Source organism: Schistocerca piceifrons, chromosome 1 (assembly GCF_021461385.2).
Source record: "Schistocerca piceifrons isolate TAMUIC-IGC-003096 chromosome 1, iqSchPice1.1, whole genome shotgun sequence".
NCBI classification, from domain to species: domain Eukaryota; kingdom Metazoa; phylum Arthropoda; class Insecta; order Orthoptera; family Acrididae; genus Schistocerca; species Schistocerca piceifrons.
The window spans coordinates 782,939,434-783,227,791 of NC_060138.1; the positions used below are offsets into that span (position 1 = coordinate 782,939,434).

Genomic DNA, 288,358 nt, shown 5'->3' on the forward strand with positions numbered 1-288,358 from the left:
GAGGGGGGCGAGGGGGAGGGGGCGAGGGGGGAGAGGGGGAGGGGGCGGGGGGGGAGAGGGGGAGGGGGCGAGGGGGGAGAGGGGGAGGGGGCGAGGGGGGAGGGGGCGAGGGGGGAGAGGGGGAGGGGGCGAGGAGGGGATGGGGGGTGAGGGGGCGAGGGGGATGGGGGGCGAGGGGGAGGGGGGGCGAGGGGGATGGGGGGTGAGGGGGCGAGGGGGATGGGGGGTGAGGGGGATGGGGGGTGAGGGGGCGAGGGGGAGGGGGCGAGGGGGATGGGGGGTGAGGGGGCGAGGGGGATGGGGGGTGAGGGGGCAAGGGGGAGGGGGATGGGGGGAGAGGGGGCGAGGGGGAGGGGGATGGGGGGAGAGGGGGGGAGGGGGATGGGGGGAGAGGGGGCGAGGGAGAGGGGGCGAGGGGGAGGGGAGAGAGGGGGCGAGGGGGAGGGGAGAGAGGGGGCGAGGGGGAGGGGGGAGAGGGGGCGAGGGGGAGGGGGGAGAGGGGGCGAGGGGAGAGGGGGAGGGGGCGAGGGGAGAGGGGGAGGGGGCGAGGGGGAGGGCGCTAGGGAGTGGGGGAGGGGGCGAGGGGGAGGGGGAGGGGGCGAGGGGGAGGTGGCGAGGGGGAGGGGGCGAGGGGGAGGGGGCGAGGGGGAGGGGGCGAGGGGGAGGGGGAGGGGGCGAGGGGGAGGACGCTAGGGCGCTAGGGAGCGGGGGAGGGGGGCGAGGGGGAGGGCGCTAGGGAGTGGGGGAGGGGGAGTGGGCGAGGGGGAGGGGGCGAGGGGGAGGGGGCGAGGGGGAGGGGGCGAGGGGGCGAGGGGGAGGGGGCGAGGGGGAGGGGGCGAGGGGGCGAGGGGGCGAGGGGGCGAGGGGGAGGGGGCGAGGGGGAGGGGGAGGGGGCGAGGGGGAGGGGGCGAGGGAGAGGGGGCGAGGGGGAGGGGGAGGGGGCGAGGGGGAGGGGGAGGGGGCGAGGGAGAGGGGGCGAGGGGGAGGGGGCGAGGGGGAGGGGGAGAGGGGGAGGGGGAGAGGGGGAGGGGAGAGGGAGAGAGGGAGAGGGGGGAGAGGGAGTGATAGCTTTCAGAAAAGGTTAAACCTGCAGCAGAGCGGACTTTCCAGCCTTGTTGTTTCCGATCCTATTGTATTGGAGGTGCTACAGTTGCTGTGGAATTTCTGATCCATTGGTTTTGCACTGTGGTTTTTCCAACCAGAGCCTCCCCTACTGTTGATTTACACCATTTGTTAATCAACTGGGGATATGTTGTCACCCCTAGGTCAGGTAGTACATTTGCTGACAGCCTTCATTTCCGTGCAGTTGTATGTGCTACTTGAGGAGCTGAGAGAGAAATATTACAACAAATTAAGCAATATCTTATCAAGGATGGTCACCGCTGTTGGGTGCATAGAAAATGTGACTAGTGTAAGAACTGGTTGTGCATGAATTCGGAATGGACTAAGACTATTTAAAACTTTCAAATGGCAGAATCACAACTTAACACCACCAGTCTTGCCCAACTAACAAAACAGATTTAAAGATTGAAACATGCATGCATAACTGCAAGAAGAAAGTTTTTGAAGAGAAGGCAGTGCCTGTTTTCCTAATTTTGAAAGGGTGATGCCAAGATCTTAAAGATAAAGGTTCAGATCTTGTCAAAAATATGATAAATTATGAGAAATCCAAGACTTAGATTTTTAGAGCAAGAACAGGAACTATTGGAATGACCAAGGAGCCTGGCACTAGTTTCATTTAAGCAAAGACATTTTGAAATTAACTAAAGGTAATTTTTTTAATTGGTGGTAGATCTGTTCACGAAAGAATCATGGTGTTTGTGAAGAGCAGAGAAAATGGAATTGTTGTTCTGGATGGGACATCTGACAGTTTGAAACAATTCAAACAGATGTACCCAATACATGCCGACACCAGAACAACAAAAGAGGTGACAAAGGAACTTTGTGTATCTAAATGCTTTTATTGTATATTGATAGCTACTGAGAGGAAATCGTAAACCTTTGAATGTGTCTCAAAATAAACTACAATGTTGTTGTTAAGTTATTGGTTAAATTTTCCATGTTGCCACAGTGCACTGGCAAGTGGTTGGATTATGGGGTGCAGTACAGAGGTTTGCTTGCACATTACAGCATACTGACGACCAGTCTCATGTAGCTATCATCCATTATCAAGCTTCCTAAAAATAAAGGAGCCAAAATCGAAGGTAACTGACACTAATGCTATAATACTACAAGGGCTCTATTTACATAATTGACTTGCTAAAATGTTTCCAAATAATGATGAAGTCACTACTTCTTCACAGATATTTTAAGATCTGTAGATCTTTGAGGGTCACCCCAATCTAAAATTTTAGTAATCATAACATAAAATACAGGGTTGAAAAAGCCTATATGATAACTACATACAGACGTTTTTTGTTCATTTGCAGAAAAGCATAAAATTATGTTGGGGTCTTCAGTCTCGAGAGTGGTCTGATGAAGCTCTCAATTCTACTCAGACAAACTCTACTCGCAGTCTTCTCAATACATAGTTATGCATATTTTAGTACTTCAAAAGTGAAAACTTTCATACTATGGAATTAGGTTTAATGAAGATGAAATTACAGATGATCCTAGTGCAAAATTATTATTCACTCATTGAATTCTTAAAAGATGATGTCTTTGTAGAGTAATAAAACAAATTTTTAATGTTTATTTTTACAGAGCGACTCTTTACACACTATCTGTTACGTTATTTATATTGATGAGTCTCCTGTGCCGTAAATCAATGATTTATTAATGTACAACACTGGATAATAAAATTCTGAATATCTACCACATGTAGTCTTCATTCTACTGTATCAACCCATCATATCTTCACCATTCTTCTGGAGCCCCACATTTCATACACTTCTGTTCTCTTCTGCTCTGAACTGCACTCCCATATTTCACCTTGATGCATTGCCACACTCCAACCACACACTTTCTGAGAATGCTTACTAACATTTAAACTTTTTATTTGATGTCAAATTATTACGCCCTCGCTGAAGGCTTTCTAACACTAGTAGTACGTTGAGTCACACATTAAGGTATGTATAGAAATATTCACTTTGATATTAATACTGGATGTTAATTTCTCTGTGTCAGCTTTAAATTCTGATTTACTTAGTTTATAAGAATAAAGAAAAATATTTTTAAATAACTTATAGTATTATGCTTAACTAGGAATGGGAGTTAGTTGCTCTAAAATATTAAGAAAATTGGGCAAGTTCTTGAAAACCTCAAAGCAAGTTTATAGAAATCCCACTCTCTTTAACACGAAGGCAAATCCAAACATAATTTATTGTCAAAAATGCTCCTTATGGAGAACATTAGTTATATTGATTAAAACTGTATTTTCCATGATGCAAAACTGTTGCACACTTGAATAATCATAGGTCTTTTTTTAAAAAAAAGAGAAAAAAAAGAAACAGAAGATCAATCCTATTTCAAGATACCTTTATGACATTAAATGTGTTACTTTTATTGAATAAACTAACATGTTGCTTTATCTTGTCCTGCATTTTTTCTTCACTTCATTCTAAATTTTGCTTTTATAATTACAACTAGTTGATAGAAACTGTAATATTGAAGAGTTTACACTCCAGCACACTCAGTGAAAATAGGTTCATAAATTACGACTTGAATTTTATTTATAAATGAATAAATATGAATTCCCTACAAAAACAGTGCAATTTATTTCTTGGTGAGCATCAAATGGCACTGCAACTTGTTTTTCTCCTTGTGACTACCACTAAATCCACGATGCAATGTGTGGTGGAGCATACGATCACCTCTTTTATCCCTTCCATTTACAAATGACATATGGGATGATCTACTCTCAGCGAGCCTGAGCATAGTGCTCTGATTTTTTCATTTCTACCTACAATGAATTTTACGCAACTACTTGCATTTCATGACACTTCTTTCTTTAGCAACTTTAAGGTTAATACTCATTCGACCTCTCATCAAATGGTGGTATTCGTAATGTACACTGCAGTTCATCTTTTAAGTTGAAAATATTTTTTTGTAAAGTCAACTTTCCCTACTTCTCACACAACTAGGCTATCACAGTTGCCAAAATAAAATTGTTGCTGCTGTAGTATTCTACCTGTTCTCCACATTTGTGACTAGATTTTTTACACTTACTAATCACTATCACATGCTTTCATCACCCAAAGATTTAATGGAAGAGTTCGGAAACTTGTCACACCCAACTGTTTACTGTCAGGTTTTATGGTAAATACTGTCACTATGCTACTTTACTTTTTATCCAGTTTTCATTGTTCAGCTCAGCAGCAGAAATTTATCACCTTACTTGAATAACAGCATAGTAGTATAGTTTTGTCACATTACCTTTGGGCACAATCTCACTGTATTGCTAAAAGTGAATTAAAACAGAACACCAGTCCTACTTCGAAAACCACAGGTTTCTAGCTCAGAGGACAGAGGATTTTGTCTGGAGTGGGAGGTGTGACACAGGGGGATGGTTGGAAAATAATGGACAGTTGGCTGGTTACCAAGCTGGAAAAACAGTGGAAGATGAAGGAAGTGCCAAGAGAGAAGAAGATCAAAGACAATATGTTATTAAGTGTGTCAGAATTGTTTAAGAGGTGATAGAAGGGAGGGGTGAAATGAGAAGAGAAGGTGGGAGTTACAAGAAGTAAAAAATCTCCTTTTCACTTTTTATTCCCCTTAAAATCTCTGTCACCACGTCCCTAGTATCGTCTCTGAATTGAAGCTAGCACAGTGATTGATAACTTAGCTTTGACCATTATCTCCAGCACTTACACCTTAATATGGTGCTAAAGTACTAACTCTTGATGTAAGTAAATTTTCAGACACATGGTTAAAGGATCTTGTTTGATGTGCCTAAACTATACAATAAACACGCTATTGGCCTTATAAAGTTCATCAACATGTTTCAACGACTAATTTTGTATCATTTATGGTGTCTCAAAAATGGGGCAGTATTACACAGCCAGTAATGGCCACAGAGGTCAAGTGGGTTCCCAGCTTCACCATCAGCTGTTGTCTGCCAGGACACAGAGAGGTCTAAGTATCACTTCTGAGAAAGTTTTTACTGCAAGTTACTCCTAAAAGCAAATAATGACCAGATCATCTTTCTGCACTTATGGCAGTTTTGTTAACTACATTTGGTTTTTAATATTTGTAACTGAATATTAGGCCTCAAGGGACTGGGAAGGTTTTTCTACAACCACTAAATTATTCTTTTTAGATGTGACATTGTTACACTGTCATATTTAAAGTAATTGATTTACAGTGTGTGATTAAAGCAAACGTTGTGAAAAAGTGGAAATTTAATATAAAGGTTTTCAGTTGAATGTGGAGCCAGTTATCTCAACCCTTCGTCTCGTGTAAAATTTCTCACCACCTTGAGTCACACTCTCAGCCACGAGGTGAAATTCGAGGGGGGGGGGGGGGGGGGGGGGGGCTAGAGCTGGTGCAGAAATCCACCACAGCAAGCCTGCACCAAATTCCCACTGCACTGTTGAAACCTTAGACACTAGTGCCATTTGTTACGTAGTTAAGACAACAAAAGATGACATTCTGTGAATGTCAGCAGATGGGGTGTACATTCTGCTGGATAGACCCTGAACAAGCTGAGGTAGTTCCTGCTGGGATAATTTCAAGTTAATAGTTTAATTGTATTAGGAATTTACATCATTTCATGTTAGATAAATATGGTACCCACAATAATTTACTTGATTTTCCTACCATTTACTCTTACAGCCCTTTGAAATGAGTGCTTAAGGTTTATTTTCACATCTCTCACTTTCTAGACAATGATGCATTAAAACCATACAAACTGATGCCTTTCTATCATTCATCATCTAACTTAAGGCAACTCAGTTCCATATAAACCTAAAAAATGTAACAGATGAAGGTTCCAGATAACCACCACAAATTGCAGTTTTAAAAAGTTAAAACTGAATAGAATTAGAAAAAGTTCCTTCAGTTTCACTGAAATTGAAATTATACTACTAATTCATGAAGGGGCTACCCAAGTTTCAACACAGGACCAATAATTATATTTTACACGTTTTCATTGCCCTATAGTTTAAAAAAAATTAATATTTTTGAGAGACAAGAGGAAAAGATAAGAGCTAGATTTGATGGAGCAAGTTATTACTGCTGTTTTTAATTTCAGATAGTAGCTGAAACAGATACTCTTGATACTGTGAGATATATTCAGTGGCAATAAGAGGGATGGAGATAGTTACTTGTACACAGAAGACAAGTGACAAAATACACATTTGATACACAGCAGTTCTGAAGTTCACTGAAGCAATGGAAGGTGTCTAGTGACTACAAAAATATGCAGGTCATTGCCATTTTCAAGAAGGGTCATAGGACATGCACGTGTTTACAAGTTTATGTCAGTGTCAGTTGCGGAACTATGGACATGTGAAATCTCCATAAATAGTTCTGCAAACACATCTTACGAGACTTGGCTCGCTCTGTTCCTCCAAGAGATCCATAGCTAGAGGTAACAGCACTCAGAAAGGTGTTTGACACTATCCCATACTGCCACTTAGAGAGAAAAAAATACAAGGTTACTGAGTATCGGGCCAGATTTGTGCCTGCATTGCTCTTTAGGACTGGTTGCAGATGATGCAATGGTCTGTAAAAAGTATGAATACCAGAAGACAGTACCGATTTGCAAAATAGCACAAAGAAGATTGATTAATGATGCAGGTCCTGGCAATTTACCTTTAACATACATAAATGTAACATATTTCTCATAAACAGGGAAAGAAATGATCTATTGTACAACTACTCTATATCAATGACAAATTGATGGAAGCAGTGTCTACCATAAAATATCTGCAAGTAACTATCCAGAGTGACCTCACGTGTAACAATAATAAAAGCAAATAGGAGGAAAAGTAGATGCCACACAGATTGCTAAGAAGATTAAGGAAATTTAACACATCCATGAAGAAAGAGGCTTACAAGGCATGATGAGAGGCTTTACCCATCAGTTTGACTACTGCAATTTAGAATGTGTGCTTTCAGGGACTAGTCTGACTTCCTGTTACTTCCTCCCACATAAATCTTGGCAAATCCACACATCAGTTGGCTTGTGGAGTGAATGTACATAAAGAAAAATCTGGGACAGGTTCATGCAAATGCTGAATTGGAGCCAAGGCCCTTCAGTATTGTCAAGGGAGATAGTTTTATTAATCTTTCACAACAACTAACCAGCATCAGCGCCATGTATGGCACAATCTATTCACAAGAGACTGCTTTCACCAACAATTGTCTCTCAACATGTGTATGATACTGCGAATCAAGTACTAAGTGAGATTTTGCTTAAAGCAAAGGAAATTCTTCAAAGATGCTTTAACTTACCAAACAAGAAAGTGCTGGTATGTTGATAACAATTTAAAAAAAAACCACACACACACACACACACACACACACACACACACACACACACACAAATATTTAAGCTTTCGCAACCCATGGTTGCTTCATCAGGAAAGAGGGAAAGACAAACGGATGTGGGTTTTAAGGGGGAGGGTAAGGAGTCATTCCAATGCCGGGAGCAGAAAGACTTAGGGGGGAAAAAAAAGGACAGGTATACGCACACACGCAAATGCAAAGAGGTTTGGCAGATATGTCAGTCAAGGTGGACATACAAAGGCAAAGATGCTGAACAACTCACTCATCCTCCACAACCTTTCCAACAACCTCAACCTCCTCTCATTGCACACAGACCCAGTCTCTCCCATCTACTCAATCTCCTACTTCCAGTTCCATTCCCCCCAAAACCTCAAAATTCTAATAAACATAATCTGGAACCACAACACCTTAATTCAGTAGTTAACCTTCCTTCCAAACCTCTCTCCCAATCCGAAACCTCTGTCCTATCCAAAGGCCTCACCTTCAGTCCCACTCCCAGATTCAACCAAACAGCCCTCTTCAAAGATTTACTGTCCTACACTCATACTCTCACCTGTAAGTATCACTTTGCCACGAAGAAAAATGATCCTAATCCTACTCCTAATGATCCAGCTCTCCAAGACACTATACAAATTGAACCACGCCTGGAACAGTTCCGTCCTCCATCACAGTGGGACCCACCTCCTCTTCCTCAAAATCACCTTCTCCAAACCTTCCAGGAATTTTTCACTTCCAGCCTTGCCTCTCAATCTTTCTTGAAAAACCTTAATCCTACTCCCAACATCACCACAGCTGAAGCCCAGGTTATCCGATCCATCGCCATTCTTCCGGCTGACAAGGATTCCACGATCGTGGTTCTTTATCGTAGGGAGTATGAGGCTGAGGGACTGCGTCAGCTTTCAGACAACACTACATACAAAGTTTGCCAAGGTAATCCCATTCCTGATTTCCAGGCGGAGCTGCAAGGAATCCTCAGAACCTTAGGCCCCCTACAAAACATTTCACCTGACTCCATCAACCTCCTGACCCCACAGACACCCCGCACCCCTACCTTCTTCCTAAAATTCACGAACCCAAACGTCCTGGCCGTCCCATTGTAGCTCGTTACCAAGCCCCCACAGAACATATCTCTGCCTATGTAGATCAACACCTTAAATCCATTATATGCAGTCTCCCATCCTTCAAAGACATCAACCACTTTCTCTAGCACCTGGAATCCTTACCCAGTCTGTTACCCCTGGAAACCACCCCTGTAACTATTGATGCCACTTCCTTATACACAAATATCTCATATGACCAGGGCTTCGCTGCGATGGGGCACTTCCTTTCACGCCGATCATCTGCTACCCTACCTAAAACCTCTTTCCTCATTACCTTAGCCAGCTTCATCCCAACCCACAACTACTTCACTTTTGAAGGCCAGACATACCAACAATTAAAGGGAACAGCCATGGGTACCAGGATGGCCCAGGAAGCAGCCTTGGTTACCTAAGCCTGCCAACCCAAAGTTTGGTACAGTTTTATTACCTCTGACAGAAGAACCCCAAAAGTGCCCCACCTGTGACAGGATACTTTCCAGGACTGGATCAGACTGAATGTGGCTCTCCAGCAGGGATACGACTTCCTCAAATCCTGCCCTGAAATGAGATCCATCCTTCATGAAATCCTCCCTCTCCACCAAGAGCGTCTTTCCACCGTCCACCTAACCTTCATAACCTCTTGGTTCATCCCTATGAAATCCCCAAACCACCTTCCCTACCCTCTGGCTCCTACCCTTGTAACCACCGCCGGTGTAAAACGTGTCCCATGCACCCTCCCACCACCACCTACTCTAGTCCTGTGACTTGGAAGGTGTACACGATCAAAAGCAGAGCCACATGTGAAACACACACACAAATATTCAAGCTTTCGCAACCCATGGTTGCTTCATCAGGAAAGAGGGAAGGAGAGGGAAAGATAAAAGGATGTGGGTTTTAAGGGAGAGGGTAAGGAGTCATTCCAATCCCAGGAGCAGAAAAACTTACCTGAGGGGGAAAAAAAGAGGACAGGTATACACTCGCATGCACACACATCCATCTGCACATATACAGACACAGGCAAACATATGTAAATGCAAAGAGGTTGGGCAGAAATGTCAGTCGAGGCGGAAGTACAAAGGCAAAGATGTTGTTGAATGAGGTGAGGTACAAGGGGCGGCAACTTTAAATTAGCGGAGGTTGAGGCCTGGTAGGTAACGGGAAGAGAGAATATATTGAAGGGCAAGTTCTCATCTCTGGAGTTCTGATAGGTTGGTGTCAATGGGAGGTTTCCAGATAATCCGGATGGTGTAACACTGTGCCAAGATGTGCTCGCTATGCAGCAAGGCATGTTTAGCCACAGGGTGATCCTCATTACCAACAAACACTGTCTGCCTGTGTCCATTCATGAGGATGGACATTCCCACATAGAAGGCTTCACAGTGTAGGCGTGTCAGTTGGTAAATCACGTGGGTACTTTCACACGTGGCTCTGCCGTTGATCATGTACACCTTCTGCTTTACAGGATGGAGTAGGTGGTGGTGGTGGTGGTGGTGGGAGGGTGCATGGGTCACGTTTTACACTGGGGGTGGTTAGAAGGGTAGGAGCCAGAGGGTAGGGAAGGTGGTTTGGGGATTTCATAGGGATGAACCAAGAGGTTACGAAGGTTAGGTGGACGGCAGAAAGACACTCTTGGTGGAGTGGGGAGGATTTCATGAAGGATGGATCTCATTTCAGGGCAGGATTTGAGGAAGTCGTATCCCTGCAGGAGAGCCACATTCAGTCTGATCCAGTCCCGGAAAGTATCCAGTCACAAGTGGGGCACTTTGGGGGTGGTTCTGTGGGAGGTTCTGGGTTTGAGGGGATGAGGAACTGGCTCTGGTTATCTGCTTCTGTACCAGGTCAGTAGGGTAGTTGCGGGATGCGAAAGCTGTTTTTGGGTTATTGGTGTAATGGTTCAGGGATTCAGGACTGGAGCAGATTTTTGGGGAAGGGACCGTTTGATATGGAATAGGTGGCAGCTGTCATAATGAAGGTACTGTTGCTTGTTGGTGGGTTTCATGTGAACGGATGTGTGAAGCTGGCCATTGGACAAATGGAGGTCAACGTCGAGGAAAGTGGTATGGGATTTGGAGTGGGACCAGGTGAATCTTACGGAACCAAAGGAGTTTAGGTTGGAGAGGAAATTCTGGAGTTATTCTTCACTGTGAGTCCAGATCATGAAGATGTCATCTATAAATCTGTACTAGACTTTGGGTTGGCAGGCTTTGGTAACCAATGCAGCTTCCTCTAAGCAACCTATAAATAGATTGGCATATGAGGGGGCCATCCTGGTGCTCATGGCTGTTCCATTTCATTGTTGATATTTCTGGCCTCCAGAAGTGAAGAAGTTGTGGGTTAGGATAAAGCTGGCTAAGGTAATGAGGAAAGAGGTTTTAGGCAGGGTAGCAGGTGATCAGCGTGAAGGGAAGTGAGTGCTCCATCGCAGCGAGGCCCTGGACGTGTGGGATATTTGTGTGTAAGGAAGTAGCATAAATGGTTACAAGGACGGTTTCTGGGGGGTAACAGATTGGGTAAGGATTCCAGGTGTTCGAGAAAGTGGTTGGTGTCTGATGAAGGATGGGAGACTGCATATAATGGGTTGAAGGTGTTTGTCTACGTAGGCAGAGATACGTTCTGTGGGGACTTGGTAACCAGCTACAATGGGGCAGCCGGGATGTCAGTTTGTGAGTTTTAGGAAGCAGGTAGAAGGTAGGGGTGCGGGGTGTCTGTGGGGTCAGGAGGTTGATGGAGTCAGGTGAAATGTTTTGTAGGGGACCTAAGGTTCTGAGAATTCCTTGAAGTTCTGCCTGGACGTCAGGAATGGGATTACCTTGGCAAACTTTGTATGTAGTGTTGTCTGAAAGCTGACGCAGTCCCTCAGTCACATACTTATGACGATCAAGTATCATGGTCGTGGAACCCTTGTCAGCTGGAAGAATGATGATGGATCGGTCAGCCTTCAGATAACAGATAGCCTGGGCTTCAGCTCTCGTGATGTTTGGAGTAAGATTAAGGTTTTTCAAGAAATATTGAGAGGCAAGGCTGGAAGTGAGAAATTCCTGGAAGGTTTGGAGAAGGTGATTTTGAGGAAGAGGAGGTGGGTCCCACTGATGGAGGACGGAACTGTTCCAGGTGGGGTTCAATTTGGATAGTGTCTTGGGGAGTTGGATCATTAGGAGTAGGAGTAGGATTATTTTTCTTCGTGGCAAAGTGATATTTCCAGCAGAGTACAAATGTAGGACAGTAAATCTTTGAAGAGGGCTGTTTGGTTGAATCAGAGTAGAGCTGAAGGTGAGGACAGGACAGAGGTTTCGGATTGGGAGAGAGGTTTGGAGGGAAGGTTAACTACTGAATTAGGGTGTTGTGGTTCCAGATTATGTTTATTAGAATTTTGAGGTTTTGGAGGGAGTAGAGTTGGAAGTGTGAGATTGAGTAGATGGGAGAGACTGGGTCTGTGTGCAATGAGAGGAGGACGTCACACACATCCATACCAGAGGCAGGATTCAAAACTGCAACCGTAGCAGCAGCGTGGTTCCAGACTGCAGAGTGAATGAGGAAGAGATACATATACACGTACATACATACATACATATACATCTCTAACAGTTCAATTTAAGTTACATAGCGTAGTTGAAGCGAAAGATCCCACTCCTTTCTCATATAGAAATTATGGAGCTGGCATTCAATTTCCAAATGTACAGATGAGCTTTGAGAGATATTTGAACATGGATTGCTCAGATTATTACTTCAAGAATGTTTTAACTTTGTGGAAGGCTAATCAATGCCTGTGCCTTCCCCATACTCTGAAGTGGCTAAACAAATGCTATGCATTCCCACCAACATCACTGGCAGTGAAAGGCATTTTAGCATGCCAGACTGTCTTATCAGAAGTGCTGCTATCTCAACGTAGATCACAGTGATATGTTGGTAATTCAAAACAATAAGTACAAGCAAATTATTTCTGAAGATAATATACAAGTATAACTCACAGTATCTGTTTAAATAGTCAACTTATATGTATATACACAATTTTGTATTCAGCTGTTACTGTCAGAAATAATAGTCACATAGACGTCATGTACTGTATTGTTATCTTCAGAGATTGCTGCAGTAACTGATTCTATTTCATGACTCATTTATCTCACAGTTTATTTTTCATTTAGAGAGTATTATCTCTTTCACTGAAGAGTTATGAAATAACTGTCAATTGAGTGACACAGAAGAATAAACTTTACTTCTTGGCACACGTCCAACTAACAGAATTGCATTGTTTTCCAATACTACAATTTTTCTAATGAAGATAGCAAGAAAATTCATAGATCAATATATTATGAAGATGAATAATAAATTCATTAAAAATGCATGTGTTGTGTTGTGTTTGTGTGCAGTTTTAATTGCAGGCCACTCTTGGTCATACTTTGTCAGTGTTTAGCTATGAAAATGAGTGCTGCCTCACTCACGAGCACTTGTGCTCAATCCGAGAGCTTCTCACTGCTTGACAACCAAGTCCGGAGCAATCTTCATAATGGCATAACTGAAGACATCTAATGTGTTTGTTCAAGTAATCATCTTAGAAAGGAAAGATACTTTACTGTTACCCTGCAGAATCTAGTCATAGTCCTGCCTCAAACCGTGATTAATTACATGAAGATCAATCAAAATTAATTGTAATTTCTAAAAACATTTATGTTATATGCAACATGGCTAAAGAGGATTGTTATGGAACAGTGCAAGGTAAAGGCATCCTTATGCATAAATAAGTTTGCAGTACATTGTCTTGCATGAACATTCAGCTGTGAACAAGGTCTGTGCCCAAAGGATTCCACAGAATCTGGCAGTCTATATAATAACAGGAGATGAAACTTTGCTTAGTTTTCGCCTCACACATATCAATCAACTGCTAAGTTTCATCATGATCTGAAACCAGGAGGCAGTCAATGAAGCACTCAACAGAATAATAATTGTTTCTCTGGTTGTAATGGATGTGTCATGACCATTGATTTACTGGATTGAGGAACACTTTAATGTTCAACTGCATTTAAAGTTGTTTGCCAGACATCTAGAAACTCAGGAACCTATAAAATACGTCAATTGTTCATCATGACAGGCCAGCTGTATAACAGAACATCAGCCAATTGATTATTTGATAGAAATCACAATGATGAACTGCCTGTTTTCACCAATCTCCACCTCCAATAGCTGTCTAATCCTTCCACACATGTTTATTAGGTACCAATATCAAAGTGGGGAAAATATTTTCGTTATTGGTTGAAATAAATGCAGAAATGTGAGTTTTAAAGGTAAATATTCTGAGAAACAATAAATACTTACATAAAGAAATAGCTGACATCAAAAATATACCTGTATTATAGTGTCATGAAATGCTGTGCTTTGAGCACAGCTGTATGTGCACGTAACAAGGACACTGGCAAGACAGAAGTAAAACAATTAGGAAATAATGTTACGATGTTACAAGATGGACTGGTAAACTGAAGAACAATCGTGGCCCTCAGCAAGTCAGTGAGGAAAGATCACTAATAAAGAAAATTAGATGAAGAGTTGTAATCGTTTGACAAATATTTAGTAGTGTGCTGCTGCTGAAAACTATAGATAAGAATACTTTTGCAAATGTTAGCATGTATCATTTGCATACAATGTGAGAGTGAAATGAAAAATACAACTGGCAAATATCAGTACTGGTATGCTATACAGGGTTATTACAAATGATTGAAGCGATTTCACAGCTCTACAATAACTTTATTATTTGAGATATTTTCACAATGCTTTGCACACACATACAAAAACTCAAAAAGTTTTTTAGGCATTCACAAATGTTTGATATGTGCCCCTTTAGTGATTCGGCAGACATCAAGCCGATAATCAAGTTCTTCCCACACTCGGCGCAGCATGTCCCCATCAATGAGTTTGAAAGCATCGTTGATGCGAGCTCGTAGTTCTGGCACATTTCTTGGTAGAGGAGGTTTAAACACTGAATCTTTCACATAACCCCACAGAAAGAAATCGCATGGGGTTACGTCGGGAGAGCGTGGAGGCCATGACATGAATTGTTGATCATAATCTCCACCACGACCGATCCATCAGTTTTCCAATCTCCTGTTTAAGAAATGCTTCTGCTTTAGCCTTTTCCGTAAGATTTTCCAAACCGTTGGCTGTGGTACGTTTAGCTCCCTGCTTGCTTTAGTCATCGACTTCTGCGGCTATGCGTGAAACTTGCCCGCACGCGTTCAACCGTTTCTTCGCTCACTGCAGGCCGACCTGTTGATTTCCCCTTACAGAGGCATCCAGAAGCTTTAAACTGCGCATACCATCGCCGAATGGAGTTAGCAGTTGGTGGATCTTTGCTGAACTTCGTCCTGAAGTGTCGTTGCACTGTTATGACTGACTGATGTGAGTGCATTTCAAGCACGACATCCGCTTTCTCGGCTCCTGTCGCCATTTTGTCTCACTGCGCTCTCGAGCGCTCTGGCGGCAGAAACCTGAGGTGCGGCTTCAGCCGAACAAAACTTTATGAGTTTTTCTACGTATCTGTAGTGTGTCGTGACCATATGTCAATGAATGGAGCTACAGTGTATTTATGAAATCGCTTCAATCATTTGTAATAGCCCTGTACTTAACCAACTTAAGCACAAGTTACTTTAATGGCAAATAAAAACTTTTTATGAAGATTTTTTTGAACTCCACTAGAAACATTCACATGCAGTAATACTTCTCATGACTAGATGGTTATATTTTGAAATCTACTTTCAAAGTAACTATTGGGATAACCTTCAGACCTGTCAAATTTGTTCATATTTTCACATAGTGTAAATGAAAATCTCCTTCTCATTGACCATCACTTTGTGTTGAACTATTACTATGAAGAATTCCTTAACAACAACTCGAGAGCAACTCAGTAATGACTCGTGTGGATCAAGTTGAATGCAATCCTGAATCTAGTTACTAATCTTCACACTGTTTGAAGTGAATGAATTTTTGAGAGCCTTGATTGCTATCAGAGAAAGTTGGCACTGAATGTGTGATTTATGTATGACTTATTTTGCACAAATTTATGCAAACAAACTAAAAATAAATTCCAGAATGAAATTTTTACTCTGCAGTGGAGTGCGCACTCATGTGAAACTTATTCGCAGATTAAAACTGTGTGCTGGACGGAGACTAAGTGGAGACCTTTGTCTTTTGTGAGCAAGTGCTCTACTGAGCTATCCAAGCACAATTCACAGCTTGTCTTGACAAACTAATTCTGCCAGCAAAGAAATTGACACAATATGATAAAATACTTTTTTCAGGGACTATATACAGATTACAAATTCTTACTGGTTCAGGGCACACATTGATACACAGCAAATGCAATAAATAAAACTTATTTTATTTCACTAGTGCAAGTGTTAGATGAAAAACCCAATATCCTTAACTGATCAAAACAACAAGAACTGCACATACCCTGAACGTACTTTGAGATACAAAATGTAAGCTTAACTTACAACCAATCGTTGGTTGGTAGATTCATGTTGCTCTGAGATTCCTGTTTGGTAAGTTAAGTTACCTCCAACACAGAAAATCACAACAATGCTGGTTTCAAATAGAGATTCAAATATGATATCTATAATAAATACTGTCAGTTGGCTGGACGATTCCTTTCTGGGACAACATTTTTAATAGTGTTAACACACTCTTTAAAGCAATGCATTATTGCTGTTTTTGAATGTATTTTGGGAACTATGAAATCAGCAACTACAGCAAGGGTTATCACAATGATGCACCTGCTAACACAACCACAGTGACGAACCAACACATTTTAGCAGCAACATTAATTTTATGAACAATTTTTAACTAAAAAATTGTCCAGTCTTTTGTATTCTGCTGACAGCTTTCCTGATTCAAAAATCAAATACACTTTTAGTTATAACAACAATTGAAAAGTTGTATTGGCAACAGAGCAAGAAACACAAATGTGTTAACTAAGTTTGGAACCTGATGTTCCAACTCTTAGAACTGTGGGAGAGAATTTAAATGAAGGGAAAGATTTGGGAAACTTACATATGCTAATAAATTGTGAGCTACTACATACAAAACAGGTTAGAGTTTGATTCAGAGTGGTGACAGGAAATCTATTAATTTCCTGTCCTTCAGAAATGTAACTGATTCCATGTGCACTACATATATATCACAAGAACAGTTTATTCTTTATAGAGTTTATTAACAAACTACGAATGGCTGCATTGGCTATTCTTTCATTACTTTAGAATGACATCTACTGCTGAAAGATGTTGCTGTTTGGATGGAGCACTATTACATGCTACAGTGTGTTTTTAAACTGCAGTTGTAGTCATACTTTGAAACAAACCTGTATTACAATTAAGATCGTTGACAATGAAACAAAAACAGAAAATCAAGAATTTTACCTTTATTGGCCAAATTTTAATTACAGTCCATAAAGCAAAAAAGCTGATATATTTATATATAATATATATAATATATTTTTTTCTATGAATTAAAGAGTATGTGGAGTGAAAGAGGGAGGGTATGCCATATAGTAATATAATTCTATGAGTATTTGCAATTCTAAAACACAGTCAACTGTTAACAGGGATTTGGTAAAGGAATGGGGGGAGAGAGATGTAAGATGTATATTCTACCCCAAGAATTGTTGGCAGGTTGGTTGAGGCAACATTAACTGCCAAATCATCCCCTGATATGCTTCATGGAGTCCAAAATGCCATCTGCAGAAAGGGCAAGCACCTCTTCCAGTTGCAGAATGAAAAACACACATCTCCATATAATACACATTTTCATGCTGCACCACACATTCAATCTTTATTCACATGCTGTGACACTTTAAATTATATTTTAATAAAATCTTAATATACAGCTATGGCTACACTAACAAGCTGATGTGGTAGGGAAGAAATAAGGACAATTCACATTTATTTAAAGTATAAACATTCTATATGCAGCTTTCATGCTGTACCAAGCTGCCTCAAAACTCACTGAACCAAAAATGTCATGATTCACTCTTTAGTGACACTGAGGTTTATAAGCATGTATTACCCTGTACAGTTTATCAGTCATTCCTAAGGTACCAAAAAGTGAAACAAACAGTACTATTTGGTTACACACTGTACAGAGAAAAACAAGCTCTTACCATCTCGTTGCTCAGTCATTTATCATTTTTTAATCTTATGTGCTCTTGTACTGTATGTGTGTATAAAAGTGTCCACTGCTTGTCTGGTCCCAAGAATCTAAAACCATCCTTCACAGTTGCACTTCCAGGGATGCCATATTTGGTTGTTTCACCACAAAGAGCATTGCCCCTCCCCACTTGTTTGCAGACTTTGTGAAACCTGCACATTAAGTGTCTTCATGCGAACATTTAACGAGGAGGAATAGTAGCTCACTTCATTCTCAAAATAAAATGGTTCTTACAGCTAACATACATTTATATATGCAATTTTGTTTCAGAATCTGGGATCACTTGACCACATAACAATCACTCACAAATTTATTCAGGTGTGTGATGTCAATAGCAGCAGTCAAGGACCTTCAAATGCTGTAGTGTACATAAAAGACATACCACTACAGCTTGATATAATAGTTACAATGAAAGGAAATTAAGGGGAAAATGATTCTCTATCTACTTACAGTATTTTCACTTTATTCTGGGCATCTCTGTCTTTCACATCATTCTTCTCTACTCAAAATTTAATGCCTTAAATCTTGTGCTGGCCAGCTCAGTCTAGAATCTCACCTTTTCCATTAAATGTAATTGTAAAATCTTGAGCCAACAGAAAAGGCTTCTTTTCACCAGAACCCTCTCCTTGACTAAAATCTATGATTCTACAAACACAATTATGTTGAAAAGTCTTCAAAATATCCAGATGGTATAGTGGAATGAATATTGGAATACTTTGTATCGTAGTAAACACATCTCAAAAAGTTGAAGAGGAAAACAAATCCATATTTCATAACTTTAAACAATAACTGTCATTAGTATTTCTCTTAATACACACAACTGTATAGAAAAACTTCCATAAAAAGCTACACAAATAACTCTCGAATTTTTTAAAAATTCTTATAAAATGGTTTTACAATTCTTTAATTTGTGTTGCACATGAACATAAAAAGCTCTTGTCTCATCGACTGCAAGCTGGTTGGCCGGCGGCCGAGGAGAGTTTTGATGCAGTGAGCTAAGCTGGGTCACACAACACACTTAGACACCAAATAAAGGACTTGGGAGGGACAGGGAAGGTTTTCTTATCACACTCTTCACTTTGATTCTTTTTCTTCTTTCTGCTTGTTCTCCTCTACATCTTTTTCAACTTCTTTCTCTTCTTTTTCAGACTGAAACAGAATTACCATTTCCATAAATGTGTGTAATACTGGATAGACAACCACAAAGTAATAAATAAAACAAACCTGCGTGATTAATTTTAACATATGGACTGTATATCAGTTGCCACTTTGATGGTGAAAATGTGAGCAAAATGAAAGAACTTTTGAGGCTGTGATTGCCAGAGATAGCGGGTAGTACATTGTGTAAGGAAGATTCAAGTGTAGAGATACTTTTAATAATCTTGAGGATAGTTTGGGAGGCTACAGTGCAACAGCTTCATAAATCTGATTGAATAATAATTCCAGCATTTCAAAACTTTTTCACATACAGTATTTGGTGATGACTGCTGGTTTAAGAATCTTGCTCTCCTCCAATGCATCATGAAATACAGTATCATATCCTGAACATTAACACTAGACCAACAGAAGATTTGTAAAATGATTATCATTCCTTTTTCTTAAATTTAGCATCAATTTTTTGTTCATTTATGAAAGGTTATAACTTTTCATACTTTTTCTTTCCTTTATGACGATGTGTTAGGATTTACAACATTTTTGACAGTTCATTCAACATACCTAGAATGGCAGACAGGGTCAGTTTGACACCACTGTAATATCCAAGTTTATGTAGATAAACCAACAATGAAGCTGCAAATACCAGCAATAATGCACAGTTCTTGCTACTCATTATTCAATTATGGCAGATGCACATTCCAATATGACAGTTCAGATCACTTCATTCACATGACTCTTTGGCAGTTTAAGACTTTTTGAACACGTCTCAGAAGTGTTGACTTTCCTGATTAAGAAACGTTAGATCTCCGAGAACTCCAACATTAAATTTGAAATTGACTTCACTGATTAAGGTGAGTGTTCGTATCCGAGACAAGTGAAGATAAGACACTGAATGAAGATGGGTTAGGGGAGGGGGCAGGAGGATTCAGATTCTAATCTATGTAAATCCTTACAGCAGACCCAACTGAATGCCTCTACAATGATGGTTACTAGGGATGGAATCAAGTGAGAGATTGCCAAAGTTTGATCTTGTGGCAGAATGTTGGTTACAAATATTGTAAAGCAGGAGGAGGTACTACTACTACTAACACTATCTGCCAACTAGTAGACAACTTGCCGATGCTTTCCACATGATGTTTGGCCCTGCAGTGCTACCTCTCAAAGAAACACACAATCAAATGCTCGAGAAGTGCTAGAAAACAATCACTGGACTGTGTCACTTTACCTGGAAAAATTTCTAGCCAATATATATGCTTGTGGTGTCATTTGTACAGAATAATGTGTGCGTGGCTGATCTTTAGTCACCTTCTTCGAAGCCTACTATTATGAATAGTGGTCGTACTTCACGAACTTCTCAGGTTTCTCAGTTCTGATTAACTATGAACCCAAGCTGTATACCTACCAGCCAAAAAATTCACTCTTATCTAAAATTTGGGGGAAATTCAGTGGAAAACACTTTTTCTACCTGTCCTGTAGAAAACAACTATAGATAAGCAACTCCTGACCAAGCAAATCAAGATGCAGTTTCACTGAATTCATGTTTGACAAAGCTGACAAATATGATCTCAAATTCCACAATGCTGAGGATGTGCTTAAATGTTTACTAAATGAAGTTTCCCCGTACCTCAGGAAAGAGGAAATGCACAGAAGAAATCACTACATGACATGATTCTGCATCTGATGGAGGAGCTATTTCTGAATCAAGAAAGAAACTTGACAGACCTCTCTTCAGACAGCACAGAGGAAACTTTAATTGGTACAGTGATTGTCTGTTACGAGATCCCTGAAGAGGCAAGGAAGCCAATGTTTAAATACACCAATACTTTATCATGTCAGAAAGGCAACACAGACTGCATCATGACTACAGCATGGAAAGAAGAAGAATGTCATTCTCCCGAGAACACTGCATGCTGAAGTAGGTGAAACCATAAAAATCTACAATGGAATTAACTATGGAGTAGACATGGTTGATCAAATGACCAATGAATATACTATCAGGGTTGCATGTAGGAAAATGATGACATGTCTTCTGCATCATCCTGACATGGCGGCAATAATGCATGCATCACTTGCAAAAAGTCTATAACAAGAAATGACTAAAGGAGAAGTTCACATTCTAGTTGGCAAATGAACTTGTGGAAATAAAGAAGCAGGGAGTACAGAAAAGAGTCAGACCATCCACTGCAAAAGCAGCAGGACCATGACCAGAAGCAACTCTGTTCAGTGCCAGAAAGCTGCGTGCGGAGAACATGCGTGTGAAACAAAAGTCACCTGCACAAAGTGCACTAGTAGAATACAATGGCTTTAGTAGAATGTCCATGTGTTAATAACATATGTGAGAGTAAGATGGGCAATATATACTAAGTATACCTAGAAGGTTCTACAAATAGCTGTATATTGAAGTCTACAGTTAGAAAACTTGTTAGCATGAGCAAAGAAATTGGTAAGTACATGTGTATTAATTATCTTGCATAATTGTTATGTAGCTAGTGAAAGGTAGAGATTAACATGCACTAAATTAAGGTATTAGTGTAAATAAAATATGAAAATATTTGATGCAGGGTCCAGATGCCCCCTTTCCTCCCATTTTAGGACTGTCGAAAATCTGTTCTAGTGTTTACCTTTATTGTTGTACTCTAATATGAAGATTAATCTTTCAGCCTTACCCAATTGGCCTTAATTTCTTATACGGTTCAAGCAAGCACAACTGACTTCTACGACATTAGCTAATTAGCAGGTATGGAAGTATGAAACTGGAATTTCCCTTTATATGGTGCTACCCATCAGTGTAGAGCCCGTGAGACTACTACTGCTGTGCCATCTGCTTCCTGCAACAGCTGACTAAGAATGTCAACTCACAGTAGCCCGAGTTCCACACATCAGTTTCTGTTTCAAACCCATAAACATGTCTAGTTTTGCGTCTACAAACTATGATTAGCAGACAGTATTGGTTTTCTGTTATTTGAAGAACAATGCTGCCAAATTGCATCTAATTCTTGCTGAAGCTTTCAATGAAACTGCTTTTGGGAAAAAACAGTGTTTTGAGTGGTTCAAAAAATTCAGAAGTAGTGATTTAGATGTGAGAAATGGCGAACACAGGAAACCATCGAAAAAATTCCAAGACAACTAATTGTAGGCCTTATTGGATGATGATGATAGACTCAACAGGAACTCGTGGAACAATTTTGCGAGATGCAGAAAGCCGTTTCTGCACTTTTCCCATAGCTTTCAACTGACGAGAAAGTGGGAAAATGGATTATGTATGAACTGAATGAAAGACAACAAGCAAATCAAAAGGCCAATTGTGAAATGCTACTTGCCAGATACGAAAGAGAGTCGTTTCTCCATTGAATAGTGACAGGTGATGAAAAATGGATATATTTTGAGAATCCTAAGTGTTTTAAGTCATGGGTGAATCCAGGCAGACCAGCGACATCCACTAGAAGACCGAATCGCTTTGGAAAGAAGACAATACCTGTGTTTGGTGAGATCAGGAGGGTGTCATCTATTATGAGCTGCTAAAACCTGTTAAAACCATTAACACTGATCACTATCAACAGCAAATGAGATTTAAATCAAACATTATGTGAAACAATTGAAATATGGAAAAAGGCAACACAAAGTCATATCGCTCCATGATAATGCTCCATCACACACACACCAAAACAGGTTAGGGAAATGATCAAGGCATTCAGTTTGGAAATACTAGGGCATTCGGCTCATTCTCCAAACTTGGCCCCCTCCAATTATAAACTATTTACATCACTGGGACGCACTCTTGCTGAACAACACTTCAACTCATATGAAAATTTAAAAAAATTGCTCACTAACTGGTTCACTTCAAAAGAAGAACTTTTTTGGCATGGTATTCATAGCCTGCAATACAGATGGGAGAAATATGTAAACAGCACTGGAGATTATTTTGAATGAAATACTGTTTATCAGTTTTAAAGAACAAACATGTAATTATTGAAACCAAATTCAGGTTTCGTACTTTTACACCTGGTAAACATGATAGTTAATACATTTTGTATGTGCTTTAACAACTTATATTTGTTCATATTAACAATACACGAGAACAACAGGTTTTTCGGAAATGAGATACCAGTATCTATGGATGCACCACATTACTCACTATTGTATTGCAAAAATTTTGTGAAAAAAGTACTCTGCTAATCTTCAAGCATTTTTAAGTACTGTAGAACCTCTGTTCCACTAGGCAATGTTACAGTGCGAACTTCTGCAGTAGAAGATAATGTTCTATCTTTACTGACAATATTTGCTGTGTATCCAGCTCTGGGCCCCTTTGGTATATATTTCTTTTGAGACTGAATTTACATTCTTTGAATTCAAAAACTCAAATTAACATTTTATATTTGGTAATTTTTGCAAATACAATATAATGTTTATGATCTAGGTGACAAAACAAATTAGACAGCTACAGACAGTAGATGAAACAAGGATCTACTTGATGACAACCTCATAAAATTTGCTCCTGTGAGAATATGAAGGAGTTGACAACTAATTAAATATGAAGTAGTATATTTAATACACACTTTTTTGGATGTACATTACAGTTCCACAAAATTAACATTGGACACAAAATAGGAAGACTTGCTGTTATTTATGGCATACTGAACAGAGACTTAGGAACTTTTGTATAGGAAGCAATCTCAAAAAACCAATTTGGATTCACACTGTGTAAAGGGAGAGTGGTGTGGGTTCTAACAACAAAAAAGGTTCAAAGTGGAGGGGAAAAGGGGGGACAGGGAGTATACAAATAAAATGAAACTGCAGAAATGAGAACAGATTGACATTAAAAAGTTGAGGAATATGTCATGGATTATACTAAAAGGCGAACAGTGGTGGGCCATGTTCCAGTTCCACAAACTTATGTGTTGACTGAGGCATGAAATGTGTGTTTAGGAGGTTATGCAGAAAGGGGGTAGGGGGACGGGCAGGGGGCAGCCAATATCAATATCAGTACACGATTTAATACACTACATGCGCTAGTACATGTAGTAACAACATATAATCTGTATTCATAACAATGGAGAAAAGAGAAATATGTTAGCTAATTTTTAGGTGTTAATACAATATTCTAAAATCCAAAACAAGAAATGAAGCTGCCTCATTTTATGCAGGAGAAATGGAAAATGTTAACCTACTACTACTACTACTACTACTACTACTACTACTACTACTACTACTACTACTACTACCACCACTACTGCTACTACAACAACAACATTAAATCTGATGTCAAAATTAATATTCATCTTTTAAAGGCTAGTATTTACACTGTACCTTTTCTTTCTCAATCTCTTTTTCAATCTCTTTATCACCCTCCTTGTCACCTTCCTTCTCATCTTTCTCCTTTTTCTTTTCCTCTTCCTTTCCTTTGCTCTCTTTCTCTTCTGGTGGAGGTTTAGGCAGGTGAGAGTTCAGATCTAGAGTTTTGCAGATCTCTTCCCAGTCAGGGAAGCACCTGCGTTCAGAAATTAAATTTATAAAATTATGCACAGTTTCTCACAAAGTATACTTCAGTTATCCTCGTAGTAATATTCTAAACCCAAGAATGAATGTTATTAGCCAATAGTTTTGTCAAATTTCTTCCATTAACACAAACACATATCTGAAGTATAATATATATATATATATATATATTCCTTAACATGACGGACATATTACCTTTCTTTCATTCTGTTCACATGGCCTACAAGGTTTGCACAGTTCTCTTGCATGTAGTCTCTTAGCGAATACTGAACCTCCTTTTCAATGAAATATATCTGAGCCAAGCTTGAAAATGCTACAACATCCAACTGAAAAATATAAAGGCAAAATCAAATTAAATACGAATCTTTAATCATAGCATTTGTGAAAGTCAAGTAACAAGCAAGTTTTTTTTAAACAAAAATGTAAAGAAAAATTACCGTCGTCGGCTCATCTCCGAAGAAGAAAGGTTTGTCTGCCAACATATCTGACAGTACTTTGAGATCATTTTGACCAAATTCAATTATTTCCTCAGGCTTGTGTACACCAATTCCCTGAGCTTTCACTTTCTTGGCTCCCTGAAACATGGAAACATTTATTTTTATATAAACTGTCAACAATGTACTCAGATGTAACTAAGTTTATGTTTGTTTAACTTTACCTTGCGGGCAAATGTGAACTTGAAGAAGAAGTTTAATATTCCATTAGGGATTTTTGAGCCAAGGGCATGCTGCAGGTTTACTTTATATCCCTTGATAACATTATCTGGGTATTTTGTCCTCCACCACGCAACCACCCTGTAACATTTTAATTTGTTATGACATTCTTACTTTGTGATTGTGTGCCATGTGATGATACCTTACATCATTATTTAATGAATGAATGAACATTTAGTACATAGAGAGAAAGAATAATAGTAACAGAGTATCTTTCCAACTTTATTACAAATTGTCCTAATAGATGTGTCTAAAATTTCCTCAATGCAAAAGTAAGTCAATTCAAGGTAACTTTCAATTTTTTTTAACCTTTCATTTGTCCACCCTATTGCCACAAATATGGTAGAATAAAATATACAATGTGTCTTCATTTCTTGAGATGGTATCAAAGAGAGAAAAATATTACCTGTATAGAGCTGAAGTACAAGAAATAAGAATGCTTCAGAGCAAACATGTATACATGGGTTGGACGAAACAAGAATTCAAATAACTCCCATAGTTTTTTGGATAAATATTTAAAAATCACTAAAATAGAAAATTATTTATAATCTGAATTAATGGCTAGTAACTGAATTAAACTAAGATAATATCTGTTGGCGAGACAGGTTTATATGCTTATCACTTCATAATAGCAAAGACAATGTTTTCAATTTATTCCCATTCTGGCCAAAATTGTTACATTTGAGACACACTCAGCTCGTCTAACTATGCAACATAGTGACTGGTTTACTATACTTTTTGTAATAGGGCCTGCAATTGACAACTAAGCATCCATAAAACCAGAATATTTATTACTATTTGAGTATTTCTCACCAAGTTTCCTTAAAGAAAACTGATCCAGTATCACTCTGGATGGAAGTGTCAAAGTTTTAACATTTTGGCATCGAGCCAAGCTGTCATCAGTGATAATGTACCAAGGTGCTATTTCTGCATGGGAGCAGGGGCATTGCTGCAAACTCTTCTGAGTGTGGGTCCATGTGTGCTCTGCCAGGACTCCACGTGGTGTTGCTTGTGGTAGTTTAGACAGTGTCTAAAGCAACTTTCACTGCACTTAACTGGTTTTACTTATTTTATTTTATTTTATTTTAGAAGCAAATGAAAGGCCATTTTGCCTTGAGAAATTTGTAATTACACCAACTTCATTAGAAAGTGGAATACAGAAATAATTCCATGTTATGCAGCAGGCTGTAACATTACTAGAACTAAACCGACACACTAAATGGTGCTGAAAATGTTTAGGTCATGAACTGGATCACATTAATATTGGCATGAGCAGACTACTCTACATCTCCAACAGGTCTATTCAACAAATTAAACCAGGGCCACACAGCATTGTTTCACCCATAGACAAAATTAATGTGAACGTTCAACCACATATGAACTTACATCTTTACATATACTCAGCTTCTGTGACTAATGAACAGGCATTTTACACTTACCAAACTAAATGATTCTCAATCATTGAGATCATTGCATGAGAGACATTCTTCTGATCATTTGTCAGACCTGCATCCAAGTCTTTCCCAAATCTTTGTCCCAGCTCTTTTAGGATGATGGTACTGTCAGCAATTTCTTCACCATTCAGCTCTACAAATGGCAGCTGTCCCTTTTTCGACCGGAACTTCATTTTGTGATCAACATTCTGGAAAAGAAAAATATCTTACATCAGGACACTTATTTACATCCTTACAGTTAATTAGATAAAAAGAGCCTGTGTTCACCAAGTGTGTGGCAAAAACAAGAGACCTGAATAGGATTAATGAGTTTAATACAACATGATGGATGGGCAGTGTTTGAAGGCAAAGTGACGCACTGAATGAATGAATCACCCATGTGTGTTTCAGAAGACTGAAGTTTAGAATTTGGTAAGTTTGTTCTTTCAGGCATATATTTTAAAAGTATAATGTTTGTACATTTAATGTTATATTTCCTTTATCTCTTGTGTGTTCTTGAAAAGCTCATGCTTTTAGATGATTCACATTAATTGCAGAGGCATCGATCTTCACTTAAGTCTCCAAAATCCTCCTTCCATGAAAAGGATAGTTTACTGTGACCCTCTATGGAATTTTACTTCTACAACAGCAGTTTAAGTGGCACACTATATTTTCCTGAAGGTACTGTAATGTTGCCAGATTGATTACTAAGACCACTTTTTGTAATTATTTCATACATCAGTCCTATGAAGTTTATCACAGTTTTTGTCTGTTCCATCAAAAATTCAGCACCTAAAGAAGCTTATACTCAGCATCTTCATTTTATCAAACTAAACCGTAATTTTCTGCAAAGTGGTTAGTATTTCAACTGTGGAATCAGCTGTTTCCATCTTAATACAAATTCCATTCCCCACAAAAGCAGTTTTTTCATTACTCTAACAGTCTGCAAGCAGTTATAGCATTCACTGAGTAAATGCAATGCCAAAAATAACCAAGCTAACTGGGAAATTAAAGCTGACAGTCAGGAGTGAATCTTTGGGTTTCCCAAGTGATATTACTAAAATTGGTACAGAACAGATCCACAAAGCTTTCTTTTCCCAGTATTCATCTTTCACTTTACAAACAATGAATGTTTACATATCCTTCTGGGCTAGTACTCAAAAAGTTATGGCAGAAACTGACCGCATACTAGGAAAACCCCAAAGGCTTTGTGGTTCTACTACTTTCCAATACTTCATCTCCCACGGATGCTAATCCAACAAGATATCCAAGCAGGAGAACAATACTGGCATATTTCAGGGTTGAACCAAGTTGTGGCAGCTTCTTCAGTTGTTTAATATTGATCACAATGGGCAGTGTTTGATAAGATATAACTGTGCTCACCTGAAGTACCAATGTTAATGTTGTGACTTGGTTCAGATAATTTATAAGCAGTAAAGAGAGTTTTTCATAACTTCTCAGCTTACAGTTACAAAATGCCGTTACTACAGCTTACAGTACCTAATCTTTGAGGGGAGGAGAATTCAAAAGTTTTGTAGTTATGGTAAAATAGTTTTAAGGTTTAGTGACCATTATGAGTACATTTGCTACTAGTCAGTATCCACTAAACACACTTCAAGTCTTGAAACTTATGTGTCACTGTATCAGGGCAGGCTGTAAGTTTGGTTTGTAAAATTTTTCTGGTTACACCCATATTGGCGTTAACATGTTCTCTGAAAGTCTTGCTTCCAGCAGGAACGAGAAAACTTGCGAGTACAGTTGTGTGTTAGAGCCAGAGATTATCATGGTAATTCTGTACCATGTATTTGTGAATTATTTGCTTGTTACTTGTTAACACTCCACTTAAGTTTGAAGGAAACAGATTTATGTTAACTTCACCCCAGCAGTCACTAATTTGTTGTAGAACACCTCTGTGTGTCACGACTTATTTCAGGCACCTCCATATTTTCCCTTCGCCGTACTTCTTGCATCCTCGTCCGTAACATTTTTCTGATGTGTCATTTCATAACGGGGGCAGCGACTAACTAAATTGGAATGCTTGTGACAAACAGAAGACAAATCGTAACGCCTATACTACTACAGGCAAGAGGTTAGAAATTTACTCTAGCCTCCTGGAGTACTCGAGTCCAGTGATCGCGAAGGGTAGTGCACGCACGATCGAGTAGTTCCGTCGGCTTGTGCTGCTGCGCGAAATCTCGCCGGGACGTGGCAGAGTGGGGCGGGATGTTGAGGGCTGGGGGAAGGCGGCTGCTCGCGCCCGGGCAACGGCCGCAGCCCGTGCTGCGCTCGTATTGATCGTGCTGGCCGCGCCCGCCCAGACGACGAGCAGACGGCAGGCTCGGGAACAATGCTAGCCGGCGCTGGCGCTCCAGCAACAGCCGCGGGCACGCGCGCGCTCTACTGTTTCCATCGACGGCGGGTTTTCCGCACATTTGCACGCCATATTTTTCGCAAACAGAACAAGTAGGTTCGTTCTGAATCCGTTTTGAAGGGAAAACTGGGGCATAGTAAGTAATTGCGACCGCATCAACCAGTTATTTGGAATGGAGTGCTTTAAACGCGAAACGGTATGTTCTAGGTGACTAGTCCATCACCGACACACAATTTTGTGCTACAGAGTAATGCGATATTAATATTAGTGACTTAGCGGATAACAGTTTCAGTATTTCGCACAAGGCATCGTTCGTTATGTGGCTGTATAAGCTGATAATTTTATGAATAGCCAGACCTATCACGTCAAGATATCAGCCGCATGCAATAATCGTTAGCTAAATGTAATTAAATAAAAGGTATGCTCGGCGAATTTGATGGAAGTAGCAGTCTGAATTATCAGTAAGTCTATGAAATTTAACACCTAAATAATCATCTTGTGGTGCAGTTCTTCTTGTCTCCGTGCTTGCTGAGAAAATGGGATGAGAAGTTCCGCCTTATGCAAGACACCTTTTTTCTATTGTTTCACCCATACATGTTTCAGCACTTTTGTGCTATTGTCAGTGGGTCCTGTTTTTTATTTTTAACTGTAAATCTGTTAACATATTAACATTTGTGTTGTTTACAACATTATGTAGACTTTGCATTTATAACTTGATTGGCAAAAAGTGGGTGTAAGCATATGGACAATAACATCATGTAAGGTATGTTAACTAATGCTTACATCCACTTTTCACCAATTAAGTTATAAATGCAACTTGTACATAATGTTGTAAACAACACAAATGTTAACATATTAACAGATTTACAGTTAAAAATAAAAAATAGAACCCCCTGACGATAGCACAAAAGTGCTGAAACATGTTTGGGTGAAACAAAACATAAAAAGGTGTCTTGCATAAGGCGGAACTTCTCATCCCACTAACACCGAAAACGCTGTTTTAGGTCAAACGTAGCTGGGACTGCTGAAATGTGTGCATCAGTGTCACAAAATACTGACAAGGGCATCGATTGCGTACAAAGGGCAAGGCAAACTATCAGATTTCTCGCGCTGAAGACGGTGATAAAAAGCGTCGAACATGTCAACTGACTCAGGATAAGAACTGTGTCTATGAAATCTAACTACAAAATCCCGAAAACTTTTTCTGGATGGAATCGATAAATGATGTGAAACCCCCTAAATCGACGTATCTGTGAAGTCTGTAGATGCGGAATTATTAAGAACTGGGACAAGAGTAAAATGTGCTGCCATCCTTGGGCGGAAATGGATGAAAAAGTCATACAACAGGCAGCACATACGGTCATTCAGTTTGCAGTCCTACGTAGAGCGCGATGCTCCTGTTTACAAAGGGATGATTGAATGCTTGTAAGATGCTGTTGCCGCCAAATTTATCTGATCAGCTAAGTACAGTTTTCTGATGGAATTCAGGCCGATCAGGTAATATACGACATTTTTTCCATGCCGTCAATGTTACTGTTATGTTTGGTTCTCAGTTGCAGAACTTCAGGAGGTTAACTTTTCTTTCTGTTCCGAAGGGCAATCAGACAGTGTCAAAAAATATCCTGCTGGAGTTTCATTTAAGTTTCATGCTGACAAAATGCTTCAAAGAAACGGGACGCCAGATTGCTCTGTCCCTACAGTATAACTGGACTCGCGTATTAGGTTTTATCGATATTTTATTTTATTTTGTTGCTCATGACAGCGTCGTACATCATACGCTACAGTCACGATAATTCGTGGATGAACGACCCCTTCTTTCCCGACATTGAAGGGTCCGCGATTAATATTTGTTTTTCTAATTAATATTTGTTTTTCTAATTAATTGCTGCTCTCTCAAATGTGGAAAGAAAGTAATACTCTATCGGTGTATGAATCTCGTGAACACATTTGTATGTATTTTTAGTTTCATTGCTTAGTATATCGTGTGCCTGAGCTTCCATTCGCGTCAACTCTCAAGTAAACACGCCATAACTCATCTGCTCTTCCTTTTTTACAGTGAAATAATACTGTACGTAAATTTCAGTCTGCTTCGTCTTTTTATCAAGAACTAGCATCGCACGCTTTCACTGTATTTGTAAGTTTTGAGTTCACACAATGAATGATTTCAGTTACAAAAGAATAACGATTTTCCAAACATCCAGGAAGAACGACCTGAAAAAAAATTTGAACTTTGAGAATGTGAAGAGCGAAGTGATTACGATTGCAGAAAGCTGTGCGAATACATAGGTCCTTTTCTGTGATACGAAGTTGAATTACACGAAGTTCATGCAATTAAGAGCCACCAAAATAGCAACTTGGAAGCAAGAGTCAAATTCCTCATCGAAGTCTAATTTCGCATTAATCAACTTGGGAGTTCAGATTCCCTGACGACGCTTTCGTGCGCACACGAAACAAAGAAAAAATTGCATGAAATCTGTAAAACAGAAGATGGGACGCCACCAGTGCTGTCGCTAGCCTAGGATTTGGTTCATTGGTAACTTCATTTGGAGAGCGATTATTAATGTCGCTGGTTGTAACTTCTGAACAGTTTCATTTCGCATCATGTTTGTCCAAGTTTACATTGCATAGTTTATCACTTCTTGTGAGTTTTAGCTTTTTTTAACAGCATCCAACACGATGAGCAGAGTAAAAACAAGGTACACAAAATACGAGTAGGACACCTGGTGAAGGCAAAAGTACTTTTGAAGCCGAAATTTAGTAAAATTTTCCTAAGCGTAAAATCGCCATTTAAACGCCCAGGTAGTGGTAACAATCAGGTGAAATTTTGACGTTATTTAATGAGAGTTGAAGGCGGTGCAGTGCGTGGTGACTGATCACCGAGCCAGCAGTGGAAGCGGTACTGGTCTGACTTGTGAAGGTAGCATGGAGCACCCAAAATTTGGTAAAGATAAGACACAGCAGTGACAGGTGAAATCAGGAAGAGTGCTGTGGAATTCTAACAATAGGAATGGGGTCACTAAGAATCCGGCACCGTTTACTTGTATGACCTGATTTGTCTCAATACGCGCACCCCGCAGCACGTACGTTTAGCACCTTTGCTTAGCTGAAGAGCCACGGCCTCCACAAAGGTGTCAGACATTCCAGGCAGCTGGTGGCCGGACGTGTACCGCTTTCCCAGGCTGGCACGCGCGGCATACTGACACAGCTCGCGGCCAACAGCAGTCACGAACCCCGCCAGTCACGCACCCTCTGCTCCAAACATAGAACTCCCATACCCCTTTCTGTTCCACCGCTCCTCACGTCACTTTTTTTAAGCTGTCGGCCTTCACCGATTCGATTCCGCGGTTTGTCCTTGTCTGTCAGCTTTTCCCTGTCTGCCTACACCACCACACACACTTTACTGTTCATCATTGCCAGACGCTTCACATTTTACCCTCTGCAGTTGTGTATGGTAACTCAATTCCTTAGCATATGCCCACCACTCTACTTTTTCTGATATCTTTCTCCGCGGTCTGCTTTCTCTTCCAGTACTACATTTTGGACTGCAACAATTTCCGTCTAGTACTATAATTTCAGATGCTTGTACACATCAATCAAAAGTAACAGTATCACAAAATGTGGGGTGGGGCAATGTGGCCGCTTCTCCTTGACCAGTGCCAACAATATGGCTGCAACGACAGCAGCATTGTATTTGTTCTGGATGCAGTCACTCATAGCCGATGGCATTGCAGTATTGAGTTTGCTTATGAGGATGATGAAAACCTTTAAACTTTTCTGCGTGTTTTCTAAAGTGGTTTCCGATGTTCTGTCGCGTAAAAAAGTTCACAGAGAAATGAAATTTATTCCACTCGTGTGATGTGCGAGTGTGGGTAAATGAATTTATAATCTGAGAAATGGACAGATATGTGGAATATGGAACTTTGGATCGGTCCAGGGAGCGTGTTCGGATAGCTTAGGTGGTAGGTGACCTCTTGTGATAAATAGGAAATCCGGATTAGAGCGCCGGTTCAGTACAAATTTTCATATGTCGCTTTAGGTAGTGGATCTGTGCCTAATAATTAAGACGAATAAGTTTGAAAACTTTAGTTCGTCGTCAAACATCTGCATCAGCGCCTAACAAAACTGGAACGAAAAAATTTTCATTTGACGCCCATTTTGAAGAAGCAACGAGAACTGCTTTCTTATTTTTTATACACGAGGGTTGGAACTTTAATAGTGGCAACCATTTATTTACAGCTCGTACAAAAGAGATACATGTTTCGAAGTTTTCCTGACCTTCGAAGTAGTCTCCAGCATTGTGTACAACCCGTTGCCAGCGATGTGGAAGTCGTAGGATACTCTTAGCAGTGCCAGTTGTGTTGACAGTTCGAGCGGCGCGGTCTATTGCCCGACGAATTTGTGGCAGCTCTGAAGCTAATGCCATGAAGTGTATCCTTCAGTTTGGAAATCTGAGTTGAACTCACGAGGGCTCAAGTCAGGGGAGTGCAGCAGGTGGCATAGCACTTAGCAGACCCAAAACAAACAAATCGGTAACAGCTTGCACTGTACCGTGCTTGAGCATTGTCCTGCAAAATCATGGTCAGGTCCTGCAGAAAGTGTCATCACTTCTGTCTCTAAGCTGGTCGTAGGTTGTGTTCCAAAAATGAACAATTTAGAGACAGAAGTTATGACACTTTCTGCAGGACCTGACCATGGTTTTGCAGGACAATGCTCAAGCACGGTACAGTGCAAGCTGTTACCGATTTGTTTTACTGATAGGGCTGTGCTATATCACCTACTGCACTCCCCAAGCCCTCGTGAGTTCAACTCAATTTCTAAACTGAAGGGAACACTTCACAGCCTTCACAGCATTCGCTTCAGAACTGCTACAAATTCGTTGGGCAATAGACAGCGCCGCTCGTACTGTGAAGTACAAACTTTTTGTACCGGGGGTTCCAATGCTGCACATCAGACTCATCGCGTCATATCTGCGTGACCAGACTTCTCACGTTCGTGCCGAAGACGGCATCTCAACAAATAGGCCTACCTGTACGGGGGTGCTGCAGGGGTCGGTTCTCGGCCCTCCTGCTGTACTCGCCGTATACATCCGATGTACCACGCACAGACAGGGTATACCTCGCAATATATGCGGATGGCATCTCACACACTACGCGCGTTCCGTAAGGATTAACGTCGTTCGTTCGCCGCCGCTTACAGGAGGCATGCGACGTCCTGAGAGCCTGAACTACGAAATGTGACCTTAAGTTCAATGTCACCAACAGAGAGGCTGTCGTAATAACGCGAAGTAGAGTGCCCATGGACTTTCAGCCGCTGCAAATCGTGGGAGGCCCCGTCCCCTGGTCTCGCACGGCTAAATATCTAGAGTAACTCTCGATAGGCACCTCACCTGGAAGCCGCATATCCATGAGGTCTGGGGAAAAGCGCATGCACGCCTGAAGGCACTGTATCCCCTACTAAATGCAGAATCAACGCTTCCTCCACACTGCGGAATTACACTGTATCCGGAACAGATCCGGCCAGTGCTACAATACGCGTCTGCAGTCTGGGGGAATGCAGCCGATACACACACACGTCGGCTCCAAGAGGGAGCTCTGCAACTCATCTTGCATTTACCGCGGGAATGCTTGACTAGAGCCTTGCGTGAGGAATCAGGCATCGACATGACAAGGGATCGCATGAGAGACTGCCCGACGGTTCTATGAAGCTACGGGAGTGTGAGTATACAAACGCATCAGTGCTCCAGACGCAAAGAGGGCAAACAACAGTTCGGTCAAAGTAAACATACTTAGAAGGAATAACAGGAAAAGTTACACAAAACAGCCTGCAGGAAGACAGTAAGGACTGTCCTTTTAGGAGAACAGGTGACAGCTGCAGTATTTTTTTTCCTTTTTTTTCGTGCGCACAGGCGGCATTATCAGAAACGTCGTTGACCAGAAATGCCGATTGACCGTTTCTCTGCCTTAGAGGATGAGCACCTTGTCGAGTTGGTATACGAAAAGCATATTTTGTCGAACATGACCAATGCCGACTTGAGAAACAAAATGCAAAAGGGCTTAATTTGGGCTAAACTGAAGGAAAATAATGTAACGTGAGGAGAAATGTCTTAGAATATGTCCAATGTAGTCTGATTACGTCCAGTGTCATACATTTTTAGATATATGTGTAGATAGCCTGTAAGAACAGTTTTACTGAGGTGTGTTATTGTGATCATTACTATGAACAACGATTAAAATTCAATCCAATGAAGTAATGAGTGAATTCGCTCCTCATGAATCCTTCAGCTTTGGCGTAGCCGGCGACACCTCCAAAGGCTATGTTGTTATGCAGTTCATTAGTTTCTGATAAGTCTGCGTTATGAAGCATTGGGAACTGTCAGTCCTCCGGATCGTCGTGCAACTGTTTTGTTAGTAAAATGATACGCTTTGACCCCCACAAAAATTGTGAACGGAAAAATTTGTCTTACAAATTTCGGATATTGATGTGCTAAAAATTCCAGGTCATACGTGATATTTTAATTTATTAGTTCACTGTTGTTGACTATTGTCCAGGAAGTTTGCACACGTTCTCGAGGTGTGCTGCTGAAACCAACTATAAAATTATGTTGTACAACAGTTTAGTAGATTTGGCGTGATAAATATTGAGAGCGCGAAAAAAACCAACTGTTCTTAGAAGCTTAAATTTTTCTCTATTCCAATGGCACAAAATTTTGATTGAATTGGAAGTGTCAGAAGTTAATTCTCGTATCACTATCATGTACAGTTGTCAAATTATAAGAAACGCCCTGTGCCCAGTAAATTTTTCACGCAGCGTCCTGCGGGCCGCAGGATAAATTTCCGCACCTAGCAAAACGTAGCTTTATTCCAAGAGTGCGTGTGTGTCAGTTAAAGCGCTGTTACTGCTTCACTACAGTGGACGGACACCCAATAGGAATGAAACGGATTATTGGATGGTGTGCGACTGCGGTACTCAGTGTGGGAAGTTAGCGTCGTTGTGCAGCTCATTACAGTTGCGGTAAATTCGAGCAGCGTGGCGGGAACTTGCCCCCGTAATGGCGCAGTGTGGACGGCGCGCAGTTTGGGACGGGTGCCCGCGGGCCCGGCGCGACGCGAGAGCCAATTACAGTGGAGAGTAGCAGCTAACGGCGCCGCTTTGGAGCCCAGCTCTGCTCTCCACAGCCGCAGGCAGCCGCCAACGGCTCGCAGCGTCCGGCTGGCGGCCTACCAGTCAGGCGCCAGCACCTCAACATTCGCGCATCGAAACTATTATCTGTCGTATCGCCCGGCGCAACACAGCTGATTGCCCCTTGTAGCTATCTGATGTGCCTAAGAAATTTATGTAGATGAAACAATGCTACATCAATCTCCGTACTTAGTTTCCAAGCAAAACTAACTTCCCACGTAAAAAACCAAGGATTCGCGACAGTTCTCCGCTAAGCAACCTCTCATTAGATTTGATATCGCAGCTTAATAAACTGATTGCTCTCTATTGCCCACAGTTGCTGTGGTGGTACTTTGCAGTTACGTAAAACAGCACGTATTTGGAAAACTTTGCTGTAAAAATGTAGTCGCCGGCTAGTCTGGTGCATTTCAGGCTATACAATGCTGTGTACCAAATGTGAGTAAACTTACGAATTTTTTTTTTTTTTCTTCTGGAAGGAGAGCCGCAACACTTTCCGGTGTCGAGTAAATACCGGACATTTTAAGTTGTCCGCGACGTGCCACAAGCGAGGCTGTTGTCGCCTGCTGTGTGTCGTCTTGTTTGCCGTATCGCTAGTGTGGCTGCAGGAGCGTCGCACAGGTAATCGTCGAGTCGCGCGACTTTTATTGCATCGTATCATAGCATACCGTATTGCCTCCTACAGAACCGCACCAAGGTGGCGCGCTCAGCTGCAAGCTTGTCAAGCATGCATGGTCAAGTACCCCGTGCAAGCATTCCCGTGACTGACAGTACCGTAGTTTCGTCCACGTATTCAATACTGTAAGCTGCTGTTGCTTCTTTGATCTTGAATTGGGTAAGCTATGGGAGGCATGCTAATGTGCACATACCAAATGTGTACCGACTATAGCTCTTCGTGCACCACGGTCTCCACATCTCTTGCGATTTTAGGTCCTGCACTGATTGTCTGCCACTTCGTTCTTCGGCAGTCAGACTTATTGGACAACATTGGAAACTACTTCGCCATTCTAACCACTGGGTGATATGATGCGCTGATGGTGTACACTTCCGCCAATGCGTTGTACCCAACCGAATACAAAAGAAAAATACCGCACTATACTCTGTCAATGGGCTGCTTCATTCTGGCTTGTTTTGATGCCTTCTAGCAAACGAAACAATATTTCCAAGGACGTAATTTACACTTCATGACTGCCGTAAAATCATAAAATTCTGCGGCACAGCCTGCATAAAACTTGCTTCTTGTAAAATAACCACACCAAGCTGTTGGTCTATATTTGATTACTCAGCACTATAAAATAAAAATTTCAGATCGGTGTTTTTCAAGAAAAAGCCTTATGCATACTCTTACTAGTGAGAGCAGGAAGTTGCCGTCAAACGCCTGCATTCGGCTGCTGCAGCCGGCTCTAAGTAAGGCCTGAATGTTAATTTCGTGGGGCTGTCCGGAGCTCGTTACATATTGCAGCCGTACAGCAGTCCTCTGGTGTAAGACAGAATTCGTGTGACGGTTGTGTTTTAGAAGTCGCATGTAAGTGGTCTTTCGTGATCAACCAAGCTGCTTTTCCAATACTGAAAGGCCACGGGAATCTACATTGCTTTCTTTGGTCTGGGCGTGGAATATTGTTTTTCTCTGTGAGATGTGGTTTAGTGAGCATGGACGTGGTCGGCACAGAGGCCTCACAGCAGAGCTTGTAACCAGTAGATAGCTGCCGATTATGAATAAAATGATGCAGTTAGGTTTGATCGAAGCCGGTAAGTTTCATTTGCTTCTGCGGAAACAAAGAACAGTGTTTTTGTGTATGGTGGCCAACTTTCTTTGAACTGTATTCCAGTTTTTTGTGAATATTACCGGCAGAAACTGCTAAGAGCCGGCTGGAAGACGTGTGTGAACTGTTAGCTATGTGCAATTTTCCACTTCAGTGATCGGATATCTCGATCTTTCTAAGGTAATTCGATGGTGAGCCGTGCACCGGCTTATACTGATGAGTTATGAGTGTGTTAAAAGATCTTGTTATTTCGTCGTTGGGTGACTGATTTCACCGCGTCGCGGTAAGGGGTACGCGAAGAGGCGGCTAAAGAAATTTAGCGCTGGATGCTCCTGCTCGAGGTTTGTCTCGCTCAGTACACTGCCTGGTGTTGACTGTGCCTGAAAGCTGGAGCCGTCTGCTACCAACTGATGAATCGTACTCAAGTGTTAATACCCCTGTGTAGGATGGGGCGTACCGTGAGGAAGTGTGTCATTTAGCAGTAATCGTCCCTGTATGTGTTGCGTCGTAATCGATCTAAGGTTACCCCCAGGTGGGCCTTAAAACTTGACTACCGGATACTGGAATTTCATCGGAGTAGCTGAACTGTTGAATCTGGTAAGCCTACACTTGTTAAACTTTAAGTATGGTTTTGATTCGTTTGAGACCCGTTCTCCTCTGACCCTGGCTGCGCACTGGCGACCTGAAATATAGTAACAGTATTAGAGGCTGTCAAGCGTCATATAAGAGGTTCTTAACGTGGTGAGGCAAACTTTTGCTTTGCTACTTCTCTAGAAACTCAGATTTAAGACCTCGAGCCAAATCTCTCGTGGTGTTGCCTGAAGTTCTCTTGTATACAGGAATTTGTTACACATGTGTACTACGATATTAATGCGAAGTAATGTTTAGCCTGTAATTATTTTCGGCAAGAATTTCGTGTTCCATGGCCTGTTGACTGGGTGTCTTCCTTTCATGTAACGACGTATAGGGACTCTCCCTCTGTTGTAAAGTGGCCGATTAGCGCGAGTTGCCTTAATTTGTGATCTACACACACGTGTACGAATTAGACCTCGATCGATGTCAATATTCCTGTAACTGCAGTAAGTTTAACCGATTCTTGCAACTTTTTCCATAACTTTAAGATTTGATTACTATCATTAAATTGGGCCAAATTTCCTTTGTTAATGTCTTCGGTAAAGGAAATAATTGTGGAAGAACTTTACTTTTCCGGAGCCCAGTACTCTTACCGCTCCGTGATCCATGCACTGCAACACTAACTGGTGCAGTGTTTTATTGACTTTGAAGTAATGGAAAACTTAACCCTGTCGCTCAAGTCAAAGCGAGGCTGCTGAGCTGTGGTTAGGCATTTGTTTGCGTACCTGTGCAGGGTTTGCTAATGAACGTTTACGACCTATACCTCGCGTAAAGTCTCGCTTGGAGCACATTGCGAAGACCACGCTAATTCCGGGCGTAGCCGCGATTACGACGACAGAGTAGCTCCGAGGACACACGAGATGAGCGTTTCAAATGGCTGCCATACTTCTTTCGTACTGCGGTAAGCAAGCACGAGATGGGCACGCTGTCTCTGGGCGCAGAGTTCCCACGGCAGCGCCGTTCACTTTTTACGACGCGCTGCTGGGGACACGTGGAGCTGCGCGAGACCGCCACGTGCGGCGCTGCCGTGCTGTATCGACCGCCGCCCCTACCAGCTACAGCGGTCCCGGCAGTGTAGCTCTCGCCATCCAAGCCGCCCTTTCTCTGGTTTGTAACCATTCCCACTCTTTCGGCAAAAACTGATTGTCTTAATTACCACCACCTAGCCCCTCGGCCTCCCCCTGCTCAAACACACAGTATTGAGAACTTCCGTTAGGAAAAAAAAACACTGTTTTACAAATATTTTCAAATCTCAAATATTAGAAAAAATAAAAACCGAAGTGCTATATGTTTACAGATAGTTAGTGCATTAGGAATTTAACAAAACTGCATTTTGACAAAATATCTGAAAAATGACGATGCCTAATGCACTGAGTTTAATAGAGTGGTAACACTCGTAAAAATGAGCGAATCTGATGACAGCTGTCGTTTAGGAAAACGGAGAGAAATTTCAAAAACCTTAGGACGCACAGACAGTGAACAAAAATAAAGCAAAAATTGAAACAAACTAAGAAAGTAGTTATTTATTGCTTATTTAGCCTGACTAAATTTGAGCAGGAGCAACATGTGCCAATTATATTACAAAACAATCTTAACATCAACAATAATAAACAGCATTAAGAATTGCTATTAGTTTAGTACATTTCAAGCCGTGTTTAGTATTGTCAGAAGAGGAAAGTGTAATGAAATAAAACTGAAATGACAATGTTGATAAACCACTGAAGACAAAAGGAAGGCAAACGTTTTGGGGGAGAGCGTGCTGTTGAGAGCTGAAGAAGAAGAGAGACCTGTTCTGACAAGTGGACCATTATCTGTCTTTTGAAGTTTTGAAGGAATTCAATTTCTCTAATATTTTGAGGAAGGTCGTTACAAAGTAGAGTTTTTGATACAGAAAATTAGAGAACGTGGCTGTGTTATGTTGTAGCACAGAGAGGATATTACTTCATCAAGCAGTGTTTCTATTGCGCTATTCAGATAGTGTAAGAGTTCGAGAAAAATAGTGCATCCATTGCGAAGATATTGCAAACACAGGATACGATCGTCTTCACACTTACCGGCACGTAGCCGTATTAATTGATCCTGGGCAGGAAATAGTGTACGTCAGAAATTTATATTACAGAAATATTCATCGCATTTCCGGCCGGCGTGTGCTCATACTTATTTCTGGCAACAAGTAAAATATCTGTGACCGCCACAGCATTATCAGATGCAGAGCTTTGACATGTTGCATAAAGCACTGATTTCTTAAGTCACACGAGCTGACGAGAAGGTCATGTTGCGTCTTGTACGAAGCACAGTATTTCTTCCATTCTGATGTGAAAACCGTCACATCTTTTCACTGTAAATTTACAGAAGTTATGTTTGAATTAACTTTACTATTTTCCAATTCTATGAAGAAAGACGAATATATTTAGACTGTTCGAGATACAATAAAATTAGGACTGAGTACATCAGATATAGCACAGCCGCACCGATTTAATTTCCATGTTAACTGCAATCCATGTAAGAGTGTATGAAGAACCTGAGTAACTTACTAATCGGAACATGCTATTGAGACACTATGTAGTCACAATTTTTAAAATTCAGGTTGGGACCGTCCGAAATTTAGTGGACGAAATGATATAGCGATCAAATTTGCGTCTACAAGAGACTTTCACTGTTAGCTATGCCTAGAACATGAATCAGCAGAATGAAATGGCAAAAATTTTCTGCCGCTTCTCTTTATGTTTCTCCTGTCATTCCACCGATGTCATACGCAGTATCTCTTACCTCAACAACATAGTTTTTTCTTTTATGTATAGCCCTCGCGCGTTGTACACGTGAATCGCTTCCATGTCGCGGAAGATTTTCGTAATGCAGATAGCGAGGCCGACAGTTAATTGAAACTCTAAAAGTTATGTTGCTGTTATCTGCTACTTCCCATACTCCACTGGAACTCTTACTGCGCCAGGTTGCCACCACTGCGAAACAGCGTTTGGTGCAGAACGGTTTAGCCACAGGTAGAGGAAGGTGTGTCGTAGCAGAGCAGTCGTATGTTTTCACGCGCACTTCGCGAAGAGATTTTCCAGGCCAGTATTCTAACGATGGTGATCAGTATATTATCCTCCCTCCCCCCCTCCTCCAACTTTCGTTTTTCTCACCGCTTCAAGTACGTAGAAGGGCGTCAAGGGGGCATTTCCGTGCTGGTAGCGATACGAGGACAGGACAGGTCCCCAGACACAGGTGTTGTAAACCTGCGCAGCGAGGACGAGAGGGGGGCTGGCTAATCAGCGGGAAAGCAGGCGCCGTAGGGCGCGGCTGCCATCTATGCTGTCGCCACCGCCAGCCGCACAACTCACCCGCCCCCACTCCCCTCCCCCCCCCCACGTGTTTTTTCGGTTCTCCGGTTCCCATATTACCCCACTCTCTCTAACGAACTTCTAATCGACACACCTAATCGTTTGGCCGTTAGAATTACATTTTATCTTCACTCGTCACAAGTGTAGGAGCCATTACGAGTCATTTAGCAAGGATGCCTTAACATTCCTACAGAAAGATTATGACGGTCTTTCACAATATATAGAAGATGTAACAGAAAAATAACGATTAACTTCGAGGGGGTGTAGAGGGCCAGGAGGAACAAATATAGGACAGGAATTCACGTCGGAGGAAGCAATCTAACCACGGTACAGCATGTCTAAGTTAGAGGGACCAATTACTCTCCAGTGCCTGCCGCTAACCCACTCCGTAGGCAGCAAGTTTTAGTTTGTATGCTGACGTACAGCAAGAGGCACTTCACGCAGTTGGCATGACAGTATTCAAACCGTCAGAAGCATAGAACGCGTCGACACTGAACACCACCGCTTGCGTCGATCTTAGTAATTTCGACGCTTTATAGAGTTGTTGGATTAAGTTTCCAGAGAAGTGCCTATACTTTGTGTGTCCCTCAGGACACACACTACAACACCTCTAAGCCTGTCGATATCTTTTTGCTACACGCTCCTTTAATAATATGCAAGTAATAGTATTATCCGCGCCTCCTAATACTCTTTATTACGTACTCTTTTCAGTCTATCTCGCTTGGTTGTATGGTAAAACCTTGTAGGGCAAGCACAGCATTACAAATACACACATCCCACAGGTGTAACGCTTATTCAAATAGGTATATCGAAATGAACGTACGTTGTTCTCTGTATTGCCATACTATTCATCCGATTGTGATCGACTGTAATTGTGCGGGGTGTAAGAAACACCTACCGCTCATAGGTGGTGGGGGAAGAAAGGGAGCATCATGAGAGTGACTCGAACGTATGGAGAATTTTCAATTTAATTTTGCGCATACATGACTTATTTGTATAAAAATATTGTAGGAGTAAGATATCCCAACCATAAGTAGGAGTGGAAGTGAGAAAACGTGACTTAAGTATACGGTAACTGCAAATCCGTAGTTTTCGGTGTAAATGACGTTGCACCCCTTTGGTTGGGAATAGAAAATGGATGTATGCATTGCAACGCGTGCAGAGCAAAGTTTTTTAATAAATGACATTCGCAACCAGGAAGTATATTTTTAAACGGAGCAACGAAACAGCAGCACTGTTCTTTTCCGCATTCCCGGAACATTTCTAAAGCAACGTACACAAATGTTATTAGCTTCCACCACTTGCCTTGAATCCCTGTCTTACAATTTACCGAACTGGCTCCTAGAAGAACTGTGATACCTCAATCTGCCAAACAGATTTACTCTGCATTTTGCATACTCTCAAGGCACCGACCGCGCGGCGTCGTGTTCAAGGTTCAGGCGTGCGCTTTGTTAACTTTAAGCACCACTCATCAACCTTCTGATGTTTTATCTATGAATTCGGCTTTCAGCAAGGCAACACGAAAATTTTACGAGATATTTAACATTTTCACATCCTCCCGTTCAATACCGCAACGAAAACATAGGATTAATTTTATATACAAGTTTGATATGCTTCATATTTTACTAAGAGCGAGTATGTCCTTGGCGGCTCATTCATTTGTCTGATTCCAAGCGACGAAATTACTCTGTTTATAACAGAACGGAACCGTATTTAACAACTAAGTAAATTAACACGTTATCAATTTGGGCGCCATAATCTATTACCATCTGAATCTCTGGACGAATAGCGCGAATGGAGTTTCACAAAATCGCTACTAGTTGGATCCATACTGATTCTCAGGCACATTTTCAAGATGAAACGTGTGTGTACAGAGATACAACTTCTTACTTTACAACAGATTGCCATCATCGACATAGGGCCCTCTATACCAATATGTGCAAACATCCTTCCCGAAAATGGCAAAGACGTGCGCCTGTTTTCAATCGTTTAGAACTGTTTCTCTAGTGACAAAAGGTTGCTAGACTGGGAGAAAGTTCTTTCGCATGAAGATAAGGAGAAGCTGTCAACCCGAACGTTTATTTGCAAAACAGTATCAGGTAAGATGTATCGGACGTGGTACGCTCTTGCCGAGCCGGTTGTGGATAATAGAGTTGTTCGGGACAACTCTCCCTCGCCCCTCTGCCGGAGATGAATAAAGAAATAAGTTGCAGAATGAACTCTTCGCATCGAGTGAAGATTGAATTCAGAACGTTTATTTGTAACGCACCGATCCATATGTACTTGCGACACAAAATAGAAAAGGTGTTCCTCACCTTCAGTGTGTTTTTCTCGTTGTTACCATCTTCAATCCGAAGACCGCTTTGGTGCAGTTCTCCATTCTCGTCTACCCAGTTTAAGTTTCGAGTATCCACTGCAACCTATTTCCTTTTTAACCTTTTTACTGTAGCCAATGACTTGGCAGGCTCTGCTAGTTTTATGCCGCAGGAAGTGTCCAGTCAATCTGTCAATTATTTAAGTCATGCTATCAATTCCATTTCGTCTCCTGCCGTTTCAATACCTCTTGGCTAGGAAAACGATTGAACTATCTTATCAGCATTCTTCTGTAGTACTACATTTTGAAAGCTTCTATTCTCTTCTTGTCTGAACTGATTATCGTCCACGTTTCACTTCAGCACAAGGCTACACTGCAGACAAATATCTTCAGACAATACTTCGCTGTCAGATTTGTCGTTTTCCGAAGATAGTTACTACCAATCAGATTTTCTATTTTTACTTCCGCCATCGTCAGTTAATTTGTTGTCAAATAGAGCCATCTATTGGGATTTGACGATCATTTAAACGCATTAATCTACAATAATCCACGTCAGTGAACTCGAGAACTGGAAGATTTGTAACTGCGATCTTTCCATCACAGCGCAAAATTTGCGTGCGATGGGGGAGAACAATCTCGTTTATAGTGCATCGCATCTCATGTCTGCTCATCAATTTGTTCGTGAACAACACCGACTATTCGTATCCTGTATCGTTACTGGTGACGAAGAGTGGTGTCTTAGTGCTAACGTAAAGGAAAGAAAGGAAGCAAGGAATGACTCAACCCAGACGAAGTAGCAACTCCCCGTATAAAGACCTGCGCGTTTCGACGGAAGCTAAGTTATGTTTCTGGCGGAACAGCGACGGTGAGGTGTACTGCGAATTGCTTCCCCGAGGTGTAAACATCGCTGCTATCATTTATTATTATCAACAACTGACGTCTTGCAGACGCGATCCAACAACAATCAATAAGACTGCCTGAAGTGACGCTACTCCACGATAACGCCCGCTCATGTTCTGCTAGACTAACAACCACTACACAGAAATTGGGAAATCATTCGGCTGCTCTTGCACCCTCAAATTTTCACACTAACAAACTTCAAGGAACTTCCTTTCTGGATGAAAGTGCGCTCCGAACATGGCTAGTCGAGTTCTTCGCCTGAAAACCACCGGAATTCTACAGTCGCGGATTCAAAAAGTTACCCCAACGTTGACAGACTCGTAAATAATGAAGGGGAATAAATTACTGATTAAGTCTTCTGTATATCTGATTCTCCAGTCTCTCCCGGCGTATTTCTTGCTCAAAGTCCACGGGTGTACTGCCGGTAAATTGTGTCCGACGGGCACAATAATTCGGCTATAAGACATGTCGCCATCGTCAGGTGCTCTGACGAACTGGGCTCCTAAGGGCAGGCGGCCGTCCGTCTTAAATCCCCTCCCCTCGCGAGGCGTTCTCTCCGCGGTCCACGACCGCCCGTCAGCGGTCGCTGAGACGCTGGCGTCGGCGTCTGTGGCGGCGTCGGTGTAATTGCCTCGTCCGCGCTAGTCGCCCGTTCGTTTCCATCGCTGAGCGTCTTTTTTCAATTAGACTCACTGCTGGCTCCCATGCCCTGCTGAGGTTGTAGCCGCAATCCCGGTTGATGAGTCCGTCCCATGTACGAATTTCGATAGCCTCTCTAACGATGCTGTCCCAGTAGTTCGTCACCGCACCTGACGATGGCGACATGTCTGATCGCCGAAATATTGTGCCCGTTTGACACTATGGACCGGCAGTACCCCCGTAGACTGTTCGAGCGATTCTGTATATCCGTTTAACTTGTGGAAAAACGTTACAAACTTGTGCACAAACCAATTAATTCCCTGCGCATTACCTGATTAAATGCACTGTCCATTCACACAACTTTTACGTCCTTTGCCGTCAGACAATCACAAGGTCACTGGCAAATGTCTTCTGCCTGAACTTTAATTACTTTACCAGATTTATCCTTAACAGCTTGCTCAATGCACAGATTAAATAATTCGGTGAGAGCTTACAACCTTGTTTCACTCCCTTACTTCGGTTATTTTAACCGCAGTCCGGTTTTTCTGCAAGTTGCAGATAAGCTTTCGCGTCATGTATTTTATCAAGCGTATATCCAATAGTGTATTCCAGCGAAGATTGTTAATAGTTTTCAAGTTTACGAATATGTATCTTTTACCTATCCTCTAAGATTAGGCTTAGTATTTGATCTCTCGCTTCTACAAGTCTCCGAACGCAAAGTCCTCAGTGTTAGCTTCTACCACTCTCTGCGCTACAGAGAAGTTTTATAGTTGATTCACAGTTACGGGAATTATTCGTGTGTGACTTCAGCGTTGGTGCTGTAATGTGAAAGTAGTAGTGGGTTAATTGGTCCGGAGAGAAGAGCGGAGTGGAGGCAGGATGTGACCGGCTGGTGGTGGCTCGTTACTGCCCAGGCGACGCCGGGGGCGGCTTAATTGAGCGGCCCCAGCCCTGCCGCGCCCGGCCGCCACCCGTTGCTATGGCGACTGCCGCACAGGCCGTTCACCCTGCCGCCACTGACATAATGCCACGCTGCTCCACTCGCAAGCGCCGCGTCCGCATTGCACACACTGGCTCCACTTTTATCATCTTTCACTGTTTTCCCTACTATTTTTACCACCTATTACACTCCTGGAAATTGAAATAAGAACACCGTGAATTCATTGTCCCAGGAAGGGGAAACTATATTGACACATTCCTGGGGTCAGATACATCACATGATCACACTGACAGAACCACAGGCACATAGACACAGGCAACAGAGCATGCACAATGTCGGCACTAGTACAGTGTATATCCACCTTTCGCAGCAATGCAGGCTGCTATTCTCCCATGGAGACGATCGTAGAGATGCTGGATGTAGTCCTGTGGAACGGCTTGCCATGCCATTTCCACCTGGCGCCTCAGTTGGACCAGCGTTCGTGCTGGACGTGCAGACCGCGTGAGACGACGCTTCATCCAGTCCCAAACATGCTCAATGGGGGACAGATCCGGAGATCTTGCTGGCCAGGGTAGTTGACTTACACCTTCTAGAGCACGTTGGGTGGCACGGGATACATGCGGACGTGCATTGTCCTGTTGGAACAGCAAGTTCCCTTGCCGGTCTAGGAATGGTAGAACGATGGGTTCGATGACGGTTTGGATGTACCGTGCACTATTCAGTGTCCCCTCGACGATCACCAGTGGTGTACAGCCAGTGTAGGAGATCGCTCCCCACACCATGATGCCGGGTGTTGGCCCTGTGTGCCTCGGTCGTATGCAGTCCTGATTGTGGCGCTCACCTGCACGGCGCCAAACACGCATACGACCATCATTGGCACCAAGGCAGAAGCGACTCTCATCGCTGAAGACGACACGTCTCCATTCGTCCCTCCATTCACGCCTGTCGCGACACCACTGGAGGCGGGCTGCACGATGTTGGGGCGTGAGCGGAAGACGGCCTAACGGTTTGCGGGACCGTAGCCCAGCTTCATGGAGACGGTTGCGAATGGTCCTCGCCGATACCCCAGGAGCAACAGTGTCCCTAATTTGCTGGGAAGTGGCGGTGCGGTCCCCTACGGCACTGCGTAGGATCCTACGGTCTTGGCGTGCATCCGTGCGTCGCTGCGGTCAGGTCCCAGGTCGACGGGCACGTGCACCTTCCGCCGACCACTGGCGACAACATCGATGTACTGTGGAGACCTCACGCCCCACGTGTTGAGCAATTCGGCGGTACGTCCACCCGGCCTCCCGCATGCCCACTATACGCCCTCGCTCAAAGTCCGTCAACTGCACATACGGTTCACGTCCACGCTGTCGCGGCATGCTACCAGTGTTAAAGACTGCGATGGAGCTCCGTATGCCACGGCAAACTGGCTGACACTGACGGCGGCGGTGCACAAATGCTGCGCAGCTAGCGCCATTCGACGGCCAACACCGCGGTTCCTGGTGTGTCCGCTGTGCCGTGCGTGTGATCATTGCTTGTACAGCCCTCTCGCAGTGTCCGGAGCAAGTATGGTGGGTCTGACACACCGGTGTCAATGTGTTCTTTTTTCCATTTCCAGGAGTGTACTTTTACCATAAATGGCATGATCTCTTCAAGTAATACATATATGTTTACCATGTTAGTCACTTATTTTTGGGTTCCGTGCCTCAGTTGGTAGGAACGGAACCCTTAGAGGGTCTCTGTGTCCTTACATCAGACTTAAGATCTCTTTTTCTCAGCAACTGGCAGATGAATTGAAATTTGCCACATCGGATGGTATACGGTCCCCGTCGGTGTAAATAGTTTAAGCTAAGCCAATGCACTCTAAACATATGGCCATTTACGTCTTATTTTGATACTTGCAAAATTCACTCATCGAAACACGTAACTAACTTCCTGTTTAAAATTACGAAATTTGGCAAGCAGCGACGTTTCACTGTGCAACTGAAATAAAAATTCCGAAAATTATTAATCTGTAATCATATTACTTTAAACAAAATACTCGCATGATACCCAAGTGTGTGTGGGTTTATTAGACCACTTTTCCTCAGGAATTATATTAGCAAATGCGAAATTACACAACATTTGAACTTAAAATTAAAACATTCTGTAAAGTCTCAATTCTCGGGATGAGTTATCTATATACGTAAGTTTGTACAAAACCATCAGAGCGGGAGTCCTACTCGTGCTTAGCCAATTTAGATGACTAAATCATGACCCTCAGACTGAGAATGACTTACTTTCTTGGTATTACTCCTGAGGACAGTTTCTTTCACAGCAGCAATCCCAATGAATACTAAGTTTATTTAGTCTTTTTTTTCAGAAACAGCACTCTTACAGTTAAATATCTAAACTGACACTGTGCTTATATAAGTACAGTTTCATAATCACGACAACGTGGAAGCTAGAAAAAATTTCAAATGAAATGCGCCAAATATTAGCTTTATTGCCGACAGACAGCTTTACGCTGCAAGAAAATTAACTCCGTGGCTAAGCTAAAATTTCACCGAAACACGTATGGGTGGAAAAGAAAAATGTATGCTGAAGGAAAAGGCCTTTTCCAAAAGGAATTATGCAAGAGTAATGTGTTCATACAGGTAACGTACAACCAAACAAATGATGCGCACTGCTACTTCCTGTACTTGCGCTCCGCTGTACATGAGGTGTGACATTTTGTATGAACATGACAATACAGACCTTTCTGGTGTCATAAAAAATCTCTGTACACAGTAAAGAAGCACTGAGGCATTCTGCCTGCTGCTGTGGAAAGTTATTTGAGCAGTGCAATAATGCAGTATACGTAACTATGGTAGTCTCCAGCTGAGGATGGTGTGTGCAGTCTGAACGCTTTGTGATCCAACAAACAAATTGACTGAACACTTATATTTACACGTTTTCCTCTACAAATTCAGTTCACTAGGAAATGACAGCGCATCTTCCGTCGCCACATCTTTCCTCCTTATAAGTCTTCTACTCAATTTCTCTCTCGTCTCTAGCGACCGATGTATTACTGCAGTATTTATTGAATCTTAGGAACCATCGGAGGATTACCTGTTCAATGTGGAACTATCATATAAATCAAATTTGCAGAAGGAAGTTGCTACACAGACTTACAACCAATGGGAGATGCTATCAGACAGCCAGTAACAATCACTGAAATTATGACACAAATTTTGAATGCACACAAAGTACGAGTTAAGGAACATTGCTATCAACACACCTTGTGAAGTTGCTTCACTTTGATAATTTCGAGAATATGCACAGGGAAATATACAGTCCTCTACTAGAGTAGAGTAGGAAGGACAGAAAACTATGATACACTATGTGGCTGACGGAGTTCATATTTCATGTAGATGAAGATTGTCTATTTGTTATCCTTACGTTAGAGACAGAACAACGTTGCACTTTACAGACACCTATGCAAATATGTAACAATATTGTTTCCTAGAATTGCCATGGCGCTGACTACGCTACAGATAAGCTGTTTGGTCTTCAAAGATTACCAGAGAAAGTTCTGGCTGTTGTAACATTGAGGAAGAATGGAGAAGAGTATCCACTATCGGTGTTTTTCTGTTTACTAGATAGACCAGTATCATAGCAGTTGCCACCTCCCAATCAGCAGAAACCACATGATCACGTGACGCCAATATTCGTTCTCTTAAGAATCACCTGTCATGGCCTTCGCTCGTTCCCATAGCATTACATAGTTTTCTTGATGCACGGCACTTTTTAACGCCTGCCTAATACCGCTGATCTTTGAACAAAGTGCTTCACCTGCTATCCAGGCACCACAGCCTTAGACTACCGGGAGAAAGAGCAGGTTTCATTATCTTTAACTATTTTTCATCATCCTCGCCTGCCTTATCCGACTGGAAAGTTAACTTACGTCTTTTCGGTTTCTCGAAATGGTTTGATTTCGGTACACATGTGAAAAAGATTACTCAGTATCTGTTCTGTCAGTTTTCACCGCAGAATGACCCCAATTTTACCTTTTACTCCCCGCTCATTATCGAAATCACACCATCTGATAACTTCTCGAATTTTTCTTTATTTTCAGAAGGCCATAACCCGATTTTGCTTCAGGAACCAAAAATCTCTTATCAAGCACATTGTTTTACTGCTCCCTTATGCACAGTTTCTTTAGCTTTTGTGGGGTGTGCTTTTATTCATCTGAGCTACAACTGCTTTGGCTGAAACTACAGCAATCTCCTGCTGATCCTGGTTTACGCTGACACGAGACTTTTTTACTGTATTTACTAAATAAGCTGCATGTGTTCTTTAGCTCATTGGGAAAGAGCTAGGCAATCCTGCATACGGGCAGTTCATTAAATCGAACATTTTATTTACAGAACTGCAGAGACATCAAAATGGAGAGTGACATAATGCCAATATCGGTACGTCTCCGGCTGCCCAGGGCAACGACATTTAAAACTCTGGCGTCTGTCCTCCCCGACGCAGCGTTCATTGTTTAAACACCCGCACGCGCAGTGCGCCTTGCGTAGGCAGACCACGCAATCACGCACTTCCGGTAGTTGCGTAGACGCGCCTCGTGCAGTCGTCACGTCCTGTGCCGAGACGCGGGAGTTTTGTGTACGTACACAGGCGACGCATTTCTTACTATCTTTGAAACTGTAATTTCCCGCTGGGCGACGGTATTTTCAATGAAGACCTCTCAGAAAGAAAGTTACATTCTTTAAACTTTTCCATAATGGACAGTGGACTAAAGAACGGGCGTTGTAGGAAAGAAGGAGTCTAGGGCAGATTGGTCTCGAGGTGTTAGCATATCATGTTTCACGAATGACAATACTTTGCTCACAGGATATAAAATGAGTTATTTGGCACTAACTTTACGAACCTGTGGCATCTTAATTTCCATAAGCTACGCAGAAACTAAATGAGCCTTAGAAAACTGAAGTTATTTTGGAAACCTCAGGCCCCGTCATTCACAAACTAATCTTTAAACACGCTATATACGTCTCTATTAACCGGTCAAACAACTCGACTTACCACTTGACAGACGTTATTCAATATTTCGAATTGGTGACTACTCCGATGTAAATTTCCTTTAAGAGGCCAATCCAATTGAGTCTTCTAACCTTTCCCTAACGAAATAACTTCAGTATATCCATTGTTTGTAAGAATGCTGCTGTTCTCTCTCTCTATTTCTCAAACTTCACCCAAGTGAATACACGACGCATTTCATTCTAAAGGCACTACTCTTCAATCTATGCACCTGGCCTGATTTTTCAAATGGAGGCACACCGTTCCTTACGCCATACTGTTTTACGATCAGTCTTCTGCAGCCTCTATAAAAAGCCAAAGCCACAAAATTGAAATATATGCAATTTAATGTAAGACCGTACACAATCGAGATCTTAAGATGACAGTTGAAAAAGTAAAGGTAACTGTTTTCCTACGGTCTCATCAATCTACATTAAATGTGTTTTTCCGAGTAAGAGAAAACACACTCAAAACAGTCTAGCGATACAAAACTGTTTGGGTATTAAAAACAAAAATTACTGCTTTGCCAAAGTTGTCCCAAGCAACTACGTACTTGTTGACGTAACTGAACTGATAACTGTAAGAGCCAGCATTTCACGCCAAAGCAGCTAGTGTCCCTCGGTAAATGGTTAAATTTCCTGATTTCGATGGTTTCAACTCTATGGCGGATACTGGTAAACTGGCCCAGGTGTTGGGGGCAAGTTCAAATAATAAAGAAACACTAGGATAAAGGAAAACAGGTGACCTTTCACAGACGACGGATCTGGTGCATGAATGTAAACGTTTAATCTGAAAACCACACTAAACTGTCAGTGTGCAAGACGCTACTTTTCAACTATATCTCTACCGTACCACATACTAACAGAGCGTAGCAAAAATTACCTTTCTTGTCTCTTCCTCCGAGTACCATTACGAAAATTCTTCCCTAAGTGGAGAAAACTTTTCCATTAGGAAGTAGTAACTTAAAATTTCATAATAAAGACCTGACCGCAATGAAGCTTTTGTTTAAATGTCATCCTAATTCACCATATCCGCGACACTTTACCTTCGTTCCATCATAAAACCCGTTCTTTAAGCTCCTCTCAATGTTGTCTGGTAATTTGTTCTGGTAGGGAGCTCAACCAGAGACTTTTACCAGAGTCTTAGGATCTTCGACGATTCGTCAGGTTACCTTCCATTAGTAAAGTGGGTTCACTCAGCGACTGTCATGCGATTTATAAATTATAAAGCGCACCAATCAGTCTTTTTGCAGGTTTTATTACGCAGATCCAGATTTCGGCTAGTGCCTAGCCATTATCAATGCACTATTTTTTAATCTCGATGCATGTTAGTTCCCTGTTTATCGGGCGTCAGTCACAGTTCTTTGAATCTTCGACCATTGCTTTGATGCAGCTCTGTGCTAGTGCATCCCGTGCAATCTGCTTCTTTGCCTTCCTACTGAAGCTTAATTTCATTTTAACCTGCTTACTGCATTGACTGCCTTGGCTGTCTACAGCCTTTACCCCTCGCAGCGCTCTCTGATACTGAATTTAAGCTTCCGTGACGCCTTACTATGTTTTATCAAACCGCGTCTTCTTTCAGCCAGTTGTTCCACAACTCGATGCAGTTCCAAAAAAAAAAAAAATGCTCCAAATGGCTCTAAGCACTATGCGACTTAACATCTGAGGTATCAGTCCCCAAGAACTTAGAACTACTTAAACCAAACTAACCTAAGGACATCACACATCCATGCCCAAAGCAGGATTCGAACCAGCGACTGTAGCAGCAGCGCGTTTCCAGACAAGCGCCTAGAACCGTTCGGCCACAGCGGCCGACGATGCAGTACCTCCTGATTAGTTGTTCGTTCTATCCATCTAACATTCAGCATTGTTCCGTAGCACCACACTTCAAATGCAGCGATTTTCTTATCGGACCCCCAAGAAATACCTTCGAAATGGACTTCCTGACAAATTATATTCGAAAGTAACAAATTTCTATGTTTCAAATATGATTTTCTTGCTACTGCAAGTCTGCAACTTATATCCGCCTATTTCGGCCATCAGGTATTTTGGTTCCCTAATTTTACTTTTTGTTGATAACTTATAATCCCTTTCACGGATACTATCTATACCGTCCAACTACTCTTCCCATTACTTTACGGTCTGACAGAACTACGTCATCGGCAAAACTCGAAGTTTTTATTTCCTCTCTCCTAAACTACTGCCTTCCTTTCATGTTCGACTTCTCGACACGAATAGAGAATTTAAATGAAGTTAATCTCTGAAGTACAGCCGCAACGGTGTGATGAGCTTTTGGCAGCAGAGGCAAGTTTTCTGTTTGTACGTTGCCAGCCAGCGCAGTGTAACGTGACTAGCGCCGCTGTCAGGTCGTCGTCCGCGTGCTAGGGTGAGCAGCGGTGAGTGTGGGCGCGGCACGCCGGGGTGTGAACAGGGTAACGCGGGGCCCGCCGCTACCGTGCCGGCGCCGGCGCTCCACAAGCGCGTCACTGTGCGCACCCGAGGTGTGAAGAGCAGCCCAGAGGAGGGGAGCGCACGCACGCAGGCGCGCCTCCCCGCGTCAATAGCCGCCTTCACGCCCCACACAGACACCATCACCGCCGCAGCCGCCGACGCCGACGTTCGCAGAACTCATTTTCGCAACTTGTACGACCACTTTCTCAATAATGTTGCACTAAGTCGTTACGCATGTTGCCCCGCATGGACGCATATATCATTTTTTTGAGCCTTAAATACTTTTTGATCGTAGTCCCATTTCATCTGACCATTTAGGTCAGTGCACTTTTCCACCATTTTCCACTGAGTGGAGCCATCTTCTGAGAGCAGTTTACCAAGTGCCAAACACCTATTTAGGAGTGCCAAACACCTATTTAGGAGTGCCAAACACCTATTTAGGAGTGCCAAACACCTATTTAGGAGTGCCAAACACCTATTTAGGAGTGCCAAACACCTATTTAGGAGTGCCAAACACCTATTTAGGAGTGCCAAACACCTATTTAGGAGTGCCAAACACCTATTTAGGAGTGCCAAACACCTATTTAGGAGTGCCAAACACCTATTTAGGAGTGCCAAACACCTATTTAGGAGTGCCAGTCCCTTTTCATTGGATTCCACCCACATACTGCTTCACAAGTGGAAATGCATGGATGTAAGAAATAGGATGAAACTTACAAAAATCTTTGTATCCCTCAAGCTTTCTCCTTGTCGAAGCACTTTTCTGAGCAGGTCCCCAGTACCACAGAGTTCCTGTATCTACCCCAAACTACCCTATGGTGAGAAGCGGTAGGTACTTAGCGTACCATTGGTACTACTCCTCTACCAATCGCGAGTTATCCGCGAGAAAACAGTCTAACGTTAAAAACGGTGCTTAATGACGCTGAAACAACGAGTTACTAAGAACCGTCGCTTTAGACTGCGAAGCTCTCTCGCTAATTCCTTCGGTCATTCTGATTTTTGTGCTCGTAATTGTCAGGAAACACGAGTATCGGAAACAGCTTACCAGATTCTTACCGAAGATCTTAGCGTGTGCGTCTGAGCCCTCTGCCCCAGCAGTTTTTCTGGCCCTTTGCGCTAGACCAAATGTAGAAACATTGGAAATTTCAGTTACGCAGATGAGGCAGAGCTGAATTCTTGGAGCATGTTATGTGCTCATTCACCACAATGCCGAGGAGTTTCACTGACACTTCAATTTTTAGCCTGCAGGCCTGTTCGTACTCTTTTTTGCAAGGAACAGTTTGACACCATTTAACATTTACAGGCAGCAATCTGTCATTTCCAATGATCACCAGGTGGGCAGCAGTTCACCGATTGCTTTATCTGTACTAATGTATCTCTCGAGGTAGCGTTCATTTCCAGTGTCGTGGGCAGTATGTACACAGAGTGAAATTAACTACGACAAAATTGTGGAGGTTGTTCAAGGATAATGTCAGCATTTTGGTGGCTCCGTACAGAGCAACTGCATCTTATTTGATTCCTTACCCCAAATATGCGCACAACAGTAAATATCGATAGCATGCCCCTATGTCCCTCGTTTGGCGTTTTACTCTGTCATCAAGCTCACATTCAGTCAGAACGGTTCTGTTCAACTGCTTTTGCAGCAGCGTTTATCGTCCGTTGACTGTGATACACTGCCGTATGGATAGGTTTAGTTGTTCAGAATTCTGCAAAGCGCACCTCCCGCGTGGGTTCACTGAATTCAAGGGAAGAGTGGTACAGGGATGCTACGCTTTTTTCCCACGTGCAGCAATCACATCAAATTTTTCTATCTGAGACTGCACGACTGATTTGTGCTGCACGTTTTGGTGATTGCGTATTACAGGCAGTTCAGTGTTGTGAAGGTCTTGTCAAAGGAATGAAGGGAACTAGGGCAACAGATCGAATAAAACAATTACATTTCTACTACAACGAGTCACTGGAGACCATGGGTCCCTTACATCAAAAAATCTTGCACGAACACTTTGGCTAGTAAAATTACTTAAGTCTTGGTTTTCAGGCCGATCACTACACAGCAAGAATACTGATTATTCGAAGTGTGTGTGTGTTTTCGGATACGGTGACGCGTAGGTTGCCACTAGGAAGAGGCCGTGACCCGCTAGCTGCCCTCGACCGCCATTAGTGGACGTCTCAACCGGACACCGGGAACCCAGCTCCTCTCATCTTCAGCCTACCGCTCTCTCCCACCTACTTATTTCTGGAACGTCCACTATACTCCATTCCTCAAGACGCAGAAAGGAAGGTGTTGAACTCGTTTAAACACGAAAAGTGAGGGTCACCAACTTATGAACTGGTTGCATCTTAGTTTCTAGGGTTCAATATAGCTGTGACTTTCTTTTCTACGCCGAGCTCACGTAAATTGTTTGGAGTATCAGTTGCTCCGCAGTTTCTGATGAACCATCAAATTATTCCACAATACCCGGAACAATTACTGTAGCTTTGCAGAGTGTAATGAATGACCTTTACTGTTTTTTTTTCCCTCTTCATTCTCTACTCGGAATGTTAGAACGAGCTATCAGAAATTGGCAACGTAAAGCGTAGCCTTTATCAGCCGTATACCAAGCGAATTGCTAGTGGAGCAGAGGATATCCCAGTCGAGAGAATGTGGCCAGGAAATTCCAGTTCTGGCATTTGCTTTACAACCAAGGGACATCACACGATACTCTAATAGAAACTGGAGAATTCACGATTTCGACAGTTTAATTGGAGGGAAAACCGACCAAAGCATGGTCTTATGGAGTCAGTTTGACAATTTTCAGTTTTTTCGGATGTTCCTAAGTAGAAAATAAGATCTTCAAATGGCTCAAAAAACTTCGAAAACGCTTTTGGTATAGAGCTATTCTATCGAATTTTGCATTTGATGAACATTTACAACCAAATAATGCTAATAGAACCTGAAAAATTGGCAAGGACTATTAGTTTGTAACAGAAGCTTCCATCGCTCTAGTGTTCACAGGTAATTAACTAACGAACGCCTTGCAATATTCGTATCACACTTTCATGCTTACCGTCAATGTAGCCATGAAGTAAGATTTCTTTGTATGAAGTGGTACAGAGTCCTGTCTACAAACTACAACGCATTGTAACTTCCTATACACATTTCTGAACACTGAATCTAGCGTACAGTCTTAGTTCAAACATGAACTAAAATTCGCTAACGTTTATTAACAGCAGATATAGCCTGCCGGACAGTTTCGTAAAATTGAGGACACCGTTCGTTGCGTCACATCCACGGCACATTTAACATTTGACTACGCATCTCCGCGGGGTTTATTTTTGACGCTGTTCGCTCTATATTGCGGCTGAGCATGCGGGAACTTATTTGAAGACAGTCTTCACCTGCTTGCTTCGTCAGCTTGCATCATACGATATTTTTTATGGTGTTACACGAACACATTGCTTCTCAATTAATGGAAGCGGCAAGGCCTTGAGAATTAGTAACGGGGCTGTTAGCTCCTCAAGTACGAGGTTTTAATTTCAATGCTTGGAAGTACAAGTTTAGCGGTAACGGATACTTCAATGGCAGTTACAGGCTCCGCATGGTTTAAAAAATGGTTCAAATGGCTGAGCACTATGGGACTCAACTGCTGAGGTCATTAGTCCCCTAGAACTCAGAACTAGTTAAACCCAACTAACCTAAGGACATCACACACATCCATGCCCGAGACAGGATTCGAACCTGCGACCGTAGCGGTCTCGCGGTTCCAAACTGCAGCGCCAGAACCGCGCGGCCACTTCGGTTTAGAGAAACTCTTTTTCACACTGGAGCAGGTTTTATATCTGGCAAGGTAGGATCAACTCTGTCTCAGCACTCATTCGTACTCACAGTCGTTACGTCTGTTCAGTTCTTACAGTGAAAGAATAGCGACTGACAAATATCGTCGTCGATCTGGCAGTCTTAACTGCACCGCCCGGCAATCTGTTTCGCAAGTTCCTTGTGTTGTGACAGGCTGCAGTTTCGAGTCCGTGGAAACCAGAAGTACTGTCTTCCGGGTATCGCATCATCGGGACGTTCGTCTGGTGACGAGGAAGCTGCGGCCGAGAGATATGACAGGCACTTCCTGCCAGCTCTAACATCCCGCGCCTGCTGCACTATCGGCTGGGTCGTCAACACCACTATCTTATACGCTCGTCTGTCACTTATGATTCAGTGCACCGCTTCATTCAGACGAATGCGCCACATCCTATTTATCAAAGAGTCGTTCCATGACAGGATGAGCCGACAGCTTCCTGTTAGCGTGAACATCCTAAACTTCAAACAACGGGGTCATCGTGGACGGCATCCAGTGGCGTTTGCAGAAACTGCAGACGCCCAATTTCTCGTATTCGGTACGACGACGTAAGAGGAAAAGTCTTATTGGTACAGACACCACAGATATCAATTTTTATGTCAATTTCATGTAGTTTCAATAAAATTCTAGCAAGGATCGACTATCTGCAGAACGATTCTGATTAGAGAGCTTTTTACAGTCGCGTGGTACGTTCACTTTAATCGATGAACGTCAATGGAAATTCAGAGGTGGTAAATTTTTTTTAATAAGCAACAATCCATCTTAAGTCACATAGCTTCCACTGGACGAAAACATGGAGACACTGCACAATATTTTATCATCGGACCTTTTTTTATTTATTATGGTGTTTAAATTCGAATCATTTCAGCGACGCTCAGAAAACGTAAATCAATTCTACAATCGTGATAAAACTACATTAAATCTTAAATATTTCGGCATGTTCTGTATAAAGAATTAACTACAACAATGATTATGCAATTTGGATGATTCATTTGCCGCATACTGACCAGAAGCAAACGACAAAACTTGTTTGCAGGGCTTAAAACCCAGCCGATTTTTTTTAAGCCGGGTTATTAATGAACGTGAGAAGTGAATCTGCCATTCCAACCAGACGATATGGGCTGTCACATCTGAACTTATTACCACATTTTACCTGTCAACTCAACTTTTTCTTTAATCCTACTTGTTGATATTTATCGTAACACACAGTATTTTACATGAAGGACGAAGTTCACATTTCGAAACGCACAACACTCCAAAGTTGCAATGCTTCCTTTTTCATTGCTTCTTTGATCAATGATAAGCCGAAGTGAACAAGGCAAACGCAAAATTTTCGCTTTTTGCGGTGGCTCATTTAGCATAAAGAGTGGTCCCATTTAGTAACCAAAAGTAAGGAACAACCATATATATACACACACACACTAGAGAAAAGTTTGTTTTACTGAAAATTTTGTGAACGCAGTCCACCCAAATCTCAGTATTTTTCATTCACATAGGCCCGCTCGCCATTTTAATGCACTCCAATTCCTCTTCTTCGCCTCTATATGAAGGTAACTGCTAACAATGTCTTCACACTTAGCTGACGGAAGTCACGGGATAGCGGTATGCAGATAGCGGTAGTACCGCGTACACGAGGTATAAAAGCCTTTGGGCTGAGCTCTTATTTGTACTCAGGTGATTCATGTCAAAAGGTTTCCGATGTGGCTATGGCCGCACGACGGGAATTGACAGCCTTAGAACGCGGAATGGTAACTGGAGCTACACCCATGGTACATACCACTTCGGAAACCGTAAAGCAATTCAATATCCCGAGATCCACAGTGTTAAGTGTATGCCGAGGATACAGATTACTTCTTATCATGCACAACGCACTGGCCGACTGCCTTCGCTTAACGACCGAGAGTAACGGCGTCTGCAGATAACACTGCGTTAAATAACCACAGAAATCAATTACAGAGGTACGATGAACGTTTCTGTTACGACAGTGCGGCGAAATTTGGCGTTAATGAGCCAAGGCAACAGACGACCGGAGAGAAAGCCTTGGTTAACAGTACGACATTGCCAGTAGCGCGTCATGACCGCTTTACCGTATCTGTTGGACCCTAGACGACTGGAAAACTGTAGTCTGGTCTGATGAGATTAATTCAGTAGGTAAGCGCTGACGGTAGGGTTCGAGCGAAGCGCAGGCCCCACGAGGCCATGGACTCAAATTGCCAACAAGGCATTGTGCAAGCTGGTGTTGGCTTCATAATTGTGGGAGTTATGTTTACATGGAATGGACTGAGTGCCAGTTATGTCTGGCTACTTTGAGAACATTTGCAGCCATTCATGGACTGCATGTTCCAACAAATATGGAATTTTTATAAATGACAGTGCACCATGTCACCGGGCCACAATTGTTCGTGACTGGTTTGGAGAACATTCTGGGCAGTTCGAGCGAGTGGTTTTGCCAGCCACATTGCCTGAAATGAATCCCACTGAACATTTTTTGGACAATCTAGATGTCAGTTCGTGCACACAATCCTGAACTGGCAACAGTTTCGCAATTATTGACGGCTGTAGAGGTAGCATGGCTTAATATTCCTGCAGAGGACTTTCAATGATTAGTCGAGTCTATGCCACGTCGAGTTGCTGCACTACGGCGAGCAAAATGAGGTCAGATACGGTATCAGGAGACATTGAATGACTTCTGTCACTTCAGTGTATAAACAGACCGGAAGGTAGTTCGGAAGGAGAGAGTTGTGAGCGGGCGACATTTCGTACCGCGGACACCGCAAACACTAGCCGCCTTCGTGTAACATCGCTCCCCCACCAAACAGCGAATTATCTCACTGTGATTGCCTTAGTTCCCCTTATAACGTCGCTTCGTGGAACTCTCACGAAGTTCAGACTGACGCAGAGGCGTGACGCGTTGCCGTGATAATTCCGGGAATTTGTGGTAAACAGCCGCGATTGCCATGAGAACTACTTCCAAACACGGACTTCTCACTAAGAGCGCTCTGCTATCCTGCGCTGCGTCAACTGCACAGACAACTTCTAGGCGTTCGCTAAATGCCTGAGGTGCTCGATTCCTCCATGTTCAGTCTCCGAAACAAACATACGCCTACTTATGTCACGTCGTGAGCATAGGTACGATTGAAAACTTTTTCGATAGTATTATTGAAGTTCTTAAGACATCTTCCCTCTCTCGTCAGTGAGTGGAAGGAAAGCTTAACTCAGTAAATCGCCAGGTGATTTTAGGCCGATCAGCATATTACCTACATCTCAATACTGATTACAGTGTTCCTGATCACCTGAAATATTTCTTCGGAAGTTCCACGATAAATATCGATCAGGTTTTCGAAACCACCGAAGTACAGCAACTGAATCAGTCTGACAAACTTGCCAAGGACAGACCCGACGCGACTATTTTAAGACTGCTTGATTTCAGAAATATTTTTGGTAAGTTTATTTCAATCTTTCTTATTAAAATGAGTTCTCAAACAGCGTGTCTCGACACCTATCTGAACATAGCATGCCAACGAGGCACCTGTTGGTCGGAGACAGCATGCAAAAATGTGCTCCGATGACCCTTATGGTTCTTTCTTTGGTCCATTGTTTTTCTCTTTGGATATCAATTGTGTTTTTACTGTGATTCAATCTTTTAGGCACTATACTGTGAATGTATGCACGATGATTTGTGGGGCGCTCGACTGCGCAGTCATCAGCGCCCGTAAAAAGAGCGAATGTTTACACAGTCCAATTGTTGCACAATCCAACCTAGCCACTGTCACGAATGATGGATGATATGATACAATGAAGACAAACACCCAGAAGTTTAATTTCTTTACCTGTTTTAGGAATCTAGCGCCCTTTTTCAGAAGACTCTACAGAAAAACTCTAAATAGATGAATACAAATCCTGTATGGTTTTCAAGACAATCTCCTACCCTTCATACAAAGTAGTGGCAAGTTCAGGTATGCAGGCTGAGCCATCTCGTGCAACCCTCTCTCCAAAGCAGACCAAGACAATAATAGATCCGGACGTCGCTGTTTCTATTACAGCCTTTAGAACAAATAACCCCGTAACCCGCGCCTTATGCAAAACCACTCTGGATTCAACTGGAGGTTAAAGCTTTATCTTCTATTATCGGCGTGGCTTCGCAGCCTACGGTATTCTCATCCCTTTCGATTTCCGCTTTCTTCTTCCTGTTTCATCTGCTAAACTCACCCCATTATTTCGCGCTCTTTCACTGGCCTATTTTGACTTCAGACTGATTCCTTTTGTACGGCTGTGTTACCTTCGTGTCACATGTAACCACTTACATTCGGCCCGAAAGTAATGAGGTAATTGCTTTATTTCAGCAAGACAGTGTTAAATTCCAAATATTCATTAGTATAAATATCGTCATCGTGAATTGCGTATGTGGCATACCAGCTTCCATGTTTACTCACTAAGGAAGCCTGCTTCGACGTACGATGAAATAAATTAGTAAATGTATCCTACCAATCAAAATAAGCACCTGTTCGTCGCAGGGTTGAGAAAAACCCCTGTATTTTTAAGTCCAACCCATTCGATAAAATTGCGTTTTTATGGGTTTTGGGGCTTTTTCGTTTTGACGATTAAATAGTTAAGTCTAAATTCATACGATTAATCTCCTCTGAACACTAACCCATACTTACGACTGTTCTATTAGTGCCTTACTTCTTGCGCTGCCAGCACTGCATCCATTGAGAAGCTTCACCTACTGGCTTGTTTGGTCTAAATTAAGACGCAGTTAAGGAGAGAAGAGACCTGAGAAATTTGTGGTCTATAAATTTCTGCACGGTACTGAAAGGGGGAAATTGTCACCACGATTTTACGTGAAGTTAAAGCTTTTCCAGAAGTGTAAATGTTATTTAACTGCGTTTCTTACATTGCAACAAAACTTAAAATTCATTTAACAATAAATAGTTGCTTTTAATAAATATGACTAATCTGTTTAGGGATTACTGTGTAAGATTTATGTTAATAAAATTATCATAATTAAATCTACTTGGGTTTATTGTTTTTTGGCGACTAATTTCTTTAGAACCCCGCAAGATTTTGTTGGGTGGTTTCAAATTCTAGCAACCTTGATACTTCGGCAATTATAAACTGAAAATTCAATACTGAACATTACGTAATACTTCTTTCAAGTATTCATGTGAATATCCCGCGGGAAGGAATACTTAAGATGTAAAATATTGCTACTAATAGAATTCTTCATTCACTTCTGCAATGTGAACTGAACTTCATGAAATTTAATTTCCACAACTTTTTTTCTGTTTACACTATGTAGCGCAAATTGTGAACATCCTGCAGGCATTCGGCTCCTACGTTTTTCGTTTTTGTTGACACGAGGTTAACGTAAGCCTCTTTTTCGGCACGAGAAGTATTCGAACCAATTGTCATTCTTGGATGAGTAACGGGGAGGAAGAGTAAAGTGTTGCAAAAGGACAAGAGTGCAATATTTATAGTGTTGATTCTATTGGAAATGCATCGTTGTTTAGATTAGTCGTACGTGGAAGATTAGATGTTCGTAAAATAGCTACTTGCAGCCAGCATACAAATATCCTAAACGCGTGAAAGTTTATGGGTATATTTTAAATGATGATGTTGTTGTTGTTGTCGTCGTCTTCAGTCCTGAGACTGGTTTGATGCAGCTCTCCATGCTACTCTATTCTGTGCAAGCTGCTTCATCTCCCAGTACTTACTGCAGCTTACATCCTTCTGAATGTGCTTAGTGTATTCATCTCTTGGTCTCCCTCTACGATTTTTACCCTCCACGCTGCCCTCCAATGTTAAATTTGTGATCCCTTGATGCCTCAGAACATGTCCTACCAACAGGTCCCTTCTTGTCGAGCTGTGCCACAAACTCTTCTCCGCAAATCTATTCAATGCCTCATTAGTTATGTGATCTATCCATCTAATCTTCAGCATTCTTCTGTAGCACCACATTTCGAAAGCTTCTATTCTCTTCTTGTCCAAACTATTTATCGTCCATGTTTCACTTCCATACATGGCTACACGCCATACAAATACTTTCGGAAACGACTCCCTGACAAATCTATACTCGATGTTAAATTTCTCTTCTTCAGAAACGCTTTTCTTGCCATTGCCAGACTACATTTTATATCCTCTCTACTTCGACCATCATCAGTTATTTTGCTCCCCAAATAGCAAAACTCCTTTTCTACTTTAAGTGTCTCATTTCCTAATCCAATTCCTTCAGCATCACCCGATTTAATTCGACTACATTCCATTATCCTCGTTTTGTCTTTGTTGATTTTCATCTTATACCCTCCTTTCAAGACACTGTCCATTTAGTTCAACTGCTCTTCCAAGTCCTTTGCTGTCTCTGACAGAATTACAATGTCATCGGCGCACCTCAACGTTTTTATTTCTTATCCGTGGATTTTAATACCTACTCCGAATTTTTCTTTTGTTTCCTTTACTGCTTGCTTAATATACAGTTTGAATAACATGGGGAGATAGGGTTGGGGGGGGGGGGGGGGGGGGGTAGAAGCCCACCGTGTGGTTGCGTTAAGATTTGATCACACTGTATATTCAAACAGAGTGAAATGATGAAGTCAAAGTGAATTAAATATGGTAGTTTTAAAGAATATAACATCAATAATTGAACAACATCGGGGAGAGGCTACAACCCTGTCTCACTCCCTTCCCAACCACTGCTTCCCTTTCATGTCCCTCGACTCTTGTAACTGCCATCTGATTTCTGTACACATTGTAAATAGCCTTTCACTCCCTGTATTTTAGCCCTGCCAACTTCAGAATTTGAAAGAGTATTCCAGTCAACATTGTCAGAAGCTTTCTCTAAGTCTACAAATGCTAGAAACGTGGGTTTGCCTTTCCTTAATCTTTCTTCTAAGTCGTAAGGTCAGTATTGCCTCACGTGTTCCAACATTTCTACGGAATCCAAACTGATCTTCCCCGAGGTCGGCTTCTACTAGTTTTTCCATTCGTCTGCAAAGAATTCGCGATAGTATTTTGCAGCTGTGGCTTATTAAACTGATTGTTCGGTAATTTTCACATGTCAGCACCTGCTTTCTTTGGGATCGGAATTATTATATTCTTCTTGAAGTCTGAGGGTATTTCGCCTGTCTCGTACATCTTGCTCACCAGATGGTAGAGGTTTGTCAGGACTAGCTCTCCCAAGGCCGTCAGTAGTTCCAATGGAATGTTGCCTACTCCCGGGGCCTTGTTTCGACTCAGGTCTCTCAGTGCTCTGTCAAACTCTTCACGCAGTATCGTATCTCCCATTTCATCTTCATCTACATCTACATCTACATCCTCTTTCCGTAATATTGTCCTCAAGTACATCGCCCTTGTATAAACCCTCTATATACTCCTTCCACCTTTCTGGTTTCCCTTCTTTGCTTGGAACTGGGTTTCTATCAACGCTCATGATATTCATTCAAGTGGTTCTCTTTTCTCCAAAGGTCTCTTTAAATGTGAATACACATACTTCTGAATTATTTTGGCTGAGGCTCAGATCGTGAAGCAACCAGGTAATTAAAACATATCAAATGTATTCGTAACTGCGAGTAAGGACTACCATCAACTGTAAAAATCCTTAAGGCACAACAAGGTGAAGAGGGAAGAAAGTAACCTGCGGTCTCCTGTGGGGTACACGCCACAGCGGGAGGCTCTCCCCCCACAACCATCTTTAACACGAAGTGGTAGAGTATTACAGGTTCGTGTGAAATCCGCTCTCGCTCACGAAATGCAACACTTCGGTAGTGGCTGTCCTGTCATCCACAAGCGTATGAGGTGGCGAGGTAGGTAAGCTGAGAGCGGGCCGCAGAATGGCTAGAAGAGCTCTCTCAACAAGTACATGCTCTATAGTCGGTAGACTACCGTAGCTGCAATGAGGAGGATCATCCTGACGCAGAGGGATCTTGTGGGTGAGGCTGTTACGGTCGATGCATAGTCGGTAGAACAAAATGGCATCTTTCCGAGAGGCCTGAAAAGGTGTGCGCTACACCTTAGTGGACTCTAATCGCTCTCAACTTGTTTCAGGTCGTAGTAGCCGAAGCAGTGGGGAGAGACATTTGTCTATTTGGGGGATCTACAAGACACGCACCCCGGAACATTTACAAGTCCTATGTTGTAGACAATCGGGTCCAAACTAAATATAATCCTAAACAGGCTGCAGAATTGACTCATCAACCAATTGATTAGACCTACACACTTAAGAATCTGTCCGGTGTATCAGGGAAAGCTTTACTAATTATTTCAGATTCAGTTCTATACATAATCGTGGAATAAGAGCCAGTTTAGTCTTTTATTAACACAGTAAAAACAAATTCAAAGCAGGGTTTCATATCTGGGAATAAAATCGTGTAAGAAACTGCGAAAGGAAATGAAAAGGATTACTAAAATGCAACTGCTTAAATGGGCAGTTTAAACATCATGAGCAAAACATGGAATTAAAGATTAGAAGACTCAATACAGGCTACTAATGAAAGTAAACTACAATACCCTGCCCCGATACGCGACCGACCAATACTACGCGACCAATACGTAATCATGCTTTACTGCTTTCGCAAGGGAGTTTCGTGTCAAGATGTAAAATTAACGATCGCAATGTCTTGTCAGAGTTCAACATCTCACTCATGAGAGATGTTGACTCAGTTTTCCAAATGGACTGCCGAGCACAGTTTAAGTATGTGCGAGCAAGAGTCAGCATTCTGAACAGATTGGTGTTGGAAAGAGAAGCGCAGTAGCATCTTTACAATCGAGGAGTCACCAGTGGGTGTCTAACATATGCAGCGATGAAGAATAAAATTTTTTGTATTACGAGTTGCCTAAAGCAAATTGTGTTTAAATCAAGGTACACTGTACAATATGGACAAACCGAATAAGTACAGCTGTTAGGGCACTGATATTCGGAAGGATGGAGTTGCGAAATTCATTCGGATTTAGGTTTTCAGTAGTTTCCTGAATCACTTAGGGAAATGATGGGACGGTTCCTTAATCAAGGCCACAGCCGACCAAGTTTACTATCCTCATAGACCAATTGTCCTATCCTCAAATGATGTTATGAATTCCGTTTATTTTGAGCTACTGTTTGTATTATATTAGGTGGACAATTTCCATATCATTGTGATATGAACCTTAAATGTAGATAAAATAAATCTGTGTGCGTGTGCGTGACGTCTCCGAACGACTGGTTCGATTTCAACCGAACTTTGTACACACATCCCTTACTGTCAGCTAACAATCACAGAGTAAGAATGACCTACTTCTAACAGTTCAAGAGAAACGACGTCATGAACTGAGATGCGTGAAGAAAATGCTGCATCATGCATGAAGTTTTAGTACGTTTATTATTGAGGCTTTCAGGCGTTTTGGCTAGAATTGCGTACATTAATGTTATTGTATTTTAGCTGCAACACAAACAGTTATCCCTAATCGAAGCCTCATGTACACAATCGTGGATGTTCAATTTTTTCACCATGCCGAAGTACTGCCACCTGTTGGACAGCTATAAAATTATGAACAAGTGAATGTAGCAGTACGCAGCCAGAATACACGGAAGTGGTTGGTTAGTTATTAATAAATATTTTTCATGGTAATGACTCAACGATCAGTTTGTTAGAACAGTGAATATTTCAAAATTTTAGCCGTTCAAAAGAAGCCATGTGTAGAAAGTTATTTTCAACACAGCTGTGTATTAACTTGCCTCTAAAACAATTAAAAATGAAACGAAATTAGAGCATACAGAAAAATTTTTATACCTCCAGAAAAATTCAGGTCTGAAAGAGTTAAGACATTCCTGCAATCGACTCAACTTTCAGAAATCCCTAACGCCTGTCAGCGCTTTTGACAACTACCAACTACGAAACGCAAACTCCTGTAGGCGGAAAAAATAGCCGTTTATGTAGCTGTGAAGAGTTGTTTACAAAATCGCTTAGTAGACATGCCACGCAGCAGTGCCCAGCAGATAGTGTCTGGGATCATCTCTCACCAAGTCTACAGATAAGGTTTCGTTTCTCATACGAAATTGGTAAAAATGAACATCCCGGTAATGCCTGGTTTGTCAGCTAGTAAAATAAATACAAGTCTAACTTCCATATCTGCAATCTAGTTCAGTGGCAACACCGTCGACTGCAGGAAACACCCATTGCCACGCTGAAACTATCAGAGTTCTGTGAACTTTGTTTATAAATCTGTCTGTGTTCCGCCTGTTTGGAATCTTGCAACTTTGGGGATATCTACCTGATATGTAAATTCCTGAAGGACGGCGGTACCGGTGAGAGTTGTCGGTGTTTGCGTACGGCCGGTGTGTGAGGAGTTGGCACAGCCGACCGCCGGCTTTAATTAAAACACGCGCACTGATTGCCAGGTGTCGACACATTCCACAAATAGACCGGCCCAGCACTACCTGACACTCCCTCCAGACCCCCGTGCCACAGCAACCCATGTCGCACAAACTTTAGAGTCAACAAATTAATTTTCAGCGATCTTCCTCTACTTTATGTGCTTTTTTGAAATTTTTGTCAGGCTTTACTTCGGTACTAATTATCTTTTATACTTTACACGATAACTCTGAGGAACCGATTCGTACTAACAAAGTCTCGTTCAAGTCACGTGCTGTAAATTTAATTGGTTGAAGACTTGTGTTACCGTCTGTCACCAAGAAACAACGTAAGCCTAAGGGAAGGGAGTATTCAAAAATTCCTACTACTTTTACTGCCTGAAGTATTCTGAGCCATCCACATTATGGATACTTCGATTAACGCTTGCATTTATCAGAGTAATGAAGTCCACTAACTCTTCGCCACAATCTTGTAGCTTGTCCACGAACTGGCGTAATCAGCAGCTCAATTTTCGATTTCTCAGTGATAGAGAGTTAGTTTTAAGCGTTGCTTCCGGCTCAGTAAGTGCAACAACGATATTCAGTGTTCCCACTCTTCTTAAACAAAAACAAAGCTACACTGTGATCAAAAGTATCCAGACACCCCAGAAACATACTTATTCATATTAGGTGCGTTGTGCTGCCACCTACTGCCAGGTACTCCATATCAGCGACCGCAGTAGTCAGAGTAGAATGAGGCGCTTCGCGGAACTCGCGGACTTCGAACATGATCAGGTGACTGGGTGTCTTGTGTCATACGTCTGTAGGCGAGATTTCCACACTCCTAAACGTCCCTAGGTCACTGTTTCCTATTTGATAGTGAAGTGGAAACGAAGGGACACGTACAGCACAAAAAGCTTACAGGGCGACCACGTCTATTGACTGACAGACCGCCGATAGTTCAGGACCTCGTAATATGTAATAGGTCGACATCTATCCAGACCATCACACAGGAATTCCAAACTGTATCAAGATCCACTGCAAATAATTGACGGTAAGGCGGGAGGTGAGAAAACCTGGATTTCATGGACGAGCGGCTGCTCACGGACACACATCACGCCGCTAAATGCCAAACGGTGCCCCGCTTGGAGTAAGGAGTGTAAACACTGGACGATTTAACAGTGGAAAAACGTTGTGTGGAGTGGCAAATCACGGTACACAATGTGGCGATCCGATGGCAGGGTGTGGGTATGACGAATGCCCGGTGAACGCCATCTGTCAGCGTGTGTAGTGCCAACAGTAAAATTCGGAGGCGATGGTTTTATGGTGTGGTGGTGGTTTTCATGGAGGGGCTTGCACCGTTTGTTGTTTTGCGTAGCACTATAGCACTATCACAGCACAGGCCTCCATTGATGTTTTAAGCACCTTCTTGCTTCCCACTATTTAAGAGAAATTCGGAGATGGCGACTGTATCTTAACACATTCGTAATGCATGGCCTGTGGCGGAGAGGTTACACGACAATAACATTCCTGTAGTGCACTTGCCTGCACAGAGTCCTGACCTGAATCTTATAGAATACCTTTGGAATGTTTTGGAACGCCGACGTTGTGCCAGATCTCACCGACCGAAGTGGATACCTCTCCTCTGTGCAGCAGTCGGTGAAGAATGTGTGCCAGTCCTCAAGAAACCGCCCAGCACCTGATTGAACGTACGATTGCGAAAGTGGAAGCTGTCATCAAGGCTAAGGGTGGGCAACGCCGTATTGAATTCGAACATTACCGATGGAGGACGCAACGAACTTTTAAGTCCTCTTTAGCCAGCTGTCCAGATACTTTTGATCACAGTGTGTGATAGTACTCCGACATGTGGAACATGTCGTGTTCTTAATTCTGTAAGTATTTGTAGTATATCTTACCTCAATCGCGCCTAGGGAACCTTACTTGCTTGTAAATCAATTTCTTACCTGAAACAGAAAGAAAATAATATGTAGGACGAATGGCGCAATATTAAGTTTAACACAGATTTGAAACTAATCTGACAATTATCAGATATCGTTACGAATTAGCCTCGTATCCGGATATGTTACATAAGGTCAAATCCGATGTGGAACAGCTGGCAACCACCAGATAATCGAAATTCATACATACAGGAAATTGGTGAAAGAATTTCTTCACGAAACGAGAAGGAAACATAATGGCGCACCCAACGACTGCCAATTGTAAGTAGCGTCCGCAAGCACGGTCTGCACAGCAGCTCCCGGACGTCTGATATAGGTTGTGGTAAATCTCACAATAAGCTGAATAAGTTTTCCAGTGTGACGCTCCGCAACATTGCTTAAACTAAGCGAATTCAACGAAACATCAAAATGATGTTCAAGAAGAACAGATGAAGTGAAATTATTAATACACTTACCACACAAGGGGCATCATAATGGAAACGTGCTGTGACGGTCATGAACTGAACACTTGTCACTGATAGCGTCAGTCGAGAGAAAACTAACAGGGAAAACAGTATTCGTTGTGTTTTAACTGTCTAGAATATACAGATATAAAACTATTAACTCAACACGGCGATACTAGAAAACTCAGGTGCCATCAGTGACAAAGAAGCACTTCTTCTTCTTCTTCTACTTCTACTTCTACTACTACTATTATTTCGGAAGTACTGTCACTTCGTACGTAACCCTGTCAGGAGCAACGTTCTCCCCATCGAAGGCTACCATTCCCTCCTCTGTGTGTACTCAGTTTGATGTACAATATCAGCTATTAGAAACTTCCTGGCTGATTAAAACTGTGTGCCGGACCAAGACTAACTCGGGACCTTTGCCTTTCGCGGGCAAGTGCCCTACCACCTGAGCTGCGAGAACGGGGCGTGAGTCGTGCTTGGGTAGCTCAGGTGGTAGAGCACTTGCCCGCGAAAAGCAAAGGTCCCGAGTTCGAGTCTCGGTCCGGCACACAGTTTTAATCAGCCAGGAAGTTTCGTATCAGCGCACACTCCGGTGCAAAGTGAAAATCTCATTCTGGAATCAGCTATTCGTTTTGCAAATACAAACCACTTTCTCTTGCTGCAGTGTGTATTTCTTCTACGTGAGTTTTGCCATTTACTTTAAGGCATCGTCAGTGGAATAGCTCTTCGCGTTTTTTGTTGGTATCTGCGTTTCCTCACATCTGGTCACATATTTGAGTACGCACTATTATTTCGCTTACGAAACATAAGCATGTTTTCATGTTATGAACTTTTGCTTCATAATAGAAACAAGGAGAATACAGTCGTTGCGAATGTCAAGCACAGTTTTCGTGAAATATCTAGGACTAGTGACAGAAGCCAAGTAGTGCTCCACAGCAGTTAGGGCAAAGAATTATGAAGGAAAGTTCATTACATGAAAACATGCTTATGTTTCGTAAGTTATGCTACAGTACGACCAACACGTGACCAGATGAATGGAAACGCAAATAATACCAACCAAAAACGCGAAGAACTAATCCACTGACGATTCCTTGAAGTGAATGAAGCATCTGGAAGCAGTACATGAACAGTGCAGAAAGAGAAGACTGTTTTTATTTAAGAAACGAATATTTGAGCTTTCTGTGGGTGATGGCCACACACAGCATTAAAATACTAGCTTTATACGGAAGATCTTACCATTCGCCCGTGTTTTGTCCAATTCTCGTACGCCGCTTAAATGCCCTCACCAATCAAACGCACAGCTAACAGCCACAGCTACAGAAGACACAGTGGAGGTATGGATCTAGCAGGACTGGTGTTGTGGAGTGTACAGGAGGAGATGGTCACACACAGCGTGGACTTCCGGCGGGGCGGCTTTCCAGTTGGCTGGACAGCGGTGGCTGGTGGAGGGCTGGGCGGACTTCCTGCACGTGCGCCACACACCTCACAACAGCCTTCACATTCTTGTTCAACTGTGCGGAAGTTTGTGTCCTTCAGTCCGAAGACAGGTCTGAAACTGTTCACCATGTCAGTCTATCCTACATCCAGTCTCTCGATCTCTGCATAACTGCAGCAACTGACACCCATTTCCACAAAACACTCCCAGGAAGTGCAGAAACTTAGCCTGCGCAAAACTGACAATTAGGACTTATTAGGAAAACAGCAGGTACATCCAGTTCAAAATGCTTACCGTTGGCGAACTTATTTCTCCCTCACCTCCCTAGTCTTACCTCCCTTACCACACAATTTCTTGCTGCCTTATGATATATCGCATGAACATCCCTTCTTCAATATAATTTTGTCAATCTCTTATTTGATGCAGCGTCTCAGTTATCGTATATTCCCACCTTCAGCATTCTTCTGCAGCACCATATTTTAAATGCTTGTCTTAATTTCGTATCTTCCAGGTTTCACCTTTCTTATAAGGTCAAGAAGCTTCAAAAAGCTCTAACGCCTAATTTTTTTATTCGATGTTAATAAATTTCCCTTTTTTCAGAAATACTTTTCTTTCTAGTGTCAGTCTGCATTTTATATCTTTTACTTCTGTCGACAGTTATTTGAACAGCGTACGTCACCTACTTATTTCCTACTACAATTCAGCATCATTAGATGCAGTCATTTCTCCATCTTTTACTTTCGTTGATATTTGCTATTCATCTGATAATCTGTTTAAATGATTTCCCAATTGATTTCTTGTCTGAAACGGCAATCTCATCAGCAAACCCCAAGGATTTTATTTCTCTTCTCTGAACTTCATTCCCCTAACCTTAATTATCCTTGGTTTACTTTACTGCTGGCTAAACTTACAGATTGGGCATGGTTGTAATCTTTCCCATTTTTGTTACTCTTTTCTGAACAACTGCCTCCCTTTGGTTTCAGTTTTTTTAACATCGCTCACTTTATTCCTGTTACCATCAGTTTTTCCCTCGAAATCATCCTAAGTTGAAGGAAAATGTACAAATGCTATAAAGTGACGCATTTCCTTAACCTGTGGTCTCAGATAATCGAAACTCCCGACTGATACCCTCTTAACATGGCGACACAGAGCAATAACGAGGCAATATGAAGAGATGACCTGATAGATGAAGTGCGTCTACTTCTAAATCAAATTTCCATTTCCCTCTACTTCAAAAATAATTTAGCACATTGTCTTACCGCATACTTCTACATTGTAGACGAGAATTTTAATGAATTCAACAGAACGTTTCATTTCCAGTTAAGGAAAATCACACATGCGACTATTTTTTCATTTAGCTAGCCTTGCAGCAATATAGCACAAAAATAGTGTGTGGTTTAAGTCACATCAGGGGGCAATACATTCTTTTCAGAAATTGCAAATAGAAGCTGCGGATTTACCTTCGCGAGACCACCTTTCACAAGCTAGCAGGTTGATACGACTGTGCAGCAGGCTGGGTAGTGTCGAGATGGAGGCCTGGAAACTTTTATGACTTGTGGAAACCAATAATAAGAGGCAAACACGAAGCAAAGTTCAGGTCTGTGCAATGTGACTACTTCACGCATGCGACTATTTCAAATAACTGGGAGACATACTCCGTGTGTATGCTGACAACATTAAGGCTGTTACTTTAAATTGTTCTGATGATTGAAAATGAACACAAATAATAGGCCGATAAGAGTGGTTTTGTAACTAGCGAAGAGGGCCTTGTGTTGATGCGTCACAGAGGACGGGATAGTAAGTCAATCCGTGTTTCCGATGCCGATGTTCAGCGGACCGAAAAGAAAATGTGGCGTAACTAACAATTGCTGCGAGATAAATACTGCGAAAAATTATAAAAATATAACGCCCATGTCGTATTTCCATTTCTCAGCGATTATGCTTACTTGCAGCTGCATTTAAAGCATCAATGTAATACAACAGATTAATCTTATTTATAAGCCTTTTTCAGTTGATATTAGAAAAATCCATTCTTCGTGTAATGGAATGGACTGATGTTGCCACATTACTGTACCTACGCCAAGCATGGTTGTGATGCGACAATTTTGTTTGCAAAGCGCCAGGTGAAAGTTATGACAACACTGACTCCATCTGCTAGAAAGGCGATTTTCGTAAATGGATTTTGCATGCTGTAGGTAGTCTTCAGCGGCCGATTACGTTACAAAGGAGCTTACACCTAAGCTGCTAACGTGGCTGGCAATTACCACACCAGTGGCACCGCTCAAATTCTGCTCTCTGGTTTACTCTCAGGAGCTCCCCTAGGAAAAGCTAGCTCTCCATGGCTACCGGAAGAACTTTTTACATTATTACTGCACACGTTCACCCAGCTAAATCATACAATTCAACTCTGGAAGCCACCGCAGAGTACAAGGCGGAGTGTACCTCGCTCGTTTACTACTAATTATTGCATTTCCTTCTTGAAAGTAGAGGAGAAATGATTGGCTGTTTACCTCTGACTGAACTCTATAGACACTATCTTTGTTAACAAGATATTTGCATAAACGTTTGAGAGGTGGAACAACTTACGTGACCCATGGAAACGTCGTACCTCAGCGGACCTTGGTCCTTGGAAGGCGGCCTTTGTCTGGCATTGTGCGAACTACGCGAGTTTTACGAATTTGGCGCGCTTGCGTTTTACCAGGATCTATCAGAATAAAGTGACTGACATTTTAGCATGGAAGAGGGGTAGGCGGTGAGTCTGCCGTTACGCACAATCGCACTGTCTCCGGTAACAGAAGTTGGGCACTTCCGTACTGAGTATGTTGATGTTCCCTTTTAATCGGGTGTCATGAGTTCGCTTTCGAAGATTGTAAGAGCTCTGTCGTCTTCCTACTCGATAGCTTCTGCCATAGGCCGGATCTTAACATGGAGCTCTCCATGCACTTTTGTTATTTGTTATCCTCTTCGTTTTCTCGTAATTGTTTTCTATCCTTCTACTATCCATTGTCTGGTCACCTGCTCCTCCAAGCATACATCAATATATAATCTTTTGTCATCCAACATCCAAGCCAATTGTGTTTCCCCTTCCCGATTACCTTAAAAATTTGTCTCTTTCCACTCTTCTCAACCTCATTTCTGACTATCCATTTTATTCCTCCCATCCTCCAAATCTGCAACTCAATACTTCCGTTGCTTACTGCTGTTTACTCAGTGTCCACGTCTTTGCTCCGTATAATTCCACGCTTCAAATAAAGCACTTCGACAGTTTCTTCCTAACGCACCTGTCCCTGTGTCAACATAGCAGCCGCCTCTTATTAACTGCCTCCTTGACGACTGCTACGCACATTTTTATCTTATTGCATCTAGTGTCTTCAGTTACTACGCTTCCTAGATATCCGGAAAAAGTAACTTTCTATGTCTTCCAACCTAACTTTTTAATTTCTCTCACTTTTCTTATACTTATCACAATGCACCGTCATTCCGAACTCCTCACAGCTCTGATTCAATGCCGACTGGTTCTACTTCAACATGCGGCTGTTAACATCCATCTAAACATAGCGAAAGGGAGTTTAACACCTGTCGCTCGAAATCATTAGCTACTTCCGCGCTGTTCTTTAGTCTCTTATATAGAAATTTAAGTGGGTATCTACATATTTGTAAAATCAATTCTTATTTTTGTTCTACCAAGCCCATCCAATTGAACGTTTCCCGTAATTAACGTTTCTCACGCAAAGCTCGGCACGGATTACAATCGCGACACTTTTTTCGAACAACTTTCAGAACAACTTAACGATCTAGTTATGAAGCAAGCAGTTAGGCGACGGGCTGTGGCAGACGCAGCCGCTGGGGCAGCGGTCCGGCAAGAAATGTGGCAAGGCGGCGGCCGGCTGCCCGCGGTAACCCAACGCTGGGCCGGGAAGGTCACGCGGGGGACACGGGACAGCCGCAGCTCTAAGGCCTGCCGGGCGGCTTCCAGCGTTACTCGAACCCTGCCACCCCCCCCCCCCCCCCTACAAGACCTGCACGCTCATCTATTTCTCAAAATTAATTACTAGATATCGTGTTGCAGTACGCACTGATTTGACGAACACTAGATAGTGATATTCACATATACAGACAGCGATAGTATCGCGTACACGAGATAAAAGAAGGGCAGAGCAGTGGTGCTGTCATTTGCACTCGGGTGATTCATGTGAAGAGGTTTTCGACGTGATTATGGCCGCACGACGGGAATACATAGACTTTTAACACGGAATCGTAGTTGGAGCTAGACACATGGGATATCCCATTTCGGAAATCTCTAGGGAATTCAAGAGTGTAAGCCGACCGCGGTGACCGTGCGGTTCTAGGCGCTGCAGTCCGGAACCGCGGGACTGCTACGGTCGCAGGTTCGAATCCCGCCTCGGGCATGGATGTGTGTGATGTCCATAGGTTAGTTAGGTTTAAATAGTTCCAAGTTCTAAGGGACTGATAACCTAAGATGTTAAGTCCCATAGTGCTCAGAGCTACTTGAACCAATTCAAGAGAGTGCTGACAGTACCAGATTTAAGGCATTACCTCTCACCACAGATAACGCAGTGGCTGACGGTCTTGACTTTACGACCGAGACCAGAATCGTTTGTTTACGGTTGTCAGTGCTAAAAGACAAGCAAGACTGAAATAACCCAAAAAACTGTGTGGACCGTGCAACGAACGTACACTCATGGAAATGGAAAAAGAACACATTGACACCGGTGTGTCAGACCCACCATACTTGCTCCGGACACTGCGAGAGGGCTGTACAAGCAATGATCACACGCACGGCACAGCGGACACACCAGGAACCGCGGTGTTGGCCGTCGAATGGCGCTAGCTGCGCAGCATTTGTGCACCGCCGCCGTCAGTGTCAGCCAGTTTGCCGTGGCATACGGAGCTCCATCGCAGTCTTTAACACTGGTAGCATGCCGCGACAGCGTGGACGTGAACCGTATGTGCAGTTGACGGACTTTGAGCGAGGGCGTATAGTGGGCATGCGGGAGGCCGGGTGGACGTACCGCAGAATTGCTCAACACGTGGGGCATGAGGTCTCCACAGTACATCGATGTTGTCGCCAGTGGTCGGCGGAAGGTGCACGTGCCCGTCGACCTGGGACCGGACCGCAGCGACGCACGGATGCACGCCAAGACCGTAGGATCCTACGCAGTGCCGTAGGGGACCGCACCGCCACTTCCCAGCAAATTAGGGACACTGTTGCTCCTGGGGTATCGGCGAGGACCATTCGCAACCGTCTCCATGAAGCTGGGCTACGGTCCCGCACACCGTTAGGCCGTCTTCCGCTCACGCCCCAACATCGTGCAGCCCGCCTCCAGTGGTGTCGCGACAGGCGTGAATGGAGGGACGAATGGAGACGTGTCGTCTTCAGCGATGAGAGTCGCTTCTGCCTTGGTGCCAATGATGGTCGTATGCGTGTTTGGCGCCGTGCAGGTGAGCGCCACAATCAGGACTGCATACGACCGAGGCACACAGGGCCAACACCCGGCATCATGGTGTGGGGAGCGATCTCCTACACTGGCCGTACACCACTGGTGATCGTCGAGGGGACGCTGAATAGTGCACGGTACATCCAAACCATCATCGAACCCATCGTTCTACCATTCCTAGACCGGCAAGGGAACTTGCTGTTCCAACAGGACAATGCACGTCCGCATGTATCCCGTGCCACCCAACGTGCTCTAGAAGGTGTAAGTCAACTACCCTGGCCAGCAAGATCTCCGGATCTGTCCCCCATTGAGCATGTTTGGGACTGGATGAAGCGTCGTCTCACGCGGTCTGCACGTCAAGCACGAACGCTGGTCCAACTGAGGCGCCAGGTGGAAATGGCATGGCAAGCCGTTCCACAGGACTACATCCAGCATCTCTACGATCGTCTCCATGGGAGAATAGCAGCCTGCATTGCTGCGAAAGGTGGATATACACTGTACTAGTGCCGACATTGTGCATGCTTTGTTGCCTGTGTCTATGTGCCTGTGGTTCTGTCAGTGTGATGATGTGATGTATCAGACCCCAGGAATGTGTCAAAGTTTCCCCTTCCTGGGACAATGAATTCACGGTGTTCTTATTTCAATTTCCAGGAGTGTATAAGAGATCGGCAAAATCTCGCGTTATGGGCTATGGTGGCGAGTACATTTACTAACAGCATAACATCGACTGCAGCGTCTCTCGTGGGCTCGTGCCCATATAGGCTGGAGCATGGACGACTGGACAACCGTGCCTTGATTATAGAAGCCCCGAATCCAGTTGGTAAGAGACCCCACAAAGAAGATGTGGTCTGTCTTTATACTGAATGGACAGGATCCTCTGATCCACCTGAACGGCTCGCAGACCGAAAATTGTTACATTCGGCTACTTTGAGACTATCTACAGCGATTCGTGGACTACATGTTCCCAAACAACTATGAAATTTTTTTATGGATGACAAATCTCCATGTCATCGGGCCACAGTTGTTCGCGACTGTTTTTAGAACATTGTGGACAGTTCGAGGAATGACTTTGGCTTCCAGATAGCCCGACTTCAACCCCATGGGACATTTATGGGACATAATTTATGTCAGCTGGTGTGCAAAATATTGCACCGGCAACGCTTCATCAATTATGGACGCTATCGAGATAGCGTGGCTCAATGTTTCTGCAGGGGACTTCAAACAACTTGTTGAGTGCATGCCACGCGGAGCTGCCGCAATACGCCGTGCAAACGGTCCGAAACGATATTACAAGGCATCCCATGACGTTTGTCACTTCTGTATATCTAACTGATACTGTGCCCAATGGAGAACGTGCCTGTCACCCTGATAAAAATGCACCCTGCTCCCGGAGAACTGCTCATTTTCCACCTCATTGGACGCAAGGCACCGAGTGCACCTAATGCCCATTTGACTTAACCTTCAACGTGAAGGATTTTCGTACCTTCACTTGGGCCTACTCTTTAACGTGAAGATGAGCCAGGATGATTGTTTAAACGTTATCGCTGTCAAAGTGTTGACCTTTTATTTCTCTGTTCATCACTCCTGTCTCCCAAGGTGACAACTGATCTTCAAATGCGTACGCTCACGTTCCTGGTTTGTCGAACACTCAAGAGCCGTACCGCACCTCGATTCGCATGCTTAATCCTTTATTCGCGTGCCTAACCGTTTGAGCGACTGGTTTCTTTCGCGGCCCACCATTTTATACATTTTCTTCTCCAGCCTTAGTGCTTTTAGCATGAAACCACCGATGCTACGGAAACTCTGAATCAGAACTTTCGCAGTATCTGTGGCTTCATGCTGAACACGCTGATGCTCGAGAACAAAATAAAATGGTTGAGTGCAGCAGAAACCACCAGGGCTCAAAGAGTTGAATCTCACAATCCAATAGAAAAATGTCGAATTATTTCGAACAGCCGGTGAAACTTAGCACTCAGCCCTTACTCAGTTTTGTATCTCGAAGATGATATCAATGGACGGCTTCAACTTAAGATGACAACTGAACAAACTTGTGGACACACTACCTCAGCCAATTGAGGCCATCAAAGCTACAATCGCTGTTAGACGTTATTTGCGTGACGTCTTCTGAGGAGGGGTCCGCTGAATTGGTACGCCGTGCTTATTAGAAATTTTACACTGCTATTACCTTCCTTCCAACGCCGCCTTTACTGTATGAACTAGGTAGCTGCCAAATTTTCAGCGCGAATTCAGAAATTCCATCCGGCGATGGTAGTGGTTTTAACACCTACGTTTAAAAGATTTTCCTTTGATGCCATCCAATGCCCAGCCACAACGATCCCGCAAGACAATGACGCATCCTTGTCATTAGTGTTCTGACAGCAGCCATGTGCCAGTATTAGCTTATTTGGACCATCTCAATGTGTCATTCCGCCATGCATTAAGCGCTAACACCTGAAGAATCTTATCTGAAATGGGCAGACAGCTCGCATAGGAACGTAAATTATTTCCATGCTTGCAAGACGACAAATTACACGTCCTGGTAAAAGTTACGTGTTGAAGTACCCAACAATGTTTCTTAAAGTTGTAATTTCCTCAGTGAATTCTTTCGTATATTACATTTCGTATTTTTATAACCTTAGGTTTTCTAAAAAATATACAAGGTTAATCAAAAAGATTGACAATTTGTGTTTCACGACCGGTGGGACATGAACAGTATATCGCAGGAAAGCTTGATTTCCAAAGTTTTGTTTCGTTAACTAGCTGCATGAACGGCCGCTAGGGTATTCGCGCCAATAGACAGTTGTAAGTACTAAGCGGAGTAACTTAGTTTGACATGTTTGAATAATGGCTTTTTCCTTAACAGGACTTAACTTTTCCAACAGGATGGGGCTCCGCCATAATAGCACCGTCATGCCCGAGAATTTTCAAGTCAATCCCTTTCTCGGCGATGGCTAGTTCGCATGGGGGCGATGGATAGGTCGCATGGGAAATCAGGACCTAGCTCTACACTTCTGGCCACCAAAATGATCTGATCTCACGCCCTGTGATTTTCTCGCGGGGCTGTCTAGCGGAGCCTGTATACTTGCCACCTTCATCGACAACTCTGGCCGAACTGCGGCATCTTGTCACTGCTGTGGCGATCTCCGAAGCACGAGACATGCTTCTTCGCATGTGAAACAAGTTTGGCTACCGCTTAGATGTTTGCCGTGCAGCAGACGGGAAAGATATTGTGCAATTTATACACGATGACATGCCCATCACATTGGCCTAATCTTTAATAACCCTGACGTTGTCAACTCTTACTCATTGGAGCTGATACCTTCCAGTGTGAACTCTATCTCCCGCTCCTTCCACCATTAAATTTTTTTATGTACACCGATAAGGAAGTAAAAATTTGAAATGACAACCAGTTTACGAATTTCGATATTTAGGGCAGTTTAAGAGGAAGGGGCACAGGAAGATAAATAATCGAACTGTTCCTTTGTTTCCATAAATCTGATTGCTAGAATCGTTTCTTTATTAAAAATAAGATCTATTTCAATGCCATCCTTCTCCCGTAATTTCTTTAAGGAAAGTCTCTTTCAAACTAACCTTTCGATTTGTACCATCACCAATTTGGGCTTATGGTAATGAAGATTCAATAAGAAAACCGTTCAGAAATTTAGTTTTCAGCGAGCCAAGGAGAATTTCATGTTGAGCGTTACAAGCGGACAAAGGAAAAACAAATATATCAGCCAACAGATTGGCCTGCAACATAGTAGTGATCTAAACGAAAAAATGCTGATGTTGGTGGGACGTTCACGCAGTCGAATGAATGCTACATGAACCAAGGACGTTCTGTGCTAACTTTCAAGAAATAAGGCCAACACAACATAATGGAGGGTGGGCAAACGAAATTTGGAAACTTAGTACATCAATGCATATAGGAAACAAATGCATAAGGGGGAAGAAGGGGAGCGGATTTACGAGGGCTGATGATTCTCCAGTATGTCGCATGATCCTGTGTCGCAAAATTACTCTAAAAAGCAAAGTGTGGATTTCGAATGACTGGAGAAACATCGAAGCTGTTGCAACAGTTCCAATTCGTATCTGAGGGTGGGTACTAAAGGGAAAGTACTTTTTCAACTAAACCTATGTATTTGACTCTTGCCCAATTTGAAATAAGATCACAAGCTGTCATCGGTGCTTTTGTGGACAGCAGATCAAGACTTAGCTTCGACATTTATGAATCTTTAAGCCTGCATATAAACCGTGCTTGTTCATCATTATGCAGACTTCTGGCCTGAAGACTATGGCGTTCATAACAAGGTCCGATTTAAAAACCATTTAACTGTCTTTAAATTTTGAAACCCTGGACTATCTTCTTCACTTCGCCTTCGCAATGTCTGACGTGACTAGCCTACGAAACAGCATTAAGTGGATGGAAAGAAACGACACTTTCGTCCTTCGTCCGCCCAAGGGCGAGGAAGAGGCCGCTTTTACACAACAGACTTTCTTGTCAAGATCAACTACTCATACAAACTAAGCATAGATGACGCCACTTACTATCAGGAAACTCATTTCCCCTGTTCAGTTGAAGGAACTGACAGCTTGCCCTGACCCATCACGGTGACTGACGTATTACATCACGGCATGACACCGTGGAACAGTCGGCGGTTCAGCATCGATATCGCTTAGTAGTAACAGATCATCTCCTTTATTTGTTTTCGAGACAAAATGCAAAGGTTCCTTGAAGACTGGAGGTAGTCCCCTATCTCTTAGAAACTTTCTCCTACAAGGGAGACCAAATGTCTTAAGTTTGTTTCCAATACCTGGACAAAGCGAGCCTACACAATATTAACGTAAACGTTTAGTGAAAAATGTTTCAACAGTGGAACATCAACTTTACTGAACGAGATAATTAGTTTTCTAAGTTACTCGAAGTTATTTGGCACTTAGAAAGCAAAGACAGGAAACAAAACAAAAACATTTTTACTGCATTCTGAATATTGATATAACAGCAGTAGCTAATGTTAGTAATGTTTGGGCGTTACTTTAACTTGTCAGCTATTGATACGAACTTTGTCAAAAACATCCACTACGCATTTTACTTTGGTCATTAATAAACCATATCGTCACTGTTAGCCAACGGCCTTTTCGCAGTGGTAACGCCGGTTCCCGTCATATCACTTAAATTAAGCGCTGTCGGGCTTGGCTAACACTTGGATGGGTGACCGGGTCTGTCGAGCTAATTGATTGAGAAATATCGGACCCAGTCTCGGGAAGTGACAACAGCCAGGAGAACTGTGCGCTGACAACCTGCCCTCGCCGCTCCTGGCTTTTCGTTTTCGTTGTTGTGTCCTAATAAGATGATTTACTGCCACTGCCAGAGCAATAGCTCCAAAAACAAGTGTCTCCTCCATGTGCAAACTGTTATATATATACTAAATTTTATACGTCTGTGTAACGAAGAGTCGTAATATAAAACCGTTGAGTCTAATTCAGAATAGTAGTAACCTACATAAGAGAATGAATCAATAAATAATGATAAAAACAGTTTCTTATTGAATAGGAACCTTAAGCACACGAAGATTTTGAACGAATGACGTTCCAATAGGTCACACGACGCCCCTTGTGTTTCGCGGGTGTAGAACGAACGACTTCACAAGACATCAGGAAGTTCTGTTTGCGTTTCGCGCGTTATTACCGTCTACTGCGCATGTGCGCCAGGTATATCCCGCGTATATGGTGTAATAGGTCTACGTGAACCAGTACGTAGTTACAGATATCCCCGCTTGGGGTGCTTTTGCCTAGGTGTACGGATTAGGCGCATTGTGAAATAAGGGCTTTTGTAATGGGTGGAGGCCGTTTCGAACCAGGTAAGACAATGGGAAAGCTAACGGCACGCACAAAGTCTGTCGCGCTCGCACGTGGCCTCCGCCTCCAGCTGTGCGATGCGCCAGCGCTCGTCAGCTCGGCGCCTGCGGCCGTGGCCCGGTGAGGTGCGTGGAGTCCCTGGCCGTGGCCGTGAGTCACACCGCGCCGTGTTACGTAAGCGCCTTGGCCGTGGCGGGTTCTCACGCGGCGGTGCGGGCGATGCTATCGGCCCACAATGGCGGCCGCGCGTTCGTTAGGCGGCTCCCATTGTGCCTGCCAATTGGGCGGACACCGACCGGTGCGTGCGCCGGCCGCCCGTCTCATTGGGTTAATACGGGCCGGAGCCGGGGGCGCGCATCCGGGCCCGCCGTGCCGCACCAATTGGGAGGGTAATTGCTTAACGGAGCCACACCCCACCCGCATTCCAGCCGGTGGCACCCCCGAGGAGTCACACCGCTGACCCAGACACTTTCACATCATCTCGCCTAAGTTGATTAGCTGCGGCAGCAGCCCCCGATCTGTATCAGTGCTCGCGGCTATGCTCTTCAGTCTGAAGCAGCTCCCCACGTTCGTATATCCTATGCATGCCTCGATCTCTCTAACTACATCTGCGTTCATTTCAACTTGCTGTGTCGTCCGAACAAGAGACAGACAGGCAAAAGCAACACAGACGCAAAGATGCGAGCTGGTTCCATAGACTTGCCACTTGCGCGAGTTCCACCAGCGCCGCGGGCGGCGCTGATAATGAAGATATCGACTTCGCCTCGGCCAACCGGCGGCCGAGTACAATCCTCCAATGACCGGACGACAACGGACGGAAGCCTTCTCTGAAGATAGAAGAAGCAGCTCTCGCCCACTGGGGTTATAGATCGCCCACGGCTGACAGACAAGGAACATCGTTTTGTGAACTCTTAGAAGTTCACACAGTTGTAATTGCATTTGCTGTGTATTGTGAAGTTTACCTACGATTATTTGAACTTACCCATTGAGGCCTTTTTTGTCTCAATGTAAGAAATATAAGTAAATCTTTTAGCACGTATGTGACTTACTAATTTGTTGGAGTGTTTTAGAATCTTCGTTTCCCTATCCTGCTACCTCACCCTGTGGCATAGCTGTGTAATAGTGGCAGGAAGAAATTGTCTTAGCGGTATTCTGCACCAGAAGCCGTTTCACGAACTCCCAAAGTGTCTACCGTAACAACTGTGGCAACTGCCTCCACAACAGTAGCGACGAGGCCTTTAGAGAACTGGCGACGGGATTTACAAAACTTTTTTGCTTTATTCATCACTGCCTGCCTCTACAATTTTTACACTCTACGCTATCATTGTTTACTAAACTGACCATTCCTTCATGCCTCAGGATAGGTCCTATCAATCCTGGATTTCAGTCAAGTTCTGTCAGTACTTTCTTCTACACCATTTTGATTCATTCGTCATCAGTTACTCTGTCTACTCGTCGACTCTTAAGCAGTCTTCTGTAGCACCACACGTCAGACAATGAACGGCTTCTGAACTGCTTATATCTGCCTTTCATTTTCATACAATGCTACTACACTCCAGCTACATACAGTCAAGAAATTACTTCCTAGCAAATTTATATTCAGTAATATTAACAGATCCTTTTTTCAAATTTTTCTTCGTATTGCCACTATTTTATATCTTCTCGATGTCGGCCGTCATCACTTCTCTGCCTTAATAGCAAAACTCATCCACCACTTTTAGTAGCATTTCCCAATCTCAGCACCTGATTTACTTCGACTGAATTCTGTTATCCATGCTTTACTTTTGTTGATATTCATCTTCCATCATTCCTTTTAACTGCTCTTCCAAGTCCTTTGCCTTTTGATGTTTTAAAACAGATGAACTGAAAACAATAACGACTAGTTCACATTCCAGCAAGTAACAGAAAAACGTAATGGAATATAATAGTTGGGAAGAAATTACAAAGTCGACTTAATATGCAGACTTGAGACTACGTAGTGGAGAGTGCACTATTGTTTGCTGCAATATTGGACTGTAAGAAAGCCGAGAAAACAAAATGGGTTATTTCACATTTTAACTTTATACTTACTGAAGTATGCTTAATCTGAGCAAATTACTTTCATTTACAACAATTTTGAGCACATTCAAATTAACAAATATCAGCTTCACTTACTTGTAGAAATGCTGACTAAATGATAAAATGCCGGACTATGGAACCAAACCTTTTGAGTTCGAATCCCAATACCTTACTACTGTCATTTCACCTCTGATATATTATTTAAAAAAAAAAAAAAAAGCTTGGTTGCAAAGCTGTTTGGATACCACTTGGAACTCTAGATCTATCTACAAAGGACTAGGGAAGACAATTTAATCTGACAAAATTAAATGATTGCGGTTGGTACCAATTGGCGGTTCCCAAATCTGTTATCGTCAGCATTGGGTGTAAACCATGACTTTTGTGCTTATTTTGTATGTGACAGACCATTTGAGATTTTTAATTATAAATAACTAGCGCATAAACTATAAATTATGACTTCCTTTCAATAAAATATGGAGCAGTAAAATTTACTATGATTTAGTAACAGTGTAACATTTCCCACTTTAGTGTTCTAGAGTTAAGAGTCAGAAAAAGGCAAGAGAGTTTCCAATAGAAACATGCGTGATAAAGCACCAAACTTCGGTCGATAGTTTTATTGTGGATATTCATTTTAAATTGTCACTCAGATGACTAGAACGGCGCCTGGACCAAATGAGATACCTGTAAGATTCCACGTAGATTAAGCCGAACAACTATCACCTTTTAACAGCAGTTCATCCGAAGTCGTTTGAGCAATGAAGTGCTGGTTTTCAAGAAGGGTCGTCGGAAAGATGCACAATTTTAGGTCCGCATAGCCGACACCAATCGGTATGAGAATTGTGGAACATTTTAAAACTAAGACATGACGTTCTAGAGAACGAAAATTTAGTTTGTAAAAATACAACATCGATTCTTCAAGAAGACACCTTCGTAAACACAGCTAGCACTCTTCATCCATTAAATCCAGAGCGCCGTAAATAAAGGAGCCTTAGTTGATGCCGTGATCGTTTACTTCCGAAAGGTATTCTAAACAGTTTCATTGTTTCATTTTGTAGTTTAATAAACGAAATATGATATTACTAAGTATCATAGTCCGTTTCGTGGTGGTTTCGTAACTTCCTAGGTGACAAAACTCTGATTTTACTATTAAAGCAACGAAATTGACAGAGGTAATTTAGGCAGTGTCGCATGGGAGTTTTACGGGCTCTTACCATTTAAAATGTACACATCTTATCTAGTGGATAAGATCGGAAGCTCCATGAAGCTGTTCGCGGACAACGCCGTTCTGTATTGAGAGTTTGCAACGCCAGGAGACTAATGAACTGCCAGAGGACCTGCACAGGCCCTGTTACTGGTGCAAGGACTCAAAGTTCTGCCTAAATGTAAGTGCAGAATATGAATAAGCGAAGAAGCCCGTTAGTGTTAGACTGCGCTATTAGCGAAAAACCACGGGAAACAGTAACACTAAGGCACCTAGGAGCAGCCCCTTGTAGTGACCGATGGAATGTAATGAGCAGTAAGTAGTAACCGTAGCAGAAGTTGGTTCCAGGCTGAGACTCATTGCGACAAAATTTATTTCATCGACTAAAGAAGTCGATTCCGAAACACGAGACCGGTTCTTGAATATTGTTCCATAGTCTGGGACGTTTATCAGATTAATGGCAGTGTCCGATGAAGAACGGCGAGTTTCGCGTTTATTAGCATTACGGAGACACTTTAACGCCCGTAATAGTCGTTAGAAGAGCCGAATTGTGTATCAGAGACAAAAATACTGCTGAAGTTTTAAGAGCATACATTCAGAAAGGCTGGCAGCATATTTCCTCCCACAATACCTCGCGAAATGATCACGACGATAATTAGAAACAAAATCATACGGATGTTTACCACTAGTCGTTCTTCGGATGCAAGGGGAATCAAATCCTGATACCAGAAGTATTCTCCTCCTCCTCCTCCTCCTCCTCCTCCTCCTCCTCCTCCTCCTCCTCCTCCTCCCCCCCCCCCCCCCACATACACACACGTATGATTGTATGTAACAGCACTGAAGATCTATTACTTTTAACTAACTAATGCATAACCCATAAATGACTTTCTTTGAACAACAATTTGTAGAATTTGCGATGGCTTAGTATAAAACAACGTACCATTTTCCCTCTTTTGTTGTAGAATTAAATAACTATCGTGATGGGTTGGAATTTTGAGAAAAACACGCGAGATTTGTAGTTAAATCGGTCGATACGATTATACACGATCAGTAAATTCGAGACTGTTACTGCACGTAGAAGTTGTATTATCACGCGAAAATCTAACAATCCACTTTCTTCTCTTCCTTGCCTCCTCCCCTTCTAAATACCAGTCGACACAGAACCGAACTCCCATCTAGCACAGAGAGGCATCAACTATTTATCCTGTAAATTATCAGAATGGAATGGGAACCAAGCAAATAATAGTTGGCCAAAGTATTTCTGTCATACAGCGTAGAGTATTCAGACTAGTATAAAAAACCCGAGCCTCTTTACAGTCAAATGCTCTCCAGTTCGATCTGTGGAGGACAGGTCTCACTGGCAGAGCAATCTGCAGGTGTGCTGAATACCGGCAGGTGTGCAAGGCAAATTGCTCTTAATGAAAGCAGCTGCCAACAAGCAGTTGCCTGATGTTCCAGTGCGTCATCGGCTTTGCTACTCCTACTACAGCAGTACCATGACTGCTAGCGAAAAGCAGATGTTGGAACACACAGAGGCAGTATTATTACAGGTGCGTAACCTATTTGAGTATTCACCAATCAGTTCTAGCCGTACGACTTTAATTTAGAGAATATGAAGTATTTAAGTGAAATTCAAGACACTAACGGCATTCCTTTTCATCACAAATAACCACTCAAAAGCGAGTACTTAACGAGGATCTGTAACATGGAGACACACTAATTTAATATGGCTGAGAAATTTTTCGATGCAGGCATTGCAAGTATACCAGCTATCATGAGAATTATCACTGCGTCTCTCAACATTTTATTTAGTTTAAATACAGTAATATAAAAAGGGGGTTACTACACACTGTGCGCAGCTGTAATCCTTTTGCGTATGCGTCCATTGTTTGCTAACAATTGTCTACAGTTTCCTCCTGATCAGTTTACACCTCATGATGAACCCAACGACTTCCCATGCAGAACCGGTCTTTGGTCCCGTTTAGCACGATTATTTTTAAGGTCAGCCCCCACGACATGCGTCTTGGCACTGTGCTTCCGACAGGAATTTCACACAGCTTCAGTGCACCATAGGAAGTGGAATTTATTCCTAGTAGTTAGGGAAGAGCATTCGTGCGTTTCCATTTACTTCCCTGTCGATCCTTTCAGGCAGCTAGCAAACACTGCTGTATTTTCCCTGTATAAATGTTTAGGCATCAGTCGTGTTTCCATTACGAACTATCACACCATGCCAGCGCTGAGTTACAAAGGATAAACTTATGTTAAGAAGCACTTTTTCCTGACAATATTACAACCTGAACGAAGTCTTCCACGATGTATCTGCTTTTTACGGAGAATCATTTTCCTTGACAATTAATAAACATTTCAAGCAGTCAGTAAATAGTTTGAGAAACCGTCGAGCGTTCATAAATGTATTAGATAGAGAAGGAATCTCAGTGTTATGATAGCGAAGTAAGTAGATACGACACTAGTGATTCGGACGGACCGTAAACACATTCTTCGCGTACTTCAGCTGAATGGCCGATTTTTTCCACCGTCTTCCGCAGACCCTGCAGCTGATGTAAGGTGCACTGTGGTTTCTCTGATGTTGGGCCATTAAGCCGTGCTGTTGGTACTAGTGCGAGGCGGTCGTCGTCTGTCTCAGCTGCCAGTTGTGAGACGCGGGAAGCAGAGCGTGACGGGCCGTTACCAGACTGCCGTGTCTGCTCGTCTCTTCCCTACCGCTACGGCACGCCACGCCGCCTTACGCTACGCTGGTACGCTGGTAGCCGTAACGGCGCACCACCTCTTAACTCTTCCAGCTGACGCCGAGCACATAACGGCAAACAGCGTTCCTCATATGCTACACGACGCGCTCAACATTTTCCAGTTTAATGTTCACCGTTTGCTGATGAGAAGAGGTAGTCGAAGATTCAATTATTTACAAAATTTCCAATACAGTGATAGTGAGGTTCGACAACCGGGAGAAGACTGGCAATTATGGAATTAGCTGCATTCCTATGTCATCTTGAACGAAAACCTGACGCTCCGAATATAATGAGTTCAAACGTCATGACGTTTCTGAACGAAAACTAGCTTCTCCCAAAGAATTATCACGGATTCGCGGGGGAGGGAGGGGGGGGGAGCACTTTTGCTAAAGAAAAGCAAGAGAGCAGTAAGACTCCGCCTTCCTGACTTTCTCGAAGGCTTTAAGCACTGTACCTCACTGTAAAGTACTAACCAAAGTACAGTCATACAGAGGTTCTTCGCAACTGTATGGCTGGCTCGAGCAACATTCGACTAGTAGAACCCAGTACGTTGCACCCGGCAGCGAGCGTACCACAGAAACACCGGGCGCGTCACAAGGAAGCTTAATCTAATTTTTTCATATACAATTTATTAGACAGGACAGCAGTAGCAGCACCACTTTAAAATTATTTGCTGACAATACCGTTGTGCACAGAAAGCACCGCTGTTGGACAATCCAAAAAATTACAGGAAGATTTGGACTAAAACTTCACTTGTATAATGACCAGCAGCTGTGTAAATGTAGATAAAGGTGACAATGCCAACGAACGGAGAACGTATGGTAACATTACACGACTAGCGTTTGAAAGAAGTCTTGCCCGTGTTCCATACGAAATTATGGGTAGTTTTAGTACTAAGAAGCGATAGGAAATGAGACGATCACAAAATCTGTGCTACTAAAGGCTAATTCTGCGAAGAGGTCTGGGGAAGCACGGAGCATCTGTAAAGGAAATAGTCACAGGCGCTGGGGCGACCAATTCCTTTGCTCCACCGTGGAGCCACTAATTGCATTACACAGATCGGTCGCCTAACGGAAAATCTCGGCGGATGTAAATGCCCCAGGTATCAGGACGGCGGCCAGCCGCACGAGATGGATGCAGACTGCAGGAGGAGCAGTGGCGGTCGCAGGGAGGCAGCTGTGTGTGTCTTTGTTGGGCCGGCCGGGCGGCCGCGCCGGGCACAAGGCCAGCAGCCTCAAGGCCGCTCCAAGGCCACGACACCGCCACGCCAACTCTGCAAGCCTCTGCTCCTTTGCTGCCTCCGCCCTCTCTGCCAAACTAACTGCCCCTTAGGTGCTGGACTGCACCCACACCAGTCGTAACCCCACTGACTACAAATGGTGCATCGAGAAGACATTAAACCCTCGAGACTTGCAACTTTATCAGGACGAATGGCTGTTCGTTACCGTATATTTGTTTCTAGCATTTCTCACAAATGAACATACACTGAGGTGACGAAAATCCTGAGATACCTCCTAATGGGACTCAAGGCATTCGAAGTTCTCTGCAGAAAGAGCCATGCTGCCTCTATAGCCGTCCATAATGGCGAAAGTGTTGCCGGTGCAGGATTTTGTGCTCGAACTGCCTTATGTCCCATAGATAATGGTTCTATGGGATTCATATCAGGCGATCTGGATGGCCAAATAATTTGCTCGAATTGTCCAGAATGCTGTCCAAACCAATCGCAAAGAACAGTGGCCCGGTGACAGTGATTTGTCAACCATAAAAATTCCATTGTTTGGGAACATGAAGTCCATTAATGGCTGCAAATGGACTCCCGGTAGCCGAACATAATTTCGAGTCAATGATCCGTTCAGTTGGACCACAGGATACAGTTCATTCCATGTGAAGACAGTCCACACCATTATGGAGCCACCAACAGCTTTCACAGCTTGACAGCGGGGATCAATGGTTTTTGGGGTCTGTGCCACACTCAAACCCTACCATCAACTCTCACCAAGGGAAATTGGGGCTCTTCTGACCAGGGCAGAGTTCTACAGTCGTCTAGGGTCCAACCTATATGTGCACTAGCCCACGAGAGGCGCTGGAAATGTGAGCAAAGCCACTCGCTTCCGTCTTCTACTGTCATAATCCCTAAATGCCAATTTTGCCGCACTTAATGGATACGTTCGTCAAACATCCCACATTGATTTCTGCGGTTATCCTACGTAAACTTGCTTGTCTATTAGCACTGACATCTCCATGCAAACGCGACTGCTCTCGGCCGTGAACTAAAAGTCCGTAAGTCGTTGCGTTCGTTGTACGTGCTGCGAGGTAATGCCTAGATTTGGTATTTTTAGTACTCTTGACACTATGTGTCTGAATATTGAATCCCCTAACAATTTCCGAAATGCAATGTCCCAAACGTCTAGTTCCAACTACTATGCCGTGTTCGGAGTATTAATTCCCGTCGTGCGACCATATCCCGTTGAAAATCTTTCCGCGTGAATATCTGTAGTACAAATAACAGCTCCGCCAATTCACTGCCCTCTTCTATCTTGTGTACGTGATACCACAGGCATCTGTACATGTTCGTATCGCTAATCCATTACTTGTAAGCTGAGATAGTATCACCGACAGGTACTGCGAATATTTATGCGCAACTATCCGAACTATTGTCACGTAAGTAGCATGTTGAGCGCCCCCTACTGCATCTGTTTTAAACGTACTTATGAGTAAGAACCAAGACCAAAGTAATCACGTTAGTAAAACAAGTCTACCTCCTTTATTGTACCTGGCCGCGCCCCATTCTAATATTCCTTTCTAGCAAGGCAGACTAGTTAAGTGTGTCACTGATTCTGTTCCAAGTATCTTATTTTCCTTTTCGGAAACCAGCATTCAACTCCGTGATGTCACGTGCACTAATTCAGGACGAACTGTAGTTAGAACACTTGCAACCCCGACTGAATATTAGCGTTACCAGGCACTAATCACGGAGGTTCTTTGCTGTACCTGGAACCACCTCACGTAAGCTAGTTATTTTCATTTCTCTAGTTATTGTGCTGATAACCGTACGGCCCTACCGTTTGCTTATCTTAGAACCTCCACTGTGTGGGTTGTGTACAAAGACAAAGAACTATTGTCACACTTATCTTTACATTTGCCATCCTCCGTTGTTCGTTCTAGCTGAACATTAGGAAGAATTTTTCTGTTGGTAGACATTTATTTGGTTGCGAAGTCATGCGTCTATTCCATTTAACAGTTCGTTTCGCCACGATACATTTGTTTGTTTGATAGTACAGGGCGATTTAAAAAGAATACCACAACTTTAAAAATGTGTATTTAATGAAAGAAACATAATATAACCTTCTGTTATACATCATTACAAAGAGTATTTAAAAAGGTTTTTTCCACTCAAAAACAAGTTCAGAGATGTTCAATATGGCCCCCTCCAGACACACTAGCAATATCAACCCGATACTCCAACTCGTTCCACACTCTCTGTAGCATATCAGGCGTAACAGTTTGGATAGCTGCTGCTATTTCTCGTTTCAAATCATCAATGGTGGCTGGGAGAGGTGGCCGAAACACCATATCCTTAACATACCCCCATAAGAAAAAATCGCAGGGGGTAAGATCAGGTCTTCTTGGAGGCCAGTGATGAAGTGCTCTGTCACGAGCTGCCTGGCGGCCGATCCATCGCCTCGGGTAGTTGACGTTCAGGTAGTTACGGACAGATAAGTGCCAATGTGGTGGCGCTCCATCCTGCTGAAATATGAATTATTGTGCTTCTTGTTCGAGCTGAGCGAACAAATGCTTGCTGGATGCGTGCTACATTTTCATCACTCGTTCTCGGCCGTCCACAACTTTTCCATTTGCACGAACACCCATTCTCTGTAAACTGTTTATAGCAACGTTTAATACACCACCTATCAGGAGGTTTAACGCCATACTTCGTTCGAAATGCACGCTGAACAACTGTCGTCGATTCACTTCTGCCGTACTCAATAACACAAAAAGCTTTCTGTTGAGCGGTCGCCATCTTAGCATCAACTAACGCTGACGCCTAGTCAACAGCGCCTCAAGCGAACAAATGTATAACTAAATGAAACTTTATAGCTCCCTTAATTCGCCGACAGATAGTGCTTAGCTCTGCCTTTTGTCGTTGCAGAGTTTTAAATTCCTAAAGTTGTGGTATTCTTTTTGAATCACCCTGTATAATGACGCTGTCATAATAACCTGGCTGACTTTCTTTAGTTATCGCTTGTCGGTGGATCGTATGTGCAGTTCATATCAACCACCATATCCATACTGTGACATTGATGACTGAGGGTACTTTTATTCTGCGTTCCGAGGTTTCTTCCCGCTCCATTCAGAAATAGGGCGCGGGAAGAAGAATCCATAGACGCTTCTGCACGCACTGTAATTGCCTAATCTCCGTGGCTTCTAAGGCAGAGATACTTAGCAGGCTCCTATACTTGTTTCTTTTTGGAACTTTACAAATAGGCTTTCGCTGGGTAGTGCATATGTTTGTTCAAGCGGTTGTCAGCACAGGCTTGTCAGTGACGCTTTCCTGTGGTCCAAGGAGTACTGTCCAATAGCGCAATCTTTTACGTACGTTGAGTATTCCTAGCAGTCCTACCTGGTATGGTTTCCATGCGCTTGGGCAACATTCTCTGATGGGTCGCAGAAGTGCTTTACAAGCGCTCTTTGCATTTTTCCCAGTATATTGCAAATCAACGCAAGTCTGCCATTTGGCCTATAACAGTGTCTTATTCCATTTCAGATCGCAGAGAATTCAATATTCATCTTCGGCGGGTTAGCCGCAGTAATTACCGAAGACTAAATAAATGCCACTTGGCACTGTTGCCTAGGAAATCCAGCCGAATGGATTCATCAGTCTAGCACAATGAATGCTGTTCCTCCGTGCACAGTGGCTCTTCCCCTCTCTAATATTGAGTTGTGACGTATCTAGAGCGTTGGAAAGTGTAGTGGATGCGTGTGTAGTGTAGCGATACGTTTGTGTTTTATTGTGAGATTAGGGAAATTGTGAAACCCTATGCCAGCTTGTGATGAAAAGCACGACGAGTACGCTGAGTTTTATGTCTCCCTCCCACGGACGGATCTCACCAAGTGTCACTTGTTGACACAGGAAGAGTAGTTTGGAATTTGATCCAGTTCAGAATTTCTCACCAAGTGTTCTCCCCTTGTTAACTCATTGTTAAAATCGGTTCCAACATCAGGCTTCGAACCAGCTTAGCTCAGATCAGATTGTAGCACCGCCGTACAGGCGTATAACAGCGACGTCGGCGGCTACGGTGGCTAGACCGTTGTATGCGTCATCCATTACAAACGCTATCGTGGTACTAACTAACCCTGCACTCTTCGTTTGGGAGCAAACTAAGAACAGGAGTCAGACGCGGCCGAGTGCCCGACACGAGTAAAAAGGAGCAGCGTCCGGCGAACGATTATGTTGCCAGTGTGAACAACCAAGTGATAGCCAGCCAGGCAGAGCAGAGTTTTTTGCCCCGCTTGCGAGTCGTTTATTTTGCGACCTTGGCGTAAAGGTTCATTTGCGCACGGCGCGGTGAGAGCAACGTGCGCGGACAAAGCGCCGTGTCGAGTTTCAGTGAAAGGCGGCGGCGGTGGCGGAGGCGGACCACGTGTGATGGCGGAGGCGCTGCCACGGCCGGAGCTAGAGGCGCGGGCCTCCCTCGCAGCCCAGCCGCAGCGGCCACCGCCGGCGACGTTGCCACGTGGCCGCACCACCGGCGGGACAACGCCCCAGCCCCACGCCGCACGGCGGCACCGGCCAGCTGCCGCGCCCCACACCACATCCGATGTCCTCCACTTACACAAACCTAATCTAACACTGTTCAAATAAAACGCGAATGCGGCCGGATGACGTCTTTGACAACCAGCGGTAATTCCAAAATACCCTCTCAGTTTCACGCGTACAAACACAGTAAGCACTAGAGCCACCAAGCAATCTAAGATGGTCAACGTCAAAAGTTGATAGTGTATGTTGGTAACCAACAGGTGGGGCACCATTACTGTTCCTCTTGTGCAAAAAAGGACAGTTAATGCTCCCGTCTGTTGGTTATTAATATTCAATTGAGAACTTCCGGGATTGGTCGTTTGATGCCCGCGCGCTGATCATTTTATACGCTGGGATAAATTTAGTTCGCACAGGAGCTAGGAGCTATGCCACGGTTAAAAAAGTATCTAAAGTCGTGTCGCATCGCTGCACTGACGAGTCCAGTTAATTGGTGAGGACAGGCGGATCCATCGTCAATAGCATCTCCGTTAGCAGTCTGCAAGTCACTTTTTGGTGTTGTAGAAGTTACTTCTAGTCCATCTCCCTGCCGTTTCCCCGCCCCTCCGCAAAATTCTACCCTCTTCCAGTCGCGAATGGCACACGAAATTATTTGATGGACACCAGTTGACCCTAACTTCGGATTTTTTGCGGCCACTTCACGAGATGTACATTGGGTGACGTTATACTCCATTACACTGCCGTACTGAATTTTATCTTTAGATGACTAAATAGGATCGCATCACAACTTGTCCACCACTTTTCGAAATCTGTATCATATGTAAGGGGACGATCAGAAAGTTTCTGTTCGAAGACCGCACAGTCCAAAATCTGTAGTCACACAAAAGCGCAGTGAGCATTGAGGCAATCCAACGGCGTACCAGGTTGACGATATACGTTTAGTGGATCGCCGTGTCCTGTTGCGTGAAGTAGTCCGTAACTGCTTGCTGCACATTATCGTCCGTCAGCAATATGCGACCCTTCGAGGCAGTGAACTACCAAAGGCGTGATAATCGGATGGGGAGAGTTCAGCACTCTCGAGCGGCTGTCCTGAGTGTTCCACTTGAGTTGGCCTAACTTCTGCATTACGACATTCGCGATATGACAACACGCGTTATGACGCAGCAGCACCCCTTGTCGCACCATTCCACAACTGGTTCTCGACAGACGTGCTCCCCATACTCATTCTTCATTCTCTGATGGATGTCTACTGGTGTTTGTCCTTCGCCAGCCAAGAAAATGACAGCACGTTTGTCCTACTTGGAATTATTTGGTAATAGCGTCGCCATAGTTCACCTTTTCGCACTTACCGCATGCACGTTTGAAAGACACGAACACCACAGTCTCTTGCCTACATGTCGGTGCTCATGTACCCACTTCGCAGTCTACGTTGCATATACGCTGCAGCAACGCCCTCAAACGGAAACTTTTTTACCACCTCTTATACGCACACAGTCCCCTGCACATCGCACAGACATGGACTGGGAAGACATGGAATTTACAACGCGCAGTGGCAGATTTTAGTAATCGTCCACCGCGCGCTCCAGAAGCGAAATGAACTCTTCTAAATCTTAATATGTGGTACTACACTAATACATAGTCTCACATACAGCAAAGTCTACCAGTCTGGATGAATGATTTCTTTGAAATATCACATTCAGTATCTCGTCCAGAAATTTAATGTTATTATCTTCACTGTAAGAACGTCCACTATGACAAACGCGAAAGCTTGTCTGCTTAGTTTCACTTCCTTGCGTACTGTGATTTTCTGAGGTACCTGTGCATTCACTAAGGATATTCTTACACAAGAGATGGCGATCAGGCTGATCTACCATGTCAGTTTGCGAATTCGTTTAGGCCTTTCAGGTGAGGAATTCAAACTGCCATCCCTGTACATATACTCCACCACGCTATCTGTTGCCAATGTTGACTCATTCACAAGGAACTGCCTGCCACATTCCACTCTGAATACAAGACAGGAAAACTATCTTCACTTTGATCTTTCCTTAATCACTGTACACAATGGTGTGCACTATTCAGCAGGTGTTTTCAATAAGTTTCTAGGAGAACTGATTGAGATGGTTATGGGACTGAACAGTTAGGTCATCAATCCCGCGATTCAATAGTTAACATGCGTAAGATCGAGGCATCCACCAAAAGTGGGCGGATCCAGTCATAGGGGTCGAACTATAACGCGGGGAAGCTAAACACAGTAGAAGACATAAATAGGGTAGGCCAAACAAACTGGAAAAACAGAGGGATAATGGAGTGGCCTTTGCAAGGGGGCGTGGTCATGGGTCCCTGATCCAGGAAACAGGAAGAGGGCACCCAGCCACAACCACTCTGCTCCAAGAATAAAACAAAACCTTGTAACTGTAAATAAAAACCATTTTCACGAAGGAAACTGTGGACCAGCTGAACCATCTGTGAATAATATCCGAATATTAAAGACGAAGAATTTGGACGGGTATACTTAATATGAAGCACCAAAAGAAAGGGACATTCCATCAATCTATGGGATACCGTCTGTCTGGCCCCACTATCACATTGTGGTGGTGGTTCGTTACTCAAGACGAAAGAATGAGTGAGTGAGCCTGGCATGACCAATGCGTACACGGCGCAAGACAGTGGACTCCTCCCGAGAGGAGCGGATGGAAGAGCGCGAAACTGCAGTAGACCCCTTGATTGTGCGGAATTTATTACTGTGAGAAGTAGGGCACCAAATGTCATTCCACTTTTGCACAAAAAGATATTTGATGTGTATCCGCATATCTGCATCTGGAATCGTGGAAGGGTGTAAGTATTTGCTTCTCTAGCACAACGATCAGCCAGTTCACTCCCTGGGAGACGTAAAAGCGTATCCTGCATTGTCTATCGTTTTAGACCCCGCAGTGTAGAATGTGGTAGCACACCATGGAACTCTTAAGGATGGAAAGTACAAGACGCCGGAATATCATAGGACCTTAGGACGCTGGAATAGGTCGGTCCTGATCTGTGGTCTAGGTACCATCGAAGGCAGCCCCCACCCGAGGGTGGCACAGAAAAACTGAAAACCGTGCTGAATCTTTAGTATTCAAATCCATGCTGAAAGGTTTTCTTCTGGCACCCTCCTCTTGCCGTCGTAGAGATTTTCTCTGATGTTATCCGACAGCAATTTAGTAAATATTTATTTACAGAATGCTGATTAGAAAATGTATGAACTGTGTAACGCCTCGTTCGATAACGAGGTAGTGTTGCCGCGCACGATCCACGGAATTTGATAAACTGTCACGCTTTCCAGTCTTGGAAGATATAGATTTAAATCCCTGGAACAGAATAGAACATACAATAAACTGTTTTATGAATGAGATATTTAAGGTAACTGCTGCGACTTGCATAAGGTGATAGTTTCAAGCCACAACCAAGTGCTGAAAACATCTAATGGCAAATTGCTGGCCGCTTGTCTTTAGACAGCTGCAGTATAGACCAGTTTTCAGTGTCATGGTGCTCTACATTAATTTTAATTGGACGTGAAATTTAAGCATATTCAGTTACTAAGGGAAAGATGCTTATACAAGTCGTAAAACTGCATGTTTGACATGAGGCGGTCATCGAGATTTAGACTGTCGTTTCGCTTCATTCGTAGAAGGCATGTGTAAGAAGGGATCCGTGGAAAAGGACTATTTCCTTTTCAGTGTTTATATAACCCGTGCTTTGTGTTCTGTCTGAAGTAATCTCGTCGATGGGATGATAAATCTTACGGTTTCTTCCTTTCTCGAACGTTTGAGTGCAATGTAAGTACAGTAGAACTGAAGAAGAAACCTTGTGCAGCGGTTATACCTGTATGACTGGTCAACACAGCAGCATAAAATCTTGTTGGGAGTACAGATTGCTTCAAGTGAGTTACAGGAAGCTGCGCTTGACTCAAACTTCTCTTCGTCACTTAGCTCTGAATGCCTTGACCATTAATGCTCACGATTACTATTACTGCGGACTGAGTAAATGCTGGGACTCTCCTGTACAGTTTGAGAGGAAACAATCGTTTGTATAACTGATCAACAGTTCAGACACTCCGTGACATCAACTGCGGAGGCGTCTAAAGAGAAAGTGCTGGTGTTAGGTAATACAAGATCGCATGACAGTCACCTAGGAAACAGTCTGGGAGCGTATTCTCCCATCTACGTCCATTCATATTCTAGCCCACATTCTATCTGATCTCTACGCAGCGATCTCCGAACAAACTCCACAGATATCAAACACTTTTTAGCTCGACTTTACGGCGTACACCGCAAACAAGAACTTTGCTCCAGAACGACAATGTGCAAGCGTTGCTATTGTCAGACTACCGAGATGAATAATTACAAATTCATGTTTGTAAACTATTCAGGTAAAACAAAAACTTATCACAGGGTTAAACAATACGTAATCTTGCATCCACCTAAAAATTTTCCAGAGTAGCTATACTGTCTTACGTCAACAGTGAACATGTTGTAAAAATGTTTTACTGTGTATTTCACGTCAGGGCATTCAGACGAAATTAAGTTTCAACTTACGCTTAAAAAGAACTAATTCAGTTACCCAGTATTTTACTCGATGTTTCAGTGGTAAACTGCCAGACAACAGATGTAAAGGAATCTGGTTTGATACCTGGTCAGCCCTACGATTTTTATTTTTCTATATCTTTCATATCTGGCAATATCTATTAATTAAAAATGCCGATATGCAACGTGGTTAGGAATCCACGTGAACTGAAGGTGGTCGTGTAACTGGCTGGGTACGTCAGATCAAACGTCGCCAATAAACCTTCAGGTTGATGATAGGTTTGCTTTACTTTTGATATTGTACTATTCCCGTTTTTTCTTTCTTGATAACTAGAACCAGGTAATGAGACCATTTGAGTGATTTGAAGCTGAAATATGTAATTAAATTTTGATTGCCGAAATGAAGAGATTGCTGACAAACCTTGCAGATAACCTGGACGAGACTCAAGGTTTGAGCCGCGTGTCCACTAGTGAGGCAACCCGGTGGTCTGTGGCTGTGGAGCGGCGCAGCGGATGTGTGCCGCGGAGCGCTGAGCGGCGTTTCCGCGCCCCTGGGACCACCGGCGCCGCCACAACTCTCTCAGCTGGCATGCAACACGCCTACATCTCAGCTCGGCTCAGCTCCCTTGCTGTACAAGAGCCTCGAGGCTGTATGGGAACAAGGTCAGAAACGCTGGGCCTCTACACGCGTTGATACAAACACCGCTGCTGTATGGTCGACAATGACTGCGCCCTAATTGCACTTGCACGCCGTGTTAAAATTCTGTGGTCTGCCGCGCAGAAAATTTTTTTACATTGAAGACAGTCAAAGTCCATGCAGGTTCAAGAGACTCCATTCAAACCAGTCTCGAGTTCTATCACTGCAGAGGGTGTCCTGAAAGATGCCGTCAGTATTCTGCCAGCCTTGTTGCTGCAATTATCAGTCTGAAGACTACTTTGATGAACAAGAGAACAGTATACAGCTGCAAATCCTTTCCTACCTGCGTGACTACGAAACCTTGTACCTATTCGAAATGAAAGTGGTGTCAAGCCTGTGCAATGCTGCTCTTCCTGCCCTCCCCGCGGTCCCAATTTCCCTCGGTTAGCAATCTGACTCATTTATGCTTCAGAGGATGTCTTGTCTTCTGCTGTCCGGGGTTCCCATGTTTGCCTCATTAAATGAATGTACTACACCTTCATGAATACACTAAGCATATTCAGAAAGATGTAGGTTGCAGTAAGTACTGGGAGATGAAAAAGCTTGCACAGGATGGAGTAGCATGGAGAGCTGGACAAACCAGTCCCAGGAATGACGACGACGACGACGACGACGACGACGACCAACTGCACCACCTGCTGCCCAGTCTCTAAGGGTGGTCGTCCGGCTAGTCCTGCCCCTGTGATGATCAATGTTTACAAATTTTAGCTAATCTTTGAGGAGCCATTATCCCACATGATCCAAATTATTTTTCTTCAACCAATTATTTCGAACAATAGAGCACAGCAATCAGTCGTCCTTTGCTTCCAGGTTTTATTAGGCAAATCTGGATTTCATGGCATCAATGCACGTTTTAGTCCGTTCGTCCCCTGTTCGGGCGTCTCTGTCACCGTTCGTTTAGGACTACTGCACAATGAAGATAGGCTTTGCAGAGAAAACCTAAACTAAACCCTTTGGTACTTTCTTATCGGTTCAGGTTGAATTGTATCCTTTTTCTAATCCTATCAAAGGTTTTCGACAAGTCAGCGAAGCACAAGTAGGCTGGGATATTTAAGTATGTCTTTCTCCACAATCTGTCAAAGCGAGAATAGCATCTGTAGTGCCCCCGTTTTCCTGAATCCTTGCCGTTGTTCTGCTGTTGACCTAGCTTTTCCTGTATTCGATGTGTGTCAAAGCTCATTTTCCTTAATTCGATGAAGCACTTCAATAATTACTAGATCTACCCAGCCAAGTTTCGGCCTTCTGTTACATCCCACTATAAATTATCTTCTGATCACAACTACACTCCTGGAAATGGAAAAAAGAACACATTGACACCGGTGTGTCAGACCCACCATACTTGCTCCGGACACTGCGAGAGGGCTGTACAAGCAATGATCACACGCACGGCACAGCGGACACACCAGGAACCGCGGTGTTGGCCGTCGAATGGCGCTAGCTGCGCAGCATTTGTGCACCGCCGCCGTCAGTGTCAGCCAGTTTGCCGTGGCATACGGAGCTCCATCGCAGTCTTTAACACTGGTAGCATGCCGCGACAGCGTGGACGTGAACCGTATGTGCAGTTGACGGACTTTGAGCGAGGGCGTATAGTGGGCATGCAGGGGGCCGGGTGGACGTACCGCCGAATTGCTCACGCCCCAACATCGTGCAGCCCCCCTCCAGTGGTGTCGCGACAGGCGTGAATGGAGGGACGAATGGAGACGTGTCGTCTTCAGCGATGAGAGTCGCTTCTGCCTTGGTGCCAATGATGGTCGTATGCGTGTTTGGCGCCGTGCAGGTGGGCGCCACAATCAGGACTGCATACGACCGAGGCACACAGGACCAACACCCGGCATCATGGTGTGGGGAGCGATCTCCTACACTGGCCGTACACCACTGGTGATCGTCGAGGGGACACTGAATAGTGCACGGTACATCCAAACCGTCATCGAACCCATCGTTCTACCATTCCTAGACCGGCAAGGGAACTTGCTGTTCCAACAGGACAATGCACGTCCGCATGTATCCCGTGCCACCCAACGTGCTCTAGAAGGTGTAAGTCAACTACCCTGGCCAGCAAGATCTCCGGATCTGTCCCCCATTGAGCATGTTTGGGACTGGATGAAGCGTCGTCTCACGCGGTCTGCACGTCCAGCACGAACGCTGGTCCAACTGAGGCGCCAGGTGGAAATGGCATGGCAAGCCGTTCCACAGGACTACATCCAGCATCTCTACGATCGTCTCCATGGGAGAATAGCAGCCTGCATTGCTGCGAAAGGTGGATATACACTGTACTAGTGCCGACATTGTGCATGCTCTGTTGCCTGTGTCTATGTGCCTGTGGTTCTGTCAGTGTGATCATGTGATGTATCTGACCCCAGGAGTGTCAAAGTTTCCCCTTCCTGGGACAATGAATTCACGGTGTTCTTATTTCAATTTCCAGGAGTGTATTTACCCTTTACTTTTCACTTCCACATTAGCATACATTCCAGAGAACTAACTTCAGCGAAGACTGACTAGCGTACTTTTCAAGTTTCACCTGCTAGTGCCATTTGTGCCATAGTTATTTTGCTAGTCAAATAACTAAACTCATCTACTACTACTTGGATCCTATTTCCTAATCGATTCCCAAGCATCAAACTATTTAGCTTTGCCGCATTCCATTACCGGTTTTCGTTGTTAATCTACATCATTCAACTCTTTTGAAGAGGCTATGCATTTTGTTCCTCTCAAGCCATGGATATTTCCGCGGTGGGTTGACATGCGACTCAACGACACGCCTAGCTTAGCGTAGGTGCAATCACAGCGGGGGGAAAGTTGGACAGGGAAGACGGAACTATGGTGAGAGAGAGAGAGAGAGAGAGAGAGAGAGAGAGAGAGAGAGCGCGCGCGCAACATTTTCGGAAGTTTTAGAGAGGCAGCAATTTGGATGAATCATTTGGCCTTTTAACATTCTGTAACATGGCCTTCCTACTAGATAGAATTTTCCGACTATCTGCAGTTTTGTTGTAAGCATGAAATAAATCTTCGAACTTTATTACAACAGAAACACATTCCGGTGTTTGTTGTTTGACGGAATTACGACCTCATAAGCTAATGGCTATTTCTTCTGCTTCAATAATTCCCTTTCCAAAATTCCCCTTTGTTTCCTTTACCGCTTAATGTGCAGGTCGGATAACTAGGGCGAGAGGCTGCAACCTTGCCTCATTCCATCCTCAACTACTGCTCCCCTTTCACGTTCTTTGAAATGACTGCAATCTCGTTTCTGTACAAATTGTAGATAGCGTTTCTGTCCTTGTTATGTCTCGTAACTTCACAACGAGTTTATTTCTATTTACTTTGTCTAAAACATTTTATAATGCTAGAAATGAATTTCTTTCTACATGTCTGTAGTGGTAGTAGTAGTAGGAGTAGGAAGGATTGCCTCACGTGTTATGTTTTTCTCATTTTTTCGGAACCCGAAGTGATCTGTTCGAGGTTGGGCATTACTCATTCCGCTCTACAGGTAACTTTTGTGTGTTTTCGAATGATTACTTTTTGAACTAGTGATATGGTAAACCACATGTCAGTACGTCACGTCTTCGGTATTGAAGGTATTCTACGTATCACTTTCCACAACATTCGGTACTTAATGTCCTTCCTGAGGCAGCGATTTCACATTACGAATATCTGCAGCAAACTGCTTTCCATTAAAGAAGTATTCCGTATTACAGACAATCCACGCTTCTCGATGTATGTCGTTATTTGACAAAGTAGCAGTTTTACACCTATCTAGGTGATTCGTAAGAACTTCAGGAATGTTTCTGCTCGATTAATGAAGACTCAGTGCGACTGGGGCCGTTGAACGTAACAAGTTGTGGAAAGTAACGTCCTGTTCTTCCACATGACAGAAGGTGCTAAATAGCGTTACCCGACAGTGGAGCGACGTGCGGGCCCGCTGCCTGTGACAAATCTGTGCGCTATTTCCACGTGCGCGCTGCCTGTGAGCAGGAGCCGTTAGCATCATCAGTGAGCGCCAGGTGCGTGGAATGCAGCCGGCGTGCATGGGCCGTTACCCCGTCTGGGCCGGTGTGGTCTGGTCCCGGCGCACAGGCGCTGCACCGGGCCGTCCTTAAGGTCAGGCGCGGACGTTTCCCTTGCGGCGACCGCCAGCTGGCATCGTCATCGCGTCCCATGCAGCCCAAAATGTCAACAACCTGACGCTGCCAACAGTCTCTCTCGTCAGTCATGAGGGGGAACAGTTTCACTTTAAGCTCAGACATCGGCGATGGTACTTCATAAACTTTTCGTAGCGACGCCGCTTAAATCTGAACCTGCGGAACTGCTTCACCTGTACCGCCTTTTGAACACAGTGGCGCTATTCCTTCCCTGAAATCTGCAAACAAATTCATCCCCGTCTTTATTTGACGGTCTATCAAAGCCGAAGATGATTCATAACGGAACTTCACTTTTAACTTTTAAGAAATCAGCGATTGAATGCAAGCGTGGCCGTGTTTCTGAATATAACCAATTTAAGCGCGTCTCGGAAATGCAGATCGTTTAAGTGTAAGATTTTGGACGATCAGTGACTAAAGGTGTAGGAAACATTCCATTCCAGAAACATGTCAGATGAAAGACTCCTTTCGCATAACTAGGCCCACGGAAGCCTTACTGAATGTGGAAGCCTAAGGGGACGTAGATTAATTACGCGAGGGGTTTTCTAAAATGTGGACGCCTTTCATGATATTTCATGATATGTGGTGCAGACCTCCCACCCCCTCACGTGGGATTTACCCCGGAATCGGGTAAAATCAGTAGAAACTAATTAAAAAATAGGTTTAAACATTGATTGCAGCACCTTAGTAACACTGTTTTACTTATAAAGCGCATTAGAAAGTTTGACAAGTGATTAGAAACACTGTTGAACATGCCAACCGTAAGTAGTATTCAGAGAGATGGACAAAGGAATCACTAAGAATTTTTCTCAGTGAACTTCCAGCTTACTTTCCTTCCACAAATAACTTCTTGCTTGCGCGCTTTTAGACTCGTCGACACTGCTTAACATACCAGTGTCAAAGTTTTGAAACAAATTCATGCTGATCACAATGGCATGGACTTTATACGCTGTTCACAATATCACAACTGAAAACTAACTCCCGGTGTCTTAGACCGGTGCGGCAGTGAGTCCCCCGAACGGAATCTGTCACTCGTGCGGCAGTTGTTTCAAATCGGGGAATCCCAGGTTTGCACATGTTTGCGGCGTTCAGTTAAGTTAGGTCACGAACACAGGCACTGCAGTATTGCCTAGGTTCCGGATTAAATCTGTAGAACAAAATGTTATTCGTTATGACAGTGTATACTTTGACTAGAAAAGTTGAGCTGAGATTTTCATTGCCGCCCAACCGACCCTCTCACTTTCAATAAGATTTGGTGAGGCTTCGAAGGACCCTCCCCACTCTCCATTTTGAGCTCATTACATGAGTTTGTGGAGCGCTCAACTGCACAGTTATCAGCGCCCGCACAAATTCCCAGTTTTTTCACAGTCCAGCCTCGCCACTTTCCCGAATGATGAAATGATGAGGACAACACGAAAATCCTGTCCCCAGGCTCAGAAAATCTCCCATCCGGCCGGGAATCGAACCCCGTGATCCAGAGGCAGCAACGCTAGCCACTAGACCATGTAATTAATGGACATATTTGCTGAACGCTTATCAGAAAGTGGGATCGAGAATAAGTTTTCCAACAGTGTTCAGTTTGAAGAATAAACGTGCAGAATTTCTGCGTCAATTTGTTAGTGTCGATGATAATGAGAGGCTACAACTTTATGTCAGATGAGAAAGCTTGTGATTTTGCACCAAAATGACGTCGATTGTTGAGTGACAGGATACGGCTCATGTTTTGTGATAGTTTCTAGCTACTTTCCAATAGGATGAGACTGGCGAATATATATTAGAGTTTTTTGCCGTGTGAGTACTACAATTTCCGTTTGTCAGCTGACAGGCACATTAAGAGCGAAGTTTCAGCATGGTAGCTGCCCCCGTTATTCGGACTGACGCTCCGGGACTCTGCAGGTAGTCAGTGACCAAATACGGAACCAGATTCCCTTACGAGCCACTCCCGTTATGTCGCGCGAGCATTACCACCTGCTGCTCAGGGGGCGTGGGCCGCGCCGTTACTGCACGCAGGAAATCCTGCTTTCAGCCATAGGCGTAAACGGAATGACAAGTCCAATTTCGTACTCAATGGCACTCTTACTGAAATTTCATACAATAAACCATTATTCGTACTTACGCGTCTTCATGCCTTTGACACTCAGACGTCGTAATCCTTTATGGCAAGGTGTTGCCATTTGGCAACAAATTCACGTAAGGAAACCACTCGTGTGTGCATGATCTTGCCTACTTCTTACATTATAATTTGTGTATTAGGCCATACCTCTAGATATTTTTCCACTGAAATAGATTTCCTAGAATAAAATCATGAAATAGTGGGTTAAAGATTCCCCGCAGTGGCGGTGAACAATGTTGCGGAAGTTGAGATTTGCACAATATTTTAGCTTTCTTCCCATAAACTAAAAACATTCTGTGTTCCGTATTTCGCAAAAAATTACTGAAGAGCGGTGACCTGTATAGCTTTGTGCGGTCATCTTTTTAGCTGTTTGTTGACTGGTAAACGTTGTGGTCCTTTGGACAGCAGGTCATGAGTTCTACACTTCGAGTGGCTGTTATCCAGAGATTGTGCTCTGTGAATGGACAAAATATAACGAACAATGATCTAGGTTTTTTTACGTTAGGTACTGTAGCACGGCGGCATATGTACATCAAAAGTGATAATACTGCTCAAATTATATCCAGGAACTGTTTAGTAGCACCAGTTACTCCTGATGGAGTGAACCCTGCATTAAGTCGTACGACGTTTTATGCACCCTACTAGCACAGAGCGGCCTGTCAAACACCTTTTCCAGGTTGAACTACATACGTTGCTTTGGGACAGATAGTGGTTTCAAGCAGCACACTGAAGTGAGTGAGAATTCAAATAGAAAGATCGACCCTCCTGGCACAGTATGTTTGCCACTTCAGCACTTTACGCCATGCCCTGCACTATTTAGTTCAGCTGCTTAAACTTAAGTGTGTCACTCCTCAAGCACAACTTTTTTCAAGCATACGAAGCCTATTTTACATCATAGTGAGGCGGTTTTTAGTTCGCTCGAATGTTTATCAATTACGATAACACTAAAGCATCCGAGACTTCAAGGAGTTCTCTCCAGTTAACACTACTTATTCTTATTGTATGCAAGGTCCGCCTGTAATGCAAAACTTTTCAATATAGACCCATAGGTGTTTTAGTACCTTTGTGCCATCGACAGTGGGTTTCTTTCATTCAAATTAATTTCACATTACGCGGTTACGCAGGCCCCTCTGTACATTACGTACCGATAGCTTGCCATCTGCAAGTTCAGCTTTGACAAATGTTACACGTCTTACAATTTTTTTTAAATAACAATTTTCACTTTCCTAAGTAAGTTTTTTGGGAAAGTGAAAAGTTATTTCCAAACGAGCATTTTGTGAAGTATATGTAACATTTGTGCGTGGCTCAGTAACTCATGAGAACGCAAATGATTTGACTAAGCTCAACTTGCATACGACAAGCTATCAGTACATCATAATGGACAGAGGGTCCAGTGTGACTATATTGTAAAATTAAGTCTTGCACTCAAGAAAAATTCTGACGATGGCACGAGGGTGCTGAAACACGTTTGGGTAGCATGAGAAACATTACATGACTGACCTTACATACGATGCTGTCATCTGTAAACACGGCGAATACAAGAGTAGCAAATCCAAATGAATACTTGTTACTTTACATTATATATTAAATAACAAAAGAATTTCTTGGATTTGCTGCTCTTGTATTCGTGTTTACAGATGACAGCATCGGATATAAGATCCGCCATGTAATTTTTTTTCATGTTACCCAACATCTACCACTCTTATTCGAAGTTACAGCAACTTGTCCAACGACGCGGTAGAAAAAACTATTTCTTCCTGGACAATACAGTTACGTCTTTTTATTTGGCATCCAATTACGGTTAGTGTCAGATAAAGCACTGAAAGGAAGCACCGTTGTGAGAGCCTCACTTTACCCAGTGGGAACTGGTAATCTTCCATCGGAACTGACGCCCAGCCTTCACTGGATCCCAGTGTAGCAGCCAAATGCAGTAATGAAGCGAGATAATGCAGATTTATCGTCTCACCGGTCAAGGCGTTCCGTGCCTAATGCAGAGAGCAAACCGCCACACCACCGCTTCCAATACTATCTTCCACGTCTGTTTTGGCAACAGAAACTCACTGCTTCCTTCGACGAATTCCTCTGAGCCCTTCAGCTGAATAAAACTGAAGCAACGATCTTGTGAACGGCTTCAGCATTTTAATGAAGTTCGGGTACTGCCGCCTTAATTGAAATACCGAATACAAACGCAGTTCCGCCACCAGGGCGCTTTATCTGTGCGGGGTAAGTTCACTCAATTCTTCTCGCGCGCCTTACTCCGACATTCAGAAGCAGAGGCCTCAAGAGCTGCCCCCGCACTGTCTCTTCATAATTAAGCCCGCGCTTATTTTCAGAAGATGCCACTTCTTTAACACCGTTAGCTGGCCCGGACTGCTGAGGGTCATTAAAAATGCATATTTTAATCACGACAGATACTGCAGGCCCCTGTGAAAGCCAGCGCTTGCCCTACGCACTACGATGAACTAAGCGCATAGGGAAAAGCGAAGGGATTAAAAAAGCTAAACTAAGCAAAGCTGAGACAGTATTCCCTCTGAAGGAACAACTATTCCGAACGCTGTGCGCATCAAGGTCCACGAACTACCTTTCAAATATCAAAATGAGTTTAGTGAAAACTGTTAGTCTCCCATCAGTCAACATTTTGAACCTCTAACATGCAGGTTTTTCCAGGTCGGTTGACTGGTTTCTCATATCCGCAGTATTTCCAACAATCCACGGATTAGTGGCAACCAAGACCAGTCTTCTTTTAGACACCTTAAACCCTTACAGGTATGATACGAAATGTTACTTCTAGCACACGTCAAATATTCGAAAGTGTCGAAAATACAAATCTTAAGGCTGCGAAGATCAATCGGAAGAGCAATCTCACGTGCTATTCCAAAGACAATCCACATATGTCAGCTTTGTAGTGTGCTGATTCTGAAACCACGTATTCTGGAGCAGTAAGACTTAACTATGTGAAAGGAATGTCGATCATAATTTATGATGAGTACAGTTCTGCATTCCGCCGGCTTTTTACGGGTGTGAAGTTTGGACTTCAAAACCAAAAAAATTGGAGTACCCCATTCACACTCCTCCAAAGGAACCATGACTTAGGTATCTTACGGAATGGGGTGTGATACTGGACGCCTCTCCCGGAAATCCTGGTCATGCAGCTTAGCCCCAGGTCTAGGTTTGGTTTAAAAGTGAGAGTTGGTTTATAGTTGGTAAAGCCAACGAATGCGAACACCAAATAAAGTAGGTTGCGGTAACAGTCTGAACTATAGGGTAGCGTGACGTTTACTCCCGTCCCCAAAACTAAAGACTAAACGCACTTTTGATTGTTAAAACTGCAGGAAATTCCGAACACATTAGGTAACGGCCAAGGCTCCGACCACTATTTTCATGCGTATTATGTACACATCTTAAATTACGAAAAGTTTAAAGGGGATGCGCAACTTTTAGCGAAAGTTTAACGGTACCTATTGTGCATTCACAAGATGCATTTTTTTCCCCGCAACATTAAAATACACAGGTGAACTTCCGTATCCTCAAGTATTGCACTTTAAATGTTCCCAATGTCAACTTTTAACCATCTCAACTTCGAACACACTTCATTTGCCTATCAACCTTAGACACACACAACCAAGTCTTCATCAAGAATTACAGGACAAAAAATTCTGGAGTATGGAAGGTCTTTAACAACGGGTGAACGGAATTTTCATTATTCAGTAACAGTACTTCACATTTCTGCATCGGCTCTTTCAAATCGCCTAACTACTTCAATGACGTTGAAATATTCAGCCTGCACACCTCAGAGACTAGAACATATCACTTCTGTTGCATTGACACTGTTCACCTGGCCAGAAGTACTGGCTAGTCGATAAAATTGTATCCTCTTTAACGTTTAAGTGCGATTTCTATGATTACTGATACTTCGTACTAGTTATCTAAAACTCACGGTGACAAACCAAAGAAAATCTCATTTTGATGTTGTGAAGGGATACAAGTTGAGAATTTGTGAACTAGGTTTTTGCCCTGAGACAAATCGCAATTAAAAATAGCATTCACGAAAAAGTAGCAGTCTCAAATCACTGATATCGGCGACACAGTTTAGCACGTTCCTAGTGATCTGAAGTGCGCCGTGGGAGACTGCGAGGAAGATAAACCCCATTCCTCGGACAGCGCGGAGATGTGACAACAGGGTGGCGGAAACAACCCTTGGAACGTGTCACGACCTGTCTACACGCGCGCAATTCACGGCTGTTACGCATCCCTTGGTCTGATCTGGAATTTCCGGCTTTTTCTGTGGCCCCCTAAACACGGCTTTTTCTGTGGCCCCCTAAACACGGCTTTTTCTGTGGCCCCCTAAACACGGCTTTTTCTGTGGCCCCCTAAACACGGCAGCCGTGTGAGAGCAATGTTTGGACAGTGTTCGTCGCGCTTGTAAAACGCGTCTTACCGAATATTACTATACCTCGATATTTAGCTGTGCACGATCTCTGCGCCCAAGATTTTTTAAATTTTTAGATTTATCGATTTGTAATTGTGGATTAACATTGTGCCACACAGTCAGCCGTAACATATCCAAAACTAATTAAAATACCGTATTAGAATTATTAAAGTTAGAACCATAAAATTACAGAATGAAAGCATGCAGCCCAACAAAGAAAACCGGCACGAAGTACCAAACATGAATTTCGAACGCTACGCGTAGTACAGTTTTTATAATACGTGTGTTTACAAAAATCAAATTTAATTTAAAAAGTGAAACTTTTGAATATGCATTGAAAATGTCGGCCTTATCTTCATGACTATGCAAAGGGAACGGAAGCGTTGTCACTGGATGCCTTTACAATAAAGCGAAAGGCATGTGGTGACTATAGTACGCTATGGAAGCAAAAAAGTTAAACGTTTTAAGATTATCAAGTATGTCAAGCCTTTCAGTTAGCACTCGCTGGTACAAAGCTGCTGAGTTAGATCAGAGATACACATCCCGTACATTTCTGGTGTGTGTGTGTGTGTGTGTGTGTGTGTGTGTGTGTGTGTGTGTGTGTGTGTGTGAAACTAACATCTACTTCACGAGACAGATGGAACAACGCCAGGTTTCTGCCATTAAGTACTAGCGAAACGGTGCTATTTGAGTTTTCTGGTTTTTCTGATCTACTCCGGAAATAAGCATCGATTTTAACAATTGAGCGATTTTGTGCTAACATTGCTCATGGAGTGCAGTTATTGTCATAGTTCCCAACTGTATTCGTTTGAATAGTCTGCTACGTGAAATCTTGAGGTTGGACCATTGCACCGGTATCTATAGTTCTACCTGCGCATCGTTTCACAAGAGTCAGAATTCCGTTAAGCTACATTGAGTTATTTACTGCAACACTTTCACAGGTCTTTTGAGAAAGCATTTAATTTTCAGACGATTCCTCAAACATATGCATGAAATGTGTTATGCTGTTACATTAAACGACATTCAGTTCTATCCGATTGTTATACAGAATAATAGTCTACGTTTATGATCATTAAATCTAGTGCACATACTGAAACATCAAGATATGGAGCGGACTATGTTAGAAAACAAATTGCGTAAATTGCTCTAGTGAGTGAGAACATAATGTAGGTAATCTTATGGAGTATGGTAAGCGGCGCTTGAATAATTTGACTGCTAGGTCTGGAGCCAGAAATTTCAGTGCTTTATGTTATCAGCAATAATGAAATAAAACTATGATAGTACTAATATACCTTGCTTTTTAGCGTGTCGCCCAGGGAAAAGGCCGTTTCCGAGGGAATTAAAAGCTACATTTAAGAGATTGAAACTTGTGCATAGTTATTTTGTTTTCATAGCGATGAAAGTGCGAATGAAACATGTGACTGCAATTACATGCTTCTTGTCTGCTCCCCTGAACTGGTGGTTATTCGTTTGCTTTAGAAGTACAGACGAAAATAAAAATTTGAAGGCTCAGTTTCCGCCAAATACCAAAAGCTTCAATTGAAACATTTTGTGTGTGTGTGTGTGTGTGTGTGTGTGTGTGTGTGTGTTGAAATGAATTATTGCTTTCCACATACAGTACAACCAAATGCCACAGTTGATGTCACTAATTTATGTGCAGCTAAATGAAAACGATAGAATTTATTATATCAAAAGTAATCGCTTTAATACATTTTTCCCATTGTGGGGACAAGATGGTAAATGTGTCACGCGGAGTCTTTGCAGAAACTGAAGCGCCCCGTAACGTCAAAACGTCCATGAATGTTTAGTGACGGCATCGTTCTGCCACAGTATGACGCCGAGCCGAGGTTTGGGACCTGCTGTACATCATCCACACTGCCGCGATCTCTCTATGCGATTTCCATATGGTATTTCTGGAGCCCTGAAAGAAGACATTTGTGGCCGCAGATTTGCTTCTGACGAAGTGGTGCACGCCCGGGTACAGTAATAGTTCTGTAAGCAACGGCGAACATTCTTCCACGATGGAATTGGCCGTCTCGTCTCCGTGGGATAAATGTATTAATTTTGGCGATTACTTTTGAAATAGTTTACCTTTTTTCTATCTGTCGCTTTGGACAGCCTCTTACAATAAAAACGCTTAGTGAAAATGTGCACGACAAAAAATACTTTTATTGACCGCCTGCAGACAGCACACCTGTCGGCTGATCGAGATACTGGTTTCAATATATTGAAGTCATGCCTAGACCATCATATATGGTCGAAGGTTCAGTTTATATTAAAAGCCGCCATGCTTTAATTTCGTCAGCTTCTGCGGCTAACACTTTGCGGCTAACACTTTCACTTTCACAGCCAATCCATTGTGCATACAACTGGTGTGGCTGTTTCTAACGAGGCAAATACCTGATTTCTTTTAGTCCAGACGGCCATCAAGTTCATAAACGCGACTCAACGATAAAGATACTTCATACACTTTGCCACACAGCCAGCGAAGCAACTATAGACAAGAGCTGTTTGTAAAACTAATTTATTGCGGTAATTCTGATAGAAAGTAACAGCAATCAGCCGCTTAATACCATTATTTAACAGAAACAGGTAGTGAAGTTACCAGTTTTGAACAAACTATTTCCTTCTCAGATGGCTGTTTAAGTTTATAATTACATTTAGCTTTGACTGCACATGCTATGTTGGCAGTTTTCGTTGTGGCGAAAGTTCCTTGGAGTGGTGTTGCCCTACAGCAAATAAAACCGGACAAGCTCGAATAAGACTCACTGAGGGTTCTGTACGCACTTATGTATATAGATAATTTTGTGCCCCTCAGTGGCTTGGTGCAAGTCTTTCTACTGGACGACACTTCGTTGACTTGCGTGTGTCTGTATCCCAGTTATTCAAGGGGGGGAAAGGATTTTACAGTTCAACTTTGAACCCGAACCAGATATTTCTGGCGACTTCACGTAGTTGAGGTCTGACGGCTGCGTTAAAACGAAGACTGAAAAATCTTGCTGCTACCGAGATGCGACACCACGACCTCTATTACGAGGCAAGAGCTTTACCAATGGACGACTTGTCTTTACATTTATACAGGTAGTTCATTCATAGGTTTCGAGTTTACGAATATCGTTGTGACATGTAAGGTCGTTATCTTTTGACTGTATTGACTTAAAAGCTGAAATGCTTTACACCGCCAAGGGACTGCAGACCTTGCTGCCTGAAATTTGAACTGTACACCTCAACCGGTTCCTGAGAAAAACGGGTCTTAACAGGCATGGAAGATCAGTTTGCATTCCGGAGAAATGTATTGGCACGCGGGGCAATACTGATCCCACGACTTATCTTGGAAGATTGGTTGAGGAAAGGCAAACCTACGTTTATATAAAGTTTGTAGGATTTGAGAAAACTTGACTGGAATACTGACATTCTGGACGTAGCGGGGGGAAAATACAGGATCCAAAACGCTATTTACAATTTGTATGGAAACAAGATGGCAGTTTTAAGCGTCGAGGGGCCATGAAAGGGAAACAGTGGTTCAGCAGGAATTTAGACAGTTGTAGCGTATCGGTGATATTCAACCTGTGCACTGAACAAGGAGTAAGGAGTAAAGCAAATCGGAAAAAAAATTTGTAGGATTTAAAAGTCCAGGGCGAAGAAATAAAAACTGTTTGCTGATGACATTTTAATTCTGTCAGACTGCAAAGGACTTGGAAATAGCAGTTGAATGGAATAGGCAGTGTCTTGAAAAGAGGATATAAGATGGACATCAACAAACACAAAACAAGGATGATGGCATGTAGTCGAATTAAATCAGGTGATGCTGAGGGAATTAGATTAGGAAATGAGAAAGTAGATGAGTTTTGCTATTTGGGCGATAATGATGGCCGAAGTAGAGAGGATATAAAATGTTGACTGGCAGTGACCACAAAATCGTTTCTGAAGAGATATTTGTTATGTAATACAGATTTAAGTGTCAGTCTCTTCTGACACTAGTGGTATGGAGTGTAGTCATGTACCAGAGACACAAGAAGGGAGCAGAAGCTTTTGAAACGTGATGCTACAGAAGACTGCTGAAGATTACGTCGGCAGATCACGTATTTAGTGAGGAGATTCTGAACAGAATCGGGGAGAAAAATGTGGCACAGCCTGATTAGAAGGGGAACCGATTGGTAGGACACATTCTGAGACTTCAAGGGATCGCCAAGTGTGTGTGTGTGTGTGTGTGTGTGTGTGTGTGTGTGTGTGTGTGTGGGGGGGGGGGGGTAAAAATCTTAGATCAAGATATGAATACATTAAGCAGTTTCGGAACGACGCAGGCTGCGATAGTTATTGGGTGACGATGCTTGCACAGGATGAGTAGCATGAAGAGCTGCATCAAACCAGTCTTCGGACTGAACAACAAGAATCTGTGTGTTTACAGCCACCGTCTACATGCGATTTTCGACCAAATGACAATACCTTGGAGTTACTTCAATCTGATTTTCAGTGCATTTTGCTGGCCACTGGAAAGTGGAGATGTTCTTTCCAACCCATGTCCCGGTTCTGCTATCATGGTCAAATCTCGGCAGAGAGAATCCGCGGGACGAACTGATGCGGCCGAGAGATGGTGCTTGTGTGTATGGGCGGACGCGTGATCGGGGCCCGGTGTGTGTGCCGTGCGGCAGCGAGATGTGGCAACGGGGGCCGCGCGCCCTCCCACCACAAAGGCAGCTGCCGGCGCATCTGGCGCTGCCCTGCCCGACCCAGCCGGGCACACCAACCCTCTCCTCTACGTCCGCGTCGCATTTACACTGCTAACACCATACACACGCGTGCACTCAAATTCTTCGAGATTTTTGAGTAGCGATTTCAGTCCGACGGTCTGAAAACTGGCTACTGTGCGTACAACAATGAGCAACTGAAGGTTCTCTTACCAGAAGGCTCCTTTCGTTTCCTAAGTGTGTTTCAACTAAACTACAATCGCGAACTTTCTTTTTCGATCACAAAAATTGGTAACATTCGTCCCATAACTGATTTAATAGCTAAGTAATGCACGTCCATGTAATAGTTCAGAATGTGTGTACTCTGCCCCATAAACGAAATTTCACTTCCACGCGTCTGTTTACAGATCCGGAGTTAAGAGACTTCATTTGCACTTCGGTAAGTCTAAAATATCTACATAAAGAGCGTGGGAAAAGACTCTTGATTTAGAAGCCTAATCAAATCAATATATTGGAAAAAAGTTTTTGTAGAGCGTTGTGTTACAATCCTTATGTCTCTTATCTAATGAGCAAGGCAAGTGCATGTCGCACGCGTAGCATGTTCTGCCTCAATACTGCCCAGGTCTCACATGGGGATCATCGTATTTTCACTTTGGAAAACAGGTTGTTGGAGACTTGGTCCCAGTTCACGAACTGGTAACCTCAGAACGTGCGAAAATTTTCGAACCGTCTCTAAGCTCAGTTCTGTAAGATTGTTACTTTGTTCCCCTTCCCTGCTTAAATCTTCAGCCTTACGTGTTTTGCTGAGTTAGATTATCGCCTTTTTTGTTTCTTGTTGACACTGACATGTGTTGGGATTTCCAACACCGCACCTCGTGAATTACGTACCTGTTTTCCTCATAGTACGATCTATGTTCACAAGAACGAGTCAGTTTAACGGTCCAAGATTTGATGAAATCTAGTCGTCGTTGGATAGCGGAAGATTTCAGTGATAAATCCATAAAAACGAGAAAGACTTACTACAGCCAGTGAGCACATTTCAGCTCGTGAACAGGACCATTCTGGGGAAGAACTTCAGGGCAGCTGTAATGGGGACCTTGTTTCTGCAGTGCAATAGAAGTGCTGGTTAAAAATCACGTGTTCTCGGTGGTGGTAAACAAAAATAAAGGCCGCAGCGATGAACATTAATTTTCCAGACTTTTTGTACTTACCGAGGGCAATTGTGTGCAAGTGTAAACGCTGAAAGTTTTATGCGAAAATTTACGTTATAGAGAGACATTTTTTCAGAACACAAAATTCAGCGCTCTGTGTGCACTACACAAAAAACCACACCAAAGCATGTGATTTTCTTTGATGAAAAGTAAATTATAGCACGTTTTATTCGTGCAAAAATGAGTATTTCATATAAATTAAATTTCAACTGAATTGCACCTTGAAACACTGTTTAAACATAAAGGGTCTCAAATACCCCACCTCACAACATATGTTACACTCCAGTCACATCTTCCGTTAAAGGTTACGAATCTATCCACTGACTTTGTAGTTTTCTATTACTCGCCAAATTTTTCGGTTCTACACTAAATTTCTGTTATCTAACCATTGTGGCTGTAAAGTAGTTTTAATGGTGGTAAATAAAACGTCCCACCCTGCCAAATCCGCAGTTGGTGTGTCGCTGCTAAGTCAGTAGTGGGAACTAACGCTACTTTTAAATGCAAGAAATCATGAACTGAAGTTCAATGTAAATTTTTATCAAAACTGTCATTTTGGGACATACTCTGAACTACTACTTTTCAGAGCTAGTGCCGATGAATGGAAAGTAAGTGCACAGAAGTCTGTTCCAACTACAAATCAAGTTTCGGGTGCGTTGCCTGGATGGTTCTGCGGCCATTTTATTATTTCATATTTAGCAATGATGTGAAGGGAGGTCCACTTCCGCTACGTCGTCGAAATTACGTATTAACTTACCTGACATCTCCGTTGACCAGCTAAGCGAACCTTCACAGGTAGAAATTCCGCCCCGCGACATGTACAACAGTCATCTGGTATATAGACTGCATAGCATATGTTTACCTCACTGGCGGAGACACTTCGACATTTTCGCCTACACCCAACCGCATTCAGAACCTTGAGTCATAAGAACGCAGCGTGCTTCCCATAGTGATGTATGGTTTTATATAGTGGTCACTGTTTCAAACTCATCTTTTCATTTCATTCTGACTAGGTGCACCTCAATCGTAAAATTCTACTTACCCTTTTCTCGCGGCCACTAGCTACGAAGTCAAAAGCCGTATCCGATTTCCAGTAGTTCACGTAATCTCATCACACGAAGTATTAGACATCCTCTTGAAAATGCAGGCTGGCCGCTTTTGAGCGCTGCAGTTATAGAACGGATACCAGAGTAAGTGACCCACCACCGCATAAGTCAGTAATGGTAGTGGCGTCTATGCCGTTTGGAATAATCGCAAATGTGGAGGTACGACAATTGCAGAACGGCACCGTGATGATGCTTGTAGGTGCATGTGAACACGGCTTGAATGAGAGTGCCTGATTTGTATGTGTACAAAACGCGTACTGCCCATCGAATCTACGGGGAATTGTGTGCCACTTCGTACATTGTTCATGTGTAAACATCCAGTCTAGTATCACTGCCGTAAACAAACCACAACAGGACCGTGACACGGTTAGGCAGTCGCTGGCGGCTGCGACTAAGCCAGTGTGTGTAAATATAGCGGTGTTAACGTTTACGTTCGGCACGTGACCTCGTGGCCGCCTGCGTGCCATTGCGTCTCTCTCTCTCTCTCTCTCTCTCTCTCTCTCTCTCTCCACCAAAAATTAGTTACCTCATGATATACTATCACCTCTGGCCTTGATTCAACGAGAGCAAACAGCCAGTATTTACCAATGCACAACAGCCTCGTCACCAAACTGCAACAGATTACATCGTCAATAGCATACAGATCAAGTTTTATTGATGATTTAAGCGTGGCTAAGAAGCTGGAGGTTTGTTCTATTGGTAAAAACGTTTCTATATTTAGTGTATAATTCGCAGGTTATACAACCTATTTAAGAGCCAGCCTTCAAAGCCAGCTCATGGGCAATTTTGAGACTGCTACTGCTTCCTGTAATTGTATGTAGCTTAGTTCTACGTTTAGTTTTGTATGAGAGTACTGGCAGTTCTATCTTGCATACTTGTTATTTGGAAGATATTTTCTTCTCTTTCAAGCCTTTTTAATTTCGCGCGATCGAGATTTGTGCGAGCTTTTTCAATTCTGTTTGAGCTGAAACTGTTGCCTCATACGCGTAGTACAGATACAGTTCATATATTTTGTCCCCCTACAAGGCATGGCTTTTGACTTGACACTTCCCCAAAGCATGTTTGTATTGAAACTTTTAGGGGTGGGCCAAAAACCACCTGTCTTGCCGACCACAGTGATTGATAAGCCGCTGTTTTTACAGTAGCTTTACAGTATCTGGCAAAATTTCTGTCACAACAAATTCACAAGTAGCAATTAAAAGTAACTTAACATTCAACGCTATATGCCGTCTCATGGTCAAGGTCCATACTTCATTCTACGAATTTTGTGCCTGTGATCGAAGGAATGATCGAAGAAGCTAATTCGCTATGATAAAAATTTTACATTGATGTTTTACCTGGCAGCAGCACTGGTATGTTTGGCTAAAGAGTGATACTGGACGCTCCCCGCCCCCGTTCCCGCTCCCTCTTCCACTGAAATATTTGTTGTGTAGCGTAGTCCTAGATCTAGGCTAGGTTGAAAGCTGATAATTCCATTAAAGAGTTGGTGAGCGAACTAATCTGAATGTCAAAAACACTGACATACCGGGTAGCCCAATGTTTACGCTCGCCCCATATTTAAACAAAGATGACGCACTTATGCTCATAAAAACTGCCAAGTAAATTCAGAAAACCAATTAGGTGATGGCCAATACTTAGACGCTTATTTTCGTGCGTGTTAACACATCTTATAGAAACTACGAAAAGTTGAAGGGAGATCCGCTACGTAACTGGTAGTATATTCACGAGTTGGATTTTTCAATACTACAACACAGGTGAACTTTTGTATGTTCAAGTGTTGCAGTTAAACTATTCCCGAAGTGAACTTTTACTGGCAGATATGTACTTCCCACTATTTTCACTTGCAAATTTTCAACCGTAACACATAACCAAGTCTGTAAAAAACTATATGGCGGAAATTTGGAGCCATCAGTTTTAACGAGACGAATTTATAATTCAGTCTATGTATTTCATATTTATCATCCCTTTTAAATCGCTGAACGACTTGTCCCTTTCAAATGTGAATTTCACGCTTTACAGGCGGGGACATATCAGGGCGTTAACACATTCACTTGACAAATGCGAGTTAGATATACTTTCGAGTGTCCGTTTGTTGCTACTTGCAACTAATAACAGCGTAACATCTAAGGTGATGAATGACGGAAATCGCATTTCAACATTCCGGGGAAACTAATAGTGCGATTTTGAACTGTTACAAACCGCAACTAAAAATAGGAGTTACGCAAAGGTAGCAATCACACTGACTCAGGAAAGTCACTGCTTAGCCCACCCTAGAAGCTTTTGAATGGAGCTCGTTTCCTGCCACAGGAATGCAGGTAGCGGGGAGGAGGCGTTATCGGCTGGAACTGGTCCGGAATCCAGCCTATGCGCCCCCCTGCAGGCTCACGGCCCCTCCTGAGGTAATCTCGGGCAACGCGTCGTATCTGTTGGCTCTTCTACCCGTCACGCCCCTCCTAATCCATCGGCAAACACCACTTCCACCAATGTTTGCCCTCGTTACAGGTAATCCCTCTATAGCATACTGGAATGCAACGCTTCCATCCCATCTATGGTTGAGACTGATTCTTCTCACATTTCACACATCTGAAACTATAGCAGACATGCCCCACAGGGTTTTCTCCTTAAACAAAACCGCTGCCATCAGCTCAAAACTGATTCAACACCGCTCTGACTTTCTAGGATTGTTCCTACTGAGAGTTGACCCAGCTTTCATTCTATGAACTGATATCCTTTGAAAGTTGTTTCCGAAACGTGTATCGACACATCCGTACTCCGCAAACTACCGTACCACTGCTACTCATTCCCTTTTTTGTTCCACTGGAAAATTAAGCGAAGGAAAAATTGTTTATGACTCTATAAGAATCCTAATTTATCCCGTCTGCGCGGTCCTCCTGGGTTATGCATGTTTGTGGCAGTTTATTCTGCAGTCAGTCGCAAACGCCAGTTCTATAGCTTTCCTTAGTAGTCCAAAACTGAGACACTGCTGGTTTGAAACTTCCTTGTGGGCAAGTGCTCTACTCTCCAGGAAGATTCGAATCAGCTTCCACTCCGCTGCAGAGTGAAAATTCATTCTGAAAACAATACTCCAGGCAGTGGGTGAATCGACACGCCGCAGTATCCTTTGTCCCACGAGTCCTAGTCTTGAGAAACGTATGCAAAAGAATTTGTAAAGTTTAAAAAAGTAGAAATAAGGCTGTGAGGGTGTATCGTGAGTCGTGCTTTATAGCTCAGTCTAGCGCACTAGCCCGCAGAAGGTAAGAGGTTCGAATACCGGCCTCTGGTAGTGTTTCAACTTGCCATCAGTTTCTTTCTCAATAGTGTTTCGCCAACAGAATGTCTTCTCTGCTAGGAATCTCGTTTATTTTTCCAAGCATTTCCGCTACGTTGTCCTGATCGAATCTACCGGTAACATATCTACCAGCACACCTCAATCCGTTCGACGTCGCCCTTTAGCCTGAGCTTTGAGCGATCTCAAACACTCTACAAATACTCAAAAATGGGTCGTATTAGTGTCCTGTACGCAGCGTTTTGCTGTAGATGAGCAACACTTTCCTAGAATTCTTTCAATAAACCAGAGTCGATCATTCACCTTCCCTACAACCGACGTTATGTGCGCAGTCCACTTTATGTCTCTTTGTAACGTTACGCCTAAATATTTAATCGAGGTGATAAGCACAAAAGATCATTTGGTAGTGTTGAGAGAAGTGATTGATAAATGTAACAGGATCGAGAGAAGACTGAACCCTAAACCTTTAGTTTTGTGTCGTTTACACGCCGAGCCACCGAGCCCCAGGGGAGTTAGAAATAGTGCGAAAAATTGTTGGCAGATTTAAGGAAAACACAAATTTGCGTTTGATTTAAAGGCATTAGAGAATGTTACTATTTAGCTTTGTCAATTTACACAGTTCAGCGCTATGCGTCGTTCCTTAGTTGTTAAATGGCGTGAACGTCTACCAACATTAAGAAAAACTGAATGTTGAGTTTTCTTGCTCCGAGACCGCACGAGTATCCCTAAACTTAATTCCATACTAGGGGAACTAATGACAGTCTTTCAGTGTAGCGTTTACTGCCACTGCTTGCACTTTTGTCAGTACTAATCCACTTTCTTTTATCTTCTGCTGTCCATTTTCGTGCGCGTGCGCGCGTGCCCCCCTATAGATCGTTAGTATTTACCTAATTTCGTCCAAATGTTCCGCGTGTTTGTACACTTGCGTTGCGTCTTAAATGTTTTTGCTGTTGTATTTTCTAACGTCTTCCACTCAGTGTTTCCCTTTTCCTGATTTTTCTTTTGTATTTATCCCGGAGTTTCTGATGCATGTGCATTCTGGCCGAATTACTGTTCCGTAATGGAGTTTTGCCTTTAAAAACTTTCCTACGAGCTCTTGTTAAATCTTTTATTGGGAAGTCTGACACAGAACTCGCCAGACCATCATATGTGGAACGCAATCTTTTATCCGTCTCTTGGGGGGGGGGGGGGGGGGGGGGGGAAGTACCGTGTGAGGCGGCCGGAATGAATGAGACTGTGGTGACCGAGACGGCTGACGTCGCTTCCGCCGTGAAGTCAGCTTCCGGCGCTTCCTCGTTGAGATGAGGAACCGGCCGCTGCGGCGCTTCCTGCTAGCTGACCAGCCGCGGCCAGCTTCGACCCTCTGCTACGTAGGATCTGCGGGAGACGTCCGTGGTAATAAATTCCATAGAACCGAAAGCTGTTCTGCTCCGACAGATGTTAACGTTAAAATTGGATGGCGTTGGTAACCATTTCTCTTACGTTGGACTTCTTGCTCAGTAACATACGACAAAACCTGCTTCATCTAACAAGGAGACGGCACGACCGTGGGTTCGGGTATTTGTCCGATATTTTGTATGGTGAAAGAGGACCCCTATCACCTCACGTGGTTGAAATATTAGGACGCACTACCCAGAAAATCCCATGAAAAATCTATCCAAAGTTTCTTAAGTGCCTTGTGAGTGTAAAACGTTAGTACACTACCGAGTCGCCGTCTGGCCTCTGTGTTTAGGGCTCTGATTCTTACGCCAGAGGTCTCGTGTTCGATTCCTCCTCTGGCACTTTTTCCTTCTGTCATTTTCTTTGGTTATTCCACCAATTATTCAGAAAGTTTCCCAAACCTACATTATCTTTAACAAATTAGTTACACTATTGAATAAAAATTTTGTCCAACAACACAATTCATGGCGGTGGGTTTTCCATTTTTCATTGTAAAGTATATGAGGAGAAACATTGCCTTTTTAATCAGAATGAAAGTCGAATCAATTTTTATACATATGATAATTATAAACAAGAAACGCAGTGGTAATTATCGTAAAAACAAACAAAGCCATAATTTTTGCGACATCTTTGGCAACATATAAAAGCGGATTTTTTAGAATCACAGGCCGTTAGCAAAAAATCTGTACAAAAACATGCCCCATTAACATTTACGAAGATATTTCGAGTTTGACAATTTTGAGGCAAACCGGGCACATTAAATCATGTCTCGGAATATTGGTGACGATAACTGGTGGTGAATTATAGAATGAATTTTTATACAATCTTCCCAGGAATTAATTACAAGATTCTCTTGTAACAATGCGCTGCAATTTTGCAAGCAACAGAAGAAAAAAGTGCCGGAGGAGGAATCGAACCCGAGACCTCTGGCGTAAGGGTCCGAGTGCTAACCATGTAGGCCAGACGGCGGCACGACGCTGGACTAACATTTTATCCTCATAAGGCACTTAAGAAACTTTGGATAGATTTTTCTCGGGATTTTCCGGGTAGTGCGTCCTAATATTTTAACCACGTGAGGTGTTAGCGGTCCTCTTTAACCACACGAAATTTCGGACAAATCCCCGACCCCATGGTCGTGCCGTCTCCTTGTAAGTAGACTATAAATTTTCCGAATAGCGTTCTTCCAAATGAATGTAATGCAATGCAATACCACGGCATCACAAAATTCTTGGCTTTTGAGTGGTTTATTGCAAACGAATATGAAGTCCTTTGTCACTTAACTCGGAAACTGAAATCAAACACTTTTCCAGATTCAAGTGAAGCGTTGTTCCAAAACTGCAAGCACTGATGTTCACTTCGAGAAAGCGTATAAATCGTAACGAACGATTGACTATTTTAGGTGTCTAACGACTGACGTAGGCGTATCTGCAGAATGAAAAAGCTTTGGACTACGCGACTGCAGCATTTTTTAACGTGCACTAAATGCAAATGCGGAAAAGAATTAACTGGTTTTGCGCGAGGTTACGGAAGGTTAAGTCTAATCCTCGGGAAAAGTTATGACCAGTGATTGCTGGAGCGGACAAGGAATTTTTCATTACGCAAATAAGGTTGCTACAATGAAAACATTTTAAAAACCATAATGCTTCACTACGCATGATCGTACCGCTAGCTGCATACTCTCATAGGATGGAACAATGTTGCTGAAAACAAGCCTCCTGTAAGAAGTGGATGAGAAAATGAGAGTTCCATTTTGAAAGACTAGGTGCTGGCCAGTCCAATGAAATCATTGTGGCAGTCTAACATGTAGTTTGTGAACGTTCCCTTGCGTTACTTTAGGGACAGAAATTAACCCGCAACAACACTACTGTATGAAGTCCATCTAAGATGTTTAGATGGGAAGGTTCATTTTCCCCTACAACAATCACCAGACTCAAATTTTCACATTTCGTATCTAAGCGTGGTTTGTGCCGGCTTGAGAAAGCTATCTGAAGACCAAGCGATCTACGGAACAAGCAAAAACGTGCATGTAAATTTTTCTCTAAAATTTTATTTTTCTAAATTTATCGTCTCCGAGGCTAATTTCTGGGAAAAGATGAGTCCACGTCCATAATACAGTGTTGTGTGGCTGCGTACCAGTTTTTTTAATATCAATTTTAGAACTCTAGCAACTTTCTTAAATTTGTACTATACATAGCTATCTTTATTTCACAAAAATTTAAATGTGACAATGATGCACTTTCAAAACTTTTTCCATAGGAAGGTTTGTTCAACGTACAGCCTCTGTAGCAAATTTCACTTTATCTGCAATTGCTGAGCAGGAAACTTTTTCACTGAATTGAAGTTGCAGTAAATGCAGAAAAGTGAGTTTATTAGCATTTATGCCAAAAACAAGTACTTTACTGCTGGCCATAACCATACATTTGGTGTTTTTGGTCTCCACGTAGCTTAGTCTGACCCTCCTAACGCGCCCTTTTGGCAATATCCTTCACTGACATTTCAGAGGTAAGAATGCGCACATCATGAGTCTTGTTCACTAGGTTTTCAGTGAAGCAACCTATAACAGGTTTTAGTCTCAAGGTCCTGAAACAGTTTTACCATCAATGAACACCGGTGAATCATCATGAGGAAATTGTCTTCTGGCGTCTCTTCTGAATGAGGTTATTAAAGCTTTCGTTCGGGGTGTGTGCATTTCTTTGATGAGTGAGTAGTCGCATCGAATATGGGGCCTCAGCCTTCCGTACCTTACAGATCTCTTATCTGTTGGTAGAAAATATCACAATCAATGACGGTCGTGTAGGAAAGTGGGGCGTGGACAGCGCATTGATTGAAAGAAAATGGTTTTTAAATCATTTGACGCACGACTCAAACTCTGAAAGACGACTAGTCACCAATGAATTTTTGTACAACGAATATATATATATATCTCTCTCTCTCTCTCTCTCTCTCTCTCTCTCTCTCTCTCTCTCTCTCTCTCTCTCTCTCTCTCTCCCCCCCCCAAGCACACGCTGAGATCAGCGGTAGGAAAGGTTTGTGGCCCCTATGCGGTACCAGGGAAGCGCTCCTGCGGGTAAATGGAGCAGGGCGTCAATTAGGAGGGCTGGGAGTGGGCTGGACCGCCCCCTTGCTGATTATGGGCAGGCAGCTGCATTCCTCAGGGGTGCGCGCCGATGCCCAAGCAAGGACTGCGCTATTACCTATTTGTGCAGCAACTGTGTGGCGGCATTAGCAGAATAAGGGTACTTACGCTACAGCAGAGCCGCAGGACACGCACTCACCTGAAACAACAGAATAACGTACTGAACTATTCAGGTAGCATTATGAAGAAATCAATTTACACGCTGAGCTTTATTCGAGCCTTTTCCATTCCTTGTTTCGTGACTGATCAAGGTTCAGTTTCAACTGACGCTCACAGCAATAGCATTTTAAAACAAGACCAAATTTACGAACTATACTTTGGCGTTATGAATACGAAATATTTGCGGTTGGTTTCAGCGCCACAGCCCCATTCTCAGCTTATTTTTGTAAACAACCAAGCTGCACCTGTAGTCAGCGCTACTTGCAAAGAATGGAACACACAGTACTATCTGTGTAGTAGTAGAACTTTTAAAAACGTCGTTCCACAGAAGCGTAAATAACTTCTTCGAAAATGTAAAATAATAGAGATGTTCATTAGAATCAAATCTCATTGCATTTGTAACAAAACTGGCACAGAATTTTAGAATGTATTATACAGGGTGTAAAGAAAAAGTATGGCCAAACTTTCAGGTAACATTCTTCACAAGAATAAAGTTTATTATACGAACATTGTCTGGAAATACCAAATACTTTATTTCCAAGTTAGAGCGCATTTTCTACTTCTCTTCAGACTGAAAATCATGGGAAACGCACGGAAACAACTTCCAACATTTCATGTTATGTTCAATTTATCCTCTTGGTTAAATTTAGTTAGAATGTACAATTCTTAGGTTCACCAGCAGTGTTTGTTGTTCCAGTTTAACGAAGGTAATGTCATGAGATTAGCCCTATTGCTCTGCTAGCATCGAACGAGTACCATGAACTGTGATGTACTGATCACGATCTTTGTTTCCGGTACAGTGCTATGGAAGAGTACTCCAATGCGGAGCTGGTAGATGACCATTTGCTATACTGATTACCAGATAATAGCTCAAAGTTTGTACCTCGAGATATTTACGTAACTACAGTTGCCAGACTGGAAGGTGTGTCAAGCAATCTTGCATCTTGGAGCATTGGACTTAAGTCTACTACAGCCGACTGGATAAGACCTGAAAGAACGAGTACATCTCAAATGATGAAACTTTTGCCGTTATCAACCATAGTGTCAGCGAAATCAACCAGGTCCAACAAGTAATGTTGACCACATGACTTGCCAGTGGTACATCAGAACCTCTACCGCATGCGTACCATGTACTGCATGTGCAAGCATTATCAACAGTGAAATTTCCTACACGGGTACACTTCTACGAATGGTTTAACACTGTGTCAACCCTCACTGTAGTGGACGTTTTAGAGGCAAACGGGCTGTTCGCGGGCGAGGCTTCGTTTAGAAGTAGATTATTATGGTGGGTTATAACTGCTCACACGAACGCCGTATGATTATCATGTCTAAAATATACAATACGTTGCAAGGGTAAGCATTTCGCTTTTTAAATTCAGATGGACGTTAGTACCCAAGGTGACGTGATTAGAAACTCTGATTAGGAAGGCTTTTCACTGGAAAGGCACAATACATTTTAGTTCGACGTTTCATGTTTTAAGCAAGTTCTGTTCGAACAACCTTCTCGTGAAAGAAGAATACCACCGTCATATCTGATGGATTAATAAACAGCCTTGAACTATGTTCATGTTCTGGTATAAATCATGTATTAAAGATATGCATCTACTGAGTCATTGTGTGAGCCTGATGGCAGACTTAAGAACGGTATAGAATAGATTTTTCTCTGTCCGTTGTTCTGTTTCACAACTGTCTACAAGCTACACATTTTTTTCTATGCAGGTGTATGTATAAAGTACAGTGAACTGATTTTTTGTAGGAGTTACAGTCCACTAATTTAAGTATACCATCTGACAAATTGGCTAGGTGACCACTTAAACCTAACGCACAACCACTCTGCAATCCTGTGCAGACAAATTAACTCTAGTAGCGTTGGTTCCTTCTTTAAAAAAGCTTCCATGTGTCACAGTATTTCTGGTTTCATTTATGATCCGTACAAGTAAGATTAAAGTCTTACTCTATGTAAATATATTTCTCAAGTTTGCCAGTAGCTGAAACGCGAGAGGAAATTGAAAATTTTTGATCCGGACACACGAAGTTTAACCGACAGCTTCATTCCATTTTGTTTTCAGGCAATGTATTTAAGTTCCCAAGCTTTTTCGAAGAGGAAGTTTTGATATATGAAAATCGAAGCTGTCTAGTTGCTTGTAAGTAACCACTAGTCAGGGACTAGGCCTATTCCAAGCTATCGACTGCTGCCTACAAGACAGTGCGTGGAGCGATCTTTGGTCGTGGGACATATGATTATGTCTCAAATTATTCTAGTCGTCGTAGGCAGTGAATGAATCCTGGTGGTGCCGCTACTTCTTTATTCAAGCAGCTTCTCGTTTCGTATCGAGGACTGAAGACATCACACCATACTCCCCTAACTCGAAAATATGCGAGGTGGTACCGGAAATGGAATCATGTTCGTTCCTCAACGGAGGCAGCGACGCAGTAAATTAACAAAAATTTAATTCCAACAGTATTGCAAGGAACTTCGAAAATTTATTTCGGGTGCAGAAGCCAAAGTCTTGTTGGAAACTGAGTACGCGAAGTGCTGAGCACATGCGCACCTTTTTTTAACTCTCCGTGCACACACTGGACTGAGCTGCAAGCCGGTCTCGCCAGTGTGTTCCGGTATTGCTGTTCCAGGAAACGACATTCCGAGACGTCGGTCGTCGCCAGCTGTTTCCGCCGCCACAAGGCGATGTTTGAGGAGCCTCGGCGATAGGAATTTTCTGCCGATACGAGCAAAGGCGACGAGACAAAGGGCAAGCGTGCGGCGGGCTGGCCGGCCCGCCACAGAATCTGTTTGTCGGAGGAAGCCGAGATAGGGCTTTATTTAGAGTCTGAGCGGAGACGAGACGAGATAGCCGGGGAACACAGCGGCGCGGCGAGGCGGCCAGGATCAAGGGCGCCGAAGCCTTAGCGGACCGAGTCGTGCCGTACATGACAAGACAGGACATGACACGACGCAGCTGCCTTGCATTACACTCTGCCTTCCCCGTTAAACTTCGCGGAAGTTGGCCAGGCATGCGGCAGGACTACTCTGCTTCAATGCCCGTCCCTTACTCCCAACAGCGTTCGGTTTAGCCACGTTGCTTAACTGCGTATTTACCTGACATACCAATTGGCAGAACACTTAGAAGGTGCAACAGGTCTACCAAAGAGACTGCTTACACTACGCTTATCCGCCCTATTCTGGAGTACTGCTGTGCGGTGTGGGATCGAAAAAGTGGTCTATTGGGCGAGCGTGGTGGATTAAAGACCAAACTTCTGCAACGTTTCATTGAGTGGGTGTTTTGACACTTTTTGATCCTCCTGCCTGATCGGACAACCTCTGCGGTCCCCTTGGTGCAATTAGACAGAAGACCATGTGCCGGCACTATTTACCCTCTCCCTTCACTTCATAACCTCGACAATATACTGTACAAGCACTCGTCAGTCACCCACATGACACAGATATACACTACACTTCGGAAGAGGTCAGAGGAAAGCAACAGAAAACATCTCTAGTATGACCTTGCCTAAAACGGCGATACAGGATTCGTGCATCTGCTCAATACGACTACTTTGATCTTTCAAAATCCCTAGGAAAGCTCTTAGCGTCAAAGGATGACTAGCCAGCCAAGAATTCGCATTTTGAAGTAACTTACCAACTTGCCTTGACAATGGCTACGAGCTTTCCAGTACAATATACTGTAAGCCAATATTCTGCCTCCCTATTCCACAACCGATGCTACACATTACATCTTCCACGTATCATTTGAACGAATCTTTTATCGAAATTCTGCAGAACGGGTCAGTCTGTAGGACATGCATACCTGATTAATGTTAAATGTTAACACATGTTCAGTCCTACTGATTTAACTACAGTTTTGATAGACTATGAGTTATAAAATAGAAATTCGTCCATGGGACAGAAATCGTTCCAGAGAAATGACTACAGGTTAGACTTAAAACTCGCTTTTGCTACCTGTCGGACTGTCACTGGACATGTGATAAATTTCCATTGCTGCGCATTTAACACCTTTCTGAGTCACTGACAACTTTAAGGGTAATAAAGGCAATTTTTTCCTTTAGTGTGAACATATGGATATCACTATTCTGAACTTGTGCTGGATGACTACGAATTTCGTTAGAATTGCAGTAAAAACCCAGCTCCTTTACGCGGTGCCTACGTGACAGAAGTGGGCGAAAATCATTCTTACTGCTCGCTTCTGTCGAATGAGTACTCTGAGCGATGAATTGTCCCAGCAAATTATTTCGTAAGAGATAAGAAGTAAATTGTATCAGGAGGTTGATTCGCTTGTTTCCAAGACAAGTCTATACGCAGATCGGAATTAGGTGGAAACAGAGTGGCTCAGTTATATGACTCCAGTTCAAGTTTTCATAAACATGTACGCCACAAAAAGTTTTAGCATTCTACCCTGTTTACTAACCTGTTCATGTGCTACATCAATTATTTGTGTACACAATGAATATAATGCGTTTCCTCAAAATTTAGGGGGATCCATTTTATAAGAACCACTTTATTCTTTTCTAATGTTTTCCATTATCTTTTATTGCTCTCTAACGAGGTTTATTTATAACATTACTATCATCTGCAAATATTACTCATTCTGCTTGTCTAATGTTTATAGGAAGGTCATGCACATGAATAGGAGTGGACACAAAATTTAACCCTGTGGGACTGATCTCTCCAGTCACCTGGCTTTTATTACCACGTACTGGGCTTTAACCGTCTGAGCTAGTCAGGGACAACACATGGTCCACCCTCACAGCTTCACTTCTGCTTTTATTGTATCTCCCTTACTTTCCGAATTTCGCAGAAGTTCTCTTGCACACTTTGCGGATCTAGCACTGCTGGGAAGTGGTAAGATTTCTTTCTGGAAAGAAGGCACTAGATTGTGGTTAAGCCAATTCTCGAATTCCTTTCTTCCGAGAGTGCTAGTCTCAAGGTATGCGGGAGACCTGATTTCGAAGGGAGGGGGGAGGAGAGATGTGGGTGGAGGGAGTAAGGCTGTGAGGACAGACCTGAGTAATGTCGATGAAAGCATTTCCCGCGAAAGCTGAAGTTCAGGGTTACAGTCACACGGTTTTAATTTGCCAGTAAGTTTCCAAACAGCGCTCAGTGCGCTAGCGCTTGCTACCCCTGTATTTCGCAAAAATAATTTAGAATTTATACTAGTGTTCACCGCTGATACTCATGGTGTTAATCTGTGTAGTTTATGTGTTCTCAGAGAAACTGGAAAATATTACTTTCACATTATTGCTATCAATATTATCGATCTTATAGATACCTGCGTTTGCATGGCGTTGACAGCCTGGGTGCGAGGCAGTGATGTGAGCACGGTATTTCCGTGGGAAAGGGTGTGCAATGGCGAGGTCGCAGTGGGGGTCTGGAGCTGAAGGTCACGCGACGCACAGGGTTTTTGCGAAGCGGCAGATGTGGCGACAGGATTTATGGGGGAGCAACTGTCGCGACGCCTCCAGCCTGTGGCCACGTTGCAGCCGTCAACTAATGGCCTAGTGGCCTACGATTCGCTGTCTGCCATACCGTCGAAAATCTGCAGCTTCGACATAACCTAGTTTCTTGAAAGCATCTTCCCATCTTGTTTAGCATTGAAGGTTTCGACTTGGTCTTTCAGTTGTTACTTTAGTGCTGTCCCACACGTAGTTACCACACATTCGGCATACTTACCACGGAGGAGTTAATGAATATGCTATTGCTCCACGACGTCAGCACCTGAAGGAACGACACCAGGAACAGGAAATGGGGGGCGGGGGCAGGGGGCGCACCGCTTAGAGCCATCAAACCGATCCCGACGGTTTGGACGACCTCCTCACGCCCTTCCCGGCGAGAGGTCATTTTGGCCAGGTTGCGGATTGGGTTTTGCCGATTTAGCCACCGCTATCTTGTTCGGTGACCCCGCCCCGCAATGCCCTGTGGTCATCCATTGACGGTGCGCTATGTTTTATTGTCCTGTTCCCGTTTTATTCACTCTCGTGTTGTCCTATGTCTGCCGTCTACCTTACAGGAACTTTTAGCTGATGACGCTCGAGCAGCTGCTCGTGTCCGTTTTATTACACTGACGGACTTGTCCAAAAAGATCTAACTTATTTTGTTTCTCTGTGTCTTTGTAACTACTTTCTGATGTTGCCCCCTTGCGTATTTCTACGCTATTAGTGCACTAACGTTTGTGACTGGGCGGTAATGACCTTAGTAGTTTAGCGCCCTGAACACAAAAAACGCCCCCAAAAACAAGCTTAATGATGTCGCTCAAAACTGGAGAGGCAGGCAATGTCAAAGACATCCTTCGTGGGGGACGTTTCCCTGCGTATCAAGAACGTGATCACAAAGTGAAAGCTACATTTCAACGCAGCCCTAAGAATCCTTTTTACATAGAAAGTGAAAATGGTTCACTCACCGCAGCGGAACGATTGTCTACCGCTGTGTTCCTTAGATGCTGACAATGACCAAGAACAAACTCCTATTTTTAGATTATATAAAGTTCCACATTTCCGGACATGTGATTCGCCAAATCATATCGGGCATCAGAAACCAACAACGCATGTTAGCACAGACATGACAGCCCCAAGTTTAATGTCCTAACGCACAGTAGTGTCATAGGCCCGTCTTTCTTCAGAGGAAGAAACAGGAAATGCCCAAGTGGGCGTGTTTCAACAATTCCTGCTACCACAGACCGAAGAGCTGCCATTATCCGTCTTCCAGCACCATGGTGCGGCCCCACATTGGAGTTTGTATGAGATGTGTTGAATGACGTTTACTGAAAGGGGCATGGATGATTATGGTCGAATTGCACGGCATCTGCACTCTCGCTGTGTTATGCCGTTAGATTTCTTTTATTAGGCATTGCTTCTTTGATTCGCGGACGAAGCGTAGCAATCAGAGCTGCTGATCTTACAATGCCGATCCGTGCATGGGCAGAACTAATATCACCATGATACTCTGCGAGCAGCGAGTGGGGCGCACACGGAAATTCTGGCATAACAAAAAACAGAGCTGCTAAAAGTTTCACAACAAGCCGCATTGCTCTAATAATTTGCAAAGCACTTTGTGAAACGCTAGCTGGACTTCATAGACAATGTACTTCCTAGTAACTATGTTTGGGGTAACTTTCAATTGTTTATCATTTCTCAAACTTAGACCATACACAATCCCCACGTTAAGTCTCCTACCCACTGTTGTAATCACTTGGGTACGACATTCTTTCGTCTTCAGTAATTTGTTATAATTCGGTAACAAAATAGCTGTCATTTACTGTAGTATGTGAGTGCCTAAATCAAGGACAGGTTGTGTGTACCGCACCAGTAAAAACCTATTTCGATAGAACCGCTCTTCATTTACAGCAGCTCTGAGCGGGTGTTGTAACATCTGAGTGCAAATAATGTGTCCGAGACAAATTGAAAAACTTGCCCTTTTTCATCCCCAAAAATAATTCACGTGCTCGCTGGCTTCGCACTGGACAATCATCTGCTCCGCAAACCTTTCGCGGCGAACTGAAGGTTTTGCAGGATAGAAGATAATAGCTTTCGAAATGTGGTGCTACAGAAGAATGCTGAAGATTAGATGGGTAGATCACATAACTAATGAGGAGGTATTGAATAGAATTGGGGAGAAGAGGAGTTTGTGGCACAACTTGACAAGAAGGGACCGGTTGGTAGGACATGTTTTGAGGCCTCAAGGGATTACCAATTTAGTATTGGAGGGCAGCGTGGAGGGTAAAAATCGTAGAGGGAGAGCAAGAGATGAATACACCAAGCAGATTCATAAGGACGTAGGTTGCAGTAGGTACTGGGAGATGAAGCTTGCACAGGATATAGTAGCATGGAGAGCTGCATCAAACCAGTCTCAGGACTGAAGACCACAACACCAATTCTATAAATTTTTTCACAGCATTGATTGGAAATCTTCAAGCTATTGTCAAGGTCAATGGTGGAGCACCAACTTAGCTATAGGCCCGAAAGTTCAACTTTATAGTGACGTGCCATGTAACAGTTTCATTAGGTGTATTTTCTCGTTTTAAGCACTGTTCATGAATTCCTGCGTTGGTGAAATGCCTGAAAGTCCAACCTTCAGACTGCTTTCACACGAAACGCCAAAGGAAGTCTTGTCTGAAGCCATTTATTTCTTTTTAATCTTTTACCATTTACACGTGCTCACTCAATTCAAAGCTTAGTATGCTACATACCAAGAAGATGCTGCCCGCAGGACTTAATATACCGGAAATTGTTTTTAATATCCGACATACTTAAATTTCCTTACATCTACCAATTTGTCATTTCTGGAGTATTTACTTTGGGCAGATACGATCATCAAATTTATTTCTTATGGCACCCCTGAAAATGTCAGCAAATGTGGTAGGATACCAGACCATCAGCGGTCGTTGATCGCCAGGCAACGGCACTGTTCTGAGAAACATTCTGGACCGCGGCGGCACGCGGCGGTGTTTACTGCAGCTCGGCGCTACCGGCTTGCAGCGGCTCGGTCACCTCGCCTCACCTGGCCAGCTGCACGCAACAACAATGTTTGCCCTGGCCGGCGGCTCTTTGGGCGCGCAAACAGCGCTCTGCACACAGCTCCGGGCCGCGCCGTGTCAACAGCCCCCACCCTGCCCCAAGTCGTGGCGTGGCCCGCGTACCAACGCTTTGTTCCGTCCTCCGCGAATACCAGCTGCGGCCCCGTAACAGTTTACAGTCGACACCAGACAGTTGAGGGGAAAGTCGCCAGATACTGCAAGACTGTCTCATCGTTTTACAACAAGTTCGTCATTTCTGTGCGGTAGCTTCTCGTCGTGGAATATGTTTCGTTTCTTGTTCGGCCTACCGTAACAGGAAAGTAGTTGGTACAGACGGAGATGCCAGCGCAATTCCTTCGGATACTGTTCCGACGCGATGAAATTGTGTATACACGCAGGCTGAAGCCACGAGTCAAAATATTTAGCTAGCCTGGATTCGGAACTATCTCTTACTACACAGATGCGCTAACCACGGCGCCACCGCGACGCAGGGGCTTGGCGGAACTGCACGGGCTACCTTAGCACGCCTCGATCCTCAATCCAAATTCCCATTCACGCCTCAACCCACTTCGTATTCCCCTAAGCTCTAAAATAATTGCAGAGTCTCTCAAACTGTTTTGGAATAGCACCTCAGCGTCTAACGAAATACGGGTTCGAAACCCAGCGCCGGTACCAATTTTCATTCGCCGCATCAGTCTGCATTATACATCTCACATACTTCAAACTTTAAAGTATCTTAAAGCATGTTTCATTTCATGATTTTTTTTGGTTCACAGCTGATTAAGCTCACTTAACGGTAATCGTGTCAGTGCCTTTTACGGCGCTAGGCGGTCATACTTATGAAATGATTTTATCGTTAACGGCAGCATAATTTTTAAATGTGACAAAGTACTAGTGCCATACCAACAATGATAGCGTTATGTTTAAACTTGTTATAACATGTCCAAGAAGGGTGATTCTTCAGTATTTCTCTGAAAATGTTCCGGAAAAAGTAAGCTATGAAACGTTTACTAGCGACTCGTGTCAGTAACCGCAAAGTTTACAATGTTATGCAACTAGATGAGTTTTTTATCTTAACAGGGTGAAACATTCAACCTTTGACTTGAAAAGCGCTAGAGGACATTAAAACTAATTTAGTAAATCCGTAGGTTCATAGTTAGCAATGGGCATATTTGGGGGCCGGAAGCCTCTACGAATTATGACCCTATTCATTTAAATTCAAATTATCCATCAGTTCGACAATAGCTCGACAGTCTGAAAAATTTTTCCCTCTGATAAAATACAGTTTTATAAACACGTTTAAAGACACTTTAAACTGTCGGGCTTAGCGTTTTTCCTTTGAGTACCCAATTTTGAAACTTTCAAATTTCTTAACAATAGTACACTGTTGGGAACGGGGGTGGAGTGTAATGGCGGGTACAGTCCATGTAGTGCAGTTACCTTCGCCCCTCGGTCCACCATATGCCGCTGTTGCTACCCCGACTGAAGTGCCCCTGCAATTATCAAAACCTATCTCTCCCTTCCCTCCGTTTCTCACTTTCATTTCGGGTCAATCAGGGCCATCGTCAATCGCAAATTGCGTTCCAGAATGAGTTATTAGCCCTATGGAGTGCCGTGCTCTGCAATTGCGGACCTTTACGATTTAACACTGCGCGTCGGACCGAGTGTAGTCCCCGCATGCCTACATTCCGGACCCGGTGCTACCGACCACGCCATTCCTATAGAAGCAAAGCTCGTTGCTGGACTAAAAACTCTGGACTAAAAGCTTGCCGTAACGGCATCGGCGCACTTGTTTATAACCTGACTTGATAGGCTAACATCCCTCAGGTTACGATTACTACAAGGTATGCATCAGTGCACTTGGGCAGGAGGAAAGCACAGGGAAGTTTAATCTTAGTCTGTGCGTGAGGGCTAAGTTGGTAGCAGCAATTCCTCCAAATTTCAGATGTTCGGCGTAAATTTAGCTGTCTGATTGCATGAAGGCTTTTGCTACAGCATCCCATACTTGTGGTAAGGCTCAATGAATTCCGCTACTGCCTCATGACTGGTGGCTTAGAAAATCCGTCACAGGCATGTGTAGTTACAGGAATCTGAGAAACTATTTGGCAACGTCTCCGATGCACGTTGGCAAGCACTACCGAAACCGTCGGGAAAACACAGGGACACATTTGAGCAACGGTAATGTTACATTAACCAGCGCACGTAACAAATACGTCAGCCAGAAATTTATTACAAAGGGTGGGCGGGGCAGTAATGCCTCATCACTTTCTTCGATCCTTTACAGTAGTATCGTTTACGTCTCTAAACAAATGACTAACATTTGTGCAAGCGTGACAAACCATTTGACAATTACTTTTAACTTCTCTGTACAATACAAATCTACTTTAGTAAGGTATCATCGCAAAACCCCGTACTGTGCACCAGTTACAGGTTGAAACATCCTGGCGGATTAAAACTGTGCCGGACCGAGATTAGAACACGGGACGTTTGCCTTTCCTGGGCAAGTGGTCCACCGACGAGCTACCCAAGTACGACTCATGACCCGTTGCCACGGCTTTACTTCCGCCAGTACCTTATCTCCTACCTTCCAGATTTTACAGATGACCTTCAGAGATGTACTAGCGGAAGGAAAGCTAAGAGGCCGAGTTGTGCTTGCGTAGCTCAGTCGGCAGAGCATTTCGCCGCGCAAGGCAAAGCCCTCGAGTTAGAGTGTCGGTACGGCAGAAAGTATTAATCTAACGGGAAGTTCCCTATCAGGGCACTCTCCGCTGCAGAATGGAAACTTCATTACGGCATCTGCAGGTTGCCAATCTAACGGCTTCGAGGAGCCACAAAAATTTAATTTTCTCAATTCATAGTAATTACGACCGAATTGAAAAATTTAGAATGGTCTCAATGTCATTAAGAGGTATAATCTTGTTACTAGTTTAACACAATAAGACAAGTATTAGTTAGAAAATTGTGTCAGACAAATACTCCGACTTTATTCATCCAGAATGAGAGCACTTTGCTACTCCTAACAAACTTTAGACAATTTCAAATCTTTTACCTAACTTTCTCGATGACACCCACGCAAAATAGAAGTTTATAGCTTACTACATTTTCGCTGTTCACGCAGTATAATTTCAGCATCAGGCATGAGATTTTAATTTCATTCTTCTCTACTAGTAACTGTTTGCAACAGTTTGCAGACACACTCGACATACCACTGAATGTACTGCAAAATTTTATTATTGTACGGCAGTTCAGGAGTTACGTCGTCAAAAACATACGTGAAAACTGGCTTTTGCTTAAAATGGAACGCAAATTACCCGTACTAACATCCAGTCTTCATAGCTAGAGCACTTAGCGACTGCGAACCGTGCACAGGCAGGGTGACGACTCCAGCGAGCGACCAAATGGTGTAAATTGCCCGGAAGATGAGCCCATCGCTGGTTGAAACCGGTTGGCAGCAAAATAATGCGTTTGTGACTCATTTTTAGTAACAAACTAAGCATTTCAAACCTTTCTTAAATTTGTCGGTTACATGCTTAATGTCAAATATTTAACATGAACTTATTTGTATGGTGGACGTCTGAAGATGTTTTATAATCGGGGTTTACTGGTGCTACCTATTCTGCCTATCGGAGTTAGCCAAAGCGAGATCTTATTTTCATTGCTGCATTTCCTGATTTATGAAACGCATCTTTACAACAACCACGTCTGTGAGTCTTAGTAATCGTTAGTATAAAGCAGCGTTTTAGACAAAAGGCATTCACGTACACTTTGTCCAGGCCAGAGTCTACAGAACATTTCAGTACATATTGAGCTTTGTAACTTCATTTGTTCAAAATTGTACACAGAATCCTTTTTTTGCATCTTGGTACAGTTCAATGTGGGCACTGTTTGTGGCTCTACAGGTATCGAAACGGTACTCCATTTCTCGCAACATGTTCATACGCATGAGAAGTGTTCTAGCCTCTACTGGGCTTAGGTACTTAAACGATCAATATCTGTATCCTTCGTCCGGTAAATTATGTCTTTGATAAACCTCCAAACATTGAAATTCAGCTATCAGACGGAGAGCGAATGGGTCAGGGCATGGGACCACGCCCTTCCAATCGAACGCTCTGGAAACGTCTCACGGAGAAATATGGTAACATCCCCATGATAGCGGGGTGGGTGGGGAACTGTGGTGCCACAGTTCACAGGCAGGTCGAGATAGGTGTGCCGCGTCACTCGCGCGCAAGCGCCGTGCGACTCAGCGCTGTTCATGAAACTGAGTGACTATCGATTGCTTAAACATCAAATGTCGAGTTCTTCCGTTAAAAGGATTTATTTGTTATGTCTCTAGCCAGAACACACTACAATTCCGCGGTGGAAGCAAGCAGGACTGAGGTAAGCAGAGAGGTAAGTTTGGCCATCGTGTGGTGGGTTTTGAGGCGGTGACTGGCGGCGTGGAGTGCAGTGTCGGTGGCGCTCCGGAGGCGGCGCGGCATTGAAAATCGATGCCAGCGACACGCGCCCGCAAACAAAGGCCGAGGCGATCGCGCCAGCTGCCGCGTCTACAACACGACTGTACTTCACTGTACTGCTCTACCACTCCAGCTGTTTGCTTGCTCGCAAATACTGGAGAGATTACAAATGCTTCACACGTTCAACCAACCGCTTGGGTTTTACACTGTCCGACAGGATATCTACATCTACATTTATTCTCTGCAAGCCACCCAACGGTGTGTGGCGGAGGGCACTTTACTTGCCACTGCCATTGCCTCCTTTTTCTGTTCCAGTCGCGTATGGTTCGCGGGAAGAACGACTGCCGGAAAGCCATGTGCGCGCTCGAATCTCTCTAATTTTACATTCGTGATCTCCTCGGGAGGTATAAGTAGGGGGAAGCAATATATTCGATACCTCATCCAGAAACGCACCCTCTCGAAACCTGGCGAGCAAGCTACACTGCTATGTAGAGCGCCTCTCTTACAGAGTCTGCCACTTGAGTTTGCTAAACATTTCCGTAACGCTATCACGCTTACCAAATAACCCTGTGACGAAACGCGCCGCTCTTCTTTGGATCTTTCCTATCTCCTCCGTCAACCCGACCTGGTACGGATCCCACACAGATGAGCAATACTGAAGTATAGGTCGAACGAGTGATTTGTAAGCCGCCACCTTTGTTGATGGACTACATTTTGTAAGGACTCTCCCAATGAATCTCAACCTGGCACCCGCCTTAACAATTTTATATAATCATTCCACTTCAAATCGTTCCGCACGCATACTCCCAGATATTTTACAGAAGTAACTGCTACCAGTGTTTATTCCGCTATCGTAATCATACAATAAAGGATCCTTCTTTCTATGTATTCGCAATACATTAAATTTGTCTATGTTAAGGGTCAGTTGCCACATTGTTGATCTACGGATATCTGTGCATATAGGACCAAGAGAAGAGCACTAACTCCGTCTGAAGAGCCATAGATATCCGTAGAGCAATATCGTAAATTTGAGACTGCGATATGAGAAATTTGGCTTTTTTTAACAAAATGGCTGTCTTTTCGTTGAAAGCCGAAAGAACACACCGAACAACTGACGCGTGTTCAAGGTGACAGAAGTAATGTGCCGTGGCGTGCAGAAAGGAAACATTTTTAATCGTATCATTTTTGTAATATTACGTAGAGAATCTTAATGGATGTATTAGGGTTAACTAAATATTTTTCTTAGAGAAAACTGCAGCCGAATGCACACTGAGAAAGCTGTTGTCCAGCAGCAAGAAACGAGGTCGTAAATCTGTAATAGGTATTTTAAGAAATAAGCGTTTGATCTTCGTTTTAACTTGCTTGGAAAGTAGTGAAACAGAGGTGGGAAATCCATAAAAAATCCCTTCATACGTTAACACGTGAACACAGTGCATTGGTGAAGGGCGTTTTGATGTGAAAGGTTAAGGGCACCATTGTGACCCAAAGGAACTGGTTTCAAATCCCCACTGGCTCAGCCAGATATCGATATTTTGAAGTTTTGTCGATTCCGTAAATGACATATGGTAAATGGTACGATGGTCACTTATAACATTCGAATTATGATTAAGTCATGGTTCTTGCCTCCTGTCCTCGCCTTCCCCCCCCCCCCCCCCAGTCTGCCCTCTGTTACGCGTGGGCGAGCCGCGACGACAGCAGGTTAGCTCGGCTGGTCAGTCCGGAAGTGCACTTAGAATTTCCGCGGTTCACAGGTTTTTTGTTTCTGCGACGCGTAGGAGTGCTACACTGAATTCGCAAGTCTGAAAATTTACAGGAGATATTTCACTGTAATCAGCTTGATATCCACAGAATCTTAAACACCGCCTGTGGGCTACGGTAACAATAGGAGCTGGCAGGAGATTTTGAGGAATCACCTCAGGCAAAATTACACACGAAATACTTAAATCGTGTGGCCAGAAGAAGTTTTGAACAGTGTACTCGAGTAAACAACTACTCAACCACTGCACTGCGTTGGTTACCAATACTGCTTGCTGAAATTGATACTAATCTACAGCTTTCAATGGGTGCGATAACTAGAGATTTCAGGGGCTGACTTAACGTTGTATGCGGCGAGACAGCATACAGGCTAGTTGGCTAGATAGCCGAGCGTCCGGCTGTGACCCGGAGGACGCACCAGGCAAGAAGCGGCGTGGCGTGACCGGCGCAGCAGCTGCTCAGCCTGCGGCATCCGTCGCCCACCCGCTGCTGCGCCGATCAGCCGCTCTGACGTCACATCCTGCCGGCCACCGCGGCCTCCGCTATGTGCTATGACCCCGGCCTCTGCCGGAGCTGCCACACATCGGAATGTGCAAATGTATGTAGCGAGTACCCACAAAACTCCATTCCTTTCCTGATCCAACACATCCGCCCAATAGACGCAGTTTCTCCGCACCATCAATTTATTACCTCAAAAGTCAAGAACTCTTCAATGCACGTTTTATTCGCAAGGATCACGTCTCCATTTCCTTATGTACACGTTGGTGAAGATTACTGTCTAACAGTAAATTACCTAGAAACATTTGTTTGCGCTTTACAATGTGTACGACAAGCATTCTCGACGTCCTTTACTTCTGGGAGGATCCACACTGTCGTTTAGCGAACAAAATACTAACAGTCAAACAGATCAGATATCACTGGACTGGACTTCTTCGCAAATAGACTTCAACACTTCGTTCTTGACGGAACAAAACTGATAGAAGCAAAAGTAAGGTCAGGAGCAAAAGGCAGTTTTCATAGACCCATTACCACCTACAATTAATAACACCGTGGCTTAAGTCAGCAGCTCACTGATGTTCGTCAACGTGGCTGTTTACAAAAAGTTTGACGCCTAAGAAACATACGCAATAAACAGCTGCAGAGGATCTGCGATTGGTGCAGGGACTGGAAATTCACCCAAAACGAGACTAAATTGAACGTGCTACCATAAATTCATCTATGTATACTGTCGAAATTTCGAGAGCGTATGTTCCCAGTAGATACGGGCAACGCATTACTTCCACGTAATTCTCAGGAAATGACCACGAGGGAAAAGAAACTGCAATAGCGTGCAAAAACTTGGGGACAAAGTGATCTCTGGACCATACATATAATTGCTACAGTATACACCGAGGTGTTGGAAGTCATGGTATACCACCTAGCATTGTGTCGGTTTCTTTTGCTCGGCGTAGTACAACAACTCTACATGGTATAGATTCAAGTCGATGGAAGTCCCATACAGAAATACTGAGCCATGATGCCTCTAGCCGGCCTCAATTGCGGAAGTGTTGCCGGTTCAGGATTATCTGCACGAGCTGACGTCTATTGTGTCGCATAAATGTTCGATGGGATTCATGTCGGGCAACTTGGGTTGGCAAATCCTCTTCTAATTGTCCAGAATGTTCTTCAAAGCAATCGCGACAATTGTGGCCTTGTGACATGGCACATTGTCATCCACAAAAATCCACTGTGTAGAAGTAGTCCTCTAATAGCTGCAAATGGTTCAAGTAGCCGAACATAACTATTTCCAGGCAACGATCCGTTCAGTTGGACCAGAAGGCCCAGGCCACAACATCATGGAGCCGGCAACAGCATGCACGATGATTTGGTGATAAGTTGGGTACATAGCCGCTACTCTCGTATCCTTACAATGAAGGCCTTTCACGACCGGGTGTTTCAGCTGCCGAGAATTCTTCCGGCTTGTATGGCCGTGGTCCATTGAACCCTTCTGTCCCTGACGTTTCGACCAAAGCTACGTTGGACATCTTCGGAGGTGCTCCTGGTTGTGCTACGTCTTGCCGACTCTTCTAACTAGTCGACGGTTTTCTAGTCGTCTAGGGTCCATCAGATATGGTGACGAGCCACGGAGAGGCGATGTTCTGTTAGCAAAGGCACTCCTCGGTCTTCTGCTGCCACAGCCCATTAACGCCCAACTTCGCCACACTGGCCAAAAGCATATGTTCGTCGTACGTCCCACGTTCATTTCTGGGACATTTCACACAGTATTGATTGTCTGTTACCACTGCCAACTCTACACAAATGCTGCTCAGTCGTTAAGCGAAGGCCTTGGTGAGAGTTGCTGCCTGAAACTTGGTATTCTCGGCGCACCGTTGACACTGGATATCTGAACAGTTGTCTACGATTTCCGAAAGGAAATCGTAAGCGTTCAGCTCAAACATCGATCACCTGCAAGTGACTGTCCAATCAATGCACTGTCCTCACATCTTTTATATGCAATAATACCCTCATCTGTGTAAGTGCATATGGCTATCCTACGATTTATTTCCTCACTGTAGTACAGAAGGTACTAGCAAGAACTACGAAATGAGACTAACAGAAATGACACTTATTCAAAGACAATTACCTTGAAGTCACCGCAAAGGGCGAGAGATGCTGTGTATGATCACCATTAACAGCAGTGCATGCTCTGCAACGTGCTCCTGAGCTGGCAGTAATTCTGGTGAGGGTTACTGTGGTAGGGTGTTCCATTCCTCCACCAGCGCACTTAATAGTACGTCTCTCCAAGGCACCACGCGTGTGTTCGATGGTATTTAGTTAGGCGAACAGGCAGGTCAGTTCATTCGCCGAGTATAATCTCGTTCCAAGAAGTACACCTGCACTGTTTGATGCTGTCGCACATGTCATCCACGAAAATGAAGTCAGGGTAGAATGCACCCCTGGAAAGGCTCACGTGGTGAAGGACTACAGTTTCACAAAAAGATTGACCATTGAGTGTAGGATGTTGAAAGATTTTGAAGTTAGGACGCCTATGCAACTTAATGCATCCCCACACCATAACACCTGGAGCAACAACTAAGTTGACTTACGTTGTTGGGTGCATTACGTGTTCCAACCATTAACCCTATGACTGTACATATAGTACCACTATTCCATCTGCTATCATCCGAGAACAGCACGCGGCTTCGCTTCTCGCTGGCAAAGCCCATATGGTTTTCGAGCAATTGCAAATGGTGTTACCGATGTTCATATGTCAACGCAAAGCACTGGTCGTCGGCCAAACCTCACCTCGTGCTGTCGCCTTGCTGCTGGGGAACTTTAGATTGCATTCCTGTTTAATGTCACTGCAATGGCACCGACAGTGACATGGTTCTCTGTTTTGCTTTTGCACAATGTAGCGGTCATCTGCTGCTGTAACTGTCTCGTCAAGCGTCTCTCCCTGTGTAATGCTGTGAGGAATACCCACAGTCCTCATACTATTCACACTTCCGTCATCTTTCCAGTGGCCCGATGGTTCTTCCCCGTATAAAGTCATTGCTACGTGACCGTTTTCTGGAAACGGTCACAATATGTGCAAATTCATAATGATAGACTGAGTACGTAATTAACGCCGAAGACTATGAAACAGCAGTACGATACAAGTAATTGTCGGTAATTGGCTAATGTAACGTTGCTCTTCATTTACTCTTTATTCGGATTTGCATACTTTTAACTGAGATGCCGACAGTGGGTCCACCGCCACGTTTTAAGCCGTTTCACCAGAGGCGGCGTCAGGAAAAGGCAAGGTTCATTAGCCCATGGTCAGGCAGTTCTTTGTGACTCCACCCTGGCGCGTCTAAAGCTTGACACAGATAGGACCTGTGGCGCGACCTCTAACTCGAGAAGAGGTGTTTTCACAGAAAGCACTATTGTGCACAAAAGCAAAGTTTTCCAGACAGCATCCGACCCCACACACAAACATCTCGAAAATGGAATTGGGACGCGCAGTTTTGGGTATTTGAAGACACGAAACACCGCTGGATGTATTGATTCTGCAAAAAAATATACGAACATCAAGAAAATGAAGCGACTTTGCGTAAAATGGAAGAACGAAGATTATCTTTTAACCAAGCACAAGAGAATTTTTATCTGTCGGCGCTGTGAAGATCTGGAGCACAGCCAATCTTAATTTAATAAGAAACGCAAGACGCAGCAATGTGGGAAAGTTTCCTTGTATACACTGGAGGAGAAGTCGCTTAATCATGTACTTCAAATGAACCTCCAAAATCGTCCTTGCCGAGTGCCGCCATCAGAACTCAAGTATAGAGAGCAAATTTCGGACTGATTTGCCCTTGGTGAGGTTGCTGGTGCAGCCAGTAACTGATTTTGGAGCCACTTCAGCCGCCACCTACGTCACTATGACCAGCTCGAGCCGCAATTTCTAGGCGTTGCGTAGAGATACTAAAGTCGTTTTCTAACATATTGATCACTTTAAGCTTCCCTATGAAAACTTACGATTTCGAATCGATGGACAATCTTTGCATCCCGACCACAGGTACATTTTCCTCACTAGTACTAACTACTTTCATTTAACGTCACGACAATCACTGCGCACTTTGCCATTACCGTTTACTTGTGCTATTGGCTTTCCCCCTATTTCATATATGCAAAGGCCTTATATATTAATATTGTCACTATTTGTTTTGTTAATTTTACCGGTATAAAGGTAATGATTCGTGTCGCCTTTAGCAGTCTTAAATTTCCTCATTTTGGAGGGCACCCTAATTTTTGCGAAGCCTGCCACGTTTACAATTCGTTTCAATCCGGGTCACTGCAGCATCCAAATATCTCTGGGCCATATTGCAATAACCACCACCACCACCACAATGCCTCGTTGATTGGCACCCATTTCCCGCTCCTTCAGCTGCCTTGTGTTATGGGTTCAGCCCCGTTTGGTGCTCTAGTCGCGCTGCCCTCACGGCTTATGACATCCAGCTTTCTGTGCACTGCTGTGAGGCCTCTGGCAGCAGGCTTCCAAACTTTCAGTCATTTCCAACGAATAGTTAATGTTGCTTTATATTGTTCGTCCGTAAGTCTTGCAGAGCAGTATGTATCTCATACGGAGGCTTACAAATAATCCTTCCTATGCACCATTCGCGAACAAACTGGAGGAGGGGGTAGGGGGGGAGGGCTGCATGTACCTTCCACCACACGAAGTAAGGTGGCTTATTAAGTATGAATGTTCACCGCCTCTAGACCTTAGAATGTCAACAGGCGGTTCTTTTTTTGTGGGGTTTAAGGCGCTCGACTACTAATGTCATTAGCGCCCAGTCACAAATGTAAGTGCACATATAATCCGGTAAAACAAGGGGGGACACCAGAAAGTTCTTACAAAGACGCAGATAAATAATTAGAAGAGTTGGATGTCTTTGGACAAGTCCGTCAAAGTAATAAAACGAAGAACACGAGCAGCTGCTCGAGCGTCATCAGCTAAAATTTCCTGTAAGGTAGATGGCAGACAGGACAACACGGGATTGATTAAAACGGGGACAACAATAAAACATGACCTCTCGCCGAGATCATGTGAAACTCAGCTCGCCCTATTTGCCCAAGAAATTTACAGTGCCATAGACAATGGCGAGCAGATTGATGCCGTATTCCTGGACTTCAGGAAGGCATTTGATACGGTTCCGCACTTACGTTTAGTGAAAAAAATACGAGCTTACGGAATATCGGACCAGGTTTGTGATTGGATTCAGGATTTCCTAGAAGAAAGAACACAACATGTCATTCTTAACGGTTCAAAATCTGCAGATGTAGAGGTAATTTCGGGAGTACCGCAAGGAAGCGTGATAGGACCTTTACTGTTTACAATATACATAAATGACTTAGTTGACAACATCGGTAGCTCCGTGAGGCTATTTGCAGACGACACGGTTGTCTACAAGAAAGTAGCAACATCAGAAGACTCGTACGTACTCCAGGAAGACCTGCAGAGGATTAATGCATGGTGCGACAGCTGGCAGCTTTCCCTAAACGTAGATAAATGTAGTACAATGCGCATACATAGGGGCAGAAATCCATTCCAGTACGATTATGCCATAGGTGGTAAATCATTGGAAGCGGTAACGACCGTAAAATACTTAGGAGTTACTATCCGGAGCGATCTGAAGTGGAATGATCACATAAAACAAATAGTGGGAAAAGCAGGCGCCAGGTTGAGATTCTTAGAAGAATTCTAAGAAAATGTGACTCATCGACGAAAGAAGTAGCTTACAAAACGCTTGTTCGTCCGATTCTTGAGTATTGTTCATCAGTATGGGACCCTTACCAGGTTGGATTAATAGAAGAGAGACATGATCCAGCGAAAAGCAGCGCGATTCGTCATGGGGACATGTAGTCAGCGCGAGAGCGTTACGGAGATGTTGAACAAGCTCCAGTGGCGGACACTTCAAGAAAGGCGTTACGCAATACGGAGAGGTTTATTATCGAAATTACGAGAGAGCACATTCCGGGAAGAGATGGGCAACATATTACTACCGCCCACATATATCTCGCGTAATGATCACAACGAAAAGATCCGAGAAATTAGAGCAAATACGGAGACTTACAAGCAGTCGTTCTTCCCACGCACAATTCGTGAATGGAACAGGGAAGGGGGGGGGGGGATCAGATAGTGGTATAATAAGTACCCTCCGCCACACACCGTAAGGTGGCTCGCGGAGTATAGATGTAGATGTAGAGATGGTCGGGAGGAGGTTGTCCAAGCTGCTGGGAACGGTTTTATGGCCCGGAGCTTATTTTCTTGAAGTGACGACCAAGTATCCCACCATAATGACAAGCCTCTTACAAACAACCCCACTAATGTCAGACAATGGGACACAAAGGGAGGCTGGTCGCGGCTGGAGGACTGCAGCCTTGGCCGCAGCATCAGCAGCCTCATTCCCAGGCACTCCTACATGGCCTGGAACCCACATAAAGCTAACAGGAGAGCCATCATCAGCAAAAGATTGGAGGGATTGCTGGATCCGTTGCACCACGGGATGGACCGGATATGGAGCTCCAAGGCTCTGAAGAGCACTGAGTGAATCAGAGCAGAGTACATACGGAGAATAGCGGTGGCGGCGGACATACTGAACGGCCTGATTGAGAGCAAAAAGCTCGGCCGTAAAGCTGGAACACTGGTCGAGGAGCCGGTATTTAAATGTGACGTCCTCGACGACAAAGGCACAGCCGACACCATCGTCAGTTTTGGAGCCATCAGTGTAAATAAAGGTGTTACTGGCGAGTGCCGCGCACAAAGTTCGACAAACCGTGAGCAATACACTGCATCTGGAGTACCCTCATTCGGGAGCGAGCTGAGGTCAAGATGAATGTGAACCGGAGCCTGGAGCCAAGGTGGTGTCGGGCTCTCACCCTCTCTGAAGGTGATCAGGCGGTTCGACATACAAATTGTTACAACGGGGTGCGACCACAAAAAGACGGCGGGTGAGAAGGGAGGAAGCGGGAATGAGTCGCTGCCGGGAAGTTGGGAGCTGCCTGAGAAAGCGGCGAACACTGGGCGAGAGGAAATGAGGTGCGCCTCGCCAACGGTGCGTAGCCAAGCGTGCAGGAAATTAAGGGCCCAGCTCAAGGGGAACGGACAGGGCCGCCATCAACACCTCTAGTACAAGCCGTTTGCTCCGGTGCACCGCACGCCAGGCTCACGCTGGCGATGGCTACGGGCCACTCCGCGACCGGTCGAAACCAATCACGTCATGCTATTTGCCTGCCGCTTCTCTACAGACAGATTCGAGTCAATAGCAAGTACACTCCATGACCGTGGACACACACACACACACACACACACACACACACACACACACACACACACACACACACACACACACAACCATGCCTACCAGCTATTCCTAAGTTGTTTTCTCTTTCGCGGAGAAAAAAAGAGGCATGTAATGCAGTGCCACACATTTTAGTTCTCGGAATTTTTCTCTAGCTAATTTTAAGTGAAATTTTCATCTGACTTCATGTTATCACACCACTCAATTCGTGAAAACCATGTAACTGCATTTTTAATGCTTCCGATCATACCCAAAGCACAGTTGTACCTTTGCACTAGAAAATTTTCCAACGCTGTGCTTGCGCGTACTTTTCTGGAGCAAAAACAGTTCCTCTGTATATATTCCGTTTTCTCTTAAGACTTAACCTGGTTTACGTTTAGTTCCACCTTATACGGTTTTCACAATACATAGAACTGCCAGTTCATTGTTTGGAATCACAGCTTCCTGCAGTTCAATTTTAGAAACGTGCACCTCATTGCCAAGTTTTAAGTGGAAAGAAAAATGGCAAAACGTGTGAATATGCGGGTTTATCAAATAAGTGAACGAATCACTGGCTTTTACAGTTCCATTCAACACCGCGACAGTTTCAAGCATTTTAAATTTATGTAGTGATTAATGTGGTTTTCTACATCAAGCGTCGCACTTCCCTCAGGACAGATTTTCCACCCAACAAAGCAAACTGCAATTCCTCAAAAATATTCGGAAATACTCGTCACGTGCACCTACAGATGGGACCTCTACCTTCCGAATCTCTATGGCAATGCATCCTAGTGGTTTGCATTAAGCCCGAAGATTCAGCACAAGTTTCAAGCACGTTTATTCAAAGCCAAAACCTCTCGTACAGTAACATCGTTAAGTGCTTTTGAAACGTACCACATAAAACACGAAATAGCACCCTTTCTTGGGCGCTACAGTAATAGTGCGTTGGTTCTATGTACCATGAAAATCTGAACCCTGATCAAACTGCCAAAGCCAAACCTCTAACGGACACACAAAACCCTTTGTTCGTAGTTTCCTGTTGTGTGACTAGGCCATTAATGAAACGATATTTCTCATTCCTCGGCCTTAAATACACATCCTTTTTCACCAGTATCTCGTACTAAGCGTTTAGATGCAAGCCAATATTTTTGAAGAGCGAAAATTTTTCTTGCTGTTTGGTCCTTCAATGCTACAGTTACAACCTGACATTCAGTGTCTTAATGAACTACACCCTCCCTACACATATGGAGTAAAGTGCCTACATGTCAAAACGTCGCAGAATTTAAGGGTCTCCCGCAAACGCTTCAAGAAAATAGCAAGATATATATGCTGTAAGAAATTTAAGGCATCCTCGTGAACCTTCGGCTAGCCATAGCAAATTTAGCCCACTCTACGGGGTAATTTATTTTTCGGTGCTTTGTTCCTCTGTGCACATCATGAATGATTTAATAGCTTATTTCGGACGGCCTGCGTCCGTTTCTATATATTTATACCGAAATTAAGGGGGTGATTGAGGCAAGTTGACATCTTACGTCCACATATGTGCCTAGCGATTATATCCGAATGTCTTCAATGTAACAATTTTTACTTTCTGGACACGGACAAAATATTAACGTTCGAAATTTACTCTGCTTCTGACTATCAATCTCGGCAACGGGTGACAATTGTGTAAAAGCTCGTTAAAACTGATTTTGCGATTAACGAATGTAAGCAAGGAGTTTTTATTTCTGCACCTAACAGCTCCCATGAAAAAGCGTTAGATGCTTGAAAATCGAGCTGAACAACCTTGCGTGACCTCTACAGAAATAACGGTCCACTGACTGCACCGCGTGCTTCCTGTGTCACTACTGTCGAGGTGTCTAGTGTAGTAACCATCGCAGTCACACCGACCCATGTTATACGGCTGCAATCCTTTGAGGGCATGGAATTCCTTTGGCGTGATGCATACCCACAGGAGCACGTCACGCCACTCTTCTTTAAGCTGCAGAAACAGGTTACAATTCCCGGACCAGTTCCTTGGACGATGAGTAAATACTGCCGGAGCTGTGTCCAGACGCCGAGCTCATGCGTTAGGCGTAATAGCGTGAGGCAAAGAGTTGCGAGAAGCCGAATTCACACCACTGACGCAACAGATGCAAGCTGTGATAACTTGTAGTTATCTCCACGCACGCGGCGTACTTTAAATGAATGATCCGTTGACTTCTTGGAACAGTGACTAACGGCGGAGCTGCTACATCCATACTCCGCAAGCGACCTGACTGTGTGGCGGAGGGTACCTTGAGTACCTCTATCGGTTCTCCCTTCTATTCCAGTCTCGTATTGTTCGTGGAAAGAAAGATTGTCGGTATGCCTGTGTGGGCTCTAATCTATCTGATTTTATCATGATGATCTCTTCGCGAGATATACGTAGGAGGGAGCAATATACTGCTTGACTCCTCAGTGAAGGTATGTTCTCGAAACTTCAACAAAAGCCCGTACCGAGCTACTGAGCTCTCTTGCAGACTCTTCCACTGGAGTTTATCATCCCCGTAACGCTTTAGCGATTACTAAATGATCCTGTAACGAAGCGCGCTGCTCTCCGTTGGATCTCTCTCTCTCTCTCTCTCTCTCTCTCTCTCTCTCTCTCAACCCTATCTGGTACGGGTCCCACGCGGTATGTACACCGTGCAGGCAATATTTACTCCATTTAATTTCGATCCTTAGCCAAGTTATCGAAACTGCACGATATACACACAGCATACCGGACAAGCACATTACAGCAACCTGTGAGGAGTTTTCATTCTGCGCTGACTAAGGGAACTTTGAGCGGAAGTGAGCCCCTGTTGTCTGCTAATTGCCCCGGCGCCCCCTCCCCTTCGGGCGGCGGAACGAGTGCTGATGACTAATGGGCGCACCCCGCCACCCACGCTGTTATCAAAGCCCGTTTCACATGAGCGACTTTCTGGTCAAAATCAGCTACACACGATAGGCGCGCGTCGTGCACAACAATTGTCTTGAGTGCAGTTCTAGTCTGCTGCAGACTGCAAACGTGCAGAGAGTTGTGTCCAGTGTAACATTTTCGCCGTGCTCTCGTAGTAATGGATTTTGCGCTTTTATAATCTACTTTGTTTTATTTTCTGGTTTGCATAGACTACTTTCGGATTTGGTACTCTCAGTGTTCTACCAGAACACAGAAGTTCCACTGTTCACATTTTAGAATGTAAACACAAAGAAAATTAACAGTTAAAAAGTCTACTTACTGAACAGAAATAATTTTCAAGATCATTTTACACTGACGAAGTACAAATATGATATCTACTGACTTCTACATGTTCAACTTTATGTACTCGTATACTGTCTGAGAAACCCAGAGTCGCCCGGTTATTTCTTACAATCCTCTAGTATCAGTCCATCTCCTCCATCCCCTCCCCTCTTTCCACTGATCTCTGCCTTTATCCAAGTCTCCTCCCCCTAACCACTCTCCTGTGTCCACCTCCAACCCACCCCCTAATGTCCGTCTCCACCACCCCCTCTGTACATTACCTCCTGGCCCCCCTCTGTGTCCATCCGCGCTGTCTGCCCATCTCTTCGTCCTCCCTTTTCTTTCCACTTTATCACGCTTATCCCTATATGATACTTGTGGCTGTTACCCCCTACAGTACTTCTTTCCAGATTGTGACTAATGTGAGTACCCTGTTTGAAATCGCTCCAGGTGTTTAGTACGAGCTTTTTACCGGAGGCTTTCCTCACATACGCGCATGTCATGTCTGACATTTAACATAGTTCACGCACATTTGACACTTTTCACCCGTATGTCTAACCAATTTCGCCCTACAGTTTCATTTATAGGCAGATTAATGTTTATGACGTATCGCCTGAACTAAGTGTCTTGTGATGTAATTTTTCTGGTATGTTCAGTGGCGTATGTGAATACTGTCTGCAGAATGTGTCAAGAATACAATTAGTAGTGAAGTAAAATTAAAACGTCACACTTCATGTAGCATGAGCTGCGAAAATTTAAGAACGTTTATCCTTTCATGATTTTGTGGGAATCATGAGAGCGCCGTCACGCTCACCCCTTTGATAGATTCTTACGCCCAAAACTATTCTTTCCAGACAGTAGATTTGTGCGAAGTTTGGTTGACTATAGGAGGGGATGTGGAATATACATACGTACGTCCAGTATTAAAACATGTACGGATTTTTCGAGAAAAACTTTGAACGCTCGAACGATATTTTCCCCTGTTGTTGTTGTGGTCTTCAGTCCTGAGACTGGTTTGATGCAGCTCTCCATGCTACTCTATCCTGTGCAAGCTTTTTCATCTCCCAGTACCTACTGCAACCTACATCCTTCTGAATCTGCTTAGTGTATTCATCTCTTGGTCTCCCTCTACGATTTTTACCCTCCACGCTGCACTCCAATACTAAATTGGTGATCCCTTGATGCCTCAGAACATGTCCTACCAACCGATCCCTTCTTCTGGTCAATTTGTGCCACAAACTTCTCTTCTCCCCAATCCTGTTCAATACTTCCTCATTAGTTATGTGATCTACCCATCTAATCTTCTGCATTCTTCTGTAGCACCACATTTCGAAAGCTTCTATTCTCTTCTTGTCCAAACTATTTATCGTCCATGTTTCACTTCCATACATGGCTACACTCCATACGAATACTTTCAAAAATGACTTCCTGACACTTAAATCTACACTCGACGTTAACAAATTTCTCTTCTTCAGAAACGCTTTCCTTGCCATTGCCAGTCTACATTTTATATCCTCTCTACTTCGACCATCATCAGTTATTTTGCTCCCCAAATTGCAAAACTCTTTTACTACTTTAAGTGCCTCATTTCCTAATCTAATTCCCTCAGCATCACCCGACTTAATTAGACTACATTCCATTATCCTTGTTTTGCTTTTGTTGATGTTCATCTTATATCCTCCTTTCATGACACTGTCCATTCCGTTCAACTGCTCTTGCAAGTCCTTTGCTGTCTCTGACAGAATTACAATGTCATCGGCGAACCTCAAAGTTTTTATTTCTTCTCCATGAATTTTAATACCTACTCCGAATTTTTCTTTTGTTTCCTTTACTGCTTGCTCAATATACAGACTGAACAACATCGGGGAGAGGCTACAACCCTGTCTTACTCCCTTCCCAACCACTGCTTCCCTTTCATGTCCCTCGACTCTTATAACTGCCATCTGGTTTCTGTACAAATTGTAAATAGCCTTTCGCTCCCTGTATTTTACCCCTGCCACCTTTAGAATTTGAAAGAGAGTATTCCAGTCAACATTGTCAAAAGCTTTCTCTAAGTCTACAAATGCTAGAAACGTAGGTTTGCCTTTCCTTAATCTTTCTTCTAAGATAAGTCGTAAGGTCAGTATTGCCTCACGTGAATTTTCCCCTATGCTTTCAATTCAACTTAAGCAAATATACCAAACGACCTTGCTTAAGGAGGTTTGGAATTTTACTTTCTTCATTAACTATGTATACTGACGTTGCAAGTTTCTTAATCCTGTAACTGTATTTGTATCATACAATAACCCAATTTTCTGCGTCCATATTCCGAACTACACAGCAGGCAGCTCTCAAGCAATTTTGGCGCCGACGTGTAAACAACAACGACCACTCAGACGAGATTCAGTTCAGCAGTAGTACGCCTAAGGCATTGCTGTAGACTCACTTGCCACGAGCAGTCTATTAAAACAAGTTGTGCAAAAAAGGCTTCACACTGTCTTCACACGGGAAGTGAAGGCCGCTGAACGTTATTTCTGGCGTGGATGGCCGGCGGTCAGAAACTATCACACGGGACGCTGTCGGTAACGAGATTGGCAACGCACACTAACGGCAGTTTGATCCCCGTCTAGCGCGCTGACAGACTGGGGGTAGCTCAGTTTACCCATACCGAAAGTAGGCTTTGACTTAATGACGTGTGTAAGGTCATACTTGCGGAAACATAGCAGAATATTCGTTTATTTTGCGTCTATACTACCATCTGGAAAGCAGAATGTGGTAACAGACTGGTCTATTCCGTAGACAAAGGCAGGCTGTGAGCGGGCAATTCTAACATCTGTTGGCATGAGGCTACGTTTATTTTTTATTGTTAAGCGTATATTACGCATCTTAGATTTCAATGAGTTTTGTGTGTCCGAAATCTGCATGACGCGATGGGCCAAAGCGATGGTAGTTATTGCCCTACACTGAGTCCTTAATTTAATACGCTTGAAACAGCTGTATTAACTCCATCAGCTACCCTCAAAGATCTGAAGAAAATACCTAAAAACGTCACTGACGTTATCAGTTGATTCGAACGTGCTTAAGACATCAGGGAATAACTTCTACAATGTACATGGTACTACAGGGTAAAAACTGTAGGAACACTGACGGATACATCCAGCAAATCATTGAGGATGCAAGTTGGAAGTGCAGCTGAGATGAAAATGCTGACACAGGAAAGGAATTCGTGGCGGGTCGCATCAAACTAGCCAGACGGCTGATGACTAAGAAGTAACATTTGCACAGTTCCGTGCAATATTGAGCTTGCTGCGCAGTATCATTGTACTCTTCCTGCTCTTCTGAAGATTTGCGAGAATGGCTTCAGTCACTAAGAATCCATGTTGCACAAAAGACAACGAAACGAATGTCACCGGCCACAAGTGACTGGTAACCCAACACCAGAGATAGAAGAACAGTAGTGACCAGAATATACGCTACGACAAAGTTAATTTTCAGTTTGGCTGTTGCTGTACTGTGTCACCGACGTGAAACCGACTTACTGTTTTCTGACATTTGTTACAAATTATGCCAAAATGACGCGCCTTTGACATGTATGTCAAATTTCTTGCAATCTATGAGTATATGCCCTTGAAGTTCTAATACAGAAACAACCGATCACGCCACTAGTTTTGTAAGCTGTATTCCAGTATAGCGACTGATCAGTTTAGCCCGTGACGTTTGATTTTTCATCGTAGCTGTTCACTAAATATGCAGAGATCTGTCAAACTGACTACGTCGCATAAAAAATCACACCATCTAAAGAATGAAGACACACCTTTAGTATTGGTTCGTGTTTCGTAGCAAGCTACAGTAATTTGTCATTCCATAATGCGATCTTCAGGTACGCATACGCTTCACATCGTTTAAATTCTTGCCCTGTGGGAAGCAAACTTAAGTCGTTGGGGATGCTAACAGTGCTTTAAAATGGACCAGGTCAACGTCAGATATCTATACAAAAACATGGTAGCAAGAAAGAATGATTTAGAATCTGTACAGATGTTAAAACGGTGCTTTTGATCTATCTTTCGTGTTAAACTCAAGTATTCCTTTAAAAGCACCTTTGATCGATCACACCGCGAACCAGAACTGCTGATAACATTTACCGTCGGCACACCGTAGCGTGATAAAGGAACTGTCTAGCCAGCACGCACTTGTTGCAATACCACCTAGTCAGGCGAATGTTTAGAGTTAATGCTGCTGGACAGAAGTTTAAATGCATTCCACTTAAAATATTGCCTTCATGCTTCCGTATGCACTGCCGTTTAACTACACACGCCGTGACGCCAAAACAGGTCTGCAATGGACCGCCACAATGTGGATTTTAAGAGTAGGGTCACGCCCTCTTAACTGTACGGAAGGGATTTGGGAGTCGTATGACCGTGGCCTCAACAACGCGACTCTTCCCGACTTACGAGCACGTGCGTCTAGAGTGCATGCCGGGGTTTTGTGAGGGTCGTCGAAAGCTATTCACTCGTTACCATCAACTGAAAGTTGCATGCTGATGTGAGTCATCCACCGAATTTCAGCGGTCGGTGTGCGTGAAACGAGGAGGAACAGAGTTCCATTTCCTGTTCTGCCAACTATTTCTCCTAAGTGGAAGAACAGGAAGTGTGCATTCACTCTCGTGACTCCGAATGAGGACGTACTTAAGTAGCGGTTCGAAATGTCGAGAAGTTGACTGCTACGAGAGGGGTGTACAGATTACATGTCCCTCTATACCGCATCCAATGAAGCCGTTTGAAGGAGACAAGGCAGCCCTTTAGCAAGGGGGTGATCATGCACTGGTCTTGTTTTTAGTTTAGTATGTACTTTGACACTCCCAACGCAACACTGGAGTCACTCCGCTAGAGTCCTTCCACCAGCATGCTTAGCAACTATCAAGGAAAGTTTACACCGCATTCACATTAATACCTTCCTCCAGCAGAAAAAAGAACGTGAAACAGTGGCCTTTTACGTATCTATCCTAACCTCATTTAGGATCACCGGGACCAACTGAACAGCCCCACCCAAAACTGACATACGCACTATCTGTTCCGCGCTTCGTTTGTAATACACGTTTAAAATGTTTGTACTCATTCTTTTACGTTAATTTATGTTCATCGAAATAGTGTTATTTTACATCCATATCAATACTAACATGGCCAGAAAGAGGAAATTTTTCTTCCGAGATACTGTGTCGTCTCGCACATCTCTTAGGTGGCAGCTTGATCTCCCCGCGACGCCCAGTCAATAATATGAAGCAAAGCAGGGAATCATCAGGAACAGCTGTGAGAAGTTTACAGTTTAAGATTTAAAAGAACTTATCAAAATTCCTTTAAATGCCTACATCGCGTACAAGCACCGAAATTAAAACAACCACTCGTTTCAGTAGTCAAGCCAACTATCTTCAAATCTAACTTCCAAATATGCTAGGCAAAATGTTTTTGAAAATATATTTTTAAACTTTAGTAGTTTATCTACATCGTTTTTTCCAAAAAAAATTCAATACTAATGTTTATGATGTCAGGTTTCAGACACTGCATTACTAGCACGATTTCTCAGGCCAACAACCAAGAGGACCATAATATCTCTTGAAACTGACATGCTTCAGCCACTCAAGGATCCACGAGCACCATGCTTAACAGAACCCACATATGTTAGATGATGGCTGACGGGATGCACAGTGTATTATTTTTGAAGAAATTTTAGTTTACGATATTTTGTGTTGAGTAGCCAATTCCGTTTTTGTGGTTTACTAAATCCATGTAATGCCGTATACTGCTGATCCTTTTCAGGTGCACAACATTAAGCTGCACCGTCCGTCATATCACGATCTTATTTCGGATGCTTTTGTACAACCTCCATCGTTTTGGACTTTTCTATGTAAGATCTCATACTTCGGCCGTCCAAGTAATGCCTTTCGGTTATTCTACCGTTCTATCTTCTATAGAGCACTCAACCATACGAAGGGCAGTCAATAAGCATAGCAACATTTTTTTTCTGAAAGCAAGTTTTTCTGAATTCCAGTGAGTCATTATCCCCACTCTTTTGGGTAAAAACCCTATATTTGAACAATCTCCGTTCCATGCGGCGGCAGTATGGAATCTTACTGCGAGGGCCTGTTTGCCTGCATGGTATCACACTACTTTACGTCTGAGCTAACGTCGAAACATGCCGAAGTCAGAAGGTACGAGATCCGGGATGCATGGTGCATGAGGAACAGTCCAATGAACTTGTCAGCTCCTGTCGGGTGCGTAGACTTTTGAGGCCTTGCTCTGTGATGCAGAAGTTAGTTTAAAATTTTTGTGGCGACTAACACGCTGATGCCCGTTTAATTTCCTGAGGTCAGCACAGTAAAATTCAGGGTTATCACTGCACAGTGAGGGAAGACAGCAGTGTAACCTCTAGAGTCCCACAAGACAATTGCCACGACTTCACCGCTTATAGAACGTCCCTCGTATTAACGTAATGGCATTCTTTCGCCGTTAAATTTTCAGCGTGTTTACCACAGATAAATTACTTTCATGTACGAAATATACTCCGCAACCTACTGCACACAGCATGGTGCAGAATACTCCAAGCATTATTAGCTAATTTGTCGTGTCAGCCGAATCGCATATTAAGCAAAGGAAAAATGACTGCCCTGTAAGTCCCCTAAACTATCTTCATCGCGTCAGCAACTGCTTCGCCCACGGGAGATCGTATTCGCGTACAAGAGACTCGCCTGCTACAATCGAGGCGACGGCACGTGCGATGTCAGCCGACAGTAGCCGAGCTGCAGCTATTACGGCAGACCCGCCTTCCTGGTATCGCGTGCCCCGCTGCGCCTGCCCAGGTGGGCCGCCCGCACGGCAGGGCAGCCGGCTATCTGCGGGGCGCTGCCGCAGACACGCCGCGCGCATTAAAATACCTTCCCTGGAAAACGGGCCGCAGATACCGCCACCCGCCGCCGATATTTCCGGCAACACCGTGCCTGTGTCGACACTGCATTCCCCTGAGCAGCCCCTCTAGCCGCATGCGCTCACGTGGTTGCCGACTGCTTCCCGTGCAGGTTACGCTGTAGCAACTCACGTTGTCGATCCGTCTTTCCTAGGGAAACTTCCAAGCCTGAACCATGCCAGTGACAGTTCCAGAACAAAACTCACGAAGATTTAGTGGAGAAATACGCGGAACGTAGTTCGCACAGTTCAGAGAGATTAAAAGGAATCTCACCCCCACCCCAACACCAAACAGCTATTGAAAAATCAGAATACCGGAATATTAGTAGCAGGTTCACAAATGTGAACACCAAACGAGAGCTATACAGTATAATTCACCTATCCGCTTCAGTCGTATTAATTATTCAAGTGTATGATTTATTGTGGCCATTAAAATTGCTACACCACGAAGATGACGTGCTACAGACGCGAAATTAGACAGGAAGAAGATGCTGTGATATCCGAGTGATTAGCTTTTCAGAGCATTCACACAAGGTTGGCGCCAGTGGCGACACCAACGTGCTGACAGTAGGAAAGTTTCCAATCTATTTCTCATACACCAACAGCAGTTGACCAGCGTTGCCTGGTGTAACGTCGTAGTGATGCCTCGTGTAAGGAGGAGAAATGCATACCATCACGTTTCCGACTTTGATAAAGGTTGGATTGTAGCCTATCGCGATTGCGGTTTATCGTATCGCGACATTGCTGCTCGCAATGGTCGAGATCCAATGACTGTTAGCAGAATATAGAATCGGTAGGTTCAGGAGGGTAATACGGAACGCCGTGCTGGATCCCAACGGCCTCTTATCACTAGCAGTCGATATGGCAGGCATCTTATCCGCATGGCTGTAACGGATCGTGCAGCCACGTCTCGATCCCTGCGTCAACAGATGGGACGTTTGCAAGACAACCATCTGCACGAACAGTTCGACGACGTTTGCACCAGCATGGACTATCAACTCAGACCATGGCTGCGGTTACCCTTGACGCTGCATCACAGACAGGAGCGCTTTGCGATGGTGTACTCGACGAACCAGGGTACACGAATGGAGAAACCATTTTTTCGGATGAATCCATGTTCTGTTTACAGCACCAAGATGGTCGCATCCGTGTTTGGCGACATCGCGGTGAACGCATACTGGAAGCATGTATTCGTCATGGCCATACTGGCGTATCACCCGGCGTGATGGTATGGGGTGCCATTGGTTACACTCTTGGTCACCTCTTGTTCGCATCAGTGGACGTTACATTTCAGAAGTGTTACGACCCGTGGCTCTACCCATCATTCGATCCCTGCGAAATCCTACATTTCAGAAAGATGTTGCAGGTCCTGTACGGGCCTTTCTGGATACAGAAAATGTTCGACTGCTGCCCTGGCCAGCACATTCTCCAGATCTCTCACCAATTGAAAACGTCTGGTCAATGGCGGCCGAGCAACTGGCTCGTCACAATACGCCAGTCACTACTCTTTATGAACTGTGGTATCGTGTTGAAGCTGCATGGGCAGCTGCAGCTGTACCTGTACACACCATCCAAGCTGACAATGCCCAGGCATATGAAGTGCGTTATTACGGCCAGATGTGGTTGTTCTGGGTGCTGATTTCTCAGGATCTGTGGACACAAACTGCGTGAAAATGTAATTACATGTCAGTTCTCGTATAATATATTTGCCCACTGAATACCCGCTTATCTGCATTTCGTCTTGGTGTAGCAATTTTAATAGCCAGTAGTGTATTTTGTAATGCGTAACAAGCGGTCGGGCCAGCCAGAAGTTGGCATTCATAACGTGCGGCTGCCCGACGGCGGACAGTTTCTGTCAATATGCAATGATTTGGAACTCTTACACTAACTGGTCCGACCGTATTTTGTGTTACCACACACAATTTCATACACCTGAAGACGAGATTTTAAAATCCCGAAATCCGTTGTTTGAATATTTAATTAGTACGACTTAAGCAGATCTCTAATTATGAGTCAGTTGTGGATGTTCTACATGCCAAATCTTGTGGTATACAGTAATGTTATCTAAATCCAGTAGCTTTTCCGTGGACGCAAGAACGCAGCTATTTGGAAAATCGCTATCTCCCCTTCTGTTCGCTTTCCCTTGCGGACCCGACCGTCTCTCTCTCTCTCTCTCTCTCTCTCTCTCTCTCTCTCTCTCTCCCCGCCTGACGCTATGAATACTTAAGCAGCCGCCACTCTGCCTGGCGCCGTAATTAATCCTCCTCCTCGGGCCGGCACCAACTGCCGCAGGAAATTACTCATGATGACGCTATTGGACTTAACAAGGGGCGGCCACGGGATTCCAGCCACCCGAGTGCTTTATCTATGTGGAACTCTGTGCCTGAACAGTGCTTACATAGGCGTACTACCCAGACATGGGACACAGTGTTCCATCGAGTGTATCATTATGGACTGATCATTTATGATGTATTGCTCGAAAATTGATCCATCTCAAAATGAGGCATAATTTTACGATATGAAGATGGCTCACGTAAGGATGAACGTACCATCCTGTCCCAAACGATCTCATTGCGGTTGAGCCATTTTACAATACACCCTACGAGGCAACCTATAATTTATTAGTGTGCAATGTTACTTCAGTAAGGCGCATTCTTGCTGCCTTTCGCGGAACGTAACTGTGCTGGAGGAATCAAACAGACCAAAACTGGGAGTACCACTTTGTACAGGACACAGGGATACAGCAAGGGACAAAAAATAAGAGATAAATGAGTTTAAGAAACACCACTACTGCAGGTTCATCACTTACAAACACCCTAGCAATCATTGACACACATGTAATGTGAAGCGGGATGTAAATTAAGTAATAGGATAATCTACCCCTTGCTGTTCCATGCGCAGATGGTGTATGAACAGAAAGGCTGTCGGTATACCTCTATCACTACACAACTTCTCTACTGTCATCACGGTCATTTATGGATGACGCAAACTTCTTGGCGTAATGGGCGTTTGCTCGCCGAACGTTTAATGTTAAGTTTGTAACTCACAACGTCTCTTGTGTTCCAGAGGGGTTTGGTTGGGCATTTCTGTACGCCCTCAATTTCTGCACTGCACTCAAAATTAGCCACATTACCATAATCTTAATGTACATGTGTTCGATGACAAAGCGAGGGCGTTTTGGAAGATCGATAGTCATACCACGGTGGTACCAGAACTGCTGGGTGGTTTGAGGAGTGAAAGTGCTATTTTCGTACACGGCAGCAGGAGGGCGCGGAATTTCTCGGCACCCTTCAGTGTGCCTAATATAGCCTCGAGATGGCGTCCTGTCCTCAAGGCAAGGGGACGCGAAGCAGGAAGGAAGGGCCAAAAACGCGATTATTTCCGGTGTGAGACCCCACGACGACAGACACTTTCGCCAGCACCACCCCAGCGCACACGTGAGCCTGTATCTTGGCCGACACCCTTGTGTCAGGAACGTATTCCACGTTCGACATGAGCTGCTTCAGAATTCAACAATAAAACCTAGCCACTCACAGAGCGTAGTTGAACCATGTTGTTGGGAATGTAAGACCTGAGAAGTGAAACTTCATTAAATTTTTCAACAAGCTGAGACAGCTGCACCTGGTATGGAAGGAACAAACTGATTGACAGGTACATGATAACTCCCCACCCCCGCTCAGCAAATACTGATTTAATTCTAGACTGGCGAAAAAATACATGAAATGAACTGGAATAACCTCTTCCTGCCAATCGATCATGTTCTTTTTTGCTCTGCGACCAACTGACTGCTACAGGAAGTGGGAACAGTCCCAAAATTTACCTTGCTTAATATTCGTGGCGACTTTAGATTTAGCTCACTGCAGCATTCTGTAATATTTGCTAAGTTGCTAGCATGCGAACGTTCAAACTATCGTTTATACTCTTTAGACTTCAATGAATGTATTCACATATGACCCACTTCCTACTTCGACAAACGTATTGCCGGTTAATTCGTGTATCATCTGGTGAGCTACAGGGCTTTCCAGGTTGGCAGTAATCAGTAGAATATTTGTTCAAGTACTGAGTCCTAAAACGCCCAAAAATATTCTTGCCAAATAATATCTAAAACATTTGGAAACATTATCTCCGATCAAAAGAAACTACATACTATGCAAAATAAGACCATAACATGTCACGTGGTATGGAAACCGATACACTACTCCATCACTGTACACCTAACTTTATAGCGCTATATTCCCCAGTGGAGACGTTGGCTAGCAAGTCTAAAAATGACGTGTCACAGCACTGATCACAAAATTCCGATGAAAAGCTCTGCAAGCAGCAATAACAGCCTAGAAATTTAAACTTCTCGGCCAACAACTCAGCCATGCAGCAACAGCGTGATTAATATACAAGCTTTTTCATAAAATCGGCTGCACATGTGAACGAGAAAGCTGTCCTCAAACCCAACGTCTCGCATGAATATTATAGCGCTATACCAGGCATGGTTTTCTCCAACGTTCACCCTTCACTGTTACATTATCCTACCCACTATGGGGCAAAAGTACAGCTAGAGCCATGAATAATGTCCCAAAACATTTTATAATTCGTCTTTTATGGAAGTGTTTTAGCGTAATACAGTCCGAACTGCTGCATTTCGTGGTTAATTATATCTGGTCTACTTTGAAGTGTAATTTACGTTGCCGTTGTACAGCAGATTTTTACTACTTTAATTTTAAGTAACAGTGGTTGTCGGTGGTCAGATTTTAGTCGATGCTACTACACCCACTTTTTGCTGATATGCTCCTGCCGCCATCTCATTATGCATAGATCAGTACAAACGAATGGATTACCCATAAAAATGAACCACATTTACTCTTGTTCAGTATACAAAGGTTCGAATGATAGACTTAAAGGATAATTTTAGCCTTTCTTTGCTGCATACGTGGAGTGGGATATTTCCGTGCAACATCTGAAATAAAACCAGCTCGTTTCTTACCCTGTAGTTGGTAGCCTCTTAATTTCTGTGGAACAGAATCCCAAGGCGGGCCGCTAGCCAGACCTTAGCCACGGTCCACGGAACTCCAGCTGCGCAGGCAGAGCTCGTACCGTTATCCTTCACAATGGCTCGCTGTCACCGGAGCCCCGTTCGATGGCAAAGACATTCATCACGGTCACAGCCTCCACGCTTAGTTTCAGTCGAATCCTTTGTGTAACATTTAACGAGTAGAATATTAACTCTCAGTGAATCTTACACCAATTACGGTCTTAGGTAAATGCTAAATGTTTGAATCACGTTTTACGTCAAAATTGAAACAGTAATTTAAGAATAGTTATGAATTTATTCTTGCGTATTCCTTCTGACGGTTTATCACAAACCTAGCCTTAACATTCCCCTAATAGCTCGTTAAAAGAGCTGTCCACAACTTCATCGCTCATTTGAACACTGCACACACTAGGCGTTGGTGGTGTTTCACCCCAGCCTACCTCCGACCTCTGAAGTAACCCAGCTACTTGTGTGATCTGCAGATCAACGCCGACTCCGACTCAGTGCAACATGGCTTATTTCACATTGCCAAATCGCGGACAGGTGAAACACTGAACTGAAGCAGAGACAAAGCCAGTTCCAATTTGGATATACATACAAAATACCGTGCTTTATTTCAGAGAACTTTTTCTCTCGCCCAGTTTCGATGAATTCGCGCTGATAAAACTGGTTACAAGAATTAACACACTTCACAGAGGCCGAAAATTTCTGACATCACGTAGTTTCTCAGTATTCTTTATGTACCATCGACGCGTAAACTATCATTTACGTTCACTATAAACCAGTTTCATATTTATCTTTACTCCGAATCTGACATCATCTGTGGTGCAGATAACTGCTGCATTCGCTGTACTTCGCATGAGTCACTTCCAGAAATCGTGAACGCAATAGCTTATCAGCTCGCCTTATTTCACTGACTCCACATTCTTTGGCAAAGTGACAAGATAAATGCAGTCATTCCAGCTGTTGCTTTCTGTAAGTTTTGATATTCATCTCTACCATAAGTAGACATTTTACATAGCTGATTCATTGCGGTTCCTGCAATGAGTCAGCTAGATAAAACTACGGCCTTTTCTTTTGACAGATGAATTAGCTCAATTACGTTTCCCATGAGACCGCTTAGTGATAAGGGTACTGTTATTGGCTGGTTACAGATGTGATGTCCCAGGTTCGATTCCCAAAGACCATCTGGAATTTTTCTGATACCAGCCTTTAACAGTGGCCATTCTGCTCCTTGAGACAAAACAATCTGAGTAAAAGCACTCCGTCTTCAGGCCACGAGTGGCCTCCCGGGACCATCCGACCGCCGTGTCATCCTAAGTGGAGGATACGGATAAGAGGGGCGTGGGGTCAGCACACCACTCTCCTCGTCGTTATGATGGTATTCTGGACCGAAGCCGCTAGTATTCGGTCGAGTAGCTCCTTAATTGGCATCACGAGGCTGAGTACACCCCGAAAAATGGCAACAGCACATGGCGGCCAGGATGGTCACCCATCCAAGTGCCGACCACGCCCGACAGCCCTTCGGTGATCTCACGGGAACCGGTGTATACACTGCGGCAAGGCCGTTGCCTACAATTTGAGTAAAAACGTGGCAAAATTGTTGCCACTACGAGTATGTTTCACCTGTATCACGCAGTAATGTTATTTGATAATTTTTGGAATCTGGTATCAAACCTATGAAATCTCTTCGTACCCGGCGTGGAAAGAATGAAACATTCTAGACATTAAGTAACTGCAATAGCAATGTGTACAGTGGCCAAGGAAACTTCAGATGCAGCTGGAAGCGAGAGCCTTCCTTAGGCGCAATATCGCCCTGCTTCCAGAACAGCCCCATTGCCCTGGGCAGGTCGTGACCGCTTTAGATGTCCAGTGCAGCAGCTCTGCCCTCCAGCGCGTGGAGTGCTGAACGCTGGGCTAAGAAGGAGCTTCCGCGCGCTAAGAGGATCTGTCCCGAAGCCGCCTCGCGTCTATCCCGTCGCTTTCTCTTAAGGCGGCTGTAACATTTTAAAGACCGCGTTCATCAACGTCAGGCTTCTGAGCGAGAACCTTCTGATACTCCATTAAGTAGTCAAGAGTCAATCTAGACACCAGAGGGTCGGCATAAATTTTGTGGCTAACGAGGAGTATTAATGGCAGAACCTATCTAGACTCAAGATTTCCATTTTGGTTCGTAATATCAAACTCCAAGTTGGCTGCAATCTTGTGTAAGATTTTTGCTCGACGATTTATTTACCGGGAATCTAAAAAGTGACTCATCTGAATGATTCATGCTTCAAAAGAGATAGAGAACTTTCGCCAGTTGATCTATCAAGACGTTCCAGCTCAGCTCATTTCAGGTTAGTCCAAGATAGTCAATGGAATTTAGTGGCCTGGCTGCTTTAAATTCAGGGATTGAGTACTACGCTCGGAATGAACAAATTTCGGCAAGTAACTGGCCATGGTCTATTTACCTGAGAATGTATGGGAACTTATTCTAGGTGCGTTGGAGATCTGAGTCCCCAGTGAAACATTTGACTTCGGAAGATATCGATTAGAGGACTTCGGAAACAAAGCAAAAATTAATATATTGAGGCTATTCACATTTTAAGGTACAAGGAGAATACGATACGTCCGAGTATCTTTTTAACTCTGCTAAGATGACACTTGCTTTTCCTTAAACTAGCTCAGATTATAGCCCTTAACTCGAGAAACTTTACGAGTGACCAGTCGCAACTTTTATGTGATTTAATGAACAGAAATAACGGAACGGCCTTGAAAATGAAGCTGATGTATTGCAAATTTTCTTGGGTCTGTACTTGCTTCATTTGTCCTTTATAGTAGGGGAAGGGGGAAATTACACCCCTTTAGAGAGTGAAAACTTGTTCGAGGCCGTCACTGCAAATCTAAATGATATCAAAGTACAGTAGCCCCATGTTCCTATCACTTAGGAAGATCAGATTGAGGACCTCACATCGTTTTTTTTTAGTTGCGCTTTTTGCATGTTTCGTCCACAGGCTAACTATTGTATGATGATAGTTTCCTAAATTGAATCCACCATACATGATTTTGTCCTGTAAGAATTCATATTACACGAATTTGTAGTCTTCCTCCTGGTTGAGAGGTTATTGAGAATGTAGGAAGACTGAGGGACGAAGCTGTTGGATACAGAATGAGATGTGGCTGGCTAAGGATGAAACAAGAAATCGGCCGCGCCCTTAGACAACGGCTTAGAGGAACCGAAGCGTCGTAGAAGTACGGGAAACTAATCTACATGGTAGTGGAGATCTTTCAACCCTGCTCTTCTGAAATACTTCCTGAAATTACGTCAGTATGCCAGTACTAAATTGGACCGAACTGGTAAGGTTTATCGTGCCAAATATGTTGCTGAAACATCTAAGCCAGAATCTACATCGGTAAGTACAGAAATACACTACTCAGTGGCGTTCACTTCCTTACGAACGTGGCATTAGCAACATTGCACAAGGAAGTGAATCGCCTATGGGCTTTGACAGATTGCTGTATTCCATTCTTCTGAGATGATTTGGAGGAACTTCGGAAAAAACAAATTTAGTCGCGCGGTTATCGATCCTAATAAAGGCCATGTCTTTCGGTATCATAGCAAAGTTTGTCTGCCGAGGCTTTTTGTACCATTCTAAACACGACGCAACCGTGCCTTTTTCACATACAAAAAGAAACCAGACAAGTGACAGCCAAATTATTCCCAGGTCAAATAGAAAATAAATTCTGAGCAACGTATTTATCCCTAAGCGACTATATGAATCTTGTGTGGCCGAGAAGCATTCAGCGTTGGTAAGTTTCCATCAAGCAAATACGTTCCTCAAAACTTTGGAAAAATCTAGAGTACAATATAACGTCTTAATCTAATATTGCAGCTGCTGTAGTTAAGCTCCGCGCTGACAAACCATAACATATACGCTAGAAGAAAAAAGTTTCTGAATACAGTGAATTAGTTCAACACTTAGCGGAAGACCATTTCCCTCTTCCACCCGCTGAAATTTCTACTTCACGAAGTATACATGTATCAAAAAAACATTCGCCTCAAAATAGACAACCAAATGATAACTGTTACACGTGATTAGTGAAACTATATCTCTTGCTTTACAAAGTATTCTTAGTTATCACCCCACAGCAAGTGGGAACTTCAACAGCCCTGAGAGGGTATGCCACTTAGAAGTGACGTATCGCTGTCCGTGGCATTCCAAATGACTCAGCCGAGCATGTTGATCGATCTCGAGGTCAAGCGCATCGGTTACAGGGAGGCAAGTCCCCTATAGGACGCGGCCAGCCCAATACCGGTTCTAACATGACCCGAGGAATCTGTCACCGGCCGGAACTGCACATCATTGCCACTAAATCGAGGTAATTATTCCAAGGTGGAAATTACTAATTGAAATAACGTAACAGACGAACGTTGAAAATGTAATCATCAAATATTCAATGCTTTGACATATTGGTGTACCGTATGTTGCAAGCCACGCCCAGGAATCTACAATGAACAAGATTATTTGGAATAGATATAATTACATCTTCACGGCTTTCAAAAACCATCTGAAACTTTACACTGCTTGTTATCCCTCCCACTACCTCACGCGTAATCGTGATTATACCTTGAAGTAGGACGTATTCATACGGGCCTTTAGCGTTTTCAAAACCCGATACTGAACAGCAGGAAACTACAAATACGCTGTGATTAACAGACAGTATGGAACTGATAGTTCCAGCCGGGAAAACTCGCCCGTATGATCTACTGAAGATTTTAAATACCTAGTTCACATGACTACTTTGGATCCCTATAACTACATAATTCCATGACCAGCTACGAACAACAGATCTGTAACCCAATTTTGATATAAGTACTTTCACATAACACTACAAACTTGTGATCTAATGGCTGCCGCTGCTGAGGTCTAGCTTTCGATTCAAAGCGATAACTTCACTCGTTTGGAGCTAAATGCATCGAAGACAAATACAGCTCAAAATACACTTAAGTCGCTGAAATTCCACGAAATTTTAAAAGCCCGCTCCATACTGCGTGCCACATGCGTATTATCCGCTATTTCTCCTCCAAACATCCGAACGACGCGAGCTTATATGTTGACTAACAGTAAGTTCAGTTATGGGGCAGTGTGTTGCACGCAACGTTAGCACGCGCTCTGACCGCACAAGCCGGCTAGTGCAAAACCCGTATCAACTGCCCTATTCGACGTGCTCGCAGTGGTCCGAAGTGGAAGAGCTCCACAGTTCACGCGATTGTTCCTCTTCCCCAAACGGGCTGTAATACTGGTTGCCACCACTGCATCTCGCAGGCGCTCTAACTCCGGCGTCGACAGCACGTATGTTTACGAGTATGTGCTGAACATTACATGCAACTCTCGGCTAACTAATAAACAAGCTCCTTTAGTTTACGGTCTAGACATACGAAAATGTTGAACAAAGAGTGGATGCAGTCTTGAGCAGTAAATCTTATCGTCAGTGTCAACTGATGGATTGACACATCCGATCTATCCACCAACGTTTAAAACCATTTTCTACTACAAAAATTGAGGCTGCAAAACAAAGCAGTAGAACTTACTAGGATTTCCAAATAAGGTATCTACTGTTCTGGTAAGAAAAAATTCATTTCGTGCTGTGCGGCAGCTAATGTGAGAAAAAGTTTTCAAATAAGCATCTTCATCTGCATGGCAGAATTTCTTAATCCAGCTTCTTTCAACACACTAGTTGAAAACTTTGTACCAATGAAACATTCCACTAGCACTGATAAGCGCTACCGGTCGCCAAGCCCTCAGGTGGACAGAGAATGGCCGCTTAAGCACAGATTCGAAGGAAGAAAAAAATCTGAGGTCTCAAAACAGGCGTCTTTGTCAAACAAGCTGCATAAATAGTACCACTGCGGGGCGTTTAAAGAAAGTAAAATTAACTGAAGAGGATAGGGGAGGGCACATGCATTCTGCAAGCCACTGAACTGTGACAGTATCACTTAACAGGGCTCTTCCCGTTCCATCAGTGCATCGGGCACTGGAAGACGAAATTTAATGTAGCCATTCCAGAACCGGATAAACACGACTGACAGGGTAGATAAAATTCATCTTCGGATCCTGAGTCCAATGCCTTATAAATCAGGCCAGAAGATCTAACTGGCTATACTGCAAATTACCAATGAAGTGCGTTATCTTTTATAGGATGCTGCATAATCCCGATATTTTTGGAATTTTGGTTTATATTCAATATCAGCTACGCCAGGAGACCATCGAACAGAACAGCAAAACGAAGTAAAGTTTTCCGGAAGGCTACGGCGCATGAAGCGGTGGCAACTCACCTCGTATTTGATCCCGGCGAGCCGCAGCCACGTCTCCACTTTGAGGCAGTAGGGCGACAGCGAGGGGATGAGCGGCGTGCGGGAGAACTGGTACAGGTAGACGACGTCCTTCTCGAAGTTGGCCTTGTGCACCGCGGGCGCGGGCTTGGCTGGCGCCGGCGCCGTCTGTTGGCCAGCAGATTCTTGCTGCTGCTCGGCCTGCTTGTTCGAGTCGGCCGCCCCCGTCTCCTGCTTCTCCGGTTTGTCTTGCTGCTCCTTTTCGCCCGTGGTGTCCGCGGGGGCCTTGTTCTCGTCGCTCGCCATCACGGGGCTTCCTGCGGCTACCGTGGTGGAACGCTGGGGCTGCGCGCTTCGCTGCGACAACTGCTGGCTCGCTGCCTGCTTGCTGGACGGTGCTCCGCTGTGCTGCGTGTCCACCACTTAGTCGTTGTGAGCGGGGCCGCTCGAGCACTGAGCGCGAAGCCGCCGGGCCCGCGACGCTCGCCCGAGCGCGCGCCGAGCCGCCGTGACGTCAGGCGGAAACAGCCGAACGCCGGTGCACACGCACCGGAAGTCTGGGCACGGCCCCGCCCGTGCTGCCGGCTACACGCCTCGCGGCACCGCCACAGCCCCGCTTGCCACCCCATAGGGCTTGTCGGCTTCCCTAGCAGCCTTAAGGCGCATTCCGGCCAATTCTTAGAAAATTCGCATCGCTAATGATTTTATTTCTTGAGGCCCCTACACACACACACACACACACACACACACACACACACACCAGTTACCAGTTTATCGGCTGACAGACCGACCAGCTACGTGGCAGCCCACACACATTCCAACCGACTGCACTCAGTGATTACAGCACCACCCTGATTCATCCATCTTAAGGTCGTTCAGCTTATGTTCTACGAGACCTCACTTAATTTTCTCGAAAACAAAAACGGGAGTTTGCCTTGGCTGCGTTAGAGGTAATATGGCCAAAAAAGCCGAGAGAAACCAGTGGGCCGCGCGGGATTAGCCGAGCGGTCAAAGGTGCTGCAGTCGTGCACTGTGCGGCTGGTCCCGGCAGAGGTTCGAGTCCTCCCTCGGACATGGGTGTGTGTGTTTGTCCTTAGGATAATTTAGGTTAAGTAGCGTGTAAGCTTAGGGACTGATGACCTTAGCAGTTAAGTCCCACTAGATTTCACACATATTTTGAACCTTTTTTGAAACCAGTGGACAAGGAAGTGGCTAATGCAAGGGAAGAAAGTCACCCACGTTATGCTACTTAAGGAGCTGGGAGCCGATGATTTTAGTAATTATCTAAGAATGGACGAATCACGCATTTCGGAGCTGCTGGACATCAAACCATTCTTAACGAAAGATAAATACAGTCACGAGAGGGGCTGCAAGCTGCAAGGAGAGGCTGTTAGCAACATTACGATTTCTAGCCACTGGCGGAAGTTACGAGTTCCTCAGATTCACTGCTGTTGCATCCTCACAGTTAAAACGATTCCTGAAATCTATAACGTGATTTATACTTGTCTGCGGAAATACATATTGGTATAGTAAAATACGTAAAACAGAAGACGTTCATGTAAACGACATTAATTTGTTTATGTATGGAGCATAAAAGATGTAGGACAGACCAAAACAAAAAACAAAAACAAAAAATGCATACCTTAAGAGCTATGAGCACTTGTTCAATAGAGGAGACGTGTTTCACATTAGCGAAGATGAAGAAGTGCTCACAGCTACTCATTTAGGCATTTTTGAGCCCATGTTTACTGGACATTTTTTCTTTTTTTTGGTCCATACTACCACCTATGAAAGCTTACAATCTAAGCAACAACAGTACCAGTACATGTATTCCACAGTCAGAGGTGTCACAATGGTTTTCGCTTATGACTTTCGACTAGTTTGTTTCCTTTCCGGGTCTCTTACCTCAGATTGATACATTTACCCTGTATTACAGGTTTTAGGTTTTATTTCCGATACTTATCAGAAATGAAATCTAATTCTGATACGTATCAGTTAAAACGTAAAAACCCAAATATAGACGGTCTATAGACGTTTATTCGTAAAATATACTTGCTTCACTGGTATAAGTGTAAAAAAGTCGAGCCCATATCCAAGAAGAGTAAGGTATGGGACTTTTTTTCTTTCTTTTTTTTTTTTTTTTTTTTTAACAGTTCTAACAGCTGTTGCATACTTGTTAGGTGATGTGCACCACCAAAATTTGTATCTTTCTTCTACTCATCTGAAATGAATTTCTTAAATTTACAACAGTACCTTTTATGCTAGATACATAAAGATACTAATAATTTTAGTACGAACATCTTTTGTTTCATTTATTTTGCTTTACCGTGATGTATTTTCTCAGGAAAGTATAAATCACGCTGCTGGTTTCAGGAATCATTTTAGGTAATAATTCTGGGGATATAACAGCACTGAATTTGAGGTCCTCCTAAATTCTGCCAGTGACTAGAAACTGTATTGGTATTGTAGCCAACAGCCTCTCCTCGCAGCTTACAGCTTCTCTCATGACTGTATACTTTTTCATTACGAAAGTTTTAATGATATTTAGCAGCTCTGAAATACACGTTTCATCCTTTCTTAGATAATTACGAAAATTACCGGCTCCCAGCTCCTTAAGTAAGAGGTGGGTGAAGTTCTTTCTGCGCATTAGCCACTTCTCTGGCCACAGCTTTCTCTCGGCTTTCCTTGCCTTGTTAACTCTAAAACAGAATGAAAATGCCGATATTTCTTTCTCTGTAAAGCCAAATGTGCGCGCCCCTCCTGCAGGAGGTTCGAGTCCTCCCTTGGGCATGGGTGTCTGTGTTGTTCTTAGCATAAGTTAGTTTAAGTAGTGTGTAAGTCTAGGGACCGATGACCTCAGCAGTTTGGTCCCTTAGGAATTCACACACATTTGAACATTTTAAAGCCATCGAGAATGTCGTGAAACATAACCTCGATGAATTCATACGATATTGCAATGCTTGTGTTATTCCGAATTACGATGCCATGCATGCATGTCCGAAGGAACTTTGCATCGTATTTCTGAATAAAAAAAGCATTGCAATATCGTATTTATCCGCCGAAACCGGGTAAGCGACTTTCAAGTAACATATCTTCCCTGTACGGGAATATACGTAACTGATTACGAGTACAGGTTGTAGACACGTGGATGACGACATATGAAAGTTTGGGTGTAGCCATGAGTCGTGCACGGATAGTCAAATGGTAAGGCGACCGTTCGCGATAAGCGGAAAATCCGGTTTCGAGTCCTGGTCCTGCACTAATTTTTATTGTCGTCATTCCATTATTCAGTTGATTGTTGCCCCTATTCGCAACTGCGAACACATTTCATGTATATCAATGAACTTAAGATAGATAAACCACAACAGGATGGAGCTGTGATAGCAGAGTGCAGTCGGTCGGGACGGGTGTAGGCTGCCACAAAAATGGTCCATCCGTTCGTCGGTCAGTAAACTGATGCGTGTGTAGGGGCCTTTAGATTTGTGCCTCCAGCGCTCGGAAGCATTTCGGACAGCAGGATTTCTCCAGCTAACTCGATCAGGTGCCAGTTTTACAGCGTCCTTGCAGTTCATGTCCACGCGTTTAAGATCCTTAGCAAAAGACCGTGTCCAGGTGTCACTTCGTCGTTCCCTACTTCTGTATACATCCATTGGCTTCCACAATAGTGCGCGATAACTGATGTTCAAAATTTACCTCAAGCATTGTTGGTAAAAAAACACTGAGTTCGTGTGCCGATTTTGTTGACATTTTCCGGGTCTCACATGCGTATGCTGCCATCGATAGGGTGATGGAGTACAGCTGAAGCTTTCGAAGCTTTGCGGACATACCTATTGTCTGCCATATGGATCGCATTCGTGATCACATTGCAAGATGATTTCCCAATTCTGCTGGTGATGTCTGCATACAAGTCCCCATTCCTGCATATAATCCTGCTGAGATATTGAAATCGATCAACCTCTTATAGGACCTTCTGTTGCGCTATAATTTGAGTAGTTAAATTTCCACTTTTGATGCACATTGCTTTTGCTTTATTAAATTTTTTCCTACAGAAATAGTCATTCCATCCACCTTGCTAATCATTAGTTGTAAATTTTGTGTGATTTCTTCCGGAATAATAATGGCATCAGGAAAACCAAGGCCTGTGAATCCAGTTGGTCAATGTTGGACTTGTCCACAGTGGTAGTAGAGCTACGTTCATACGAGCACATTTTGTTTGTGCAGGTTGCCACATCAGGGGTAGGTTTGCACTCAGGAGGCAAACCTATTGTTTTTCTTTGATTGTCAGGTACTTAACCTATTGTTCTGTTAAGTGCTTTTCCATGTCACCCCCATTTCCTTTTGATTGACAGGTACTTAACCTATTGTACCCCCCCACACCCTCCCCCTCCCCCAACCCCTCCCCCCTCGCTGCTACAGGCACACTTTCAGGTCTGAGTTATTGGAATAGACCCACCTCTCACTCTTATCAATTTGATTGACTACTTAATTAAATTCATCAATTAGTTAACATCCCTGGTGAGAATGTGCCACGCCCCCTGCCACGCCCACCTGGACTTGGAATCAATTTTTGTGAGTGCCACGCCCACCTGGACTTGGAAGGAAATAGTTATTATCTACCACGATGCTCAACAGACCGCCACATACCCCTACAAACCCATGTTGATGGGCTAGTGTGTACTAATGTGCACTAATATGCACTAACGTCTACTAATGTGTAGTAACGTGCACTAGTGAATACTAATGTGTACTGACGTATAATAGCATGTACTAATGTGCACTAACTTGAACAGCGCATGACGTCATCCAAGATGGCGGCTATGACGTCAGCTGATGACGCAAGTACCGTTATCCAAATGGTGGCTTTTGGCGGTAAAGTGCCATGCCTCCCTACCCCGAAAAATGGCGCGAAGTTCAAATTCCAACATGGCAATGCAACCTCTACTAACCTAAGAAAATGGCGGGAAGGTAGGTCACATTGACTACTTTATTAAATTGATCAATTAATTAACCTCTCTGGTGGGAAAGTGCCACGCCCCCTGTGATGCCTTCTGTGAAAAATTCAAATTCCATCAGGACAATGCAACCTCTACTGACCTAAGCTCTCTGGTGGGAAAGTGTCAACCCCCTCCCCCCCCCCCCCCCCGCCACACCCCACTGGTAGGAAGTTCAAATTCCATCAGGAAAGTGCAACCTCTACCAACCTAAGAAAATAGCAGGAAAAAAGGGCACCTCTAATAACCCAAATCATCCGACCACCACCTCTTCCTAGGAATTAGCGGGAAAAAGACTCAGTTGATCGATCATTTGGAGGATATTCGATTGTAGTGTATGGTATACTGTGTAAACAATTTAGACATTGTGTGAAATATTGTTTTTTTAAACAATTTAAGGGATTCAGTGCATTGTATGGAATATAAGTAAATTAGTGGAAAGGAAGGATCTCATAACAGGAAATTCAAGCGTCTCTGCTGCTTGGAAACATGTAGGTCTTGCAAGAAGCAATTATATGGGGCAAACATGCTATATATCCTAATGTTTGGCACTGTACTTCGGGTGTCTTAACCTAATGTTTGGGCCCTTGTCGGCACTTAACCTATTGTTCCATTAACTGGTTTTCCATGTCACCCCCCATTTGCTTACACTATTAAACCGCCTTTGATACCAAATTAAGTAATCAGTTATGGCCTTTCACCATTTTCTAGTACATGTCTTGAATTTCACATGCTTTTCAAAGCCATTTCTGACGGATCGTCATTTGTCACCCATCCCCTTAAACTATTGTACTGCATTTTACATAAAAATTATGCAAATTAACGTAGTGTTCTGCACATAACCTGCTGTTCTGCTACATGTCACCCACTCACGCATTCCCTCCCATTAACTACTGTACCGCTAACACCACATTGATATAAAAAATTTATGCAAGTTAATTAAATCGGTATTCTTCACATGTATGGGGTAGTTCTTCCTAATTCGCAGCATCGTATTGGTTGGTGAAATCGATGGAATATAGTTTAAACAAAAGTTTGCTGATAAAAACACATCCCACCACTCGATGCCCGACGCCGACGCCGCCCCCGCCGCAGCCGCCACCGCGAGCCACTGCCGGAGGCAAGCCGGCGCGAGCCATCGCTGTCACACCATTGCAGGTGAAAGTTGGGTATATTTTCGTGTATAAAATTAGAATTCTTCGAGTGTTATACTGACATCACAGAACTCCAAGGCGCACTCACACTGGTCCCATACGCGATGACGTATAGCTGTGGTATGGTCCAGCACCGAGAGGGATGTTCCAATGCTTCCCAGAATAACAAAGGATACATCGTTCCTAGCGATCCTTTCGCCATAGTTTTCTTCAGTCAAGACTATCAGCGGTAAAAGTATTTTGCACAGATCTCTAAATTGCACTGACAGTTAAACACCACAAAAGTTATCTACAGATCATCAAATACATACAAGACTCACAAGAATATTGAAAGCCAGGAAAATATTTACCAGTGTAACTACAATTAAATATTACGATTGCTGCTACAGTCTGACATCGATCAAAGTACAGGTAATGTCTCCTGTTGACGGCTGTGGTTCTGGAACGACTCTCAGTATGTATAGCGAACTCTTGCAAATTGCATAGTGTCCCACAAATACTTAATGTGCGCTTTTGTAGGAGTTTTCGTGTTGTCTCAGCTTGTATGCACGGAAATTCTTGCCATAACAGAACCTGTATGGAAAAATAGCGCAGAATAACGTGGCAGCCCGTCCATCACTTGTTACCCATCCTGCTTTCAACATACACAAACGTTCTCTCCGCTAAAAGCCTGTGCATGCTCGTGAAAACACCGTTAATCATAAAAGCATTGTTATTGTTTGGAAAGAGAGCACTCTCTAAGCGCAGACGGGGAAATCAGAACAATTACGCAAACAGAATTAGAAGCACGGAAGAGAAAAAAATGGCTGGAATTTTCGGTATCCTACAGCTGCAGGTCTGGAGATGTCCTAATGCCACAGTGGCATATGAGTGACGGCATCCCTGCCAGAGATGGATGGTCTGCTTCAACTTGCCTTTGAACACTTGCTTTCTCATAACTTTCTGTACATACCTTGTTTCCATCTTGCTCAAGTCAGTTTGTAGAGGCTCCTATGTCCCAGCACAATGGATGTGTTGTGAATGAATAAAGCATTATGATCGTATTTTGTACAGATCACCATACTGCATCGACAGTTAAACCCTGTAACGTACCCAACATATCGTGAAATACGGAAAGACTCTTACTCAATTACATTGCTCTCTCACTGATGACAGGAGCTTGAATATTAGAGTGCAAAACAGATCTCCAACCCAGCAATATATCACCATGTACTGTGTCGATGTAATAAACATACTTTTCCTATCCTGCGCCATAGAAAATCATCCCTTTTACATGACCTGTAGATACACCACGAAGGCAGACAGCACCATATATACTCCTCACAGCACTGGATATTTCCATGTGAGGTCGGTGGCCATCAACCCCCGACGGGTGTCACTCTCAGAGCTGTTCTACAAATTCGGACTCGTTTCTCCCTTGGTACAAACACGTTACTGTTTCTGGTAAAGATCTGCTTGCTTGCTCACTTTTCTACACACATCTCCAGACTCAGGGTTTACAAGAACACACGTATTTTCGCATGGTTCACCATAATATTATACCATTTTCGCGGTACTTCTCGATATCGAGCACACAGAAGTATCCTACCAATCGCTCACGCAACGTAATTCCGAAGATATCGACTGGAAATTATTTCTCTACAAAACCCGAAGCTTTAGCTAGGTGGTTGAGTGCTGTAAACCACTGACTAACTAGAAATGTATGACATCTGCAAACACATTTATGCGGAAACTCGAGAAAAATAGAGAAAAATGATATTTCTAGTCACAAATACTGATGCTGGTGATGTAGCAGATTCCAAATCATCCCTATAATTTACAAGGTCAACTAAGGAGTGTCTCATGTCTAGAGATCCGGTAAATGTGTCTTGCACATGCTAGATGCACACACCACAATCGATTTTCCCTCAACTAAATAAAGGCGCGAAATATGCAGAAGCAGTCAGCCGAACAATTTATATGGGAGGGAATAATGGTCCAGCGCAACACGCCTCCATATTCAATCTCAAATTTCCATGCAATCACGAAAGCTATACAACACATACTAAGTATTAGTTCGCTATTCGGTAGTCTAGAGGACAATACGTTAATTCGTCTACATTCCTACTCACCAACAGGCCTCTCCATTCTGATAGCCCGTACTGTTAAAGGAAAACCTGAATAATCCCCACACAGGTCACGGGCCCTGCAGGCCGAGCATGCTCAGGTAGAATCAATCATCCTAAGAAATCGGTAACATATATATTTTATCCCTGCACTTACAACTAAATCTTACAATCAGTCTCAGTTGAACATTTGACACTGAGCGAATTATTGGAAATACACCCTGTTGACGACTATGGATCTGGGAATAGGAATATCAGTACCATTCTTATGACTTGACATATTCTTCCCTTTGCTATCACAGTACTAGACGGCAAATCCATACGTCCCTTATGAATGGACATAGTCATTTCCTTTGCATATGTTGAAACACAAACACAAACTTCATAAGCCTGCTGCTCAAGGCGAACCTATCACGCACCCCCTACTACTAAGTATAACACTTCGTCAAAAACTGATTACCTACAATACAGAATACTACTAAGAGAAAATCAGCGCTGGGTGGACAGGTCTCATAAGTTTTTCTTGTGAGTGATACCACTGTGTCTTAGAAAGAGAGCCGTAATCATCTCATATGTTTAAAAAACCCTATTACAACAACCACTGTATGTTATTGCCACAAGCAGACTTGGCTCTACAGGTGCACACAAGTATCCATGTTAAAGGCTATACTTGCTTTATAAATCCACATATGAGGTTACCTACGAATCACGTGGGTTTTCCAGACAAATATCGAGACCGTGATAGCTGGAGTGTATATTATCACACCAGCAGTGCGCTTACATGTACCCCACGATGCAGCCTCGTGATAAAATCGCTGAATTTTGAAAGTGATTCGGCTAAGGAGCGTGGTATGAAACAGATACCTCCAACCCCCTCACGCCACCCCACTAGATGTTTCTCCAGTATTTATAACGCATTCTGTCTCGATGCCATATCATACTTCTGGCACTAACATATCTCGAAAACGAGCCATCTTTTTCGAACCTATCTGCTACAATAAAATTCCAGTGTGGTTTTAGGTAGCCCCTATGTATCTTGCAACTACCCTTTAGACTGTGCGCTACCAGTCCTACAGCTTTGTGCACGTGATTGTTCCATATACAATTATGTAAATTAATGTAATATGTTATTAATATACAATTAACTTTATATTAAGTTAACTTAAATATTAATTAGTTAAATGATTTAATTATAGAAAATATATTAATTATATTATTATAATTAATATAATTATTTATATTAATATAATATTTTGTATTTAATAATCCTAGGTAAATAAATCTATTAAAATAATCATTTAATAATAATAAAATAACATTATAGGTATTTAAATTTAATTAAATGTAATATATTAATATAAATTATTTATTATATATAATATATATTCAAATTATCCTAACTGAGATAAATTAATTAGAAATAACCAAAATAATACATAAACAAATTTTTTAAACAAATTTTTAATTTATATATTAAATATAAAAAAAATGAAGTGCCTGGTTAAAGGGTTACCTTGATAGTGTAAATCAAGTAAATAAAATTACCTTCATTAAAAATTACATAAGACAGAATTAAACTACCTCCTTTAGTATCAAAAACTAACGTGCATCATACACCTTAATGTAAAAAGGTAAGCTAAACAAGCTAATGGGTTCATACCCCATTTATAGAGGTATCAATCCTCTCCTTTTTAATGACCAACAACTCTACAAAACTTCTCTTCCTATCAACATTAATAATGGAACTGAGTAGAAGTCGGAGAAAGCTACACGGCAACCCATGTAGAAACAGGCGAAGTTGAGTTACTGCAACAGAACTGTGTTTGGATAATTCGACGGGAACGAAGCCTGATCCTGCAACACGAGGTGGTATAAAAGACAATATGGGAGCTGGGGTAAGGACGTGGATTTTGCTACTGCATTGTGGTGCCTCTCCAAACTAGAAGCAGGTACTACAGATCTGCTTCCCTCAGGGTCCACTCGCGTCTATCACCCCAACATTCTGTTTTTTTTTTTATTCTATTCCATCAGCTAGAGAAAAATTATGAGCTATAAAAGTTCAACTAACTTCATCCGATAGAGAACAAGATAATATTTTTAACGTATCTCTCTCCTCAATATATCGAAACCAAATACCACATGCGAGCAGGCATCAAACACATGTGATGATCCTATTAAATATACTGGTATTGATGAACTGCACAGACCAGATTTAGGTTTCATCACCCATACTGTAGGATGATGACCGTATCCCACAGACTATACTGTAAGTCGCAAGACACGCTCCCTGTGACCCTGTGTCGTTGTTTGAAACATTGTTTTCTAACGCGCTTTGTACACTGACATACTTTTTTTTCTGCCACCGCTTTGAGGTCTGTGTCAGGACCTAAACTGACGTTAAGACGCTCTGATCCATGGCCTCTCGCAGAAAACTAGACATTGCACAGTGTAAATAATTTTGTTTCTGCGGCTACCATAACACGTGACACACGATCGTTTTAAATAAAAGGCGCTTACTACATAAGGAAACTAGAAGAGTTTGGTAGTGTTGTGGAAAGTTTCCAAACTGATGTCTGATAGTGACTGACGACCTCTACATTTAAACTAATCTGCCACAGTGATAGAATAGATGATGGCTCTGCATTCCCTTTCGGCTGCTTCCTCATATTGCACGTGATCACTGTTTCGGTGATAGCAACCCCCAGAAGGTGTCACCCATCCACAAAACTCATTCCCCAACACAAACAAGCGCTGTCAGTCAATCATTATATGGTAACCAACAGTGCACGAATGCACAGATGGGCTGGAAACGAAACCACGAATGTACTGTAATAACAAGCATCACTGTTGATAGCGCAGACAATTTTAGCAATTTTACAGTAACTTCAACACCAGCCAATGATGTGACAGCATGTTTCCCCAATTTCAGTATCATAGCTAAACTGCCTCTTCTCTACTTCGCGAGTATCATTTCGAATGTAGATAGATGAGTGCACAGTACATCCATTCAGTGTGAATTCTCGAACACATAAATCATCAAAGTATACCAGATAGAGCTCTACATATTTCCCACACCTCGAGCACAGTGCTTAATTTACTATCTATCTCTCTGCGTATTAAAGTCACAGAGCATACTCTAAAGTATTGTTCTAGAGTCTAGGATTCGTACCTGCAAGGTACTGGTAAGAGAGAACATAAACACTTGCACTCCTAGGTCTACAACGTTCCGCACTTAAAACGGGCTGTAATGTTAGACCGCCTGCATTTCCAACCGATGATTCATATAGAATGTAGCGCTGTTAATATTCCAGTGTAAGAAATATATTTCAAACGCAGGACATACATCCTTCTTCCCAGTTGCTCTATGATAAACTATTTATCGAACCGTAAAACGAAAAAAACTACTTCCTTAAAACATTGGCTCTGTGTGATACGGGTACAATATAGCTTTCCGGAGATGTATAGCGCCCACTATTCACATCCGATCACGGTTCGGAAATTATACTATGCCAGCCTCAGCCCTATATAAAATGATCGTTAGTAACTGCGAATACCTCTTACAAGGAAACAGAAAAACGCATAGCAGCAGTGTCCGACATGTGAAACTCACCAGTCATTCCGTCACTAACTCTGTAAACAGCACACCTGTCAGGCAAATGCATACACAGGGAATGCAGTGCTTTGCAAGCACCTGTAGCTGACTTAGATCTGACACTGAAATCTGGATTTTATACCCAAGATGCGACAGGGGGGATGGAGTATATCGCATAAATCAAAGTTCGTTTAGAGAAATGTGTCACATCTCATTACACATGAGATGCAAGTCCTCTGATGACCGATGGGTTTACCACAGAAGGCTCCCAGGACCCAGTCCCCTCCACTGGTGGACCAAACTTTGAACATAAAATATGTGTCTGGGCATAATGCGTGGTTGGTCCACCCGCAAACCCTATCGCTGGATATGACATGTGGTGGATCCACCTCCAAACATTGGTCCGAATATATATTCTGCAGTAGATCCACACTTGGTAGGGGGATGTGGCGGTCGGTTTAGGATTGTAGTGGATGATAACTATTTCCTTCCAAGTCCGGGTGGGCGTGACACTCGCGAAAATTTATTCCAACTCCAGGTGGGCGTGGCAGGGGGGTGTGGCTCTTTCCCACGAGAGAGGTTAACTTATTGATCAATTTAATTAAGTAGTCAATGAAATTGATACAGTCGAGAGGGGGCCCTATTCCAATAGCTCAGACCTGAAAGTGTGCCTGTAGCTGTGAGGGGGGAGGGGGTTGGGGGTGGAGGAGGTCGTGGGGGACAATAGGTTAAGTGCCTGTCAATCAAAAGGAAATGGGGGTGACATGGAAAAGCACCTAACAGAACAATAGGTTATGTACCTGTCAATCAAAGGAGAACAATAGGTTTGCCTCCTGAGTGCCTACCTACCCCTGATGTGGCAACCTGCACTGAGAAAATGTGCCAATACTCCGTTCCAAGGGGGGAGTTGAGGGGGAGGGGGGGAGAATAGGTTGACATGGAAAAGCACTTAACAGAACAATAGGTTGACATGGAAAAGCACTTAACAGAACGATAGGTTTGCCCGAGTGCATACCTTCCCCTGATGTAGGGAACCTGCACTAACAAAATGTGCACATACGAAGGTAGCCCTACTACTCACAGCTCTTCTCATTATGAAATCTACAACTAATATGTAAAGGAGTGGTGACAAAATGCGTTCTTATCTGACGTCTGTCAGAATACTAAAGGGAGGATGAACCCATCTTCTGTTCTGCAGCTCGAATCGAGGTACAGGTTTCTGAAAACATGAATGAGTTGTTCACGAATTACAGGTAGACTTACAATATTCCACAATGAGTCTTGGTGTATACTGGCAAATGCTTTTTTAAAAGCAACGAAGTTTGGGTGTAGTGAATTCTACAGATTGTCCCACTACCTTCCGTAGAACAAGTATTTCTTCGAAGCAGAATCTATCACTTCAAAAGCCAGCCCTTTCTTCTCATAGTCGACAATCTGCTGCTTCTGTACCCTTTTTAGAAGAACCAGGTAAAAGACTTTGCTGGCATCTAGAGAAGAGCGATACCTTTTTGATATGAACATTCAGTTAGTTTTCCTTTCTTCCGCAGTTTCACAGTCATTTTATTATGTTACATAAATTTTGGTATCTCCTACTGCTGCATTTATTGTTTTTCTTAAGGCACGTTTACACGGGCTACATTTTATGGTAATCTCTGGCGTTTCTGTTAACTTTTCTGCAATGTGGCTACAACACACGACAATTTTGTTGTGTTGCTGGGCAATATTGCTGATACTGCAGCTAGTTCCGAACGTACTGCCAAGGGATTGCCGATGATATCAACGAAGGATGGAAAGTAGCACTGTTGCAGGGCATTATCTATCTCTCTCAAACGAGAGATCTATCAATTTCACAATTGCGATTCATCTACGACCGCAACTATGGGACGTTGAAAGTAATGTATACAAAAATTGCAATCTGAAAAAGGACAACTGGCAAGCTCTCGCCGACGAGGTCGGAAATCGGAATCACACTTGATTTTGTTGTGAGCTTCATCACATCTGTTTCCATCTGCTGGTGAACAAAAATAAAATATAAATAAAAATTGTATTCTTATTTCAGACTAACCTTAATGAAAACCTTCATTTCTTATTCTAAATCGTTCCATACTTCTGGTACAAATAGCCTTATTGAAGAATGATGCACTTTAAAGAGGTACATTAAATTTCTGTGTGAGTCAGCAATAACTAAAAAGCGAAGTGTCATCACCATTCATGTTCTAACTGATATGTGCTGTCTCATATCTCAATCGGTTTCAGCAGTTCTTGATCCAGTTACTTGCACGTGATACTCAAAATTGTGTTTTGACATTCTGGTAAAATTCAGGAAAAGGGTGTTCAACACCAGTTCACGAGTGAAATTTTCGGAAATATTCCGCTTACTTAACTAAGAATGAATCCACAAAGCTCGATTTCTCTTGTTCTTTATAACTTTATTCTCTGTGTGACGTAAAAACAGCTAAGTAGCACTTACTTCCCCTAACTCACGTTCGTCCATTTTGTGGCAATAATGTGCCCCCTCGTAAACTCTTCTGGCCCAGAAATGTATTGTCGCAAACATAGCAGGGCAATAATGGTCAGTAATATGGCTGCAATTCGTGTGGCCGCAATGTTGCAGCACAATATTTCCGGGGTAGATTGTTGGCAAACTGTAATTTTATGGATCAAATAAACGAACCTTTAGAGCCTTGTTCTTTGTTTTGAGTTTTAAATCAGACACACACAAAACTCACTACATTTACATGTGACACAACTTACGGAAGACAAAAACCGAATTTCGGGAACCGTTTTTCGCCGTCGTGTTTACCTGGTAAGATCTGCAGCGGTTTTGCTAGTCTGTCAAATATCGGTTTTCCGATCTTCAGTTGTGTTCCGCAAATGGCGTCTGGAAATCAGCTGTTCTGGTTCCTGATTTAGCCAGCACGGTGTCAGTTTGCGTTTATTTAAAAGTTGCAGATACACAGCTTCATTCTCGGTCTGGTATTTCTACTTTTCCTTCAACGAACGAAAAGACACTACGACCAGACTAACTGGCAATTTTTAAAAACAAGACGTAACCTGACAACCGAAGCACATTTTGAAAATGACTGTGCGTTTACATGGGAGCGAAAATCGATAGTGAAAAGAGAAGCTAGGTTGGCATTTCCAGAATCGATATTGGACTGTTTCCATGTACAGCTAGAAGCCGTAATGGGAAATCGGTTTTGGGAGGCCTATATAAAAAATAATGACTGAAAACTTGACAAACATGCACTGCACAAGCATGCTTGACCGTCTGTAGGGTAATTTTTCTCAAGCAGTCAGACTGTTCAGGTCTCCTGAGACTGTCGAGTTTCAGTCATGAAAGCTCGTGCAAGTATAAAGGCGGCCATACACATAACTAAAAGTTTAACAAGCTTTTATGATGAAGCACTTTGTGTAAACACTCTAGGCCGTTTGTGGCGTAATTTTTCTGGAACCCTTAGAACTGTTCAGGTTGCTTGACCTTCATAGATTTTCGATCACGCAGGTTTGTGCAACCATACCAAAACAAGTTGGTTGGAGCCTTTGTACCAACAGTGATTAAACTTGCACAAACTAACGTCGATTGTGGGGCAATCTTCGTAGCGGGCTTAACGTCGAGCGACATGGTGCAAATTGATAGAAAATTGATGGACAAGTTAATTCCCGTACTCGAAGCAAGTCTTACTTCGACAGTATTAAATCAAAAGCTTAACACAGCAAGGTAAAGAAGGATGTCGTCTGCGCTAGACTTTTAACACAATACAAAACAGTTGAACCTATCATAAACAAAGACGACATCATTAAAAAGATAAATTCTCGTACGAGGAAAAAAAATTGAAGGAAGAGGTGAAGTACACAGGTCAACTTAGCTACAGTTGTTTGTAGCTGCGTGTCTGAAGTATTTGTAGCCCCCTACCTCGCACGAGAAGCTTTCGTGTGCTGTTGCAGTTTCTCTCATGATTGGTTCATATTTATTAATTGAAGATATTACGACGGTTTGCTTGGGTGACAGTGACCTCACTGAAGCGCGGACTCGTCTTCGAAAACAGAAGCGCATTCTTCACGGAGACAGCTACACGGCACGCCTCATCTGTACCACTTTCCGTCTGCGAGTGGGTCTTCTACCACACCGAAAACCATTGGCGTTTCTTCGTGCGTTGACTTCAAAGTGTCTGGATGGATGGATAGATTTAATACTGTCGGGAGCTAAAAATTGCCGGGCGCTAAACAGTGTGGTCTTCAGCGCCATTTCTCAGGATCTCGGTACTGGTATACAAGGTGTAAATTTTAAGTTGACAAACCAGAATAACTCGAAAAATAAGTTTCACACGAAAAAATGTGTAGAATCCAAAGTTGATTATTTTCGAGGGGGACATCTGCTCGTGCTAAAATTAGCCCGCCACCCCAGCCCCCTGGGGTTGGGGCTGAAGGCACTTTAAAATTTCAAATGGGAACCCCCATTTTTATCGCAGAATCAGATTCTACATAAAAACCTACGTACAACTACAAATAGTTGTATCGAGTGACAGAAGAACGGTAGTCCACCACAAACATGCTGAACAGTGTGTGGATGGGGAAAACACGAAGAGGTGAATATAGAACAGTGATAAAAGTGGTATTGCGGCCTCCAGACAAGATGTGAGGAAACGCAAATCAGCAAATCGTAAGTAATTACATATTTTACAAAAAATCGCGAAGTGAACTGTTTGATAATCTGTAACCAACAAAACTGTATCATTATAGAGCCCACTGATGATGCCTTAAAACAGTAGAAGGCGATACGCGTATGGATTAAATAAAATAAATAGCAGCAGGAAAAGGCAGTTTGATTTGCAAAACAAGACTTCAAGGAGTTCTCATACAGGGATATCGTCTCTATTGATGGCGACTCTGCTGCACGGCGAAATAGGCGTGTTCTGCGTGTGAGGTATCAGATGTGGAGCAGCTGCCGTGACGAACGGGCTGGAATAAAAAGGATCGCGCCTTGTCCACTTGAGCCGGAGGGCGCCTAACGTATGGCGTTCGCGGTTAATAAGAGCGGCACCGAATTAGTCGCGGTGCGTGCCGGGGCGACATAGGGCCGGTGTGGGCACGCGAGCGCCGCGGCCCCGCCCACGTGTGGGCTGCACGCTACTGGCCGGTAGCCGCCGCAGGTAACTGCCCCACAGGCAGGCACGACCGCGGCTGCTAACTTTGGCTGCGTTCGTGCTCCGGCGGCTCACCTGCTGCTCAGCCGTGCAGGCCACGTCACTGTCTCGGCCGTGCTGAGCGACCGGCCGAGGACAAGCTGGTGGGAATGAGCATCGTGCTGACTCCTGCTTTCACATAATCCTCGTCCTTAATATTTATCACGTTTATTGTAGTGGCCATTTTCGCAAAAAAATGGCTCTGAGCACTATGCGACTTAACTTCTGAGGTCATCAGTCGCCCAGAACTTAGAACCACTTAAACCTAACTAACCTAAGGATATCACACACATCCATGCCCGAGGCAGGATTCGAACCTGCGACCGTAGCGGTCTCGCGGTTTCAGACTGTAGCGCCTAGGACCGGACGGCCACCCCGGCCGGCTGCCATTGTCGTAGCAGCTGTATATAAACTGCAGTTGTTTCAAAGAAAATGCCTTTTGCATGTTGCATATCGAAATTTTTATTTTTACTTATGCAACCAGACGCGTTTCGCCTTTTTTTACAAGGGATCTTCAGTGGTTGTCAGGTAACTTGTAATTCACTGCATCTAAGCAAACTGTTTTTTCTCGTCTTACAGTTCATTTTCAGTTCACTGTTTCCGTTACACATCACTGTAACTGCCAGCTTTTTAACACAGAGATTCATTTGTTTTTCTAAGTGTTACCAACTGTTTTGTGAATGTGTGTGTGTGTGTGTGTGTGTATTAGAGAGGGAGACATACTTTTTTAAATTTTTTTTATTCTTAAAAATAATAATAATAATTATTATTATTATTATATTTTTCGGTGTATACTTACCAGAAAGAACTAGACATCATCACACAAATAGCAACAAACAATGGGTACAATAGGGAACCAGTCACCAAATTAAACAAAAAAATTAAAAAACAAAAACAATCGTCGCGCGGGGTAGCCATGCGGTCAGTGGCCTCTTGTCACGATTCACGCGGCTCCCCCCCCCCGTCGGAGGTTCGAGTCCTCCCTCGGGCATGGGTGCGTGTGTTGTCCTTAGCGTAAGTTAGTTTAAGTTAGATTAAGTAGTGCGTAAGCCTAGGGACCGATGACCTCAGCAGTTTGGTTCCATAGTCCTTACCAAGAATACATACAAAATACAAAAACAGTCAGTGAACACAGCACATAAACACCCACAAACAACACTTGAACAAAACATTACACAAACAGGCACAAACAGCAACAGAACGATAACGACACAAAGAATACAAGGAAACAAGAAACAAGATTCAAGGTGGTACACAATGACATACAAGCAAAAACTCACACATAAAATGACAAACATTTTCAAAAGACAAGGAATGAACATAGCATTCAAAACAGACAATTCAATCCAAAGGCATATTCCGAAAATAACAAAAAACACAGATATCTACCAAAAAGCAGGAATATATCAACTACAGTGCAACACATGTGATGGGAGGTATATAGGACAAACCAGCAGAACATTTGACACCCGGTACAAAGAACATATCAGAGCGCGGAAATATGGAACGAGCCACTCAACTTTTGCAGAACATTTGAGAGAAAATAAACACAAACCTACTACAAGAGAAAATGGTATGAAAATAATTAGAATAAATAATGAAAGATATCTGCTAACATTACAGGAAAATTATCGTATGTACAAAACAAAAGCTGAAAAGAAACAACAACTAAATGAAACATGAATAACAACTCACTGTTTACACTGATTGATCGTATAATAGACAGAAATCCCAACAAATGATTACACATCTGATTCCTCTCATAAGTATATACACAAAAATATAATAATAATTATTATTACTATCTTTAAGAATAAAAAATAAAAAAGGAAAAGAAGTCTCTTTCCCTCTCTAATACACAAACACACGCACGCGCACACACACACACACACACACACACACACACACACACACACACACACACGTTCACAAAACAGTTGGTAACACTTACAAAAACAAATGAATCTCAGTATTAAAAAGATGGCAGTTACAGTGATGTGTAACAAAAACAGTGAACTGAAAGTGAACTGTAAGATGTCCACCTGGTTGCCAGATGAGAAAAAGCTTAGATGCAGTGAATTACAAGTTACCTGACACCCACTGAAGATCCCTTGTAAAAAAGGCGAAACGCGTCTGGTTGCATAAATAAAAATAAAAATTTCGATATGCAACATGCAAAAGGCATTTTCTTTGGAACAACTGCAACTTAATATTTACTTTACATCTACATCTATACTCAGCAAGCAAGCGTATTTTTTATTTCATTTATTGTTTTATTTAACCTGCAAAGTTTAGCTTCAACAGGTGCTCTCTTACATTCTATACCTACAGCTACACTGAAGCGCCAGAGAAACCGGTATAGGCATGCGTGTTCAAATACAGAGATATGTAAACAAGCAGAATAAGGCGCTACGATCTGCAACGCCAATAAAGACAACAAGTGTCTGGCGCAGTTGTTAAACGGTTACTGCTGCTGCAATGGCAGGTTATCAAGATTTAATTGAGTGTAAACGTGGTATGATAGTCGGCGTACGAGCGATGGGACATAGCATCTCTTAGCTACCAGCAATAACGTGGGGATTTTGACGTACTACCATTTCAAGAGTGTGCCGTGAATATCAGGAATCTGGAAAAACATCAAATCTTCGACATTGCTGCGTCCGAAAAACGATCCTGGAAGAACTGGACCAACGACGACTGAAGAGAATCGTTCAACGTGACAGAAGTGCAACTCTTCCGCAAATCGCTGCAAATTTGAATGCTGGGCCATCAACAAGTGTCAGCGTGCGAATCATTCAACGTAACATCATCGATATGGGTTTCCGGATCAGAAGTCGCACTCATGTACCTTTGATGACTGCACGGCACAAAGTTTTACGCCTCGCCTGGACCCGTCAACACCGAGATTGGACTGTTGATGACTGGAAACATGTTCCGTGTTCCGACGAGTCTCGTTTAAAGTTGTATCGAGCGGATGAGCGTGTATGGGTATGGAGACAACATTATAAATCCTGGACCTTGCATGTCAGCACGACACTTTTCAAGTTGGTGGAGGCTCTGTCAAGGCGAGGGGCGAGCGCAGTTGGAGTGGGACCCCTGATACGTCTAGATACGACTCTGACAGGTGACACGTACGTACGCATCCTGTCTGATCATCTGTATCCATTCATGTCCATTGTGCATTCCGACGGTCTTGGGCAATTCCTGTAGGACAATGCGATACCCAACACATCCAGAATTGCTACAGAGTGGCTCCAGAAACACTCTTCTGGGTTTAAACACTTCCGCTGGCCACATAAACGTTATGGGACATATCTGGGATGCCTTGCAACGTGCTGTTCAGAAGAGATATCCACTCCCTCGTATTCTTAGGGATTTATGGACACCACTGCAGGATTCATGGTGGCAGTACCCTCCTGCACTACTTCGGACATTAGTCGAGTCCCTGCCGCGCCGTCTTGCGGCACTTCTGCGTGCACACTGGTTTAAAATGGCTCTGAGCACTATGGGACTTAACATCTATGGTCATCAGTCCCCTAGAACTTAGAACAACTTAAACCTAACTAACGTAAGGACAGCACACAACACCAAGTCACCACGAGGCAGAGAAAATCCCTGACCCCGCCGGGAATCGAACCCGGGAACCCGAGCGCGGGAAGCGAGAACGCTACCGCACGACCACGAGCTGCGGACAGAATGAGACGGACAGACGTCGTTACGTTACTCAGCACGGACGACTGGTAGCGCAGGAGAAATGCAAACAGTATGTTGCCTGCAGAGGAATGACAATAATTAGGTTCGGCGTAGCCTTAGAGAGGAACATAGAGTTAGTACGGCGTGGTGCGTAATCGGAGGCTCCATCCCAAAATTTGTTTCTTCTACTTTACCTATAGCAACCAAATTTTAAAATCATGTCTACTATGTAAAGATATAGCAGTACCCAAGTTTTGAAGTCCATTACTTTACTGGTTTTCTAATTTTGAATTTTAATATGATTTTAATGATATCTTGGAAACCAACTTTTGGTATTGATACCACAGTTTCGCGTGCCGTATTTTGCAGGTACATTTACAAGACATACTGTAGTTCAACGATTCTGTGCTTTCATTTTATGAGAAGTATTAATAATCTGTTTTCAGTGTTTATTTAACATTCCAACCTTAAATGTTCTTTAATTACCGATAAATAAATGTGATGATAAAATAAACAAATTACAGTTTCGATAATATTAATGCATAGAAGTATGAAAACACATCAAAAGTACTTCCTGAAAAAGTTTCATTCAGGTTGGTTAATATTTATGATAAAAAAGTTGGCGCTCAGCTTAGAAAAACAAAATTCTGGGAAAATGGATTTTAACATTTTTTCATGAAATGAATGTTGCTGCAAGATAAATATTCATAAAAATTCACTGGCGCCACAATGATTTCCCTTCCTGCTTATACGAGGCCTATTCTTGTAATCTCAAGATCTAGGTAGCCTCTCTCTTGAATTTTCTGAATAAAAATCTACTCACAGTCTTCTTGAGAGGGTGAAATGGTAGGGATATTTGATTATAAGCCAGTACCTCTTTCCTTGGAGTTTGTTGTCTGCACTGAACTAAATTTATATTTACGCAGTCGACAGCCAAAGTGATTGATTTTCAGTGAGTGGCTGTAATTGCTTCACTTCAGTTTTCCTGGAAATCTTGCAACTTATTTTTCCGAATTAGAGTTTATGCCTTGGTAAAGTAAGGATGGTTCTGTTTGATGGCGATAGAAATAAAAAAATATCTTCGGTGTCTTTCAGTGTAAAAAAGTGGTTCAAATGGCTCTGAGCACTATGGGACTCAACTGCTGAGGTCAGTAGTCCCCTAGAACTTAGAACTAGTTAAACCTAACTAACCTAAGGACATCACAAACATCCATGCCCGAGGCAGGATTCGAACCTGCGACCGTAGCGGTCTTGCGGTTCCAGACTGCAGCGCCTTTAACCGCACGGCCACTTCGGCCGGCTCTTTCAGTGTACCACAGACCCTTATGCAGTCAGTATTTCAAACATTTCTTAGACATACTTGTAATTGGAATACAGCCAAATCGTTCTGGGATCTAGGAGGAAACACTTTAAAGTTGTGAAATAGCCATTAATTATTTTTTGCAAAAATTGGTGTTTAGGGTGGAGTCTCCCCTTAAAATGGAGAGTAGCTGTTCTTAAAGGGATGAAAAGTAGCACGATGGTCGGGTTAGGACCTTCAAAGCGACGAGACACATCAACATCTATTTATGAGTGCAGGATGCCTAGTCTATATGTTTATTGTACGCGATAGTATCTTTAAATGCTTAGTGTTCTATTAATGTGTTTCAAAACTTCGAATATGGCGAAAAAAATTAGCAAACAGCAACATTACAATAGATTTCCATGCAAAAGATTATGGACACTTGGAAAGTGAAAGTGAGAATCCGAAGCGCAGAAAAAACCCTCCCCTTTTGTAAACGGCGTTTCAGCATCGAAACTGTTCTTACGGAGTTTTACACACTTCGCACCATCACAGTCTACACAGTCCCTTCTTTCCTCGTCCAGTAGTAATCCATATTTGCGACAAAAAGTGGAACAATTTTCTACGCTGGATAAACATGGAATTAGATTTTTCCATGTGAGAGAATCCTTCGAAGAATCCTCAAGAGCAACAGACATCCCTTCTCACTAACTACATAAATCGTCTGGGATTCCCTAGCAACTCACAAATAATTCGCGAAGGCATGTAATTTTGAGCAAGTAAGGGAACGACGGAAAACAAATAAAAATGACGATCACAACGCCCGAGAAGAGAAATATAATTTGTCGTATTCCAGTTTTTCTGTAATTGCGAGATTTATAACATTCAGGGTACTCCAACAGAAAGTGTTTCGGACAGGGCATAACAAACAGCTTATATGACTGATTTCTGAAATCAGTTTACCCTGAATGTTACTTTATTTTGAAGGTATCAACATTCATTGCATATGTGGGTGTGAGAGAATGTATGTTGTACGTCCACAGAAAGCCGCAGTCGTTCTGACGCCTATGGATCGAATGGCACGAATTGGCAAAACTCTGATTTTTGTTAATGGCTTACCTCTGCTGTTACTGTTACTCCGTGCATTTCCTGTACTTCACAAGTTTCTTAGGATTTTGCTGGCAGAGATCGGACGCACTCGTGCATCTCCCATGTCTCGTCTCAAACTGATGCTAAGCAACGGTTTGGCCTCTGCAGGGAGCCCACTATTGTTAAGAACCACGTCACGTCGAGATTTGTTGTTTGCTGTAAGGGGCGACGTGGAAAAATTCGCTGAATGGTTAAGAACACTATGGTACGATAACAGCAGGGCGTATCAATACTGACACACCTGGGGAAATAGGGAAATCCAAGGGACGCACGAGAACATGGGCTACCTTTAGCGCGAAAGAAAGAAAGGAGGGGGGGGGGGGGGGAGGAGATAAGTGGAAAGGAAAACGGAAAATTTAATAAAATCGATAAACTCAAGTGAAACAAGTGAAATATTTCCCCATTATTGTTATCTCAATGTAGACAAGTGTAATGTGCTGCGAATATACAGAAAGATAGATCCTTTATCATTTAGCTACAAAATAGCAGGTCAGCAACTGGAAGCAGTTAATACCATAAATTATCTGGGAGTACGCATTAGGAGTGATTTAAAATGGAATGATCATATAATGTTGATCGTCGGTAAAGCAGATGCCAGACTGAGATTCATTGGAAGAATCCTAAGGAAATGCAATCCGAAAACAAAGGAAGTAGGTTACAGTACGCTTGTTCGCCCACTGCTTGAATACTGCTCAGCAGTGTGGGATCCGTACCAGATAGGGTTGATAGAAGAGATAGAGAAGATCCAACGGAGAGCAGCGCGCTTCGTTACAGGATCATTTAGTAATCGCGAAAGCGTTACGGAGATGATAGATAAACTCCAGTGGAAGACTCTGCAGGAGAGACGCTCAGTAGCTCGGTACGGGCTTTTATTGAAGTTTCGAGAACATACCTTCACCGAAGAGTCAAGCAGTATATTGCTCCCTCCTACGTATATCTCGCGAAGAGACCATGAGGATAAAACCAGAGAGATTAGAGCCCACACAGAGGCATACCGACAGTCCTTCTTTCCACGAACAATACGAGACTGGAATAGAAGGGAGAACCGATAGAGGTACTGAAGGTACCCTCCGCCACACACCGTCAGGTGGCTTGCGGAGTATGGACGTAGATGTAGATGTAGATCTCCATTACTCAGGTCAAGGATTAATCTGCAAAAGGACTCGTTCATCAGTTAAGGAATATGTATATTGAAAGGCCCCAGACGTGTGCAAATCTTTTGGCCAATACTATGGAGGAGCATCAGTCACAAATGAAGCATATGGAATAAATAATGGAGTCTTAATTTGAATTTAGTCTCTAAACGCTCTGTTGAGATTAATCAGCCCTGTACTGCGAAACAATTGACAACTTGTTCCGTGAGTCCTTCCAAGCTAATGCTAAGTATACTAAACACAACGTTTTGGGAAGGCAAATACTACGCCTTCTATGCACTTACGGAGAGATTCATTAACATTCTCAAGTCTCTGACAAACATGATTCTTACAAGCAAGAGATATAACGAACAGAGTGTAGCAATAGGTCTTAAAAGCGTAATTGAATCCTACACCTTTGTTGAGCAACGTAAAGCACTAGAAAGGGAAATTTGGGACTTTGTATGGACTTCGCAGCAGCAAATGACCTCTTATAGTAGGAGGGTCTGACATATGGGTCACATTCTGTATTTGAAATAAAAAGAGACACGTATTTCGGCTTTTTGCTAGACACTCCCTAGTTTTTGAAAAAAATCGAATTCAAGGTTGATGACAGAAAATCGTGTTTTCAATGCCATACATCGAAAAACCACCGAAAAACAATTTTTTTATTAAAATAACATGGGAGTCCAAAGTTAATCATGTTCGAGTTATTAACGTTTTTTGTGTTTTCATGTTACAGCTCGCGAACTTATCATTCAACGTGTTCAGCAGAATTTTTAATTCTCTTTACTTTAAAAAAAAAAAAAAGAGTCTTAGGTTTGTTTTTAGGCCTCCATCCATATGTCCAGTCCGTCCTTGTGCTCGCCAAATCATGCCTTCATCGACAAGTTTCCTTCAGCTGTATTGAAGTTTTCTTAAGTATTTAGTTCATTGCAGTTTAGAAAAATTAAAATTTAGTTCAGACTGTATTCGAAATGAGCGAACTAAGCTATACTTCCACACAGACTCTTGAGTTCCTCTGAAAAGTAATTATTTGATGTTTTCCTTTTTAAAAATCCTTGTTTTTTTATAAAAAGTGTATTACTGGCCCAATTTTTTCCTTTTTCCAGTTCTTTCTGACAATTTTGTCCCTTTCTTGGTGCAAAAATAGATTGAATTCAGTTTCAGATTCACCTCCATCGTTGACGGCGTATTTCATATGGGAATACATAAGACACGTGATTGTTTTTGTTTTTGAAGCCAGGAACGTTTTGAAATGCGTGTACATTATCTTCTTGGTGTTAATTTCAGCCATTGTCGTTGTTAATAGCGTCACACATTTAAAGTTAATCTGCTTCCATAAACCTAGTATTCGTGAACATCCTACTGTTGGGTGTAGCGCTGTGTCAGTTAATCCACAATGTTCACAGTAAGGGTTTCACTCGAGTCTCTGGTAATGTCACCGTTGATGTTGTCGGAAAGATATCGTTTAAGAATGTGTAAACTGGAGAGCACAGCGTTGAACTTACAGTCGCATCTGAAAAGTTAGACCACACTAGCTTCCAGTTAAGATCTTCGTCGGCCGAAGTGGCCGTGCGGTTCTAGGCGCTGCAGTCTGGAACCGCGAGACCGCTAGGTCGCAGGTTCGAATCCTGCCTCGGGCATGGATGTGTGTGATGTCCTTAAGTTAGTTAGGATTAACTAGTTCTAATTTCTAGTGGACTAATGACCTCAGAAGTTGAGCCCCATAGTGCGCAGTGCCATTTGAACTATTTAGTTAAGATCTTCGTGTTTTATTTAGCTGACTGGTGTGTGGACTGTTTCTTCCTGTAGTTCTCCCATAATCATTTTCGTGGTGATGTTCTTATCATTTTGGAGTTTTTCCACAATTTTCGTTGTGAGTTCTACTTCTTGTGGTAATTTCCCATGCGGTCTTCTATAGATCCGACTGACTTGCTGGTCGTTCCAAGAATTTCATAACATTTTTAACTATGAATGCTGTGCGTTTTTTCTCACATTCTGTTAACCCAATGCCACTTTCATTTGATAGCTTTGTTAACTGATCTTCTGCCACACGGAGTAGCAACCCTTTCCAGATGGATCATCGTATATAATTCTTTATTTGAGGAATATATCTTCGCGCTATGGGTATTATTTGAGCTGTTACCACATTTTTGAAAGATCCAGCATACTGACAGACAGTATCCTTTGAATATGATTTAAGTTCCAAGTGCTGTTCGCTATTAAGACGCTTCTTACTTTCTCCACTATTTATTTAGAATTATCTCCAAACAAGTTGTTCATGTTCTTCTTCAGTTGAACGTCGGGCACTACCATTTCGTGGCGTTCTATGAGGGGATGCGGAGTGAGTTTAAAAGTTTTGTTCAACCATAGGAGTCGCGTTTTGTTGTTTATTGTTGCTCCTGTTGCTTTCTTATAAGAATCCTTTACTTCTAATATCTTCCCAATGTCCTGTTGCTGCGTGAGTAGAACTGTTATATTGTCGGCATAAGCGTTAACAGCGAACCTTTGTATACCAACATTTCCTCCAGAGGTTTGGTTGGTGATGAGTGGATTACTGGTTCCAAGGAAATCATAAATAATATCATGGATAACAGGCATCCCTGCCGGACTGAGCGCTGAGTTGAGAATTCTATCATGAAGTGGCCATTTATTTGCAGTTTGGAGACCACTGGTTTCCGTTGGGGTGATAGCAGACCTGTTGTGGTCTGTGGAAAGTTGTAATCTTGTAATACATTCCTTAGATATTGATGACTGACTTTGTCAATGACATTTTCTCAGTCGATGATCAACAATTCTATCGTTCCGATTTGGTGAATCCACGAGAAGAAGATAATGTCTCTCAGAGAGCAAAGTCCATCAATGGTCTTCCTGTTGGAAACACTACACGTTTGGCCAGGCACGATTACCTCTGGAAGAGTCTCTTTTAGTCTTGCGGTTATCATGCGCAACATTATGATTGAGTCGGCACATAACAAAGTTATTGGTCTATAATCAGTTATTCTTCTTGGCTTCGAAATTTTTAGTAGAAGTACTATAATTCCTGGTTCATTTTCTAGATATGTGTATTTGAACCACTCTTTTTTTTCTCTTTCATGGGCGCCATGAATTCCGCTTTGACAACTGAGCAGAAGTCTTTGTAAAATTCATACGGTATGGCGCCGCTTTGATAACTGAGCACAAATCTTCGTAAAATTCATACGGTATGTCGTCAATGCCAGGACTCGTATTTCATGGTAAGTGCTTTATAATGTCTTCAGTTTCTTCTTCGGTTATTGACTTTATCATCATAGTGACATTTTCATTCGTGAGGGAAGTCGTGCAGTGTTGTAGCAAACTTGCTGTCTTGGTAGGATCTTATGGTTGTTCTCCGAACAGTCTCCGGAAATGTTCCTTAATCTTCCCGTCGGGAGAATTTATATCTCCGATAAATCTCTGTCTGCACCGTTTCCGTACTCTTCTGAGATGGCGGATGCTCCACTGTGCGAGTGGAATGCATCCCTTATCTTGCATGTGATTATTTTGCCTTCGAATTCTTTTTCCTGTAGTTCTAGGATCTTTTTGGAGTTCTTGACCAATCACATAACAGAATTCGATGTTTTTCCTTCTAGTGTCACTGATCCTATACTCTACGTTTCTAAACAGTTTACGAATTCCAGGTTTAACCAGTTTATCCCACCATTCAAGAACGCTACTAAAGAACCGCTTCCGATGAACCCATGTTTGACAACATTCGCAGAATTCTGTTTTTGCACATCAACGTTGAGCTGGTTGCAGTTTAACTTCCAGTATCTCTTTACCATTACTATGGGTCGGGGTAAATCTTTTATTTTAGCGACAACTGCCTAGTGATCCGAGAAGGTAACGGGGATTACCTCATAGTCCTGGTGTGGTATAAAATCTGTCCTGTCTCGAGGCTGTCAGTGAAGATACGTATGTATAGTAGGGGTCGCGTTATGACTAGTCGATCTATGACGTCTATCAGTTTTAGTCCCCCATCCACGTTATTTAAGGGGTCGCAGTTAGGGATGATCTCGTTGTGTCTGCCTATCTTGCAACACAATTAAAATCTCCCGCCGTTATTATGTCATCCTTTGCGTGTCTCATAAAGTACGGAATAGTTTCACTAAAAAGCTTTTCTCTACTAGTTCTTTTATTTGTTCGTGATGGGTCACAAAGGTTTAATATTGTATTTCATTGAGTTTGGCTTTGATAACGCGTCCATCCGGTTGCTTTTCTAAGTTCTGTCATTCCAGTCCCATTCTGGTTAAAATGCAGCAACCCTTCCCGCTAGACCCGACATCGTTGTCCACACTGTACTGCTGTTGTATGTTCATCTCTTCGAAAGTTACTTCCTGAAGGAAGGCAACATTCACATCATTGGTTTTTAAGATATTTCCAAGAATCCTCATCTTTTTTCACTTGTTTTTCCTCAGATATTTAGCGCGTGTAGAGTAAGCACCCTCCTATTGTCCACTGCAAGCTGTTTGTCAGTTTGCCGGCCGGAGTGGCCGTGCGGTTCTAGGCTCTACAGTCTGGAGCCGAGCGACTGCTACGGTCGCAGGTTTGAGTCCTGCCTCGGGCATGGATGTGTGTGATGTCCTTAGGTTAGTTAGGTTTAAGTAATTCTAAGTTCTAGGGGACTGATGACCTCAGCAGTCCAGTCGCATAGTGCTCAGAGCCATTTGAACCATTTGTTTGTCAGTTTTCGTGTCCATTCATATTCCCCTATTTAATCGTCTTGTTCGGATTGTTTCCAGGAGTTTCACTTCCATTTCTCCTTTCTCGTCGTCTTTCCGCATCTTTCTTATTTTTCCAAAGCGCCGTATGTAGATTTGGTATGTCTTTCGTTCTCAGTGCCTTCTCAACCTTGAGATTTTATAGTCTTTTGGTTGGTAATACTTCCCTCTGCTGCCTTACTGCGTGCTTTGCAGACCGTGTAATGACCCTGAAAGCTGTTTCGTAGCAATCTTCTACTTTACTTTCCCATTTACATGCTCCAGTAACAGCTGCGTGGCTGCAGTCAGCTTTTCCTGTGTTGTTGTCTGACGTGTTGCTTCCTGCAATGGTTGATGTTTGCTCTCCTGCTGTAGATGGAACAAGGGGCTCGCCACATATGGTTTTCGTGAATGAAGAAAATCTGTGTCCCCATGAGTTTCCATCCCATCTCGGACCCAGCCTGTATTACTGGAACTTTACAGGTCTTCTGTGTCCTTGGTATCTGTGCCAATGTTTCTTCGGGGTCTTCTTCGCAGCTCGTACTGATTTTTTCTAACGGACATTTCTTGTTGTCCTGATTTCGATGTGAACTTTCATTTTCCATGTCTGTTTCGTTTTCTTGCTCTTCCTTTCGATCGTCGTATGATTTCTTGTATTATTCATTTGTTGCTGGTCTCTTGTTCGAGGGTGGCAATTTCTCTTCAATTAAACCAGGGGATCGCTCAGTTTTTTCTGTGTGAGTGTTCTCGGTATTGCCTGTTGCAGTACTTGAAGGAATCAGTCCTTTTGTCTCCAGACGTATCCGCTGTTGTAGATTACTTCGTAGAATAAACACGCGCCGTGAGCAGTTTTCTCGAAGATGCCCTGGTTCATTGCATACGTGACCTGTGGGAGTTTGCCCAGTATATATTATGCATGACTTGCAACCGCCTACAAGAATGTGGGACGGGATATCGGACGTAAGAAACATTCGTACAGATCTAATCCCGTTGTAGCACTGAATCTTGAATCTAGGAGACCACTTTTCGAATCAGAATCTTTTTACCTGCACGTAATTAGAAAGTACTTGTACCAGGTCCTTGTTGTCTAGCTCTGGGGGAAGATTTAGCACCCTGGCAGTTTTCAGTTCGCTGTTAGGGTTACTTATATCAACGGTACTGACAGAATCATCACGATGACGAAATTAAAATGTGTCCTGGGTTTTCAGTAATATTCTATCTAACATATCAGACCTGTTTTCTCGGGCTTCCAGCCGCGTCAGGTGGTTAAAATCCCATGAGCTTTCGACTGAGCTCCCCTCAGCCATTGTCAAGTGGTAAGACTGACTGCTGTGTCGCCGTAGCCGCGTCGTTATATAGCCGCACTGCTGGCTATGACGCCACTAGTGCTCTCTTCCTCACCATGTATGGTAATGTTTTCATCCCGCGTCCGTCACGCTCGTTTTAACCTCGCGATGGCCGGGTCCCAGGCTGTGCTGAGCTGCAAGCCGCCGTCCTTGTTGATGGTGTTTTCAGAGGTTTTTATTTCAATAGCTTCTTTTATGACGCTATACCAAAATCCCTTCGTTCTCATAACGACAGATGTTTCGTCGAATAAAATTCGGCGTCCATTTTCTATGGCGTGTTCTGCCGCGGCTGATTTTTCTGGGTAGCGTAGGCGTAAGCACCTTTCGTGTTCCGGCCGGCGTTGCTCCACAGTGCGTACTGTTTGTCCGACGTAGTAACAGCCACACTGACATGGTATCTTGAACACTCAGGGCGTTCTAAGCCCTAGATCGTCAGCTGGAAGCCCGAGAAAATTTTATTAATTGATATCGCCGCGAAACCATGAATTCATACGTAACAGACCTGTGCATTTTAGCGAAAACGCAGTACTTCTCTTTATCTATTACTGATTTTCATGCAGCCAATCATGAATTTCCAATGCTGTATGTTGCACATGTCTTGTATTCTTGTCGAAGGCGAACCTCAAAGTGTTTTTTCTGATCGAATCCTTTGACATGGTTTACTGGTACGAAGCAGGACCTCCAAAGACGATGAAGAAGATGCACAAGAGATATTACCACTTACAAGTTCGATGACTGCACAAGGAACGCAATATTCACGTACTGTAGCACATGTTTAGGTAACCAGTCAGCTACAGCACGTCCACACATGCTGAGCAGTACTTTTTTTTAAATCTCATTTAGTTCGCTTTTGTTCGTTGCATCTGATCGGGGCGGACGTCGTAAGACACCCGTTTAAGTTCGTTGTTGATCGATTAACTCAGTTTTTTTTTTATTACAGAGGGCAGCTAACCCTCTGACCGAACACGCTGAGCTACCGTGCCGGCCATGACTGATGGAGAGTGACGTCGCCGCTCGTGCGGTCAAGGCATTAGGCTACCAAACTACTAGTCCGTGGTCGATTGCTGGTCGAGGCTTTTATTTCATTCGATAGGTTTTTGTGTGTATCTGATAATGTGAATGCCTTCCTTTTCTTCTTTTCATAGCGTTTTTGTAGATGGTGATGTTCAACAGACCTGCACCATGAAAGTGATACCGCCGAAATATACCTCTCTTTGTCGGCTGTGTGACGTTTTCTTCCTCCAACAAGTTAAGAATGTCATCCCACGACTTCAAAGTCATGCGGTGCTGAGCAGAGAATTACAACATAGGGGGGATGCTATCAAAATTAATGCGTTGGTCCATAAACGTCTTTCGAGATATGCTTTTATACGCTTGGTACACATTCAAATCGATATATGATAGATCTGTTTTTAGCAACGTGAATCAGATATATTTTTCGCGAACAGTGTACCAGAAAACATGGCAATGCGGCGAGATTTCGTCCGTGTGTTGCGGATTGTGTGGGAAATATTTATTTTTTGTCTGTATCTGTGATAAATTTCACCCCACTGATTGCGAGATCGGTCACGAATAGACGATCTGTTAGTATTACGCAATAATATACTTCAGGTGTATCTTTGTACTATACATTACTGTGAAAATAAATGTTTTACTTCAAGAAAAGGAAAGTAAGATATTCAAAATATTACAATATCATCAGGTACACCCCAAAAAAATATCGAATGAAGAAAAACAGCCACTCCCAACAATCACAGACAAGCAGCCTGGTAGAATCAATTCACCGTTCGCACACCGAACTCGCTCTGCTAGATACATCGAATGACGTACCCAAGCTACTGCATGGGAACACAAAAACGTTAATAACTCCAAGATTATTAATTTTGAAGCCAGTATTAATAAAAATGTTTGTTTTTAAACGCTCTTTCGATGCATAGCATTGAAAATACGATTTTGAGTCATCAACTTGGACATTGATTTTTTGAAAAACTTGGTAATGTCTTGCAAACAGCCGGAACACGTATCTCTTTATTTTGAGTATAGAGCGTCCTTGGAAAGCTTGATCAAAATCGGTGACCCACATTTCAGACCGTCCCCTTGCTAGGAATGGTGCTATCAGGTAAGGTTATTGGACGGGCCGTTTGATGAAACTTTCAATATCTGTGAAAGATGAAACAGCGAGTGTAAATTCTCTAACAGACAAATAAAAATAGGAAGGAAGCCTAACGACAGAACTCTAAACTAGAGTTAGAATGATACTTTATTTAACCAATGACTGACAATACATATTCGCAAATAAATACCTGATTGTATCTAATAAATACGTTGTAGACACATAAGGAACCGTACAACATCTCTTTTTTTTCGAAGCTGCCGTCCGTGACGAAGATTTTAAAATAAGGGGTTTAATTTTTGTCAGTGACAACTTCTTGTGAAAGTTCTCTTCTGTTTCGAGCACAGCTGGTGTTGATAACAACTTCATTTAAAGTACAAATATCGAAACTGTCTGATATTCATACCAGTCAGCCTGACGTACGCACGACCATTTCCGTAAGAGCTTGCAACAGTTTTACAGGACATAGAGGATGCTCCACTGAAAGGTTTGAGGTAGGGAACCTGGGGTCGGAGAAGCCAGCTTAAGGGATTGATAGGAATAAAATGACGTTACTGCGTACTTTTTTATTTACATTAGTTACAGTTAACTACGCATGTCAGTCTCGACCAAGAGAAATAAACACTTGTCACGACGGATGATGCCTGTTAGGAAATCGTTGCCTGTACAGCCTTTCAACAGCGAGAGGACTGCAATGTACTTCGCGATATACAAGATGCATGTCAGTGAGTATTGCACTCTACGTCTCTGATTATGGCGTTGGTTTGTGGGGCAGCTGTACAAGTTCCCAGTCTTTCCCTTTTCAGTCTCGCCACGTTTCTAATGACGATGATACGATGAGGACGACACAAACAGCCAGTCCCCGGACGGAGAAGACCCCTACCCTGCCGGGAATTGAACCCGGGACCCCCCGTGATCCAGACGCAGCAACGCTGGCCACCAGTCCACGAGCTACTGACTCTATACGTCTCTGAATAGCACTTATTAATGAATGGATCTGTATTTGATTCGTAGCAGTTCTGTCGTGGGACAATTTAACTACGATACAACAGTGACACCTCACGGACAGGTAAGGTAAATAAAACCTACATCATGACCTCCTAGTAATCAAGTTCGTCTTCTTTGTTTCCTTACAGGAAATAGGGAATGCACATGTAAATGAACAGCACAGTACGTGTAAACGTGTACGCATGTTAGTTGTAAATAAGCTGGGAAACGGTAATGCTAGACAAAGCGGTAGACAAGTTTACTTTCACATCTCCTTAACCTTGCTTCTCCGACCTCAGGATTCCTACCTCAAACTGTTCAGTGGAACATTCCCTAAATCCCGTTACATTTTTGCACCCTCTTACGGAAACACCCGGTATTTAACGGGACCTGTGGCTGTTGCAAGCCGCGCGGTTCGAGGCGCCTTGCGCGGGTTGCGTGGCCCCTCCCGCCGGAGGTTCGAGCCCTTCTTCGGGCATGAGTTTGTATATAGTTCTTAGCGTAAGTTAGCTTAAGTAGTGTGAAAGTCTAGGGACCGATGACCTCAGCGGTTTGGTCCCTTAAGAATTCACACGCGGTTGAGCTTTTTTTTTTGTTTTTGAGCTGTTGCAAATCCTAAGAGTTAACTTACAAAGCTAAAACTGTTGAAAAAATACTTCCATTCTACACTGATTCAGGAACGGGTATCTGGTGTGGTAGAACAATGAATAGGAGAAGCGCGTTGCGTGTGGTCACAAGATAGTTAACTGGCGAGTGAGCATTAACAGGGATACTAAAAATATTAACTGGCAGAGGACGAAGCAAGACGCCGTGCATATCACAAAAACGTGACCCGTCTTTCAGTGCAGAAACTACAAAACTTCTTCAGCTACCTCAGTATCCACAGTGAACAAATCACGCAGATGAAATTAGGCAAATAACAGAACACAGAGAGCGTGCAATCAGGCATTCTCTCCATGCTTCATCCGTGCATGGATGAGGCGAAACTATAATGTGCGGTTCAATAAAAAATATCCTCTGCCATGCAGTTCACAGTATTCTGCAGAGTATAGAGGTAGTTGTAGATATATCGACACAAAATGAAGACAGGAAATATTTTTTTTTGTAAAATAATAGATCAATTTTGGACGTACTAGCACGAAAAAGGCTAATTTAAGTAAAACAAGAGCTGTGAATGTAGTTCACTTTCCCGCGGAAGTCAAAGTTAACATATTGGGGTCGGGCTCTGGTGCACACTTTGGTTTCGTCAGGTAGGTTCAAATGAGTTCACTCTCCGCTGCTGAGTAAAAATTCAGTCTGACGATAAGAATTTAGATCATTAAGCACAAACATGTATTTGGCAAATTACATTCTTCATTGGTGTTCATAGTTATGTACTGCTGCAAATTAGTTAATCGTTTGTTTTGTATTGCAGAACTGTAGTAGATATCATTTATCTGCAGTGATATGACACTGCCTTGTAACGAATTAATTTCTAATGTTTTTAGTCTGCAAATGAGAGCAAAATGAAGAAAACTGCAACTGCTGTTGAACCAATAATATTTTAATATTTACCACCGGTTTCGGAATAATTTAATTCCATCCTTTGGCATACAATAAAGCGAACAAGAACCCTGTGTTGTCTCTAAACGAAAGTTCTGTCCAGCTTTATAAAGTAGGGAACATAGGATCTGGACAGCAGCCACAGTCTAGCCATACTAACAATTATTAGTACGACCAGGTCCGCAAGACGGTGTTTGCTGTCGGGATCCAGTATTACCTATTTCACACTGTCCAGACACATAAATGTGATCACATGTCAAAAGCCTCAATAACCAACTTTTTCTACGTGGATCGCTGAGAAACATGCAGAAAATGGTTCAAATGGCTCTAAGTACTATGGGACTTAACATCTGAGGTCATCAGTCCCCTAGACTTAGAACTGCTTAAGCCTAACTAACCAAAGGACATCAAACACATCCATGCCCGAGGCGGGATTCGAACCTGCGACCGTTGCAGCAGCGCGGTTCCGGACTGAAGCGCCTAGAACCGCTCGGTCACAGCGGCCGGCAAACGTGCAGAAAGAGTCAGTGAGCTTCTGGAAGCTACCGACAAGGATGTGAAGTCATACAGACTCCAATACCGTAGCCAGCTGCGCTAGGTTTCACGGTTAAAGATCCATGGCGAGAACAGCCTGATTTTAAATTCGGTGAGTTTAGTGACCAGGGGAGTACGGTAAACTCAGTCTGATGCTCTTAGAAACGTGCACGTACGCGACGAGCTGTGTGGCATGTTGCATTGTCCTGTTGGTAGATGGCATTGTACCGAGGAAAAACAAACTGCGTTTAGCGGTGGTCATGGTCCCCAAGGATAGATGCATAGTTGTATTGATCCATTGTGCCTTCCAGAATGACGATATCACCCAGGGAATGCCACAATAACATTCCTCAGATCACAACGCTCCCTCATGCGGTATGGATTCTTCCGACAATTTGAGCAGGGTGTTTGCTTTCAGATATTTCACGCCGTACACTCTAATGACCGTCTGTCCGATGGAGGATAAAACGTGATTCGTCTGGAAAGGTTACCTGTCACTACTCAGTGGACGTCCAGCTGCGCTACTGGCGTGCAAATTCCAACCTTCGTTGTCGATGAACACTGGTCAGCATGGGCGCATGAACCAGACGCCTGCTCCAGAGACCCACACGCAGCAGTGTTTGCTGAATGTTTGACGAGACACTGTTGGTAGCCCTCTTGTTCATCTGGGCGGTCAACATCTCAACTGACGCATGTCATTTTACCCGTACACATTTGCGCAGCCGTCATTCATCTCTGTCATCTATGGCCCATGGTGCACCACGGTTGCCACGGCTCCAGTTTCGGATAGTACTATTTTGCCATGCTTGGTATACTTTAACCACGGCGGTACGCGAACAGTTTGCAAATTTAGCCGTTTCAGCAACGCTTTCATCCTTGGCCCGAAAGCCAATCCCTTTTGGACGTCAGACGACAACGTGTGTACTGTTTTCTGCGTCCCTCCTTCTACACCCCCCCCCCCCCCCCCGACATTATTTTTATACCCTCCACTGCTAGTGCTGCCACATGCCTTCCGTGAGTGGTTATTACACGTTGACGTCAAACATAGGCGGTGGTCACATTAATGTCACTGGACCGTGTATAAAGTGGGACCCGAACTTTTTGTTCCACGGACAACATAGGGCGGAAGATGATCTTAGATCTTTTACGCATTTTTACATGTCATAAAATGGAATTACGTTATTCCGTTGCAAATAATGACATATTATTGGGCTCAACAACTGTTACGGTGTTCTTCAGTTTGTGAAAATGGACAACTGCAGGTGCTGCTTCCTACGAAAAGAACCCTTTGTTGAAAATAAGCAGATTATCGTAGTAATTAAATACAAATTTTCATAAGAAAAACTTTTGTTTTTAATTAAAATTTATCTTAGGCAGCGGGCAGTCTTTGTTATTTGTAATGACGAATATCTATTTCATGAATTGATAGAACAGAGAAAAATTGTTAAGGTTATATTTCACTTTATTAAAGCATTACGAATAAAATAGGCCGTTTTAAAAGGTTTTCTTAGTTGTCTTACTTTTTGAACCAAGTAGAACTTGATTCAAAAAGTAAGATATGTAAGAAAAACTTTTGAAACGGCCTATTTTATTCGTAACGCTTTAATAAAGTGAAATATAACCGTAACAATCTTTCTCTGCTTTATCAGTTCATGGAGGGAGGCGGGCGGTTGACTGAGAGAGACGATGCGTGGGTGACGTTTTACTGAGTGTGGAATGGTGGAGCAGGCGTGCAGAAGGACGAGCGCCCCCACTTTATAGACTTGCCCTGGGGGGCCATGTGACTTTACTTAAGCCCTGGCCCAGAAACGGCCACTAGACTGCTACAGAGAGCCGTGGGAGTCTCCGTTCTGTCTCCACCGTACAGTTTTGACAGTCAGGCTGTGAAAGAATCCTGCTTGTATCAGATGACGGTAGTAGCAAACCGTTGTATGTTTACGGAGTAACACAACGGAGCAGTGTCTCGGAAAGAACTATTTCTTGTACGGTGTCAGGAAGAATGTATTAACTGGCATTTTGTGTATAACAACTTTATGAAAATGTGGGGTGAATTAACTGCCTCTCAGATATTAGGAACTTTGTTATATTGAGTGCCACTCAAATTAGATTCTGCACAACAAGAAGAACTAAAGCAGGAACGAAAATACAGTTTATGGTGAGCAAACTTATTCTGAACTTACCTACTTATAGTATTCGATCCACGATGGTGAACTATGGAACTTTCGTACCTTTTCAATTTCAACAGGTGCAAGGTGCTGTTGGTTAAAATTTTGTAAAGGGGTTAGCTGGATGTGAGACTCTTTTAGTCAATATACATTAGTAGTACACCAATGGGGCTTGTGGCTCACGATAAATATACTTCGAATATTACACACCTCTGTTACCTAGATACAGGGTCAGGTTGGGTGGTGGCTAGGACTGTTGATATTTTCAAAAATATCGCGAATTCGATATATTAAAAAGCATCATCTTCAGTCTTCGATACATCGAGAAAGTGCCGGTACATCGATGGCAAAAATATCGACATATCAGCCTATACATTGTAAATACACTCCTGGAAATGGAAAAAAGAACACATTGACACCGGTGTGTCAGACCCACCATACTTGCTCCGGACACTGCGAGAGGGTTGTACAAGCAATGATCACACGCACGGCACAGCGGACACACCAGGAACCGCGGTGTTGGCCGTCGAATGGCGCTAGCTGCGCAGCATTTGTGCACCGCCGCCGTCAGTGTCAGCCAGTTTGCCGTGGCATACGGAGCTCCATCGCAGTCTTTAACACTGGTAGCATGCCGCGACAGCGTGGACGTGAACCGTATGTGCAGTTGACGGACTTTGAGCGAGGGCGTATAGTGGGCATGCGGGAGGCCGGGTGGACGTACCGCCGAATTGCTCAACACGTGGGGCGTGAGATCTCCACAGTACATCGATGTTGTCGCCAGTGGTCGGCGGAAGGTGCACGTGCCCGTCGACCTGGGACCGGACCGCAGCGACGCACGGATGCACGCCAAGACCGTAGGATCCTACGCAGTGCCGTAGGGGACCGCACCGCCACTTCCCAGCAAATTAGGGACACTGTTGCTCCTGGGGTATCGGCGAGGACCATTCGCAACCGTCTCCATGAAGCTGGGTTACGGTCCCGCACACCGTTAGGCCGTCTTCCGCTCACGCCCCAACATCGTGCAGCCCGCCTCCAGTGGTGTCGCGACAGGCGTGAATGGAGGGACGAATGGAGACGTGTCGTCTTCAGCGATGAGAGTCGCTTCTGCCTTGGTGCCAATGATGGTCGTATGCGTGTTTGGCGCCGTGCAGGTGAGCGCCACAATCAGGACTGCATACGACCGAGGCACACAGGGCCAACACCCGGCATCATGGTGTGGGGAGCGATCTCCTACACTGGCCGTACACCACTGGTGATCGTCGAGGGGACACTGAATAGTGCACGGTACATCCAAACCATCATCGAACCCATCGTTCTACCATTCCTAGACCGGCAAGGGAACTTGCTGTTCCAACAGGACAATGCACGTCCGCATGTATCCCGTGTCACCCAACGTGCTCTAGAAGGTGTAAGTCAACTACCCTGGCCAGCAAGATCTCCGGATCTGTCCCCCATTGAGCATGTTTGGGACTGGATGAAGCGTCGTCTCACGCGGTCTGCACGTCCAGCACGAACGCTGGTTCAACTGAGGCGCCAGGTGGAAATGGCATGGCAAGCCGTTCCACAGGACTACATCCAGCATCTCTACGATCGTCTCCATGGGAGAATAGCAGCCTGCATTGCTGCGAAAGGTGGATATACACTGTACTAGTGCCGACATTGTGCATGCTCTGTTGCCTGTGTCTATGTGCCTGTGGTTCTGTCAGTGTGATCATGTGATGTATCTGACCCCAGGAATGTGTCAATAAAGTTTCCCCTTCCTGGGACAATGAATTCACGGTGTTCTTATTTCAATTTCCAGGAGTGTATAATGCCAGTTTCAGAGCTGTATATTTAAACATTGATTTATTATTAGATATTCTGTACATCAGCAAGCCAGCAGCCTGCCTATGCCCCTTCCAGCAAGAACTAAGAATGGGAAGTGCATGTAAGTGGTACAATAAGAGCGTCCGTTGGGTCCGTTATTCGGTTTCGTCACATATCAGATTTGTCCAGAACATTTCACGTTGACTCCCCTGGTTGTCTCATTGCTGCCAACGCCAGCGACCTAGCAGCTGTAGCATCAAAATTGCGTCGTGAAGTTAAACATTGCAGTTTCTGTTGGTAGCACCGAGTGCCGATTACGTCACTATTTCCCTTCACACGTCTCTGCCCACCGCGAACGCCAGCCTTGTTCATCATTTTCAGCAACTGTTTTTGAAGAATGCCGATATGAAGAAATAGCACACCTGCTGCGTTAAAAATTGTTTTTTAACGTAAGTGGTGTAGTATTTCATTACATCGGAAATCTTGTTATTTCAAGGACCTCTCCCCCCCCCTCCCCCCGTGCAGTCGGACTTCTTTGTGCCACCTATACTACCTTCAGACAGTCAAACACAAGGACTGGACGTGATGAAAGCTGCAAGAGTAATAAGACTCCCTCACACAGTGAAAGTAAAATTATGTTCTACTACAATTTAAGTAATTTCAAATATTTATCGAAAATTGCGAAAAGAATGTAATATAAAGTAAAAAATCGCCACTCAATATTGTTATTTCAATATCGATATATCGGGGAAACGATATATATCAAAATCACTCTGGAAAAGGTATCAATATATCGATATTTTATCAACAGATCCGTTGGTGACGAGAGAGGCGGGGGTGGAGAGTTGGTGCAGGCACAGGCGATGTGCACGAACACACACGCACAGATCAGGAGGAAAGGTACATGCTTTGAGGGGTCATAGTATTAGTGATTCTGAACAAAAAGCTTCACATGGACGTACGTCCTATTCCGAATAGTTTCCGAGACAGAATACATTTGATATCACTTCTGTACGTTTTTCTTGAACAACTTGAAAACCGCACCCTCCAGCGTAAACGTGTCGCAGTACAAAATTAAACTATATTAAATTTCCTACAAAAAAGATCCTATTCATTTTTTACTCTAGAACCAATGGTTTGTGCCAAGAGAGCACGAGAATGTTGAAAAACTCGATGGACGCGCATGCACTGTAACTTACTGGTTTACGTAGTTTTTGTAGGCCAATTTGAGGTTTACAATGTACCACAATAGTGTAGAGCAAGTTGAGCCAACTGTTTGATACGGGACACCTGTGGTCTGTCAAGTCGGAAAACTATCTCATGTCTGAATTGTCTGTATTATTGCTCTCTAACAGTACAAAACAGATGTAGATTACTTTATTGGCGCTACTGCTGTAACTTACAGTTTAAGGTACACTTGTCTATGAATGTGGTTCGATCTTTGCATACCACTTCCTGCAAGGCACAATGGACCCACAAATTAAGTGTCAAAAAGTCTTTATCACATCTCAGCTGTCTGTTATTTTTCTATAGCAGTAAAAATGACATACGGCTCCCTTTATTGACACTAGCGGTGTAACGTACGGGTTAAAATACCCTTTACACCTAAAACACAGCTATGGACCCTCGAATTAAGTGACACAATGCTATTTCCACCCCCCCCCCCACTCTCTCTCTCTCTCTCTCTCTCTCTCTGACACACACACACACACACACCCACACTCACACACACACACACACACACACACACACACACACACACACACACACATATATATATATATATATATATATATATATATATATATATATATGGCATATATATATATATATATGGCAGCATGCCATACATCCAACTACTAAACATCATGATGGTACAACGAGAAAAATCTCATTACCCCGAGCCCCAGTCAATAGACTGGTATCGTCGTGAGCATCGGATTCCGGGGGCTCACGGACATCATGAGAAGAATCGGAGCTTCTCAAACTCCCTCAAGACCAAACGCAAACACTACATCGGCACACTCAACGTGAACACACTGATGAAGACAAAGATGAAACAACTGGCAGACACTCTCGAAAAATTTCAAATCAAAATATGTGCACTGCAAGAAACACGATTCACAGACTAAGACCATTTCAACACGGAGAATTTCAGAATATACAAAGGAAAACCATCGAGACAACTGAAAAACCTAAGGCTTTTTGGCACAGGATTTGCAGTACACAGGTCCATCACGGACAGCATAATCGACTTTTCGTCACCAAACGAAAGAATCAGCACCATCACAGTGAAATCAGCCAATAAATCCTACACAATAATCAACGCACATGCACCGACTAATGACTACAACAGGAAAAACCGGGACGAAATTGATGACTTCTGGACGACAATGGAAGAAACTATCAGAAAAATTCCTGCACATAGAGTCAAAATAATACTGGGAGACTTCAAAGCTAAACTCGGAAAAGAAAAGATATACAGACATATCACAGGGAAACATACTCCACACAAGAACACCAACAAAAACGGAAAACGTCTGATAGACTTTTGCAAAAGCCATGACCTCGCCATTATGTCAACAAAATTCAAGAAACCAACACGAAAACTTACCACATGGAAATTCCCCAGCGGAAAGCAAAAACTACAAATCGACCACGTAATAGTCCAGAAAGACTCACAAAAAGAAATTTTGAACATAGACACCCGTAAAGGCTACTTCGACTCAGACCACCACCTACTACAGATCAGGATTCGTCTTTTGCCCAAGAAAAAGCTCCAGAAGAACAAAATTGTTAGACCAGATCCAGAATACGTTACTTTAAACCAGACACAAATATTACACAAAATTAAACTGGAGAAAACGACAGACTGGACACAACTTTCACGAAGAATCCAAGAGGCCATGAAACTAGCACAAGCACCACGCACACGGAAACACCGTTTTTGGAACCACACATGTGACCAAGCTATTGACCAACGAATCAGTGCATGGAAAAAATTTAGTAGCCATAAATCCCAAGAGAATTGGATGAACTTCTTGTAAACACAGAAGCAATCATGCAAAATCATTCGCAGTGAAAAACGACAGTATGACAAACGGCGACTGACAGAGATCGAATCGGACTTCATGAAGAACAATATAAGAAACTTCTACAGAACGTTCAGAGAAAATATGACTGGATATCAACCAGCCAACTTATGCTTCAGAAGACCGGATGGAACCCTAGAAACCAATACCAAACACAATTGTGACATTCTGGCAAAGTACTTTGAAAAACTGCTCAACACGGACCCCCCTATGGAAGAAATGAAGACAGAAACGAGCACATACAATCCAGATAGTCTCTAGAAGAAGTTAAAGAAATAATCAAGTCACTCAAGAATCGTAGAGCACCAGGAGAAGATGGCATCATCGCGGAAATCTGGAAGTTACAAGACCCAGAACTCACCAAAGACATCCACAGGATCTTGGAAGACATCTGGAAGACCATGAAAATTCCTGACGACTGGAAAACTGCCCTGATACATCCACTACATAAAAAAAGGTGACAAGACTGACCCGAACAACTACAGAGGAATATCCCTACTACCGGTCACATACAAGATCCTCTCTAAAGCTTTACTGAACAGACTAGAATGCCAGACCGACCACCTGATTGGTGAATACCAAGCAGGCTTCCGTAAAAGACGGTCTTGTGCGGAACAAATTTGGAACCTGAAAATGATTTTACAACACAAACAGAACCTGACTTCAAAAAGGCGTACGACTCTATCGACCGGAAAACTCTCTTCAAAATTCTAGCAGAATACAAAGTAGACAACAGAACACGGGCTATCATAGAGCAAACTTTAACCAACACGACCTCCAAAGTAAAATTCTGTGGGGAACTATCAGAGCCCTTTGAAATTCGCACAGGTGTGCGACAAGGCGATGGCCTTTCACCTCTCCTTTTCAATCTGGTGTTAGATAAGGTCATAAAAGAATGGGAAACATCACAACAGGGGATAACCTTAGGAAACCTACAGATTAAATGTCTGGCTTTTGCAGACGATTTGGCGATTGTCACGAAAGGTATAAAGGAAACAAAAGACGCTATTGAAAAACTGCACGAAATCGCTTCCAAAACTGGACTGCAGATCTCTTACGAAAAGACACAGTTTATGAGCACAAAGAAACTCTCATCTCTGAACACAAAGTATGGCACGATTTACAAAACGGCAAACTTCAAATACCTCGGTGAAACACTACAAATGAGTGGACATAACAGAGGCTCAAACGAAGAAAGAAAGACTAAACTGGACAAGGCATACAAAGTAGTGTGGAATCTTTACAACAAGAAGTCTATCTCACAAAAAGCCAAATTACGCTATTACGACACGGTGGTGCTCCCCGAGGCACTATATGCAGCAGAGACCACACTAATCCTAGGGCATACACGTATCAGACAATTAGAAAAAGTAGGACGGAAAATACTTAGGAAAATATTTGACGCAACTAACAACAATGGAATATGGATCAAGAAACCTACATAGGAACTGTACAAACATACGGAGACAATCACAGAAAATATTAGAAAACGCAGACTACAATTCTATGGACACCTATACAGAATGCCATCACACAGGCTGACCAAACAGATCTTTGACTGGATAACCACTAGAAACAACAAATGGGTGGCAGAGGTAGAAAACGACCTGAACCAACTCAACATAACAGCAGACACAATAAACGACAGAATAAAATTCAGAAACATCATTAAGAAAAGTAAACTACATGAGGTACAATGTGACAAACGAACAGGCATAAAATGGACCGAAGAACGCAAGCAAGATCACAGCTAGAAGATGAAAGAAATATGGGCAACCAAAAAGGCAATCAAGATGAAGCCGAAGACACAAAGCCGACAAAAAGCATGGACAGAGGACCGGAAACAGAAACACAGCGAGCGAATGAGGGACGTTTGGGCAGCAAGGAAGGCAGCAAAAGGAACTGGCCATGTAGTTTAGTCCAAATGCGCTCTTTAAAGGCAAAACACCAATAATATATATATATATATATATATATATATATATATATATATATATACTCACAGTCTTCGCGACTGGGAAGATCCTTAATTCCGTGTGTCACTGAAAGTGCATATTTTGGTAACAGACAACTGTAACTATGGAAACAGTAATGCTTACCTCATGTAGGTACAAAATGGTGGTTGTTGTACTTTCATTTATCCACTTTCAACTACTTTTCAAAATCACCATTCGTAAGAAACATGTAGATTATCATGAACAGGAGACTTTTTTAGAATTCTTTGACGGGATGCTGAATAAGAAAACAAATATTCTTGTACCAAATGTTTATTAATTTTTGAATGTGCATTACACACAGAAAACAATTCTTTCCCTATTTTTCGTTGATGTGCTTGCGATAGTATCGTGCTTCATTTTTAATATAATTTAAAGCTACATCCAAAAACCCTATTCTTTTTCTAACCAGTAATTCGATAAATACAAAGCAGGTATGCTCTCGATTTCTAATGCACATCTAATTTTTTTCATGTAGACTGTCTCTTTCATTCCCTTAACAATTAACTCAATTCAGTCCTGCAATTTCTCTTGTCAATGGCATCCAGGAATTTTAATTTTGCCTTTTATTTCCTGCATTATATTACTGTTAAAGAAATCCACATCTTCTTGGCTGTATATTGCCAACTCTTCTTTTCAACATTCTTGCAGAGTTTCTGTACAGAACTTTAAGCTTACCAGTTTAGTAAAAGCGTGGTTGTTAAATGTAATTATTCTAGTCAGCCTTAAACTTCACAAATGGCTTTTCTGTTGCTAGAAGTACAGTATAAGTCCATCATATTTAGATACGATGTGACCTTCCTTTTGTCTGCAGCTCGTGGTCTTGCGGTAGCGTTCTCGCTTCCCGCGCACGGGGTCCCGGGTTCGATTCCCGGCGGGGCCAGGGATTTTCTCTGCCTCGTGATGACTGGGTGTTGTGTGTCTTTCATCATCATTTCATCCTCATCGACAAGCAAGTCGCCGAAGTGGCGTCAACTCGAAAGACTTGCACCAGGGAACGGTCTACCTGACGGGAGGCCCTAGCCACACGGCATTTACATATTTTTACCTCCCTTTTAAAGCATATCCAAATGAGACTGCTGATTTATGAACAGATTTTTGTGTCTCCTTTAATACAGCAAAATTCCTCACAACCATCATTTTCTCCAACATAAACCACTTTCCTTTGGTATATACAGTAAATACTGACATTTTGTATCCCACAGTATCTCCATATATTGTGTTTAAAGTAATTTGTGAGCCTTCTTTGCACATCTGCAGTGGTTTATGCCTCTTCCAATGTAAGTTTACATTCTTCCTCATGGCAAGTGTTTTCACCAAATAATTCACTCTGGGTTTTCCGACTTTGATCTTTTCTGTTTCTATATTTTTGTGTGCCTAACATATTAACTGCACTTAAAGGAGTAATTTCTTTCATAGGGGATGATTTAAATCTGTGTAATACATTATTCTTTTCTTCAAGACATGCGGTAGAACATTATTTTTGGGAATTAATCCTAATTCTGCAATATCTGTTTTTGGCGGTGATGTGGAGAACAGTGACCTAGATTGAGAAAATATATTCCTCCAGTTTTAGTATAACACTTTAATCTATACTTACATCATCTTTGTTGGAGTTGGTGTTAAGAATTTCCTTGTAGTTTACAGATAAATAATTAGAGAAAAGGTAGACAGAATAAGGTTTATAATCTTTTCTCAGTCTTGATTGTTTGTAAGGTTTGCTTGTGCGCCAGTCAGCTTCCATATATTCTTGTTGCCCACCAGTGAACAAGATACAGAACAATGTCAAACACAGCACAGCAACTGTTCTGTAAACTGACTGGTAATTTACACCATTTAGAAGTAATTGGCAGAGAGTACAATGAAGCCAATTGGAAATATTGTTTGTTGGAATTTAATACACCTAGACAGTCTTCTACCAGGTCATACACATATCCATTCTGTAATTATAAATCATAGCTTCCAGTCTGGTAATATAATTTTCTTTAGCCAGGTAGATGTAAAAGTTTCTTGTAAATGCATTTCAGGACACATGTGAACAACATATGAATTTCTTATGTGTCTTTATTCTACAGTTGGCACTCATCCGCCTTAAACAATCTAATCCAACTCTATTATCAATTTACACAACCACATCGATGTTTACTAGGTAGTCTCCTTGGACACAGAAGTCGTGGTATGATGTCAGGTAGTGTAGTGTGCGTACTGTAAGACCTTCGGTACATACACCATCAGATTATTTGACTTGTCGCTCTAGCGAAGTAGGCGAGTGTCAGCAATATGTCTCGTGGTCTTATCGTGGCGTGTTTATCTTCTGCTGTTAGGTCAGACGATAGAAATGCCACTTGCACACTTAGAGTAGCAGATTGACTGTGACCAACTTTAAACAGAACTTGATTAATTTTCACACACATTTATTAAAATAATAAAAATCATAGAAATTACTTACCTTGATTCTGGATGCTGTTTTCAATTGACAATCTGAAGTTCCTTTGGTCTTGGCACGTTAATCTGATATATCTCACATATCTCTGATACTTGACAAAGTGTCTATACATTTCTCTTCATGGCTATGTACAGGAATATGATAGTCTTATTAGGCGCAGACTGAAACTTGACTATAGACTAATGCAGACTAATGCAGACTGGTACAGACTGGTGCAGACAAATGCAGACTGATGCAGACTGACTAATCGGAGGTCTGTACACTCATTATAATACCTCGCGCGTTCAGGTATCACTGCGCGAGTGTGATCCGCAAGGAGAAAGGGTTCTACGTTAGCAGCAATCTCATTGGCTGCGTTACATATTAATATGCGGATCGGCGGAAGCAGAATTTGGTCCGTCTCTAAGTCAGCGCCATCTCGTAGTGCGGAGACGGACGAGCGCTGCGCCTGTGCTGTTGTGCTTAGCGGGGCCCACTTTATTGGGAAAGTTGTGTACGTGCTGACTATGCGGAACTATGTACACAACAGGTAGTCACATATCTTCATTGTGTTAAAAATTCCAGCAAAGCATTGTATTGCATCCGCATCAGTAAGGTAATAGCCATTTACACACAGCTGCTGCAATATCCCAGCCAGCTCATACATTTGGGGAGGCATTTTACCATCAGGCAATTCCACTTCATATGGTATAGCCACAAGATTTTCATATTTCTTCCAAATCGTTTCCAATGCTTCCTTGCCAATTTACTCAAGTATGTCTCTTACTGTGCCACTGTTGTTCTCATAGAGGGGAAGTGGCGTTTCTTCCTTGACACTGTGTCTCATCAAAATGAACTTCGAGATTTTACACCTATAAAATTGTTAAAAGCACTACACATTTCCTTCTCCAATAGTGAGGAACATCCCTTCTCTAACGTTGTTCTTGGTAGTCTGCTCGAACATAGGATCCAGCCATCATAATGTTGCCATAAAGTGTTTCTGTAATGGGAGTAAATACATTTAAATTCTGCTTGCAAAGGAGCATGCCATTTTTGTTGTTATTTATGTTACCAATGTCAGTAACAAGATTGTCCAGGTTCTCCAGTAATAACCACAAACCGAAGCATTCGTTGGTTGTCTTGTCTTCTTCCTTTATAGCTAAAGAAGGTTATCTTGACAGTTTGAGCTATTTTGAAGTGTAAAACAGCTGCAGCTATCAGAACTTCTTATATGGTCTAAAGATCCTGTTACATGACCATGATTTCGCTTCTGGTTATGACTTCTAAAGTTTGGAAGGTTACTAGGTAGTGCTCCTCAGGTCTCACCCCAAGTTCCGCATACATAACTCGGTGCATCGCGTCAGATAATGTTGATTCTACATTTTACTATCTGATACATATATTGACGTTTGGTGAAAAGTAGTTGAAAGTGTATCATTGGAAGCATAGCTACCATCATTTCAGACCAGTTTGAACTATACGTGTTTTGTACTGTTGTGGAACAATAATAAAGACAATTTAGACATGGAACAACAGTGTGACAAATAATTTGAGGATCTACTGTGCCTCGCACTAAGTGAGGTGCAAAGATTGAACTACAGTCGTCGCTAAGTATACATGAACCTGTAAGTTACATCAGTATTGTGAATAAAGTGAGCTACGTGTGTTTCGTGGTTTTATAGAACAATAATTCAGATAATTTAGACATGAAAATAACACTGTGGCACTGAATTTGTGGGTCCATTGTGCCTTGCACAAAGTAGGTTCAAATGGTTCAAATGGCTCTAAGCACTATGGAACTTAACATATGAGGTCATCAGTCCCCTAGACTTAGTACTACTTAAACCTAATTAACCTATGGACATCACACACATCCATGCCCGAGGCATGGATGCGACCGTAGCAGCAGCGCGGTTCCGGACTGAAGCGCCTATAACCGCTCGGCCACATCGGCCGACCCAGAAAGTAGGTACAAAGATCAAACAACACTCATATCTGGGCACTAAATGGGATACAGAAAATAAGATGGCCATTTCTAAGGGGTGCATACTGATTGCCTATTTCGTTTTTAATGGCCAGAAAACACTGAACTGTAACTGGAAGACCGGCCCGTGTGGCCGAGCGGTTCTAGGCGCTTCAGTCTGGAACCGCGTGACCACTACGGTCGCAGGTTCGAATCCTGCCTCGGGCATGGATGTGTGTGATGTCCTTAGGTTGGTTAGGTTTAAGTAGTTCTAAGTTCTATGAGACTGATGACCTCAGGGAAGAACAAAAAGAAGTGTGGCTTAAGAAAGAATTGCAAAATGTGATTGGGAGAGCAAAAAATGTGCATACGTGTGTAACTGCACATGTGCCAACTCCCATTCCCTCCCCCACCTCTCTCTTCGCCACCTAACGTGCTCCTGCATGCAGGCAGCCTAGGCGTCTGATGCAGCAAGCATATGTATTGCGGTGCAGAAGCGCCGTAGATATACCATTTACATTTAATGATCCATGTAGTAGTTCTTTCTAATTCAACAGAAAAGTTTTATTTACTGTATCGCAGATTTCAGCTCTGTTTATCTTCAAGTTCTGGAAAACGTTATTTTTTAGTTCAGTACCTGAGATGCCAACTAGTGGACGTCACATCGCAGATAACCAGTTTTTTACTGTTTACTAGTTTCGCTCATAAGCATTTTTCTGGCCCTTGTTGAGTGGATGGCAAGAAAAATCGTTTACAAACATTATCTACCAACTAATACTACAAACAATCCGAAATCCGCAGATGATTCTGTCGACGACCGGTAACATTCAGTAGTATGTATATTGCCCCCTCTATCATCATGTGATATATGTCTCCTGAACGTTCCAGGACAGTTAGGTTCTCTGTGCAACACGATCTCGAGACTGTACGAGGCATGCACTAGGGACTGTGGGGTTCAGATCCTGCTTATACGCGGGTCATTTCATTTGTGCCATATGTACTATCTACAGAATCTCGCCAAATTGGCTGACGCTGTCGTCCATGAAAAAGAAGTCACGTGGTAAAACGGGCCTACCTTCTCTCTGTCTGTACGCTTCCAGCTGTTGTTTGACTCTGTCATACTATTTCTATTCATAGCAGAAGTAGCATATTTTTTAAATTATTATTAATAGTAGAAATAGCTATGCTGATGGGGAGCAGTATTATGTAGGATAAAATGAAGTATTAATATGTGTTGCATAATTTGTGTAAGAATCAATACTACAACCTGTGTTGAACTTGTAGCTACCAGTCTATAATGGAGAGAAATAAATTAAAAAATAATGTACTTCTACCACGACTATTATGGTAAAGACAGATTTATATAACTTTGTGTAGCTTGGAAACCGTTGACCAATTTTACGATAGCTCTACCTACGATTAGCAATTATGAATGAAATCAGCGTATACCCACATTGTATATAATGCAATGATAACTAGGTCCCAGTGTACTGTCACGGTTAATATCAAAGTGAGATTATCTGTATGTAATGCAATCATGTACATCCACGATCACTTTTACAAAACACTGACTACAATGAAATACATGGTGGTTCTAATTAAAGTTACACTTTCAAACCGCTGTAGAAATAACTCGACTGGTCAGCGTGACGTCAAATTGCAACGGAATATTATGGGAGAAGGGGGAAAACGTATGGCAGAAGAAAAATAAATAGCTACAAAATGTAGCAATAGATGGGGCTTTAAGCATCATAATTTAATAGTGGTCGACCACAAATGACAAATGGATCATACAACAACGTGTAAGGGGCACATTTGACGTTAAACAAACTGTACTACTCAGCGAGCATGAATGTACAGGTGTGATACTGTTAATTATGTAAGCCCATACACCACGGTAAGGTCATATCGCATCGGATTGAAAAAATCAGGTTTTAATTGTCCTGAGGCCAAAAACGGCATAAAAAGCATCAATCAAAATCAAATCGGTTTATTAATTTCGGTTTCGTTGGCACAAAACATGTTCAGGATGCTGTACACCGCGTTCTGCAACAAGTTGAACTCGAGAAACAATATGTTCCACAACTGATCGAAGTGTTTCTGGGGTCATGTTCAGAATGTGTTGCGCAATGCGTGCCTTCGGTGCAGCTAAGTTTGCAATTGGAACACTGAACACAACATCTTTTAGACAGCAGGTGATCGGGACGTCCAGGCTGTAGGGAAATGGCGGATGATAATTCTAGCATTTCCAAAATGGCGCTTCAGCAGCTGCTTGAGTGGATTTGCAATGTGCGGAGGTGCATACATAAAATGATCCCATCCCCACATCCACGCTGTTGGAGAGCTGGAATGACGTGGTCGCGCAAAAGCCACTCATAGCGCTTACCAGTGACGGTACAGGTAACAGGACCGGAAGCACCTGTCTCTTCGAAAAAATATGGCCCTACGATAAATGATGCCCGAAACCCGCACCACACAGTGACCTTTTCAGGATGAAGTGGTACTGGTTGATTTGCGTGTGGATTTTCCGTTGTGTATTGACATATCCTGTCAGATGGAAGTGGGCTTCGTCTGTGCAGAAAATCTTCTACGGCCAATCATCGTCCGCTTCCAAGCGAGCAAGAAATTCTAAAGCAGATCTCTCTTGCTGGCAGGTCAACAAGAAACGACTCGAGCACATTTTGAATGGATAGCAAAGAAAGATGTTTCGTACGATTTTACGCAACTTGCTCACGGGGATGTCGAATGTTCGGGCAATTCTCCGTGCACTGCACGTTTGTACACCACCACTCGTCTCCTGCATTGCTGTGGCCACAACTTCCTCTGACGTCGAATCAATTCGTTTCCTCCCTCTACCAGGTTGCACACCAAAAGAACCCGTCTTTTCGTATTTCCGAATCATTTTCTCCCGACCCACGGCAGTCATCGGACCAGCGCCTTTTTTCGAACCCTTCAGTGTCCGGAACTTCTGTAGAGCGACGTGCGCACAGTCATCACTGTTGTAATACAGCTTTACAAGCAGAGCGCGATCCTGCATTGAGACAGTCATGGCGAACGTCGCAGACGCGAAAGGATTAAAAGCTGTGTACCCGGCGTGTTTATACCAACTTCAATGAGTTGTGCGCATGGCAGATGTTTTCATTTACATATTCTAACACATACAGCGCCATCTATTGATCAATTTTCACACTGTTTTTTTCTTCTGCCATACGTTTTCCCCCTTCTCCGATAGTATTTCGTTGCAATTTGACATCATTCTGACCAGTGGCGTTATTTCTACAGCGTTTTGAAAGTTTAATTATAATCACTCTGTACATATGAATACACAAATACTATAACATCTACTGTAGAACTGACTGCTGTGTGGCTAAATGTTCATTATTGCAAATGTATATACAGAAAAGCACTAGAGTAATGTCTTATGTGGGTGTTACGCACTGAGACAGTAAAGAGAGATGCTTTGCTAATCAGTGTTAGCAGATCGGTGTAACGAAAGTCACTTCGATCCTAATGACAAAATGTTAATTATTGAACAGTCTAGTAGCAGGTGATGATGCAAATTGTAACTAGAGTTAAATTAATCGTAGTACTGATTAGTATTAGAATGCAGTGAATGTTAAATAGCACTTCTGTATCAAGTCTCAATGTTGCTGTCATCTAAGTAAAATTCTGCTTTACATTTCACAATAAGGTTTGTTTGCTATCTGACATGTTCAAACAAAAACTACTGTCGCTTTTAACTTATTTACAGTTTCGTCTACTTCTTTATATCCTCTGATGGTAAAGTTCTGGCCGCGACAAAAATTGATGTGTGTGTGTGAATGTAATTAGCAGGCTATGGAAACCAGTTAGCTCTCGTCTTAGGGGTGCTAAAACTGCTCTTTCAGCGTAATACACTTGAAAGCACCGTTCTGTAGGGAAGTTTTTTTATGACACGACAACAAAGTGACGACTGATAGTTGACATTACCTACCTCATGAAAGAAGTTCTCTGGAGTCAGCGTTCTAGTTTTCTTGGAGACAGCTGGAATGTGGTAATGGCAATCTTGTTGACTAACTAAATAAGTGATGAAATCCAAATAAAAGTTCACAGCTGTTCCGGCGCATCATATCATGGCAAGAGACAATATAAATAAAACTTTAAAAGGTGTCGAAGACGTGCGGGGAGGAATTCGTCGGGTCAGTGAATTTAGCGGCACTGATTTAGTACTTCCAACAATGACGACTGCTAAACTGTGTTTTTATACAGCAAACCGTCAGTTTATTATTTCACTCAAAATTAATTGATTGGAAGCTTGGCCCTACCACTGTTAAAACACAGTTTTAAAAGAAATAGTTCATAGTTAGACGGACAGAACACTATCAGTCGACTTCCGTTTGCAAGTCCATAAAACGGTAAAATCTCACAGTCTCTTTGCTGCCAGGATAACACGAAAACATTCCAGTTTGTTGATCAAAGAGCTCACGGTGGATTTGGGTTCTACTGAGCTGATTGCTTGGGGCTACTGATTGTTTGACATAGTTCGATTTATTCTTCTTATCTTCCAAATCTTCTTGTTTGTCGCTTCTTCTCTCTTCTCCGAAATCATCAACAATTTCGATTCCTCTTCTGAGATGACTTCCGAAAAATAGAGTCTTCTTCCTGAAATATCCTAATTTGAGCCAAACAACGGTGCCACAACCGTCTTCTGGAATGTTCCATGTTCGACTTTCCTCTCCAGATAAAATAACGGCATTCCCCATCTCACAACACTGTCCCTTATTTCTTCCAAACTTCTTCTCTTTTAACCACTACTGAAACTGATTGTCCTTCCACAAATTAATTAAATTTCTATCAAAATTACTCCATACTCACGTACCGATCATCATAATACTGCCGAGTCCCGTCCTGAACTAATTCGCTCAAGACTGCCATTTCCTCTCTTTCATACTGTTGTTGTACAGTTAAAAATATTCCCTATCGGGCCGAAGCTTCCAGAACTACACGGACAAAATACATAGGTGCACTAAAAATAATATTAGTGCTCACGTAACATTACTAACTAACATACCAATTTCTCGTTACAAGTTAACATACAAAAAACACAAAAGATAAATTTACAAGGAAGAAAATATGAGGTGTGGTTATGAAATAACGGAACTGATGTTATCAAGAGTAACTAAGCAAGCACCAAAGATGAACGACCTGTAGTTGTGAATCGTGAAGCCTTCTCAGTAGAATGTAGCATATCTGGTGTCTGTGGATAAAGCAGTGTCGCCGTGGTCTTCGTTGGATTAAGAACCGTTACTTTGTTTCGCCAGAGAAATTATAATTGTAATAATGGAGCAACGAACTGTGGTGAATTTTCACATGAAATGTGGCAAAAACTGCTACTAAAACCAACATTTTACTAAAAGAAGTGTACGGTGAAGATTTTTTATCGCGTTCGCGAGTTTTTGAGTGGCTTAGGCATTTACAAGATGGCCGAGAATGGCGTTGAAGATGACTCACGCCCGGGACGGATGAAAATATCAAAATACTAGGTGATCTGATTCGATCTGAACATCATTTGAGTATTCGATCAATTGCTGAAACTATAGGAATTGACAAAGAATGCATCAGGTGAATTTTACATATCGAATATAATATGAGAAAAGTGTGTGCGAAACTGCTGCCGAAAATTCTCACGATCGAACTACAAGAAGGTAGCGAAAATGTTCGCGCTGAAACTTTGAATACCACTGAAAACGATCCTAATTTTCTGGAGAGAATAATAGTATGTGAAGAATTTTGGTTTTTCACTTATGACCCAGAAACTAAGGGCTAGTTCATGAATTTGAAGGACCCAACTTCACCGAGAGCGTAAAAACTTCGAATGAGCAAACCACGATTGAAAGATATGATGATTGTTTTTCTCGATATTCATGGAAATGAGTATCTCCACAGGGTTCCTGAGCGACAAACTATATCAATACCTTGAGGTTCTTGCTCAACTCCGAGACAAAATAAGAAAAAGACGACCCGAATTGTGGAAGAACAGGTCTTGCGTTCTACATCAAGAAAGCACACCACCTCATTCCGCAATGTCTGTTGGGAGATTTCTAGGGAAAAACAGCATCATACACTACTGGCCATTAAAATTGCTACACCACGAAGATGACGTGCTACAGACGCGAAATTTAACCGACAGGAAGAACATGCTGTGGTATGCAAATGATTTGCTTTTCAGAGCATTCACCCAAGTTGGCGCCAGTGACGACACCTACAACGTGCTGACATGAGGCAAGTTTCCAACCGATTTCTCATACAAAAACAGCAGTTGACCGGCGTTGTCTGGAGAAAAGTTGTTGCAATGCCTCGTGTAAGGAGGAGAAATGCGTACCATCACGTTTCCGACTTTGATAGAGGTCGGATTGTAGCCTATCGCGATTGAGGTTTATCGTATCGCGACATTGCTGCTCGCGTTCGTCGAGATCCATTGACTGTTAGCAGAATACGGAATCGGTGTGTTCAGGAGGGTAATACGGAACGCCGTGCTGGACCCCAACGGCCTCGTATCACTAGCAGTCGAGATGACAGGCATCTTATCCGCTTGGCTGTAACGGACCGTGCAGCCACGTCTCGATCCCTGAATCAACAGATGGGGACGTTTGCAAAGCAACAACCATCTGCATGAACAGCTCGACGACGTTTGCAGCAGCATGGACTATCAGCTCGGAGACCATGGCTGCGGTTACCCTTGACGCTGCATCACAGACAGGCCCCTACGAATGTGTACTCAACGACGAACCTGGGTGCACGAATGGCAAAACGTCATTTTTTCGGATGAATCCAGGCTCTGTATACAACATCATGATGTCGCATCTGTGTTTGGCGACATCGCGGTGAACGCACATTGGAAGCGTGTATTCGTCATCGCCATTCTGGCGTATCACCCGGCGTGATGCTATGGGGTGCCATTGGTTACACGTCTCGGTCACCTCTTGTTCGCATTGACGGCACTTTGAACAGTGGACGTTACATTTCAGATGTGTTACGACCCGTGGCTCTACCCTTCATTCCATCCCTGTGAAACCCTACATTTCAGCAGCATAATGCACGACCACATGTTGCAGGTCCTGTACGGGCCTTTCTGGATACGGAAAATGTTTGACTGCTGCCCTGGCCAGCACATTCTCCAGATCTCTCACTAATTGAAAACGTCTGGTCAATGGTGACGAGCAACTAGCTCGTCACAATACGCCAGTCACTTCTCTTGATGAAATGTGGTATCGTGTTGGAGCTGCATGGGCAGCTGTACGTGCACACGCCATCCAAGCTCTGTTTGGCTCAATGCCCAGGCCTATCAAGGCTGTTATTACGGCCAGAGGTTGTTGTTATGGGTACTGATTTCTCAGGATCTATGCACCCAAATTGCGTGAAAATGTAATCACATGTCAGTTCTAGTATAATATATTTGTCCAATGAATACTCATTTATCATCTGCATTTCTTCTTGGTGTAGCAATTTTAATGGCCAGTAGTGTAGCTTTAGACCACTCACGTTATTCGCCTGACGTAGCACCATGTGACTTTTATCAATTCCCCAAGGTGTAACCTGCATTAAAAGGAACAAGACTTCAGTCCATTAAAGCAGTGAAAGAAAAACCTTCACGCCTCATCAAGGATCTCAGGGAGGATGACTCCCAGCACTGTTTCCGTCAATGAAAAATTCTCATGGATCGTTGTAGGGATAGAGGAGGGGAGTATACTGAGGGCGCCAATAATTAAATGTGTACGTTTTTGAAATAAAATGTTTTATGGCTCTAGTCTCCTTATTTTATATCCACACCTCGTATGTACATAGTAAGGTGTGCCGTTCAGCAGTTCCCAATCTGCCCAACTTTGAATTTTGCTGCGGCCGCGCTCATGGGGTAGCGATATGCACTTACGCAGACGGCGCTAGTATCACCTACACAAGGTGTAAAACGACAGTGCATTGGCGGGGCTGTTATTTGTACTCAGGTGATTCATGTGAAAGAGTTTCTGACGTGATTATGGCCACACGACGTGAATTAACAGACTCTGAACGCGGATTGCTGGAGGAATGGGACATTCCATTTCTGAATCCATAGTGTCAAAAGCGTGTCGAGAATACCAAATTTCAGGCATTATCTCTCATCACGGACAATACAATGGCCGAGGTCTTCACTTAACGACTGAGAGCAGCGGCGTTCGCATAGAGTTGTCAGTGCTAACAGACAAACAACACTGCGTGAAATAACAGCAGGGATCTATGCAGGACGTCCGATGAACGTGTCCTTATGGACAGCGGAGTGAAATTTGACGTTAATGTTCTATGGCAGCAGTCGACCAACGCTAGTGCCTTTGCAAACAGCACCACATCGCCTGCAGCGCCTCTTGTGGGCTCGTGGCCATATCGGTTGGACCCTAGATGACTGGAAATGCGTGGCCTGGTCAGATGAGTCCCGATTTCAGTTGGTACGAGCTGATGGTAGGGATTGAGTGTGGCGCAGATCCCACGAAGCCATGGACCCAAGATATCAACAAGTCACTATGCAAGCTAGTGTTGGCTGTGTAATGGTGTGGGATGTGTTTACGTGGAATGTACTGGGTCCTGTGGTCCAATAGAGCCGGTCATTGACTGGAAATGGATTTGTTCGGTTACTTGGAGTCCGTTTGCAGCCATTTTACAGAGATTTTAATGGATGACAATTCGCCATGTCACCGGCCCACAATTGTTCGCGATTGGTTTGAAGAACATTCTGGACAATTCGAGCAAATGATTTGGCCACGCAGACCGTCTGAGACGAATCCCACGGAACAATTATGGGACATAATCGAGGGGACAGTTCGTGCACAGGATCCTGCTGCAGCAACACTTTCGCAATTATGGACGGCTATAGAAGCAACAGGGCTCAATACTAAAGTAGGGGACTTCCAACAACTTGTTAAGTCCTACCCACGTCGAGTTGCTGCATTACGCCGAGCAAAAGGAGGTCCAACACGATATTAGGTGGTATACCACGATTTTTGTACCTTCAGTGTACATCATACTCCGCAAACCACGTAACGACGTGTAGCGGAGAGTACTTCTGGTACCACTACTGGTCCTCCCTTCCCTGTTCCAGTCGCGAATGGCACGTGGGATGCATCACTGTGGACAAGTCTCCGAGTTAGCCCTAAGCTCGCGAATTTTCTCGTCGCCACCATTTCGGGAGATGTATGTGGGAGGAAATAATATGTTGTCCGACTCTTTCTGGAAAGTACTCTGGCCGGCCGTGGTGGCCGAGCGGTTCTAGGCGCTACAGTCTGGAACCGCGCGACCGCTACGGTCGCAGGTTCGAATCCTGCCTCGGGCATCGATGTGTGTGATGTCCTTAGGTTAGTTAGGTTTAAGTAGTTCTAAGTTCTAGGGGACTGATGACCTCAGCTATTAAGTCCCTTAGTGCTCAGAGCCATTTGAAACATTTTTTTGAAAGTACTCTCTCTAAATATCTATAGGAAATCTGTCCGTGATGCTCGATGCCTCTTACGTAACGTCTGACACTGGAGTTAGTTGAGCATCCCTGTAACGCTCTCGCACCGACTAAACGAATGCGTGACGAAACGCGCCTCCATCCCTTGGCTCTCCTCTATCTCTTCTTGTAAGATGAACAATACTCAAGAATCGGTCGAACAAGCGTCTTGTGTGCTACTTCCTTCGTGGATGAATTATAATTCCTTAAGGTTCTTCCTATGAATCTCAGTCCGGAAAGTGCTTTTCTTACTATTTGTTTTATGTAGTCATTCCGTTTAAGGACGCTCTGTGTAGTTAATCCTAAATAATTTACGATAGATACTGTTTCCAGCAATTTGTCGTCAATAGTGCAGTGTATTAGTGGACTTTTTTTCCTCCCTGTATATGCGCAGTGATGCACTTATTTACGTTCGGGGTCTTCCAGAGCCTGCACCATTCATCGAGCCTCTGCAGCCCATTTTGCAAATCAATACTGTCTTCTGGCGTTGCTTCTTTCTTCTATATTACCGCATCATCCACGAACAGTCTTAACGAGCTTCCGACCATTTCTACCCTATCGTCTGGGTATACAGTGCGGACAGTTAATTGTTCTATCACAATTCCTCGGAGTACTCTGGAAATTACATTTACATCTGTCGATTCAGTTCCGTTAAGAGGGACGCGTTGGGTTCTTACTACAAGAAAGTCTTGAATCCAGTAGCAAATCTGGCCCGATACTCGGAAAGCTCGTATTTATTTTTTTCACTACATGGCAGTGCAGGACAGCGTCAGATCCCTTCCTGAAGCCAAGGAACACGGCATGAACCTGAGCGCCGTTGTCCACAGCGTATAATTTCTGAAATAACTATTTTTTCATCATTTTTCCCTGTTAACGTAATAGAGCATTATGAAAAAGAACCCACAGTCTCCAAAGATATGAGATTATGTAGAAATTATAATCGCTGTGGAATATTTTGTTGAACAACTGATAACTCTAGCTCAGTTCTGTTGTATCACTCACTTACTCCTTGGCGCCTTTTCCTGTCTGCACGGAAAGCAGGAGATGATGTTGTTGTACATCTTAAATTACTTAAAAAAATTCAAAGCTGTAATGTTTTTGTTTAATATTACTAATGTTACCTTTCCTAGCATTGTTGTAAATGTTTTCACAGCCTTACGACGGTGAGCGCCTGATGAACTTGGTGTTAATAATACGTTGATCTATTGATCGGCCGCCATTGCTGCTACCTTAAAGGCTTATTGCATGATCAATAAAAGAACCAACGTTTACTCAAAATCCATTTTACGAGGTCCGATCCTTTTGAAAGAAGTATTGCTACTCAGCACAAATAATGACGTTTAAATGCTCAGTTTCTTTCATGTTCGCGCATCATTCTGTTAGTAACGGACCAACAGTCATTGAATGTGCCAATTTTATCGCCGCTCCCTTAATTAAGATAATTCCACTTTCTCTACTTGCTAATTACACAAAACAAATAACGATTGACCTTTCACTCAAGGAAAGGAGGAATAATATAATTCTTCTTGCCTCGTGGGATGAAACCGTTGTTCAAGTGGCCGGCTTCGTGTTACGAGCTCAGCAGACGCAGCCCGCTGCCTCATTGTCATGCCAGACAGTGGGGCAGCGGCGGAACGTGTGTTCTGGAGGGCTAATTCGCCACCAACGGCCACCTCGGCTAATTAATTAGCTCCCCACTCAGCCATTAGGTGTCGCGCAATTACATTACATTACAGCTCACAGTTTCATTCATGCTCTCTCCCGTTGTCGCCAACAGCTACAGTGGGCAAATCCTTTTACAGCATATTCTAGCATTCTCTTTTAATTTTAAAATAGATTCATTTCTCTGAATGGTGTTGGGTGACTATTTTCATCTCAAGGGAATGCGTCACAGAGTTTCTGGATGCCGATTAACGAACAACTTTTGCACCCGAATACATCATCTGTTTTTGAAAAAAATGGCTCTAAGCACTATGGGACTTAACATCTGAGGTCATCAGTCCCCTAGACTTAGAACTACTTAAACCTAACTAACCTAAGGTCATCACACACATCCATGCCCGAGGCAGGATTCGAACCTGCGACCGCAGCAGCATCGCGGTTCCGGACTGAAGCGCCTAGAACCGCTCGGCCACAGCGGCCGGCTTCTGTTTCTGAGAAATTATATTCTCTCTCCGAGCTGAGTTCATTTTCCAGATTGTTCTATTTAGGGTTTGTTAATTAATTAACCGCTTGATTACAAATCTCGAATTTTTTTATAACGTTTAATTTCTTAAGAATGTTATATTTATGACTGTATGAAATCAAACACATTTCTGAAATTGGTAGATATGTTGACGTTGATATAATTTACTTTTACTGTGGTTCCCAGAGTATATTTAAGGTTATATTTGCACTCTGAGTATCACCCACACTGAGATGACGGAAGTTATGTCATAGCGATATGCACATATACAGATGGCGGTAGTATCACGTACTTAAGGGATGATACAAGGGCAGTGCAATGGCGGAGCTGTCATTTGTACATGTGACTCATGTGAGAAGGTTTCCGACGTGATTATGGACGCACGACGGTAATTAACTAACCTTGAACGCGTAATGGTAGTTTGAGCTAGAAGCATGGGATCCACAGTGTCAAGAGTGTGCCGAGAGTACCAAATTTCAGGCATTACCTCTCACCAGTACGGACAACGCAGTGGCCGACGGCCTTTACTTAACGATCTAGAGCAGCGGCATTTACATAGAGTTGTCAGTGCTTATAGACAGACAAAAGTTTGTGTAATAACCGCAGAAATTAATGTGCGGCGTACGGTGAACGTATCCGTAAGGACAGCGCGGCGAAATTTGACGACAACGGGTATGGCAGCAGACGACTGAAGCGAGTGCCTTCACTGACAGCACGACATCGCCTGAAGCGCCTCTCCTGGGCTCCTGACAATATCGATTGCGCCCTAGACGACTGGAAAACCTTGACCTAGTCGGATGAGTCCCGGTTTCAGTTGGTAAGAGCTGATGGTCTACATCTACATCTACATTTATACTCCGCAAGCCACCCAACGGTGTGTGGCGGAGGGCACTGAACGTGCCACTGTCATTACCTCCCTTTCCTGTTCCAGTCGCGTATGGTTCGCGGGAAGAACGACTGTCTGAAAGCCTCCGTGCGCGCTCTAATCTCTTTAATTTTACATCCGTGATCTCCTCGGGAGGTATAAGTAGGGGGAAGCAATATATTCGATACCTCATCCAAAAACGCATCCTCTCGAAACCTGGCGAGCAAGCTACACCGCGATGCAGAGCGCCTCTCTTGCAGAGTCTGCCACTTGAGTATATTAAACATCTCCGTAAGGCTATCACGGTTACCAAATAACCCTGTGACGAAACGCGCCGCTCTTCTTTGGATCTTCTCTATCTCCTCCGTCAGACCGATCTGGTACGGATCCCACACTGATGAGCAATACTCAAGTATAGGTCGAACGAGTGTTTTGTAAGCCACCTCCCTTGTTGATGGACTACATTTTCTAAGCACTCTCCCAATGAATCTCAACCTGGTACCCGCCTTACCAACAATTAATTTTATATGATCATTCCACTTCAAATCGTTCCGCACGCATACTCCCAGATATTTTACAGAAGTAACTGCTACCAGTGTTTGTTCCGCTATCATATAATCATACAATAAAGGATCCTTCTTTCTATGTATTCGCAATACATTACATTTGTCTATGTTAAGGGTCAGTTGCCACTCCCTGCAACAAGTGCCTATCTGCTGCAGATCTTCCTGCATTTCGCTACAATTTTCTAATGCTGCAACTTCTCTGTATACTACAGCATCATCCGCGAAAAGCCGCATGGAACTTCCGACACTATCTACTAGAGTGTGCCGTACACCCCATGAAGCATTGGACACAGGTTGTCAACAAGGCTCTGTACAAGCTGGTGGTGGCGCCATGATCGTGTGGGCTGTGTTTACATGGAATGGACTGGGTCCTCTGCTCCAACTGAACCTATCATTGTGAGGAAATAATTATGTTCGGCTACTTGGAGACCATTTGCAGCCATACATGTACTTAATGTTCCCAAACAACGATGGAATTGCTATGGAAGACAGTGGGACATGACAGAACGTGGACAAATAGACTGAATGATTTGGCCACCCACATCGCCCAACATAAATTCCATCGAACATTTATGGCATGTAATCGAGAGATCAGTTCGGGCACGCACAAAATTCTGCATCGGCAACGTTTTCGTAATTATGGACGATTATAGATGCAGAATGGTTCGCTATGCCTGCAGGAGACTTCCAACTACTTGTTGAGTCCATGCCACGTCGAGTTGCTGCCCTCCACCGGACAAAAGGAGATGCGACACGGTATCATGAGCTATCCCTCCTGACTTTTGTCACCTCAGTGTATTGCTAGTACTCTCGAATAGCTGACCCGCGCGTTCTTCTACATCTGCATGGATACTCTGCAAATCACATTTAAGTGCCTGGCAGAGGATTCATCGAACCACCTTTAAAATTCTCTATTATTCCAATCTCGTATAGCGCGCGGAAAGAATGAGCACCTATATCTTCCCGTACGGGCTCTGATTTCCCTTATTTTATCGTGGTGATCGTTCCTCCCTATGTAGGTCCCCCAGCCCAAATCCTGTATCATTTCTGTGACACTCTCTCCCATATTTCGCGATAATACAAAACGTGCTGCCTTTCTTTGAACTTTTTCGATGTACTCTGTCAGTCCTATCTGGTAAGGATCCCCAATGCGGAGCAGTATTCTAAAAGAGGACGGACAAGCGCAGTGTAGGCAGTCTCCTTAGTAGGTCTGTTACATCTTCTAAGTGTCCTGCCAATAAAACGCAGTCTTTGGTTAGCCTTCCCCACAACATTTTCTATGTGTTCCTTCCAATTTAAATTGTTCGTAATTGTAATACGTAGGTATTTAGTTGAATTTACGTCTTTTAGATTAGACTGATTAATCGTGTAACCGAAGTTTCATGAGTTAGTTTTAACACTCACGTGGATGAGCTTACACTTTTCGTTATTCAGGGTCAACTGCCACTTTTTGCACCATTCCGATATTTTTTCTAAATCGTTTTGCAGTTTGTTTTGATCTTCTGATGACTTTATTAGTCGATAAACGACAGCGTCATCTGCAAACAGCCGATTACGGTTCCTCAGATTGTCTCCCAAATCGTTTATATAGATAAGGCACAGCATAGGGCCTATAACACTACCTTGGGGAACGCCAGAAATCACTTCTGTTTTACTCGATGGCTTTCCGTCATTTGCTACGAACTGTGACCTCTCTGACAGGAAATCACAAATCCAGTCACATAACTGAGACGATGTTCCATAAGCACGCAATTTCAATAAGATCCGCTTGTGTGGTACGGTGTCAAAAGCCTTCCCGAAATCCAGAAATACGGAATCGATCTGAAATCCCTTGTGAATACCACTCAACACTTCATGTGAATAAAGAGCTAGATATGTTTCACGAACGATGTTTTCTAAACCCATGTTGACTGTGTCTCAATTGACAGTTTTCTTCGAGGTAATTCATAATGTTCTAATATCCTGTTACATATCGACGTTAACGATATGGGCCTGTAATTTAGTGGATTACTCATACAACCTTTCTTGAATATTGGAGTGACCTGTGCAACTTTCCAGTCTTTGCGTACGAGAAAATGGCTCTGAGCACTATGCGACTTAACTTCTCAGGTCATCAGTCGCCTAGAACTTAGAACTAATTAAACCTAACTAACCTAAGGACATCACACACATCCATGCCCGAGGCAGGATTCGAACCTGCGACCGTAACGGTCGCTCGGTTCCAGACTGTAGCGCCTAGAACGGCACGGCCACTCCGGCCGGCCTTTGCGTACGGTTGTATATGATTGTTAAGTATGGAGCTAATGCATCAGCATACTCGGAAATGAACCTAATTGATATAGAGTCTGGGCCAGAAGACTTGCTTTTATTAAGTGATTTAAGTTGCTTCACTACTCCGAGGATACTTACTTCTACGTTACTCATGTTGGCAGCTGTTCTTGATTCGAATTCTGGAATATTTATTTCGTCTTCTTTTGCGAAGGCATTTCGGAAGGCTGTCTTCGATAGTATCTCCATTGTTATCGCGCAGAGAAGGCATTGATTGTTTCTTGCCGCTAACTTTAACGTGTGGAAATGGTCTCTCAGGAAGGCGTCAAGTGAATTTTTATCTGCTTTTTTGAGTAGGTATATTTTTCGTTTATTTTTCGGGGATTTGGGGATTACAATATTCAGTCTCGCTGCGACAATCCTGTGTTCACTAATCCCTGAATCGGTTTTGATGCTCGTTATTAACTCAGGATTATTTGTTGCTAAGAGGTCAAATGTGTTTTCACAACCGTTTGCTATTCGCTGGGCTCATGAACTAACTGCTCGAAGCAATTTTCAGAGAATGCGTTTAGCACAATTTCGGATGATATTTTATGCGTTTCTCCGGAATTAAACATGTATTTTCGCCAACATGTCAAGGGTAAATTTAAGTCACCACCAACTATTATCGTATGAGTCGGGTACGTGTCTGAAATCAAACACAAGTTTTCTTTGAACCTTTCAGCAACTGTGTCATCTGAATTGGGAGGTCGGTAAAAGGATCCAATTATTATTTTATTCCGGTTGCCAACAATGACCTCTGCCCATACTAACTCACAGGAAGTATCTACTTCAATTTCGCGACAAGTTAAACTACTTCTGACGGCAACAAAAACGCTACCGCCAACCGTGTTTAGCGTATCCTTTCGGAACACCGTTAGGTTCTTCGCAAAAATTTCGGCTGAGCTTATGTCCGGCTTTAGCCAGCTTTCAGTGCCTATAACGATTTGAGCATCAGAGCTTTCTATTAGAGCTTGGAGCTCTGGTACTTTCCCAACACAGCTACGACAATTTACAACTGTTATACCAATGGTTCCTTTATCTACGTTTTTCCTGTGTTCAGCCTGCTCCGTTTGTGACTGAAGCCCTTCTTGTTTTCCTGAGACTCTCTAACCTAAAAAATCGCCCAATCCACGCCATACAGCTACCCGTGTAGCCGCCTCCTGCATATAGTGGACACCTGACCTATTCAGCGGAACCCGAAACTCAACCACCCTTTGGCGCAAGTCGAGGAATCAGCAGCCTACACGGTCGCAGAACCGTCTGAGCCTCTGATTCAGACCCACCACTCGGCTCTGTACCAGAGGTCCGCAATCGGTCCTGTCGACTATGCTGCAAGTGGTCAGCTCTGCTCTCATCTTGCAAGCAAGACTGGCTGCCTTTACCACTTCTGTCAGTCGCTCGAAACCAGAGAGAATCTCTTCTGATCCAAAGTGACACACATCATTGGTACCGACGTGAGCAACCACCTGCAGTTGGCTGCACCCTGTGCTCTTCACGGCATCAGGGAGGACCTTTTCCAATCTGGAATGATTCCACCCGTTATGCACACGGAGTGCACATTGGTTTTGTTACCCTTCTTGTGAGCCAAGTCCATAAGGGGCCCCATAACGCGCCTAACGTTGGAGCTCCCAACTACCAATAATCGCACCCTCTGCGATTGCCTGGATCTTGCAGGCCGAGTGGTTTCCTCTGAAACAGGACAGGTGACAGCATCTGGCTCAGCAACAGTGTCAGCCACAGACAGCGCCTGGAACCTGTTTGTCAGACAAACTGGGGAGGCCTTACATGCGGCCATCTGGGAAGTCTTTCGCCGCCTGGTTCGCCCTGGGGCGACCTCCCACTCGACCACGGGTGAAAGGTCAGCCTCAGTGCGAGTAGTAACTGGGCTGGCCACCGGTGAGGACCGATCGGAGCACTCTGACATGCTGGACGTCCGTTGGATCCCTACGGCCGGCCCACAACAGTGGTGCCCATCCACTGCAGCCTCGAGCTGTGTAACCGAAGCCATCACAGCCTGAAGCTGAGAGCGAAATGTCACCAACTCGGCTCGCATCCGCACACAACAATCGCAGTCCCTGTCCATACTAAAGACTGTGGAAAACTAAACTACGCAGATAAACGGACTATCGGCATGTGCTGCGCAGCTCTACTGTAGACACTGACGAAAACACACGAACTGTGTCTAGTAATACGCAAATATTCAAAAACCTAACTACCGAAGCACTCAGGTGAAACTAAATAATTCGCCCCTGATAGGGAACTTGTAATATGTCACAAAATCCGTTTACTTTCTGATGCAAACGAAAACACGATAACTGTGGCTATTAGATTTTAAATTTACACGCAGAAACTCAAGAAACTAAACTATTAAAGCGCACAGATATAATAAAATTCGCTCCGATTAGGAACTCGTAAATGTCACAAAAGCCGTTTACTTCTCCATTGCTGTGTCTGTCGCGGTCGGCTACTGCTGCCTGACTGCGACTGTTCTTTAATTTTATCTTACAAGACATCAAAGAGCACCGCATATGCGACTGTAAATAATAGAACACCCTGGTTACATAAATCTGGTCACTCTGGCGTGGGCTGGGCTTACTAACCCATCATCTGCTTTCAGCTCCTTGAGAGAAACTACAACTGAAAACATGCAAGGAATGTTCTGTCTCTACCAACCAACCACAGTTCCTTCCTATTTTTAATAATAAATACGTAATAAATAACATAGTCATTTATGTGCAACATTGAAGCCAGCGATATGGGCATTTCGCAGTATGCCTCCTCATTAGGCGCTGATGTTTTCTTTCAGTTCTTATATTGTGTGTGGGTTTGTTTCATAGACCAATCTGTTTAAATGTTCCCATAGGAAAAAAATCACATGCTGTTAGATCCGACGAACGTGGTGGCCATAAATACTTGCTGACAGTTCGTTTCTCAGTCAACACATCAATGTTGCAGGGATACCCTAGACGTGTAGCATGTTGCCCCATCTTATTGGAAGAAGCAGTATTGTCTTTCATATTCAGTGAGTCTTGAGTAAAATTTATGAAAAATTTCTATATATGCTGCCGAGTTGATGGTAGTGTCAAGAAATATCGGTCCAATGATGCGCGTTCCTGTTATACCGCACCAAATGCCTATTTTTCAACATGGAGTGGTTGCTGATGCACAGTGTTAGGGTTCTCAGTATCTCGTGTTCTGACGGGAAAGACTAAACCATGCATGCTTCATCACTCGTAATTTATTGGAAAGGGTCTAACAAACCATCGATGATGTTATTCAGAAGCTATGAGAAGTAATCTACACATTTCTGACTGTCATGCTCCTTTAACTGCGGCACAACCCTCACGTGATATGGCTTCAAATTAAGACTCTTCAGTAGCCACTCACACGCACCTGTTGGACCAGTTTAGGTGTAGACCACTTGGGGCTCTGAGTAATTCTTCGGCGAATGTCTGCAATAACTTTTGGTTTGCGAACTGGAGAAATTCTTTGTCGTTTTACGTTTTGCACTGATCCGTAAGTGCACCAATTTTAATATGGACTCTTTGTTGCTCTCTTTGCTGGTAGTTCACTATTCGGATACTTGACCTCAAAAATTTCATGAGTTTCATTAATTGAACCAATTTCCACATATGCTTTCACAGTTTCAATTCTTTCTTCTATCGAGAAAGTCATTTTGCAGACCACAAAGAGAAAATTCTAACTTATCTAATGAAATGCTGACAGAAAAATGCTAACAATCGATAGTTGCATAAAACTATCCATTGTTGTTGCTGTTTACCGTGTTCCAGAAGCCGAAACATTGAATTCGTATTCAAAGGAGAGGTGGGCTACTTTTAACTGCGCTGCTACCCTGTGTTTTGGATAGCAATTACAGGAATGTGGGAATTTTTTAAAATTTTTCTGCCTCCTGCAGGCCTCTGTCCATCTTATTAAGTTAGCTATTGTAATGACTTCTTCTCTATTCTGTGATCAAACAGTGACAGACTATTTGAATTATTATTTTACAGCGTTGACTGTTATCTTTTACCTTTCATTATAAGTTATTTATTAACACTATTATAAGGACTATAAAAATCAAGTTGTGTTAGTGTCTTCAACAAGACATAAAACTATATTTGTCTCATAATGAACACAACATGGACACTAAACACCAAAATATTGTGTGTCCTAAACACATCAACCTCAACATACCATCCGCTAAGAAGCTGCTTATGGAACAGTTCCAGTCTTCTAAAACAAGGAGGCGAAACCAATCATATAAACTTTTTGCTGAAAATCTTCTTCGAAAAACTGAGGTAACATGTCTAAATAACAAAAATTTATTTATCCATGTAATGGGTTTATAATTACTTATTATTGTTTTATTATTTTGTAGGTAGTGGGGAGCGGGCGTGGTGATTACGACGATAAATAATCACTCGCACTCCCATAGAGCCAGTGGTTCTACGTCCCCACAGTTTTCCATTAATTTAACAATTACAAGAATAAAAGGTTATTGTCCGTATTCCATTTGAGTTAATAAATAACGTTCTGTGCACTGTGTAACACATTCACTTTGCCATGTTACAAAAATGGTTGTTATGAACAAACGGCAGAAAATTGTTGAGATAAATGTATTTCATCCGATTTCTCATAACGGGATTATTTCTGTGTCATTTTGTGGTAGTCAAATTCTCCACCTAAATCATAATTAATTAGGTGTACCTTTACACTTTTATGTTCCCTTCTTTAACTGTATTAAGGACATAAAAAATCAAAATAGCCTTCGATGAAAGTAAGAGCAAGGGCAACAACATTAGGAGTGGAATAGGAATTCCTTTAAACGCAGAAGAGAGAACAGACATGTAGGAAGAGTACACTGAAGGCTTCTACGAGGGGTAGGAAATGTCTGATGTGATAGAAGAAGAACTGGGAGTTTATGTCGAAGACATAGGAGATCCAGTATTAAAGGCAGAATTTAACAGAGCTTTGGAAGACCTGCGATCAAATAAGTCAGAACACAAGGGTGACATTCCATCGTAATTTCTAAAATCATTGGGAGATGTGGCAACAAAACGACTATTCAAGTTGGTGTGTAGAATTTATTAGACTTGTGGAAAAATATCATCCATGCAATTCCAAAGATAGCAAGAGCAGGTAAGTGCGAGAAAGCACTATCAGCCTAACAGCTCACGCATACAGCTTCTGAGAAGAATAATATACAGAAGAATGTAAAAGAAAATTTATGAGCTGTCAGATGACTATCAGTTTGCCTTCATGAAAGGTAAAAGCACCAGAGAGACAATTATGACGTTATGCTTCATAATGGAAGCAAAACTCAATAAAAAACAAAAGAGATATTTCTGGCCAAAAGAAGTCCACCAGCATCAAACGTAGGTATAATTTGAAGAAGATATTTCTGGAAATTTACAGAACTGTAAAGTAGTAAATTACGGACTGTGGGAAAACAGGAACTGAAGGGCAATGAAGCATTTGAGATGCGATGCTGCAGAAGAGTGTTGAAAATAATATGGGCGGCTAAGGTCAGAAATGTAAACGTTCCCCCCAGAATCGACGAATTGATGGAAAACACTGACAAGGAGAAGGGACAGCATGACAGGATGTGTGTCAAGACATCAGGGAATAACTTCTGTGGTACTAAAAGAAACTGTAGAAGGTAAAAACTGCAGGGGAAGATAGAGATGGAAGTACACCGAGGAATAATTGAGGACTTAGGGTGCACGAGCTACTGTGAGGTGAAGGAGGAGAGGAATTCGTGACTTGCTGCATCAAACCAGTCAGAAGACTGATGGAAAAAGAAACTGTTTTTAGGTGCATGAGCCTTATCGCTGCAATAATGATAAAAGGTAATTCTGTTTACTTTGAAGAAAAATTAACGGTTTATGGAACTACTAGGTAAATGAGTTGTTGCGGCCTTATTCCGAAGAATGGTGTAATACAGCTCTCCACGCTACTCTGTCGTGTGAAAGGCTCTTCATCCCTGCTACACACATCCATTTGAACCAGCTTATTGTAATCGAGCCGTGGTGTCACTCTGCAGTTTTCACTCCCTACATTTCCGTCTATTACGAAACTGACGATTCTTTGGTGCCTCGCGGCGCGTCCTCTCAATGAGCCAAGTTGTGCCATGAGCTTCTTTTAGATTCAGCATTTCCTGACCACTTACTCAATCTACCCATGTACTTTTCAAAATTCTTCTTCCGCGTCACATTTCAAAAGTTTTTATTCTCTTCTTGTCGGAACTGGTTATAATGCTAGGCAAATAAAATAAAATATTTGAATTAACTGTTTCACATGCATTTACCTGTGCTACACATAGAAATGCCACAGCACATGACGGGTCTAAATAAAAAAGGCAGTATGACCACGCAAATATTTGTTTTTATTTATTTATTGATCTCTGGGACCAAATTAACGAGAAGTCTCCATGGTCATGGAACGAATCAATACATGAAATTATAACACAATAGTAGAAACAGATAAAATGAAATATAAGAAACGTATTCAGGCGAAAATTCGTAAGTTTATATAAAGAAAATCAACAATGTAACACTGGAATTTGCTTAATTTTTCAGCTCTTCCAGGAGCTCCTCGACAGAATAGAAGGAGTGAGCCATGAGGAAACTCTTCAGTCTAGACTTAAAAATGTTTGGGCTACTGCTAAGATTTTTGAGTTCTTGTGGTAGCTTATTGAAAATGGATGCAGCAGAATAGTGCACACCTTTCTGCACAAGAGTCAAGGAAGTGCATTCCACATGCAGATTTGATTTCTGCCTAGTATTAACTGAGTGAAAGCTGCTAACTCTTGGGAATAAGCTAATATTGTTAACAACAAACGACATTAAAGAAAATATATACTGTGAGGGCAATGTCAGAATTCCCAGACTATTGAATAGGGGTCGACAAGAGGTTCTCGAACTTACACCACATATAGCTCGAACAGCCCGTTTTTGAGCCAAAAATACTCTTTTTGAATCAGAAGAATTACCCCAAAAAATAATACCATATGACATTGAAACGTCTCCTTAGAAAAATTATACATGACTGTGCTTAAACTGACACACAATATTTTTTTAGCGCAACGCAATCTGACTTTCAGTAATCCCTACAAGAGAATGACCCTGACTAAATTAACCTATACGTTTCACAAATCACTTACCTCACAAAAACCTTCGTTACTCGAACTACTGCAATACAGCGAGCGCCACTACTGCCGGCTACATAAAAGATTCAAACTACGGAAGGCACTAACTACCGATAGGCATAGTTAGCAAATGAAAGATTTTAATAGAGAACAAACAATGTATTTACCTTAATAGTCATAATATATATAGCAGTTCATGACATCCATTCTTACAAATGTACTGTTTCTGATGGACACACCTCCAGATTATCCATTCTCAAAAATCCGCCATCTCACTTCCCCACATCCACCACTGCTGGCGGCTCGCCTCCAACTGCGCAACGCTACGCACTGTTAACATCCAGCTGCCCAACACTACAATGGCAGACAACAATGCAAACTAGCCACAGACTGCACACAGCACAGCCAGTGATTTTCATACAGAGCGCTACGTGGCGTTACCAATAAGAAAACCTAAATAGCCAACTTACATAGCCCCCATACTCCCCACAAAAAAATTTTACAAATTGTTTTGGGCACTGGTCAATACATATTTGTTAAAATTGTTTCACAATTACAATAACAAAGAAATCATAGGCACACACTTATTGATACAATGTTGGTCAAAAGCTAAAATTTTCTCACAGTCTGTATAGACAGTCCTGATCGTTCATCACAGTAAAATAGCAGTGTTTTTCTCAAAGTCTGAGCAGTAAAAGAAAATGCACATGGAAGTAGTGGATTTCCATGCAGTCTTGAAGAAGTAGTGTTGTCCTTCTAACGGAAAGACAGTGCTGACTCTTGACATGCAGGCAGGTAATGGGCCACAACAGAGCAAACCCACAGCAGAGTCAGTCGAAGTTTTGAAGAATATTGGTAGGTAGGTCATCACAGAGCAGACCCTCTATAGTCTTGGTAGAGAGTATGGTCTTGGTGGGCCACCAAAGGTGCAGACCCACTGCAGTCCTTGTAGAAATAATGGTATTGATGGATCATCAAAGGTGTAGACCCACTGTAGTCCTTGTAGCGATGGCCAGCAGCCATCTGCTGCGACTGTGCAGGTGCACAATCACCATCGAAGAGTCTTGCGGACAATATAGCAAGTCCATAAACCACCACTTGTGCACTCACAAAGTTTCTGGAATTGTCCTTAGAAGTCTTGCAGACAATATAGCAAGTCCATAAACCACCACTTGTGCACTCACATTTTTTTTTTCTAATTGTCCTTAGAACCAGCAATGCTGTTAACCAGTCCCTTGCTGAATTATTAACACACATCCAAACACTAACAGTCCCAACTGCTCACATACTGTACATATATTATGACCATCAGAAATTTGATGAACTGGTGTCAATTACAATTTTATAACATGACAATACAATAACAAAGGTACAAAATACATTATTAAAGAACATAACAATACAGATAAATTTGTAGTAGTACAGGCTTTACAAAAGAATAGAAATAAACAGATACATCAGTGTTACAGGAATTTTGACATAAGTAAATACATAAAAGATCAGAATAACTTTTGAAACATCAACTTCACACATGAGCATGAAAAAAAACAGAATAAATAATGTCTAAGCATCTTTACAAAGAAAATAACATATTATTAGAAAACTTCTAAAACATAGCTCTCATCAGCTAAACACATTAAGACAGGAAAAGCACAAATACACAAGGGTACACAAACACATAGAGAGATAACACGAAAGGAAAGGACAGGGTTTGTTTTACTGCAGTATTTTGCATGGAGATCTCCCTTCCTTCATCATTATTCCCAAAAAGTCCTATCTAAGCCTGCTTTCTGTATTCTGTTCACATCCTCTTTCAAAAATAGTTTTTCTCCACTGTACACTGCTTTTTTGGCCAAACAATTTTCTTATAGCTTCTCAATGCATTTCTTCCGATTCATCATAGTTAGTTTCTTATATAGTCTACCCCCTCTTAAGCTAACTTAAATCTACTGGCCTCAGATATATATACCAAGGGACGAGGCAATGCAGCAGCACATAACAAATTAACACAAACAGCAATGACAAAAAAATGGAAATTGGCAAAGCAAGCAGCAGTATATATAAATTAGCAAAGCAATTGCAATATTACAACTAATATACGGCAATGTGCAGCAAACAAGAAAAATAAATCCGTAGTAAAACTGGCTTAACAGAGTAATACAAAGTCAAATTAAGTAATACTATGCCTGGCAAACAGAAGCAGCAAATGCTGTAACTTATACCTAAACATGACAAAGCTCAAGCAGAAAAAATATTGCACTAAAGACAACAATGCAGATAAGGGAAATGTATATTCACGTCTTAATGTCTATGTAATTAAAGTGGTGCACCACAACTTATTCTACAAAATAAATTGCCAAGTACTTGAAAAGAAGATAATGTATGCAGTTCCTGTGAAGGGGTAATGTCTTTTTGTGCTCCCTCATTTTTTTTGGAAGTGTATCATAAAATTATTATTTACTGGATCTGTAGACAGAAAATATTTATATTAGTACATCTATTAAATTTTATTTTAACCAATGCTGCAGTGGAGCTAGAAACTAGATAGTAAACAAATTCAGCAATCTCTCAACTAGAAAGACAATAGATGTAGAAATGTTCCTCATCATTTCATTAGGCATTTTAGTAAATATCATAAATTAAGAGCTCCACAGTGTAATCATGTTTCAAGTTTGAGCGTGTCGTATTTATGATGCTTTCTACAAAGAACTGTCAATAGTGAGGATAATGGCCTCTTTATTTTTTTCTCCACCTGTGCCTCTGAAAGGCACACACTAATGACTTTTTTCCAGGCAACTCTCATGCAGCTGGGGGCCCACAACACATTACGTGAAGGTCACTTAACTTTCTTACCGAAATACTTACGACACCAGTTTGCACTACAGCGACACTCTCACATAAAAAATTTCACAGGTCGAGAATTTGCGTTGCAAATATGTAGAAACAAAATCCTATGAATATAACAGTGTGCTAAAAATTTTAGCCTGCATTGTGATACATTCACACATTTACACACATTTCATAACTCTTTAAAGTACGATTCTTGGTTTCCAACATCCTTTTTCACCAGTCAGAGTCCCTAACCACTACTCGTTATTACACATATACTTATTCGTTGACACTTCTTCAATATTTCATCATAATAAATACATAGCCTAATCAAATTCCTCATATAGCATCAGCTTATTGATCATAAACATACCTCAACAGCATAATACACATTGTCATTGTAATAATAACATCATAAATACTCAGTCAAATCTTAAAATCGTTGTAGCTTTCTGCAATAATTTCAAACCATAAAAAAAATTCTCTGCTTATTTCAATAGTGTCATCTACCTCAAACGTACTTTAAAAATCATGATACCATACCAAATACATCATTCAGAGCTCTCATAGTATCACAATGGTTCCGAAAAACTATGAACAGTTCACAAAGTACAGACAAAATACAATTTCATAAGTGTGAAATTATCCAACTGTGTAATTGCGTAAACATCTGTCACTGATGTAGTAAAAAAATGTTTGTCTCTTAGTTAAATGATCAGATAGCTGTGTAATTATGTGTTAGAGAAATATGGTTCTGATGTGAAAAGTTGTATAAGCAAATACCATATTAGCTAGGGCTCCTTGTGCTTGCCAAACACATTGTACACAAAGTAAGCGTGTACCCCCCTGAGGATTAATGTAATTATACCCTCAGGTGTTACAGATTACAGCAATGGAATGAAATGTATCACGGAAAACCTTTCTATCTTTGTAATTCAAAAATCTTTAAAAATAAATGTCTTAAGTACAAAATTAATCACTCAAATACGTGTACTGTAGCGCTAAACTGTGCGTCATGTTGCAAGATAATCTCTGTGGAAGTGTCATAGTTATCGTCCTCTGTAAGCAAAGTTCTGCTGAAATCAATGTACTTACCTCATCATAAACGAAAGTGAAATGCTTTGCGTATAGATATCATAGTTATTACATACCTTACCGTGATCAAGAAAGTACTATAATGTAATGTATTGTTGTGCTACGAAAAAGGCTGTCTCATTGTAGCTATACCACAAAAGTTACTACTAAAACATGTTATACTTTCCAGAAGAATTCAGAAAAACTGTGCAGATATAAAACAGAAACACCACAAAAGCAACATTGTAAATGATCACTCATTAATAGCATCGTGATAAAAGCGTGTAGCTGTCACATTAACTAACAACTGTGTCATCTGGTATCTCACAGAAAGTACTTTAAATCCAGAATGTATTTTCAAGTAAACCAAAATGTTGCATTAAAATCTCATTAGTAGAGCCAGTAAATGTTCTAAGTATGTAAGCCTGATAGTCGTTATGTAATCATGCAACTAACAAGCAAGAATGTACAAATAACAACACTGTGTTGTCTGTTCACTATAAGAATGCATTCGTAATTTCTGTTTAAAAATGTTCCCTAGGTTCTAGGCTGGATAGTTAACTTCAAAACATTGTTGCATGTTAACAGTTTCTCAGTGTAACAAATTGTACTAGTAGCGTGAAGGGAAAAGTTTTATGGCAAAGACTAAGTTAAAAAACAGATTATCTTTCAATAAACGGTTTTACATGTGAAATGTGGTGCAGTCCTTTACCCTTTCTAGTGCGCAGATTTTCAACTTCAAAGTAATTATCATGTTGTATATGTTGGTAAGGAATGCTAAAATTTTCCTCAAGGCTAACGTCTATGTTATTTTTCTCTGAACCAGCCGGCGCACGTGGCTGCCTGCGGTGCAGGTCATTGTCTGCCTCTTTGTTGGTGTGCATCGTTATTGGGATTAGGAGGTCTAACTTCTACAAATTCACCTTGTCGAGAGGGACCAGCCCTGTTTGAATCCCGCCAGTTATGATGAAATTCCGGTCTGTCATTATAATTATATCGTCTGTCGTCATGTCAGTAGTTCCTGTAGTTTCTTTCTTGTCGGTTAAGTGGTGGAGAATTTCTCCCTGAATTATCACTGCATGGTGGACCGTTGCGTCTGAAGTTATTCTGTCTCCCGTGATAATAATAGTACTGGTTGCCATATTGTCTGTTTCTATGATTGTCTCTGTCATATTCATTACTACGGAAATGTGATCTTTCTCTGTAACTATTATTATTCTGCCAGTGGTTGTCATATGGGTGGTGTCTGTTTTGGTCACGATTTGTGTTGTAAGAATAGCCTTGTCGTGTCCATTTATTATTTCTGTCATCGCGGAATTGTGACAGATGTGACCTGTAATTGTTGTGTTCCTGTTTTCATGTTCTGCGATTGTCAGTGTCAAATTCCAATTCTTGTAAGAGTCCCTGAAAAGCTTCAATGCCGTCTTTGCAACGTCCTGCCAAAATAATATGTCGTAAATGTTCAGGTAATTTGATTAAGCAAATGCGGATGAGTTCTGAGGGGCTGTATGGGTTTGACAGGTACTGATTCTTGTGCAACATGTCTTCAAAATATTTCACAAGACTGGAAAATTCAGATTGTTCGAACTGTTTCATCATTATGATGCTATTTTTTACTCAGTCTTGTGTAGCTTGAGACCAATATGCTGAGAGGAAGGCATGATAAAATTCTTCTTCACTGTGACAATCGTGAATGACCGATCGCATTCTTTCAGCTGGTTCATTCCCTAAGTAGCCACACATAAACTCCAATCTGTGCTCTAATGACCAGTTGGGAGGAAAACAATGAGAGAATTGATGGAGCCACGCTTGTGGATGAATGTCGTTGTCAGAATTCTTAAATGTTTTGAATTTAGGTGTAGTAATGAACTGCTTATAGTCAAAATCATCGTGTCGGCGAGTAGAATATCGGTCATTGTAACGTGTCGGCGGTTCCATCTCAAAATTCGGTGCACCTTGCCAATTTCTTTCCTAATTTCCGAAATGCCTTGTGTTATTATTTTGTGGCTATTCCGTATTTCTAAGTCCTTCTTCCCGTATTGGAGCGCGAGTGTCCTCTGAAATATGTAATTTTTGTATTACTTGTGCCAACTGATCTTGTACTTCCCGAATTTCTCTTTTGTGTTGGGTATTAAATTGATCTGATTTTTTTTGAATTTCTTAATTTGTTCATACTCTTCTGTGTCAGTGATGGCTACAGGTCTTGTGTCATTCAGATCATCATCTACCTTTGCAGATAAGTTAGTGAACTGATGCGAAAGTTCGGCAACTTTCTCCGATAGTGAACTGATTTCCTCAGTGTGTTTTTCTGAACCAAGTTTCAGAGCGTCCATTTGTGTTGAAATCGTATCTACTGTGTCCTTTAAGTTTTCCTGAGTTTTTGCAAGTTGCGTAACCGAATCGGTAGATGCAACTGAGTCAATTTTAGCTTGCAAGGTCTCATGATTTTCATGAACAATTGTTTGCAGTTCTTTTATGGCTAATTCGTGATTCTGTAATGCATTTTCATGCCACGAAAAAATAGGTTGGAAATGCTCACAAATTTGTGTTTTTACATCATTACAGACTTTTTGACATTTCGATTCGATTTTATGTAACTCAGTAGTTAAATCATCACGTGTTTGTTCAAGCGTATGTTCCACTGAGTCTAACTTTTGAAGCTTTTGTTCCATTGTGTCTAACTTTTGAAGCTTTTGCTGTGTTTGTCTCTGATTTTGTTCCATTTGTTGCATTAATTGCAATAATAATGTATTAGTGTCTGGAATCTGTTCCTCTATGCTTTTCGGCAGTGCATTTGCACCGGCAACATTCACATTTTGACAAGCAGAAAATGTGTCTTGACTTACTTGAAAAAACGGTGAGGACGCTAAACCTGAATCTACAGTATTAGCAAGATTGTGTCCTGTCATTTGGGATTCCTGAGACGAGCTGTTGCCAACCGATCGATCGATAATGCTTCCCTGTTCACTAATTGTTTCAGTGCTACACCATTATTTGCAGCCTGCCCCATTTCCCTATGCACAATTACCAAATTACTACTCTGAAGATTAGTTAATTCATTACTCGGCGGCGCTAACACACTGCTTTCGTCTTCACTGTCATTTCTCAGTTTACTTTGGAGCCTAGTATTACATTTTTCACACGCCATTATTGTCACAATATTTCACACGACAACACAGAAAACCACTATTTGAAGAGCAAAATAAGAAAACACATAAACATAGCACTGAAAATAATATCTCTTTAATTGCAAGCGCAGCTGCAAAATACTTGGTGCAGGTCGACATGCATGCCACAACTGTTTTACTGTACAAGAATGAAAAACTGCGACTATGAAGGAAATTCTCTCTACAATTACGCGCTAGCAATAAACAAAGGCTGCACTAATTACACAAACTACAAGAAAAAATCAGAAGATTCCAGTGAGGTATCCTCAGCTAAGGGTCGACATATGAAACGTCCCCTTAGAAAAATTATACATGACTGTGCTTAACTGACACACAATATTTTTTTAGCGCAACGCAATCTGACTTTCAGTAATCCCTACAAGAGAATGACCCTGACTAAATTAACCTATACGTTTCACAAATCACTTACCTCACAAAAACCTTCGTTACTCGAACTACTGCAATACAGCGAGCGCCACTACTGCCGGCTACATAAAAGATTCAAACTACGGAAGGCACTAACTACCGATAGGCATAGTTAGCAAATGAAAGATTTTAATAGAGAACAAACAATGTATTTACCTTAATAGTCATAATATATATAGCAGTTCATGACATCCATTCTTACAAATGTACTGTTTCTGATGGACACACCTCCAGATTATCCATTCTCAAAAATCCGCCATCTCACTTCCCCACATCCACCACTGCTGGCGGCTCGCCTCCAACTGCGCAACGCTACGCGCTGTTAACATCCAGCTGCCCAACACTACAATGGCAGACAACAATGCAAACTAGCCACAGACTGCACACAGCACAGCCAGTGATTTTCACACAGAGCGCTACGTGGCGTTGCCAATAAGAAAACCTAAATAGCCTACTTGCAACATAAGCGTATGAAAATATGCGAAGTAGACTACTTTTCGTGTTGAACTGTCACTTATTTCAGATACTGTTCTAATGGTAAATTAGGCAGCATTTAGTTTCTGAACAAGATCCTGAACATGGCCTTTCCACAACAGCTTACTATCTATCCGAACGCCTAGGAACTTGAACTGCTCCGTCTCGCTTATAATATGTCCATTCTGTCTTATCAAAGTATCGGTTCTTGTTGAATTGTGAGTCAGAAACTGTAAAAACTGAGTCTTACTGTGATTCAGCATCAAATTATTTTCCACAAACCACGAACTTATTTCATGAACTACATAATTTGATAATGTTTCACTATTACACACAAGATCCTTCACTACCAAGCTGGTGTCATCAGCAAACAGAAATATTTTTGAATCACCTGTAATACTAGAAGGCATATCATTTATATAAATAAGAAACAGCAGTGGCCCCAGCAACGGCCCTTGGGGAACGCCACACATAACAGTGCCCCATTGGGACTGAACATCACTACCACTCTCAATATTGCGGAGAATTACCTTCTGCTTTCAGTTCTTAAAGTAAGAGGCGAACCAACTGTAAGCTACTCCCCTTACTCCATAATGGTCCAATTTCTGCAGTAATATTTTGTGGTCAACACAGTCAAAAGCCTTCGTTAAGTCAAAGAAAACACCTAGCTTTCGCAATCTTTTATTTGATCCGTCCAAAACCTCACAGAGAAAAGAGAATATAGCATTTTCAATTGTTAAACCATTTCTAAAACCAAAATGTACATTTGACAGCAAATTATGTGAATTTAAATGCTCCAGTACCCTTGTATACACAACCTTCTCGATAACTTTAGCAAACACCGATGACATAGAAATAGGTCTATAATTGTGAACATTATCCCTGTCTCCCTTTTTTATAAAGTGGCTTCACTACCGAGTACTTTAATCGGTCAGGAAACCGACCACTCCTAAAGGAAAAGTTACAGATATGGCTAAGTACTGGGCTAACATACATGGAGCAATACTTCAGTATTCTGCTAGATACCCCGTCATATCCATGAGAGTTCTTAGTCTTTAGTGATTTAATTATTAACTCAATCTCCCTCTTGTCAGTGTCATGGAGGAGCATTTCAGGTAACAGTCTCGGATCACTTTTTTCTGCAAGCGCTATATGATTCCCTGTTGGGACTAGGTTTCTATAGTTCACCTGCTACATTCAGAAAGTGATTATTAAATACTGTACATATATGCGACTTATCAGTAGCACGGACATTCCCACTACGCACTGATTCTATAACCTCGACCTGTCTCTGCAGACCAGCCACTTCCTTTACGACTGATCATATGGTTTTAATTTTATCCTGAGACTTAGCTATTCTATCTGATCCTCGACCTGTCTCTGCAGACCAGCCACTTCCTTTACGACTGACCATATGGTTTTAATTTTATCCTGAGACTTAGCTATTCTATCTGCATACCACATACTTTTTGCCTTCCTAATAACTTTTTTAAGCACCTTACAATACTTTTTGTAATGGGCTGCTGCATTTAGATTGTGACTGTTTCTAACGTTTTGATATAATTTCCACTTTGTTCTACAGGATATTCTTATCCCTCTAGTCAGCCCCCTGGGCTGCCTGTTTGTGCTGGTACCCTGTTTTGAACGTTCTAACGGAAAGCAACGTTCAAAGAGCACGAGAAAAGTCTTGAGGAAAGCATTATATTTATCGTCTACTGTATCAGCACTATAAACATCTTGCCACTCTTGTTCCTTGACAAGGTTTACAAAGGTCTCTACAGCAACTGGATCAGCTTTCCTAAAAAGTTGATAACTATATTTAACATGTGTTGCAGCACAAAAATCTTTTAGAGTTAAAACTTGTGCATCATGATCTGAAAGGCCATTCACCTTTTTGCTAACAGAATGCCCTTCTAGTAATGAGGAATGAACAAAAATGTTGTCTATGGTTGTTCTACTGTTCCCTTGCACTCTCGTTGGAAAGAATACGGTTTGCATATGATTATATGAATTAAGGAGGTCTACCAGCATCCTTTTCCTTGCACAATCACTTATACAATTAATATTGAAGTCACCACATATAACAAACTTTTTGTATTTCCTATAAAGTGAACCAAGAACCTCCTCTAGCTTTAGCAAAAATGTTGTGAAATCGGAGCCTGGGGATCTATAAATAACAACAGTTAGTAGTTTAACTCCACTAAATTTAACTACACCTGCACAACATTCAAACACCTTTTCAGTGCAGTACTTTGAAAAATCAATTGACTCAAATGGGGTACGGTTTTTCACATACATGGCTACTCCCCCACACCGCAAGAGCTCCTAGAAAAGCTGCCAGCCAACCTGTATCCTGATAAAGGAAGCCTCTGAATTATCTCAGATATACCAATAATTTCAGAGTCAACATCTATAAGCAGTTCACCAACTTTATCTCTAATACCTTGTATATTTTGATGAAATATACTAATTCCCTCATTACTGTTAAGAGACTAGTAGTATAAATTAATTGTTCTAATAATGCATCATTTTTACAGAGAAATTATTTGCAATAAGTTACATAAGTTTTATTAATCAAATGTACGACAAGTGTTGCATCCTTGTTGGGTCATATAGTACCATTCTGTAAATAAGGCAGCCTGCAAGTACAATACTAGGACACATGATACGAGTTTAATCCGTCCTCCACCTGAATACGCGTCCAGTGTACTAACCACTACGCCACCTTGCTCGGTCGATCAGTAGGGTGGTTCTATGCGGGCGTACGAGCTCTCCCAGTAAGGTGGCGTAACGCCTTCGCATTGAACGCATATTACGTTGAAAAATAGGGTTTTTTAGCCAAAAGAGTGGGGAATAATATGGGGTATCAGAATCCTGAATACTACCAACCCACGTTGAGAAAAAAAAGTGTTGCATTATTTATTGAAAGCCCATCGTAGGACTGTTGGCAAACGCCTTTAGAATGTGGTGAGAAGGCAAGTTAGATTATACGCGAAAGTAGCAGTCGCATTAAATTACACTGAATACATTACGGTAGAAACAAATGTAGCTTGAAAGATTTTGTCTCTTTAACGCTGTCGCTACTTATGATGAGGATGCACCTGGTACTAGCCTGGTGATAAATAAAAATAATCTCTGTTGGACAGTTTTCGTCAATAGGCATTTAGGCCAACAAGGTGCTCGACTGTCTTTATAACAAAAGTGTAGGGATGACAGATCACGTCACGGCGGACAACTTTTGTTAGAGACAAAATGTTCAATGACACTTCCCAGTGACGGTAGGCGTCCTTTACTATTTGCGGGTGCTCGCCCAGGGACGAACAGATTTCACTGAACTCTCGAGGCCAACTATCCAGGCGGGCTGCGCACTACGCCTCAAGTAAATTGATTAAGTGATTTTCAACAAGAAAACTTCAAAAATGAGTGTCCCTAAGCAGGGAAAGATATTTTAAAACGGGACAGAAACTTTAATTGGATCAGTCTACCCCCTTTCACGTGGAACAGATGATTAGACTGTAGGGTTGGGGTTGTTTGGGGGAAGAGGCCAAACCGCGAGGTCATCGGTCTCATCGGATTAGGGAAGGATGGGGAAGGAAATCGGCCATCCCGGCATTTGCCTGGAGCGATTTAGGGAAATCACGGAAAACCTAAATCAGGATGGCCGGAACCGTCGCACTCCCGAATGCGAGTCCAGTGTGCTGACCATAGACTGTAGGCCTCACACGTTGAACACCCACGTCACAGAATGCCTGTGTCTGTCCGCCTCTCAAGGGCACAATCAATAAAAAAAAGACGCCTAGCGTCGCTGAGAAGTGACAGCAAACATTTTGCCTCTAACAAAAGTTGTCCCCCGTGACGTGAGCTATCACCCCTAGACATTTGATACAAAGACATGAAGCACCTTGCAAACCTATGTGCATTTGGACCAAAGCTGCCCTATAGGGATTATTTTTATTTATTGTCGTGCTAGTATTAGGTGCATCCCCATCAACAGTAGCGTCAACATTAAAGGGACAAAATCTTTCAAGCTACATTAATTTCTACTGTTGTGGTTGGCGGAAGAACCAACACTGTGTTACTAGAGGAGGCCGAAATGCACGCGTTTTAGCCCACGCAGGCTGGCGTGAGGTCTGGAACAGGACAAGGAAATTAGAATTCAGAAAAATGGACGTAGCTGGTGGAATACTTAACTTTAATCCATTAATGATGAACGTCGCTCTTGACGGTACATGATTCACAATATCAATAGTAACTGAATATGGCGCCTTGCTAGGTCGTAGCAAATGACGTAGCTGAAGGCTATGCTAAGCTATCGTCTCGGCAAATGAGAGCGTATTTTGTCAGTGAACCATCGCTAGCAAAGTCGGCTGTACAACTGGGGCGAGAGCTAGGAAATCTCTCTAGACCTGCCGTGTGGCGGCGCTCGGTCTGCAATCACTGATAGTGGCGACACGCGGGTCCGACGTATACTAACGGACCGCGGCCGATTTAAAGGCTACCACCTAGCAAGTGTGGTGTCTGGCAGTGACACCACATCTACCGTATCGTGTTTGGTATTATTTAATGCGGCTGCTAATTTTGCTTATAATTTAAGTTGCCTTATGTGCTAGTTTCTAAGCATATCCTAAAGACGTTTGCCAACGGTGGGCTTTCAATAAATAGTGCAGAAGTTTTTTATTATTTGAGTGTTCAAATGAACAGGTACGAAACGTCGTGACAGCCAAACCGGCAGATGTTTTCATATGCCACTTTGCGGGTACCATGGTGAGACATCTAAGGACGCAAATGTAGTGCCCAGCGTGGTTATGCGCATTCGTGGGCACATGAAGTAATAGAGAAGCTGACAGCCCTGTGTTCCGCCCTTCTAACACGGCAGTGCATATGAGCACACCATGGCGTTCACATTGCAAAATTCGATGGCTATAGAGCAGCGAGGTGTTAACAGATTTCTGACTGCAGAACGGGTTAAACCGGCCAATATTCATCGGCGGCCGTATACAGGGAGGACTGTGTGTCCGATAAGTCGCTGCGAAAATGGGTGCCAGTTTTCGTGAAGGTTAGAAGTGTCTGAGTGATGACCCGAGACTAGGATAGGCAAACAAGGTAATGGCGGCCGGACCCATCGACAAAGTGAACGACCAGTTGAGAAGTGATCGGCGTGTAACAATGTGAATGTTGGCGGCGATGGTGGGGGCCAGTGTTGGAACAGTGTAGACAAATGTGCACGACAGACCGGGTTACCGAAAGGTTTGCATGCAGTGGGTTCCGAAGAAGCTCAGTGAACCATAAAAGGAACTGCGTTTGCGGCTAGCACTGCAACACCTGTTCCCTCATCATGAAGATCTCGGTTTCTTGGAGCGGATCGTTGACGATGACAAGGGCTGTGCTACCACTTCGGGTCAAAGTCAAAGCGAGACAATATACAATGAAAGCATGCATTGTAAACCCCCTGCCCGAATAAAATTCAAACCATTGCCATCAGCAGACAACATGATGCTCAGCGTCTTTTTCGAAGTCCGGTACCGAGTTCCTCGAACACGGAAGAACCATTAACAGTGACGTTTACTGTGAGACGCTTCGTAGCCTACGCAAGTCCATAAGTCCATCAAGAGCTGCTCATGGAGGGACTGATTCTGCTCCATGATAACGCCTGCCCAGACATCTTCAAGTCATGCAGAGTGTAATTGCCAACTGCAAGTGAGCACATCGTGAACATCCGCCCTACAGCCTGGACATGTAGACTTGCGAGTTCCATGTATTTGATCCTCTGAAAAAAATCTCAGACTGAAGCGCTTCAGCTCTGACGACAAGTTGAAGGACACAGTGGAGGATTGTCCCGTGTCGCAGCTACAGGAATTCTGGAAACACGGAATTCTTCGGCTAGTGAAACAGTGGAATATTTGTGCTCAGGAATCTAGTGATTGCTTTCGTATAAAGACTTCAATTATACCCTCAGCATTGGTTCGTATCTTTACTTTTGAGTCTCCGGAAGTTCCCGTACAGAAGTATCAGTTTGAGGTGAGGGTACCTGTATTGGAAAAGAACGAGACAAAAGTTATAAACAAAACCGTTCTGATACCTCTGACAGTGGAGTACATGCCCTTGACTGTTGTTGCTAAGTTTGTAGGGTAGGAAACTTTCAGAGATAGTAGTATGGACGAAAACAAGATAAAATGTCTATTGAAGATGGGTTCTAAAACGCGTACATTAAGAGCTATGACCACGTGTTCAGTAGAGGAGATGTGTTTCACAGTAGCGAAGATGAACAAGTGCTCATAGCCGATGTTTACGGAACGTGTTTTCCTTGTTTTGGTCCATACTACCACCTCTGAAACTTGGTTACCCTACATTCTTAGTAAGTACAGGTATTCCGCTGTTAGAGGTATCAGTACTGTTTTTGCTTGTTTACTTTCGATTCATTCGTTTCCGAACCAGGGAGCCTTACTTCAAATTGATACATTTATCCGTCTCCATCATCCTTGGAAGTCTGTGACATCATTACGGAATCACCCTGTATAAAGGTGGTACAATGATAGTGACCGGGCCAAATATCTCACGAAATAAGCATCAAACGAAAAAACTATAAAGAACGAAACTCGTCTAGCTTGAAGGGGGAAACCAGATGCGCTATGGTTGGCCCGCTAGATGGTGCTGCCATAGGTCAAACGGATATCAACAGCGTTTTTTAAAATGGGAACCCCCATTTTTTATTGCATATTCGAGTAGTACGTAAAGAAATATGAATGTTTTAGTTGGACCACTTTGTTCGCCTTGTGATAGATGGCGCTGTAAGTCACAAACAGATGGCTCACAACTTTAGACGAACAGTTGATAACAGGTGGGTTTTTTAAACTAAAATGCACAACGATTTTAATATTTGGTTGCTATCGGCAAAGTGGAAGAAAGGTTGAATTTTTGGGCGGAGTCTTCCCTTAAGCACTGCGCCATATACAGGGTGGTCCATTGACCCTGACCGGCCAAATATCTCACGAAATAACCGTCAAACGAAAAAACTAGAAAGAACGAAACTTGTCTAGCTTGACGGGGGAAACCAGATGGCGTTATGGTTGGCCCGCTAGATGGCGCTGCCGTAGGTCAAACGGATATCAACTGCGTTTTTTTTTAGATAGGAACCCCCATTTTTATTACATATTCGTGTAGTCCGTAAAGAAATATTAATGTTTTAGTTGGAGCACTGCTTTCGCTTTGTGGTAGATGGCGCTGTAATAGTCACAAACGTATAAGTTCGTGGTGTCACGTAACATTCCGCCAGTGTGGACGGTATTTGCTTCGTGATACATTACCCGTGTTAAAATGGACCGTTTACCAATTGCGGAAAAGGTCGATATCGTGTTGATGTATGGCTATTGTGATCAAAATGCCCAACGGCCGTGTGCTATGTATGCTGCTCGGTATCCTGGACGACATCATCCAAGTTTCCGGACCGTTCACCGGATAGTTATGTTATTTAAGGAAACAGGAAGTGTTCAGCCACATGTGAAACGTCAACCACGACCTGCAACAAATGCTGATGCCCAAGTAGGTGTTTTAGCTGCTGTCGCGGCTAATCCGCACATCAGTAGCAGACAAATTGCGCGAGAATCGGGAATCTCAAAAACGTCGGTGTTGAGAATGCTACATCAACATCGATTGTATCCGTACCATATTTCTATGCACCAGGAATTGCATGTCGAAGACTTTGAAAGTTGTGTACAGTTCTGCCACTAGGCACAAGAGAAATTACGGAACAATGACAGATTTCTTTAACGCGTTGTATTTAGCGACGAAGCGCCATTCACGAACAGCGGTAACGTAAATCAGTATGATATGCACTATTGGGCAACGGAAAATCCACGATGGCTGCGACAAGTGGAACATCAGCGACCTTGGCGGGTTAATGTATGGTGCGGCGTTATGGGAGGAAGGATAACTGCCCCCCATTTTATCGATGGCAATCTAAGTGGTGCAATGTATGCTGATTTCCTGTGTAATTTCTACCAATGTTACTACAAGATGTTGCACTGCATGACAGAATGGCGATGTACTTCCAACATGATGGATGTCCGTCACATAGCTCGCGTGCGGTTGAAGCGGCATTGAATAGCACATTTCATGACAGGTGAATTGGTCGTCGAAGCATCATACCATGGCCCGCACGTTCACCGGATCTGACTTCCCCGGATTTCCCTCCCTGGGGAAAGTTGAAGGATATTTGCTATCGTGATCCACCGACAACGCCTGACAACATGCGTCAGCGCATTTTCAATGCATGTGCGAACATTACGGAAGGCGAACTACTCGCTGTTGAGAGGAATGTCGTTACGTGTATTGCCAAATGCATTGAGGTGGACGGACATCATTATGAGCATTTATTCCATGAATTTGGTATTTATAGATAATCACGCTGTAACAGCAAGCGTTCTCAGAAATGATAAGTTCACAAAGGTACATGTATCACATTGGAACAACCAAAATAAAATGTTCAAACATACCTACGTTCTGTATTTTAATTTAAAAAACCTACCTGTTACCAACTCTTTGTCTAAAATTGTGAGCCATGTGTTTGTGACTATTACATCACCGTGTATCACAAAGCGAAAAATGTGGTGCAATTAAAACATTGATATTTCTTTATGTGCGAAACGAATATGTAATAAAAATGGGGTTCCTATTTAAAAAAAACGCAGCTGATATCCGTTTGACCTATGGCAGCACCATCTAGCGGGCCAACCATAGTGCCATCTGGTTTCCCCCGTCAAGCTAGAGAGTTTCGTTCTTTGTAGTTTTTTCGTTTGACGCTTATTTCGTGAGATATTTGGCCCGGTCACGATCAATGGACCACCCTGTATACATACATTTACAAGCGCCGACGCCTATAAGTTTGATGCGCTGTAGCTGACGTTTCCATATGTGGGTTACTGTTAAAAATATTATGTACTCACTCCACTGTACAAGTCCTAGAAGTTTTTAACGGGAATTTCCAAATACTATGTATATATCCGTTGTTTGCAAGCTGCACGACTTGTTCAGGACATCATGGTGAAATTCGCTTTTGCCATTCTGGGAACGTACATTCGAAGAAGAAGAGATGGGCAACGTATTAGTGTCTGCCACATATATCTCGTGAAAAGACCACAACGGGAAAATCATAGATATTAGAGCTCGTACGAAGATATACTGAGAGGACCAATCACAAATGGAAACATTAAGGGGTAAAACGACAGTGGTACCCGAAGTACACTCCGTCATACATCGTAAGGTGGCTTGCGGAGTGTAAGTGTAGATATAAATGGTGACCGACGGAAGTGACGACACGAGTGGATTTTTCAAAGCGAAAACTGAAGAGTTTTGTCTTACATTAAAAACTACTTGCACTGCGATGTTAGAATGGAGTGAAAGTCGCTCACAAACGGAAGTACTGTTGACAGGAGGGCACGGCGCGCATTCCTGCGCCGAGCAGAAGTCGCGGAGTGTTAGATGAGGCGCGCTATTAAAGCTGGCCGCGGAAGCCCGTCCTTTGTGTTTCAAGTCGTAGACAGCCTTTGTCTGCCGCGAGGAGCTTCCGCGAGTGGGCCGGCTCCGCTGTAGGTGGGCAGCCAGCGAGGCCTGGGCCGGAGCGGCGCGCCGCGGCTCCTTTGTGCGGCACAGCCTGGGCGGCGACTCCGCGCGACGCGAAGCCGTAAAACGCTCTCCGCGGCTTGCGGCCAGCAGACCGGGGCTGGGCCGCTGCCAGCTGGCACGGCTGCTCCTCCAATCATTCTTTTTTCTCCGGACATTTCTTAATGAGATAAAGTTCCTAAGTAACAAAATCTGCTCCATCCTCGATTAATAGCTCACTGCGTCGATTTATCACCCTCCGGGCTCCCGCCGTGCTGCAAACATTCAAACAGCCACTGGCCAGCTTTTAGATGCAAACAACGAATCGGGGGAACTGTGTCCAGCTAAATACGACAGTACTCACACAAGCAGGTTTCTCGATGTGGGTTAGCATGCTCTGTTACCTTCACTAATTTCGATCTTACATGAACTGAATCACACTCTGTGGTCTGTTTTTTCACGTGTGTGCAAGCTACTGTCCAGGTGGTCGTGGAGGAGAGAGGAACTAGAACTAAGGGTGGAAAAAGAAAAGCAGAAATCCGAAACTCCATCTTCAAATGCTCCAAAAACATTTCCCAAATTTAATACTCGTACCACTGTAAAGATGAGTGAAATAGATATTAGTGTCAGTGGTGTCACGAAAGAACTGAATACGTTAAAACTGAAGATAGCTCTAAGGCTCGAGGGAATCCCTATCAGATTCCTTACCGAATTCATAACTAAGTTAGCCCCTCTTTTGTCCATAACATACCGCAGATCCCTCTCAGAAAGAAGTAATGCCCAGTGGCTTGAAGGCAGCACTTGTCACCTCCTACTACAAGAAAGGCAGCAGAAATGATCCATAAAACTAGCGCCAAATATCTCCGACGCCCATATATTGTAGAGCTCAAGTGTAATGAAGTATGTCGAACAGGATGTCCCCCATGCCTAACGCAACGGATTTCGAAAACATCAGTCACGTGAAACCCCAAATTGCACTTTTCTCACATGACATTTCTCTCATACATCAATCATGTAGATGCAGTATAACGGGATTTCCGAAAAACATTTGTTTCGGTACCACATCTGTGCTTATTATCAAGAGTACAACTGTATGGGCTACCATGCGAAATTTGTGTCTTGTTTGAGGATTTCTTGATGGGAAGGACACAGCATGTTATCTAGGTTGACAAACCTTCTGCAGGCGTAGAAGTAACCTCAGGTCTTCCACAAGGTAGTTTGTAAGAACTCCTGCTGTGCATGTTGTGTATTAATGACCGAGTAGCCAATATTAATAATATCAAACTTTGTGCACATGATACAGTTATCTATAGCGAAGTACTGCCTGAAAAAAAAAGAGCACAGATATCCAGTCAGATACAGATAAGTTTTCAAAGTCGTGCAAAGACAAGCAACTTGCTTCAAATGTTCAAAAATATAAAACTGTGCACTTCACAGAAAAAAAAACAAAAAAACGTAGTATCCTGTGATTGTAATGTCAATGGGTTCCAGGTGCCATCAGTCAGCTCATACAAATACCAGTGTAACAATTTGCAGGGATATGAAATGGAACGATCACATGGGCTAAGTCATAGGTAAAGCTGATGACAATCTTAACATTATGAAAGGAATCTACAAATGAGCATTACACTCCAGAATGATATTCCACTGGTTCTGAAAACTTTTTAATATTTCCCCAGCGAGTACCAGAGCCAGAGCTAAGTCAAGGCAAGTCAGTACAGAATATATAGATTGGAATGATAACCTGGGAGAACAGTCAGTATTGCAGATAGCCTGAGCACGCCACCAAGATGAATTGCCACACACCAACCCATCTGGAGGACCAAGGTGTCAAGGCAGCAAAGTGACCTCATAAAGGAGGGAACAAAACGTAATTCCTTTGATGCTGCATGGTGAAGCAACAATGTTTAAGTCATACAGAAGAACAGCTTTTGGCACACGGAACTGAAACCCTGAAGAGCAGAGATGAGACACTGTGGTGCAGTGTAGCATGCTGATGGGTTCTGAAACTTAGGGCACACTTAGTCATTCTTGCCACACGGTAATGTAGACAGACCAGTACAAACACCTTGACTTCCACAGCTCAGTTCTCAGTTTGCAGCTAACCAGTCCTAAGGAGAGACCTGTGATGCTCCACCCATAACCTGCCTAGATGATTACAATCAAGGATGCAAAGCCATCCTGGCCTGAAGGACTTAGCTGCTGTGAGCTGCTGCTGCCTCACTCCCACCTAAATGGATGAGAAGATTTGGACGCCTCCTACCACCTGACCTGCTCCAGGCTCAGCTGATGCTACCTGGTGAGCTGCTGAAATACCAGTGCAGTAATTGCCACTTTCCAACCCTTGTCTATGAGTGGAAATTGGTATTACTGGCTGTTCTCTAGCTGGGGGATCATGACCTAACACTTCATGACTACAGCCAACACATGCAGGGCTACTGAATGCCTTTCTAGGACACAGTTCACAACATCAATGATAGCACCCTGGTAACCTGCTGGTAACAACAGAAAGTGTGGGCAACAATGCCTGAGTTGTGGCTAGCTGATTGTGATGTTATGGTGCACTGAGTATGTGCCTCTCCCACTGTAGCAACTGAGACTGTGGGATGTGCTGGCATCAATGCATACTTGCATGGCCAGCGCTCGTCTGCTTGCCTGATTACTGGCAGCCTTCAAGGAAGACAACTGCGTATCCATGAATAATAAATGTGTATTCTGATAATAATGTCTCATTAACATCTTTGGGAATCCAAGAGATCCTCACCACCATGCCCCAGTCCATGACATTCTAGCAACATAGAAGCCGTAACTCTGACCCTCTATAAGAGACTACTTACAAAATATTTGTACAAGCCATCCAAGAATATTTTTCAAGTGTGTAGGACCCATTCCACACTACTGACAGGAACATTGAACGTATACAAAGAAATGAAGCATGAATAGTCACAAGTTTGCAGTACAGGAGTATGTCATAAGAGATGCTGAAAGAGATGAAATGTGAAATGCTTGGAGATAGATACTGCTATCTCATGAAAGCCTACTTACAATGTTTCAAGAAACAACTTTAATGGATGTTAAAATTTTGTATTTGTGGGGATCCACAGCCTTCAGATGTTCAATAAACATGACTCATATTAGGCTGTAATGCGATTTCTATCTAATCATGCGATTAAAAAAAAGTTCTATGGTCTATCTTTCAATACAAATAGCCAGGTCTGGCTTCTGTGCGTCTAGAAATAGCTTTCAGGTACTGATGATGTATGACATAAGGCTTTCGTTATACCTGGCAGTCCAGCAGTTGATGGAGTATTTTATTTCTATTATTTGTGGAATTTTGTATGTACCTCTTGTATATTTTTAAAAAATATGATGTTTAAAATAATGCAGTTTATCCAGTGATATGCAATGTACTGTATACAGTATGTCCATTTGTATGCCCTAAATACTGGGTGATCGAAAAGTCAGTATAAATTTGAAAACTGAATAAATCACGGAATAATGTAGATAGAGATGTACAAATTGACACACATGCTTGGAATGACATGGGATTTTATTAGAACAAAAAAAATACAAAAGTTCAAAACATGTCCGACAGATGGCGCATCATCTGATCAGAATAGCAATAATTAGCATAACAAAGTAAGACAAAGCAAAGATGATGTTCTTTACAGGAAATGCTCAATATGTCCACCATCATTCCTCAACAACAGCTGTAGTCAAGGAATAATGTTGTGAACAGCACTGTAAAGCATGTCCGGAGTTATGGTGAGGCACTGGCGTCGGATGTTGTCTTTTAGCATCCCTAGAAGTGTCGGTCGATCACGATACACTTGCGATTTCAGGTAACCCCAAAGCCAATAATCGCACGGACTGAGGTCTGGCCTCGAGATGACTGGGTGTTGTGTGATGTCCTTAGGTTAGTTAGGTTTAAGTAGTTCTAAGTTCTAGGGGACTGATGACCATAGATGTTAAGTCCCATAGCGCTCAGAGCCATTTGAACCATTTTTTTTTTTTTTTTTTTTTGAGGTCTGGGGACCTGGGAGACCAAGCATGACGAAAGTGGCGGCTGAGCACACAATCATCACCAAACGACGCGCGCAAGAGATCTTTCACATATCTAGCAATATGGGGTTGAGCACCATCCTGCATAAACATCGTACGTTCCTGCAGGTGTTTATCAGCCAGGCTGGGGATGATGCGATTCTGTAACATATCGGCGTACCTCTCACCCGTCACGGTAGCAGTTACAAAACCAGAATCACGCATTTACTCGATGAAAAAAGGCCTGATAACGGTAGATATGGGATATCCAACCCATACCGTGACTCTCTCGCCGTGCAATGGAGTTTCCAAGACAGTTCTAGGATTATCGGTAGCCCATATTCTGCAGTTGTGGGCGTTGACAGACCCTCGGAGCGTGAAATGAGTTTCGTCCGTCCACAACACGTTACTCAACCAATCGTCATCTTCCGCCATCTTTTGAAACGCCCACACCGCAAATGCCCTCCGCTTCACTAAATCGCCAGGTAGCAGTTCATGATGCCGATGGATTTTGTACGGATAGCATCGGAGGGTACGCCTCAGTGCCAACCAAACAGTAGTGTATGGAATGCCAGTGCGACTGCACGAGCGCTGACTTCTCCGTGTATCGACGAACCCGCTACAGTCTCCATTTCTTCCTGAACTGTCTCAGCAGCATTATGCCTTGTGCTCAGTCGGCCACTACGGGGTCTATTGTCTAAACAACCCGTGGCTTCGAACTTCGAAATCGTTCTCGCCACAGCTGCATTTGTCAGTGGACCTTTACCCGTTCGAATCCCCTTCCTATGGCGATAGGATCGTAACGCTGAACTAGCACATTCCCCATTCTGATAATACAGATTCACTAAAAGCGCCTTTCCAGGTAACTTCAACATGCTGCAACTGCTGGCGCATCTGGTTCTCTCTCTCATCACAGCTCCTTTTATACATGATTGTCATGCGCAGTCACTGACGTTTTGCTGTCCAGCGCCATCTGTCAGACATTTTGTGAACTTTGTTTTTTTTTTGTTCTAATAAAACCCCATGTCATTCCAAACATGTGTGTCAGTTTTTACCTCTCTATCTACATTATTCCGTGGTTTTGTTAAGTTTTCAAATTTATACTGACTTTTTGATCGCTCGGTATATTCTTTGGTCGCTGACTGTTTTTATACGTGACAACATCCAAGTCTGGCACGCCAGCAATGTATTTAATGTGCCTGTGATATGTGGCATCGAAAGTCTTAAAGTCTTTGGATGAATAAGAATCGGTGACAACAAATTATCATCTGTTGACAGTTACCATGTTGTTGTACATAGAACATAGTTCAGAATACGATCTTAAAGGTGTCACTGTAGTGTGGATCCTTTTCTAAAATGACGGAATATGGCTACTTTTTACTTGTAATTAAGAGTGATTTGAAAATGACATGAAGTACAGATGTTACAAATGTAAGTAAGAAATTTGTGCAGTAATGTTTTATCTTACTGTGAGATGTGTTATTTATACATGGCAATGTATCCAGGCAATGCAGTGCTTTTCTGTGTTGGTTTTACAGGTGCTTGACAATGACGCACAGTGGAAATTAGTTAATTGCACAATTAAATAAAAATCGCATACAGCCTACTACGGACCATGTTTACGTTTATTTAATGGATGTATTTGCACTCAGTGTAATTTTTGCCCATACAGAAATCTGTGAAACGTGTGTTCAGTTTTCCTGGAACCTATACTAAGTCATTGCTTATCTACATCCCCAGAGTCTTCGACCACCAGGAAAGCTCTGTTGAGATGCAGTCTACCTGTACTCTGTAATCTTTGTCCACCCCGCTGGACGACTGCTTGAACAGTAAACCTTGGTAGGACTATAAATTCCTTAGTGTTTAGTTCATGTGTATCGTATCTTAGAGTGCTTGAAAGATTCTAGCTCATCAGGCTATTCTTGAAATTTCTTGATATTCAATGTATGATGTATGCCATGAGATCTTTTGTTACTTTTCCACTTCAACCACATTCAGCTGAAGAATGCTGTGGAGCCAAAATGGTCCACAACATGCATTAAACAATGTATCACGAAGGAACCTCTGTTTCCTGTATAAACAATGAGCCTTAAGCAGGACCTAATTCATTATTGTCAAATGTATATCATGAAGTGCTGCCTTCTGATTTACTTTTCACCTGTCAGCAGCTCCCTGTGTTCGCTCATTCGCCATCCACACTATTACAGCGTGCGTATCTCAGCGTGTGGGTGGAAAATCACCTGCTTTCCTGATATCTTTATCTGGTCATATGTTCCTCAGAACTAAGACAGGTGACATCCCTAGTGCTCCATGCGGCATGCGGGCTTTCAAATACAATAAAGTGAGATGTTGTCGTGGCCCCCAACTATGTACCCTCTGACTCAGAATTGAAATATTAAAAGTCTTGGCTAGTATCGTTGTCTAGGGGCTGGGATACGCAGTTGCCGCATTACAAGCCAAATACTGCTGAGTCTATAGTATACAATATGAATAAACACATGAATCGAATGGTTCAAGTTTCCTATCACTAGGTAATTGCGAATTTTGAATGTTGTATAGAAATTTATAGATGAAAGATTGCAATTAAGTTAATTCTGCAGGTAATATTTTAACGACTTTAAATGATGGGTACGATATCAGAAGTACCTTTAAGAATGGCCTTTTATTACTGTAAAACACTTATTGGTGTCGATGGTACAGCAATTAAAAAAAATGTAAATCGAATAACAGGCAAGCAATAGACTCCTATTTCACGTAATTAGTTATGAACAACAACATAGCTCGCGAGATATTCACTTCTAAACGATTACTACGTCTTCACTGCAGAAGCCACGGAAATCTCACAAGTGCACAAGTCGGCACTACGAAATATGTCTATCTCCCGCGACCGTCCCTCCGTCGCGCCGTACTGTCCAGAACTCCCTCCGTGTCCTGTGCGACTGTCCCTCGCGCCACACTGTTCAGAACTGCCCCTCCATTCACTTCGGTAGTCGCCTCCCTTAATAACGAGCGCTGTGATTGGCGATAGCGCTCCCGTCATGTCTCCATGCCGATGCACACTCACAAACGTTTTGGAACATATTCGAAATATTGGATTTAGATTTAAATAACTTGAAATTAAATAAATGTTCCTATGGCTGGACCATAAACACGCTCTAACACACATTATTAAATACATAAACAAATTAAATAAACACATATCAAAGGAATAGCAACAAAAGGTAGGCCAGTAGCCTAATGCCTCTGTGCTTTCCAAAACACAGTAAATATTTAACCAATTTCTTCATGAATAGTATACATCAGATATAAACAAAGACATAGACGAATAAATATATTTATAAGCATGCTGCTACCGTTTTTACGTGTAACTGTGGAGTGCTTATGGCCTGACGCGATCGATATTAATTGGCCACTTGTACCCCCAATATCTCATGTACTAGTGAAGTTACATGCCTGTAATTCACACCAATTTAGGTTTACACTAAAAACTTTCTCAAGATACGTCGATTGACGAAATCGACTGGACCATTTAGATTTTGGAAATTCGTTGCTGGGTGTTACTTGTATAATCTACAGTCAGATACTAAACTTTAAACTAACAAAGATATTGAAAATCTGATTACACCTTCAGAATCATTGTGCAAATAATAGTAATGTACATGTTTCTTTTTGTGGTATCATGATTCCTCTGGCTACTATTAATTTCTACGTGAACTGTGAAATGTCTGCCATTAAGGTATCACAAAGTCCGCCATCTTTCGCACTCCCGGCATGTCTCTTTCATCGACACAGCGTCACCATGGAGTTTCCAGCCACGCAGTCCCTGGACCACATGCTGGGGTCCGGCACCAAGTGGTCGTCCTGCCGAGCGGCCAGTGCGGCCACGCCAACTCCGAACTTAGAATATTTTCAGGGTGCCACAACTGGACCGTTAACTCACAAGCAGTTCATTAATTAGTCCATGGAAATATCCCAAAAATGTATGCCAGCACCTATTTTGTGCATTGTAATAAAGCAGTACACAAAATTCCTAATGATACCTGTTCATTCTGAAAACATGTCACATTTTGCTAAAAACATATCATGAAGCTGTTCTCTCCATCCAATTGATTCAAGGTGTCCTAATTTATCATCTTCCACTCTATTAGAATTGAATTTCTCTTTTTTTACATTGTACCACACATCTTCTGTTCATGTCACATCAAAGAAACTTGCTGAACAGTCGTTTTCTAGAATCCTCTTTACCACACAATTCTCGAAGTACGATGTGAATGGCTCATTCTCAGCGCATACCACAACCATTCGCCTACATCGTTTGTGACGGGCAGACAAAATAGATCTAACTTGTTTCTTGATTTCTACTGCATTTCTTGTTGCTTCTGCCGGCCGCGGTGGCCGTGCGGTTCTGGCGCTGCAGTCCGGAACCGCGGGGCTGCTACGGTCGCAGGTTCGAATCCTGCCTCGGGCATGGGTGTGTGTGTTGTTCTTAGGTTAGTTAGGTTTAAGTAGTTCTAAGTTCTAGGGGACTTATGACCTAAGATGTTGAGTCCCATAGTGCTCAGAGCCATTTGAACCATTCTTGTTGCTTCTCTTCTAATTTTCGTGTTCTACATCATCACCTCAGGCCATGTATTCTCCCGCAGACACTGCATATAAACAATACTGGATACCTGACTGCCAATGTCAAAAACACAATGAATATCTTTACTCTGAATTCCTACTCTATGCACAGGATAACCTGGAACCTGCTTATATCATGTCTTTCGTTGTGAGAGCATCTCAGAGACCAGCGACCTCTCCTAGGATCATGGTTCCACCCGTTACTTACTGTTACTATTCGATGGAGAGCGATGCTGCCAACCTCTGCATTCCTCCCAACAATTGGCCAAAGCCAAAGCGGGAAATCGCTTGCTGTACTTGGTGCTCACGCCTTATTGCCACTGTCACAGCCCATGTATTGTAGGAGACTGAAATGCTCTTACATCGTTCATGCAACTCCCAGCTATGACAATTCTCTTGTTCCCTGTACTGAATCCAGCATTTGTAATATCGTTTCCACAGTTTAATTACTACTATTCACGGTCCGTTGAGACTCATGCAAAGTTTCCCTATAGCTTCTAATTATTTCAATCCGATTCTCCCTCAAACGAAGCAGTGACTGGACTTCCGTGCTGTCGCCTACTGCAATGGGAGAAATGTGATGAAAGCGGTAGTGATTAACAAATCTAGCTTATCAGAAACTTCTGACACCTTCTCTCCTCACTGCTGTAATATACACTGTGCTCTATAACTTGCAGAAACATATTCTTGAGCAATTCAGTCAGTTCTATGGTAATTTCACTTACAAATTCACATAATTGTATTTTATCAATCAGTGCAGCACCGTTTCGCAAAGCCGACCCTCTTTCTAAAATTATCATACGATTCGCTATCCGTTCAGCTGTCTTGGTTTGATTTCCTGCCACTTCAGCTACTTTCATGAGTTAGTTTTGACGCTATTGATTCACTGTCTCTGTGTCTTGACTTCGCTTATCTCCTTCCTAATTTACTTCATGATCACTTTACTTTTGCCAATATATGCATCTAATTTGGCGATTTACGCTCCAATTTTTTTCCACTAGCCTCTTCTATAAATCGCTATTCTGCGCTTCCATTTTCTTGCCTAATATCTCTAAGGCAGCAATCTCCACTTCGAGATTTTCACTCTGTACTTCTCAGTGCTCTTTATTTTTCTTCCTCTATGTTTCGAATAGTTGCATAATTAGATTATGAAAAGCATTGAAGTTAACCATGACATATCAGCTGAGCCTGCTCTCGACATTGCACTCATGAGTTCAAAGAACTCTGTACCCCCGGATATTGGAATACACTGTAGGTAGCACGAGGGGTATGCGCAGTAGCAAGCCGCGCTGCTGGCGTTAGAGTGAACCCAATCAGCGCTCAGTTGGCGGCAGTTGCCATGACGTATTGTGTTGTAATTCCATTTAAGAGCCAAAACAAGGTTGTTTACGACAGTATGGATTTTTATTAGTGACTGGTGATTGAGTACAGAGCTACGCCATAACTACCAGTGTATTGAGAGATCTTTCAGAGTAAGTTTTTAAGTGAAAGATAATGGCTTACTGTGCTATCGCCAGAATTGTGCTAGCCACAATAGACAAGTAGGTTACGAATTAAGTTTCATACATACCCTAAAAACAATGAGACACGTTTTTAATTGAAAATGCTCTTGGCTTCTCAATATCCACTACGGGCCACTGCACCACGAAGATGAATTGTTACAGACGCGAAATTTAACCGACAGGAAGACGATGCTGTGATATGCAAATGATTAGCTTTTCAGAGCATTCGCACAAGGTTGGCGCTGACATGAGGAAGGTTTCCAATCGATTACTCATACACAGATAGCAGGTGACCGGCGTTGCCTGGTGAAACGTTGCTGTGATGCCTCGTGTAAGGAGGAGACATGCGTACCATCACGTTTCCGACTTTGATAAAGGTCGGATTGTAGCCTATCGCGATTGCGATTTATCGTATCGCGACATTGCTACTCGCGTTGGTCGAGATCCAAAGACTGTTAACAGAATATGGAATCGGTGGTTTCAGGAGGGTAATACGGATCGCCGTGCTGGATCCCGACGGCCTCATATCACTAGTAGTCGAGATGACAGGCATCTTATCCGCATGACTGTAACGGATCGTGCAGTCACGTCTCGATCCCTGAGTCAACAACCATCTTCACGAACAGTTCGACGACGTTTGCAGCAGCATGGACTATCAGCTCGGAGACCATGGCTGCGGTTACCCTTGACGCTGCATCACAGGCAGGATTGCCTGCGATGGTGTACTCAACGACGAATCTGGGTGCAAGAATGGCAAAACGTCATTTTTACGGATGAATCCAGGTTCTGTTTACAGCACCATGATGGCCGCATCCGTGTTTGGTGACATCGCGGCGTGATGGTATGGGGTGCCATTGGTTACACGTCTCGGTCACCTCTTGTTCGCGTTGACGGCACTTTGAACAGTGGACGTTACATTTCAGATGTGTTACAACCCGTGGCTCTACCCTTCATTCTATTCCTGCGAAACCCTACATTTCCGCAGGATAATGCACGACCGCATGTTGCAGGTCCTGTACGGGCCTTTCTGGATACATAAAATGTTCGACTGCTGCCCTGGCCAGAACATTCTCCAGGTCTCTCACCAACTGAAAATGTCTGGTCAATGGTGGTCGAGCAACTGGCTCGTCACAATACTCCAGTCACTACTCTTGATGAACTGTGGTATCCTGTTGAAGCTGCATGGGCAGCTGTACCTGTACACGCAATCCAAGCTCTGTTTGACTCAATGCCCAGGCGTATCAAAGGCGTTGTTACGGCCAGAGGTGGTTGTTCTGGGTACTGATTTCTCAGGATCTATGCACCCAAATTGCGTGAAAATGTAATCACATATCAGTTCTAGTATAATATATTTGTTCAATGAATACCCATTTATTATCTGCATTTCTTCTTGGTGTACCAATTTTAATGGCCAGTAGTGTACTTAACTAGTTCGAATTATGAAAAGGATCTAAAATCTAAACTGTTGAATATTCTTTCGAAATGCAGCTTGAATACTGGTGCTGATCCAACTCTAAATCTATCATCCCTCAGTGCTGATTTAGGGCGCTGTAATTAGCCTAATAATGAGAGGGGCATGAAAACGAAGCTACCGTAAACAAGTAGAACATTGAGATGTAGTGACTCTGGTGTCGTAAACTGACATACGGTCGGGAGAGCGGTGTGCTGACCACATGCCCCACCATATCCGCACCCAATGACGCCTGTGGGTTGAGGATGACACGGTCAGTACCGTTGAACCTTCAGGGTCTGTTCGGGCCAAGGATTTTAAGTTTCAACGCAGTGCGGCATGGGGAGAGGGTTCTTCACGGTGACGTCGCAACTCACAGCCTGCCTGCGCATGGCCCCCACATTGTACTCTACACATATCAAAAAAGGTTTCATCAACTCGGTTCCGAGAGCGCCGGAACCTGTACAGAAAGTTGGAACAGAGATCAACATAAAAATCATTTCCTCTCTTTGTACCGCTCATGAAAACCATTCATTGCATGTTGTACCACCATACAACAAGACCTTCAGAGGTGCTGGTCCAGATTGCTGTACGCACCGACACCTCTAAGCCCAGTAGCACGTCCTCTTGCATCGATGCCTGCCTGTATTCGTCGTGGCATACTATCCACAAGTTCATCAAGGCACTGTTGGTCCAGATTGTCCCACTCCTCAACGGCGATTCGGCGTAGATCCCTCAGTGTGTTGGTGGGTCACGTCGTACATAAACAGCCTTTTTCATTCCATCCCAGGCATGTTCGATAGGTTCATATCTGGAGAACATGCTGGCCACTCAGGTCGAGCGATGTCGTTATCCTGAAGGAACTCATTCACAAGATGTGCACGATGGGGGCGCGAATTGTCGTCCATGAAGACGAATGCCTCGCCAATATGCTGCTGATATGGTTTCACTGCCTGTTGGGGGATAGCTTTCACGTATCGTACAGCCGTTAAGGCGTCTTCCATGACCACCAGCAGCGTATGACGGCCTCACATAATGCCAACCCAAAACAGCAGGGAACCTCCACCTCGCTGCACTCGCTGGACAGTGTGTCTAAGGCGTTCAGCCTGACCGGGTTGCCTCCAAACACGTCTTCGACGATTGTCTCGTTGAAGGCATACGCGACACTCATCGGTGAAGAGAACGTGATGCCAATCCTGAGCGGTCCATTCGGTATGTTGTTGGGCCCATCTGTAGCGCGCTGCATGGTGTCGTGGTTGCAAAGATGGACCTCGCCATGGACGTCGGGAGTAAAGTTGCGCATCATGCAGCCTATTGCGCACAATTTGAGTCGTAACACGACGTCCAGTGGCTGAACGAAAAGCATTATTCAACATGGTGGCGTTGCTGACAGGGTTCCTCCTAGCCATAATCCGCAGGCAGCGGTCATGCACTCGCACGGCCTGAGAGAGGCATCTCATCGACAGTTCCAGTCTCTCTGTTATCTCCTCCATGTCCGAATAACATCGCTTTGAAACTTCCTGGCAGATTAAAACTGTGTGCCGGACCGAGACTCGAACTCGGGAACTTTGCCTTTCGCGGCAAGTGCTCTACCAACTGAGCGACCCAAGCACGACTCAAGCCATATTTTAAAGTTGTTTTGCGCAAGACGGAATAACGCGACGTACCGGTAGAGAAATTTTACGGATTAGACACTTCATTAAATTTAACAATTAACCAAAAGTTTTGCGATGTCAAAAAAAAAAAAAAAAAGAATCCTCGGCGGCATCACCAAAGAAAAGATGGCCACTCATGTATATTTTTGAACTGATAAATTAGATTTAACCCTCAAACAGAGTGGTGACTTCTTTGATTATAAGTAGTGAGGTAGGGTCCAAGGGACACCGCTTCGGTTCAGCCATCAAAAGCAATTTAATATACTTTCATCACAAATATTTATTCACAGATTTCGTATTTGCATGTATCAGAGTACAAAACATCAGTTTAACACAAAAGAATTAAAATAAACCACGAAAGGAAAACAAGATTATGTAACCCTGCCTAACAGTGTAGTGAAATGAAACACAAAAAAGCACACTCGTTTATTGTGTTAGAAATAATATAAAACAGTAATAGATTGCGGTAAGACGAACATAGTAGCATATAATGAACTTCACATATTAATTGGTACATAATTTTTCACAAATGTTCAATTATCACTCAACTTTTTTCCACACTCTTTACACATCACTGAACAACAGATTTGGCAAATTTCTTCTACGTACCTCTGTTAAACAAACACTCCCACGCTTCTAATGGACTGCACGAGTCACCCGATTTGCTTGCAGGGTCTTTCAATGTAGGAACTTTCATATCGATTTGTGAGCTGATGTTCTCACACTCCCTTGAGTTTTAATAGCGGACCTCTTATGCTTATTTCTTCCATAGAAACTAGATGCCTTCTCTCTGTATTCATTTCTCTCTTCGTTATCTGTTTCACTAGAGCCACAACTTTAGTTTCATGTTCTCTACTGTAAGAAGGGTTGTTTTCACCTTAAAGATCATTTGCATCGCTGCCTTCATTTTCTGCTAATGTTTTCTCACGTCTGGAAAATTTGGATCAAACGCAGACACACATGAATGAGAGCTCGAATGAGTAGTAATACTGAAAATAAATGAAAACACTAATTAAGCCTAAAATTAAAATTATATTTAGTTGATAAGTAAATTTTAAGCATGTGGAACATAGAAACATTTATTGTATCGCGGGGTCAATAACGTCACCACGCAAACTTAAACGCTGTGCACTGAGAAAGCGGAAGACTCGACATTACTTCTAGGTTGTCTGCGGGTGGGTTCTCAGCTGCCAACAGAGTATGTGGAACCAGGAAAAAGAGAATGACCAGCACAGGAAGTGGCAGGGGTACACAGTTTCATTGGTATCTGAACTTTGGACTATTGCTAATAGGGGATACGCCTTTCGTCATATCAAACGGACTTTACGGAGCTATTGTGCTTCCTATCGAGAGTGGGCAGTGCCTCTCTATTGATAAATACTACTGAGTGCAATGTTGCCTGAAGTAGCAAATAAACATAATAATATCTCATCTTATGATTTATCTGAAAACGCACAAAGGAATCTGACTAAATGACTTGTGCATGTCAGATCAGAGAATGAATTTCGTTGATGATTTAAAATAACATTTCTCAAGCAGAGACAGCTTTTCTCGTCAACTACTGCAAGTAAAAATGGGCAGTGGAATGCATGTAAGTGAAAAGACTAGCGGATGATACTCCATGAAAAGTACATTTATTAAAACGAGGTATCCTCTCCTTAAAGCTTAGCAACCACTTAGCAGGCAACTTTATAGTTTCTTAGGGATATGATTTCTTAATAAATTCTGCAGACGTTATTCTATCAGAAAACGACCATTTCATCAGAGAGATCGGACGTGATTGGCTTGCTCTTGTGAACACATTAAAAATTCAAGTATACGCTACTGCAATGGAGTGAAAACACTAGGAGATAATTCATATGAAGTGGGTGTTGATGTCAGCAGACATGGCCCGCGCCCATTCATTCTCCTCATGAAAATCTGTAGAGCACAATCACTAAAGCTTAACAGGGGTTGCTAAAACTTAGTTGAATACCGACAAAAATTTACACAGGCGAAATTTGGCTACATAAATCTCTTGATAACTGAAGTTAATTACTGCATGGATTGCCTACAGTGTGAAACGGAAACGTCTGACTGGTTTCCAAACAAAATGTTTCGTCTTAAGCGTTCTCAGAAGCGGCACGTGTCACTTAGTACATCATCAGACCCCGACTTACTGTTGCTAAATACATCCCAGACGCTGTACTCTGGTAAAATCTTCCAGAGCGGGGGTCATCTCAAGAATTAGTTTACTTAACGAAATTTCGAACGGGGGTTTGGTGGAAAATTCCATAGTCCGCGTCTTGGTCTGACTGATCACTCGCAAAATGTACTTGTAAAAAGAGCGGGATCAACTGTCTCCGCCTGGCCATGCCACAGGCCAAACATTTTTATCTTTAGTATTCCAAAATGTTGTTCATATCGCGGAACAAGTAATCTGGTCATTGTCTCACGGCATGCTAACCCTGCGGATCATGTTCACTAGCAAGTACAATACCAAAATGTGGCATGGATATCATTTCAAAAACATTAAAAATTAAAAAGTTTTTACCATCATTCTTTTGTGTGACCTCCCAGACTTGTACGTCACTGTCGCTTGCTTTATGTATCTTACTTTCACATAATGTTAGCTTGTTTTTTGTGTATTACTAATTCTACCATAAGTGGAATACTGTTACACAAGACCGCTAGATTTGTAATGGTACGCTCACAGTGTATTGTAGCTCACAACCTCTGAATAATAGTCTGGACTTTGTGTATGATCACACGATTTGGCAGATGCCAGTTTTTCAGTAATTATCTGGAGACGTATTTTAAATACACATCCGTCTGTTGTATTCCTATCCTTATATATGCTGTATTTTTTACTTTATTTTACACATTCAAGGTTGTCTCTGCAAAACTGTTACATACTAAATACGCTTCCTGTTATTCTGCGTATAACTTTGTAAATTTTGTTTTACCTTATGGTTGGAATACCAGTACACCGATTTTAACGTTTTTATATATGCGTCTCTGGATACTAAATTACGCATCTGTTTTAATTTATTATTTTATTGTACAGCTAAATGCCTTATTACATTTTCATACATTAACGTCATGTTGCGGCGATAATTTTCGCCAGTCTCCTTCCAGCACAGGGATATTTGTTAGATAATGAACTGTGTTATGTAATAGATGTATTAGAATATTATTTGTAATTTATAACTACAATGTATCAATCAACTGTATCAGTCAAAGCAAATAATTTTCATAAACACCATAAGTACTGCCCTAAGGCGTTCTTATTCATTTAATATTTCGATGTGAACATTGCGTCGGTTTGCACTCAAATGTCATCAAGTAATTTAGACCATATACTTTGTATCCATGTCAGACAAATTCAGTTTCGTTTTACCTAACAATGTGTAATAGATATTTTGGTGAGTTTTACCTTTTTCACTGACTGCTTGATTCTTCCATTTTTACGATGTCCGTTTTACGTAATGGTGTCAATGTTTTTTCACTGATATCCTTTCATGTATTTCTCTTGTAGAGTCTTTGAGATGGGCGAAACGCATAAGGCAGCATAAAATTAATAAATACAATGGTCAAGACTAATATCAGTTTTTGTGGATTAAAAATTGCCGCAACATTTTGCTGCTGTAGTATCTTCTACAACTGTACAGTTTAGCTGAATACTGATGTAGAATCCTGACTGTATTAAATAATTATAAAATAAAACCGTACAGTACTGATGCAAATGAAAATACCGTAATTTTAGATTTAGTGAATGAAGAATCGTTGATGCCAGCAGGCTGGGCGGTAGTTTGAGGTACTCTGACGAACACTCACCAATCGATACGCAGCAAGGGAAGTCATACCGCGTTCAGGGTAAAGACATTTCGACTGTCAAAATTTTATCAGTAAACTGTCGAAGTATTCGTAAGAAAGTTCCCGAATTAAGTGCCTCTCAGGAAAGTTCTCGCGCTCAAATTATTCTCGAGACTGAGAGTTGGCTTATAGCCGAAGTAGAAATGTCTGGGATATTTGGCGATTCGTGGAACGGATGTCGGAATGACTGATCCCTAGTTGGAGGCGACTTTAAGCTAGACTGAGATGTCTATGGATTCATTGCGGAGGTACAGACAGACAGTCGTGCGAAGTATTTTTGAACACGTTTTCTTAAAACTGTCTTGAACAGCTAGTTCGGCAGCCCACACGCAATTAAAATGTGTTAGACCTTGTAGCTACAAATAGGTTGGACCTTATCAACAACATCAGCATAGAAATAGGGATTACCGATCTTGATATCATTATAGAAAGTGTGAGGGGTTAATCGTAGTTAATAAACCAGTCAAGAAGGCTGGGAGAGTGTTTTTGCTAGAAAGAACAGATAAGCAGTTGTTAGCATGGTTCAAAATGGTTCAAATGGCACTGAGCACTATGGGACTTAACAGCTGAGGTCATCAGTCCCCTAGAACTTAGAACTACTTAAACCTAACTAACCTAAGGACATCACACACATCCATACCCGAGGCAGGATTCGAACCTGCGACCGTAGCGGTTGCGCGGTTCCAGACTGAAGTGCCTAGAACCGCTCGGCCACTCCGGCCGGCTGTTAGCATCTCACTTAGACAATTAACTGCAACCATTTAGTTGACACCACTTATTTCCAGTAAGATGGAATTAGAGGAATTATGGGCTATGTTCAAGCAGACTGTGAATTGAGGTCTAGAAAACTATGTACCTGGCAAGTGGATTAAGGATGGAAAAGACTCAAATGGTTTAACAACGAATTTCGGAAAACGCAGAGCAAGCAGAGGCGTTGTACTCTTGCTTCAAAATAGAACGCGCAAATGATGACAAGCAAAGGTTAGTAGAGTTTCATGCGTTTGTGAAAAGACTTACGCGTGAAGCATACAACTAACATCTTCATACCTTAGGGCGGATCTATGGCTACCATCTAGTCACTCGTTGATCAGTTTATTGTGACAGCTGAATAGAGCAAAACAAAAGCTGAAGTTTTAAATTTCACGTTCAAGAAATCGTTCACGCAGGACAATGGTACAAACATGCCGGCGACTGACCATCGAACAGACTTCTGTATGAACGACATTAGTAACAAGCATAGTGGCGTAGAGAAGCAACTGAAAGAGCTGAAAACAATTAGGTCGCTACGTCCGGACAGAATCACAGTTCGGTTTTACAAAGAGAACTACGGCACTGGCCCTTACCTAGCTTGCATTTATCGCGAATCTCTCCCCCAGCGCAAAGTCCCAAGCGACTGCAAAAACGATCAGGTGACTCCTATGTAAACGAAGGGCAAAATAATGGACCTGCAAAATTACAGACCAATATCCGGCTGCTGCAGAATCCTTGAACATATTCTCAGTTCGAATATAGTAAGTTTTGCTGAGACTGAGAAGCCTTGGTCCAAGAATAAGCATGATTTTAGAAAGAATCACTCATGCGAAACTCAGCTTGCCCTTTTCTCACATGATATACTGCAAACTATGGATGAAGGGTAACAAGCAGATTCCATATTTCTAGATTTCTGGAAGGTGTTTGACACGGTGCTCCATTGCAGGCTGTTAACGGAGGAACGATCGTATGGAATAGGTTCACAGATATGGCGAGTGTTCATCAGAGATAAGGTTATCATAAGGAGTGCCTCAGGGAAGTCTGGTAGGACCGCCATTATTCTCTATATACATATATGATTTGACGGAGGGGTGGACAGCAATCTGCGGTTGTTTGCTGATGATGCTATGGTGCACGGTAAGGCGTCGAAGTTGAGTGACCGTGTTTTGCCTGACAGTGTATGTGGACGTAATGTTGCTAAGCTACATGAAATGCGAAGAGGATGTGAGGAATATGTTATTCACAGCGAATGATCGATTTCGGTTTATTGGGAGAATTTTGGGAAAGTGTGTGGTTCATGACCAAAGGAGGCCTATTCTTGAGTACGGGTCGAGTGTTTCGGATCCAGGTCGAATTAAAGGAAGACATCGAAGCAATTCAGAGGCGGGCTGCTAAATGTTTTACCGGTAGGTTCGAGATACACGCAAGTATTATGGAGATGTTAACTGACTCTTCCGTCGGTTCTTGGTAGAACAGCATTATAATAAATGAAAAGCACTAATTCGCTTTTGTTCTACAGTATTACTTTTATTGTGTTAATGTTTGTAAATAACATTGGAAGAGAAGTTACACGTCTACATTGAAGTAGAAACATACATTAAGTAACATCTTTGACAGTGTGGTGGGAATGCAATGTAAAAAGTAAAACATTTGAACAGTAAATATACTGTTGCCTTTATCAGATTTTGTGGCAATGATTTCTTGTTGTAATTTATGTTTTCAAGAATTGAGGGTGTGGAAGTCAATAGCCCATGGGATGTGACACTCGAATCTGGTTTCTTTCTTTAGTGCTTTGGTGACTAAATATTTTGCAGTGGTATCTTTCATTAGAGCATATTCATTATCTACTTTCATAACATCCAATTGTTTTCCCGATATCTAACTCAGGTGCGAGTCCCTGGAGAAAAGGAGATTTTCAAGAAAAAATTTTGAAAAAATTTTGTAAAGCGGCATTTAAAGCTGAGATCAGAAAGATTCTACTCTCGCCAACATACACTGCGCCTAAGGACCACCAAGATAAGATACGAAAAATCTTGGTTTATACGGAGGTATATGGAGAGTCGATTTTCTCTCGCGCTGTTTGCGAGTGGAACAGGAAAGGAAATGACTTCTAGTGGTACAGGACACCCTCCGCCACGCACCGTACGGTGGCTTGCGAAGTATGTATGTAGATAGCTAACAATGCAATTGACGTATCGTGACGAGAATATATAATTAAAAAAAAGTTCAAAGGTGTGTGAAATCTTATGGGACTTAACTGCTAAGGTCATCAGTCCCTAAGCTTACACACTGCTTGACCTAAATTATCCTAAGGACAAACACACACACACCCATGCCCGAGGGAGGACTAACCTCCGCCGGGACCAGCCGCACAGTCCACGACTGCAGCGCACAAGACCGCTCGGCTAATCCCGCGCGGCAGAATATAATCGCTCAGTGGGGCAGACGGTTGTTACTGACAAGGGCGCCGAATAGTTCGGATGTTCGTCGAGAACGTCCGACTGTACTGCCAAGAGTGCCGTGCCAGAAATATGTGAAAACTTCTTATGTGTGTCGGACTACTGGGTCTGCCGGATTATCGAGTGCCGGATTACAGCGTGCTATATTAGCCACATAGTTAATTATCACTATACACCTACCTGCTCATACCTGCCTGTCTTCTCAATAGACGATGCAGAAGTTGAAAGCACTAAAGTTTGAGCCATATTTATGTTACAAAATATTGTTTTCTAGTTGGCCTATGCTTTCTCAGCCTGCTACTCTACAAAAGACTGGATTAGTTTTTGGAGGGGGTCCAACTTGAGCAAAACACGATTTTTTTCTTTTCTTCTATTACACAGACATGTTTGTCTGAAGTTTCAGCATCATCAGTGGGCAACTTGTACATACATAAATTCGAGTTTATAAGGAAGTAATTACAAATCTGAATACAGAAAAAGTTTTGTTTGTGTATCTTCTTACCAAATGATGTGGTTTTCTTGGTTTCTTGTGTTATGTATTACAAAAAGGTTCAAATGGCTCTGAGCACTATGGGACTTAACTTCTGAGGTCATCAGTCCCCTAGAACTTAGAACTACTTAAACCTGACTAACCTAAGGACATCACACACACCCATGCCCGAGGCAGGATTCGAACCTGCGACCGTAGTGGTTGCACGGTTCCAGACTGTAGCGCCTAGAACCGCTCGGCCACCCCAGCCGGCTATGTATTACAGTTGCTTTCTTTTCACAGTCATCTGCAACCATGTAGGACTTAATGTAGAAACTTTATTTACCTCGGGTACATGCCACGACTCACAAAACGTGGTGCCAACTTGCCCGAGGCCTTGCTTCCACCGTTTTGTCCTCCAAAGTTCCTCACACAAACTAAGTCTCCCATTTTTAAGAATCTGGGATGCCGGCCATGGCTGTGCTACGACACTACTCTTTTGTGGGCCCTTTCTACGTTGGTCTTTGCTCTACACAAGTAGTCCCTAACAACATCAGAGAGATATCCTCAGGTAGTAAGCCCACGATCGACTACAGAGTGGATAATGTGGAATTCAATGGGTAAACAAACATGAGAGACGCTTACGGTGTTAAACACAAAATTGACCCACGGCAAGGAACAGTCAGACTTAGTGTGGGCTTGTTGCGTATACCATGCAGGCATGTAATCAATACAGTCTTAAGGTTTCTGTTAAATCTTTCTGCAAAAGATGGTTGAGGACAGTAGGATGTCATGGTGGTGCGTGTGATTGAATGGTGAAAACAGAATTTGCGGCACTCCCACGAAACAAATGCTGGAACATCGTCAGTTATGAGTATTTTGGAAGGCCAAACCAGAGAAAATATTTTACTGAGGTGTTTAGTGCTAACACCCACTGCACCCCTTCGCTCGGTACAAGCCTCACAAATTGGGAAAAGGCATCGACTGCCAAAAAGATGTCATTGTGGCCTGCTTGGGTGCAGGATAGTGGTCCTACATAGTCGATGAACAAACGCTCCGTTGGGTGCTTGGCATGAGTGGACTGTGGCACCCCTTACATCAGTCAGAGGTAGGATTGGAAACATTACACTCCTCACTGACGCACTATTTTCCTTACGTCCTCTTACAATGAAGGTCATTTCAAACACTCCTTAATCTTGTAGATCGTTTTGTAGATGCCGAGATGCCCTCTCATGATCAACTCATGACAGTTTAAGAATACAGCCGATACCAGTACCTTGGGCAGGCAGAACTTTAAGTGCACGTCTTTCCTTGTGCGAAAACAGAGAATTTCCCTTTTTAATTCGTAGCCTAGGAGGCATTCACTGCATTCCAAACGACGCTTGATAAACCCCAGTTCCGAATCCTGTACCTGCTGCTCACCTGGATCCGCAAACAAGCCTTGCACTTTGGTAAGCACCGCTCTAGCAATATCCCCTCCCCCTTTGGATACTTGGAAGGAGGGCGTTCTTCATCGTTCTCAAACATTCGACTGAGGGCGTCAGCCACCACAGTCTCCCGTCCCCTTATATGCCTGACGGGGAATTTTTAGGCAGCGATCCGCACTGCCCAGTGGGCAATGAGCCCAGTTTCACGAGGGAGTACCAACACCAAAGTGAGGGCCTGATTGTCGCTTACGAGTGTAAATTCGTGATGCTCTGAACTTGAATTTCTCAGTTGCAAACAGAAAGACGGGGGCGTAGAGCTCATACATTGAATATCTGTCTTCATTGGGGATCAACGAACGGGATACAAACGCCATCAACCTGTATTCCTCTTCCTGCTCCTGAAACAGTACTGCCACTATACCTGAGTTGGAGTCACTTGTTTGTAAGTCTGGGACGGCCAACACCAGAGCATTACTTAAAGTATTCTTCAACCCGTAAAAAGGCTGCCTGCTGGCTCTCGGTCCATTTGACGGTATCCTCTTTCGATGCAGCAGATATATAGGTGCCGAATTTTAGAAAAAAATTGACCATCCTCACAAATCTGTCCATCCCATTCTTAGTTTTGGGTGCCTGAAAGTTGTGTAGAACCTGAGTTCGCGAGTGGCCAGTCGTCACCCCGTTGTTCGTGACCAGATGCCCAAGAAAAGATATTACCTGACGTGCCAGATCAGGACTGGATTGCAGAGTTAACTTACGACTCAAAATCCTGTAATCAACTGCTGGCCCATATCCTCCACCACTGCCCTTTGCCACCAAGAAAATCAGAGAGGTATAAGGAGATGAACAACTCCCCTCTCAACATGTTTTCCACCACCTGACGCAACGCTTTCATTTTATGGATCGATAGCCTGTAAGGGGTCTGGAAAACTGGCATCTCATCTGACAACCAGCTACGATATTTGATTTTGTTAGTCACATCTAATCTGTCAAAACCTCTGGGAACGCTTGTAACGTTTTAGAACCTTTTGGCTTGCTCCCTGAACAAGTGACTCACATCAGACCCACCTTGATCGGTTACTACCGAACAAACACCTGGAAAAGCAGTGGACCAACGCAAACTGATGAGCAGAACTTAGAATGGAAAACCCATCAGAATATTCCATCTCTGACCCAGGCTTCTTGACAAAATCGCATACAAACAGCATGTCAGTGCCCAAACCTTTCGCCGCCAGCACCTCCAAGGGCCAGGAAAATTCACTGATCCCACTGGAAACATGCAACAACCCAGTCAGAGCAAGCAGTTGATCCTTAACAGTTGATCCTTGACAGGTTTTAATTCCCAAAATTCACAAATAGATATACTGCCTCCCAAGTCTAACAATGAACATACTGGATCGTGATTAAGAGTAGTGCACTCAAAGGATAGCGGTTTACTGTCCCTGCCCTGATCGTGTTGCAGACATTCAGCAAATGGAAGATGGAAACTGCCTGTGCTCCTTTTAGCATCAACTGTTCGACCATCTTTTCTACCCAACACGACAGATGCGAACAATGTGACCCACCTCGCTGCAGCGATAGCAGCTTCCCTTAACGCCACTGGAATTACCAGAGGCGCCGCCTTTACCAGCATCATTGTCACTCAGCTGAACTGATCCTGCTTCACGCCCACGCCTCATATTAGCATATGTCATGCCCTCAATGCTACTCACCAAACTGTGTATCATTGTCAGTGACCAGCCTCTCAGCAAATAAAACACAGGAGTGATCCTCTGGCTTTGTGTCCTGCACAGTAATGGCTACCACCTCAGACTGTGACATCCCTCCCATACATATTCAGTCAACAGCTCTCTCATGCTTTGGACAAAAAAATGGTGTTGGTTAATTCACTCCTAACCCTGGCCAACAACTTTTCCTTCAGTATCCTAGAGTTCAGCTCCCACAAACTCCCATGGTCGACCTAGACAACGCTAACCATGTTGGCCAATGAGCCTCTACAAGGAATGCAGCATTTGAAAAATTACGTCCATTAAACCCTGAACACATTAACCTCCCTGTCCAAACTTGCAAAAAAAAAAAAAAAGAAAAACAATACTTACTTTCTTACTCTGTTGCGCAGTATCGATGGCAAGTTTGCAAAATGTCATGACTCAGTGTCCACGCTCCGTCTCGCTGTTTAAGAATCTCCTGAATAGTCTAATAACAAACTCTCGCTTGCACCACAGCAGTAATTGCATTACTTTGGTTTTCAGTTCACTTACATTACTCTTTGATTGTAAATCAGACACTATTAGCCCTAGAACCTCGATTTGGTTAAACCAGTGCATCATCTGCTCCTGGATTCGGTACACTTGTGCTTGGGATGGGTGACTAGCCTCTAGGAACGCAAGTTCTTTCTCAAGATCAGAAAGAGAAGTGGCGCAGTACTTCAGTACACCACTTGCTTGGCCAAAACGACCACAAGTAATCTGTATCAGGAGTGGCGCCGCCTCGCAAAGATGTGAACACCCTCCCTGAAGTCCCCGTCTTCAGACTGACCATGAATTTGCAAATCATACTTGAACTGCTCTTTCCTCAGGCAGCCAACTGCCATCTCTGGCTGGGACGCCATATCATCTTCTGAGTGCACCTGAAACTCCCCAAACACAAGTAGATTCTGACAAAACAAGAAAATTATTCCAAAGTTACTAGCTTAAAAATTCCTATAACATAGATGACGAATGATGTTCAATCAACTAACACTACTTCCAAATGAAACCAAGCTCTGCTACCAATTTTGCTGTGTGACACTGCATACGTATTGAGTTTGTATGAGGAAGGACTGGGCAAGTGGGAATTGAACATCATTCATTACAAGAACAGCGCTAAATGTTATTTATTTAAAATTACAGATTTACTCAAAACAGAGAAGCACTTAAGATTTAAAACAATAATGTTTTTGTCTCAAGAGAACAGCAGCTGCCTTAGTTAAGACACACTAAGATTATAGGAAAAGTTAGTTAAATTTAAAGTGAACAGTAAATCGCAAGAGGAGCAGTGTCTGAACAATGAACCAGTTAATCTCGGGAACATGCAAAACAAATCAAACGGGAGTTAACAATAAATACTTCATGTCAGACATCAAATCTCGAGAATAGTAAATACTTTAAATGCGGCATCAAATCTCAGCAGAGTAAGGCATAAAATCTTGAGAACAATAAATACTTTTAAAAAGATATCAAATCTTGAGAACAATAAATTTCGTAAAAGCGAGCATTGAATTCCCAGAGCAACTCCAGAACGGATGAGCGTAAACAACACAGGCTCCGCCGTCATTGTGGCCTGGGACATTTCACAATAGACCACCTGAGCAACTCATGTTAGCTGTCTCTAAAACATACATAAAATAGAATTTCAAAACAAGAGGAAAGATACACACAATCATGCAGCAGTAAGATATGCCAACTCCATCTCACCACAGGTTAAGAAAAGGAATCTGGCTCTCCCAGTGATAATTCTAGAAAAGAGGATCGATACGTATACCAAATAACAGTCGCTAACAGAACACCTCCTATACTCAAGGCAAGGCTACCAGTAATTAATCAGTACACGGTTCCTGCCGAGTAGCCAGAAGCAAGTAGTGACATGCTAGACATGAAGGTCATCAGTAACACGACTCAAATTTATAAGCTACCAAATACATTAAAATATATATCAAGATGAAGGCTTTAAATAAACATATCAAAAGGACTTTCCTTATGGGAGACTGAACATAGCCAAAACGAGACGACAGGTTGCAGTTGCAATAGTGACAGTTTTGCACCAGGAAAGTTCACTGGGCAAATGTGAAACGCTAGCAAACACGCTCTAGGCAAACACACAGCAGGAGACGCAGAGGCAGAATTGCGTGACGTGAAAACAGCCCTGGGAAAGATATTATATGACAGCCGAATCCTAGTAAATCGTTTCAAAACTTGCTTACCTGGTATCTTTAATGGAGACTCTTCAGAAGACTGAAACTTCCTGGCAGATTAAAACTGTGAGCCGGACCGAGACTCGAACTCGGGACGTTTGCCTTTCGCGGGCAAGTGCTCTCCCAACTGAGCTACCCAAGCACCCCGCGAAAGACAAAGGTCCTGAGTTCGAGTCTCGGTCCGGCTCACAGTTTTAATCTGCCAGGAAGTTTCATATCAGTGCACACTCCGCTGCAGAGTGAAAATCTCATTCTTCAGAAGACTGCTTATAGCTCCAAGATGTCAACCACTTTAGTCCCTGGAATTGGAGCCTCACTGCAGAATGTGCCCTTAGGGCTGCAACGGTCCGCCTGCCGCCAACCGTTGTCTCCTGGAGCCGCGCGGTCGCGCCAACTACTCCTGTAACACGTTCTTCTCCAACTTCCGCCGAAACATGGCCCGCGTGCCCGACAGACCAGCACAACGACGAGCTCAGGATTCTGAGAACGGTCAACACGACCCCGCACCACGTATCAGCCACGGGGCACACGAAGCCACTTGCTTCTTGCTACCACCACCTCACTCCTTACCAGTTCGATTCCAAGAAACTCCGCCACTCGCGCGTACCCTCTGGCCAAAGACATGCCGACTCGTAAACCGGAAGCAACCTACCGAGTTGCAGCGGAGGATGCTAAGTTCACCGGACTTGGATACGATGTGACGTCATTATGACGTACACACGCTACATCGAAAACGATAGAAACCGTATATCAACTATTCGACTTTTGTGAACTTTCGAGAGGTTGTGACAGGGTAGCGCTGTGCTCTGCGCCATTCGTTTGTGAACAGTAGACTCCAAAGCTGAACTGAGTATATGATGACCAAACACATTGGTTCTCCGAGTAAGAGACCTTTACTGGTGCCATCTTCTGCAAGCTGCATCCAGCAAAAGTAACGAGACTTTTGCATAGTTTAAGGTATTCGCTCACGTTGTGATGCAATTCGTATTTTGCATAATCTTGTTCAAAATGGCTCTGAGCACTATGGGACTTAACATCTGTGATCATCAGTCCCCTAGAACTTAGAACTACTTAAACCTAACTAACCTAAGGACATCACACACATCCATGCCCGAGGCAGGATTCGAACCTGCGACCGTAGCAGTCGCGCGGTTCCGGACTGAGCGCCTAGAACCGCGAGACCACCGCGGCCGGCCATAGTCTTGTCTTAGCAAATTATACTGCTGACATAAACCACGTTGACATGGCCAGGTAAACGCTAAAACTATTGTGGTTGTATACATGACATAATATACAGTACGTCTGGTTTATCATACCACAATGGAATGCTTTGACACTGTATTCAATCATTTCATACGTCAATCAGTACTAGACACTAACCTTTGGTTAAGATTACATTGAGAAATCCACTTCCCCTCGTATTTCATCTCCAGTCGACGATTTTTCTTCAACAATGCCTCAAATTTTTCTTTTTAGGTTCGAAATTCAATCATTCTACACACCAGTCATTACTGGACACTAAGGTACCTGTCTCTGCGGTCCGAGTATAAAATTACTTGGAATTATGGTTGATAAAAGACTATCTTGGGATGGACATATAAATTACTTAGCTAACAAACCTGCACGAGTTCTCTTTCAGCTATATAAATTAAGAAAAAAAAAGTCAGCAAGAGTATGCTGCTACAATCTAATATGTACTGACAAGACCAATTGTATGAAACCATACTAAAATGTTGATAATAAATAAATATTATTTTCGGCGTAAGCATTCAATACAACAATCACACAATCTAATCTGGTTGGGACATAAGAAGACTTAACTTTTTTACGAAACGTGTTGTCCGTGGTGTTTTCAAGGCCACGGTCAGGAATATTTCTATTAATATCCAGCTCTCTTATTTTGGCGAAATACATATACGCTGCCACACTGAGCTGTTTTTAGAATCGCACGTGTCAAAACAAACCACTAGCTGACGGCAGTTTAGAATCTCGAACGTTCATAAAGTCGATAGGTGTGTTAATCGACTAAAGCGTATATACGTCATAATGACGTCACATCATATCCACGTTGGGTGAACTTAGCATCCTCCAGTTGCAGCGCGGCTTACATGAGTCATGTGACGCACGTCCAGGGTGGATGTTACGCTACGATACGGTCACAGGTTCGAATCCTGCCTCGGACATGGATGTGTGTGATGTCCTTAGGTTAGTTAGGTTTAAGTAGTTCTAAGTTCTAGGGGACTGATGACCTCAGAAGTTAAGTCCCATAATGCTCAGAGCCGTTTGAACCATTTTTTCAGACTGGCGGTCCAGGTCGTCAGCCAGTAGGAACTAATCATTTGTCACTCTTAGCGTAATGTTCCGTGCTGGTGTTCTGTGTCGATCGGAAGACATCTTACTGAGGGGAACATGTGGAACTATGCCACCTAGTTTCGGCTAATATGAAGAATATTGTTCATTTTTTTGTTCTTTTACCGTAATTGTAAAGCGACTGCAATTTGAAATATTTTAACGGAAGTTTGAGAATTTTAAGTTAATTAGTTTGGATGTTATTCGTGTGTGAAATTTCTGGTCGTCTTACAACTCTGGGTGGCGTGTTCATGAACTTCACGGAGTATCATGGCAAGCACGTCTTTTAAAGATTACCACTGAACGACTTGATGTAGTAACTCGGGGATAGCTATGGCTCAGTGACTGTTTAGAACGTGGAATCTATTCAGGTCGGACTTGTAGAGCTCTGGCTGCTTTTCCTGTAAAGACTTGTAGTAAAACAATAACAAATTTGCAGCGATAATAGTTTTGGGCAATAAATGCGGACGTGACAGCCATTTAAAACTTACTTCAGAGCAATAAAGCCTTTAAGGTAGGTAGTTAAAATACTGAACGCCTGTTATTTTCCTACGAACTGACAGATATTGCCTCCAAGCTATGCGGCCCTTGTTTA

The 288,358-nt window shown here is 43.0% G+C and overlaps 1 protein-coding gene across 1 annotated transcript; it reads right to left on the reverse strand.

The window, feature by feature from the left end:
* Positions 1 to 16,912: 16,912 nt before the first annotated feature.
* On the reverse strand, positions 16,913 to 170,577 carry LOC124712967 (failed axon connections). Its single transcript, XM_047242913.1, has 7 exons — positions 170,132 to 170,577; positions 26,521 to 26,723; positions 25,027 to 25,162; positions 24,806 to 24,943; positions 24,564 to 24,694; positions 24,180 to 24,360; positions 16,913 to 18,866 (listed from the first exon to the last, which is right to left on the reverse strand). The coding sequence occupies exons 1-7, from the start codon at positions 170,432 to 170,434 to the stop codon at positions 18,792 to 18,794; spliced, it is 1,167 nt and encodes a 388-aa protein (XP_047098869.1). The 5' UTR covers positions 170,435 to 170,577; the 3' UTR covers positions 16,913 to 18,791.
* Between the last annotated feature and the right edge of the window lie 117,781 nt (positions 170,578 to 288,358).

Coding starts and splice junctions, on each gene's coding strand:
- LOC124712967 (XM_047242913.1), bottom strand. CDS start 170,434: ATGGCGAGCGACGAGAACAAGGCCCCCGCGGACACCACGGGCGAAAAG. Junction 24,695..24,805: donor TCGGAGATGAGCCGACGACG/GTAATTTTTCTT, acceptor TATATTTTTCAG/TTGGATGTTGTAGCATTTTC. Junction 18,867..24,179: donor AAGAGATTGAGAAAGAAAAG/GTACAGTGTAAA, acceptor ATTCTGTTTCAG/TCTGAAAAAGAAGAGAAAGA.